This window comes from Leopardus geoffroyi, chromosome B2, assembly GCF_018350155.1.
Source record: "Leopardus geoffroyi isolate Oge1 chromosome B2, O.geoffroyi_Oge1_pat1.0, whole genome shotgun sequence".
In the NCBI taxonomy this organism is placed as follows: domain Eukaryota; kingdom Metazoa; phylum Chordata; class Mammalia; order Carnivora; family Felidae; genus Leopardus; species Leopardus geoffroyi.
In genome coordinates this window covers 131,032,402-131,320,759 of record NC_059332.1, presented here as the reverse complement: position 1 = coordinate 131,320,759, position 288,358 = coordinate 131,032,402, and the positions used below count along the sequence as shown (strand labels likewise).

Sequence of the window (288,358 nt, the reverse complement as noted above, 5' to 3'; positions counted from 1 at the left end):
AATCTGCATTAAAATGATTGTCCAATTCAATGTAATGCTTATTCAGTGAAAACCTGAAGATCCTCAAGATGTTCATTTTCTTATTGATTTGCACATTCAGTGTGTGTCAGACATATATATTAATAGTCAGAGTTTATGTTGGGTTCATTGACTTTTATTAAGCACTTCCAATTTGCTAAGTGCTACATACATGATAGGAGACAGTCACTGTTTATTTTCAAGGTGCTTTCCTAAGACTGAATAATAAAGACAGCTTGAGCAAGGCAGGCACTGTGCCAGGCTTTAATAAGGCTTCCACCCCTCTCCTCCTTCTTCCAGATGGGGAGGTGGGGGCCGATGACGCGTGCTGCTTGGGGACGTAGGAAGAGAGCAGGTGAGCGGGTGTGCACCTCCTCCCCGTAAGCAGCTTCTTCAGCTGTCATCTCTTCTTTAGGAAAGTCATTTATTTAGGGCTGTGCAGTCCTTTAGAGGACACTTCTCTGCAGCTCACCTCGGGATGACTTTGCAAAAGCAAGGAACTCTGGAAATGTTGCCAGCTGAGCATGGCCTCTGCCAGAGCCGTGTGGCAGATGGCATCTATGAGAGGCAAGAGGTTTGGCTGTGCTCAGTCTGGCTGGCAACCCTGGATGGCAAGGAGATGCTCAGACATCAGAGAAATTCCCATTTCCCTCTCCTGGCCATCTTAATCTAGCCTGGCACTTACCTACTCCAAATAGTTTCCCCTGAATAATCTCAATACACAGCTGCTTTTCCTTTTACTCACCCTCAAAGGTTCAGCTGTGGGCTTTATCCCACTTTTAAAGTATTACCTTTACCTGCATCAGGCCTTTGTTGCCTTGCTTAAAAGGGTGTCTCTGTCCCTGCTCAATCAGGTCATAAAATCTCCTTCTTTTTTCAGAGTCCAGGGACAAGAGTTCAGTGGTTCAGGGTTCAATTCCAGACTCTTTCTTCTCTATTCCAGCTCTAAGACTTTGGACAAGTATTTAAGCTCTTCCAGCCTCAGCCTCCACATCTGTAACATAAAAATAATAAGTTGTTGTTACAATTGCTACTTCTACCTCTACCTGTCCTCTTTAGGACCTTGTGCTTGGGATTCTGGATTTGACAGGAGTAAACTAAATAGACAAACTCAACAGTTGGGTGATTTCACCAACCTTATTATATGTCTCAGAAGGTAGGTGATAGGTAGTGACACGTATAGGCTCACACAGAGAATAAAATGTTCATAAGCATTGTGTAGATGTATTCCTACCTAATAGAACAAATCCTTTTAATATGCCTTTCTCCTCCACTCTTTTCCACTATTTAATAAGAGGCATCCTGTAAATAATTGTAGCCAAATGGGAAATTACTCCTCCAGAGTTTCTGGAGTAAAGTTCAACTTTGTGCTTTAGGACAGATGGGTCTACAGTTACCTCAATTTTATGTAGCAGTACGACTGGAGGCAATGGTGATGAGTTCCACCAGATGGCCACAATATACTACAGACAGGAAAGATTCTGGAAATAAAATAATTAGGACAACAAAAAGGACAAGAGTAATGAAAATGTGTGGCTGTTCACACATTCAAGGCTGTTCAACCTTCAAGGCCAAGGCCACACAGGTTGTGTGTTATACAACCTTCTTTGGTTCCCCAGGGAATATTGCCAGATCCATAATTTGTACACAAAGGAAAGTTTCAGAGGTTTTTTTTTTCTGTTAATCAGGCTTGTTCCAAATTCACTTGGATATTAAGAATTTTGTAATTCTTATTATGACTCAGTAATAACAGGAGTATGAATCTTCATATCATTAAACTCTTCAACATCTGCTTATAAAAGTTAAATGACAAACACTGTAGAGCCTGTGTTCAGAAGATGTTAGCTGTTATTATTATTACAAATGCCAAATGCGTCAATGAATCCTGCTACACGTGAAATATGGCTCCTCCGAGTGCTTGATGAACCTAGTCAAATTACTGTAGCATTTTTACTTCCACAGTTACTGATAAATTGATTCTAACCTAAATAACATTTCCCACAAACCAAACTTGTACCAGCCCCACTCATCAAGGGCTAACATACCAACCTTGGGCTACATAGAATCTGGTAGAACCATGTGATGATTCTATTTAGTGAGTGCTTTAATTAAAGCCATCACACTCTGATTTCTTCTTTCAATTCCCTGCTGTTGATGTTTACAAAGAAGTGGGGCAGTGGATATGGGCACTTTCTCAGTTTCCCAGCCTGATTAGAGTTGAGGACGTTGCTAGAAGGGAGAAGGCAAGTCAAGACAAACTGTGTGAGTGAGTACCTTTTGAGTACAGATTTCCACATCTACTACCCTTGACTCCATTGTAGTTTTAAGTCATTTTCTCCCATGCCAGATTAAGATTTATAAACTGTTTATCCTTGGAAGGTAAGAATCTGAGCCTGTAGGACCCAGGGGAGGGCTTCAGAAATCTATCATATAAAGTGGGGATCTGAGGAGCCAGGTGTCTACATGAGTGAATTTGAAGCAGCATCCACAGGAACTACCAACAAAACCCCTTACTCTTTTCACTGCCCTCTTGTCTATTGACTAGCCTGGTAAATACTACTGCACCATCCAGGGATTGACCAAGGACAGGGGTTGGTCAGTAGCCCTCCTCCAGTAGCCCACCCTTGCTGGCGGGTGACTCTGTTCCATGGGTCTGAGTATAGTTACCTGATGTTCAGATAGATCATTAGCCATCCTCACTGCCTAGATTGTGTAGCTAGAGGCATAACTTCGAAGCAGTTTCCTCTCTGCAGTTTTCTCAACCTTACTTGGGCTTTAACATCAAAATGCAAGCCATATAAAATCAAACAGAGTGGGATTTACATGTTCTGGAACAAGACTGTTGCTCCTGTTTTATTTTCTTCACTCAAAGGGCTTTGATGAGGGATGTTTTGATGACTGTTTCTCTGAACAGTTGGAACATTCATATAAATGATTGTTCTCCAGCTTTAAAGGAAATTCTGTCATACCAGCTCACAAGTTCTTTTTACCCAGCTCTAATTACATAAATTGTTATATAAACAGATGTCTGTTACACTAAAGTCTACTTCACTTGGGAACTCAAATTTTTCTGAGTTCATATGCCAGTGGGCTAAAAGAAGCATCTTTTGATGTTACCAAGGAACATTTTATGCCGTTAGGATGTGAGCAGAAAAGCAGTCATCAATCAGGCTCCTTTGCCTTCATGCTCCAAGGAACAGAGAGAAAAGACCCAGAAGAGAGAGCACTCTACAACTCTTGGCTTGATCCCTAATGGAACTCTTTATCTTGGTTAAATTAATTCCATTTCCCAAAGTACACACTTTTGTCAGTGTATCCTGTATAACCATGATAAAGACAACAATATATAAAAGACTTCCCTCTGCAGTTTTATTGATCTTCGCAAGAAAGTCATGAAATAGATAAAGGTGGAACTATGGTCTTCCATTAGGCAAAGACTCAAATCTCAAAGCCATGGTGCTAACATCAATTCATTCATTCATTCATTTGTGAAACAAAGATTTCTGATTGTCTACTATGCACCAGGCATTGTTTGTGCTTCTCCAGAATAAGGACCACAAAGAGACACGAACGAGCCTTGCCCTCAAAGATCTTGTATCTAGTTGAAGAGACAGACATTAATCAGTTTAAAACAAAAAGTTGATAATTATAAGCCATGATAAGCTTATGAGTTGAGAATATAGGAATTATAAGAGTATGTAGGAAAAGTACTGAGAAGGATCCCTTTAAGAAATGAATTTTGGGGCACCTAGGTGGCTCAGTCGGCTGAGCGTCTTTCGGCTTAGGTCATGATCTCGCGGTTTGTGAGTTTGAGCCCTGCGTCGGGCTCTGTGCTGACAGCTCAGAGCCTGGAGCCTGCTTCGGATTCTGTGTCTCGTCCCTCTCTGTCCCTCCCCTGCTCATGCTCTGTCTCTCTCTGTCTCAAAAATGAATAAAACATTAAAAAAATTTAAAAAAAGAAATGAATTTTGAGTCAAGTGTGAATAATGTATAAGGTTTGCCTAGGGCAAAGCAGGTCAAGGGAACACATGAGCTAGGGGAAAACACGTTATGCTTTGTGATCCTCAAAAAGACCAACTTGGCAGAACTTTGCCAGAGAGGAGTCAGGAGGTGAGCTAGGAAAGGAGTCAGAGGAAAGGTGTCAGATTGAGAAAAGCCTTCCACGACATGTTCTGGCTTTTTCCTCATTCTAAAAGCAATGTGATAACAGAATCTTTATCTATATCTATATCTATATCTATATCTATATCTATATCTATATCTATATCTATATCTATCTATATCTGTATCTATATTTTTTTCAAAAAGACATATAATCAGGCTTTTATTTTTAAAATAAGTCGGGGTATAGTGATCTATAGTCTGATCAGCAGGAGGGATCAAAAGTGGATGAGAGTGATCAGCGAGCAGGCGTTCTGTAGTCAGTTGCCTGTGGAAGGGAAGACTAGAGTTTCAACTAGATCTGGGTTGTGGAAATAGAGAGAAGTTTACAGATTTTTATGGATATTTAGAAGATAATGTTTAGAGGCGAATATCCTTAGCATCTCCCACCTCGAGAACCTGGGCAGAGTCCTCTTTGGGGATGCTCCCCACCCCTAATCTGCTCAAGCTGGAGGTCTTTATCTTTATCTCTGGGGCCACCCATCAGTAACGCTCTATTTGGAGCCCCAAGCACTGGTTGCCGCTGCTGCCTGGGTCCACACACTAGTAGACGCATAAAAACTCAGAGCCGAGACTCACAACATGACATTTCTTGGCTTCTTATCCCCAAACCTATCAACTATTCTGCACCTTGTCCCACCCTTTCCTGTAATCTCAGGGGCAGACACATCCTTTTCTTTGCTGAAGGTTGACCTGGGCTTCTGTGCTCTGGGTCTGTTCCCTCGTCCTCTGCTCCTGGACCAGCATGTCACCCCTTGCCTTAGACCAACTTCTATGTGCATTTTCGTCTCTGCCCACCTCCTTCTCAGAGGTCAGGAATTCACTCACTTCTCTTCCTGAAGTGTCCCCTGGATGCTGCCCTGTGCCAATGCTCCAGCCAGTGAAGGCCAAGAGACCATCCTTTCTGTCTCCACTCTCTCGCCTCACAACTCATTCCCACTCAGTTTTCTGCCACCTCACTAATGGTCTCATGGATCCCCAATCTGCTTTGTAAATCATCAGAACATGCCTTTGAATAATTCCTCAGCATTTAATGTTATTAACTATGTCCCCCTTTTAAAACTCCTTTTAGGGTTTCCACGACACTATTCTCTGCTGGTTGCCTGTTTTCTTTCTGATCATTCCTTCCTAGGCGTCTCCAGTTTTCCTACTGTGACTTCATTACTGACCCAAGGTTATATCCCAGGGAACCTCCCTTTCCCATGCTGTAACATGTACTGCTTCATTGGTTTTAAGTATCACACGCATGTGAATACTCGCAAAAGGAAATTTCTGGCCTATACCTCAGTCCTCAATGCTAGTATTTTCTTTTAATGTGAAGCACACACCTATACTTGAACACCAAAAAGCCGAAGCCAAACAAACAAAAAAACAAACCCCTCAAATTCTTATGCCATATATTTAAGCTGTTAATTATAAGAAGTGAACTGTCTCACTCCACTGGACATATTCTTTTTTTTTTTTTTTCTTCACTTGAGAACATCTATGGTTATTTACTTATTTATTTTTCCAATATATGAAATTTATTGTCCAGTTGGTTTCCATACAACACCCAGTGCTCATCCCAAAAGGTGCCCTCCTCAATACCCATCACCCGCCCTCCCCTCCCTCCACCCCCCCCCCCCCATCAACCCTCAGTTTGTTCTCAGTTTTTAAGACTCTCTTATGCTTTGGCTCTCTCCCACTCTAACCTCTTTTTTCTTTTTTTTTCCTTCCCCTCCCCCATGGGTTTCTGTTAAGTTTCTCAGGATCCACATAAGAATGAAACCATATGGTATCTGTCTTTCTCTGTATGGCTTATTTCACTTAGCATCACACTCTCCAGTTCCATCCACTGGACATATTCAAGCTGAGTGTAGACAACCATGGCTTGGGGATATTGTTAAAGAAAGGCCAAATATTGAAAAGGGAGAGGGGGTTGAATGAAACCTTCTTTAAGGACTCAAGCAACCTGGGATATAATGATTCAAATAACATTTACATGGACATGGCAAATGCAATACATTTGGCATTCACATATTTAATTTTATTAATCCTCTGACATTTCTGTTATTTCAGTATTATGTCTGTATTTTTTTATGTGAACAACAAGAAGACAATTTGTGTATAATCACATAGCAGAATATAGATGGCAGAGCTGAGGTTTGGAGATTTTATTTATCTCCTGACTCCAAACCCCATACCTTTCGCATGATAACAGATGGTTATTTGATATGTGTAAGTGTTACTTCTTCAACAGGATTGTTATCTTTTTGAGAATAAGGAACGGAGATATTTATTATTGTAATCCCTTAGAATAACTCATCACTGTCATAGGTGCAGGGATAGATTTAGATTTCATGAGGATTGAAGCTTGTAAAAAGTTTGGGGTCTGCTTTTAGAAAAATGTACAAAATTATGAAGATACTTTCTGTGACTTTGGCAGGGGCCCATACACTTTCAGGGGCCCTGAAACTTAAACCTCATTAGTCCAATTACATGAATTGCAGAACTTAACACTTGTTACTTGAACACAATGATCTGTATTCTAAATCATTACAGAAAGCAGCAGAAAAGCCCATTTACTCTTCACAATTACTCTAACCGTTTTTAGGTATTTCTGATCAGTGATGTGATACTTTGGATGGTTTCCAAAGGAATCAGCCTATTTGTCTAAAAGCTGAAGCCCGTCAGGAGTATGTGAAACTGACATTCAGCACAGGAGATTTATTTGTTAATATTTGCATGCCTTCATAAGGGGTATTCTTCTCAGTAGAAAAATGTGTTTGTTAGTGTAACTTCTTAATGCTTCTTATCCATCTCAGACAGGCCTAGAAACCCACACAGAACTGTTGTCACTCTTAAGATAATTTCTATGAGACAAGACTCCAATGAGCAGAGGTCATCACTAGATGTGAGAGATACTTTGAAAACAAATGAAGGGCTCCTGGGTGGCTCAGTCAGTTAAGCATCTGACTTCAGCTCAGGTCATGATCTTGGGGTTTGTGAGTTCGAGCCCCATGTGGGGCTCTGTGCTGACGGCTCAAAGCCTGGAGCCTGCTTCAGATCTATGTCTCCCTCTATCTCTGCCCCTCCCCTGCTTGTGCTCTGTCTCTTTCTCTCTCAAAAATAAATAAAACATTAAAAAAATTTAAAAAGAGAACAAACGAAAAGTTGAGAGGTTTGATCACGGTAATGGCTTGGAAGCATGAAAGATAAATCAGGTAAAAAGCAAGGAAATTATTAAGAAGCTAGTGGTTTCAAGACTATTGAAATTTGTGCTCAGGCACCCTTATTTACCATTAAAACTTGTTCTTGACTAATATAGAACTGCTCACTTTTCTCTGGAGTTCTGATCCAAAGTCACCCTGAAACATAGCAACAGATTTTATGCCTGGATGATTTGCTTCCGTAACAGTGTGAGGCCTTTTTAGTCATTACTTTTAGGTAAGAGGATGAATGAAATAATATCACCTGTTATATTTCAGTCTGCAGGGAAATAGTGGATTGGTCATTCTCTTGCTCTTTAAATTCCTACTTCAAATATAGGAGCCTGATGGGAGGCCTGGGGGACTCTGTCATTTAAGCATACAGTCTTGGCTTGCGTCATGATCCCACAGATATGAGATTAAGCCCCACTTCAGGCTATGCTTCGGGCTCTGCACTGACACTGCTGAGCCTGGTTAGGATTCTTTTTCCCTCTCTCTCTCTGCCCCTCCCCTGCTTGAGCACACACACGTCTCTCTCTCTCTCTCTCTCTCTCTCTCTCTCTGTCTCTCTCAAAATAAATTTAAAAAACCAAAAAGGCTGAAAAAACCCTTACTTAAGCTTCTGTCCTTATTTTAAGAAGAGAGAAAACAAGTTAGCTATCTTTGCTCAAGAATGGTATAGAAACGTTCTTTCAGTGGTAGCCAGATGAAGATTGAGTGAGTGTTTGTTGAGAGTGGACTGTACTGAGGAGTTTCAACTTGAACTAACTAGACAGTTTATGCGCTACAGAAAGGGTTCAAACACTAGTGTGCATTGGTGGTATTGGGGTAAGCATAGCTGCCTTCCAAACCCCAGAGAGTAGGTTTAACTGGATTATCTTCAAAGCAACTTTCAACTCTAGGAGATAGGTTTAAATACTGACTATTCCATGTTAAGAGACACAGCTTTGATTTTAAAAAGAAGAGAAGAGGGGCGTCTGGGTGGCTCAGTCGGTTGAGCATCCGACTTCAGCTCAGGTCATGATCTCGCGGTCCGTGAGTTCGAGCCCCGCGTTGGGCTCTGTGCTGACCACTCAGAGCCTGGAGCCTGTATCGGATTCTGTGTCTCCCTCTCTCTCTGACCCTCCCCCGTTCATGCTCTGTCTCTCTCTGTCTCAAAAATAAATAAACGTTAAAAAAAAAATTTAAAAAAAAGAAGAGAAGAAAGAAACTTTGATGAGCTTTTGTTTTTCCATTTGCTCTTCTAATTGCCATTTACCATTGGGCCAGTACTATACCCACACATAGCAGGTAAACTGATGAGGATTATGTTAGCTTAGAAGACAATAGCCTTAAGACAGGTGCCAAGTTGACACACAGTTTTATTTTGAATAGAGCTGTTCATACATTGCCAAGTAACATATTCAGACATTGATTTTCACACTTGCCCTTGGAGCAGTTCTTTAAACCACAGAAAAAGAAGAAAGAATAGCTATAATTTAGGTCATAAATAATCAACACAATGAGACAAAGAGTATGGATAGTGACAAATGAAGACAAGAAAGCTGACTATAGATATTAATGCTTATCTAAACAAAAAGATTCCTAAAACAAAATGGGCGCTTCTTGTATTTTCTGTCATCAGGCTTCAGTAAATTTCTGGAATGTCACTGCTTTTCTGCACAAAGCCTTTTCTCCAAGTGCATGTGAGGTTTTCACGCACTGTGCTTACTAATGGGCCAGAGTTCTTTATTTCGTCCAAGTAAAGATTATATAGAGTACTTTTTCCATTTCACACTAGCAACAATTACTTTGTTTAAGCAAATAGGAAAAAAAAATAAATAGAGGCTATCTTCTTTGATAGTGTGGACCAGGATCAAACATATTGCCTGATAATAGCCTTCATTGTTATCTCATGCTGTAATGAAAAGTAGATCAAACAAATAAAGTGAGTTCCATTTCAAAAGTTATTATATATTCCTCACATTAACAACATTCATTATATTCAACTTGAATAAGACATTTTAATCCCATTGCAAATGATTATATTTTTCCAACATGATTTCTTTTAAGCCTAAAAATTAAAGCTGGGAAAATTGCTGAATGATATAGTATTAACTAATGATATTATTTATTACAATTACCTAGCTAATAGTGCTACTTAAAATCACAGTATATCTGAAGTTATCATTTGCAAATCCCATAGTGCTCTGTTATCTGAGAAAAAATGTAAATGTGCACACGAAAGATGCAGGAACTCTTGTCAGTGGGATTTTCATGTTTCCCCAAAGAGAATGAGAAACATGTTTATCGCTTCTTATAGTGTCTTTCCTCACAGGGAGTATACATTTTTCTCTTGAGTCGGGCATGAGATTTGCTATTTGGCATTTGTTTGATGGCCTTGGTGAATGCTTATGGTTGGGTCTGTATTTATTTATTCATCCAAATATGTTGCTTATGGTCTGATTACATTACCCATGAAGAAACTAAAGCATCAGAGTGATTTCTATTTAGGGACTATATACATACATTTTCTGTTAGTCAAAATCATAAATCTTAATGTTTAACAATGACATTGTGTATATTATCATGACTGTGTCATAAATGATCCCCTAACTTAGCAATTTAGGGTTACCACAAGAAATTATCTCATAGCTTCTGTGTGTCATGAATTCAGGAGTGGCCTGGTTGGGTAGTTCTGGCTCAGGGTCTCTCAGGAGCTGTCATCAGATCTGGCTTGGGCAGCAATCATCTGAAGGTTTGACTGGGGCAGGAGGATTTGTTATTAAGGTGCTCCATTACAGTGAACTGTAACAATTAGGTTACTGAATGAATGTCCCTGATGGGTAGGACCCAGCATTTGATAAGCCCAAGGGCGGCTATGTGGTATGCTTTTTCTGAAACAACACCCTGTTTTATCTTTGAATTAATGTGATATTTAGAAATCAATAATTTTAGACATACTCTGAAGAGTCTCCAACTTAAAAAAGAAATAAATGAAAAAATAGCTGCTGTCTGGATAAAACAGGACTTTTAATTCATTTCTGGTCTCAAAGTAAGAAGTAAAGGAAACCTTTTAGGGCATTCTTCACCTCTACCCAAAGGACATGAAGGATCACTGAACAAGAAGCAATCACAGATAGCAAGGTTGCTCTGAGGGCAAATGATTATGCTAACTCTATCATCTATTGGGTGACTAAATCTCTGACAATTACAAGACAGAAAAGCTGACACTGGGAATTCTTCATTAGTCTGTACAACTTTAAGGGGCTAGGTTGGTCCCTGAACACAAATTCTTTTAACTTCTAGTAGAGGCAAAAGTAAATTTTCTCTGGCCCATGCTCAGTATTAGGAACAACAAAGAAATGTAATTCCAAATATAGACATTTAAAACACAGTAAGTGATTATTATGAGTGACTGAAGGCTGATAATTTTGAAAATTTATGAAATGGATAAATTTCATAAATATTAGAATCTTTCCAGAACTTACTCAAGAAGGATGTCTAAATTGTCTTATCACCATTAAGTGAATTGAGTCAGTAGATTAAAACATTTCCAACAAAGAAAATACTAGGACTCAATAGTTTTGCAGGTGAGTATTACCTTAAATCTTAACATTACGGTTGGTCTATAAGGTCAGCATAACTTTGATATCAGACTTGGCTCTTATGCTTCTGTTATTGCCACAAAAAAATCTTCACTAGTTAGCCAGCTAGTTTAGGGAGGATGAGACACATATGGGACAGACCAGACTCTATCCCTAGCTTGGAGTCAAGTACACTTTGACCTTGCCTAGTTCATTTTGACTATAGCCTATCCACAGATACATGAATGAATATAAGTAATTATTGCTTTAAGCCACAGAGTTTTGGGGTGGTTTGTTATGCAGCACTATTTTTCAGTAGCTACCTTATTTACTGTAGAAAAAGCATTAAATAAAATTTGACAACTATTTATGTAAGACTATTAATAAACTAGGAATCAAAGAGAATTTCCCTCTCTGTATAAACTTTATCACCAATAAAACTGTAGTAAATATTATGAAAATTTGGAGATTCATAATCCCCATGCACTACAAATTTTATTTCTCAGAAATACTCTAGAGAAACTCTTAAACATATGCACCAAGAGGAATATGCAGTTCTACTTGTAGTATTATTATTAATATTGCACAAAACCAGAAACAACCCAAAATGTCCACAAAATGAAAATAAATTACTGCATATTAGGACAATAGAATATTAAACAGCAGTACACATGAATGCGTTATAATAATATGCAACAACACAAATAAATCTTACCCACATAATACTGAGAATAGCAAACTGTTCAGGACTGCATACATCATGAATTAATTTGTATAAATCTCAAAAAATAGAAGCTCTTAAGTTGAGTATGACTTCATAGTAGTTATTTTGCTATTATGATTATAATTAGTATCTGTTGCATATATCTATTTGTATCTATCAATATGATATAAAGTATGATAATATGAAAAAATGTAACAGAGGCCTATGTCAGAATGACATTATTATAATAATTTCAGTTGGTCAGTCAATCAAAATTTATCAGAGACACCATGTTTTAGCCTTGGTGGCTTTTATGAGGAGCTGACAATGTGCAAAGATGGGAGTGATTTGAAGTATTGCTGATTATGCGCAGTATTATATTTTGTGGTTATTTTTGCAGCTATAGAAATGCAAATGTCCCCTGAATAAAACAGGTGACAGGAAATTTGAAGCTTTGGAATATTATGTCTTATTTATTTGTGAATGGCCATTATGCGGTCAGGATGAATATGATGGTATCTATTCTCAACACTACTATTCAACATTTTATAAAGACTGAATATAAACAGGACACACATGCTCATATGTATGCATTAGTTAGGGAAGGATAAAACTGTCATTTGTACACAATGTAATCATCTACCTAGAAAATCCAAGAGAATCAATTGAAAAAAACTATTAAAATTAAGAAGGTACTTGTATGCAAAATTTGGTACATAATAACTTTTCTATATAGGCCAATAACCAATTAGAACATATCATGGGAAAACATCCCAAATCACAATAGCGACAGAAACCAAAACAACAACAACAGCAAAAAAGACAAAACAAAAAGCAAAAAACAAAAAACAAAAAACAACAGCCCTTAAAGAAGATTATAAAAAACAATGTAACACTTTCTGAAAGATACATAAGCCAACCTAAATAAATGCAGGGACATAACATGTTCCCGGAAGAGAATGTATAACACTTAAAAGATACTGGGGCGCCTGGGTGGCGCAGTCGGTTGAGCGTCCGACTTCAGCCAGGTCATGATCTCGCGGTCTGTGAGTTCGAGCCCCGCGTCGGGCTCTGGGCTGATGGCTCAGAGCCTGGAGCCTGTTTCCGATTCTGTGTCTCCCTCTCTCTCTGCCCCTCCCCCGTTCATGCTCTGTCTCTCTCTGTCCCAAAAATAAATAAACGTTGAAAAAAAAAATTAAAAAAAAAAAAGATATTAGTTCTTCCCAAATTAATCTGTAAATTTAAATCTGCAATCCCATATAAAATGCTAAAAGAACTATTTGTGGAGCTTGACAGGTTTAGTTTCAAGTACAATTGAAGATGAAAATATAATGGCCAAAAATATTTTGAAAAAGACCAAAAGATGGAATTTGCTCATCCATATTAAAAATACCTATGTAAACCCATGTAATTGTTCAGGAATAGACAGCTTGATTGCATAGAAAAGGGTAGTGTGAGGTAAGATCCAGCTGCCTAGGGAAATTTCATCTGTGACAAAGGCAATGTCACGTGTTACCTTGTGGGAAATTGGTAGGGTAGGAATAGGTTACTTAATAAAAAGTCATGGGACAATTAGATGAAAAACAACAACAACAAAAAAAAAACAATTAAATTTTTCCTTATCTCACACCCTCGCAAAATTGTTTGGAAATGTATCAGGTCATTATACATAAATAACCAATACAAAATTATGTTGAGAAAACAAAGAGAATATTCATTTGTAATTTAGGGTCTGAAAGGGTTTCCTGAGAAAGGCTCTGAATTTGGAAATCAGAAAGAAGAAAGCTGTCATATTTGCCTACATAAACATTATAAAAGTTAAAATGACACAAGTCACAATAATTACAAGACAAGTAACAAATATCTTTTCTAGAGAAATAACTCCCATTTGCCCGGAAATGGGAATATAAGGATTTGACAGCAAAGAAAGACTGGAATCAACCTATACATCTGTCAGTCCTAGAGTAGTTGACCTCTGGGATCTCTGCACTGTGGCATAATCACATAGTTCTATGTGCAGCAACCTGGAAGAATCTCCAGTACATTTTAGGAAACAGGAAAAGTAAATTGCTGATATTAAGCATAAAATTATGTCATTTAGGCAGATTGTTTAAAAATGAAGTTACGTGTAGATATATATGTATATAAAAATGCATACACGTATAGGTATACCTTACATATTGCATAGAAAGTCATCTGAGAGAACTGACGACCTACAGTTAACTTTGGTGACCCACGGAGAGGGGAGTGAGATCCAAGTGTGTGACCAGGAAGTGACACTGGATTATCTATTCTTCCAGTGAAATACTTCTGTGCTGAAACTGTTCTTTTTTTTTTTCTTCAAAATATGTTTTCTTATATAATTAAAAACAAACCAAAAAAAAGATATAAAAAAAGAGAACTGAAAATAAAAGTAAAAGAATATGATATGTTAATATCTGGAGAGAAAATCTGGTATTGAATCAACCACAGCTCAAGTAATCGTACTACTTACATTTGCCTGCTTGCTGTGTATTTGAAGCAAAAGCAAGAATCTTTTTACTGAGATTTAAAAACAAGTGTTCAACAAGTCATTGATGGTGGTAAGTTGATGGGCCTTGCAATTTCTTGTGCTGGATTTCAGGGAGATGGGTTAACATTATGTACATGCTTGTGGGGGAGTGAGTGAGGAATAGCCTTTTGACACACAAACTTACTGAGTTCTGGCTGTATTGATGTCATTCCACTGCAATAAAAATTCCGAAAGACATCTGTGGGGTTATAGCCGAGTTGAATACCAAGCTATATTTTAACTTATGAGTAACATTCATTGCTTTGAATCGGTTACTAAAGGTAGGTGTGTAGTAAAATATTCTATATAGAATGTTTATGGGTGAGTAAGCTAGTAACACCTAATCTTTGAGAGTTGATGAAAGTTAGGATCTTCTCCTTGGAAAAAAAATGCTCAAATGTAAACTTTCTTCCACAATGTCTCTTCAGTAAATTTCTCACTTGACCTCATACAAAGAGGGAATGACATATTTGCTGCACAGTGTTTAATGCCCCACTTCCCCAGACCCCAACACTTGCAATCCTATAAAATATCCTTGGGTAAATTCAAGTACAATACACAGCATGGCATATTCTCCTTTCTCTTGAATGTTCCTGGAACTATTCAAAATGCAAGACAAGAACTCTTGAAGCATATCTATATTTTATTAAATGGAATTAAATACAAATGAAATAATAAAACAATGTAAGTTTGTTTGTTGGTATTTTAATAACACGTACTAGGTACATACTAATGCCAAGCACTCTTCTAAGAGAAAATGAGAAGTTAAGGGACTTGCCCATGGTCTCACAGCTGGTGGCAGTGCTGGGATTTGAACCAAGGCAGTCTGGCTCCCAAGCTTATGCTTTTGAGAACTAAGATATATGGACCATCAAGTCCCATCTTCTTTATACACCCATGTTCTGGCTTTAATGTGATGGGAGGTCTTCCTATGTAGGTTTGCTATGGCTGAGTTTCCAGTTGTCCCTGAAGACTCTCCTTCTTCAAGGGTCCCTCTGAAATGCCTGCCCCAACTCCTTAAGGACCTGATGTGCTTACTCATAGCCAGAGCTCACTGTCACCCAAACTCAAATAGTTTGCTGGGAATAAGAGAAACCAATTTATTTTTGTTTGCCCTGTGTTCTGTTTCAGAGATCTTACTTATCTCTCCTTTTCTCTCCTCCAGAAAGTTACTTCTAGTCTCCTCAGGAGACCTTTTCTCTTCAGACTATTAACAGACTCTTTTTCCTGTGACACCTCACACAACATACGGCATTGGGTTTTCTGTTTATTGCTCAATCATTACTGTAAATGTACATATGAATGGAGCCTAATCCAGTACAGGAGGAGAACAGGTTATCTTCTTTAATCTGGTCATCTTTATTTCATTCACTGCTTTTCTCCTAGGCTGCTGGTACTTTCTTATACACAACTGTGGCATTGCCTTTTACAATTGCTCCCTGAATGTGAAAACCTCCCAGCTGCCTCCTATTCATATGCATTCTCCAATCCTGACTGTATTGACTGCAGTGCATTCAACGCTAAGTAAAGCCCATCATCCCCTTCAATTAAACCCAGATGACTAAACTTTCTACACAAAAGTGGAGTCATTGCTTATAATTTTTGCTCAACTTCTCAAATTAGTCAGGAGTATTTCTTTGGGATAGAAATATTTTCCAGTCTTCTAAGTAGACTTAGATCCCACTTTAAAAGAAAGAGCTTATAGCTGATAAGGGTTGGGAATAGAAATCTAAGTAGACTTAGATCCCACTTTAAAAGAAAGAGCTTATAGCTGATAAGGGTTGGGAACAGAAATGGGATTAAAAATTTTTTTTTTCATCGTTTATTTATTTTTGAGACAGAGAGAGACAGAGCATGAATGGGGGAGGGGCAGAGAGAGAGAGGGAGACACAGAATCGGAAACAGGCTCCAGGCTCTGAGCCATCAGCCCAGAGCCCGACGCGGGGCTCGAACTCACGGACCGCGAGATCGTGACCCGGCTGAAGTCGGACGCTTAACCGACTGCGCCACCCAGGCGCCCCAGAAATGGGATTTAAATACACACTCAAGGCTGGTGGATGAAGGCATTGGTGAGAAAGGGGGGCATTTGGCAAAGTGTTTGATCCTTTAGAAAAAAGGTCACTGAATGAAGAATAAAAACTGCTAATTACCAGTTTTACATTAATATTTCATGTTGATATGAAATATTAAATGTTGGACATTTGCTATGCCAAATCTACACAAAGTTAGAGGTATTCTTGACAGAATGTGTCTGGATTTGATTCTTAAAAGCTAAAGCTATAACTGATTCCATTGGTGACTTGCTAAAAAGATAGTTGCTTCTGTTACATGGATAAACATTTTTAAAAACACATTTTGTGCAGTCTTCCCCTAGGACACAAGTGTCATATGCTAAAACCCCAATCAGGTAAGGAGTGGGTAATCAATTGCAGGCTGCTCTCAAATGCTCACCTACCCATCCAGTCTCCCCATCACCTCCAAGTCCTTATCTTCTAGCTGATACCTGAAGGAAGGAAGGACAAAAGGAGTAAGGAAGGAAGGGAGAAGTGGGTTAACTTTATTTTGAGGATTTTCTGTGCACCAGCCCAATGTGAGCTGGTTTCTCTATATATGCTAATTTATCCACCCCACCCAGTTTAATATGCTGTAAAACCAGCATTTCCAATGTAAGGGACCTAGGTCCTGATCTCTTTCATCTAATTTTATAGATGAGGAGACTATGGGGATGTAAAGTATCCAAAATCTATAAAAGACTTCTCAAACTCAACACTGAAAAAACAAATAACCCAGTGAAGAAATGGGCAAAAGACATGCATAGACACTTTTGAAAGATATCCAAATGGCTAACAGACACATGAAAAGATGCTCAATATTACTCATCATTAGGAAAATATAAATCAACACCACAATGAGATAGAACCTCACACCTGTCAGGATGGCTAAAATTAACAACTCAGGAAACAACAGATGTTGGCAAGGATGTGGAGAAAGGAGAACACTTTTGCACTACTGGTGGGAATGCAAACTGGTATAGTCACTCTGGAAAACAGTATGGAGGGTCCTCAAAAAATTAGAAATAGAGCTACCCTATGACACAGCAATTGCACTACTAGGTATTTATCCAAAAGATACAAAAATGCTGATTCGAAGGGAGCACATGCACCCCAATGTTTATAGCAACACTATCAACAATTGGCAAATTATGATAAGAGGCCAAATGTCCGTTGGCTGAGGAATTGATAAAGAAAGATGTGGGGTGTGTGTGTGTGTGTGTGTGTGTGTGTGTGTGTGTATGCATATATAAAATGGAATTTACTCAACAGTCAAAAAGAATGAAATCTTGCCATTTGCAGCAATGTAGATGGAACTAGAGTGTATTATGCTAAGTGAAATAACTCAGTGAGATAAATATTATATGATTTCACTCATATGTGGAATTTAAGAAACAAAACAGATGGACATAGGGAAAAGGATGGAAAAATAAGATAAAAAACAGAGATGGAGGCAAACCATAAGAAAATCTTAAATACAGAGAACAAATTGAGGGTTGCTGGAGGAGTGTTGGGTCAGGGGATGGGCTAGATGGGTGATGGGCATTAAGGATGGCACTTGTTGGGATGAACACAGGGTGTTATATGTAAGTGATGAATCACTAAATTCTACTCCTGAAACCATTATTACACTATATGTTAACTAACTTGGATTTAAATAAAATAAAAAAAAAACTAATAATACAGTTAAAAAAAAACTGCCCAAAACTATACAGTCGGTTTGTGACAATATCAGGAAAAGCTACAAATCTCTCAACTACCGGTTTAAGGTTTTCCTACCATTCCTAGTAATCTTTGAATAGGACTCATAAACTTAATATATTCAGTCAAAATGTAAGACCCTATAAGATTCTAAAAATGCTTCAATCCAGCCAGTATCATATCAACTCTTTCTTAGCTAAAGACAATGGTGATCTGTCCCTACCTATCTCTTCTGAGAGGAGCAGGAGGAACTGGTATTTTCTGTATAGTTGATCTGGACTTTAAAAATTCATAATTATGACTATTTTTAATAACAAGGAAGGATGTTAAAGATGGTAAACTTAAGATATGAAAACATATGTTTATTTTTAGCTCACTATTGGCTACCTAAGTTTAAGTAAATCACTAATCTGTACCTTGGTTTCCTGATTTGTTAAATGAGGGGGTTGGAAGAGACAACTGTTAAAGACTTTTCTACCTGCAGCAGGACTTGTGAGTTAGGGAAACCATTTCCAACCCATGTACATTACAATGGATGAGATAGATTTTCTTCCCCAGGTCCTTTTTCTAAATGAATGACCTGTGATACATTGGCAATGTTGCAAGAGCAGATAGGAAGGCAGAGGTATAGTAGAAGAAGAGACAAAGTGGGAAGGTGACCATTATTTATAAAATAATAGTTAAGGGCATGGATAATTGGGGGAGGACCCAGAGATATTACTGTCAATTTATTTAACTACTGTGATCTGCACACTTCTCAATTTCAGTATCTTTTATGAGTTTTTGAAAAAATCACATTAACACCTTTTGAAATGGAGTTGATTAGAAAGTTACTACTTGAGCAAAGTTAGATGAATAAATATTGAAGTACATTAAACAAACCACCTCTGTCTACATATCAGAGATTTTAAAGCATGGTTCTCAAAGCCTGAGTGTAACTGGCTAGTCAGATCCATTCTGGGCATTGTCCTCAGCTATTGATAAGACTCCTTCCTTGACCAAACTTTAGTCAGACTCCACTGAGCCGTCTTATCAACTGTGTTTCAACCTTGCCTTGCTTCTAGCAAGAATGCTATTAGGCCACTTTAGCAAGACTCCCTCACCGTGTCTCTTCTCAGTGATTTTCCATCCATATCAACCCCCCTCACTCTGTCCCTTGGTTGTAAATCCCCACTCATCCTTATTGTATTCAGAGTTGAGTTCACCCTTTCTTGTTGCAATGGTGTTGACCCCTATTACAGTAGTATTGGATGAAGATTTCTGTACCATTTTAACAAGTAATGAATAATTTTCTATGACATGATTCTATGTGGAAGAACTCTGGAAACAATGTCCCCTTCCTGGCCCAAGGACCTGCCTGCATGGTGGAACATGTATAGGAGCAATTACCTATAAGACACATAGGAGATCTCCTCAAAGATTATGAAAAATGTTTGTTTGGGGACCCTGAACTTTGGTGCTGTGCACTTGAAAATTTAGTAGCCCCTTGGTTTCTTTCAAAAAAAAATCTTTGGCACATTAGTTTAGCTAATGTAATTAAAGCAGGGGAATATATGCCACTGTGTAATGAACTGTCAATGAAGGAATTGGCTGCTACAAGGTTATTGGGAGAGGATGTCTATGGAACTTTCACCCATGCATGTATATGGGTGTTCCAACTAGGCAGGACTGGCTGATAAATTTGTCCTGTAAAATTGGATGGATCTTGTTTCCTGTCTTCCCCAACCTTACCCCCACTTTTCAACAGTGTGCCTTTCCTGCACTGATAAACTAGGTGTTCAGCTATTGGGAAATGTTTCAAACTGCCATTGTGATTGGTATGAGGCAAGACAATCTAAGAAGGAATGTTCTCATGCCTAGAAAGAAAAATTCATCCCCAGAGAAGAAGCAGTCTTGCTTGGTAAATCCAGCATAGGGACAAACCAATATATTCCTTCTGGGCCTGTGAGCACCTGGAGAGAAGAATGGCTATGGATGAAAATAGATTCAGCTTTTTTTAAAGTTTGGCATTACTGAGGAGCAAAATAACTTTGGCCTTCCTGTAACTGAGCTCAACACAGAGAGAAAGGTCATTTTCCCCTTCAACTCCTCTAGAGCATTTTTTATTTCATAAGGAGAATTGGCATGGACTGGCTTTGGGCAATGGTGGCTGATTATCAGTAACAAGTGACTGATGATAGACCAAGCAGTAGAACAATGGAAATTCCCAGAGATACTTTAAGAACAGGAGCTCCAAAAAAGTCTGGACTTCACACATGGGTTAGTGAGCACTAGAACTCTCTGGGCTTTAGTATGAATATTAATGAAATTGTAATTGCATTCATAGGCTTGGAATATTATAGTAAAGGCACCACTGATTCAAGTTATACAGATTTTATGAGTATTGTATAACAAGTTTCTTATGTTATTTATTCTACTCAGTATTACATCTATGTTGAATAGACTTTAATAATTCTTTACATTCAGGCAATCTGTCTTGTCACATATCTCAAATAAGCAAGTCTGATTGTGTGAGTCACACATTTCTGGCTGCTCAGAAGAAAAATGACCTCACATTCGAGAGTCAGCAAAGGGGAGTTCCATGCCCTGCCATCTGACTGTATCTCCATAAATCACCTCATTACTCCGGCCCCAGCTTCTGATTGGCCTCTTAGGATGTTCATCACTGTTCTATGTTTACAATAAAAAATTAAGCGCATGGTTTAGGTGATATAAATGGAGAAGGGAGGTACTAGTTTTTTTTTTTAGCACATGTAGTAGAGACAGAATTTCCTCATTTGAATCCTAATTTTGCCGCTTATGGTAGTAAAATGGGTCAAATTATTTAATTTTTTGCTTCTGTCATCTGTAAAACAGGAATAAACATTACATTTAACTCATCTTGTGGTGAGCATTAAATGAGCTAATGAATACTAAGCTCTGATAAACCTCAATGCATAATAAACAAATGTGTTTGAGCTTTGAAACTTTTCTTTTTTCATAGAGTCAATTTGAATGTTTCCATCTTATAAGATTGTCTTAAAATCTTTTGATACCATTTAGAAAGTGATTCAAAATAAAGATGCCTAAAATATATACATTGAAAATTTCAAGATGATCTATATTTGGAGAGATATGTGAATAAACATAATTTAGAATGCTACTTGACAGAGGAGTATAACTTAATAGGAACTTAGGCATCTATCTACTTGTACTTATTTCCTTTTCTTTTGTTCATAGACTTGTGTACTGTATTTTTATAAATAAAATGTAGTTCCCTTCCATTCTCATCCCCATTTTCTCTGTCTCCATTGTTATCTCCTCCTGTTGACACATAGTAAGCCCCCAGTTAGTTAAGAGAAGAAAACATATAATTGAAATGATCAACTAAAAGAATAGAGGCTTTGGGGTGGGAAGAGTGCACTATGGGTTTTTCATCAAATGGAAAATCCACTTCATTTGGAAAGGTGTTGTTTTCTTTCTTTCTTTCTTTCTTTCTCTCCACCCTCCTCCTTTATTCCTTCCCTTTTTTCCCTTCCTTCCTCCCTTCTTCCCCTTCCCCATTGCAAATGGTCCAACTATAGGTTAGTTTGTTTGCAGGCACTCACACAATTGCTTATTCATCCAAAAGATTTACTTAGCACCCACTGCAAGTTGAGCACTAAAAATAATATTTTCGGGTTAGGGTAACCACCGTGAGCTGGCAACTGTTCCTTCCTACCTCCCTTCCCTGAACTCCCAAGGATTGATTTTATGTAATATATTTTTTTTCCTAAATTATCTGAGACAAAGTTACTCCAGAGAAGTAACATTATGCTCTTCTGGGTCATTAATTGTATTGATGTTGGGATAAATTTCAGGGAGGGAGCCTGTTGGGACAAGAAAATGGCATGGATAGTTTTAGAGACAACACTTCAAAAGTAAGGGACTTTGGAGAACTAAAGAATAAATATAAGATTATGGTCTTTTGGTTACTTGTTACAATATACTAAACGCTTGGGAGTCCTGAGTACCTACTCCCTGAAGCCAAAGTTCAATAAAAGCTCTGTATCATCGCAACTGAATAGGCAAAGGGGAGGAGTTTCACATACACATCATAGACAGGTGTTTGTCTTGCACAGCACCAGGAAATCTCCCATATCCCCAAATGGTTTCCTGTTCCCGGCATGTACACACTCAGTCCTATTGGAAAGTATACTTTACTATTAAAGATCCACTAAAGATGTGCAATGCTTCTGTGGAAATACTTTTAATTTTTTTTAATGTTTATTTATTTTTGAGAGAGAGAGAGAGAGAGTATGAGCAGGGGAAGGGCAGAGAAAGAGGGAGACACAGAATCTGAAGCAGGCTCCAGGCTCTGAGCTGTCAGCACAGAGCCTGCTGTGGGGCTTGAACTCACAAACTGTGAGATCGTGACCTGAGCCAAAGTCGGATGCTTAACAGACTGAGCCACCCAGGCGCCCCTGTAGACATACTTTTAAACCCAAACCCTCCTTGGAAGCATACAATTATTTTTATAAATAAAAATTTGGAGGTCATCTCTTGGGAACTAGGAAAGAGCATCTGAAATTCAGAAAGAGGCAGGCAGTTTTACAGCACACAGTAAGAAAAAAAGCTGAAAGTCCCCTGGAGATGCCCTGGTTAACAGGTCACAAGTAAAGAGAAGGAGCACAGTGCTATAGAGTCCAAAGTGTGCCTGTTAGGGGCCAATGGGCAGAGATCAGATAGGCACACGGTTGCACAAAGTAGTTCTCTAGCCAGTGGCTGATGCCTGGATTTGAAGAGTGGGACCCTCAATCTTGAGGGTCATCAGGGCAGGACTGTGAACACAGCTTGGGTGTTAATGAAAGGAGCAGACTGGAGAAGAACCAAGGGCAGGCCTGACACAGAAAGCTGATTAAGAAGAAGGTTTCAAATGAGAAAGCAGTAAGGAGAGTTGTAAAGAAGTCAACTGGCCTGTGGTTTTCTATACCAACCTTTGGTCTCAGAAATCCTTTACATGCCTAAAAAATTACTGGCAATCTCAAAAGCAGTATATTGTCTGTAGCAGCATATTTTCAATTGAGAATATAAAGAAAATCTGGTCACACAGAGGTCTGTATTTGTAAGTGAAGAGAGTATTATAAAAACCTTTTCAATACACTACCAGAACTCAAGAAGTGGTAATTCCTTACAACTCAGTTGCGGTGCAGATTCTGAAACCATATCCATGATGTTACCTTAAAATCCATTGGTCTATCTTGTACCTAAAATAGATGTTGTACTCATGCATGATTTTGTGATATGCATTGGTCATTTAAAAATTGTTAGTGCCGCAGGTAATGTAGCCTTTTCTGTATTGACGGTTCTCATTACACAATGTTAAAACCTGTGTTAAGATTGCCATTGATTTCATTAGAGATGTTTCTGCATTTCAGATGCTAACAAGCTGATGGTGGCAGATACACATTTTCTAAAATTCTAAATTTTGTTTGAAAGCTTGAATTTTATCATTGATCACAAACGCTATCAGTTTTGTGTGAAGTGACAGCCTTGCTTGGTCGATTGCCGAGAAAATAGCTGCCAAAGGCCCAATTCTGAAGAAGCATAGAGTATTCCTCTGTAATTCTTTCTGGTCAAAACGGTATTCCTCAGGATGTTAGCTCCTGGAGGAGATGGTGTCACAGGAATGGGATTTTCCTAACTGCCTGATTTTTTTCAAAAATGGGCCAAGTATAGAAACGGCAGTCTCAAGACATTGGGAAATGATCTCTGAGAGAGATGGAAAACACATGATGTGTCTCTGTAATTGTTCCAGTTTACAACCTTGGACAGTTTCCAGGTCATGGTGTGTGTGTGTGTGTTGGGGGGGGGGGGACCAGATTGCCCAAGTGGAGGAGGTGGAGCTGAGAGGTGGGGCAGAACAGGGCAGCTAGCGTTAATGGGATAAGGTACAGGAAAGGAGAAAACTGGCAGAGAAACCTGGAGGTGTGCAGAGAGCTCTCAACTGCTTAGTAATCAGCATATGCTTGTAACAAAGCATGTCCGAGGTCAGAAAGAATCACCCACAGGATTAGAGGTTGACAGTGCTATGATCCTCCTTGTGTGTGTCTTTTGGTGAGTATACATGTACATTTCTGCTGGGCAAATGCCTAGGAGTGAAACTAGATTGATGGGGTATGTGTTTATTCACCACTAGGAGATGTATCAACTTAGATTCCCACAGTGGTGCTAGTTTTCCTACATCCTAATGCTTCTGTTGTCTATTGTTTCTATTTTGGTCATTCTCGTGGGTGTAAAATATCATCTCATTCAATTTTAATTTGCATTTCCCCGATTACAATGGAATCAAGTTCCTTTTTATATGTTCATTGGCTTTGTTCATATAGCCACTATGGTGTAACTAATCATTAAAATAACTTCGTAATAAAAATCCATTTCTTGTTTTATTGAGTTAACAGAGCTTTGTTTTTTCCCCTTCTCTAGAAATAATGTACTCAGATATCAAAGCCTAGAGGAAATTCTTTGTCAGAGTTGTTTGACCACCTCGGGAACAGTCCACTGAAAATCTGAAATTTAGGAAAAATACTATTTAGTAAGTAGCTTTGGACAAGCTTCATTGATTGCACTGGCTGGAAATATTTTACCAAATTGAATAAGTCTGCTCAAGTTTTAATTAGAAGGTGGGTGATAAGATCTCAAAATGAACTGAATAGCAAAGCCTTCCCCCTCATGGCCTTGTGGGGAAAGCTTGCTATTTTCAACCTTGATGTTAGACCAACTCACCTCACAGAGTAAGAAGCTTGGGGATGTGGGGCAGAGGGTGTTGTCATGTGATCCTGGTAAATTTTTTCTCCACAAAATTAGAACAAATTGACAGATCTCTGTCAACTTTAGAAATAACTTGGCTATGTAAATAAAAATAAGACTACATTGAAGGGGGCATCTGGTGGTATAAAAATAGACTGCACATGGCCCAGTGAAAATTAGCTATCATGAAAGGGTTTGCTAATTATTTTTTCTTTGGTGCTGTCATTCCTGAAATACCTCTACCACCTGAGGCCGTATGCTTAGCTTTTCTCAAATCACTTGACTTAAGTGTTTAAAAAAATTGTAGTGGGTTTCTAAATATGCCGGAAGCATAATCCCGATTAACATAAAGAATCTATAAGTCACAGTAGCCCTGACAAAGGTACTAATGGGCATCATTAGACTTTCTACAGTGCCCCTTAGGTGAGAGCAAAGCCTGTGAAGCCTCCCACGTAAAACAAAGTATCACAACATAAATAGACACGAACTAGCTCCCTGACCCAGTGCTTCTGCCTGGGACATTTTGTACGATTCATTTTGATGAGACCCACAGTTTTTCATTACACTGCTAATGCCACTCACAATAATTCATGATTGCTACAACTAAGGGAATGTTTTGGAAAAAAAAAAATGGAAGAGACTCTTTGTCTGAATTATGTCTCCTCAGTGAAAATACAATGGGGCGAATCATCTGGTAAGTTTTGAATTTTTAGCTGTTTAAGTAAATAAAATAAGCAGTGATTCAAAGAGCAAGTATCTTAAATACTGTTGGTGATAAGGAATTTGGCTTCTAGTCTAGCTATAGATTTTGGTTACTTGTGCACCATTGTAGTTTTAGGGAAACAAAACCAACAATATTTAGAAGACGTTACTAAACCTGAAGATTGGGCATCATGCTAATAGATCCGTTTGCATTGATACTTTCTTCTTCCCACTGATTGCACAAGTTAAATATATTATTTCTATTCTGCAGATAAGGAAACTGGGGCTTAAAACATTTGCATCCCTTTTCTTTTTCCTTTTTAATACTCTGACTCCTTAGAAGTTTCTTTGCTAGTCTCTTTTTTCTCCCTTGCCCTTCAGGGCAAGGTCTCAACTCCTGTTGTCTTTTCTCCCCCACAGTCTCCAGGAAAATTTGACTTACATTATGGTTTCCTATAGGTTTGGGTAATGATATAGAAACTGTTAAATACACCACTAATCCAGTGTGGAAGCCAATGAGAGACAAAGGATCTTAAGCATTTTGCGTATTTCAAATAACTTTTTAAGTTAAAAATGAAATGGAAAACAGTGACCACACAGTGGTTACTTCAGTTACTGAATTATGTGGAATCACTACTCTCTGTGCCCCTTGAGAGAAAAAAAATCCTATATCTTATACCTACTTATGTTATGAGGAATTAGACAACCATTGACATAGAGCAGGCACTTGGTAAGTATTCAAGAAGTAAAATAATACTAATATGATTTTATTTTATTTTTTTATTTATTAAAATTTTTTTTTAATGTTTGTTTATTTTTGAGAGACAGACAGAGCATGAGAAGGGGAGGGGCAGAGAGAGAGAGAGGTAGACACAGAATCCGAAGCAGGCTCCAGGCTCTGAGCTGTCAGCACAGAGCCAGATGTGGGGCTCGAACTCATGAGCTGTGAGATCATCAAGTCGGACGCTTAACCAACTGAGCCACCTAGGTGCCCCACTAATATGATTTTAATTCCAATATTCCATCAAGTATGAGAAGTCCTGTCAGTTTAATGCAAGTCTTTTCAGAATTATTAAAAAGTAGGTGTGAGTACAACTTCTTGCCAACCAACAATAGCACACATTTATATGGAATGTTTACATAGCACTTTCTTCTTTAGTCTAATCCTTAATATATTAGGGATAATCACTCCCCTGAGTCATTTTGGGCATCAAGAGTTATGCCTAAAATCATGGTGATACGATTAGGATCTTGGACTTTCAGACACTTTAGTATGAATATTCTGATGATTTCAAGGTTTATTAAAAAGTTATTTGTTATTGCAAGACATTTTGAAGTTCCCTGTATTTTATGAGAATAAAAGTTCAGTATTTATCCTTGTAGACAGTGTTGAGCCATTGATATTCTTAAACATTTTTAAAACCCTGAAATACGATAAGATTTGTGTTTGAGAAAAACACTGAAAACATATGTAAGGGAAACATATATAATGAAGGGAAGGAAAACTAGAGGTAGGGCATTAATTTACAGACTTGCATAGTAACCAGGTAAGAGATAATGACACCCCCAAACTGAGAGAGCAAGCATGAAGAGGGAAGGGCATATCGGAAAGACGTTAAAAATATGGAATTAACAAAATTGGTAGCTAATGGGATGTGCAGAGCTGGGGAGCAGAAGTTTAAAATATATTGATCAAAGGGGATAAACAGAAGCCCTGAAACTAAGTTTCCCAGGTGTGTCTGGGTGAAAGAATCATTAGGAGAGCAACAAGCTTGTTGATCTCTTTCCTTCCTTCAAATATACCTCCTGAGTGCCTTTTTTACACCAGCCATTTTTCTAGGCTTTGGGACTTCACAGTGAATAAAACTCAGCTCCTCTCTCAAGGCACTACATTAAGGAGATATAGAATGAATAAACAAGTAAATGCAGCATACATAACATATTCTGGAGAAAAAAAAATAAAAGCAGGATAAACTTTTACTTTGAATTGTGATGGAATAACAGGTATCAAACCGATATTCCCAAGAACACCTGTAAAAGCTAGAATAAAAAATAAATAAAGGAAAAAGACAGCAATTTGAAGACATCAGAGAATATCCAAGGTAACCAGGACTTCTGGAAAAAGATTCTAGAGGAAAAGGATGACACACAGATGTGAACCTGATATACTATGCACAATTTTTCCCTTGAGGAACACTTTTGAGGCATTTGCTGACTTCGAAGTTATGCATGTGTAGAACAGCTAAGAAACGAAGCTGAAGTAGTGACAAGAGGCTAAAAAAGCTAAAAGGAGTTTTTTGCAGTATCAGGAAAAAAAGTGAACCTGCAAGTAAGGAAGTGAGACTCTGGTCAACAACCTGGGACTAGGCCATAAAAATAAGATTCAGCAAGAATAAAGTACCATCAGCTGGATCCAGGAGGTCAACCGATATGTTATAGGGCTGCCAAAATAGCATCAAATACTCTTTGGAAGAAGATAGTGTTACCCAGTGGCTCTACAGCTTTTCATATATGATATCTGCCTTTTTCTTAACCTTAAAAAATTTTATTCCAATAGTTAACATACAGTGTTAGATTAGTTTCAGATGTATAATATAGCAGTTCAATTCCATACATCACTCTGTGCTCATTACAACGTAGTTCACTTCTTAACCCCCATCACCAGTTTTACCAATCCCACCCACCCACCTCCCCTCTGGTAACCATCGGTTTATTCTCAATAGTTAAGAGTCTGTTTCTTGGTTTCTTTCTCTCTCTTTTCCCTTTAATCATTTGTTTTGTTTCTTAAATTCCACATATAAGTGAAATCATATGGTATATGTATTTCCCTGACCAATTTCACTTAGCATTGTACTCTCTAGTTCTACCCATGTTGGTGCAAATTGGCAAGATTTCATTCTTTCTTATGGCTGAATATTACTCCATTGTATATATGTACCACCTGTTCTTTATCCATTCATCTATTGATGAATGCTTGGGCTACTTCTGTAATTTGGCTGTTATAAATAATGCTGCTATAAACATAGGGATGCATATTTCCCCTTGATCTAATGTTTTTGTATTCTTTGGGTAAATGCCCAGTGTGGTGATTAGTGGATCTTAGGGTAGTTCTATTTTTAACTTTTTGAGGAACCTCCATACTGTTTTCCACAGTGGCTGCACCAATTTTCATTCCCACCAGCAGTGTATGAGGGTTCCTTTTACTCCGCATCCTCACCAAAACTTGTTGTTTCTTGTGTTGTTGATTTTAGACACTCTAACAGGGGTGAGGTAATATCTCATTGTGGTTTTGATTTGCATTTCCCTTATGATTAGTGATGTTGAACATCTTTCATGTGTCTGTTGGCCATCTGGATGTCTTTCTTGGAAATATGTCTGTTCATGTCTTCTGCCCATTTTTTAATTGGATTATTTGTTTTTGGGTGTTGTATTGTATCAGTTCTGTATATATTTTGGATACTTACCCTTTATTGGATATGTCATTTGCAAATATCTTCTCCCATTCAGTAGGTTGCCTGTTAGTTTTTTTCACTTTTTCCTTCACTGTGCAGAAGCTTTTTATCTTGATGAGGTCCCAATGGCTTATTTTTGCTTTTATTTCCTTGACTCAGGAGACATATCTAGAAAAGTGTTGTTATGGCCAGTGTCAGAGACATTACTGCTTGTGGTGTCTCCTAGGATTTTGGTGGTTTCCTTGTCTCACATTTATGTCTTTCATCCATTTTGAATTTATTTTTGTGTATGGTGTAAGAAAGTGGTCCATTTTCATTCTTTTGTATGTAGCTGACCAATTTTCCCAACACCATTTGTTGAAGAGACTATCTTTTCTCCATTGGATATTCTTTCCTGATTAATTGACCATATAATTTTGGGTTTATTTCTGGGTTTTCTATTTCGTTCCATTGATCTATGTGTCTATTTTTGTGCCAGTTCCATACTGTTTGATTATTACAGCTTTGTAATATAACTTGAAGTCTGAAATTGTGATGCCTCCGGCTTTGCTTTTCTTTTTCAAAACTCCTTGGCAATTTCGGATTTTTTGTGGTTTCTTATACATTTTAGCATTTTTTGCTTTAGTTCATGAAAAATGCTGTTGGCATTTTGATAGGAATTACATTAAATCTGTAGATCACTGGATAGTATGGATATTTTAAAAATACTTGTCTTCTAATCCATGAGCATGGAGTGTCTTTCCACTTCTTTTTTTTTAAATGTTTTTAAATGTTTTTATTTATTTTTGAAGGAGAGAGAGAGAGAGACAGAGCATGAGCGGAGGAGGAGAAGAGAGAGAGGGAGACACAGAATCAGAAGCAGGCTCCAGGCTCTAAGCTGTCAGCACAGAGCCCGATGCAGGGCTCGAACCCACAAACTGTGAGATCTGACCTGAGCCAAAGCCGGACACTCAAATGACTGAGCCACCCAGGTGCCCCTTTTTCTTTAAAAAAAATTTTAATGTTTTTATTTATGTCTTTCCATTTCTTTATGTTGACTTCAATTCCTTTCATGAGCGTTTTATAGTTTTCAGATTATAGATCTTTCACCTCTTTGGTTAGGTTTATTCCTAGGTATTTTATTATTTTTGGTGCAATTGTAAATGGGATTTTTTTCTTAATTTTGCTTTCTGTTACTTCATTATTAGTGTATAGAAATGTAAGAGAGATCTGCACATTGCTTTTTTATCCTGTGACTTTACTGAATTAATTTATCAGTTCTAGTAGTTTTTTGGTGAAGTTTTATGGTTTTCTATATAGAGTATCATGTCATCTGCAAATAGTGAAAGTTTTACTTATTCCTTACCAATTTGGATCCTTTTTATTTCTTTTTGTTGTCTAATTGCTGTGGCTAGGACTTCCAGTACCATGTTGAATCAAAGTGGTGAGAGTGGACATCTTGGTCTTGTCCCTGACCTTAGGGGGAAAGTTCTCGTTTTTTTTTCCCCATTAAGTATGATGTTTGCTGTGGGTTTTTCATATATAGCCTTTATTATGTTGAAGTATGTCCCCTCTAAATGTACTTCATTGAAGGCTAATAGATTAGACAGAGTAGAAAAGATTAGCAAAGTGTAAAATAAATAGATTGGTAAGAAACATTCAGATTCAAGAGCAGAAGGAAAAAATAGAAAATACAGAAAAGGGGCCAATGGAAAATGGCAGAAGGATCTAACCTGCATATATTTTGTATCCCAGAAAAAGAGGAGAGTGAATAGAACAGAAAAAAAAAAATTAAGGAGACATTGGTAGAAAATTTTCCAAAAATGACAAAAGATATCAGGCCACATATTTAATTTAATTTAATATTTTCCAAGAAGAAATGCAATAAAAGAAATACCAAAGTGTGTTCTTCAAGTAGAATGGATATGATTCCAGTTGGAACCACACACAGAGAAAGAATGAAAAACATGAGAAACAGTATATATGTGGTTAAATGTGCAGGAACATTCACTGTTTAAAACAACAAAGATAATTATTGTGGGGTTTAAAATACATGAATAATTAGATATATGTAAAAATATCTAGGCCCTAGGATAATCATTTTAAAAACAATTTAAATATACATAACCAACAAGCTAATAATAACATGGGGGATGGGGGAAAGTGGAATGATTAAAAAATGGATTAATTCAAAAGAAGACAAGAAAGGATAAAACAGGAAAAAAAAAACAAAGTATAAGTTAGGAAAAGAAAATATGGGACAAATAAAAAATTATCATAAGTTTACCCCCAAATATCATAATTACATTATATAAAAATAAACTATTATAAATAAGTGAAAAATCTGTCAGACTAGGTTTAAAAAGACCAACTATATTCCTCTTCTAAAGAACACCCTTTAAAAACCAAAAAAGATTGAAAGTAAAAACACAGAAATATATATTTCATGAACACAATGAACAAAAAAAGTTGATACATCAAAACAAAGTGCATCTCTTTGAATATAGCATAAAATTAGACTTTTTGTGTGAGCCAATCTAAAAATATCTCTTTAATGAATGGATTAAAGGTCATTTGCATTTAAATTAGGGATTCATCAAATGTGCTTTGTTTCAGCTAAGTCAAATAGCTTAAATTATATTTTCTGCATGCATTGCTGTAATTACTATATGTCTTACATCATGTGCTCTGTTAATGCTTGTGTTTTTATATTTCTTTTGCTATTTAGAAAGACTTATATTCATGTCCTAATGGTTTTCTCTATATTAATACCTATATATAATGACTTTAGTTTTTTTTCATGGTTGTTGTTATTTGATTTATCAGCTTTATGTAATATCCTTGGACTTAAAAAAAATGTTTATTTATTTTGAGAGAGAGAATTAAAGTGCAGGTGTGCCAGCTGGGTAGGGGTAGAGAGAGACAGGAGGAGAGAAAGGGGGAATCCCAAGCAGGCTCTGCACTGTCAGCTCAGAGTTCAGTGCGGGGCTTGATCCCATGAAGTGTGAGATCATGACTTGAGCCAAATCAGGAGTAGGTCGCTTGACTGAATGAGCCACCCAAGGAGCCTTATTTAGTACCTCTGAGGCAATGAAATAATTCATAGTTCTTTCTACTTTTTCTCTTCTTCCTTTTTTTTCTTTGTTCCATCATTTCTATGTTATCTGAGCGTATAGCATTATTCCTCCAGCTTTAGCTAGATCTTACTTTAATATTATATTTACAATTAGGTATAATCAATACTTAACACAATTCTTTAGTTGAAATCTCCCAAGTTTTTTCATTAGATAAACTCATCCTTTAGTAGGTTTATCATGTGGACCTGTGAGCAAAATATCCTCTTATATCTTTACATGCTTAAAACTATTTTTTTTATGTGCTTGACATTAAAGGAAAATTTGGCTGGATATAAAAACCTTAGCTCATACTTTTTTAAATGAATTCTTGAAAATGTTGTTCCATTTTTATTTTATTCACTGTCTAAATTCTAAATCCTCCTGATTGCTTTCCTTGTAAGTAATTTGTTATTTTGCCTGGAGACCATGAGATTTACTTTTTTCTTTGCAGTTTAATCATTTTACTGGGCTGTACCTTGGAGTTGACCATTATGTATCACATTTGCCAGATACACAGTGGGTTTTTTCAATATGGAGTTCTTTAATTTTATAAAAAGCTATATGCATGCATAATTTATATTAGTAGTATTAGTAGTAGTATCATTATTATTTCTGCCCCATTCTTTTGTTTTTCTTTTCCTAAGATCTGTAATCATGTGTCTGTTGGATCTTTATTGTCTAAATTCCAAAACTAACGATTTCACTCGAATCCATTTTTTTTCTTGTTTTTCTAATTATTTCAATTTTCTTTAAAATATCTTATGTTCCTTACTGTGTTCTCGGTCAGCATGTAACTCAATCTTAATTTCAAGATCAATTTGTCTTCTTTTTCCCCCAATTGTTTTAGCCCCTGTTTGACATTGTCCTATTAATTGTCTATATCAACCCTCAGTTTTGGAGTTTTAGTTCATGGTATTTTTTCATATATGCAACTACTTAGTAATATCGTTTATTTGAATTGGTAAATTGTATGTGATAGTGTTGCATTACAGTTTATTCTTTTTCATCCCCACTAATTTTGGTGTTTTTTTTTACACTCAAAGCTTTTCATTCTCATTTTCTGTTTTATTTTTAGTTATTTTGTATAGATGTTGAGAATTTTGTTTATTTGTTCATTATTAGCTGCACTGGGTTTTCCTGGACAAGAAATAAAAGGTCATTCTACACACTGAGAAAGCTGGGTTTGGACTGAAGCTTAATTGTTTCCTTAATTCAAGAGCATTATTGTCTATGAAGCAAAAATTCTTTAATAAAGGGTGCTTTAGGTAGAGTCTTTCTTCCTCTGAATCTTTGATAATATTTTGTTTCTCTAAAGCCCTTATTGTCAGATGCTTCCTTCTTTCTTGTCACCACCAAGCCTCTGGGAAGCATTTTCATGACAAAGCTGTCAATCTCTCCCCAGAAACTGCCTTCCTAAGGGTGCTTCTGCTGGTCCAATGCACTAAGATGCTTTCTTTTTACTCCCTATTGTCAGTGATCTGATCCGTTGGGTTCTAGATCTTTTCTTGGTATTCTCAAGACACAACCCTCCCCTTCTGGGGGTAAACCTTCATCACTATTATCTGTATTCTACCACAGCTAGTATCCTGATGTATTCTGTTCTGTTCTGCACTATCCTTGTCTGACTCTCTAACCTGGTTTGTAATCCAGATAATACTTACTTACATGTAAATTAAAAATTTCCATATCCTCTGCTTGTCTGACCCTCTACCCTGGTTTGTAATCCAGATAATGCTTACTTACATGTAAGTCAAAAATTTCAATATCCTCTGCTTCCTTGCTGCTGTCATAGAGTATAGGCAGTGCCATTTTGTTGTTGTTGTTGTTGTTGTTGATGATATAAATGCTTTTGGGGGAGTCTATGTGGCAGTATTTGAAGTTAGGTAGCCACAATGTGCCTATGGGAAATCAGAAGCTCTATTTTTCTTAAATTCTGATGTTTCAAATGAGGAAGACTGGTAACATACCTGGAAAAGCCTCAGATTGTATAAATCATTATTTTAGCGTTCATGTTTTATATGATAATTTTATATTTTGCTAAAAAAAATTCTGTCCGAGGTTGAAACTGAATATTTTTTTAGCAATCCTTTGCGCCTAGATTTAGTTCCTTAGCGCCAGTTAATTTGGCAGTAATTTTGGTAGTTCATTTTTCATATTCATCTTTGATTGAAGACAAGCAAATTCACTGCTTTTAAAATATCTAATCTAAGATATCAGACAGATGGAGATGGGGAAAGAAGAAATTTCATTCCACTTATCTTCTGTTGTATATTATTACTAAGTTTTGCCTTGTATGCTATCTATGATTTTTTTTTTTTAATTTCTAGTTTCCCCATTGAAAGATGTTGATGCAGTTGTCTTTTATGACCTTTGGGGATTATCTGTTTCTTTTGTTTTCCCTGAAATATCTTTTCAAATGATTTTTTAAATAAGCTCCATGCCCAACGTGGGGCTTGAACTCACGACCCTGAGATTTAAAGTTGCATACTCTACTGACTGAGGCAGCCAGGCATACTCCATCAAATATTTTTTAACCTGTGTAGAAGAATTCTACTAGTCACATGGAGAAGTTGTTAGGGGTATTTGACTTTCAATCAAATCAAAATATCAGAATCATATATGCTTTTTACTTGAAAAACAAATCTCTTGATCAGCTCTCTTATAAAAAAGGGTTAAAAATACTTTCCTGTTTTACAAAAAACTCATCAGTAATATTTATAAGAGACAATTCAATTTTTCTGCAATTATATGCACATATCACTCCTTATAGTATATTAAAATCTTATATTTTCTTTTTTTTTTTTTTACCATCTTAAAGATAGTTAAGGGGAATGAACAATTCTAAGTTCTGTGAATGTTTAAAAAATCCAGGATATTTGACCTAATAATTTTATTTTTCTTGGTGTATAACAATAAAATTAAAGTTTCAAATTCAGACTATTGTAATATTCTCTATATTTTGAGCAATATACACTAAGCATCTAGTATATATGCCAAGACTTGTTCTAGTTGCATGGAGTATGGAACCGAATAATATAAAGAAGGCCTTTGCTTTCAATAGGAAAAGAGATTAGACCAGCAAAGAAATGGATTGAGGGGCAGATCAAGATATATCAGACTATTGGGATGTCTAGGTGGCTCAGTCGGTTTAACATCTGACTCTTGGTTTCAGCCCAGGTCGTGATCTCACGGTTTCATGAGTTTGAGCCTGCTGTCCAGCTCCATGGTGACAGTGCAGAGGCTGCTTGGGATTCTCTGTTTCCTTCTCTCTCTGCTCCTTCCTCACTTGTGCTGTCTCTCTCTCTCAAAATAAATAAATAAACTTAAAAAAGTATCTTTAAAAAAAAGATATATCAGACTATGGTAAATGTTTTACTTAACAACCTAAAATAAGGTGTAGTGTGATAACTCATGGCTGACGTGGGGGAACAAGGCGGAAAGAAATGGAGATAAAATTAAATTTCCTTATAACCTGCGGCCCATTGACAAATACTTTGACAAAAATACTTCTTGTATAGGAAAGTTTCTTTGTCTCTACCTCCCTCAGTTCCAAAGTATATAGTCAACTGCTCCTCACAATCCCAAGTACAACTCTTTCTGCCCAGGGGTCCTGTCCCTGTGCTATAATAAAAATACCTTTTTGCATGGAAAACATCTCAAAAATTCTTTTTTGACTGCTGGCTCTGAACCCCAACACTTCAAACCATATCAATGGCTAGTTTATATTGGATGAAGAACGTTTTAGGAAATAAAAACAGTTTAATGAAAGCAAAAAGATGGGACGTCTGGGTGGCCTAGTCAATTAAGGATCCAACTCTTGATTTCAGCTCAGGTCATCATCTCATGGGTCATGAAATTGAGCCCCACATCAGGCTCCGTGCTGATGGCGCAGGGCCTGCTTGGCATTCTCACTCTCCCTCTCTCTCTGCCACCCCACTCCACACATTCTCTCTCTCAAAATAAATAAATTAATTAAGCCAAACCAAACAAAACAGAACGATGACCAGTATTGACAGAAAAAGTCTGGGGATGAAGAGAGGTTTCTTTTGCTTTATCAAATTTTGGCTTTTTATTGAAACTATCAAATTACTGTGAGTTAGTATTTGCATAGATAATATTTGAGAATAATTTGAGAATCTAGTGATCTAAGATCGTTCATGGAATGAGACCATTTCTCAATGGAAAGCCTAATGGAAAAACTCTGTTTTGATTATGAGTTCTGTGCTGAATAGAAACTGGAAATGTGATTTTAAGGATACTCTGCTCCCTTTGAAAGCAGTACTTCCCTAAGGATAACTTTTCAGCACTAACAGCTGGGTAACTCTCTAGTTTAATGAAAGGAAGTGCTGAAGCAAAGAAAATATGGTGTTTGCCTCTGCAGTCTTCCAAATCGTTCTTGAGGCTCTTAATGTGCAATGAGGATGAGGTATCAGTGTTGCGTGCGAATGTTAAGGTCTTCTGAAGTACCTTGTGTTCCTCACAGTGTTTACAAAACAACACGTAAAACCATCTGCCACAGCAAGAGAAGAAAACCCGTTTTCCTCAAACAAAGCCCAGATATGCATAATAAAAGATGTATGTGAGAGTGTGCCTACCTTATAAATTATAATCAAGAAGAATTGTATAATTCTGTGTGATGTGGATAATCGTACTCTTTTTTTTTTTTAATTTTTTTTCAACGTTTTTTTATTTATTTTTGGGACAGAGAGAGACAGAGCATGAACGGGGGAGGGGTAGAGAGAGAGGGAGACACAGAATCGGAAACAGGCTCCAAGCTCTGAGCCATCAGCCCAGAGCCCGACGCGGGGCTCGAACTCACGGACCGCGAGATCGTGACCTGGCTGAAGTCGGACGCTTAACCGACTGCGCCACCCAGGCGCCCCAATCGTACTCTTTTTTAAAAATAAGGATGATTCTCCTACCATGAAGAACAGCCAATGTATATTGAAAGCGAGAGAGAGAGACCCATCTGGATATTCGGCGTTATTCAAAGTAATAGATTAACAGCTCAATGGGAAGGAAGGGCTCCGTTGTGCAAACAAGTGTGGATAAAAAGTGTTCAGGGTGAGGAAGACAGATGAAGGGCAAGTACTTGAGCATAAGACAGAGGGGTGTGGTGACTCAAAATCAGAGAAATAAATTGAAAACTGAGGAAGGATGAGAGAAGATGAAAGGATAAAGGAAATAATCATTAATATAATATTTTTTTAGATATTGGAGAAAATGCAGATTTAAATATGTGTATTATAATTTTGAAGGCTGCAGGATAGAGCAATGGGATTCAGATTCATACCATTTGGCTCTCCAAAGGATGTGAGATGAAACGGCAAAACGCAAACAAAACTATCAATGCAAAAAGCCAGAGAGAAAGAAGACAACAAAAGTAACAATAAGAAAACTCGATACACAGAAAGTACAAGATAAAATGGTAAAAAAATTATTTAAATATCCACATTTAAATAAATAATAAAATGTTATTTTGTTATTAAAATAAAATAAAATAATAAAAATAAAATAAAATAATATATCCTCTTAGATTGGGTACACTGAAGATTGATCCCTTTCCTGAAATAAGAAAACACACTCTGGGGGCGCCTGGGTGGCTCAGTCGGTTAAGCGGCTGACTTCGGCTCAGGTCATGATCTCGCGGTCTGTGAGTTCGAGCCCCGCATTGGGCTCTGTGCTGACAGCTTAGAGCCTGGAGCCTGTTTCAGATTCTGTGTCTCCCTCTCTCTGACCCTCCCCCGTTCATGCTTTGTCTCTCTCTGTCTCAAAAATAAATAAACGTTAAAAAAATTTTTTTTTAAAAAAAAGGAAACACACTCTGTCACAGAAGGGACAGAGCTGGAGCCACACTTTTTGCCTCTTTGGCTCACTCCATTCTTTCCATTAGAATCATGGCAGTCTTCACCCTCTTCCCTTTGCATGGAAGAGTCCATACTATCAATCAGGCCTTGAACTTATTTATTCCTGTGGGTTTATATATGTGGACATTTAATAAAATCAGGTAAATGAAAAATTCATAGGAAAGGCCTGGAAGAGGACAAAGAGGCATGTTTTGTAATTGAAAAAAAATACAATCTGCTGAAAAGATTGTTTTGCCTATATTACTTCAGTAGTGTCCTAATTGGCCTTCATTCCTTCACCCTTACCTCTGTATACCCTATCTTTAATAGAAAAGTCAGATTTGAAAACATCATTCCTCTATTCACCCCTTCACTGGCTTTCAAATTCACTGAGACCAGAAGCCAGTTCTTTACTAGAGCCTTAAACCTCCAACTCCTTCACCCCCATTACCTCCTGACAGTATTACCTCCTACACTCCCCTGTGACTTCACTCCAGCAGAGTGACCTTGCTGCTCTTCAGACGTGTCCCCAGCACCCTTCTGCCTATGGTCTTCCTACTAGCTGTTCCCTCTGCCTGTTAAGCTCTGTCCCTAGAAAAGTACACCACTAAATCCTCCTTTACTTTCCTCAGAATTTGCCACCCTATTTAACATTGCTATCTTCCCTCCCTTTCAAGCTCCACATGCCTATTCCCTTTACCTTATCTCACAAATCACTCGTCTTTTAAAAACAATATTGTATTAGCTCTGGGAAAGCAAGCAAGGTTGTGGACATAATGCTAGCTCTGTAAGGTTGCCAGAGGCAGCAAGATGAAATTCATTTCAGCAATGCTATGTCAGGAATACTGTGCTCTGTGGAAGAAAATTTCTTTGAACTCCTGTGAATGATTATACAAAGCAAAAATTGCCACCAAGTGTAAAGGAAAAAGTTGCTTCTCTTTTCAAAGTTTGATATTATTCAGAATGAAATACATGTCTAAACACTTAAATTGAAGAAGAGAATCTTTTTGATAAGTAAGGTCATCTTTGAGTGTATTTTGAGAATGGTCCAGGAATTTCTGGAAGAAGTAAACAGATATTAAATAAGATACAGTCTCTTTGAAGTCAATTAAGAAAATGGATGAAAGCAAGGGAATACAAATGGCATTAAAAATTGAAATGTCATATGTAAAATATTTAAAAGACTTTTTTTTTTTTTAATTTTTTTTTTCCAACGTTTATTTATTTTTGGGACAGAGAGAGACAGAGCATGAACGGGGGAGGGGCAGAGAGAGAGGGAGACACAGAATCAGAAACAGGCTCCAGGCTCTGAGCCATCAGCCCAGAGCCCGACGCGGGGCTCGAACTCGCGGACCGCGAGATCGTGACCTGGCTGAAGTCGGACGCCTAACCGACTGCGCCACCCAGGCGCCCCAAAAGACTTTTTTTTTTTAAATCAAATTTCATTTTCATTTTTGGCCTCTCTGAGCCTTTCAGTTTAATGCTTAAGAAACTCCAGAGTAAAAATTGATGTTCAGAGTTTTACATTGGGTCCTTGCAAAAGAGAAAAATCTGTGTACACATGTATGTATGTTTTCCTTCTTAGGCGATATCAAAAATGCATGGTTGTATTTTTTTTTGCATTGTTTTTCCTTTCTATATTTAACACTGCTCTACTGTCTCATCTCTGCCAATGATATTAATCCATTCAAATATTTTAGAATAATGTGTTCTATCATGTTCATTGTAGAAATTAAGACATTTTTAATGTGAATCTGGTTTTGAGAGATTGTACTGCCCAAGGAGAAAGCTATATATAAACCCACAGGAATAAATAAGTTCAAGGCCTGATTGATAGTATGGACTATTCCATGCAAAGGGAAGAGGGTGAAGACTGCCATGATTCTAATGGAAAGAACAGAGTGAAACAAAGAGGAAAAAAGAATGGCTCCAGCTCTGTCCCTTCTGTGAACTTCAGCCAATAGTGAATTGATTATTTCCTGAAAGAGTGAGGCTTACTGCTTGATGCCTAGAATATCAACCATAGAAGAATTCAGTGGAATCTTCTGGAGGTAGCCTGTGGTAAATATGTCTACATTCTTTACAAAACTCATTCACAATTATTTTTCATTTTATTATTTTTTTATTATTAAAAAATTTTTTTTAATATTTATTTCTTCTTGAGACAGAGACAGAGCGTGAACAGGGTAGGGGCAAGGAGAGATGGAGACACAGAATCCGAAACAGGCTCCAGGCTCTGAGCTGTCAGCACAGAGCCCGATGCGGGGCTCGAACCGGCGAACGTGAGATCATGACCTGGGCGGAAGTCAGACGCCCAACCGACTGAGCCACCAGGTGCCCCTTATTATTATTTTTCTAAAATTTTGAATTCCTACATGGTTTTTTATACACAACAGTTAAATTACCTAAGTTAATGGATTTTGGTTGAATAGAAAGCATTCATCTTTAGAAGCCTCATGTAATTGATAGCATTTGAAACTTAGTGGGGAGAGTGCTTAATAATGACACCTATATTAATTACAGTTTATTTAAGTGGAAAGACATATCTTTGAGTTTGGCAGACCAAAGATAGCATGAAGGAAACGCACAGTACTACCTTCCAGCTAGTGTCTGTGTATCTTCAGTAGAGAGAAAATACCCTTAGATGAAGCAAACAATCCCTGGAAATCTGGCCTTCCTAACAGTAAAGTATAAATGATGACAAGTGGCATTCTTGATTGGTATGGTTTCTTATTCTTTTCTATATCATTCCCAAATATCTGGCTGTTTTACAGGGATGGGTTGGTTTAGGTAAACAAAATATAGTTAATGTGGCAAACTCTCTCATAAATCTTTAAAATCTCATCCCCACTGTGATTTTACTTCCATAAAATATTACAAAATTCAGACAATGACTTACATAGAAAGTTTTTAATTGAAATTTTACATATGCGAAAACAGACAGGCTTGTCTACATACTATACTGTACTATATGTAGCTATATAACTCTCTATAGATTAGGTAGATACATAGATAAAGTATAGAGATACATATATATCTATCATAGTATGTAACAATAATATCTACAATAATAGTAGACCTATATGGATCTATAAGTCGAGGGACTACACATAATTATTATACTTCTAAGAACACAGGTGCATATTGTGAATTATATATTCACACTGTGAGGGAGACTGTGTAATGATTTATATTCCTTCACTTCTAGGTTTCTCTATAACTAACCTTTCTGAATAGACCATACCCTGCTAAGGCATTAGAGTATAAATAAATCTAAATTTTTCCAATTACTGCTATTTCTTTCTCTCCCAGTTTAAGTCATTTCTTTTAGTTTAAAACAAGATGTCTTAGGTACATATGTAGTCCATTCAAAGCTACACTCACCATCAGGCTGTATCTCTATTCTACTTCTTCATGCCTAGTATGATATTTGGAATTAAGATTAAGGGAAAATTTATTGTCCTGAAGGATTGGGACAGGGTGCAGACTTTTTTCTGGTTTTAGTTGCATGGTAGCTGGTGGTTGGTTGGTATTCACCAAAGTGTTGTAGGGCTGATCCTGTTATGGGTTTCTTACTAGAAGCTGCCCCTGTAGACCATGCCTGGTGTCATTTTTGTTGTGTTCACTCAGGCGGTGCTCTAGGGAGTGTAGCCATTTCACCTTGCCATTGACCCCTTTGGTTCCCACTCATATCACGAACATCTGGTTTCTGTCAGAGAATCCTGTTTACTCTCCCGATCAATAATGTATTCTATAGTACTTAGCTATGGAATGATTTCTCCCATGTGATAGCAACCTCTAAATCTTTCTGGAAATGTCCCCAGCCATTTATTCCCCTCTAAATCCCCACTTGGGAGTCTGGAACAACATATAAGAACTATTGAGCTCTTCCTTGCCAAACGGTGAGTAGGTGTTTGGTGATTGCTTCAGACTCAATAATCTGAAATCCTTCCTGTGCTACTACTATATTACCTGGTGCCATACTGGAAATATACTGGCCAGTTATACTGGCGAGCTCGTCATGACTGGTCATCTCCACACAAAGTTCTAAGCAGGAAGTGGTCACTTCTTTCCTGCTTACTGTTCTCTGTTTGGAATTTTTGTGCATATGGGAAGGTCAGGACCCAAATGTCAAATATTTGGGTCTTCTGACCCTACTTCTGACTCTTTTTCTACTGGGTCCAGAAAACATAGGCTTCCCCCTTCCCTATGACAGGACACATCTCCATTAATATCTTGTAATTTCTTCACCCCTGATTGTGGTAAACTTAATGGTCAAGACTACCAAACCTGGGTAGAAAAGCCCTTTCTATTTTGTCAAAACCTTCGTGTTACAACTATTGTCATGATAGGGAGAGAGAAACCCAAAGAAACAAAACATAAAATTTGATATTGAGAGCTGAGAAATTATTTTTTCTTCTAGTTGGAATTTATTCTCTCTCAGAGCAATGGAAACAGTACAATTTTGGGGGGAAAATCAAGTGGTTAAGAAATGATTGTCTGGGGAAGACCATTCATTATGGGATATGCAGAAAAAGGAGAAGCAATTTTATTTTATATATTTATTTTTTTTTGAGAAACAATTTTAAAAAAAGATAGAAGAAAGGATAAAAATAAAAGATGGGAAAATTTGGAAGCATAAGTTATGGAAAAAGACCATACATATATTTATTATACATTTTTCTTTTCTGAATTTTCCTTTAAGCTTATTAGAAAAACGGGCCATAACCAATAGTGGCTAATATGTAAGTAGAATTTATTACATGTGAAAATATGTGACAAATATGCCTTCTTATAAAATATAACCCGGGCCAATCATTTTGTAGGGTAAATGTGAGTTAGTCATCGTGTTGAATGCTTAATTGTTAAACTCCGATTAATTGTTAAAGATAACAGCACTCTTTTTGGTATTTCCTTGTTGATCACTCATGGTGCCATAATTTTAGTTTAGGAAAGAAATTGGAGAAACAACTTAGTTGTAAAGCACATGATAAAGTAAGATAAGAATAACAACATTGTGTCATCATTGAACTGCATCTAAAACTGAGAAAGTCAATAGTGCATCACCAAGAATGGTGGTAAAAGAGCTGACAATGGTGACGAAAGACATTTCTACCCCTGCCGAGATGGTCTCACTTTCCTCGTGGCCAGTAGCTTCCTGAGGAAGGTAAATTGGCCCAAGTTTAAGTGACATGGAGTAGTTTGAATAATGTTTTTGCACCAAAAAATGACAGAAATATATGACATATCTATAAGGAGAAATTCTTTGACTTATGAAGAAAATTGGAAAATAGAGGAAAAAAAGTATTCTAACTATGAAAGGTATTACAACTGGTACTTTCAGGTATTTTAAAGTAATCTCTAATTATATATATGTGGTAGATTAAATAGAATATATATATCTACAAAAGTATAGATTTAATTCATCTGTTAAAAATTGTAGATTAAATAGAATATCTATATCTCTCTCTCTATATATATACATATATATGTTATTAAATCTATACTTTTGTAGATTTTTAAAATCTTTGTAAATCTATCAGTTTTCGCCTTATATAGTTTGGAGATATCGTGGAATGGCTTTTTAAAAAATCATAGTGTAAGAGTGCCTGGCTGGCTCAGACTGAAAAGCATGTGACTTTTGATCTTGGGGCCATGAGTTTGAGCCCCACGTTGGTGATAGAATTTACCTTAAAAAAAAAAAGAAAAAAAATCATAGGGTACCATCCCCTATTGTTTCTTTCAGTAGTAATCTTATTTTGTTTAGTATTTGTCAGCTGTATCTTTTTCAGTTATCTTGCTTTAAACCTGTCTTTTTTGCTTTAGACATATTTTTCATAGATAGCACATATCTCTTTATTTTTAATCCAGAGCTGATATTATCTGCAATTAAAGCCTAATCCATCTATATTTGCTGTTATCGCTAGCGTGTTAGAACTTTATGCCATCTTATTTCAGTTTTCTGTTTACCCTTTGCTTTATTTCTGCTTTTATCCCCCCTTACCTCCCAGTGAAATGTGAAAACTTTTTACAAATTCTCTTTAATGGTTATCTTTGAATTTTTAAAAATAAACATTTCTCTAATTTTCCCCACAACCTCCTATAGAAATTAAAATTGCCCTGCAATGCTCTTTTCCCTTGGAGTCCTTAAGAAATTATACAAATGCATAAGCACAAAAGTAGAAAACTCCTCCATCACTTCCCCAAACTTGTACAACAGCAAAGAAAAATCCTTGTTATTCAATGCTGAGCAAAAAGCAAGACCTAAAATTTGAGTGCATCATGGGTGAAACTATGTAATATAATGTTCTCATGAAAAGCATCACACGTCTCATTTGGTCCTTCATTGTCCATTTACAGCATGTTATATATATATATATATATTATATATATATTATATATATATATAATATATATATATAGTGTCTTTTAAAAAAAATCAGAGTGAAAGTGTGCCTGGCTGGCTCAGTCTGAAGAGCATGTGACTCTTGATCTTGGGGTCATGAGTTTGAGCTCCATGTTGGGGGTAGAGTTACCTTAAAAAAAAAGAAAAAAAATATATTCTGTATTTTATCCCCCATTGATGAAATAGTGAATGAAACTTGAAAAACAGACTGTTATAACCCTGAAGTAAGCCAGAGTGTTACCAAGCATCATGTCTCATAAAGATTTGCTTAGGTAAGATACAGTTAAATGGTATAATTATTATCATAAATTACATACTCCATTGTCCTCGTGCCAATGTAATTATTGTTGAAATAATTAGAAGTTTCCTAAGTGGATGTTCACTGCCAAGGTAAGGAACTAGTTAGATTCATGATTAGCTCTTAAATTTTAATTACCTCATTTCTTTGAACGAATGTTTCTTACCTGTTATATAAAAAGAACTTATAAAAGGTATACAAAAAGCAATGAAGAGGATGAAGTTATAATTATATGCATGCGTGCACCAGCCTCTGAAATTATCGATGCAGCAAGGATAAAACATAATTTTAAACGTTCCAGTAGGAACATATGGTGAACAGTTTGCAGAAATTGCAGAACATCATAAGCATATGGGTCTATTCCATATGATCTTAAGCAATTTTAGGGGCAGAGAATATCATATCAAAGAGTATGCTCTTTTAAGTGTCAAAATAGAGCAATATTAAACACCGTTGGCCTGAATACTATGGGGGTGGTGTATATGTGTGTGAATGTGTAGAAGAGAAAGAGAATACAAAAATGACTGATGACTTAATTAAAATAAAGTATACTGATTATAAATATTTAATTGGACTCTTAGGAATTGATTGTGTCAAAACTGACTAGCAGCGACCATGGTTTTGATTTCAGTGTTCTTAACATTTCTCCATTGAAGGAAGCCAACAATGCAGAACGGACATGATAACTCTTATTAAAATATGTTTAAAATTTTTATTTACGTATTTCTTCAACATCTTAGCTATTCACTGTTTAATTCACGTTTAATTTCAGCTCATTAGTGTGTGTTTGATTTATTTGAACTATTTTTTTCTTTTTGTATCATTCACATTTGTTACACATTTCATTAACGAATAGCATATTATTCAGAAAGTTTTGTTACCATGTTCTTTTATATTAGTAGCATTCAGTTAAGCTTCTCAAAAATGTTTTCTTTTTGACACTGAATGTTAGTTATTGTATGAGCACGTTGATGGTCTTAATATTTAATGCAGTGGAAATTTTCTAAACATAGAGTGTGTTAAAGAAACACCAAACGGGGTGCCTGGATGGCTGGGTCGGTTGAGTGTCTGACTTTTGATTTCAGCTCAAGTCATGATCTTAGGGTTGTAGGCTCAAGCCCCATGTTGGGCTCCTTGCTGAATGTGGAGCCTGCTTAAGATTCTCTCTCTTCCTCTGCCCTTCCCCTGCTCGTGCATGTGCATGTGCACTCTCTCTCTCTCTTTCTAAGAAAAAGAAAGAAACCTCAAGGAATTTTTTCAAGATAAGCAGTTTTTTTTTTTTTTCAAAAAATTGAAGCCCTCTGTGCTGGGGAATTAAAATATGAGGCGTCTCATTGAGTCTTAACAAATATATTTGCTACAAGTTTTATCATTGTACTTCAAGCCACTCACATCAAAATCTTTCACAACTATTCCTCCAATTTTTGAGGTTTGATTCCTGTTTCTATTCCTAGGCCTCCATCTGTTTTGGCTTTAAATTTTCTTTCATAACCTGTCTAAACAGTTATATTTTTGGAAAAGTATTTCATCAATTCAAAGGGTATTAGACCTAGAAGGCCCATTGGAAATATCCTAGTCCAGGGGAGTATTTCCCACCCAGCACATCTGAGGGATAGAACACACTTCTGTTAGTAATGGAGGCTCATTGGACTGGAATTGCCAGTGGTAAGGCAATGCAAGCGAGCCGTGAGGCAAAGGAAGAGACTTTTGACAGAATTTGCACAGGCAATGAGTGTGTATGGTTTTTAAAAACCCACCCAAGAGATCTGGATATGCCCTCTCAGGTGAGAATCTCATTCTGAGCGTTAAGCAAGTTGGGAACAAACAAACTGCAGCTGTCTATAGCAGAACTAGAATTAGAGCCAAAGTTTTCTGTCTCTTAATCCAATGCCTTTTCTTCAATACCTTCTTACCCTCATTCACTCAAGTGCCATGAAATTGAGATTGCTTTGCAAGAAATATAAACTGATTTGGGATAATTTATTTAATTCAGAAAGAAATGTTTTGAAGTACATAGGATAGCTCAATGGAACTGAAAGGAAAATGGAACAAGAAGGATTCAGGGAAGGTCTGGGCATTTACCTCCAGAATGGTCATTATTTTACTGCCAGCATGAATTGAGTCAACAGTTCATGTGTCATCCTACTAATGAATCAGAGTCAGCCAACCTGGGGTCATTTGCCCATTCTTTGGCAGGAGTGGAGTGGTGTATCTTGGTCAGGAGTCTTGCCAAATCTTTAGATGGGTTGATTTCCTACAGAAAAAATGAGGGTGTGATTACCCAACGAAGGAAGAACTGGTAGTGGGCAGTAAGAATAACAGCTGTCCACTCCAGCTCCTTCTTGGAGAGGTCTTATTCCAGCCGAGCCTTTAAACCCTGTGTGTGTGACAGTCACACACACCTGGATGCCTGTGCAGTGGTCACAGGCAGAGATTCTCTTCCTGAGCTTGTACCCTTCTCCCATTTGAATCTTCCTTCCCTTGAGCCTCCACTCAACAGATGGGACAAAGCACTCAAGTGGAGGAGGCATTCCTGGAAAGCTTTATGGAGAGGAATAAAATAAAAGTGAAACAAAGCTGAACAAGAAACATTCAGCATTGGAGGGAAAGAATTTGTGGGAATCCATGCCAGCTCCTTTCTGTTTTCTCACGTGGGGCATTTACTGAGGAGAAAGGAGGGCTGGAGCCAGTGTGCGGCAGATTAGAGGTGATTTCAAGGCTGCTGAATAACCTGTAACACCCAGATGGAAGTTGGAAATGTGCAAGGGCCAGGCCAGGTGACCGACAATTGTCTCCCAGTGCTGCTCTTTTTCCCATGAGGCTAAGTGCACAGAACAGAAAATGGGGCCGTGCGGCAGGGCACCAAGTGGGAATAGTGAACTATCAAGGGTTGTGGTGTGAGTGCAGTTCACATTTTGATTGTGGGGTCCCAGAGGAAGGCAGTGCCTGAAGTCGCTGAAGGGGACTGGAACATGGAACAGCTCAGTGGCTGGAAGCTGTCATGTCAAAGGGCCACCGTCATGGTGTGTGGGATGTAGGGTTGTAACCACAGGGAGGACTTTCAATGTGCAGGATTCAGGTGTGGAGTCTGGGTGCAGCTGATTTATGAGCGTGGCTGAGGTGAAATGGGTGCAAAGTGATAGGACAGGGGCAACGTCTCAACTCAGAAAAAAGTCACCCTCTTGAGTTTAAGAAATATCAGAGAAACATGAACATAAAACTGAGGGATGAGAATTGATAAGTGATTGCCTTGAGTTGCCCTTACAGTCACTTGATCTTAGCCAAAAGGCCGAGAAGCGATTGCCCTTAGGGTCAAATTATATCAGAGCCTTAGCTAGACAATCCATCTTCTAGTTCTCCTCTGGGAGGGCTATTCTATCACCTGCATATATGAATGCACTATGATATGAAAATCCCACCTACCGAACAGAATGTAGCCCCCGAGCCTGACTGACTTAGTACCTCATTTTTTAAAATTGAAGAAAAGTGACAGACCAAAGGCTTGGAATGCTGAAGGGTCAAGGCATTCGTGAGGCTGACGATTTTTAGAGTCATGTTCCATGGCATGAGATGCAAAAATGTGTTTTTCTATGTGAAGCACAGCAATACAGTTTTATAGACCACTCGAGGGTTTCATACTATTGAAAACCAGGATAGTAACACAAGCTTGAAACGCTAAGTAGGAGCCAGCTAAGGAGAAAGCCAAATTGAAATAAGTGAAGAGCAACTAAAACCTCTGGGAAATCTTATCTAAACTCCAGGCTGCGCACCCCCTCAGACAAGCTTCCTAAGCTTCGTTGGAAATGCCAACCCAGTGTTAACGTTGCCTCAGCCAACATGCAGCCTGCTTAGCCAGGAGAGCGATTTCAGCCTTTAGGGAAAGAGGCTCAATTCCTCAACAGAGGGAATTTTTCTGTCCTCTAAATATCCTATAGGAACTCTTCTAATATATTTTTATGTTATTGTTTCACCTTTCTTTTAAAAAATGCACTTAACTCTGGTGTTGGTTCACAGCGTGGGGAATTTCTTGGATGAAATCCAAAACTGGATCCGATACAAAGAGAGCAGTGGACCGCTCCAGATCTGTCGGGGGCAGGTTTTATTAAACCTTAAGCAAGGGAACTTACACACAAGGCTTGTTCAGGTGGCAACAAAATGAGTAGATCTCCTCGCTTTTTCACCAGAAACTTAAAATTTGTGTAGTGGCCTTATATATAGTTGGTCTCAGCAACATCTTTTTCTTGCAAGGCTGTGTCCTTGCGGGCAGCTCTCACTGTGGGAGTGATAGGCAGAGGGTACATTCCAAGGACAGCGGCAGAAGTGAGGAGCCTCTGATTGCCTGAATCTGGTTCTCAGATCAACTTGCAAACATGTCCTCTTAATGACCAGCTCTTACAATAACCAGCCCCTCTCTTTTGTAATGGGACCTGAGCTGTCAGCAAGGGGGTTATTAGCATGGAGGTGGCTTCTTTGCTGGCGACCTGGCTACATTGGAGGCAGAAACCATAGCAACAATATAGGCACATGTAAGAGAAGCAGATTAAAGTGATTCCCAAAATAACAATTTTTTTCCACCAAGAGTCATTGATTTACTAAGTCCTAAGTCCCCTAGGCTGGGGTTTGGATCACTCAGGGCATTTTTGTGATTTAATAAATATGTTTTTATGTGATTTAATAAATATGATATATTAGCAGACTTATGAACATATAATTTTGGGGGTAATGGCACAGATGCTTCCTTGCAAAACAATAATAGTATCTGAGGCCATCCTATTTTAAAGGATAGCAATTTTCATTAGAGATATTTCAATGTTCAATAAGAAGAGGCTTTGCCAGTTATCACTTAAGGTTGTTGGCTGGATTTAGTAAGGACTTCTATATATATTATAATGTTTCCCAGGCCAATGGATGAGATAAACATGGCAGCTGAATAATTGTACCAGTGGACAACAGAACATGTCCACCTGGCCTTGTGGAAAGGGCGCTTGGAAGCTTTAGGAACTTGACTTAGTTCTGTATACCATGCATGTTGACCAGAGGAAGGAGCACTGTCAGGCATGAAGAGATGGACCAGGGTGGGACATGCCAGACCAGGACCTCCAACCCTTTCCTCTCTTTCCGTGGTGCATGTTGTATTCAGCTATAATACATTTCAACAGGTTCAGCTTGCAACAAGACAACAGAATCCTAGTGGAGACCGAGTAGTTCCCCATCCCCCAGGGGAACGAAGTAGCTCACCCATCCCAGTGGGACATCTTGTAAATTCCAGGAGACAGTGCCTTTCCCAGGCATGATGGGGTTTGGTGCTCTCAACAACATAGCACGTTGATCCATTGTGAGAGTTGGGACAATGGATATTTCCCACGACTTCCATGCCTTCCCAGCACTGAGTGTCTTGGCAGGGGTCTCCAGTTTGGCATATGGGGCAATAGGCCCTACTAGATGATCATGTAAATGTATTAAAGCCTAGGACTTTGGTCCATCTGCCAAGGCGGTTTTACCTGTTAGTAATTTAATATATTGCTTTATTTATTTATTTGTTTGTTTGTTTATTTAAGTTTACTTATTTATTTTGATAGACAGAATGAGTGGGGGAGGGACAGAGAAAGGGAGAGAGAGAGAGAGAGAGAGTGTCCCAAGCAGGCTCTGGGCTGTCAGCTCAGAGCCCAACACAGGGCTTGAACCTGAGAACTGTAAGATCAGGACCTGAACTGAAATCGAGTTGTCTGCTTAACTGAGCTACCCAGGTGCCCCAAGATGCTGCAAATTTTTTTAAGATGCTGCAGATTTTTAAACCCTCAGAAGCACGTTTGCCACTGTGTTATGCTGAGGTTTTATTTATTATTATTGTGTATTAATTTTTACTTTCAATTTTGGTTGTTACCATGAAATGTGCTGCCAGCGGAGAGCCTAATGTGGGACTCAAACTTATGAAACTGTGAGATTGTGACCTGAGCCCAAACCAAGAGTTGGACACTTAACGGACTGAGCTGCCCAGGCACCCCTATATTGCTTTATTTTAAAAAATATGTTGCTTTAATATTCTTTCTTATTTTCCATTAACCTGCTGCTTGCAGGTTATAGAGGAGATGGAACCTCCATTCAATGTCATGTTCTTTTGTTCAGTCTTGCACATCCTGACCTTTGAAATGTTACCCCGTCACTGTTTATTCTGTGAAGGTATCCATGGATGGTGCTCAGATTCTTTAATGTCCTAATAGTGTCAGCCTGACTTGCACAGCAACAGGGGAAAGCTTGAGTTAGGCCAGATGCAGAGTCCACACAAGAAAAGGCATATTTAGAAACCTCTCTTGCAGAGAGGGGGTCAATATAGTTACCGGTTGGTAACTCTGGTTGGCAACTCCACTGGATGGCTCCAGACTCCTTCAGCTGTTGCCTTGGGCATGGTATGGAACACAAAGGGCATGCTATTACTGCCTTAACCAAGTCACTATATTTTGAGGGCAATCAGGCACCTTTAACAATATTCTGTCTTATCCAGAAAGAGTGGTGGCCACTCTTTCTATAAATCCAATCTGCTATATCTGATGAAGGGTCAGTTGCTAGGGCTTATACCCCAGTTAGGGTATCACATTTCTGATTTCCAGGGAGTGGTGGTGCCTTATGAGCTGGGACATGGAAAACAATGAGGCTGCCTCAGCCTCTTGTACATGAACCCAAATGCCTTTTTATATATTTTGAGCTGACAAGGGCTTATATGTGACCACCCATCTTTTGGCTTCCCGTTGTCTGAGCTATAGGGCTAATGCCTTTAGCACAACTCAACTGTCAGTGCAAAGGGTTAATGGCCAGGGCTCACGAATGTCACCAACCTAACTGCTCTGAGTTCAGCCCACTGGCTGCTTTGAGTTTTTTCCTGTTTCCATCCAGATGGTGGTGAATAACAACTGTAGTTCATGTGGAGAGATCGCCTCAAATAGACCAGTCTGTAAACCAGGCATCAGTGGGAATTTCCTGTGTTCCCTCTCTATAGGCCACAGGGGGCACCACAGGAATAGGAGCATTTAGAAGATCTGTGTACTCTATAGGGCTTAGCTGTACTCACAATTTTAGAGACAGTGGGGTGGTGGACAGGGTGCTCCTCTGCTGCAAATAGCATGCCACTTAGTTAGAGTGGGGGTTTGAGCCATGGCAGAGGTTGATCTGTGGAATGTAGTTTCTTGGTTTTTGTTGTTGTTGTTGTTGTTTTTAATTTTTAAAAAATGTTTACTTAGTTTTTGGGAAAGAAAGAGAGACAGAGCACGAGCAGGGGACGGGCAGAGAGAGAGGGAGACACAGAATCTGAAGCAGGCTCCAGACTCTGAGCTGTCAGCACAAAACCTGATGTGGGGCTTGAACCCGTGAACACTGAGATCATGACCTGAGCCAAAATCTGATGCTTAACCAACTGAGCCACTCAGGCACCCTGTGGAACATAGTTTCAATCCACCCCTTGGTAGAAAGGGAAGTTCTTACCATGATATGCTGTTCCTTTGTAAGAGGCTATACATGGAAAAGCACTGTGTACATTGTTAGAAGCTGCTACTCTATGGGGGTATGTTGAGTTTCTGTTTCCTTCTAGAACTGAGACCAAAATTCTTGGGGTATTCTCTCCTTCTGTTGTCTCTGTCATAGTCCCCAACCTATACCTTTCAGAGTCACAGATGCATCTAACTCCCGCAGCAGCCCTGCTTGGGACATACCCAGAGTTGTAGTCTGTTTCACTAGTATTTTTGCCTTTGCAGAGGTGGCTTGCTGCTGTGATATCCAGTCCCACACATGCCCTTTCTTTACCAGACAGTATAAGATATGGAGGCACTGTGCCAGGTAGGGAATAAAAGCCTTCCAAACGCCCAAATCCATATAAAGGCTTGCACCTCTTTCATGTTTTTAGGGGTCAGGTAGGCTTACACCTTATCAATTACAGCTTCTGGGACAGTGCAAATCTTGCCTGACCAAACAACTTCTCAAAACTCCCAAGGCCTGGCCCTTGAACGTTCTGTGGGTTCACTGTCCAGTCTCATTCTCTCACAGATGTTCCAGCAAAGTCTGCAGTGTCTTATAGCAGAGGTAAGTGTTAACATTTTTAAAAATGGGGCGCCTGGGTGGCGCAGTCGGTTAAGCGTCCGACTTCAGCCAGGTCACGATCTCGCGGTCCGGGAGTTCGAGCCCCGCGTCGGGCTCTGGGCTGATGGCTCAGAGCCTGGAGCCTGTTTCCGATTCTGTGTCTCCCTCTCTCTCTGCCCCTCCGCCGTTCATGCTCTGTCTCTCTCTGTCCCAAAAATAAATAAACGTTGAAAAAAAAATTTTTTTAAATTAATGTAATGGGCCCATTTTACTGACATGGGGAATACAGGACAGGTCTCCAGCTGCTATCTTGTGACATATGGTGGGGCTGTGTCGGTAACCTTGGGGACCTGTTGAAAGGTCCATTGTTGCCTCTCCCACATGAAGGCAAACCGATCTTATGCCTTAGTGGCCAGAAGTATATTGAAAAAGGAATTTGCTAAGTACAGCACAGCATGGTGCACTCTTAGGACCATGGCCAAGGTATCTAAGATGGTGGCAGTGTTGGGCCCAGCCCTATGGATAGTGCATTACCTTGTTTAATTCTTGGTAGTTCACTTCATCTTCCATCTGGATTTTTACTGACCATAAGGGCTTACTGAAGACACTATGGGCAAAGCATACAATATCCACTGGATGTAGTTCTTGGTTAGTTTCTCCTACCCCCTTTAAACACCCTCAGACAATTTTTATTGTTTGACAGTTCTTTGCAGGGGTGGTATGCTTATTGGTTCCCAGCTGGCATTTCCCCTCAGCACAAGTTTGATTTTTCTAATCTGGAGATGGAATTCACCAACAGAGGTCTGCAGAGTTTGACCTTGTTGGCTATCAATGCCCAATATGTCTCTGGTATTGGAGAGATAAAATCCTCATGTTATTGGGAGTGGTGGGAAAAACACCCAATTTACAGTGTCAAAAGGACCCTCTGGGACTATAACTGTTTTTCCTACATAACCATTGATGGTGCTGAGGGCGCCAGGAAACTTTTGAGGGTTGCCATGTATTAGAGTACATTTGGCTTGAGCATCTACCAGAGCAGTCACGTTTTCTTCATCTGGAGGGCCAGTGAATAGTGAGATCAACATGAGACCTCTGATTGTTTCCAGGTGAAGGACAATGGACAAGCGTATGGGAAGCATCCACTCTTAATAGTACTGTATCACTGAAGTTTCTGCTGGAGCAAGCAGGGAATCAGGGATGGTAGGAGCAGATGGGCAGGTCTGAGCTGTTGTTCAGATTTTTAGGGCTTTCCATGGACCAACCAACACAGTGTTGGGTTGTTGATCTGTCTGTTCAAGTGGGGTCTTCACAGCAATGAGGTCAAACCACATTTGTTTCCAGGTTATCTTTACTGGCTTACTTTACAGCCTTGGGATAGTAATTTTGGCTTTTTGAGTTCTCTCTTTGTTTTGGGTCTTCCCCATTGCCCATACCTGTTTTTGGGATTTATCAGTTTCCTCTAGATCAGCAATGGATTGCCCAACATCATAAATAGCTTGTCCCAGGGGAACCTGGGTGGCTCAGTCAGTCAAGCATCTGACACTTGATTTCAGCTCAGATCATGATCTCACGGTTCTGAGATCAAGCCCTGCATCATGCTCTGTGCTGGGTGTAGAGTCTGCTTAATATTCTCTTTATCTCTCCTTCTGCCCCTCCCCTGCTTGTACGTTCTCTCTCTCTCTCTCTCTCTCTCTCTCTCTCTCTCTCTTTCTCTGTCTCAAAAATAAGAATAAAAAAGAAATACCCTGCCCCATGGCTGGGCTCAGCATGGATATCAGCATCTCATACCAGGTGCTGGCTGGGGTAGAGTGAAGAAACTTGGCTTTCATTCCTGCAGTAAATGTGGTCAGATCAGGGCCTTCAAAGTCAAGGGTGTAGATTGCCTGTCTCATTCCCAGGTCTCTGAAAATTTGTTGTTACTCCTCGGTAGATTTCCAGGGACCCGCACGTTCCAAGGAGGTCCCCCTCATTGTGCCTAACCTCCTTATGGGCTAGAATAATCCAGTCTATAAGGGGATGAGAACCTTGAACCACCTGAGCACCATTCAGGCACTGTCAGAGGGCAGTGTATGTGGTGATGTGGCTCATTTTCCCTGCCTTCTGCCTGGTTAGAAAAATGCCACCCTCCTCCCCCATAGACTCAGTAACCATTCCTTGATATTTTCTCTGGCCTTTTGGGAATTTGGCAGCCATGTCGATAAGCTTAGCAGGAATATATTCTCTTTTCATGAGCGTCCCCTGAATCTGGAGCTGCCATACAGCTGTTGCTGTGCTTTTGCTTTCTTTTGCATGAAAGTGTCAGATGACATGGGGCATTTCATCTGCTTCACTGTCAATCACCACATCCTCCTCTTCACTCTCCTCACTTTCCTGGAGATTCCACCTTTTAGCAACCCAATCAGGCTTAGTCACAAGCGCTTGGAACTTAATCCGCAGCTTTGCAGAACAGTACATGAAGGTCTCCAACTGATTCTCCTGCTCTCCCGTCTTGTCTGCCGACCTGAAGCCAGCAGAATAGTGGACACCCACACATCTTTCTCTAACTTCAGCTCTTTCGCCAACTTGCTGACTCAAGCATTAGCCTCCGGTTGGACAGCAGTGTCCAGTGGAACTGCTCACTTAGCAGCCAGGCCACTCGGCAACCATGCATTTCCCTCATCCACAACAGTGTGCTCTACACAGTTCCTCAAAAAAGCGCTTTGGGTAAGCTGGTGTTTTCAAGCCATCCCCATACTCCTGCAGTGCTCCACAAGCAGCCAACATATGGACCACTCTTTTCCCCATAAAAGTCAATGGTCAATTCAGGATTTCCTTGGCAGATGCTTCTTTCCCAAGGCCCATTTCTTTGGTATCCTGGCTGACTCACCAATTGTTAGTTTGTAGCCTCAGGAGCTTCTTGGGTATAGTCTGAAACTAGCCCATGTGCAAAGATGGCAGAGAGACCTAAGAAAAAAGCAGTCCACTCCAAGTTGGTAGGTGACAGGCTTAATAAGCAAGGGAACTTTCTTTTTTAAATTTTTTTTTTCAACGTTTATTTATTTTTGGGACAGAGAGAGACAGAGCACGAACGGGGGAGGGGCAGAGAGAGAGGGAGACACAGAACCGGAAACAGGCTCCAGGCTCTGAGCCATCAGCCCAGAGCCTGAAGCGGGGCTCGAACTCATGGACCGCGAGATCGTGACCTGGCTGAAGTCGGACGCTTAACCGACTGCGCCACCCAGGCACCCCGCAAGGGAACTTTCTTATGAGGCTTGTCTTTGGCAGCCCCAGGATGAGTAGATCTCCACACTCCTCGACCAGGATCTTAAAAGTTTATAAAGAGGCCTTAACTGGGTCCAGTCACATACACAGTCCAGATGGTCTTAACAACACCTTACTCTCAAGTTTGTGTCCTTGGACAGCTCCTGCTGTGGGGACAGAGGACAGAGCGTACATTCCAAGGACAGGGGAGGGGGTGAGCAGCCTCCCATTGCCCGGAGCCAGCTCGTAAGTCAACTGGTGGTCATGACATCTTGATTACCTTCTCCAATATCTGGGAATAGAGTGACAATTTTAAAAAAGTGAAGAAATCAATTTATACTTCCTAGAACTCCTAAACATAAGTCACCTTCATACCGTTATTGGTGTGCCTATTTTGTAGCAAATCACCTATATTTTAATAACGAGAATAAAAGCACATCCTGTAATGCTCTAACTTGTAAGTAAAAGCATTCAAAACAGTTTTCCCTCAGGAAACATGCAACAACTTACTCTAAAATAGAAACATCCTTGTCTAAGCTAAAGACAGGCCGTGTGCAAACTCTTCCTGTAACGGCAACACTCAGCTGTCTGTGATCTCCCAACATTATCCTCATCTTTCGGGCTCTCTGCCATCCCTGTATTTATCTGCTGGGCTTTTAATTCCTGCAAGTCATTGGCACTCTTATTGCTCAATATGTTCTGCTTCTGGGTAATAGAAGGAATTCATGAAAATCGGAGCTGTTTTTGTAATCCTTTCTAAAACAAAAGCTGCATAGTAGTGGTCAAGTTTTCAAGAGAAAAAGCAGTGAGGCAACTCCAAGTTAGAGGATTGGGCATCGTCTAGCAAAGTCCTGATAGTCACACTTGAATATTATCACAAATGTTGGAAAATTGCCTTAATTTTGTGCTCACATCAAGTCTCCATTAAAAATGGCACCAACTACAGACCTTCAGAATGATGGACTTCACTGAGGGTATTGTGTCCTAGGATCATGTTTCCATGTGGGAAGAAAACAGCAACTCAGGTCTCTAAGCGGTAGGTATGAGATTACTCCTTTTGTTGGCAATTATACTGATGGCCACCCTCCAGGGTGGAGAGTGGGATTTTAAGATCTATGGCTGGAAGTGGATAGTGATGGCACTTGCCTACAGGACACAGAGCAAAGTGGAACCAAAGTCTATGTTCTGGAGGAAGGCAGGCCTGAGAACTGAAGGACCCGGTCAGTCTGAGGGAGAAGGTGGAGAGCAAGAATGAAACGAAATCAACAGCTTTACAGTTAGGGTCAGAGAAGCATCACCTGGAGATTTACCTGAGCAGCGGAACTAAGCGGATGTAGCTTTCTATGGAGAACAGAACTTGTGGGAGAAGGCAGTGATTATGGGCCCCGAGAGGTTCAGTCATAAACAGAACAGTCATAATCATCATGGGTGCATTTTTAGAATCAAATAAGATAATGCACACGACTATTTTGTGAAGTGCCACACAAATGGGAGGTGTCGTTATTGTCATTAACATCATAATAATCATCACAAAGCCCTGAATACCTAATAAGTCTGTATGTTGGAAAAGAATGAAAAGAAATGATAGGAATCTGATTCTTTACCCAACAATTTAGATGCTAAATATCAGGCAGAGATAGAACTGGAAGTAAAAATGATTTAACTACTGTGTGCAAAATCTAAATTGAAAATGTATCTCATGTACAAGTTTAGGGAGGATTCATGGCGAAAGGCTAAGGCAGGTGCATGTTAGGCAGGACCTGACATGTCAAAAATTGTCAGAGTGAGGGGGTTCTGGGTGGCTCAGTCGGCTAAGCGTCTGACTCTTGGTCTTGGCTCAGGTCACGCTCTCACAGTTCGTGGGATCGAGCCCTGCATTGGGATTCTCTTTCTCTCTACCCCTCCTCTGCTCACGTACATACGCTTTCTCCCTTTCTCTCTCTCTCTCTCTCTCTCTCTCTCTCTCAAAATAAATAAACAAAACTGTACCCTGAAACAAGCAGTCCTTCTGTGAACAATGTGGGAAGACCTCACAGATCAGGAGAGTTTTCCGAATTTCTTTAAGCTTTACAGAAGCCAACTTTAGGGTCTAAGTGAAAACCTGTATATTGTGAGATCACATATTTTAACACGGTGAATATTCTTTATTTCTTTTGATGTGTTCTGTCCTGACCAATAAAAAGGAAACTCCTTGAAGGCAGACCTTAAATTTCTCTGATCTTGCATGCCTGGAAAATTGCTAAATACTCTGCAGGTATTTGATTGAGTGAGCACGTGATTATGGCTGAAGTGACAATGTAGTTAGAGCATGTCCCAGTTTTGACAAAGGAGAGAGCCTAAGTGGAGTGGGTGGGCCGAGGGAATAGGAAACAGAAGACAAACTAGGACACAGGGGGAAAAGATGAACGAAATGAGGACTTCGAAAATGGTTTAAAAAGTAATTGTGAAGAAATGTAGGAAGCCACCGTAGAACTTTCTAAAATGAGGCACTAAAGAAAAAAGAACAGGCTGAGAACAATGGCAGGGTATTTGCAAAGGTGGGAGATCCAACAAGGAACAATTATGGGATGGACTAGGCGTTGGGAGGAAAGTGTTGTCCAGAGGAACTTGACATCCAAATTGAACTTGCAGAGCAAAGTATAGAGAAGAGCAGGAGAGTGAAGGGTGGTATTCGTGTATAAGGATGTTGAAGCAGGACTTTCTCTGCTTCAGTTGTCATCAAAGTCTGTAGGAGGAGGGAAAAACAGAGGTGCTAAGTATCACTTTAGTATTTCAGAGTGTATGATGGTTGGTCCTCTATGCAGGAACTATACAGGGGGGGAGGGGGAAAGGGAAGGAAAAAAATATCTAGGGACATTTGGGAGGTTGACATTACAAAGCGGCCAGACTGGTTTTGGAGAAGTTTCTTCAGAAGCAGGAGATTGAGTGCTGACATCCTTTGCCACACCATTCTTACCATGGTTTGTGAGGTCTAGAGACTGGTACCAGTCCTACATCTTGAAAGGCAAAAGGCAAGATGGTGGCTGGCTGGCTGGCTGCTCAGGACAGCAGAGCTGAACAGTGGAGGGAGTTGGCCTGGAGTTATTTTGACCCAAGAGACTCAGCTGGAGGGCTGATGGGACTTGGAACTCAGACAGCACCAGTGCCATATTATGACAATACCCATCAAGCAAACCATTCCTGCTGTTACAGTCCTCCCTCCTTCTCAATCCACTTCTAGGGAGAAGGGAAAGGCTACCCAGAGAAGGGTGGGGAAAGAGGGGACAACAAGGAAGGGAAATAGAGGGCTGCCTAAACAACCCATCACCCCCATGCTTTTCCCACTGTAGACCCAAGAGAAGAAAATAAGTGGGTCAGTCCAGTAGTGAGAAGTTTTTCATTTGAAAATAGGCCCCAAGGTCTTGTAACTATGGGCAACAGATAGAAGTTACAGGGGCAAACATTTTGTTTCATATGAGGAAGGCCATTTTTAAAAATGGAATATATTTGGCATATAACATATAAATTTAAGGTGTACAATGTGTTAATTTGACACATTTATATATTGTAGTTTGATAGTCACTGTAGCAAATTTCAACACCTCTATCATGTTACATAATTATCCTTTCTTTTTAGTGGATGGGATATTTATATTTTAGTCCTTTAGCAAGTTTGATGATTATAGTTCAATATTGTTGCCTATATTCATTATACTGCACATTAGATCTCTATGGCTTATTTACTACTTTATTTCCTTAAACATCAATCTTCTCCCTCTCCGCCCCATACCTTGATAAACACTATTTTCATTCTCTTTTTACAAGTTTGACTTTTTTAGATTCTACATGTAAGTGATTGATATCACACAGTACTTGTCTTTTTATGTCTGACTTATCTCACTTAGTATAATGTGCTCAAGGTCCATCTGTGTTGTCACATGTCAGGATATTGTCCTTTCTCATGGCTAAATAATATCACTTTGTGTGTGTGTGTGTGTGTGTGTGTGCCACATCTTTTCATGAGGAGCTCCTCAGCATCATGTCAAGAACATATTTCTAGAATGGTTGCAGGATCACAGAGTGCTTAAAGAGGCTAATACTGTGGAGATGGAGATACTGAAGAGATGATTCTAGCATGGGGCAGATGTTGGACCCCATGTCTTTGAGGCCTCTTTGATTTATTTACTATTAAGTTGCTATCAGTACAACTCCTAAGACTTTGTTCCTGCCTTCCTTCAAGTGTTGGATTTAACTGTATAGAGAATGGCGGTAATTTCAAACTCCATAGCTAAAATTTAAGTTCTCATTATATGAAGTTGTCATAAGCCTTTAATGGTCCCCATGAATGCTTTTGAAAATACTTTGGCTTGCACTTTGCTCTCGGCTGGGAATCATCCTCTGAGATACAGCCAGGCAGCTATGTCTTCACAAGATTTTCTCCTTGACTCCCAAGGTCTCTCTCTCCAGACATTCTGTTTTCAACAGCATCATTGCATTGAACGCCTCCAGTGTAGTGATCTTCAAAATGAGAATTGTTCATCCCTGATGATGTTCTTATGTGATTCCTCCTTCTTAGTCACTGTTGATTTCACCAACTTTAGTAAAATGGAAAAATGAGAAGATGTAAAAAGCAAACCCTGGCATTTGTCAGCATATTTGAATTACTGTAGAATCCTATCTGTCTGCTAAGGGGGAAGCAACTGGTGGAGTGAAAGCAGGACTCAAAAATCCACCCGAGGGGAGCCAGGTGGCGGAGGACCCCAGATGCCTTGCCTTCCTTCTGTTGCCTTAGCAACAGTCACAAGGAAATCTCAGGCCCTATTGTGAAAACACATTTCCCTGCATCCTATAACTATGACAAGTACAACAGGATGCTCATTTATTTAACATGACAATTCTGACAGCAGTTATACGTTTCTCCCTACTGACACAGGCAATGGAGTGGATGAGAATGAACAAGAATCGAAACCTCAATCAACTTGTTGGGAGTCCTCGGCAAATATATTGTGAGTTTTCATTATGTCTTGAGCACAGTTCTGGACTCCAGGAGAGAGGCACAATAGAAATCAGACCACGATACCCTATACTTTAGAAGGTTATGATGTAATTAAGGGCTCAAAGTCAAATAGAGTTCAAAAACAATGCTAAGTGTTGTTGGGATTCAGTAAAAGGAAGCAATTAATTGAGTTTTAATCTACAGAACTGACATGCCACATACTCTACTTGGCCACTCTTTTCTTCTTTTCCTCATTGATATACTTGCATTTGATTCAACAAGCTTTTGTAAGATGCCTAGGACATTTCGTATCTATCTATTAAGGATACCTGTCAGGAAAGTGTGTGTAGTATGTGTACTTTGTTTTGCAACTATGTACTAATTCAAAATTATGTTTGTTCTATGTATAATCTAAGTAATATATGTATGCCAGCATTGCCAAGGTGAGGATAAATTTTTTTATTAGACCAACACTATATCCGTGAAGGTGTTTTTGGAGGTTGTATCCTGTCCTTGTTCTACCTCTACTGTCTCAGGCCAGGCCAGGATGTTTAAGTCCTACAGACATGAATTCAACCCCCAGCTTAACTATCTACGAATTGTATATTCTTGAGCAAAGTTTGTACCCTCTTTGAGCTAATATGAAGTAACATACAAAATGCTTGGCATTGTAGGTCCATGATTTTTGTAGCTGGGTGACAGTACAGGGGATTTCATTATACCATTGTTTATGACTGAAATTTTCATTTTGAAATGTTTTAAAATGCCTGGCATTTGCAGTGTTATATGCTCTAATGTGTTTTGAACACTCTCACATCCCATCTCTTTCCCCTTCCAAAGTTAATTGGCTTCCTTTTATGATCTCTACCACACTGACCACCTGTACCACTATTATAAAACTGATCATATTTTGCCTGCAAGTGGTATTTGAACTGTTTCGAGTATTTATGACTCAGCTCCTTGTATAAGCCGATATTTAGTAAATATGTTTTGATAATGATTGTTTTTATCTTTAAATCAACCAAGTCATTATAGCAGGAGCAGTTCCAAGGAAAACTTGTTATGTTTGTGCTTTTTGTACATCAATTCAAAATTGAACTTATTAAGAAATGTATATTGTCATCATAGAAAGAGCAAGGATCTTTTATACTCATGAGACCTGAGTACTGGTCACTAACTAGTAAGTGACACTGGTCAAGTTACAGTAGTCCTTTTGGCATCAGTTTCAGAATTGGTGATTACTAGTATGATGAGTTTATAGCACGTGTTTTCACAGAGGAAATGTAAACAGTTATCATGACCTCAGTAGTCCATAAAATAGTTTACAAATTCCGCATTTCTCCCCCTTGTTTGCTAGCCTACCATTTTATCTGACTATTGAGTTTAAATTGTGAGATTATTAGAGAGAACTGGTCAATGTCAGCAGCTGTGTGAAATATGCTATTAACAACAAGAATTATTTTTTGTGGACTGACTCCTTTCTAAAAAGTTAGGAGTGTGGCTGGAGAGAGTCACAGATGATAGCAGATCCTGCAAATGGAAACACAGTTGTAACATATCCTTTTTAATTTGCTTTGTGTCCCATCTCAGACCCATTCTAAATATAGATCCAAGCCCCCCCCCCAAACTAGCTTCTCTGGTTCTCACCATTAGCACCCTCATTCTCTCTATTATTCAAGTTTGAAGACATAGGTTCAACATTGGTTCTCCTCAAGCATCAACACTAATCTTTGCCCATCCTTCTAAAATGTCCCTGACACCCAAAGCTTTCTCTCCGTCACTTCCAACTGCCAGCATAACTTACTTTAGGTTTTTATCCCTTCAAATGTAAATAATTCCAATGGCTTCCTCACTCTAATACATTTTTTACTACCAGCTTAATTTTATAGTGTTAATTTCATTATGTCAGTTACATGTTTTTCTATTACCTGCAATGATTAAATCCCAGTTCCTAATTTGGCCCCTATTTTTGCTCTAATTTCCCACCATTCATCTTTAGGAATACTCAGGCATATTATACTCAGTTATCCTTGGTTTGTTACATTGTCCAGTAAAGCTCGTGTTTATGTTTCCTTCTCTCTCCACATTTACAAATCTTGCCATTCCAAATCTGTGGCACTTTATCCTTTGGACCTGCTCTACAATTCTAAACCATATTGATCTTCCCTCTTTTGACTCTTCTGTAGCACTGTGTCACAATAACCCCCATTTGGTTAACTAGTCACATTACTTACTGTTTTATTGTCTAGATATATGTGGTGACAAGTATCCAAGATAACTCCCAATATCTATAGTCTTAGGTGTTCAACTTCCATATCGAATCAGAGCTGGTCTGTATGACAGAAGTGATATTTTGTGACTAGGTCATAAAAGGTATTGCAACTCCAAGCTTGCTCTCTTGAATCACTTACTCAGGAAACATGTCATAAAGATACTCAAGCAACCTATGGAGAGGCTCACATGTATAGAAACCAATTTATTAGGATCAGCTTGCCAGCTCTGTGAGTGAACCACCTGAGAAATGGGTTTTCTAGCCATAGTTTAGATAAGGAACAACCAGGAGGGGTCTGAGCCATAACTGTCCAGCTAAGCCACTTCCAAACTCCTGACTCGCAGATTATAAACTGTTATTATTTTTTAATCCACAAAGTTTTGAGGTGATGCTTTAAATAACAAATGGAAAAATAATAGTGTATTACTTACCTCCCAACTGCATTGCAAGCTCTCCCAGCATAGAACATTTGTTTGAAATTTTAAAATCCAGGCAATTATTTAGATACCATTCAACACTATAGCAAAATTAGATATTGCATTTGGAATTAGAGAAGGGAGCCATCATTTACTGAATGTCTGCTGAGGGGATTTACATATGCATGAGCTTTATATACATGGAAATGGCTACATACATAGATATAGAACAAGATGTTCTCTAAAGATATAAAACATTGTACCCAAGCTGCAAAGTTATGAAGTCAATTTTTTTTCTCTTTCTTTTATCATCATTTCTCAGACTTTATTTTTTTTAAAGGTGGTGACATTATATTTGTGACAGCACTTAATAAGCTATGAAGTGTTCTATAGACATAAGGCATTCTGGCTTGCATCGATTTCTTTCTCTATTGAGTACTTTAAAGGAATGCTTTATTTTTATTATTTTTTTTTGAAATTTATTGTCAAATTGGTTTCCATACAACACCCAGTGCTCATCCCAAAAGGTGCCCTCCTCAATACCCATCACCCACCCTCCCCTCCCTCCCATCCCCCATCAACCCTCAGTTTGTTCTCAGTTTTTAAGAGTCTCTTATGCTTTGGCTTTCTCCCACTCTAACCTCATTTTTTTTCCTTCCCCTCCCCCATGGGTTTCTGTTAAGTTTCTCAGGATCCACATAAGAGCGAAAACATATGGTATCTGTCTTTCTCTGTATGGGTTATTTCACTTAGCATCACACTCTCCAGTTCTATCCACGTTGCTACAAAGGGCCATATTTCATTCTTTCTCATTGCCACGTAGTATTCCATTGTGTATATAAACCACAATTTCTTTATCCATTCATCAGTTGATGGACATTTAGGCTCTTTCCATAACTTGACTATTGTTGAGAGTGCTGCTATAAACATTGGGGTACAAGTGCCTCTATGCATCAGTACTCCTGTATCCCTTGGGTAAATTCCTAGCAGTGCTACTGCTGGCTCATAGGGTAGGTCTATTTTTAATCTTTTGAGGAACCTCCACACTGTTTTCCAGAGTAGCTGCATCAGTTTGCCTTCCCACCAACAGTGCAAGAGGGTTCCTGTTTCTCCACATCCTCTCCAGCATCTATAGTCCCCTGACTTGTTCATTCTGGCCACTCTGACTGGCGTGAGGTGATATCTGAGTGTGGTTTTGATTTGTATTTCCCTGATGAGGAGCGATGTTGAGCATCTTTTCATGTGCCTGTTGGCCATCTGGATGTCTTCTTTAGAGAAGTGTTATTCATGTTTTCTGCCCATTTCTTCACTGGATTATTTGTTTTTCAGGTGTGGAGTTTGGTGAGCTCTTTATAGATTTTGGATACTAGCCCTTTGTCCGATATGCCGTTTGCAAATATCTTTTCCCATTCCGCTGGTTGCCTTTTAGTTTTGTTGGTTGTTTCCTTTGCTGTGCAGAAGCTTTTTATCTTCATGAGGTCCCAGTAGTTCATTTTTGTAAAGGAATGCTTTAATACTTCTACTCTGGTATTCATTTTGCTTTGCAAAGACTAGAAATAGACCCTGTGTCACTGTGATACAAACACCTCTGGTTTTCTGAAAATCAGGTAAATGGCAAAAACAAAAAATTTGTGCTTTGGTACTGCATTGTATCTTTTGCTGTTATGTGCCCAGCAGATGTCTGTCAAAATGCATCAGTCAAGGTCTCTAAAGGAAAAGAGATGACTCACTGAAATGGGTAATGGATGTGAGTTTAACAAGGTTAAGGGAAATGAGAGGGAAGGAGAGACAACAATTAATGGTACCTAGAGAGTGTAAGGAAACTTCAGGATAAGGCCAGCCAACAACTCTGGGTTTTGGTAGATGAAACCAACTGGACTTAACCTAGAAGGGAGGGGACCAGATGGAATAAATTCTTGGACTTTACCCTCCTTATACATTTTGCTTTCCTGTTCATGCCTTCCTACTGGCTGAATGCAAACAAAGCTGGAGGAAAGAAACTAGGGGTGATGACTTTTATACTGGTCAGCTTCCTGGGGCACAGATGATGGAGAAGGTAGATAATTAACTGAGGTGCAGTGGAAAATATCCAACACAAAGTGTAACGTTATTTATATAATGGCAAAATAATCCCAGTTCCCAATAGTGTATGGTAGGCACAGAAACCAGAGATATATTCGAAGGGACACCTAGGCACAAATCCTTATATCAGGCAGGGTCTCAGATCCGAGGTAAAAGGGGACATACGGGATTATGCCCTCAAGAAGCATGAGACTGAGGAAGTTGGTGTTTTCATTAATCATGAAAAAACGCCTTAAGTTCGAAAAGGAATATTGAATATGTAACTATCTTAATGGCATTGCCATTTAAGCTGATTATATATAATTTCCTAGCTATTTAGCTATATAAACATGGGACCTACCTAGAAAATACTGAAAAATGGCTTAGAATCAAGCTTCACTCAGACTGACACCATTCTTTCTGTATCCATTTATAACTTCTTCACCTAATGACATTTTTTTTAGAATAATTTTAATAGTGCTCATCCATGTCTGATATGAGTAAAGGTTCATATGTTAGAAACCAACTTAACTCTAAAATATCTTTCAACTTGAACTATAAGATTTATTTAATGATAGTAAAGGGAAACAGACTCATAACTTGAAAAAAATCTGCTATATGGCATTTTATTTTAATTCACATGGTACTTCTATAATTTTAAACTGTAATAATCCCTCACAATTATAAGAAGCTGGTAATTTTATCATATTTTGCATAGGTGTGCAGAGTTTTCAATATATATGCATTTATGCTGTAGCCACTTTGGATTTGCTCTCATTATGTCAATGTGACATGATAAGCCTATAAAATATTCCTAAATTATGTGACCGATTTCAGAGACTCTTTCAGGATTATATAGCCCCTGACAGGAGTCCCTTAGCTGCACACTCAGAGATCATATTTTACCTAAGACAGGTACTTTGCTCAATTTATTGTAAATGCCTAAGATTGCCTAAATTAAAGCAAACCTTTTGAGTAATTTTAGTGCTTGTCAACTGTCTTGATGTACATGGCCAAGTTTATGAATATAGTTTCATCAGAAACAAATCTCAAATGTTCTTTATCATCTGCACAGCAGTTACCACCCCTTCCAATGATTTGGGAAGCTTTACAGTTTAAGCCAAGGGCTAGTGGAATCTAGCCTTGGCTTCAGCCACGGATCATACTGTCAGGATCTGTACCCTTTGCATCACCTCTGGGCTTGATTCCACTTTGTCTGGCACTTGCCCAGCTCCTTCCAGATGACGCTTCCAAACAAGTCTCCCTTCCTTCCTGTGGCAAATGATTGCATCTTCTAGACCAGTGGTTTTCAAACTTGAGCCTGCAGCAGAATCACCCAAAAGACTTGTTAAAACAAATCTACTGGGGCGCCTGGGTGGCTCCACTGGTTAAGCGTCAGACTCTTCATTTCAGCTCAGGTCATGACCTTACAGTTTGTGAGTTTGAGCCCCTCTCTCTCTCTCCTCATTGGGCTCCACGCTGTCAGGATTCTCTCTTTCCTGCTCTCTCTGCCCCTCCCCTGCTCCTGCCAGCTCTCTCTCTCTCAAAAAAAGAAGAAAACAAACAAACAAACAAACAAACAAACAACAAATCTACACCCCAGGGTTTCTGATTCTGTAAGTTTGGAATGTGGTCCAAGAATTTGCAGTTTTGATAAGAAGCAATTCCTATGCTTGTGCAGGTAGGTATTCATAGCGCATTTTATCAGATATCATTCTAACTACCACTTTCACATGTAATAGTTCCCTCCTTAAGGTGGAAATTAAATGATTATGCAGTTTTGGTAGCAGCACCCTTGTCCTGAAGCACCGCCATTAGCATCATATGAAATGTGTGTATGAGGAAAAAAAAGTTGTTTTTTTTTCCCCAAGATTCTGGAATATTATGCCAGACCATTTAAAAACCTACACATTCACCTTGCTATGGCTATCTCCCTACTGTGGAAGAAATGAAAAGCAGTAACTGTATTTCATTTTCAAACTAATCAAATTAAAAAAATACCCTTTGTGTAAAAAGTGACAGCCTTTGGCAGCAACAGTCTTTGGCTTCTGGCTATGAATGTAATTTCAACAGTAAAGAAGCCTAAAGAAAGAAAATTATTTGCATATTTGCATGGTATTAAAGCAATACAAACAGTGTTTAAATAATATACAGTGATCTGAGTATGTGTGTGGGGGGGGCATAGGGGTACTGTCATTATTAAATATTTTCCTTAAAAGTTCTTAACAAGAAATTACTATTCATGAATAATCAATTCCAAATGATATTGAAGGAATAATTAGATTGAGCAGAAGTTATAAACTGGGTATAACCACTAGTACTGCATAATAAAATAAAATTAACACAAAAAGGTGGTATACTAAAAAACAGGTTTTTGACAGTTTCCAGAATGACTATTTCTGCCCTAGAGACTCTAATCTAGTTCTTCCACTTGGTTATAGACCCAAGTTTGTAAGTTGATATTAAATTCAACAACTTTTGGGGCGCCTGGGTGGCGCAGTCGGTTAAGCGTCCGACTTCAGCCAGGTCACGATCTCGCGGTCCGTGAGTTCGAGCCCCGCGTCGGGCTCTGGGCTGATGGCTCAGAGCCTGGAGCCTGTTTCTGATTCTGTGTCTCCCTCTCTCTCTGCCCCTCCCCCGTTCATGCTCTGTCTCTCTCTGTCCCAAAAATAAATAAACGTTGAAAAAAAAAAATTAAAAAAAAAAAAATAAATAAATTCAACAACTTCTTTTCAGAGGCAATCTAAATAAAATAACCCCAATTCTTATTCTTTGGTATTAAAGAATTTCTGGTACTTTATTTTTTAAGATTTAGAAAGGAAATTTCAAAACTTATTTGGAAAGAATGGTCTGCAGGTGGGAGGCACTCATGTCTGCACCTCAGGAGACCCTGAGTGGGTCTTCTATTCAGCTCCAGCTCCTCCAGCCATGGTCAGGGACCAGCCCAGCCGACCCAGGGACCTGGCAGGAGACAAGCCGATCCTTGTGTCCAGAGCCAGGTCTGCAGAACTCAATCTGGGTTATAGAACCTGAAACAGCTCTAGGGCTTGGTTCCAGACACTGTTAGGCATGGTCCAGGGTAGTCTAGTGACTGGGTCCCACACACGGACCCAGTCTAGTGACCAGACAGCAGTTCTCCCAGGAATATGGCAGGAACTACACGTGCCATGTACCTGGTAATCAGCCTGCTGTCTGAGAACCCAATTTTGGACTGTGAAATGGACCTATGTTTCAGGGCCACTCTACTGAACAAGGTACTAGATGCAATACTGTCCTCACAGGGACCTGACAGGATCCAGTCTGCCCAGACCCCTAATAGTAACCTCACCAATCACGTATACCACTGCTGACCCAGTGAAAGCCTCATGACCAGCACTAACCCAGTATGACTGAAATTCCAGAGGTAATCCTATATCAGTGAGGAATCAGACAGGAGAATGTCTTTACCTACAGAAACCAGTCTGTAAAGGCTGGAAGAGGAGATGACTCCTTTTAATGCACAGACACAAATGTAAGACTATGTGAATCATAAAGAATCAGGCAAATAGGACACCACCAAAGGAAATTTATAAAGCTACGCCCGTATGCTACCTACAGGAGACTCATTTTATCTTTAAGGACACATAGGTTGAAAGTGAAGGGATGGAAAAAGAATGCAAATGGTAATGAAAAGAAAGCAAGAGTAATTATCTTTGTATCAGATAAAATGGACCTTCAGTCAGAGGTGGTCACAAGAGACAATGAAATTCTTTATATAGTGATAAAAGTGTAAATTCATCAACAGGATATTACAGTTATAAATATATAAGCACCCAGACTCAGAGCATAGAAATATTTAAAGCACATTAACGGAACTGAAGGGAGAAATAGACAGCAATACAGTAACAGTAGAGGATGTTTAATACTCCACTTTTTACAGTGGATAGATCATCCAAAGAGAATATTAGTAAGACAAAAGCATATCTGAATAACCCTACAGACCAAATAAACCTAAGGCATATGCAGAACATTCCATCCAACTGTATAAAAATACATGTTCTTCTCAAGTGTAAACAGAGCATTCTGAAGGATAGATCATACGTTGGGCCACAAAACGAGCCTTAACAAATGTAAGAAGATTGAAATAATATCTAGTATCTTTTCTGACCACAATGATATGAAACCAATAATAGAAGGAAGACTGAAAAATTTACAAATAATGAACAACCAATGGGTCAAAGAAGAAATCAAAAGGAAAATCAGAAAGTACGTTGAGACAAATGAAAACACAACATATTAAAACCTCTCGCTAGACTACCAAAGTAAAAAAAAAGAAAGGACTCAAATAAAATTATAAATGAAAGAGAAGACATTACAACTGACATCACAGTAATAAATGATCATAACAGCCTATTGTGAACAATTATATGCCCCAAACTTGGATAACCTAGAAGAAATGGATAAATTCCTAGAAGCATGAATCACAAAGAAATGGAAAATGACTAAGGAGATTGATTCAGTCATCAAAAACTTCCCAAATCAAAGAAAAACCCAGTCCTAGATGCTTTTACCAGTTATTCTACCAAATATTTAAAGAAAAACTAATACCAATCTCTCCCAGACTCTTCCAAATGCTGAAGAGGAAGGAATACTCTCAAACTCATTTTATGAGGCCAGCATTACCCCGATACCAAAGCCAGATAAGGACACTGCAAGAAAACTACAGGCTGCCAGGTACTGAATACCATGGGGATAAAGACACAGCATAAAGAATATAATCATTGATATTGTAATAATGTTGTATGGTGATAGACGGCAGCTACACTTGTGGTGAGCAGAGCATAATGTATAGAGTTTCAGATCACTATGCTGTACCCCTGAAACTAATACAACATTGTGTGTGAGCTATATTTCAATGAAAAAAGGAAAGTAGGTTCCAAATCCCCAATGAATATAGATGGAAAAATTCTCAGCGAAACTCTAGCAAACCACATTCAATAGCACATTAGAAGGATACACCAAAATCAAGTGGGCTATATCCCTGAGCTGCAAGGATGGTATGTAAATTGATAAATGTGGTATACCACATTAAGAGAATGAAGAATAAAATCATATTATCCTCTCAATAGATACAGAAAAAGCATTTAACAAAATTCAACCCCCTTTCCTGATAAAATCTCTCAACAAATTGGGTATAGAAGGAACATCATTCAACATAATAAAAGCCACATATGAAAAATTGACAGCTAATATCATTCTCAATTGTTTTTCACCATTGAAAAATTGAAAGTTTTTCTTTTATAATCAGGAATAAGACAAGGATGACCACTCTCACCACTCCTACTTATCATAGTACTGAAAATCTAACTGAGGAAACAAAAAGAAATAAGAAGAATCCAAATTGGAAAGGAAGAAAGAAAATTGTCTCTGTTCGTAGATAACATGATCCTACATGTAGCAAAACCTAAAGATGCCACCAAAAAACAGAGCTAATAAGTGAATTCAGCAAAGTTTCAGGATACAAAATCAACCTACAAAAAACAGTTGCATTTCTATACACTAACAACAAAACATCTCAAAAAGCAATAAAAACAATCCATTCACAGTAGCATCAAAAATAATAAAACTCTCAGGAATAAATTTAAGCAGGGAGGTGAAAATCTGTACACTGCCATCTATAAGACGATGACAGATTGGGGGAAACACAAGTACTTGAAAAAATATCCGTGTTCATGTGTTGGAAAACTTAATATTGTTAAAATGCTCATACTACCCAAAGCCATCTATAGATTTGATACAATCCCTATCAAAATTGCAATGGCACTTTTTTTCAGGAATAGGAAAAACAATCCTAAAACTCATAGGGAACCACAAAAAATCCTAAATAGCCAAAGCACACTTGAGAAAGAAATGCATTCTTTCTTGTGGGAAATAAGTTTAAGAATTCTGTACTTGCACCAATGGGTGAACATGGCTTAGGGCAGAAAGGCGTCTGAGAACAGTCAGAGGTGAAAGCCAGTATAGGGTGAAGACGCACAAGGTTAGCTAGTGAAAAGGGTGCCTTGTTAGTCTTGAGGCAGCATGCTCGAACGATATTATTAAACTTTGGAGATAACAGCTACTTAGCTGTATCACCAACAGAGAAACGCTGTCCATCTGGCATCTGGCCCCAATACATTATTGTGCTTTAATCTCAACTTCTTTTTTTTTTTTTTTCAACGTTTATTCATTTTTGGGACAGAGAGAGACAGAGCATGAACGGGGGAGGGGCAGAGAGAGAGGGAGACACAGAATCGGAAACAGGCTCCAGGCTCTGAGCCATCAGCCCAGAGCCTGACGCGGGGCTCGAACTCCTGGACCGCGAGATCGTGACCTGGCTGAAGTCGGACGCCCAACCGACTGCGCCACCCAGGCGCCCCTAATCTCAACTTCTAATGCCACTCAATCCCAAACCCTTTGCTTCTTACACACACAAATTATTGGTCACTAGCTTATTGTTCTCTTCTGTGTGTTCACCACATATGTAAAACCTTGAGAGCTCAATAAACACAAGAGACAAAACCTCTGTTCGGGGCTCTTGTCTCCTCCTGGACATTAGCCTTTCTCATTTTTATTTCTGCATCTGCTCTCTTGCTGAACAAAACTCCAGACTCATAGTCTGCGACACTCTCCAGGTAGAGGCATCACATTTCCTGATTTTAAGCTATGCTACAAAGTTGTAGTAATCAAAACAATATTGTACTGCTATAAAACACCTAAACCAATGAAACAGAATCAAGGGCCTATAAATAAAAGCACACATATATGGTCAACTAACATTTGACAAGGGAGCCAAGAATACTCAATGGGGATAAAAATAATCTCTTCAATAAGTGGCATTGGTTAAATGGGATATTCACATGCAAAGGAAATGAAATTGGCTTCCTATCTTACACCATTCACAAAAATTAACTTGAAATGGAATAGCGACTTACATGTAAGACTTGAAACCAGAAAAATCCTAGGGGAAAAAAAAATAAGAAAAACCTCCTTGACATTTCTCTTAACAATGATTTTTTGGATATGATACCAAAAGCATAAAAACAAAGGTAAAATAAACAAATAGAACTACATCAAACTCAAAAGCTTCTACACAGCAAAAGAAACAATCAACAGAATGAAAAGACAGCCTATGGAATAAGAGAAAATATTTGCAAACCATATATCTGATAAGGGGTTAATGTTAAAATATATAAAGAATTCATACCATTAAGAGCAAGAATGCAAATAATCTGATTTAAAAATGGGTGTCAGTTACATCTCAATTATACCAGAAAAAAAAAAAAAAAAAGGAAAAAATGGGTGGAGGACTTGTATAGACATTCTTCTAGAGAAGACATACAAATAGCCAAGGGGTACATGAAAGGATGCTCAACATCATTAATTGCTATGGAAATGCCAATCAAAATCATAAGAAAATAGTATCTCATAACTGTTAGAATGACTATTATCAAAATTGGATGAGAGATAGTAAATGTCAGTGAGGATGTGGAGAAAAGGGAGCCCTAGTGCACTGTAGGTGATATAAAATGATACAAAATATAATACAATATGTAATATAAAATGGTCCAGCCACTAAGGAAGACAATATGGAGGTGCCTTCAAAATTAAAAACAGAACTACCATAGAGCTCTACACCAGAGTTCCACCACTGGCTATTTATCTGGAGGAAATGAAATCATTATCTCAAAGGAATATATGCGCCCCCATGTCACTGCAGCATTATTCACAAAATGTCTTGACATAGAAACAACCTAAGTGTCCATTGGAAGATGAATGGATAAAGGATATGTGCTATGTATATATGATGGTATATATTCAGACATGTATATTCAGACATAAAAAAGAAGAAAATCTTGCTATTTGTGACAACACGGATAGGACTTGAGAGCATTAGGGGCACCTGGGTGGCTTAGTCAGTTGAGCTTCCAGCTTCAGCTCAGGTCTTGATATCAGGGTTCATGGGTTCAAGCCCTGCCTGGGTCTGACTGCTGACAGCATGGAGCCTGCTTAGGATTCTCTGTCTCCCTCTCTCTCTGCCCCTCCCCGACTCATGCTCTCTTTCTCAAAAGTAAATAAACATAAAAAAAAAAAAAAAGTAATTGAGGGCATTATGCTAAGTGACTTAAGTCAGAGAAAACTAAATATTGTATGATCTCACTTATATGTGGAATTAAAAAAAAACAAACTCATAGAAACAAAGTCAAATGGTGTTGCTAGGACCTGGAGGGTGGGGAATTGGGGAGATCTTGGTCAAAGTGTATAAACTCACAGTTATGAGTAAGTTCTAGGGATCTAATATTCTGTTTGGTGCCTGTAGTAAGAATACTATGGTATATATTGAAAGTTGCTTGTTCTCACCACACACACAAAATCTGTAATTATATGAGGTAATGGATGTGTTAACTAACCTTATTGTGGTAAACCATTTCATAATATATATGTATATCAAAGCATCATGTTGTACACCTCAAACCTATCAACATTATATGTCAGTTATATCTCAAGAAAGCTGAAAACAAATTTTAGATATTTTTTTTAAAAAGAAAGTAAGAATGTCTGCATAGGACACTGTTGTATCAGGGAACAGTGATGGCTTATCGTAGCCATTTCTGTTTCTGGAATGAACTTCATCTTTTTTCAGTTTTATATCTAACTTACTCTCATTTAATACTCATGACCACTGATAGAAAACCTCACCTTAGGATGAAAGGGCTGTCTGGTAATTTTATGATGTAACCACAAGCCCCAGTGGGCAAACAGATACGGAATTTGGTTCAGGAAAAAGACTATTATCCTCAGAACATAGGCTATCAAATTGACAATGAGCCACTGTTTGTTTGTCCAACCACTGAATCAAATTGCACTTCTGAAAGAGGGCTATGATGAATGAATTTGACTGATTATACATGAAAATTCAAATTCACCGTCTTCTTAGGTGGTGCTTTAGTGTAAGCCCAGTTTTTCTAATGCTGTCAGCAGCTTTTCTATTCACAGCAGCAGCGATCCAATTAAAATGGCCATCAGAGCAGAGCTGAACGGCATTAAATGGTTCCCATTAATGTCATATTTAATTTAGAAGTACAGTGTTGAGGGTGCTCATTACCATCCTCTGCAAATCTTCATTCAGCTTGTAGACATCAAGTTTTCTAAATTATATTTACATCTTTTAGGAAAGATAAAGATCAACTTGCTTGTATTCCAAAACAACTCTGCCAGGTTTCTTATGTCCCTTTAAATCAGAAACACTCCGTCGCCAGGTTTAAACCAGTTTTCTGTAGCAATCTTTCATGAAGGTATAAGGAGGAGGGACATGTACTTTAGAACAAGCCTAAAGGAAATCACAAACTGCTAGGAGCCTTATGTAAACATATCTTCCAGAAGGCAAAGGACAGAATCCGAACTGAATTAGTCTCTTGGGATTTCCAGGATTCACAATACTATCGAGCTTATTTTACCACATAATTTAGAATCAGGAAATAGGAAGCTCTAATAATTAAAAGAAGATCTGAGGAGTGCAATAACAGTCACACTGGCACCGTGTGACCTTGGTGATACTTCAGGCTTCCTCCCAAGTGTCAACTCAGTGCATGATCGAATGGTGAGCTTTAATAGATTTGTTCAGCCTAGACACCCTCATTCTGATCTTCAAATGTAATTTTTTGACAAACGTGTATATTTTTTAGAAACATCTGATTTATATCATAAAGATTAGTCTACAAAGAAATATACCTCGATAATAAGAAGACAAAACTAAAAACATTAAGAATGGGCAAAATATATGAACAGACAATCTATGGAGGAAAAAGCTAGAGTGTCTACAAACACATGAAAATATATTCAAACAGAAGAGTAATCAGAAAAGTACAAATCAAATAACAAAATACCGTTTCATAATTATCAGAATGGCAAACATTTTAATGTAATAGTGTCAGGTTTCAGGAAGTTATAGAAGTTTGGGACTCTACACCAGTGGAATGTAAACTGATGAAGTAACTGGAGAGTAATTTGACATTAAAATAGAACATCTATATATCCTTTGAATAGAAGTCTCTATTCTAGGCTTATAACATACAAAATAACTGAGGCATGTATATGGGTATAAGGTAGATTAGATGCTATGATGAAATATGTTTTCCTTTTAATTTTATATTTTAACTTAAGTTCAAACTTACAGAGAAGTTTCTAGAATAATACAAATAATTCATCCACATATTCCAAATGTTAACCCATTTTCATGCTCTCATCCTCTTCATCTGTAGTAAATTATTCATCTGACCCATTTGAGAAAAAGTTGCAAACATAATGTTCCGTCACTCTTTAGATATGTCAACATATGATTCCTAAAAATAAGAACACATTTTCACTTACCCAGAATATAATTATCAAAATCAGGAAATTAATATTGATTCCATATTATTACCTAATCTACAGACCTATTCAAATTTCATTAATTGTCCCAATCTTACTCTTTATGATATAAGAAAATGCCAGATCATGTACTGCATTCTAATATTGTGTCTTTGGTTTCCTTTACTCTGGAAGATTTCCTCAATTTGTTTGTTTATTTGTTTGTTTTTGTGACATTTGACACATTTGAAGGATGATGAGCCAGTTAATTTTTGAAAATCCCCAATCTGGATTTATGCCATGTTTCCTTATGATTACATTCAGTTTATGTGTTTTTGGCAGGAATAACACAGAAGTGAGGCTGTGTCCTCAGTGTGTCTATCAGGAGACACATGATGTTGATCTGTTCCATTATGGTGTCATTTATTTTGATCACTTGGATAAAAATCATTTGGCAGGTTTCTCCACTTACAAGTTACCATCTTTCTCTTGGTAATTAAGAAGCAATTTGGAGGGACATACAAAATTTTTATTTTTCCTTGAAAAGATGCATTCATATGCAAGGCATGCTCTTTGCCATTCTGGTCACAGATCTTGACAAAGTTAGGGCAAGTTCAACTGAAAAGATCAGGAAAACAAGGTATTATATGCGCGTGTGCGCACACACACACACACACACACACAATGGGTACAAGTAGGCACATAAATTCTCCATAAATGATAAACACTTTCATTTTCCCATTAATTTATCACTTAACTATTTCTGTCATATTGGACCTTATGTGTGTTTTTTCCTACCCATTTTCATAGACTTGACTGCTGTCAAGAAATACTAATGAAACTAACAATAGAAATATCTTTGTTCTATTAAGTTGCTGGTATCATTACAAATATTATATTAAGTACTATATTAAGTGCTGTATTAAATTATTAAGCCCTTTAGCCAAGTGAAAAGTACTGTATTAGAGACCTCTTACTTTAACAATGTTTCTTTCTTTTTTTTTTTTTTTTTAATAATATATGAAATTTATTGTCAAATTGGTTTCCATAAAACACCCAGTGCTCATCCCAAAAGGTGCCCTCCTCAATACCCATCACCCACCCTCTCCTCCCTCCCACCCCCCATCAACCCTCAGTTTGTTCTCAGTTTTTAACAGTCTCTTATGCTTTGGCTCTCTCCCACTCTAACCTCTTTTTTTTTTTTTTTTTTCTTTTTTCCTCCCCCTCCCCCATGGGTTCCTGTTAAGTTTCTCAGGATCCACATAAGAGTGAAACCATATGGTATCTGTCTTTCTCTGTATGGCTTATTTCACTTAGCATCACACTCTCCAGTTCCATCCACGTTGCTACAAAAGGCCATATTTCATTTTTTCTCATTGCCACGTAGTATTCCATTGTGTATATAAACCACAATTTCTTTATCCATTCATCAGTTGATGGACATTTAGGCTCTTTCCATAATTTGGCTATTGTTGAGAGTGCTGCTATGAACATTGGGGTACAAGTGCCCCTATGCATCAGTACTCCTGTATCCCTTGGATAAATTCCTAGCAGTGCTATTGCTGGGTCATAGGGTAGGTCTATTTTTAATTTTCTGAGGAACCTCCACCCTGCTTTCCAGAGCGGCTGCACCAATTTGCATTCCCACCAACAGTGCAAGAGGGTTCCCGTTTCTCCACATCCTCGCCAGCATCTAGAGTCTCCTGATTTGTTCATTTTGGCCACTCTGACTGGCGTGAGGTGATACCTGAGTGTGGTTTTGATTTGTATTTCCCTGATAAGGAGCGACGCTGAACATCTTTTCATGTGCCTGTTGGCCATCCGGATGTCTTCTTTAGAGAAGTGTCTATTCATGTTTTCTGCCCATTTCTTCACTGGGTTATTTGTTTTTCGGGTGTGGAGTTTGGTGAGCTCTTTATAGATTTTGGATACTAGCCCTTTGTCCGATATGTCATTTGCAAATATCTTTTCCCATTCCGTTGGTTGCCTTTTAGTTTTGTTGGTTGTTTCCTTTGCTGTGCAGAAGGTTTTTATCTTCATAAGGTCCCAATAATTCACTTTTGCTTTTAGTTCCCTTGCATTTGGGGATGTGTCAAGTAAGAGATTGCTACGGCTGAGGTCAGAGAGGTCTTTTCCTGCTTTCTCCTCTAAGGTTTTGATGGTTTCCTGTCTCACATTCAGGTCCTTTATCCATTTTGAGTTTATTTTTGTGAATGGTGTGAGAAAGTGGTCTAGTTTCAACCTTCTGCATGTTGCTGTCCAATTCTCCCAGCACCATTTGTTAAAGAGGCTGTCTTTTTTCCATTGGATGTTCTTTCCTTCTTTGTCAAAGATGAGTTGACCATACGTTTGTGGGTCTAGTTCTGGGGTTTCTATTCTATTCCATTGGTCTATGTGTCTGTTTTTGCGCCAATACCATGCTGTCTTGATGATGACAGCTTTGTAGTAGAGGCTAAAGTCTGGGATTGTGATGCCTCCTGCTTTGGTCTTCTTCTTCAAAATTCCTTTGGCTATTCGGGGCCTTTTGTGGTTCCATATGAATTTTAGGATTGCTTGTTCTAGCTTCGAGAAGAATGCTGGTGCAATTTTGATTGGGATTGCATTGAATGTGTAGATAGCTTTGGGTAGTATTGACATTTTGACAATATTTATTTTTCCAATCCATGAGCAGGGAATGTCTTTCCATTTCTTTAATTCTTCTTCAATTTCCTTCATAAGCTTTCTATAGTTTTCAGCATACAGATCCTTTACATCTTTGGTTAGATTTATTCCTAGGTATTTTATGCTTCTTGGTGCAATTGTGAATGGGATCAGTTTCTTTATTTGTCTTTCTGTTGCTTCATTGTTAGTGTATAAGAATGCAACTGATTTCTGTACATTGATTTTGTATCCTGCGACTTTGCTGAATTCATGTATCAATTCTAGCAGACTTTTGGTGGAGTCTATCGGATTTTCCATGTATAATATAATGTCATCTGCAAAAAGTGAAAGCTTGACTTCATCTTTGCCAATTTTGATGCCTTTGATTTCCTTTTGTTGTCTGATTGCTGATGCTAGAACTTCCAGCACTATGTTAAACAACAGCGGTGAGAGTGGGCATCCCTGTCGTGTTCCTGATCTCAGGGAAAAAGCTCTCAGTTTTTCCCCGTTGAGGATGATGTTAGCTGTGGGCTTTTCATAAATGGCTTTTATGATCTTTAAGTATGTTCCTTCTATCCCGACTTTCTCAAGGGTTTTTATTAAGAAAGGGTGCTGGATTTTGTCAAAGGCCTTTTCTGCATCGATTGACAGGATCATATGGTTCTTCTCTTTTTTTTTGTTAATGTGATGTATCACGTTGATTGATTTGCGAATGTTGAACCAGCCCTGCATCCCAGGAATGAATCCCACTTGATCATGGTGAATAATTCTTTTTATATGCCGTTGAATTCGATTTGCTAGTATCTTATTGAGAATTTTTGCATCCATATTCATCAGAGATATTGGCCGGTAGTTCTCTTTTTTTACTGGGTCTCTGTCTGGTTTAGGAATCAAAGTAATACTGGCTTCATAGAATGAGTCTGGAAGTTTTCCTTCCCTTTCTATTTCTTGGAATAGCTTGAGAAGGATAGGTATTATCTCTGCTTTAAACGTCTGGTAGAACTCCCCTGGGAAGCCATCTGGTCCTGGACTCTTATTTGTTGGAAGATTTTTGATAACCGATTCAATTTCTTCGCTGGTTATGGGTCTGTTCAAGCTTTCTATTTCCTCCTGATTGAGTTTTGGAAGAGTGTGGGTGTTCAGGAATTTGTCCATTTCTTCCAGGTTGTCCAGTTTGTTGGCATATAATTTTTCATAGTATTCCCTGATAATTGCTTGTATCTCTGAGGGATTGGTTGTAATAATTCCATTTTCATTCATGATTTTATCTATTTGGGTCATCTCCCTTTTCTTTTTGAGAAGCCTGGCTAGAGGTTTGTCAATTTTGTTTATTTTTTCAAAAAACCAACTCTTGGTTTCATTGATCTGCTCTACAGTTTTTTTAGACTCTATATTGTTTATTTCTGCTCTGATCTTTATTATTTCTCTTCTTCTGCTGGGTTTAGGCTGCCTTTGCTGTTCTGCTTCTATTTCCTTTAGGTGTGCTGTTAGATTTTGTATTTGGGATTTTTCTTGTTTCTTGAGATAGGCCTGGATTGCAATGTATTTTCCTCTCAGGACTGCCTTCGCTGCGTCCCAAAGCGTTTGGATTGTTGTATTTTCATTTTCGTTCGTTTCCATATATTTTTTAATTTCTTCTCTAATTGCCTGGTTGACCCACTCATTCGTTAGTAGGGTGTTCTTTAACCTCCATGCTTTTGGAGATTTTCCAGACTTTTTTCTGTGGTTGATTTCAAGCTTCATAGCATTGTGGTCTGAAAGTATGCATGGTATAATTTCAATTCTGGTAAACTTATGAAGGGCTGTTTTGTGACCCAGTATATGATCTATCTTGGAGAATGTTCCATGTGCACTCGAGAAGAAAGTATATTCTGTTGCTTTGGGATGCAGAGTTCTAAATATATCTGTCAAGTCCATCTGATCCAATGTCTCATTCAGGGCCCTTGTTTCTTTATTGATCGTGTGTCTAGATGATCTATCCATTTCTGTAAGTGGGGTGTTAAAGTCCCCTGCAATTACCACATTCTTATCAATAAGGTTGCTTATGTTTATGAGTAGTTGTTTTATATATTTGGGGGCTCCGGTATTCGGCGCATAGACATTTATGATTGTTAGCTCTTCCTGATGGATAGACCCTGTAACTATTATATAATGTCCTTCTTCATCTCTTGTTACAGCCTTTAATTTAAAGTCTAGTTTGTCTGATATAAGTATGGCTACTCCAGCTTTCTTTTGGCTTCCAGTAGCATGATAAATAGTTCTCCATCCCCTCACTCTCAATCTAAAGGTGTCCTCAGGTCTAAAATGAGTCTCTTGTAGACAGCAAATAGATGGGTCTTGTTTTTTTATCCATTCTGATACCCTATGTCTTTTGGTTGGCGCATTTAATCCATTTACATTCAGTGTTATTATAGAAAGATACGGGTTTAGAGTCATTGTGATGTCTGTATGTTTTATGCTTGTAGTGATGTCTCTGGTATTTTGTCTCACAGGGTCCCCCTTAGGATCTCTTGTAGGGCTGGTTTAGTGATGACAAATTCCTTCAGTTTTTCTTTGTTTGGGAAGACCTTTATCTCTCCTTCTATTCTAAATGACAGACTTGCTGGATAAAGGATTCTCGGCTGCATATTCTTTCTGTCTAGCGCACTGAAAATCTCGTGCCAATTCTTTCTGGCCTGCCAAGTTTCAAAAGAGAGATCAGTCACGAGTCTTATAGGTCTCCCTTTATATGTGAGGGCACGTTTACCCCTTGCTGCTTTCAGAATTTTCTCTTTATCCTTGTATTTTGCCAGTTTCACTATGATATGTCGTGCAGAAGATCGATTCAAGTTCCGTCTGAAGGGAGTTCTCTGTGCCTCTTGGATTTCAATGCCTTTTTCCTTCCCCAGTTCAGGGAAGTTCTCAGCTATTACTTCTTCAAGTACCCCTTCAGCACCTTTCCCTCTCTCTTCCTCCTCTGGGATACCAATTATGCGTATCTTATTTCTTTTTAGTGTATCACTTAGTTCTCTAATTTTCCCCTCATACTCCTGGATTTTTTTATCTCTCTTTCTCTCAGCTTCCTCTTTTTCCATAACTTTATCTTCTAGTTCACCTATTCTCTCCTCTGCCTCTTCAATCCGGCTGTGGTGGTTTCCATTTTGTTTTGCATTTCATTTAAAGCGTTTTTCAGCTCCTCGTGACTGTTCCTTAGTCCCTTGATCTCTGTAGCAAGGGATTCTCTGCTGTCCTGTATACTGTTTTCGAGCCCGGCGATTAATTTTATGACTATTATTCTAAATTCACTTTCTGTTATATTATTTAAATCCTTTTTGATCAGCTCATTAGCTGTTGTTATTTCCTGGAGATTCTTCTGAGGGGAATTCTTCCGCTTGGTCATTTTGGATAGTCCCTGGCGTGGTGAGGACCTGCAGGGCACTTCCCCTGTGCTGTGGTGTATAAATGGAATTGGTGGGCGGAGTCGCAGTCAGACCTGATGTCTGCCCCCGGCCTACCGCTGGGGCCACAGTCAGACTGGTGTGTGCCTTCTCTTCCCCTCTCCTAGGGGCGGGATTCACTGTGGGGTGGCGTGGCCCGTCTGGGCTACTTGCACACTGCCAGGCTTGTGATGCTGGGGATCTGGCGTATTAGCTGGGGTGGGTAGGCAAGGTGCACAGGGGCAGGAGGGGCAGGCTTAGCTCACTCTTCCTTAGGTGATCCACTTCAGGAGGGGCCCTGTGGCAGCGGGAGGGAGTCAGATCCGCTGCCGGAGGTTTGGCTCCGCAGAAGCACAGAGTTGGGTGTTTGCGCGGAGCGAGCAAGTTCCCTGGCAGGAACTGGTTCCCTTTGGGATTTTGGCTGAGGGATGGGCGGGGGAGATGGCGCTGGTGAGCGCCTTTGTTCCCCACCAAACTGAGCTCTGTCGTCCGGGGGCTCAGCAGCTCTCCCTCCCTTTGTCCTCCAGCCTTCCCGCTTTCCGAGCAGAGCTGTTAACTTATGACCTCCCAGACGCTAAGTCTCGCTTGCTGTCGGAACACAGTCCGTCAGGCCCCTCCGCTTTTGCAGGCCAGACTCCGGGGCTCTGCTTGGCCGGCAAGCCGCCCCTCCGCCCCGGCTCCCTCCCGCCAGTCCGTGGAGCATGCACCGCCTCGCCGCCCTTCCTACCCTCTTCCGTGGGCCTCTCGTCTGCGCTTGGCTCCGGCGACTCCGTTCTGCTAATCCTCTGGCGGTTTTCTGGGTTATTTAGGCAGGTGTAGGTGGAATCTAATTGATCAGCAGGACGCGCGGTGAGCCCAGCGTCCTCCTACGCCGCCATCTTCCTATCATTCCAACAATGTTTCTTTCTGCAGAAACACTCTTTCTTAGGGAATTTTCCCCCTATGGACTACTTTCAAAGCCCAAATAAGCAGAGAGCAAGCCACACATCACCCATCCTTCTGGCCAGAGACAAATAGACACTTTGATCAAGTACAATTGGGCAACTTGACCAAGTTGAAGTAATCAGACTGCTTCCTAAGAATTGTGTATTGAGATACAAATAATATAGAAAGTTAGCTGGAGGGTAAGGACATTTAAAGTTGAGTCTGGCCAATCACCTTGTATATTGAGGGGAAAGCAGAGAAATCTTCTCTCAATGGTGGGGAAAAGATGATGTGCAAATGTAGCAAACTTAAGCAAAACCAAGACAGCAATAGAGTAAAAACCAGAGAGTAAGAGAGCAAAAACAAACAGACAAAAACAAAAAACCCACACAAAAACAAAAACAAAGAGGAGAGTAAGACCATACAAAAGAAAGAAGAAAAATAAAGCAACATAGGGATAAATAAATATAGAAAGAAAATGAATCATTTTGTGTGTCTGAGAAAAAGGTATTCTTGGTAAATTCCCTGGGAGAATTTGCAGTAAGACCAACAACATGTGGTTTAGAAAGTTTATGCCACAAAGGACACCTTCTACAATTTGTACCAAGGTGTGAAGGTTAATTTTATCGGTCAACTTGACTGGGCAATGGTGCCCAAATACTTGGTTAAATCTTATTCTATATATTTCTCTCATGGTGTTTTTGGATGAAATAATATTTAAGCTGGTGGACTTTGAGTGAAGCAGGTTGTCCTCCATTATTTGAGTTGGTTTCATTCAATCAGCTGAAGTCCTTGCACAAAACTGATTTCCTTTGAGCAAGAAGGAATTTGACCAGTCAATTGCCTTTGGATTCAGACTGCAAGTTTCCCCGAAGTCCTCAGACTGCTGGATTTATATATTTTGGATTTATCAAACCTCCACATTGCATAGGCCAATTTCTTTTCTTTTCTTTTCTTTTCTTTTCTTTTCTTTTCTTTTCTTCTCCTTTTCTCTTCTTTTTTCTCCTTTCCTTTACTTTCCTTTCTCCTTCCTTCCTTCCTTCCTTCCTTCCTTCCTTCCTTCCTTCCTTCCTTCTTTCTTTTTCTTTTTTGAAAGAGAGAGAGAAGTGGGAGGGGGGGCGGTGGGGGGAGAGAATCCTAAGCAGCCTCCATGCTCAGCACAGAGCCTGATTCAGGGCTCCATCTCAGGACCTGAGCTAAAATCAAGAGTCAGATGCTCAACCAACTGAGACACCCAGGCACCCCTAAATTATTGTTCTGACAAGAGAATATTTGCATGTTTGATATTTTCTGATATTTTTTATAAGTTCTCCTCTCAATGTCCAATTGGCAAAGAAAAGTTAAGTGGATATCATCTCTGACAGTAATGTTAGTAATAGAGTCCCAAGTGAGGATGGACCAGGTTGTGACTAAAAATCTCAAGGACAGAAGAATCTTTGTATACTTATGAAGAATGCAGGGTAGGAACCTCCACTGCTTATTAAGGAAGGGAACTTCACAGAATAAGGTTGAGAAATTATGTATTCATTCACTCACCAAATAATTATGGAACAACAATTACCTGTCAGGTATTATTCTAGGCACCCCATGGAGCTTACATTCAAGAGGGGACAGAGAAAGAATAAAAAAATGAATATGCAAAGTATGTGTATGTTAAAAAAAAGTGATAAACACTTTGGGAAAAAAACCAAAAGGTGGAGAAGGGTTAGTTGTGCATTTTAAAACATAGATATCAAGGTAGGTCTATTTGAGAACATGATATTTTTGTAAGGAATTAAAGGAGCTAAAGGCATTGGCCAGGGTTGTGTGTGGGAAAGAGAGGAACAGGCAGGGTGATCAGCTACTGCAAAAATAGAACTGTAGGCACATGCCTGACACCTTCAAAGAATAGACCAGAGTGGCTGTTGTTAATGGCTACAGTGGGGTGAGGGAGGGACAGATTAATCAGAGGTGAGGTCAAGAAGGATAACAAGGGGTCCAGGGCCCAGTTTTTATGGCACTCTCTGGAGCTTTATAGGCTATTATAAGGACTAGGCTTTTGTTCTTCGTGAGATGGGGAGCCTTTGGAGGGTTTTGAAGAAAGTGACATAATTTTTAAAAAGCCTTTTTGTTATGAAAAGTTTTTAAAAATATTTTTTAGTGTTTATTTTTTGAGAGAGAGAACAGTGTGAGTGGAGGAGGGGCAGAGAAAGAAGGAGACACAGAATCCAAAGCAGGCTCCAGGCTGTTAGCACAGAGCCTGATGTGAGGCTTGAAATCACGAACTGGGAGATCATGACCTGGGCCAAAGTTGGACATTTAGCCAACTGAGCCACCCAGGCACCCCTATTGTGGAAAGTTTTAAAGACATAAGGAAAGAGAGAGGCATATCAAACCCCTGAGCACTCACCACCAAGTTGTAATAACCACTAACATTCTGCCATCTTTGTTTTAATTATCTTTCTTTATTATTTTTAACTTAATCATGAAACGCACAAATCTCAAAAGCAAAGTCTGATGCGGTGGGAAAAATATATACATCTGTGTAGCCAACACCCAGATAAAGATATAAAACATTTCTATTACCCTTGAAAGTTCCTTTGTGCTCTTTTCCAGTCAAATCCATTCAGCCAGAAAGGAAACCACTATTCAAGTGTCTATCATATAGATAGTTTCTCTTTTTTTTTAATATGAAATTTATTATCAAATTGGTTTCCATACAACACCCAGTGCTCATCCCAAAAGGTGCCCTACTCAATACCCATCACCCACCCTCCCCTCCCTCCCACCCCCCATCAACCCTCAGTTTGTTCTCAGTTTTTAAGAGTCTCTTATGCTTTGGCTCTCTCCCTCTCTAACCTCTTTTTTTTTTCTTCCCCTTCCCCATGGATTTCTGTTAAGTTTCTCAGGATCCACATAAGAGTGAAAACATATGGTATCTGTCTTTCTCTGTATGGCTTATTGCACTTAGCATCACACCCTCCAGTTCCATCCACCTTGCTACAAAAGGCCATATTTCATTCTTTCTCATTGCCACGTAGTATTCCATTGTGTATATAAACCACAATTTCTTTATCCATTCATCAGTTGATGGACATTTAGGCTCTTTCCATAATTTGGCTATTGTTGAGAGTGCTGCTATAAACATTGGGGTACAAGTGCCCCTATGCATCAGTACTCCTGTATCCCTTGGGTAAATTCCTAGCAGTGCTACTGCTGCGTCATAGGGTAGGTCTACTTTTAATTTTTTGAGGAACCTCCCCAATGTTTTCCAGAGTAGCTGCACCAATTTGCATTCCCACCAACAGTGCAAGAGGGTTCCCGTTTCTCCACATCTTCTCCAGCATCTATAGTCCCCTGACTTGTTCGTTTTGGCCACTCTGACTGGCGTGAGGTGATATCTGAGTGTGGATTTGTATTTCCCTGATGAGGAGCGATGTTGAGCATCTTTTCATGTGCCTGTTGGCCATCCGGATGTCTTCTTTAGAGAAGTGTCTATTCATGTTTTCTGCCCATTTCTTCACGGGATTGTTTGTTTTTCAGGTGTGGAGTTTGGTGAGCTCTTTATAGACTTTGGATACTAGCCCTTTGTCCGATATGTCATTTACAAATATCTTTTCCCATTGGTTTCCTTTTAGATAGTCTCTCTTAATCCTCTGTCTGCTTTTCCCAGACTATGCACCTGTCTACAGAAATGAAAATATTGAATATTGTCACCCTTAGCTCATGTACGATGATTTTATCCACGACTGGAATTTTGAATCCACCTTTTTCCCCCAAACCTTTATAAGAGTGTACATATATATATATATATATATATATATATATATATATAGTTTAATTCTCCCCTCCACACACATCCTTCTACCACATATGGAATTGCTCAACTGGATGAGACATTCAGACAGGAAGGAAATGAGGACCAAGCACTAAGCCATGGGGTGCTCTCCTTTAGTGCATGACAAAAACGGGATAAAGAGCTTATGAAATTGTCCCAGAAGACAGACAGTGAATATTAGGAAAGAAGGAAGCTTCCCCTTAATCTTTGTTGGTGGAGGCAAGGCAGTCTGCAGAAAAGTGGCTTTAGTCCCCATGTGTGGGCCACTAACTTGATCCCTGTTGAGAAAGTCTGGGGAAGTTCTATGGTATTCCTCCTACACAGAACTCTCTTGTCCCCAAAGACCAGGCTATAGAAGGTTTGGGGGAAGGAAGGCCTTTATCCCAGTGTGTAGATGTTCTCTTGAGAATACTGCTTACTGTGTAATATAATTCTGAGAAGATAATAAGGCAATTCCTGTTGACAAACTTCTGGGACACGGTTTATTTCTTACAGTTCTAAATCCCTAACTCCCTATAAAAGAACACAGTTACTTAATTTGTGGTTATTTAAAAAGGGAGTATTTCTGCTGGATTTTGCCCAAGAATTCCCCTAACTCCAGTAGGTACCTGATGACTTTTCTGTTCCTGTTTCTAGTCCTCTGTGAGGCCCAAGGACACCACCTGCTGTTGATGTTCCTAAACTATTTTAATAGTCTAAGAAAGCATCTTTAAAAAAACAAAACAAAACAAAACAAAACTTAGGTTACTTGAATTAGCGTTCTGTTGCTGGCCTTCAAAGGATCCTAAGACAAGGAAAAAAGTTTCTGATTATGACAGATGATGAAATTTGTTGTAAGACTATCTGCTCTATACCTGGCTCCTACTTCCAGATTCCAGTCTTCATCTTTCGAACTATCCCTAAATCCACCACTTAAGTGACACCACACTATGTGAAATAGAAATCACATATCTGGATATCGTCTTCTAATTTCCTTTTGCAAGGGCACATATTTAGCTCAAATGGCTACCTTTAAGGCTTCTTTAGTGTTCTAAACTTGGTAATTAAATGTGGAGAACCTTTTAAAAAAACACCAAAGCTTTGGATTTGTTTTCTACTTGTAACAATACAATTTTAATAGGCCATAGTCACAATGCAATATCTGGCAAAAGTTCTGTTACATGATTGAAACTCAATTTCAAGGGTTTTAGAACTATTTAAAATAATTGCTACATTTCCTAAATATAGGAAAACTTTAATAAATCAGATTACTTAAAGTATCCTTTTGTGTTATACAAAAGGCTTTTTATTTGTTTTAAATACAGTGTTGTTACAAAATAGCACAGACTAAAAATCAATAGTGTTCATAAATAGAAGTAGTAGCTGGAACTACTTTAATGAACTCATTTATTTGTTCAACATAGCTTTTCAGTGACCACTCTGTGCAAACTGCTGAGCTAGAACTAAGATTACATTAATTATAACTACCTTAGATTTTCTGCTATTTAGTAATTGAATATAGCTTGCTATAGATTATACCTTTCCCTTAAATCTTGTTTATAATTTTCAAGAATCTGCTATTGAATGTAATACTAATACAGCTCATTAATTTAGTAACCAATAAAATAGTAGAAATTGGAAAGCGTTAGAGATCTAAATGAAGTCTCCCTGGGGTGCAGTTCTGTTTACAAGAGTCTGAACTTTACACTAAATTTTAAATCCTTGATTTCAGGCTGAAAGGAGACTGAGAGGATAATATGAAGAAATTGAATGAGAAAAATTAATGGGCAAGAAAGAGTGTATGACATGGAATAATGAAAAGTCAAAAAAAAAAAAAAAGGAACCAGATTCACATATAGCAAGCAATGGATTATTATACAAATAAAATGGGAAACTTCAAACTATTCACTGTTCTAAATATTATCAAGATTTATAAGATCGGGGAGTCTGGGTATAGAAACTCCATCATTTTAATATTTTTTATTATGCTCAATTCTTGCCTGAAAAACAGTTTTGAAATATGAAAACATTGCAGCCAATATCATGTAAACAAAATGCAACCTGTGTGAGTTTGGTGATACTTGCAAGGTAACATAAAAACAAAATCAATCTCACCCAGTTGGTAACTTTGTTTGAATGTTTGAATAAAACAAAAATTCAATAAACAGCCTGAATACAATATTATCACCAGAGTATTCTAAAGGTTTTCTCATTTATAAAGGAATTTTTTTTAAGGCAGAGCTAAATTATAAGATCCCAAACCAAATATACAGTCTGAGTTATTCAGTCAAAAAAACTCATCATCTTATTAGACAGGAAGTTATTTAAAGGCAAGGATCTCTCTGTCCTTAGCAACTCCCTAAAAACACATGATATCATTTGTTCTTGAAGTCATACACCCAGTTCCTAGTGATTTCTACCTTATTTTCCAAATGGGATTAAGTGATTTTCAAATCCATTCTGAAATTCTTTAACAAAAAGCTCTTACCATTTCCTAGGATTCTAAATAAATTTTTTTGTTCCACTTAAAAAGTTTGGAAATCATTTATTAATAAGATAGCAATTATATTTCTCTCAGTATTTAAAAGATTATTGATAGCGGTTCCGTATTTCTGTCTATTTATTCTTAATTCCTCCAGATAAGATTTATGTTTCTATGGAGATCCAGTTGTTCCCTTATCTCTTTCTTCATCTTTTCTTTAAGCAGTTTACTGTAAACTTTATGGTTTGAACTGAATACTTGTGACTCCCACTCCCGACCCCCGCCTCCACCAAAATTAATATCTTGAAATCCTAACCCCCAAAATGATAATATTAGAAGGTTGGGTCTTTGGGAGATGATTAGGTTATGTGGGTGAAGCTCTCATGAATGGGTTTAGTGCCTTTATAAAGGGATTCCAGAGAGCTCTCTTGCCGTCTTTCCACCAGGGGAGGATACAATGAGAAGTTGACAGTCTGCAACTCAGAAGACAATCTTTACCAGAACTTGACTGATCTTGACTGATCCCTTGATCTCAAGCATCCAGCCTCCAGAACTGTGAGAAATACATTTCAGTTGTTTATGAATCACCCGTTTTGTGGGTTTTTTTGTTATTGCGGCCCAAAGTAGGAGACTTTTCAGTGTGAAAATCTTTCTTCTACTAAATTAAGGGGGAAGAAAAGAGGTAGCTAGTGCTATCATTTTGGCCTATTCATTATGGTGGGTACTATAAAGCCCTATGAAAAGCCCTCCTCAGGATCAAAAGACATTCCCCAGCAGCTGGGAGTGCTGTTAGCTGACAACATTCCCCAGGGATTGCTCTCTGTTGGAAAACACTTCCCCCAATTTTTCTGAGGCAGCCTGCAGCCCATGCCAGGTCAATGAGGGGGTATGAAGACAGCAGCCTCTTTGCCCCAGCTGACAACCCAGCAGACTGCCACCTTAGAGAGTTTCCTGTGAAGTCAGCTCATGCCTTTATTGACATGGAATCCTAAACGAAATTTTCCCTCTGCCCAATCCTGCTTCCTTCCATTCTCCAGCAGGTGTCAAGTTCAAGATTATTCGCTGATTCAAGCTAGTTTTAACTTCCATCTCAGAGACTGCTTTCCCAGGAATCCAGTCAACAACAGTGATTTTTCTAAAGAAGGGTAATCTCTTTCTTGATATGTGCTGGCTGGTGGCTCAGAGCCTGCTTGGGATTCTCTTTCCCTCTCTCTCTCCTTTCCCTGCTTGTACTCTGTCTCTCTTTCTTAAAATAAAATAAATACGCTTAAAAAAAAACCTAAAAAAAAAAAGTCCTTGAAACAGAAAGAATTATTTAAATGATTCTAGAACATAGAAGAATGCGGAAAATTTCTGTTAGTTATAAATATATCTTATAAAAATATATTTCTATCAAATATAAATAAAATATTAACAAACCAAAAGCTAGTATACCAAAAGAAAACTATACCAAGTCCTAATAGGATTTCTCCTAGGAATACAAAAGATGCCTCAACTTTAAGAATCTGTTAACATAAGGGCGCCTAGGTGGTTCAGTGGGTTATGCATCTGACTTTGGCTTAGGTCATGATCTCACAGTTCGTGAGTTCAAGCCCCGCATCGGGCTCTGTGCTGACAGCTCGGAGCCTGGAGCCTGCTTCGGATTCTGTCTCCCTCTTTCTCTGCCCCTCCCCCGCTCTCTCTTGCTCTCTCTCTCAAAAATAAATAAAAACATTAGAAAAAAGAATCTGTCAACATAATTTATTACATCTATACATTAAAGGAGGAAAAAAATATCTGGATCATATCAATAGTAACAGAAAGGCATTTACAGAAATACAGCACTCCTAATAGAAATTCTAAGGATAGGGATGCCTGGGTGGCTCAGTTTGTTGAGCGTCTGACTTCGGCTCAGGTCAGGATCTCATAGTTTGTGAGTTCAAACCCCTCATGGGCTCACTGCTGTCAGCACGGAGCCGTCTTCAGATCCCCTATCCCCAACCCCCCTCCGGCCTCCTGCCCCTTCCCCACTTGCACTCTCTCTCTCAAAGATAAATAAACATTAAAAAAAAAAGAAAAAAAGAAATTCTAAAGATAAAAATAAACTATTTAAATATGATAAAGACCACCAAAAAGTAATAATAGATATCAAAATAATAACTAAAACACTGAAGGCTTTTACATTAATATCAGGAACAAAACAAGGATACCCTTGTAAAGCATTATTTTGACTATGATTTTCATTAATAAGAAAAATTTTTTAAATCCATACAAAAATTAGAAAGAAAAGGTCATATTATTTTTAATTGAAAATGATAATCTTCTATACCTAGAGCATCTACTACTAAAATCAATAATTTAGTCAATATTCAGTTATAAATGGAAATTGAAAAAAAACCCCACAGTTACAATTGTGCCAAAGATGTAAAACATTTCAAAATAAATTTAACAGGAATTCTGTCAGATCTCTATGAAGAAAACTATAAACTTTTATTGGAATAAATGAGTTGTGCCCTAAAATATTTAAGAAAACTTAATATCATAAAAATGTGAATTCTTTCAAATTAACGCATATATGTAACGAACGTTCAATCAACATTGAAATTTTTGGACTAATATTAAGTAATTAAATTTCATGTTGAAAAAAATAAATGCTTGAAAATAGGAAATTATGCACATTTAAAAATATAATTGTGGGGCACACAAAAGTGTGGAAGCACAGACCCCAGGTATAAGCAGGCAATGTCTGTTCTCCACCTAGATACCTTTTTCTCTCAGCTCTGTTATACCCATCCCAGCTTTGGGAAGCTTTGCTGCTAAGACTTCTTCCTATATGTGTGACACTGAGAAAACTGCTTTGGGGACTGGAGCTAACTCATTCTTTTTTTTTTTTTTTTATTTAAAAAAAAATTTTTTTTTTCAACGTTTATTTATTTTTGGGACAGAGAGAGACAGAGCATGAACGGGGGAGGGGCAGAGAGAGAGGGAGACACAGAATCGAAAACAGGCTCCAGGCTCGGAGCCATCAGCCCAGAGCCCGACGCGGGGCTCAAACTCACGGACCGCGAGGTCGTGACCTGGCTGAAGTCGGACGCTTAACCGACTGCGCCACCCAGGCGCCCCTGGAGCTAACTCATTCTTAAGAGAACTAGAGATACTTGGGAGTTATATGTCCCCCATGGGCTTTTGTCCTGGGTTGAGTATAAAGACTTTGCTTCCAGGCATAATTTATACTCCAAAGATTTCTGAGAAAAGAGGGAGTTTGGGACTTCCCCTGAAATTATACTCTTGGCCGGCTTCTTCCCCGCTTCTAGCCCATTATCCCTGTTTCTTAATGGTTCCTCTTGGGAGTAAATTCTTAATAAACCACTTCCACCCGAATACTTGTCTCAGGATTTGCTTCTGGCAAAATTTGACCTTAAGACACTAGTCTAAATTGGGTTACTTCAGAAAGATGAGGATTGTATCAATTATCCATGCATGCGTTGTTGCACTAATAACAATAAATATGCCTTAGTCTTTAGTTAAAACAACAGTAAAACAGGGCACCTAGCTGGCTCAGTCAGTAGAGCATGCAACTCTTGGTCTCGAGTTTGTGAGTTTGGGCCCTGTGTTGGGGGGGGGGGGGGTGGGTAGATTGTACTTAAAAATAAATAAGTAAGTAAATAAATAAATAAATAAATAAATAAAATACCTTTTGGTATCACTATATATGCTTTATTCGGATAGTTAAGAGAGAATTCTTAGCTGTGCCTTCTTATTCATCACGTAGAGAAGTAAATATGTACATACAACCCTATTTCTCAAGTAGCACCTGATGTTATACTGCTGTACTTTTTCTTATGATTTTACATCAGAATAAAGCAAGACATTCCGTACCTGGCTTCATTTGTTCCTGCTTTTAACCACATTGAAGAATCAGAATAAAGTTCAGTTTGCTTCAACTTCCTTAACCACTTTTTAAGGCAGCAATTCAAAAACACTTGTATTTTGTCATTTTTCCCATTCTTCAACATCCAATTCCATTTTCCCCCTATTATCATCAACAAATGACTTATAGCAATATCTTCTAAGTGGGAATGTCTAGAGATAGTTGTTTTTTTTTTTTTTTTAATTTTTTTTTTTTCAACGTTTATTTATTTTTGGGACAGAGAGAGACAGAGCATGAACGGGGGAGGGGCAGAGAGAGAGGGAGACACAGAATCGGAAACAGGCTCCAGGCTCTGAGCCATCAGCCCAGAGCCCGACGCAGGGCTCGAACTCACGGACCGCGAGATCGTGACCTGGCTGAAGTCGGACGCTTAACCGACTGCGCCACCCAGGCGCCCCGAGATAGTTGTTTTTAACAAAATTGTAAAAACTCTCATACATGCACATGCACATCTATTTCCTGATGTTTTTCTTTTGAAAAGGAGTTCAGAGATACTCTTCCTTGCCAAAGAAAACTAGTCCTCTTAGTAGATGGCATCAAAATTCAAACTCTATTCAAATATTTATGTGGAAAAGAGGTAGCCTTTTAGGTACATTGCTGTCTCAGAAAAGTAAACTCCTAGATTGTATCGAAGAAAATCCAATCAGAAAATTGTATCTCTCGGTGTTTCCATTCTCTCTTAGGTTCAAACATGAATAATTCTTTTTTTTTTTTTATCTTGTTTTATTCTTTATTTTTAAAAATTTACATCCAAATTAGTTAGCATATAATGCAACAATGATTCCAGGAGTAGATTCCTTAGTGTCCCTTACCCATTTAGCCCATCCCCCCTCCCACAACCCCTCCTGTAACCCTCAGTTTGTTCTCCATATTTATGAGTCTCTTCTGTTTTGTCCCCCTCCCTGTTTTTATATTATTTTTGTTTCCTTTCCCTTACGTTCATCTGTTTTCTTAATCCCAATTGTGTACCAGTGGGGCAGGGATAAAGCAAGAGACATCATTGATTTACTTTGTTAACTATCCTTTGTAATGCACAATTCCTAATGAATTACATCCCATATCATCACACTATATTTTATATAACACAACTTTAAGAAAAAAATCTACTCTGTTGGATTCTTTTGCTGGAAAGAGAGTTTTTTTTTTTCTGACACAATATCTACATGGTATTTTCATCCAACTTGATAAAAATATTCTTATATAGGAGACAATATTTTAAAGGGGGGAAAAAACTGAACAGATATGCTGTATGTTTACAAATCCCCTTCAGGGAAAATGAAAACCAATAAATTGAGCAACTTGCCAGCACATTTATAGACTATTTTGCAAATGAAGGAAAATGTCCTTTAATATTTTTTGCAGCCAAATACATGTACTCTGTCATGATGTTCACTTTTGAACTGATGAGTGCTGTTTATTCGGGCAGAGTCTTAATGCACGAGTCAGTGGAACATAAAGTATTGAGAAATATCTAATAAATGTTGATGTTTGTAGATGGATTCAGTGTTTAGAAAATAATTTCTTTTTAAATAAGGGATTTAGTATCTCAATTTATTTTATTGAGATAATTTACATGCAGTAAAATGCACATAATCTTAGGTGTTCGGTTCAATGAGTTTTGGCAATTGCACGAACCTGTGCAATTAGCAAACCAAAGCAAAATGTAGAACATTGCAGTCACCCCAGGAATTCACCTCATTCCATTTTTCAGTCAATTTCACCTCAACAACTCCATTTTCTGACTTCCATTCCAACAGATAAATTTTGCTTTTTCTTGGCCATTCTATAAAAGGAACCATCCAGTAAGTAATCTTTTGTATCAACCCCTTTTGTTCAAATCAGTGTTTTGAAAACCGTCCCTCCTGCTGTCTCACTGTGTTAAATGAATGTACCACAGTGTCCTGGTCCCATCTTCTTTTGATGGACATTTAGACCGTTTTTGGCTATTGTGAATTAAGCTGCTGTGAACATTCATGTACAAGTCTTTAGTAGACATATATTTTTGTTTCTCTTGGGTAAGCGTTTAGAAGTGGGATTGTTGGGTTATGGGGTATATGTGTGTTTAAATTTTTAAGAGCTGCCACACAATTCTCCAAATAAATTGCCTTATCTTACTACCAGGAATGAGCAGGAGTCTAAGTTAACATTTGTTTATTGTCAATCTTTTTTATTTTAGTTCCTGTGAGGGATTTTTTTTTTTTTTTTTTTGGCATATTTCATGGCTTTTCTAGTAAAGGTGACTGTTGCAGTCTACCACAGAGGCCACGGGAACTGGGGCAGAAGTTTGAACCTGCAGAGGGGATTGGAAGTGTTTGCCAGATACTAGTTCTCTCTGATGTTCTTGAGGACTTGTGTGTTTCCTTATCATTTAAAAAAAATGTTTATTCATTTATGTTGAGAGAGAGAGAGATGGAATGTGAGCAGGGGAGGGGCAGAGAGAAAGAGAGAGAGAGGGAGACGGAGGGTCCAGAGCAGGCTCTGCCCTGACAGCAGAGAGCCTGACGTGGGGCTCGGCCTCACTAACGGTGAGATCATGACCTGATGCTTAACAGACTGAGCCACCCAGGCACTCCTCATTTTATTTTATCTTCACTTTCCACTCATCCCATGACACATGGCTGCTGTCTTCAGGGCTCACGGTACAGAAAAGTGTCCTGTTCTGCTTGACTGCCTCCTAGCAGTGTTTTAATCCCTAGCGTTCACACTGCGTCTGCAGGGCTGTGATCCCCTGGTCGGCATTCAGACCCACCGTGGAGAAGATGCCCATCAGTTTCCTTTTTGCTCATCCACGGCTCCACGTTCATGTTCAGTCTGTCATGTACTTCCCCAGGAGGACCTCGTGATGAGGTCTACCTCCAGCTTCACCCATTCAGATGGTCCTGGGGCAGGATTTTGTTCTCTGCCATGTTGGTCACTCTCCCCTGAGCAGACACATCCACCAGAAGGACAACGACACCCCAGAGTGAGAGGCAGCACAGAGCCAGGCAGCAGAGGGAAGCTAGCCTGTGTAGAATTGCCTCCTGGATCCAGAGTGCAGACCCACAAGCAAGTTGAAGGCCACTGGTAGCCTCCTATCCTTGCCTAGGCGGTAGGCATGGGGGAGTAGGGATGGCCCATAAGCCTCCAATGGGGCTTGGCTCAGACCCTGCCATCCCTTTTCCCAGAAGAAGCCAGCGAGTGGCTGAGGGCCAGGGCCTATGGATGTTGCCTCACTGCCGATGGGGAGGGGCAACACCACCATGTTCCTCTAGCTAGGAGCGGTAACCGGAATGGGTTTTTAAGGCAAAATGAAAAAAAATAAAAAACAATCAACAATCTAGGGAAGTGTTTGCCACCATTATGACCTGCTTAGCATTTTTCAGATGTAAAACACACCATACTAAAAGGAAAATACTAGGATCTTATTGTTCCATTGCTAATGTGCAGAGATTATAAGCAATACTTCATAAAAGACGACACAAATTGCTTAAAAGCACATGACAATTGACTAATATAGGAAATTAAAACCATTTATTTCCTTATTAATTAATCTCATTATTGAATCTCAAATAATTGAATCTCAAATAATCTCAAAATTATTCAGTGTTGTCTGTGTAGAATGAAATAGGCACTCTCATCTATTACAATCTTTTTAGAAAACAATTTGTAAATAAACATCAGACAACTTAAGAATATATAGCCTCTGTTTTACACATTTAGGACTTTTATACAGAATAATCAGAAAGACATGCAAAAATGTGTGCATAAAACACTAATTAAAAAAAAAATTGTTGTGGTACCCGCTGGCCTAGTCGGTTGGGTGTCCCACTCTTGATTTTGGCTGGAGTCATGATCTCATGGTTGTGGGATTAAGCACCATGACAGGCTCCATGCTCGGCATGGATCCTTCTTGGGATTCTCTCTCTCCCTCTCTCTGACCCTCTTCCCACCCCCTCTCAAAAACAAATAAATAAACATTAAGAAAATTGTTCTACCACTTATATCTAAAAATATCTCAAATATTCAACATTCAGGAAACTAATTTTGCATGGTCCTTTCATGGAGCATTATACCACTGTAGGGGCCATGGACAAGGTGCCCTAAAATGGGCCATTTTGGCACAAAGATTAATTTGATCCGAAGGCAATCAAGACCATAGGGGCTGAAGAGAAAACATTTGTCCCTCCCTTAACTACATAGAAGAATCGAAATTTGAGAGTGTTTCCAGAATAAAGGTTATTATCAGAGATAAATGGAATTGGAGTATCCAGTCTATATCACCGGACAGACCTCTCCTTACCAAACATATACCCTTTTCATCTTCTTGTGACTTGCATTCCTTCCCTTTGGAGTCCCAGATCCCTGCCTTCTTCTCCTTAGTTCAGAGTGACATATAGTACCTCCTTTTGCCTGACTATCCTTGGAATTTCCATGTCTGTGTGGATTCCCTGATCATTTGCTGTTTGATTTTCTCCTATTAATTTGTCACATTTTGATTCTTAGTACAGCTAGAAGGACCATTGAGGGAAAAGGGATTTTTGCTCCTCAACACCACCATTAAGATTATATTTACAAAAATATAATGGAAAATGTCTATAAGTAAAAAAAGGAATGATATAACATTTTGATCAATGATGTGATCTCAATTATTTAAATGTTTCTTTAAGTACTGGAAAATATATGCCAAATGTTAACTGCATTTTTTTTTTCTGGTTAATAGCATCATAGATGATATTTTTGTTCTTTTAAAATATTTTTTGTGCTTTCTAAATTGTCTTTTATCATCACAAAAAGGAAATTATGTATATAATACATACATATTTAAAAATCTAAGTGATAAGAAAAGCCCAAATTCGAATATTAATTTATCTTTAGTAAAAATATTCAGTACTGAGCTAAAAAGTTGACAGTGAAACTAGATATGAGCAAAAAGCCTAAAATTTCACCTGAGAACATTTGAAGATAAAAAAGTTAAAATGTCAAAGTAAAAACATTTCATATAAGAAAAAAAAAAATCAGTAAATTTACCAAGAACAGAAGAGAACTAAGTCTTTACAAATTTTTTTAAGTTTATTTATTTATCTCTTAGAACCCAATGTGGGCTTGAACTCACTGCCCTGACACCAAGGGTCACATGCTCCTCTAACTGAGCCATCCAGGTGCCCCAAGAACTGAGTCTTAACAGACTCAATAAACAGAAGCCAGCTGTCTTAGAATGCTCAGAATACAGCTCAATTTGAAGTTTCTTCATAAATAATATTAATTTTTAAAATCATTTTTCCTCTGAAAATAGAATTTTTCAAGAAGCAAAATATGCTAAATTTAAAACCCTAAAGGAAGAGTATTTTTATTGCTGTAATTAAATGTAATCAAAAAGTTGGAAATTATGCACTCAGAGGTTGAGGGCTGATTTAATACTCATGAAACAAAGCTCAGGCTGTGATTTATGAATTAAGTAATTTTGTCTAGAGATAATAGTTTCTTTTTTTTTTATAACTTTTTTTTAAACATTTATTTATTTTTGAGACAGAGCATGAATGGGGGAGGGTCAGAGAGAGGGAGACACAGAATCCGAAACAGGCTCCAGGCTCCGAGCTGTCAGCACAGAGCCCGACGTGGGGCTTGAACTCACAGACTGCGAGATCATGACCTGAGCCGAAGTCGGCCACTTAACTGACTGAGCCACCCAGGTGCCCCGATAATAGTTTCTTAAAAAAAAAAACAAAAAACTAGAGCAGTGAGAGAATTTAAGTGTATGGGAAAAAGAAATTTAAAGGGAAGTATAGATAGTGATGATCAGTTTTTCTTCCCCAACCAGCACTGTGACTGAGCCCAGTCATATTACTGTGTGAGTCCTGACTCAGTCACTCAGTAGCTGATTTCCTTGGACCAGGTTCCAAGCATTTCTGAACTTGAGTTTTCTTTTAAAATAAGTCTGTCATAAATATTGCCATTCTTTCTTTAGTTCCTTACTTTTAACTACTTTTCAACAATGTAATACAATTCAATCTTGACAATTTTGAAAAAGTGGTAGGACTGTATTTCCTTGCCTTCTTGTATCCCGGTGGGGCCACATGACAAGTCTTGGCCAGTCATTTGTGAGAAGCAGAACATCATTACCCATGCAACATACCTCAGAGCTCTCTCTGCCTCTCTCATGGCAAACAGAAAACTCACGGTAGCTGTTGCATCAGCCTAGGTCCTGAAACGCAGTCAGACTGGAGCAGAGCCCCTGGCTAACCTACAATGGACATATATCATGACAAGAAATAAATCAACTTTGTTGTTTAAAGCTGCTGCAATTCAGGAGTTGTTACCAGGGGAAAACCCAGTCTATCTTAACTGAAATCTAACTAAAATATTAAACACTAGAGCATTGTTTAAGTGATTAATGATGTAACATAATTTAGAACACTGTGTAGTCATTAAGAATTTTAATGTCAGGGGCGCCTGGGTGGCTTAATCAGTTGAGCATCTGACTCTTCATTTCTGCTCAAGTTAGGATCTCATGGTTCGTGGCTCAAGCCCTGCACTGGGCTCTGTGCTGACAGTGTGGAACCTGCTTGGAATTCTCTCTCTCCTCTCTCTCTGTCCTCTCCACCAACTCCTGTGCATGCTCTCTCTCTCTATCAAAATAAATAAATAGACATTTAAAAAAAGAAAGAATTTTAATGTCAGATTATGCTTTGAAGAGATGGTTAGGTTATACTATTTTATTGAAAAAATGTTATATATATATATATATATATGGTGTGATCTTATTTAAAAATATTTAATGCAAATTTACGTGCATGCATTTGTATAAACAAGAATCAGAATGTTTAATTTAATTTATTTATTTTTAAATTTTTTTATGTTTATTTATTTTTGAGAGAGACAGAGACAGCATGAGTGAGGGAGGGGAAGAGGGAGAGGGAGAGCGGGAATCCTAAGCAGACTCCGTGCTGCCAGCACAGAGCCTGATGCAGGCCTCAAACTCAGGAAACCATGAGATCATGACCTGGAACAAAACCAAGAACCAGACATTTAACCCACTGAGCCACCCAGGTGCCCTAAGGATTAGAATGTTTTAAACTAATATATAGCAAAATATTATACACCAAACTATTAGCCAGGATAAAAGAGTAGTGCTTCCACAGGTGCTACTTTTCTTTCTCGTATTTCTATACTCTATTGTTTCCTACAATGGATATATAAAACATTAATGAAATAATGAAAGTTTTTAATCAGAGAAGGAAAATGTTGGGAGTGGGCTGCAGTGAGGCAAGTACTTTCTATATAACTGTAATAAAAGACTAATTTTCCCGATGCCCAGGATCCAACTAAAACTGTAATAGACATACTTCATAAAAATTTGAAGACCCTTACTCTAGGGTAAAAAGGCTGTTCCACCGACTGTTATAAACATCATAGCTTGAAATATCTTGTCTTCAGTTGAAAGACAAAGGTTTCAATTATAGAGGAAAATTCTGAACATGTGACTCCTTCCTGTGGTGACAATAAGACTTGACAAGTAGTATTTGCCCCTAGGCATTTCCTGATTTTATTTTTCTCTTTGGAAATGGCTCAAAATGGGTCTTTCAAGGAACCCTTAAGCAGACATCTGACCTCCTGTGTTGCTCTCAGTCTCCATTATAATAAGAGTTTCTGGGACTTGTCAAAGAAAATCGCCTCGGGGTGTTCATGTTGGTCACATTTTAAGGCAGCTTTCATTAAGTAATGTTTGGAAACTTCTAGCAACCCTGGGAGAGATCAGTTCAACTTCCTGAATTGTTCCAGGGCTAAGGATCTTTTGAGTTTATTTTATACCTCTGTAAACTGGGCATAAACACCTATGTGGGACTATTGACAGGGCTAGAATTTGTTTTTGTTTTTGTTTTTTTGTTTTTCCTTAGGCCTAAGGGCACATATTTTATAAAGTTTAACGTAACCTTTTAATCTGTTAAGGGCATCCACAACAGAGAATGGCTTAAAGGCTTTCCTTTGATAGTGTGTTTTTTAATTGATATGATAATGATGTCAGTGCACTTTCTCCTCCTTTGCAAATGTCCAAAACCTTTCCAGCAGAGCCAAAAAGGCGAAATCTGAGAACTCTTTAAAGATAAATCAGCTCCCGACTTTCAAAGGGTCAACGTAGCGCTCTTTTAGGATATTGGCCTGTAAAAGCACAGACAGAGCCTCTAGTTCTGTAAGTAAATGAGTTAGTTATATGGCTTTACATAGCACTCAACAAAGTTTGTTGGAGGGTGTATGTAGTGGTGGGGAGGATCCCACCTAGTTAATAGAGTTGTTTTGTTGTTTATTTAATGACCCATATTCTGAGAGATATCTTGAGGTTGTCCTGTTGCAACCACAGAGCTGAACACAACTGTGTTTTTGCACATCTCAGGACATGTCTGGTGGCCCATAGGTGCTGTTCGCATAGTGTCCTCTAGGTGACAAGATGCTGCTTCCAATACCATGACCTCTCACCAAATGAATACCATGACCTCTCACCAATACCATGACCTCTCACCATGAAGTCTCACCAAATGTCACTGCCTTATCTGATTGTGCCTGTGGGCCTGGCCTCCATGCACACGTAAAGCAGATGGAGAGCTGTGTCTGTGCCCCTGTGGCCGTCAAAGGCCAGCCGTGGCCAACACAGCCAGAGGTCAATCGGGATCACCAGTTGTGGTGCTAGAGAAGGAATGACGAGATTTACGTGGGAATGGAAAAGAAAACGAAAACGTGAGTGGTATTTTAGATTTAGCCTCTGTGACGATTGTTATCTAATAGAATAATGGAGAAGTCAAATCAGATTCCTAAGTTATTTTAGTATAGGTAATTAATACGAAACTATGAACTGAAGTAATAGTCTAAGAAGTTTTAATCTGAGGGGAAAATGAATTCACTGGGAGAAAATTGAATTTCAGGTCCCTTCGAGGATTTCCAGGCTGTGGATGGAAAGAGATAGTTTCCATTCCAGAGAGTTATAGAGTCAAGATTGTCCTGGCAATTAAGAGGATATAAAAAGCCCTTAGAGGGAAAAATTAGAGAGGACATTAAGGTTTGGGTCATAAAGTGGTACTAGTGACAAGAACGGCGATAAGAAAATAAGGAGGTAGTAAAGAAGAAAGTATTGAAAAGAGAAAACAGCTAATTGGTATAGTAAGATCCTACAGGAGGAGAGAAGGAGAGATCAAGTATAAGCAGGGAGGGTGGGGATATAAGTATTGGAAAGAAAGCTAGATTTCAAGGAACATGTTATGCCAGGATATTTTTACTGATCCCTTTCTTGTGTGTGTATGAGTGTGTGTGTGTGTGTGTGTGTGTGTGTAAATCTAAAAATGTAAGATCTCTTTGCACACCGAATTCGGATGTTTAACATATGCTCGGTATATATCCAATTGAGCAAGTTGACCTTACATTCTGGCACCAGGAGCTAATGGCAGGCTCGGAGTGCAGGAAGGCAGGAAGTGTAGTGGGTCTAACTTTTGATGGCCAGGAAAGAGCAAAGAGAAAACTAAGCACACCATCTAGAGGCAGAGCAAGGCTAAGGAACAAAGGAAGCCATCCAAAAGACTCCTCTAATTCAAAGAGTATAGCCAAGGGCAAAAACTAGGCCTCTGGGTAAAGGTCTGCTGTGGGCTCAGAAAATAGAGTGAATACAATTTGGAATGGATATATGGTACCCAGCGTGGGGTGAAACCATGAGGAGCTTCTATGTAGGGTCCAGCCCCTTCTACAGGGCAGGGGCAGTCGTGCCAACTGAGATGGAAGTATTAAAGTTGATCTTTAAGGTTTGGAGACATACAAATACATAGCAAATACCGTTTTCTTCAAGAGAGTGCCCAACTGACCATGGGGTTGAATTTTTAAGGCAAGTCAGTGTGTCTTTTTTTTTTTTTTTTTTTTTTTTAGTTAAATGGAAAATGATCACTAGGATCCATTTATTTGCCCTTTTATTTCATACAAGCATACAATATATAGCAAGTGCAAAGTAGTTTATAATTCCTTTAAAATTTATTTTCCAAGTCAAACTTTTAATTTTTTTTTTAAATTTTTTTTCAACGTTTATTTATTTTTGGGACAGAGAGAGACAGAGTATGAACGGGGGAGGGGCAGACAGAGAGGGAGACACAGAATCGGAAACAGGCTCAGCCCAGTGCGTGACGCGGGGCTCGAACTCACGGACCGCGAGATCGTGACCTGGCTGAAGTCGGACGCTTAACCGACTGCGCCACCCAGGCGCCCCAAACTTTTAATTTTATAAGACAGCCAACTCTGTTTCATTAGATAGAGTACCTCTCTTTAAATTCCCAAATACAAATTTACTTTTGACCTGCTGGAGTTGGATTTTTATGGCTCTGATTAACAAATAGCAGAAGTCAAAAATGCCACCTCTTTAGAAGTGTGAAACTGATTTAAAGATGAAACCAATGCTTATTCATTGCATATCCTAAGTAATTGATCTTTCCATGAAAGATTTGATGGACAAATTGCTTTCCTTAGACAGTCTTAGGAAGGCTGATTTAACATAAACCGGTCAAGCAGGTTCCAGCCTGACTTTCTTTTCACATAAGCCATTTTTGCAGAGTAAGGAGGTCTGACAAATAGCAAACTCTAACTTTTTATGTCTTTCTAAATCACCTTCCTGCTTTGTCAGTATATAATCTCCCCTTTACATATTAATGATCAATGCCTAAACGTTGAGACCCTTTCCATGTAATCCTGCCCCAGGCACATATTTTGTATATAATCTCCCTTTTACATATTAATCATCAGTGCCTAAAAGTTGAGACCCTTTCCATGTAATCCTGCCCCAGGCACATATTTTGTAGGTATCAAAAACTTGCCATTTTCAATGTCTTTCTAGGATATCAAAACTAGGGTTTCTGCTCTTTTTGTTTTCCTTTGTTTTTTAATTATTCCCTGTTCGTCACCTGGGCTGTTTTCAATTTCGCGTCTTGGGAAATGATACCTTCTAGGCACACATCTCAGTTTGCTCACATACTGCAGTCTGGGAGTGGGGCATCTCAGTGGCCCCCACTGGGGCAGAGAGAAAAGGAAAATGGAAGCCTGTGTCCATTCATCTGTGGTCTTGGAAGCCAGAGGAAAATGCAAATGCCAAGTTAGAAGAAAGAACAGAGAGGAAGAGTGGAGTCTAAGTGAAGGATCTGTTACAGGGAAAAGACAAGACCAGAAGCAGGCTGGGTGGTCTGGAACAAGAGTTGAGATATAGCACTACTGCCTGCACTGACCTGTACAGTGTCTCAGGGCGAACTATGCTCTTCTGCAGGGGCAAGGGGCCTGGCTCTGAGCTCTAAGGAGAAAAAGAATTAAGGGGTCATTATACAGCTTAAGAATGATGCCCTTGATAGCAGCTTTACCCAAAATGTATGGGTCTTACCCATGAAACCATTTAAAAATAATGGTTCTTTTTGAAAATGGAGGGCACAGTGTTAAATGTTCTCATAGAAGCATTTCATTTATTAGTTCTTAATAAAAATGAGAACCTATTATTAAAGTTCTCTGAAGGGCTTTCTACCAGACAGTAAAGTTATATCATCATAGTTTGCAGTTTTCTGGGGATTCATTCTATAAATGAATGTAGAAATAGGGCTCGGGATAAATTCTGGATTTCCTCCCTACCACTTACTTGAACTGCTCTCACTGAGTTTACCATGACTACCCTGTTGCAAAGTTGTTTCGAAACTTCCAGGCCTAACCTTATTTCGCCTTTTGGCAATAGTTGATATGTCTTCCTATGTGAAATACTTCCTGAATGCTAACCGTTAATATTTAACATGCACGATGCTAAGAACTTTAGCTGCATTTAACTTTCCAACCCTATTATCAACCTTATTTACAGTTGAGGAAACTGTGAAGTTTAAGCAGCTAGATGAAATCTGTGTGACTGGTAGAATTCAAACTTTGTGTGTCCAATTCCAAAGCTGGAGCTCTTAACCAGTATGGTGTTCTGTCCACCACCTTCCTACATGTTCTTCTCTCCTCCCTTCTTCCAGTTTATCTTATTTGGTGCAACGATAGAGTTTAGACTCAGCAGTAGTCCCTTAGCCCAAACCAATGTCACCTGCTAGATGCAGATGCCTGGGCCTTGCCTCAGATCAGTGACCCAGAACCCTTAGGGATGGGCCTGCCTGGATACCTGTAGGTTAAGAAGTTCTCCAGGTGACTCTAATGGCAGAAAGAGTTGAGAACAATGGAAAATCTAGAATAGTAGTTCCAAAACAGGATTTGTTATTAGAATTAACTGAGAATTTTATTTTTTCATTAAAAAAAATTTTTTTTAACGTTTATTTATTTTTGAGACAGAGAGAGACAGAGAATGAATGGGGGAGGGTCAGAGAGAGAGGGAGACACAGAATCTGAAACAGGCTCCAAGCTTTCAGCACAGAGCCCGACACGGGGCTCGAACTCACAGACTGCAAGATCATGACCTGAGCCAAAGTCGGACACTTAACTGACAGAGCCACCCAGGCACCCCGAGAATTTTAAAACCCTATCTGGGGTGGGCAGGGAATCTGTGTTTTTTCGAGAACTCACAGGTGATTCTGATTATCAATCAGATTCAGTAACAACTTCAAGTTACCCTCTCAGTTAACCGCCATAGAAACAAAACTTCACACAGGAGTTTTGTGGTGTAAATATTCGGTGTGGTTTTAAATATCAAACCACTACAAAGAGCAAATGAGATTTTGAAACAAAAGTAGAGACAATTGTTTTCAAGCTCCGTCATGTGGCTGACAAGGGTGTCCATGGATGACACCTGCTAGTTCTGTGTCTCTTACTACTTCCTCCTTAAAACCCCATTGAACAGAAGCATTCCCGGAGCTGAATGCAGTTTCCTGCCTTTATGTCTTTCGTTCTTTTCCGTACCAAGAATTCCTACATTTGACTTCTAGGGCTGACTGATTCTGTCCTTGGAACCACTCAGGTCTTTCCACATTCAAGTAAGCCTCCCCTCAGTGGGGTTGGGGTTCAGTGGCATAGCCAGGTCATTCCCAGCACCCTGTGTGTTTCTGTCATTGCGTTTATCACATTATATTGGACTGCTCTGCCCCTGTGTCTGCTCCCCAACCAGCTTGTTAGTTCCATGAGGATGGGGACTGTGTGCCACCCATCTCGGTATTCCCAGGCTCTAGCAAAGTTCCTGGCAACTGACACTGTTTCATAAATGTTTGCCAAATGAATGTTAAAATGAACTGATGTAGTTGCAGGTAATGCTTCGCCAAGTAAAACAGTAACTTTGGGAAGAAAAGAAATTGAAGTACATCAGATGATTAATTTTAAAAACAGTTCTTATACAATTGTAAAAATAAAATGTCTATTGAAGAAAACTTACAAATAAATCATAGGTAGAAAAAGAAAAGTCCCCATAACTCTAGAGATAACCCCTTTTTTAAAATTTCTTTTTTTATTTTTATTTTTATTTTTTTCAATATATGAAATTTATTGTCAAATTGGTTTCCATACAACACCCAGTGCTCATCCCAAAAGGTGCCCTCCTCAATACCCATCACCCACCCTCCCCTCCCTCCCACCCCCCATCAACCCTCGGTTTGTTCTCAGTTTTTAAGAGTCTCTTATGCATTGGCTCTCTCCCACTCTAACCTCTTTTTTTTTTTTCCTACCCCTCCCCCTTGGGTTCCTGTTAAGTTTCTCAGGATCCACATAAGAGTGAAAACATATGGTATCTGTCTTTCTCTGTATGGCTTATTGCACTTAGCATCACACTCTCCAGTTCCATCCATGTTGCTACAAAGGGCCATATTTCATTCTTTCTCATTGCCACGTAGTACTCCATTGTGTATATAAACCACAATTTCTTTATCCATTCATCAGTCGATGGACATTTAGGCTCTTTCCATAATTTGGCTATTGTTGAGAGTGCTGCTATAAACATTGGGGTACAAGTGCCCCTATGCATAAGTACTCCTTTATCCCTTGGGTAAATTCCTAGCAGTGCTACTGCTGGGTCATAAGGTAGGTCTGTTTTTAATTTTCTGAGGAACCTCCACACTGTTTTCCAGAGTGGCTGCACCAATTTGCATTCCCACCAACAGTGCAAGAGGGTTCCCGTTTCTCCACATCCTCTCCAGCATCTATAGTCCCCTGACTTGTTCATTTTGGCCACTCTGACTGGCGTGAGGTGATATCGGAGTGTGGTTTGGATTTGTATTTCCCTGATGAGGAGCGATGTTGAGCACCTTTTCATGTGCCTGCTGGCCATCTGGATGTCTTCTTTAGAGAAGTTTCTATTCATGTTTTCTGCCCATTTCTTCACTGGATTATTTGTTTTTCGGGTGTGGAGCTTGGTGAGCTCTTTATAGATTTTGGATACTAGCCCTTTGTCCGATATGTCATTTGCAAATATCTTTTCCCATTCCGCTGGTTGCCTTTTAGTTTTGTTGGTTGTTTCCTTTGCTGTGCAGAAGCTTTTTATCTTCATAAGGTCCCAGTAGTTCATTTTTGCTTTTAATTCCCTTGCCTTTGGGGATGTGTCAAGTAAGAGATTGCTAAGGCTGAGGTCAGAGAGGTCTTTTCCTGCTTTCTCCTCTAGGGTTTTGATGGTTTCCTGTCTCACATTCAGGTCCTTTATCCATTTTGAGTTTATTTTTGTGAATGGTGTGAGAAAGTGGTCTAGTTTCAATCTTCTGCATGTTGCTGTCCAGTTCTCCCAGCACCAATTGTTAAAGAGACTGTCTTTTTTCCATTGGATGCTCTTTCCTGCTTTGTCAAAGATTAGTTGGCAATATGTTTGTGGGTCTAGTTCTGGGGTTTCTATTCTATTCCATTGGTCTATGTGTCTGTTTTTGTGCCAATACCATGCTGTCTTGATGATGACAGCTTTGTGGTAGAGGCTAAAGTCTGGGATTGTGATGCCTCCTGCTTTGGTCTTCTTCAAAATTACTTTGCTATTCGGGGCCTTTTGTGGTTCCATATGAATTTTAGGATTGCTTGTTCTAGTTTCGAGAAGAATGCTGGTGCAATTTTGATTGGGATTGCATTGAATGTGTAGATAGCTTTGGGTAGTATTGACATTTTGACAATATTTATTCTTTCAATCCATGAGCAGGGAATGTCTTTCCATTTCTTTGTATCTTCTTCAATTACCTTCATAAGCTTTCTATAGTTTTCAGCATACAGATCCTTTACATCTTTGGTTAGATTTATTCCTAGGTATTTTATGCTTCTTGGTGCAATTGTGAATGGGATCGGTTTCTTTATTTGTCTTTCTGTTGCTTCATTGTTAGTGTATAAGAATGCAACTGATTTCTGTACATTGATTTTGTATCCTGCAACTTTGCTGAATTCATGTATCAGTTCTAGCAGACTTTTGGTGGAGTCTATCGGATTTTCCATGTATAATATCATGTCATCTATCGGGTTTTCCATGTAGAGTATCATGTCATCTGCAAAAAGTGTAAGCTTGACTTCATCTTTGCCAATTTTGATGCCTTTGATTTCCTTTTGTTGTCTAATTGCTGATGCTGAAACTTCCAACACTATGTTAAACAACAGCAGTGAGAGTGGGCATCCCTGTCGTGTTCCTGATCTCAGGGAAAAAGCTCTCAGTTTTTCCCCATTGAGGATGATATTAGCTGTGGGCTTTTCATAAATGGCTTTTATGATGTGTAAGTATGTTCCTTCTATCCTGACTTTCTGAAGGGTTTTTATTAAGAAAGGGTGCTGAATTTTGTCAAAGGCCTTTTCTGCATCGATTGACAGGATCATATGGTTCTTCTCTTTTCTTTTATTAATGTCATGTATCACATTGATTTGCGAATGTTGAACCAGCCCTGCATCTCAGGAATGAATCCCACTTGATCATGGTGAATAATTCTTTTTATATGCTGTTGAATTCGATTTGCTAGTATCTTATTGAGAATTTTTGCATGCATATTCATCAGGGATATTGGCCTGTAGTTCTCTTTTTTTACTGGGTCTCTGTCTGGTTTAGGAATCAAAGTAATACGGGCTTCATAGAATGAGTCTGGAAGTTTTCCTTCCCTTTCTATTTCTTGGAATAGCTTGAGAAGGATAGGTATTATCTCTGCTTTAAACGTCTGGTAGAACTCCTCTGGGAAGCCATCTGGTCCCGGACTCTTATTTGTTGGGAGATTTTTGACAACCGATTCAATTTCTTCGCTGGTTATGGGTCTGTTCAAGCTTTCTCTTTCCTCCTGATTGATTTTTGGAAGAGTGTGGGTGTTTAGGAATTTGTCCATTTCTTCCAGGTTGTCCAGTTTGTTGGCATATAATTTTTCATAGTATTCCCTGATAATTGCTTGTATCTCTGAGGGATTGGTTGTAATAATTCCATTTTCATTCATGATTTTATCTATTTGGGTCATCTCCCTTTTCTTTTTGAGAAGTATGGCTAGAGGTTTGTCAATTTTGTTAATTTTTTCAAAAAACCAACTCTTGGTTTCGTTGATCTGCTCTACAGTTTTATTAGATTCTATATTGTTTATTTCTGCTCTGATCTTTATTATTTCTCTTCTTCTGCTGGGTTTAGACTGCCTTTGCTGTTCTGCTTCTATTTCCTTTAGGTGTGCTGTTAGATTTTGTATTTGGGATTTTTCTTGTTTCTTGAAATCGGCCTGGATTGCGATGTATTTTCCTCTCAGGACTGCCTTCGCTGCATCCCAAAGCGTTTGGATTGTTGTATTTTGATTTTCATTTGTTTCCATATATTTTTTAATTTCTTCTCTAATTGCCTGGTTGACCCACTCATTCTTTAGTAGGGTGTTCTTTACCTCCACGCTTTTGGAGGTTTTCCAGACTTTTTCCTGTGGTTGATTTCAAGCTTCATAGCATTGTGGTCTGAAAGTATGCATGGTATAATTTCCATTCTTGTATACTTATGAAGGGCTGTTTTGTGACCCAGTATATGATCTATCTTGGAGAATGTTCCATGTGCACTCGAGAAGAAAGTATATTCTGTTGCTTTGGGATGCAGAGTTCTAAATATATCTGTCAAGTCCATCTGATCCAATGTCTCATTCAGGGCCCTTGTTTCTTTATTGACCGTGTGTCTAGATGATCTATCCATTTCTGTAAGTGAAGTGTCAAAGTCCCCTGCAATTACCACATTCTTATCAATAAGGTTGCTTATGTTTATGAGTAATTGTTTTATATATCTGGGGGCTCCCGTATTCGGCGCATAGACATTCATAATTGTTAGCTCTTCCTGATGGATAGGCCCTGTGATTATTATATAATGCCCTTCTTCATCTCTTGTTACAGCCTTTAATTTAAAGTCTAGTTTGTCTGATATAAGTATGGCTACTCCAGCTTTCTTTTGGCTTCCAGTAGCATGATAAATAGTTCTCCATCCCCTCACTCTCAATCTGAAGGTGTCCTCAGGTCTAAAATGAGTCTCTTGTAGACAGCAAATAGATGGGTCTTGTTTTTTTATCCATTCTGATACCCTGTGTCTTTTGGTTGGCGCATTTAATCCATTTACATTCAGTGTTATTATAGAAAGATATGGGTTTAGAGTCATTGTGATGTCTGTAGGTTTCATGCTTGTAGTGATGTCTCTGGTCCTTTGTCTCACAGGATCCCCCTTTGGATCTCTTGTAGGGCTGGTTTGGTGGTCACAAATTCCTTCAGTTTTTGTTTGTTTGGGAAGACCTTTATCTCTCCTTCTATTCTAAATGACAGACTTGCTGGATAAAGGATTCTCGGCTGCATATTTTTTCTGTTCATCACATTGAAGATCTCCTGCCAATCCTTTCTGGCCTGCCAAGTCTCAGAAGAGAGATCAGTCACGAGTCTTATAGGTCTCCCTTTATATGTGAGGGCACGTTTATCCCTTGCTGCTTTCGGAATTTTCTCTTTATCCTCGTATTTTGCCAGTTTCACTATGATATGTCGTGCAGAAGATCGATGCAAGTTACGTCTGAAGGGAGTTCTCTGTGCCTCTTGGATTTCAATGCCTTTTTCCTTCCCCAGATCAGGGAAGTTCTCAGCTATTATTCTCAAGTACACCTTCAGCACCTTTCCCTCTCTCTTCCTCCTCTGGGATACCAATTATGGGTATATTATTTCTTTTTAGTGCGTCACTTAGCTCTCTAATTTTCCCCTCATACTCCTGGATTTTTTTATCTCTCTTTTTCTCAGCTTCCTCTTTTTCCGTAATTTTATCTTCTAGTTCACCTATTCTCTCCTCTGCCTCTTCATCTGAGCCTTGGTCATTTCCATTTTATTTTGCATTTCGTTTAAAGCGCTTTTCAGCTCCTCCTGACTATTCCTTAGTCTCTTGATCTCTGTAGCAAGAGATTCTCTGCTGTCCTCTATACTGTTTTCAAGCCCAGCAATTAATTTTATGACTATTATTCTAAATTCACTTTCTGTTATATTATTTAAATCCTTTTTGATCAGTTCATTAGCTGTTGTTATTTCCCGGAGATTCTTTTGAGGGGAATTCTTCCGCTTGGTCATTTTGGATAGTCCCTGGAGTGTTGCGGGACTGCGGGGCACTTGCCCTGTGCTGTCTTGAATAACTTGCATTGGGGGGTGGGGCCGCAGTCAGACCTGATGTCTGCCCCCAGCCCACTGCTGGGGCCACAGTCAGACTGGTGTGTGCCTTCTCTTCCCCTCTCCTAGGGTTGAGATTCACTGTGGGGTGGCGTGGCCCGTCTGGGCTACTTGCACACTGCCAGGATTGTGGTGCTGGGGATCTGGTGTATTAGCTGGGGTGGATCGGCAAGGTGCACAGGGGCGGGAGGGGCAGGCTTAGCTCGCTTTTCCGTCGGTGATCCACTTCAGGAGGGGCCCTGTGGCAGCGGGAGGGAGTCCGACTCACTGCCGGAGGGGTGGATCCGCAGAAGCACAGCGTTGGGTGTTTGTGCAGAGCAAGCAAGTTCCCTGGCAGAAACTGGTTCCCTTTGGGATTTTGGCTGAGGGATGGGCGAGGGAGATGGCGCTGGCAAGCGTCTTTGTTCCCTGCCAAACTGAGCTCTGTCTCCTGGGGCTCAGCAACTCTCCCTCCCATTGACCTCCAGGCCTCCCGCTCTCCGAGCAGAGCTTGCAGCTTATAACCTTCCAGATGTCAAGTCCCGCTTGCTGTCAGAACACACTCCATCCGGCCCCTCTGCTTTTGCCAGCCAGACTTGAGGGCTCTGCTTGGCCGGCGGGCCGCCCCTCCGCCCCAGCTCCCTCCTGCCAGTCCGTGGAGCATGCACCGCCTCGCCACCATTCCTACCCTCTTCCGTGGGCCTCTTGTCTGAGCTTGGCTCCGGAGACTCCATTCTGCTAATCCTCTGGCAGTTTTCTGGGTTATTTAGGCAGGTGTAGGTGGAATCTAAGTGATCAGCAGGACGCGCGGTGAGCCCAGCGTCCTCCTACGCCGCCATCTTCCGTAGAATCCCCCTAAAATTTCTTTTTTTAAATGTTTATTTATTTTGAGAGTGAGAGAAAGGGGAGGGAGGGGCAGAGAGACAGAGAGAGAGAATCCCAAGCAGGCCCTGTGCTATCAGCACAGAGTATGGTGCAGGGCTCGATCTTGTGAACCCTGAGATCATGACTTGAGCCCAAAACAAGAGTAGGATGCTTAACGGACTGAGCCACCCGGGCAGCCCTAGAGATAACCGCTCTTGAGGTTTGGGATATGTCTCTCCTTTTATGCAGAGAAAATACATAGTGAAGGTATTTTCTCTTTTATATATGTGTATGTTTCCTGGTTTCCTGGAGCACAGATCTCGTTTTGAAAGAAGTCCTAACCCTGCCAAATTCCCTTCCTCTCCCCACTCTCTGAGAATCTGACTTTCTTTGTGCCCCTGAGCCACCATCCATTGTAGCCCTGTCACTCTCCCTACCAAGCCCAGGATCTCTCCCATTTTTTTTTTTTTTTTTTTTGTATTCAATTCAATTCCAACGATACTGACTGACTCCTCCACTCAAAGCAGTGACTATGTTAAACATTGTGGGGAACATAAAAATGAGAAAGACACAGATTCTGTCCTTAGGAATCTGTTAGCTGGGAGGGTACAAAAGGCACTAAATAAAAGACAAAAGATGCTAAATATGGGGGTCTGACATAAAAGAAGTTTACTTGGAGGGGAAGTCAAGAACTGATGGAAAGTGGTGAATCTGAGCTGAGCCTCTAGAGTCTGACAGGTAAGGCAGGGCACACCTGGAGAGGCAACAGCAGTTCCAAAATCAGCATGAGGAGTGATAAAGTCTGCCCCGGCTCACCTCAGTTGCTTGTTAAAATGGCAGATTCCTATACCTACTGAATCGAGGAAGGGAGGCAGAGACAGCAGGAATCTGCCATTTTAACAGGCTCTAGAGGTAATCTCATGCAGCTGATTTACAGACAGGCACTTGAAAAGATTAGAATATGTTCACTTTATAGTCTTGGGTTTATGTCACAGACTACATGATATGAAACATGGGAACACAGATTTTTGGGTGATAGAGTGGAAGGCAAATGACACCCTGAGCAGTTAATATTTTATTCCTGGGCAGTAGGGAGCCATTGCAGGTTTCTGAGCAAAGGAATGGCATCATCAGAGCTGTTAGTTAGAAACAAGGAAATTTAGGGCTTAGTTCCTAATCTTTGGTACCTATCAGAATCTAAATTGAGCTTTTAAAATATAGGGGCCAGGGGGCTCCCATCTGGAATATGGAATCTGTTAGTCAGGATTTTAAGTTCCATGGGTGATCTGGGTGCGGACTGAAAGTCCAGAGGCATTGTGCTGATGGCAGAGACGACTTCATGGGGATTAATCTAAGAATCCTGTGAGATCTTGCTTGCTGATTTGTGGTTTCTGTTTCTCAGAATGAGACAGAAATTATCTTTCAGCTTCAGCACCTTGGAGACTTATAGGGTTCTGTCTTCTCTGGAAGATCTCCCTGAATTAAATCCCTTGGGTCCTGGAAAACTGAGAAACTAGGCTGCTGTTGTAGCTGAACCCCCTTGAAACCGCTACCTGTCATGTCATGTATGCTTAAATGCTCATGAGTGACCGCGTACAGAAAGGCGCTGAATCGAGTGACATAGGCATCTAAGCACAATTGAAATATGAAGGGCCAGAATAATCATAATGCTCATTTTAGAAATGGAGACAATAGAGAAAAAGGGAAATTGTTCAGTGTCAGGTGATAATCAGAGATAATTATGACTAAAACTCTAAGTCATTGCCCTAGAATATGTTATTGTTCCATTCACATTCACAAATGGGTATTATAAACTTTCTAGCATACCTGAAAAGTGGCTGTTATGTAAAAAAATATAACTTATACATGAATGTCTTTAAGAAATAGACGAACACAGTATCATGTTGTGTTTAAATTATAAAAACAAATTTCTCAGACCTAAATTGTTTAATAGAAAGACTATTTTCTGATAAACAATGAATAGTTTTTAGTCCTATGTGATAAGCTTCATATACTTTTACAAATTCTACAAACTTGGAGGTAAGTATAATTAACCAATTAACTTTCTTTTTTTTCAGATATGAAAACTGAGGCTTACCGAGGTAAGTTGTGGAGTCAATACCTGAACCCACGTCTGTTTGAACGTATGACGCTCTGATGTCACTTTGGTTAGGATCCTAGCTTTACCTCTCTCAACCTTAATTTTCCTTATCTGTAATACAGGCTTAGATGTGTTCTTTAAAATCCCCATGCAGTACTAAGATTCTATAAGCTTGACTCTCACTATCTACTTTCTAAAATAAACTACAAATGTAACTAAAATCAAGTTATTTAGATGCTCCAGATTTCCCAAGCTACATGGGCCATTGTTCAATAATTTCTGTTATAACTTTTAAGATCATACTGCAACTTATATTTTTCATGGTACAAAGTAGAAATTCTGATGTTCTTATTTACTTGAAATAATTTTGCCATTGCGTTCAAAATCCATAGACAAGTCCAGTCAATACTAAGTATTTCCCCCATTTTGAGCTTTTCTGTCTTAGAATTGTTTTAAATTTACATATATATGGAGATTTTAATTTTTTTGTCTTTGACTTCTAGCTTAATTGCATTATAGACAATGAATACTTTATAAGAAATTTCTTTGAAATTACTGAGCTCTGTTTAGTGGGATTAGTAGAACTTTCATTCGTTTGTTCCATTTTTGCTTAGAAAGACGGTAGCAATTGGATGCTAACCTATATAGCTACATTAAATCAGGCTGTCCAAATTGCTTATATCTTTGCTAATTTTACCTATTAGCTTTTTAAATTTTTTACTTATTTTTGAGAGAGAGAGAGACAGAGTGCGAATGCGGGAGGGGCAGAGACAGAGGGAGACACAGAATTCAAAGCAGACTCCAGGCTCTGAGCTGTCAGCACAGACCCCATGCGGGGCTCGAACCCACGAACCGTGAGATCATGACCTAAGCTGAAGTCAGAAGCTTAACTGACTGACCACCAAGGAGCTCCTAATTTAACCTATTAAAAATAGAGGATTGTTTTGAAATCTCCCACTATGTTGGTAAATTTTTTCAAACCCCTTTTTCTATAATGTGAGGATAATTCAGGTGTATATAAGTTTACAACATTTACATTCTGATCGGTTGAACCTTTTCTCTTTATGCAGTGATTCTCTTCATCCCTAATGACATCCTAATAATGTTTTTCTGTCTTAAAGTCTATTTGTCTGCAATTTAAGCTCTCTTTAGTTAGTATTTGCTTGATATCTATATATCAGTATATTTGTTTCTTTATATTCTTAGGTATGTTTCTTGTGAAAGGCATGTGCCACCAACTTTTACTGTTTTTTTATATATCCTACCAGAACTGTTTGAGGTAGAATTTTAAATATAAGTTCTTAATGTTTTTCTATCTTTTTACTCAAAAGCCTTCAAACCATACACAAAGTTCTTGACTTGCTTTTTTTCATTTAACACTGCATCGTGGAGAGCTTTCTATAGTGGCCCATGGAGCACCTCCTTATTGTTATTCACTATCTGAGTCATGTTCCTTTTGAACCAGTGTTCTGTTGATACACATTTGGGTTATTACCAATATTTTTCTTACAAGTACTAACCTTGGGTATCATGTCACATATGAAAATATATCTATAGGATAGACTTTCAGAAGTGCCAATTCCCGACTCAAAGTGTGTATTCTATTTGTAATTTTGAAACATGTTGCCAAATTGGCCCTTGAAGGAGGTTGGACAAATTTGAACTCCTAAGATCCACATACGAGAAGGTTCATAGACTCAAAGGAAGAACATTATCATACTTTCAGATACCTATCGATCTGCTTGGTGAAAATGGAGTTTGAAATTACATTTCTCTTATGACTAACATTAAGAATATTTTCATGAGTTTTTAGGGGCATCTGTAAACTGCCCGTTCTTATCTTTTGCTTATTTTTCTATTGCAATGTTGGTCTTTCTCTGACCTATCACAAGCACTGTAAGTGTTAGATGATTAGTCCTTTGTTATGAGTTGCAGTTTTCCAGTTTGTCATTTATTTTGACTTTGTTTTCATGTTCTTTCCTTTTTTTCCCCCCATGTACAATTATTTATTTAATGTGGTTAAATTTGTCAAGCTTGTGTGTGTGTGTTTTTTTTATAATTTATAGATTTTTGAATCCTAACCCATCCTTTGGAAAGGAATCTCTCTTGTTCTAGTACTGTTATGATTTCAATTTTTTTATATATAAATCTTTGATCTAGTTGAAATTTTTCTAGTGAGTAGTGTGAGGTGGGATTCCAACTGCATTATGTTATCTTTTAGAAGCTTATGTCTTTCATTTATTCATTTATTAGCTGGTCCATAATTTGAAAATGCCGCCTTTATCACATACTAAATTCCCATATATATTTAGATCTGTTCGGGGATTCTTCTATACCATGATTCTATTTCTGTTTCATGCAGAAACACCACATTGTTAATTACTGAGGCATTATAATATGTACTAGTACACGATAGTTCTAGTTCTTCCCTTCAATGATTTTCGAGTTTTTCTGCCTATGTGGATATGGATTTTTTCCCATATAAATGTAGGGTCAATTTATGTATACCTGAAGCTCATCACCCACTGTTTGTTTATATATTGGGAGATTATAACCTCTGTAATCTGGGAAGAATTAACTGTTTATAATCCTGAGTTTTACTGGCTGAGAACTGGCCGTTTCCTTTTGTTCAAGGCATCATTGGTTTTTCTCAAGAATGTGACTGAATCTTACTCTCATGAGAATTGCACACTTTTTGAAAAATTTATTCCTGGGGATTTATCTTTTTTACTGCTATTATAAATGGGGACATTCCCCCCCCCTTTTTTTTTAAATTGGCATTGTTCAGGATACGAACGCTATTAATTTTTATACATTATTTTGTGCCATAAGCTCTCAGTGAATTTTATTATTATTTGCTAATGTTTTCATTGATTTTCTTAGTTTTTTAGTTAAGATATTAACATCTGTATGTGATAAAGTAATTTTACCTCCTCCTTTGCAGTTTTTATACATTCAATTTCTTCTGTCTGATTGCATTGATTAGTGTTACCCGTAAAATGCCAAATGATAGTAATAAAAGTAGGCAGGCTTATTTTGTTTCTGACTTAAGTGGGCCTTGTATTTTGAATTAAGCATGATGATGGTTTGGGATACCAGGTAAATATATTTTCTTATGTGGAGAAAAAAGGTCAACTTTCCTTTAATTGAATATCTGTATAACAAATTGAAGAAAAAAAAAAGAATTGAAGACACTTGTCAAATAACACTTCAGTGAAAATAATCATAGGAGTTTTTTTAAGAGCCATTAATATGGTAAATTTATATTAATAGATTTACTAATGTTAAACCATCCTTGCTTAAAATAAAATTTTTTTTTTCAACGTTTTTTATTTATTTTTGGGACAGAGAGAGACAGAGCATGAATGGGGGAGGGGCAGAGAGAGCGGGAGACACAGAATTGGAAACAGGCTCCAGGCTCCGAGCCATCAGCCCAGAGCCTGACGCGGGGCTCAAACTCACGGACCGCGAGATCGTGACCTGGCTGAAGTCGGACGCTTTAACCGACTGCGCCACCCAGGCGCCCCTAAAATAAACTCAAGATGTATATTCTCTTAACATTCTGCTAGATGTTTGCCAATATTTTATTTACAAATTTTATATTGATGAGCTTTTCTTTTTATTAGAAAACTTTCTGGGCTTTGAATTCAATATTATAGTCGCATTTAACAAAAGCATTTGAAATTTTCCTCCTTGAGTGTATGTTTAGAAAGAATATTGCAAGCATTGCAAATATCATCTCTCTCTATTTTTTAAAATTCTTCTGTAAAATTATTTGCACTAGGTTCTTTTTCTGGCAATAGTTATTTTACCACATTCACTGTTGATTGTTTTTTAAGTGTTCCATGGTCCCCTTAAGAGAAAATGAACATATTCTTAATTTTATGAATTTAGAATTCATATTATCAATCTGACATGACTTATTAAATATGTTACTGGACCTTTTATGCTTATTAGTTTTCCGCTTACTTAATCATGGACCAAGAGAAATAAATAAGTTTGCTGCAATTAGTCTGTTCCTGCTAATTTTTCCTTATATCTCCTGATATTTTTATTCACGAATCTTTCTGTTATGTTACTTGGCACATAGATATGCAAAAGTATTAGGTCTTCATTTTGAACTATACTGTTAATATTAGTATCTGCCTTTTTGTGTGTAATTTAATGCTTTCTGGCTGAAATTTCATCTTTTCTTAAACCTTTTACTTTTATTTGCTATTCTACTGAATCTCTTTATCTTATATATCTCTTATAAACATAGTGTTGAATTTCCTTTTTGATATAATCTTAAAATGCTTTTTAAAAATAGGTGACTCTTGGGGTTCCTTGGTGGTTCAGTTGGTTAAGCCTCTGGCTCTTGATTTCAGCTCAGGTCAAGATTTCATGGTTCCTGGGTTGGAGCCCCACCCATGTCAGGCCCTGTGGGGACAGCCAGGAGCGTACTTGAGATCCTCTCTGTACCTCTCTCTCTGATCCTTCCCCGCTTGCACACACACACACACGCTCTCTCTCTCTCTCTCTCTCTCTCTCTCCCCTTCAAAATAAGTAAATAAACTTTAAAAAAATAAAATAGGTGATTGTTTTAATCATTGTTCGGGGGGGGGGGGACACGTTGTTTTAAGCATGTCGCTTAGAAAAAGAGCATTAGAGGTTTACACAACCATTGTGAACACTGGGAAAGAAAATCTCAGGGGACTACTTTAAGGAAATCTGGAAGCGCGGGAATCACAGGGGAGCCTCAATCAGAATTCCAGCCATCTAGCACCAAAGTGGGCGTGGCTCTCAGTAGTAACCCCCAAAGAATTCACCACCAATTTTCTAAGTTACCCACATACAGACAGTGCGATCTCAGCTGACTCTCCCCCAGTGGATATTTTTCAAGAGGACCCCAAAAGTACCCCTGATGATCCGGTTTGTCTGCCCAAAGCTGCTGCATATGGCTTCCTGCGGCATCTGGTAAAGTTCAGTAGCATGATGTCATCAATGATTTGGGGCTGCAAACTATCGTGGGATAGCAAGGTGATCAGAGAAAACTAAAATATGATTCCATGACCTTTCAGCTCCCTGTATTCCTATCCACCATGGGTTGCTCTACCCTTTGCAGGAGTCTTTGTATTTCAGTTTTCACTTTGCCTTTTAAGTTCTCTTAATCTTTAGCGTTCTACAGTTTTAATATGTTTCTTGGCACAGATTTATTTTTGGTTCATTCTGCTTAGGATACATTGCGGTTTCAGAACCACAGTGATGCTATGAACATTTGACTCAGAACAATTCAGTCTTTCTTTTTATTTTTAATGTTTGTTAATTTCTGAGAGACACAGAGAGACAGAGAGAGAGAGAGGGCGAGAAAGAGTGAGCACAAGCAGGGGAGGGGCAGAGAGAGGGGGAGACACAGAATCTGAAGCAGGTTCCAGGCTCTGAGCTCTCAGCACAGAGCCCAACATGGGGCTTGAACCCACGAACTGTGAGATCATGACCTTAGCCGAAGTCAGACACTTAACTGGCTGAGACACCCAGGTGCCCCATATAACAATTCAGTCTTGCTAATTCAGCAACAAGTTTATTATATCCAGTACATAGTTATATTTTAGTGAGAGAGGACTTCAGAATGCTTCCCATGAAAATATTCAGCTCAGGGGCACCTGGCTGGCTCAGTCGGTGGAGCATGTGACTGTTGATCTTGGGGTTGTAAGTTCAAGCCCCATCTTGGGTATAGAGATTACTTAAAGCTAAAATCTTAAAAAAAAGAAAAGAAAAATGAAAAGAAAAGAAAAGAAAAAACAAAAGGAAATATTCAGCCTAGATTATCCACCATAAATTCCATGTTTAAAAGACTTCATTTGTTGAAATAATAGGATGGTGTAAAATGATTTTTAAAGTGATCAAAACACTTGGCATTTTAAAAACAGAAACTCTGTCAGTACATTAAAAGTAAATTCAGAGTTTATAGATATTAAAAGTATTTTCTTCCTTTAATTACTCTCCTGGAGTTGATTCTGAGTCTTCCTGCTTTGCTCCTCAATGATGGAAATGTTCTGAAGGATTTACTTTTGTTTAATATTTATATATTCTAAATTTCATGCTCTTTTCCTGAAGGCAATATATAAATTCATAGTGAATTATTTAGCATCAATCACGGGTAACCTTGATGCTGCTGTTCCCATAGGTATGCAATGAACCATGGTTTTGAGTCTTAAGAAAACAGTGTATTAATAACTTTTGAAAATATTAAGTGAAATGGTTCGTTTCCCACTATTAACATTAATGTAATGAGATTTTTATTTCTGGACTGGCCAATATCCACAGTAGTAAAAATTTTAGTCTCTTTGCCAATTTTCTCAAACTTTATCCAAAAGCTAATGTACTATGGTTTTCTTTTTGAGAACAATAGACAGAATAATCTGCCTTGTATTCAAAATAAGGGTAGGGGGGCTCATCTTCTATAAAGTCAATCATATATTATTAATAAAGGATGCAACCTAAAATTCCTACTATACATTTTATTCCAGTTGCTAAATGCTTCATGAGCCACCTTTACCTATATATAATTCTGAAGAAAGCAGATACCATTATTATGAATTTCCATTTTCAACACAGATCAATTATCCTATGAAAGGAATTTCGTTGCAAAGCCAGAGTGAGAACCTAAGACTCTCTTTATTTTTATCCAAGAGTTTCTTTTCTAAGACCTCTTAAAATAAAATCAAACTTGAGAAGCAAAAGTAGTCTAAAGACCATATTCTATTTCCTGCCTCTAAGAAATTAAGGATCCATATCACAATCCATGTTTTAGAAACTTGTTGTGGTAATTTCAGGCTGCAGTTTTTCTATATCTTTTTGGGGGGATTTCAGCAAGTTTCATACCAAGGGTATGGGTTGGTGAAAATAAAAATATATTCGATTCAATTAAAATTATTATTATTATTATTATTATTATTTTTTGCCACTGGAGCCGAGGGAATGGCCAAGCTCATGCAGGGAGCCGTCATGCCAGCAAGTCCTTTCTGTTTATGCTTACTTTTATTTCCAGCCTCTACCCTGCTTCCACTTGGGCTTTGCTTCAGCTGCCCCTTGGTGCTGCCTCTGCCCTGCTTCTTCAGACTACAGACCACTGCTTTACTACAGTCTGCTTTAATCTGTCCACACATCCCCATTTCTCCTCTGCCTGGGGTTCTATTCTAGTGGTTTTAGTGATTTCTTGTATCCAACATTTCATGCAGGACTTATTGTTATTATTATTTCCATCTTAGAGATGAGGAAGCTGAAGCTTAGGGAGATGAAGTCACTGGGCCCAAACCACTCAGCCTGTAAGAGAACCAGAATTTGGACCAGTTTGATTCCACAGGCTCCTTTCTTTACCGCTAACCACTCACATAAATGTGAAGGCTCTTCACCTGAACTTGGTGCACTACTCTGAGAAGCATCACACAGTGTCTTACCCTTGGCTTTGAACTGTTAGTTTTTCCAGGGCGTCTTCCTCCAGAGTGCCACTATTTTCTCTTCCCCCGGGGGTGTTTGGAACCCAGTGAATGCACGTGTGTGAGGGGTGTGGCTGTGTATGTACCTGTCTGACTGCTGTTTTTCCTGTTCTTAACAGGATGAAACTAGGCCAAGTCCTTTTTATAAAGCTTTCTCTGAAAGACTTATAAAGCCTTATGCAGAAGGTATGTCCACAAAAGGCACGTACAAGACTCTATCTAGGACTTTAAAGTACCCAGTAAGTAAAACACCAAAGTGCTCCTCACTTTCACATGATAAGTTACCCATAGACTAGGAACTTCTTTAGGGAAGAATCTAGGTCTAATTGTTGAATATTCTTCATGTATTTTATGTGCCATAAGATGCTTTTCTCTGCAATCTGTACACAATGTAGATATGCCATCCATCTTTTCCCTGCCCCTAGTTTGGCCTTTAGCCCCTCCCACCTCCCCCTTCTCTTCTCCTTTCCAGGCAGTTTCAGAGAAGGCCAGCTGAGGGCCCAGGAATAAGACTGGTCTGAGAAGTCATTGCATTGTTTTTTTCCTTGAAAAAATGGTCAACAAATGAAATTAGGGGCTCTATTTTTCAAACACCTCCTACAATATCAGGGGGCCCAACAGCACGGGGTTGGAGTGAGAAGCCATTGTCCCTGCTGGAGGGCAAGGGTTTTCTGTGTTCCCAACCCTCCCCGTGAAATTCCAATCACTGAGGCCAAGGAGCATTGCCTACCTCGGCCCCACACTGCTGTTTTTGTTACAGCAGAGCTAACAGGCAGGTAGAACAATTCAGACAGTCATTTCTGTAACCAAAGTGGGCAAAATAAAAGTGTGTGCTTCAAGAAAAAAAAAACATATGTGAACATATTTTTTTGTTGAAGCGAAGACTCTCTCTGTGTTTTATATAAAGAATGTTTGTGATAAAAGAAAAGAACCTGGGATAGTATGAAAAATATACGTTAAAAACTATAAAAATATATGGGAAATATGCTTAACTTAAAAATGAGAAAAAGAACAATATCTAACATATTTTGCTTTTCAAAGTGCCGCTGCTGCAAAATACAACTATGATTTAAGCAGTCCAGTTTGCTTTTCAGTTTGCGACTCCCGGTCTAGAATGTGAGATTTTGTGAGCCTGCTTGGGAACTTAATCACTAATTGCTAAATTTCATTACAGTAATAATGCCTGTTGTTGGAAAGAAACTCTTTTAGGAGCTATAGTTTTTGATACCAAGTTGTATAGGATACAGCCCCTTCCCTCAAGGAACTATCTAAAGGTTGTTACTCATTATTTTTTTTAATTATTTTTTTAACGTTTATTTATTTTTGAGACAGAGAGAGACAGAGCATGAACAGGGGAGGGGCAGAGAGAGAGGGAGACACAGAATCCGAAACGGGCTCCAGGCTCTGAGCTGTCAGCACAGAGCCTGATGCGGGGCTTTAACTCACTGGACTGTGAGATCATGACCTGAGCTGAAGTAAGATGCTCAACCGACTGAGCCACCCAGGCGCCCCGTTACTCATTATTTTAACATTTATTGGGCTTCTCTGGGGGTCAAACACTGTGCTGGACTCGTGATGCCAGAAAAAATAATAGTGTTCCCTCATGAGCAGTTTATAGGCAAATTGAAGTAACTAAGCAAGCAGGTACAGTGCAGAGTGATCAGTGCAGGGAGAATATGGGCACAGGGCGCAGTGAGAGCCTAATGTGTCAGACACGTAAGGGCTGGGTGTGAGGGCGTGATGAAGGTAGTGAGAAACAGAACCAGATGATCTGCTGGGAGATGATTATCCATGGAGTCTCAGGTGTTTCTTGCACACAGAGCCACTGAGTATTTTTACTCTAGACTATCTTTTCAAGGATGTCTGTATACCAAGTAGGTTTGGAAGACAGAGATACTCCCTCCAGAGGGAAGGGTAGGCATGCTTACTGTCCAGTATAATAAGGACAAGGTCTCCCTCTGCCGACTTCTCATTAAAAAAGATTTGTGTGCCTTAAGTTCAGGGTTCGTCTTCTGTAATGCAATTCACTGAGTATGCAGGTGCCACCTGGGCCCGTCCATTTTGCCCCCGTGGCACTTGAGGACAAAGAGAACTGATACAAATATGCCAGTTCTCCTGCTGCTTGCTGTGCCCTGAGCAATACAGTCTTTTGTCTCTGACCTAGGAACCTCATGCTTCTGCCAGCATCTGTGAAGCTAGCAAACCAACTTGTTAAGCTTGTAAGTAGAATAAAATCTCAGACTCTTCACAGTTCTCAGTGTAGCCTGCTGGCAGAATTTTGTCCTCTACCCTGTTCATCCAAAAGCTTATGTTTTCGTAGCATGTAGGTGGGAAGAAGGATGTAAAAAAAATAGAATGGGGGGAAAGTGCCTTGAGAAAATAAAGATTCTTCTCATCACAGCTCACATTTGCAGGTGCAATGCAGAAAAGGTAGACACCAAGGACAATCTTGAATGAAATAGAAATCAGGGGAGGGGCTTCATAAAACAGTAGCATGTGGTCTAAGACAGCTGTGGAGTATGGGAGACACTATGATTGCTTCTCACCATCTAGGACCATCAAGTTAAATATAAACTTCAAACCTCTGTCTGTATGTCTGCCTGCCTATCTATCTATCTATCTATCTATCATCTATATCTACCTATATCTATATCATCTATATCATCTATATCTGTATCTATATCTAATCTATATCTATCTATCTATCTATCTCTCTATCATCTATCTATCATCTATATCTATCTATCATCTATCATCTATCTATCATCTATCTATCATCTATCATCTATATCTCTATCTATCTACCTAATCTATCTATCATCTATCTATCATCTATATCTATCTATATCTATATCATCTATATCTATATCATCTATATCTATATCTATGTCGTCTATATCTGTATGTATATCTGGTCTATATCTATCTATCTATCTCTCTATCATCTATCTATCATCTATATCTATCTATCATCTATCATCTATCTATCATCTATCATCTATATCTCTATCTATCTATCTATCTATCTAATCTATCTATCATCTATCTATCATCTATATCTACCTATATCTATATCATCTGTATCTATATCATCTATATCTGTATCTATATCTGATCTATATCTATCTATCTATCTCTCTATCATCTATCTATCATCCATATCTATCTATCATCTATCATCTATATCTCTATCTATCTATCTAATCTATCATCTATCTATCATCTATATCTACCTATATCTATATCATCTATATCTACCTATATCTATATCATCTATATCTGTATCTATATCTGGTCTATATCTATCTCTCTATCTCTCTATCATCTATCTATCATCTATATCTATCTATCATCTATCATCTATCTATCATCTATCATCTATATCTCTATCTATCTATCTATCTAATCTATCTATCATCTATCTATCATCTATATCTACCTATATCTATATCATCTATATCTATATCATCTATATCTGTATCTATATCTGATCTATATCTATCTATCTATCTCTCTATCATCTATCTATCATCCATATCTATCTATCATCTATCATTTATATCTCTATCTATCTAATCTATCATCTATCTATCATCTATATCTACCTATATCTATATCATCTATATCTATATCTATATCATCTATATCTGTATCTATATCTATCTCTCTATCATCTATCTATCATCTATCATCTATATCTCTCTCTCTCTCTCTATCAATCATCATCCATCTTCACTAGTGCCAGTTAGTGGAGTTAGCTGTCTGGTTCCTACAGTCTTCTCTCATCCTTTCACATCTACGATCCGTCTTCCAGCCAGATTGAAACCCAGCTCCTCATCTGTCGTACGCTCTAAATACAAGGTCGCCTATCCGCCATGCTTACCTCTGGGCTTGGGGGAGCTTTTTTCCTACATTATGTGGTCATGTCCGGGGGCCTCTGAATCTGTTAGCCTCTTTATGGCAAGACATGTTAGCATCCTGAAAAATGTTAACCAAAAATAGCCACATTTCATGATGAGTTGTACTCCAAAGCTGGTTTAGGTTTTATGTCACTCTGCTCTCTCTTCCTTAAAACCCCAAGCCCTCAGATGTCTCTATTTCGGTCTCAACCTTTTTCTGTTGATAAAAATGTAGTTATTTTGATTGGATTTGCATCTGTTCTCTCTGTCGCACAGAAGCACATCGACATCCCTGAGGTGTGGTGCCGGATTCACAGTCAGACACGTCCGTGCTTCCTCCTCTCCCTGGCATTTCATTTCTGCAAGTCGCCAGCCACTGGAATATTAGCATAGTTAGGGTAGCCATACACTTCACAGAAATGTTTTAAAATAAACAAATTAAAATAAGCCAGGAGAAAGTTGTGATAAAGTTAATTAGGAAAAGATCACTTCCTGCACAACATGGGAGAATGTAAGAATCTCATTCTGGGGCTTGGCACGGACAAGCACCATGTAACAGATGACGATGTGAAACCCGGGTGTATTTTTCTCAACCTTCCTGTCGCTGCTCAGATGTGTGTGCATTGTTCAGTCAACAGTCCATAAAACAGGCTTCATTTGGTCCTGCTTGTGCTGTTTTTGGGTGTCTGTGTGGGTGTGTTGGTAGAGGTGGGGGACTGTGTTCATTCAGGAAAGGAGACGGGAGGGGTAGGTGGGTGAAATTTACTGAAAATGGCAAAAGCAAACAAAGTCCCATCTGAAGAGTTTGCGCTTAACTGGTACTAACAGTGACAGAGAGAATGGCCATATCTGCCTCAGACACCATGCCGGTCTTAGAAGGACAAGCCCTGCAGGGTGATGTCAGATGTCAGCCCTCTGCGAGACACTCTTTTGAATCTCTTTTTCTGCTTCTGCAGGACCGGGTGTTTTTCTACTCTGGCAGAGCTTTAAAACTCCACTCGACTACAGATCCTTTTCTATTTCTTTTTCCCTTTCCCTGGTTGCTGCATTAACACCAAGCTCACGGGCTCAAAATCTCTTTGCCTAAAGGAAGTCCTCTGTAAGATGACAGTTTATCAGCCCAATTGAAATGCAGTCTTTTAGGATTTGTGCTGTTTCTCTCAAACTCTCGGTGCTAATCCTCCTGTTATCGTCTCTGTCAGATTTGTTGACTACAATCAGTTTGTCACCCGAAGTCATATGTGAAGACAAGTGACTAAGTCTACACCGCAATGCTTTTGTTTGCAAAGGCTAAACCTAATAAAGTTTTAAACTGTGAATCACCTTTTATTAAATAAAGACAAAAGCCATCTGTCACCTTCCATCTCTGTATTTGCCAATTTATATGCATGAGCGATTGCTATACTTCATTAGTTTCATAAGCAAAAGAATGCAAGTCTAGGAGTCCTGCTGGTTTGTTTACTGGTTGGTGCTTCAGACAGGATGGGAATCGAGTGCTCAGTGTGATGCATACAGGCAGAGAGGCTAAGCAGTTGGAAATATCTTTTCCTCAGAGTTCACCCACAGGCACATGTCTACACACACACACACACACACACACACTGACTCCACTAATCTTGAATTTGTAACAGAAGCTATCTAAATGAAGAAGATTCTAGTCATTAATGTAACAAGCCAGGGAAAACTGTATTCAATTCCTTCTAGAAAGAGCTGTTTTTGGAGAAAACACTTTGATAGATAAATAGAAGTAAAGAATTGGATTCTAACGTCTGTTCAACATTCACATGATGTTTTCTCAGTGTGTGCATTAAACAACAAGGGAACTTTGTTATGCTTCTTAGAAGGGGGAGAGAGAAAAGGGTGGAAAAAGAGGGAGATGTCCACCTGTGACATGGTAGATGGCTGTGGTTCGAAGGAAGATAACTTTCCTATGACTCTCAAAGTTTGGTAATTTTAGTCAAACTCAAATTACTTTGTGTGGACAGAATTTTGTTTTGTTTTTAATTTTTTATGTTTATTTATTATTACTTTTAATTTACTTGAATTTTGTTGAAAGTGATATGTTTAATTTTTTTTGGCCCAGGCTGATTTATAATAAAGGTTGCTGCTCTCACTGACCTTATAATCAAGAGGGGATAGAGACAAATGTACAAATATATAAACAATATAATTTAATAAAATGATAAGTATTATAGGAAAAATAAGCCAGGGTGTTGAAAAAACATTTGACTGGGGTTGGGATGGCTGCAGATGGATGAAGAAAGGGCTCATAAATGAGATGACATTTTCGCTGAGTGTAAAGGCAAGAAATAACTCATGTTCAAATATTTTGCTACTTGACTGTAGGGGATACAGTGATGAAAATGAAAGTTCTGATCTGCAAGGAACTTAAGGTCTAAGAGGAGGAATAGGATACAACAAAAGTAAAAAGCATTTAATAAAGTTCCATACACTCATTCAGAAATAACTCTTTAACATACATCCCGCTGGAATTATTCTCTGTGAGAACCAAGAGAATGACCAGCTAGCTCCATGTTGAAGAAATCTTCCTGGACAAATTAAATTCCTGGACAAGGAAGAGTATACCAGTTAAGTCTTTTCATTGCAAACATCAGAATCTAACTCAGGCTTAGTAAGAATGACTGTGCATTGAGTGTGCATAGAGGGCATCTCAGGAGTGGTAGAAAAATGGAAGACCTGTTTTGGCAAACAAGTTGGAAATAAGATGCTGCCTAATTTTACGCAGTAGCAAAAATCTGGCCAACATGCCATCATGTTATCATTTCTCTATGCCACAGTTGCTGCTGTGGACATTGTCTCCATGACAGAACCCAGGCCTGGCAGAGACACTCATAAACCGCACCACATCAAAGAAATCATGACTGTCTTATGCTCTTGAATCAGTCCTACAGTCCTGCTTCGAGGTCCCAAGCAAGCGCATTCAATCTGCCGAAACAATATATCATTCCCTTTCTAGGTTCAGGGGACAGGGTTCTGTTTGCCTTCTGTAATGAGAGATAAAACTCTGCATTTTACTAAAACTCACACAATAGGGATTCCCTTGAAACAGGAAAGAGAATTGGGTTTTGAACAGGAAAAATGACAATTATCCAATATACTTCACTATTTGTGACTGCCCACTATCCATATACACCTCTATACTTATGCTACTATTCCAAAATAAAAAGCTCTTGAATAATACAATAATATTTGTATTGTCAAAAATTGTACTTACTCTGCCCCAAGACCAGAATATCTCCTGTGTCTTCCATATAAATTAAATTCTTCTGTCTCCAGATTTGTCACAATCCCTCCTCAATCGTGTCCGATGAAGAATCTGTACCACTATTCACCATGGACCAACAGCATTATCATCACCTAGAAACTTGTTAGAAATACAAATTCTTGAGCCACAACTCGCATCTATTGAATTTGTACCTTTGGCCACAGTGCTCAGCAATACCCTCAGTTGATTGTAAGAGTCACTGGTTTCTAGAACTTTCTGTGATGATAGAAATATTCTATATCAGCACCATTCAATATGGTAGTCACTAGTTAATATGTGGCTATTGAGCAAATGCTAGTATGGTATAGAAGTTCAATTTTTAATTTAACTTAATTTTAATTTTAGTAGCCACATGTAGCTAGTGGTTATCATATTAGTGTAAGGCTATAATATTACCACTGCTGGCACACAATAGTAGGAAAAAAGGAGAGAAAAGATACAAGGTATTAAAATATACAAATTATACATGACATGACAAGGAAGAAAATATTGATGGGAGCTTTAGTTCTGTTTTAAGGGAGCTTTAGCCTCATAACTAACTTGTGTAGTCTCCTTACAAGAAGGAGTTATGAGTGTAGCTTATATTTATAACTCCCACGTAATTTATACTGCCTTTGTTTTCAGCCAGCACCTCTACTACTCAGAGCTCTTTAGGTGGTTTGATGACCTGAAGTTTATTCTGGAAGGATCTTGATCCTTATTAGTCCTGCCATTTTTGTGTAACTGGTCATCTCCATTAACATTTACCCCTAGTCAGGGTAGTAGAAGAAAGTACCTCAGGGGCTTCCTCAGTCCCATCAACCCACCCTTCTTGCCTCTTGGTGAAATAGCAACACTTGGCCGTATTAATATGAATATTAATTCATATCCTATAGAACATTATAACTTTATCTTTCACTGTTTTACCAATAGCATGAACTATTAGGAAGCAGACAGTCTGTGATGGACTCTGATGCACCACCCTGTTCCCCATCCTCTCTTCTGTTATGTAGGACTTAATACTCTAATTGCTAAGAGGGCTGCTGGAAGGTAACCCTCAGCTGTCATCCCCTTTTGGGGAGTGCCTCAGCTGGATAGAGCCATCTCACTGAAGTCCACCATCCTTTGTGGTGACTCATATCCATTGACTGATAGACTCAGGGGTATAAAGAGCTGGTCTTCTTACCCAACGTAAGAAGGTTCTAAAAGATCACACATCTTAGCTACCCATAAGGTCCACTGAATTTTTTTGAGACCATCGCACAAGTTGACCTCACTCTTCATCAAGTCCTTCTTCCACATCTCTTCCCTTCCAGGTGTACATCTCTAGAGAGCTCCCTGAAAAAACTGTATGCTACTCTTCATCTCAGAGTCTAATTCCTGAGCAAATCCACCTGAAAAAAATGTTTTATTTCAATTCTGAGGAACGATTGTTCCTACTATGAGAAGCAAATTCTTCTTTGGGCATTAAAACCTCGACAGCCCAGAAATCCAGAGTTGCAGGAATGGAAAGCAAATTTTGTGAGTGGATCTTTTTTTTTTTTCCTGAATGCATGTATTCTGACATGAAAGCAGCTACCCTGTATAATGTTTGCTGGCTCAGAGCATCTATTACATCCAACGGTTCTGCATATCAGTCTCTCATGCCATTGTCTTTAAGCTGGCAGGAACCATAACTAACTTGCCAATCATCCTTTCTTTTATTTTACTAAGGCCAGCTGCTTCTGGGTACAGGTCTACCTATTGACTCTCTTTGGGATCATGATGGAAGCAGGGCATTTCTTTCCACCAGATTTATATCAAGAGAGATTCCCTTCAAACAGGAAGGCGGTTTGCATACACACAACTGAAATGTTGACATATTGCTATGGAGACTTTAACCTGGAGGGCAAGAAATTACGTAGGATAGGGTAAATACACTCTAAATGAGAAGAGCAAGAGAAACACGCATCTAGCTGGTAAGCTCTAGGCAGGTTCATGAACTAGAAAGTAGCCTGGTTTATCACAACACTGAAGGCAAATATTCAAACTTAAAAATAAGTTAGGGCACCTGGGTGGCTCAGTCTGTTGAGTGTCTGACTTCAGCTCAGGTCATGATCTCTCACGGTTTGAGGGTTTGAGCCCCACATTGGGCTTTGTGCTGACAGTGCGGAGTCTGCTTCAGATTCTCTATCTCCTTCTCTCTCTGCCTCTCCCTCGTTAGTGCGTGCACACACACACCCTTTCTCTCTCTCTTTTTCAAAATAAATAAACATTAAAAATTTTTTCAAAACTTAAAAATAAATATTATAAATACTGTCAATAATTAAACATGTCCATTTAAATACAAATTAATATTTGATACCCCAGTTAATTATGCTCACATGTTTTCAAATGGGGTCTTGGACATTAAAACTCTAGTGAGCATAATTAGAATTAATTTACATGCCCCAAGGTAAAAAAAAAAAATAATTTCATTTGAAATATTAGATAAGTCTGACTTATAATTGAGATGAATCTTTTCACTATTTAGTCTGACAAGTGAATTTTCTGTACATATTATGTTCCATGAGATATGGGTGGCCATCTGGACCTTATCCAATGTAGGATGATCAGGGTCATTCAAAATTACTTCATCAACTGAATTTTTAAAATGTGCATTGGAATGCAAATGTCAACTTATGTCTGGCAGCTTATTAGAATAATTTGAACTATTTGAACGGCTGAAAACTTCATTTTGAAAACTTTGAAAATTAGCAACAGTTGGATAAACCAATCTCCCATCCGGACAGAATTTAATTTGCTCTGCTTGTTGACTTGATATGAACTAAAAATATCCTCAAAATTGTCTTACATACATGTGCCTTTCATATCCTCATGCATAAACATACATACAATTGTAAAAGTAGGGTCAAGGAAGTCTTCCCAGAGTACATGATACTTAAGCTTTATTATGAAGAGAAGATTTCTTCACCTGGAGAACTTGGTATTAATTACAGTTTATGGAGGTAAGAGAGAGCATCATGTATCATGGAACCATAAGATTTAGGCTGGCTGGAAAATGGTGTGTATAGTAGACTGTCCAGAAATAGGGTTAAAAATGGAAAAAGGATCAGGTCACAAGAGGCATTGTATGTCCTGCCAACACGTTTAGGTTGCATCCTGCACTTTAGCACCACAACCTCGTACCTTACATCCAAGTTCCTCCCAAACTACATCTCCAGTCATTATTCCTCTCATTCTACTAGGGCCAACTGCTTCTGGGAACAAGACAAAAATCTTTTCATACCTATATTTAGCTAAAATAACTAGACACTTCACAGGGTGTAAGTAAGAAGAAAGATTAAAGAATTAATTTTGTACTGAATTATTCACATAGTAAAGTATACAACTAATAAATACACATCACAGGTTGTGAAATGATGGAAAATCTATGCATCGGTCTCTGCCTCTGGTTCCTGGCACAGAACTCTTAAAGCTCATGTAATTTTCCAAGTGATAAGAGTACTAGGAAAACAATAGGTGTATCTTATGTCCTAATAATTGGTCTTTGATTCTGTTTCCAGACATGAGAACTCCTGAATCCCTTGGAATTTCCTGAGTGATAGGAATGGTGGGCTCCAGAGAGACCAACTCATGATTAGAAGCTTGGAACTTTCAGCTTCACCCACACTCTCCAGGAAGGGAAGAGGGTCTGGAGATTGAGTTCATAATTGAAACATACCTATGTGATGAAGCCTCCGTAAGAATCCCCAAAGTATGAAGCTTGGAGAGCTGTTTTGGTTGGCGAGCATATGTCCATGCCAGGAGGGCAGTGTACCCCAGCTCCACAGGGATAGATGTTCCTGTATTCAGGACACTTCCAGACCTCACTCCATGTATCGTTTATTTGGCTGTTCGTTTGTATTTTTTACAATATCCTTTGTTATATAATAACAGGTAAACATATTTCCTTAATTCTGTGAGCTGTTCTAGCCAATGATTCGATTAAATAGGTCACGGGAATCTCTGATTTGTAGTCAAATTGGACAGCAGTTGTAGGTCACCTGGGGGCACACCACTTGTGGGCGATGTCTGAAGTAGCAGAGTCTTGTGTGACTGAGCCTTTACCTTGTGGGGTCTGCTGTTAACTCCAGCCGGTTAGCATTAGAATTTTTAAAAAAATTTTTAATGTTTATTTTTGAGAGAGAGAGGGAGAGACAGCGCGAGTGGGAGAGGATCAGAAAGAAAGAGAGACACAGGATCTGAAGCAGGCTCTAAGCTCTGAGCTGTCAGCACAGAGCCCAATGTAGGGCTCGAACTCATGAACCATGAGATCATGACCTGAGCTGAAATCAGATGCTTAACTGACTGAGCCACCCAGGCGCCCCAGCCTTAGAATTTCTTGGTGTGGAAAACCTAACATCTGGTGTCAGAAATGTTGTAATATAAGAGTGAAGAAAAACACAGTGCATCTTTCCTTTAGACAGGTTAATGAATCAACACAGGCCGAACATACCAGGTAACTATTACTGAGATCAAGAAATAGAACAATAGATGGGGTACCTGGGTGGCTCAGTCAGCTAAGTGTCTGACTTTGGCTCAGGTCATGATCTCACGGTTCATGGGTTCGAGCCCCACGTTGGACTCTGTGCTGACATCTCGGAGCCTGGAGCCTGCTTCAGATTCTGAGTTTCCCTTTCTCTGCCCCTCCTCAACTCATGCTGTGTCTGTCTCTCTCTCAGAAATGAATAAACTTTTTTTTTAAAAAAAAGAAATAGAACAATAGAACTTTAAAGCATCTTAGATGTCTTCCTTATGCCCCCCCCAAGGGTAATGGTTTCTAACAGCATAGGCTAAATTTGCTTGTTTTAAACTTTGTATAAATGGGGTCATACAATGTGTATTCTTTGTGTCTAATTTTTTTTCCCTAATAGCGTGTGAGAGTGGGGTGGGGGAAAATGGAGAGAAGATTCATTAATCTTGTGTGCATGGAAGTATTTTGTCTATTTTCACTGCTGAACAGTATCAATTTTGTTAATAGGTACAATAATTTATTTATTCTACGATAATTAATCATTCTACGGTAGATAAACTTCTGAATTACTCCCATTTTACAGTGATGGTGACCAGTGCTGTTATTAGCATTTTTGCACACTTTTGTGACTTTTGTTGCGTGTAGATACACATGTCTGTTGTATATACACCTAGGAGTCAAACTGCTAGTTCATTGTATAAGTATGCTTAGCTTTTGTAAACTTCAGCCTAACAGTTTTCCAAAGTGATTTATAGCAGTTTACATTTCTATAGCTGTGTTTGTCAATTCTAGCTGCCCTACATCCTTGCCAACACTTGACATTATTAGAATTTTGAAATTTTAACCATTTCACTAAATGTTCTGTTCAGTCCCACATTAAGCATCTACTTTGTGCTGGAATTTCCAGTCTTTCCTAAGATGCAAATATGAATTAGGCATGATTCATCATACTCCAAGACCTTCTTGACGTGCATTTGAAATCATTTCATAACTTAATTATTCCTTTCCCTCCAAGTCAACTATACTTATACAAACAGTTATCTGAGAAAGACAATTCCAGGGCTCTTTAAAATCCCAGGAAGTTATGGGGCCCCTGGGTGGCTCAGTCAATTAAGCGTCTGACTTCAGTTCAGGTCATGATCTCACAGTTTGTGGGTTTGGGCCCCACATCGGGGTCTGTGTTGAGAGCTCAGAACCTGGAGCCTGCTTTGGATTCTGTGTCTCCCTTTCTCTCTGCCCTTACCCCACTTGCACGCTGTCTCTCCCTCTTTCAAAAAATAAATAGACATTAAAAAAAAAAAAAAAAGAATCCCAGAAAGTTACTTTGGAATACTAGCTCCATAAATAGGTGAGAAATTTATTCCAAAATTTTTGTGTGATTAACTTAATTACTCTGAGGAAAAGCCTAGAGGCAGTTCACATTTTCACCTATAGCAATTAGTAAAGAATTTCACCATTAGTAGAAGTAAAATTTCAAACATAAGATTATTGTTTGAGTAAGTGCTTCAGGTTGGGTGCTGTTGGAAGTTACATTGGAGGGCAAAATTATAAAGTAATTATAATGGGATATCTTTTAGGAGATAAAACAGAGGTCTAAATAATTATTTCAAGTCACTTGTCAAAATGAATAACTTAATAAGAAAGGGAAAAAGTGAGCAATATTTTGTAGAGCTTTTATACCCAACTTGAGGAACGAGGTCTTTCTTTCTTTCTTTCTTTCTTTCTTTCTTTTTCTTTCTTTCCTTCTTTCTTTCCCCCTTTCTCTCTTTCTTTGTTTCTTTAATGTTTGTTTTTGAGAGAGAGAGAGAGCACAGGGAGGGGCAGAGAGAGACAGAGAGGGAGACAGAGAATCACAAGCATATTCTGTGCTGACAGCACAGAGCCTGACCAGGGGCTCGAACTCACAAACCGTGAGATCGTGACCTGAGCTGAAATCAAGAGTCAGACACCTAATCAACTGAGCCACTCAGGCACCCCTGAGGTAGTTTTCATTCTTACGACTTAGTAAATATGACATCAGAAACACCAATTAGCCTCCTTTTGGGGGCAAGACAAAGAAAGATGAAAAGAAAGAAAGCAAGGATAAGTTTTAGGTAACCAAAGAATCATTGCAACGACTCCAGCCAATTCCGCTGGCTCAGGAATCCCAGCTCAGAATTCAGTGGGAGGGGTAGCAATCTTTTTTGTGTCCCAGATCATATGCTGCTTCTCCGTGGTAAACTTCCACAGCACCTAGTTAGGGGCACTTTTGTATCCATGATTGAAGAGAGCACAGGCAGAGGTGGAATCCTTCAGAAACAGACTTCCCATATTGCTGAGCGTGTCCATTATGTTCATTTGTATAACAAGCTTTGAACGAGGGTGCGCATGCTGCAAAAGTTGATGGCTACATCATGGTGAGATGACAGACACAGGCCACGTGCCTAATATGTCATTACTGAGCCCTGGCCACTGCCCCCTCCCAACTTGCCCAGTCAACTCCTGGAAAGCCATTATTTCCCCAGAAATGCTATCTTAACTGCTAAACCATAAAGTCCAGAATACTACACGTTATTAAAGTTCTCCTTTATGGAAAACATTTTTGCCCATGGCTCCTTCCAGAGTCTGAAAATATTCCTGGAAGATTAACTGCTTTATCCCATAACAAAGAAGACTGGAATTGTATGTGTGCTTAAGGCAAAGAGGAAAAAGAGAAATATGTCCTTTTCTAAAAATATATTTATTTAAATTCAAGTTAGTTAACTTATAGTGTAGTATTGGTTTCAGGAGTAGAACCCAGTGATTAAATCTACCCCAAGCATATGGATTCTCATTAGGCTTTAAATAGTTTCTTTAGGACCTGGGGATCATGGGCTAGTGGTTATTTTCATGAGTGCTGTATGCCAACAATTACATTATTCTTCCTTGGATTTTGCCTTGGTTTTCAGAAAATGTTCTCAGGAATCTGAAATGGATACTGAAATATGCTGGGCTAACATGATTATTACATCTGTTGCTATAATTTGATTACCATAGTTATTCTCACAGAAAACATAGTATTCTTAACAATCAAAATAACGGGAGAGGAAAGTAATAAAAAAAAAATCACTATTTACAAATACTGGCTGTTCCCAAAGAATGTGTCTCAAGTGAGTGTGAATATATAGCTACTCACCAGGCAAGTTTGATCTGTACGATGTGTTGTGAAGGGTAAATTAAAAAAAATGACATCTTTAATGAGAGAAGATCTTGTGAAAATATTCCCTGACCTTAGACTTTTCATTGGGAAGTTTTTACTAGTAACACTTTCATTGATGTTGCTTATATGACTTAACCAGGTCGAATTTGATGATATTCACATCCTTAACAGTTTAGAGTGATTGCTCTGTCATTGGGTCTTGAGTTATTATTAGGCAATGATAGAAAATGCAGAGAAGACTTGATGTAATCATAAATTTTCCATGTCCCTCTCCTCTCTTTTGGGGTATAGAACTGAAAACCATTTTCCTTGCATAATTTAATTAACCTGTCACTTTATTTTGGAGGCTTGCTAATTCATGATCCAAAAGGACTGATTTATGGAACATTACGAGGACAAAAGCTAGATGCTGAATAGAATTAAGAAGCATAAGTATAATGTAAGAGTAGAATTATTTTTGAATTAACATCAATTATAAAATGAGTTAAAAAAAATAAAATGAGCTCAAAAGATTATTTACTGCTTAAGCTGAAAAGTCTGCAGTTTATTGATCTGATTTTCTTTTTCCGGTGAGTGGAGTTTCCTGTTGTTTCTTATTGAAGAATGAAAATAATATTGAGGGATAGTAACAACAACTTTTAATAGTTCTGGTTATTTAATAGATAATATGCTGGTTTTGATTGATATATACAATTTCTGTTCTCACAGGAAGTTGCTAGGTAAAAATTATTCTTAATGATTATCAGACCATGCTCATGGAATGTTATTCTAATTTAGTTTACAAAACTTATTGTGATGTCAAAAGAAAATTAAAGTGTATGAAAAATGGGAAAATGGCCACAGTTGAATTTGGAAGACTCTATTACTCAAAAAATTTTAAGTATTAAGAATCAATTGAAAAAAGTCTCCTAAACATATTGTTTCCTAAACTGAACAATATCTAAGATATTCTCTTTTAGAAGATCAGGAAGCCATCTTGGAAAATACAAAAGTATGTATCCTTTAATGGCTGGGAGCATTTATAAATAAAAGGAGGAGACTGAGGTATACAAGAACGGTTAGCTAGAAGGGAAGAAAGACATAATTCTCTTGGCCTTTAAATGTTAGTCCTTTCCTTGTTAGGGGCTTAGCATGGGGCTATGTAGAGTGGAAGCTTAGCATGTACACAGTAGGTCAGAGAGGGTCTTAACTGAAGGGTGTGAGTCGGATGGGGTCCTTTGACATACTCTGCAGAGTTCCAGTTATTCTTCTGCATTCTTCCCAGATATGGATCATTATGGGTGGAGCCAGGGAGTGAGCTACAGATAGGTGGCCTATATTGTATGTGAAGGGAGTTATTGGGATGGATAGCCTCTACTTATAGCAGCTGTTCCTACCCTTAGACCTGGGTAACAGGACCCCCACCCTCACCTTCACCCCCACCCCCAATTTAGAGGGCCCCTCTTGACCCTTTTCTGGCTGTGCCTCACCCCTGGAGTTGGAGTTCTTGGGACTAAGGCAAAAAGGCCACCAAGCCCCTCTCCTTCTAACCATGTGTGGGTACTTGGGGTCTCAGAATTCCCTGCCCAATGGCCCTGGGCCTGCATCCAGGGCTCTATGAGATGCTTTCAGCATCTGATTCTTCTGAGAATGGGCCACATCACACATGCGATCACTTTTATACTTAAGACATAGTCAAAGGGAAGCTATTTTCAGGCATGTAGGACAGAATGTATGTATGGACAGGCATGTAGGACATGTATGTATGCAGGGCACATCCTGATGTGGGATGAAGCCAAAGATGGCAAAAGATGTGACTCAGCTAGGGATTAAGTGCTGGGGCATGTTTTGCTCACCTTTTGTTCCAGCACAGAATTTCAAGGAGCCCGAGAATTCTAATTAAGATCCTATCCTTCCAGAGCATTATGAAAGTATATTTGTCAGGAACATATTTTATTAAAAGACTGTGAGCTTGACTTATAACATTTAAACATTCAGACAACAGCAGGTGGATTTCCATTTGTCCTTCCGGTCCAGGCAGGACCTGCTGATGTTAAGGCCCTGTGGATGTTGGGCATACTGAATATTCTAGATAAAACTGTGTAAGTTCACATTGTCCAAGAACACAGACTCTTTCGTCCTTAGCACCTAGCACAATGCCTGATGTATAGTAAGTACTCAAATAGTTGTGGAACAAAGAACTAAATTTGAGTTACTCTTGGAAGCTGAGTCGTGAAAATTCACATCTCTCCAGCAGACGCTCCTAACGTGGGAGGAAAGAGCCGATATTTTCTACAACAGAGAATATTTTACTTGTGTAAATCACCTGGCAATATTTCTGTCACTTTGTAGGTCCACAGTAAATGTTACCTACCATTATTAATTATATAGTCTATGAATTGTGAATTCCAGAGATTTTTGTCGGTTGAGGTTCAGGAAGTGCGGTTTGTGTAGGCGCTTTAAAATGTGTGATCAATTTTTTCACATCATCAAAGTTTCCATGAAATGATTTCTTGCCACGTGAATAATTTAGCATCTACCCTAATTGGTAGGTTCCAACACTTGTCAAACTATTTACTTGATTAACTCTACAGCTATGACAACCTCAGAGTAGATATAAATTTTATTTCAAGCTATCTTTTAAGTAGGAGAATTGTGTTGCCCTCAAACACTAATCTGCCTGTTAGTTTGAAAATTTAACATTTGATGTTTTTCACAGGATTCATGGCCCATACCCAGCCTTTAATTTCAAAAACACCCCTGTAGGTTTCTCGAGCATAGTGCATGCTGGAACCTGCAGAGGGTTTAAGTTAGAAGAGGAAATACTGTATATATTTGATAAATGACTGAGGGAATTAATCTCATTTCTTAAAAGAATCTGTCCAAGGATACAGCATCTATATCCATTAGTTTGCCCACTTTTGCCTTAGTTCATCCCTAGAAGTGGCTGAGCCATAATTATTTCAGGCCTCCTTCTACAAAAAACAGACAAAAATACCTTGACTGGGTTAGATTCATATATATTTTACCTTTTAAAAACTTCAATACCACATTTGCCTATTTGAACAGTGTTTCTCTAATAAAACAAGGATTATCATGGCCCTTCTAAGTTTAGTTTCAGATAAACCCTTGCATTTCTAGAAAAAAATTGTATGGCAGTGGTGAGGGAGTAGTTTATTGGAGTATTAGACTCTGTAACATGAACTCAGTCTCTTTCTTTTGAAGTTGACAAAATTTGATCCAATCCAGTTCTAAAGAAGAGTGATTAGCTCATTGTAGGAGACAAGTAAAACTTGCTTACATTATTTTTCTTCCTTTAAAAAAATTTTTTTAATGTTTATTTATTTTTGAGAGTGAGAGAGCATGAGTGGGAGAGGGGCAGTGAGAGCAAAGGAGACACAGAATCTGAAACAAGCTCCAGGCTCTGAGCTGTCAGCACAGACAGCTCCAACTGGGGCTCTAACTCAGGAATGGTGAGATCATGACCCGAGTTGAAGTTAGATGCTTAACCGACTGAGCCACATAGGTGCCCCCATATTTTTTTGTTACATGGGTTCTATTTCATTTTTATTTTTAATTTTTTCTCCCCCCCCCCGCTTTTTTTTTTTTTTTTTACTTTAATTTCAATTGTGTCTACTACTCAAAATCCTTTTGGGAATAAGCTGGGTATAAATGCTATATGCTCCATAGTATAAACTCTTAGAAATCAGGCTTGTTGTACATTTTCAGTACCTGTCTCAATGCCTGCATCCAGTATACTTATAATATGAATGTAGCCAGTAGATGAATGAGAGCAGGCAGAACCTTTGAGTATTTCAGAGAGATCCAAAATTCTAATAACAGGCTTCAAAATTCACATGAAGCTATAATTTTTCAGGAAGAAATTTTATCCTGGGCAAGAGAAACCAAATTTCAGTCTCTTATCCTCATGCCATCTAATAGCATTACTGATGAATCAACCCGGTTACTGGCAGAGCCTGTTGCCTGGGCACAAGTGCTGGGGAGCGCAGTAAGGAGATCGTCTTCTAAAAATAATTTGTTCTATACCTTCTCTACCCCTCCTTCACCAGTGACATATTTAGACACGTAAGCGAATTCAGCTTAGGTTTATCGCAATGAAGACTTAAGCTATGTGGGAAACGCACATTTGTCTCCATCTGCCAGATGTTGTTCCCTACCATTCCTAGAAAAACATCCATTTTCTCCATACATGCTTGCCTGTTGTTCACACTGAGGAATTTCATTTTTGCTGCTCTGTTGAGGCATGCTACCTCACTGAATGTGAGCTTGGCGTCAGTAGAGTTGGAAGAGTTGATGGTGGGCAATTGTACCATGATCGACAAGGACAAAAGACCAACATGTTGTCCACTAGGCATTGTGGCCCCATGAGACTCTGACAATGGACCAACGATCCTTCCAGATTTAGGAATGTATGTGGCTAGAAGAATGATGGCAATTGTAGCAATCCATAAATAAAATGCTGTATTTATAGCTATACATATGTATTTATGTATGATATATATGTGTGATACTGTATATATGTATAATACTGTATTTATAGCTTTCACATTATCTGATTTGATTCTTATGATTTCTCTGTGAGTTAAAGAGAATTATTATTAGTATACTCATTTCAGAGTTGAGAAAACCGATGCTCAGAAAGACTGAGGAGCTGGTTCAAGCTCATGTTGCTCACACTGTCACTAAGACAGAAATGTGGCTGTAGGCCATGCTGGCACTCTGGTTCTATCCTAGAGGACAAAATTGAAATAAAAATTAGCCACCAGGGAGGAAAGGAAGAGTGGGGCTTAGTATGCTAAAAAGGGATGTTTTCCTCTAGATTCTGAAAGAATGAAAAAGGAGAGCCAATTTAAGTAAAGTCCTCAGGAAAATAGTTTAAATAGTAGCCAAGGCTTTCTTCAATCGCTCAGTGTTGGAATTTGAAAACTTACCTCAAAATGGATTCAATACGTGTGCTATATTGAGGAAGTACTGCCATAGATTAAATGAGTATTTTCATCTTCAAAAAGTGACTCCATTTCAATATAAGTAAAACTAATCACTTCTTTCCCTCCAAAAATGTGATGTTCTCATTTAAGTAATACATGGCTAAGCTAAGCATATTTACTCCATGTTAGGTAGTCTTCTAAGTAAATTTATATATTTTAACTCATTGAATAAAAGGCCCTAGGGATTCATTCTAATAATTAGGCCCATTTTACAGATGAAGAAATTGAGGCATAAATTGGTTAATAAATTTCCTGAGGTCACACAGCTTAAAACCAGAGGAGGCAGAGTTTGAATCTGTATCACAACTTTTACTTTTAACACTAGGTTCTAGTGTCTCAAATGAACAGCAAACCTACGTTTCTCTGGTAGATCATCATAAGCAATACAATTTCTTTTGAAATGTTTATTTTTTATTTTTGAGGGAGACAGAGACAGAATGCGAGTGGATTAGGGGCAGAGAGGGAGACACAGAATCTGAAGCAGGCTCCAGCTTCAGCACAGAGCCTGACACGGGGCTTGAACTCATGAGCTATGAGATCATGACCTGAGTCAAAGTCGGATGCTGAACCGACTGAGCCACCCAGGCACCCCTTAAGCAATAAAATTTCTTAGTGAAGAGCTTTCTCTCACAAAAATTACTGCTCAGTATAAAATACAACTTTTTTTTTTTTTTTTTTTTTTTTTGCATGCTTCTGACTCCACAATAAGAAACGTGATACCATGGCCATTGTGATTTCAGGATCAAATGAAATAGAGCAACACCAAAGGGTCTTCTCTCATTTGAACTTCTTGGCACTCCAGATGCTAATGCTTATCGTGCTCGTGTATAGTTTTTGAAGGAAGTCTCTAGGAGGAGACAATACAATGATGAAACCATAGTGACCACCTGTGGATCAGGTGTAGTGTGACATGGTTTGTTAAATCCCTTGAAAATAGAAATTAAGTTTCTCAGGATCCACATAAGAGTGAAAACATATGGTATCTTTCTCTGTATGACTCATTTCACTTAGCATCACACTCCCTAGTTCCATCTACGTTGCTACAAAAGGCCATATTTCATTCTTTCTCATTGCCAACTAGTATTCCATTGTGTATATAAACCACAACTTCTTTATCCATTCATCAGTTGATGGACATTTAGGCTCTTTCCATAATTTGGCTCTTGTTGAAAGTGCTGCTATAAACATTGGGGTACAAGTGCCCCTATGCATCAGCACTCCTGTATCCCTTGGGTAAATTCCTATTGCTGGGTCATAGGGTAGATCTATTTTTAATTTTTTGAGGAAACTCCACACTGTTTTCCAGAGTGGCTGCATCAGTTTGCATTCCCACCAACAGTGCAAGAATGGAAGAAAAAAAACAGTTAGAGAGGGAGGCAGCCAAACCATAAGAGACTCTTAAAAACTGAGAACAAACTGAGAGCTGATGGGGGTGGGAGGGAGGGGAAAGTGGGTGATGGGCATTGAGGAGGGCACCTGTTGGGATGAGCACTGGGTGTTAGATGGAAACCATTTTGACAATAAATTTCAGTTAAAAAAAGAAAATAGAAATTAAATTACTTCCATAGAAAGTCACCACTGTCATCCCAAGACTATCCCTCAGAACTGTTCCTTGGGAAAACACACACAGAAGCAGTATGATCCTAATTGTAAAAATGAAAGTTCTAAAAAGAAATATACCAACAGAAGACAGTAGTTACCTCTACATAGCAGACTCATTATGGATTTTTTAATAGTTATGTTGTTCATAAATGTTCTAGGATAAATGTATGTTGCTTTTAAAAATGATATGGAAAGCAGTATGTATTGCTTTAAAATTATAGAAAATACATAAGAAAATGAATTAAGATAATCGCAAAGAAAGTAGCTCGTAAATGTTCTTATTATAAAAAAAGAAGTGGTGATGTGCCTTGGTGGCTCAGTCAGCTGAGCATCAGACTCTTGATTTGGGCTTAGGTCCTGATCTCACAGTTGTGGGATTGAGCCCTGCGTCGGGCTCTGTGCTGACAATGCAAGACCTGCTTAAGATTCTCTCTCTCTCTTTCTCTCTCTCTGCTCCTTCCCAGCTTGCATGCACATGTGTGTACACTCTCTCTCTCACAAAGTTAATAATTGAACATTAAAAAAAAAAAAGGAAAGAAGTGGTGATTATGTGACATGATGCTGGTGTTAGCTAACTCCATGGTGGTAATCATTTTGCAATATATAATTATATCGAATCAATGTGTGGTATGCTTTAAACTTAACAATGGTGTGTATCAATTATATTTCAGTGACACTGGAAAAAATAAACAAATATAAATTAATCGATATACTGAAACCTGTCACAAAGTGGATAGTTTGAAAACATAAATTACAATATTATGATTTGAGTTTGATTACTAATCGATGACATACGTAGAGAATTGACTGTTATAAACTTTGATAACAGGGGTCAGCAGACTTTCTCTGCAAAGGGCCACATAATAAATATCTTAGGTTTTGCAGGTCAAGAGATCTCCATCACAGCCACTCAAATCAGACGATGTAGCATATACGTGGCCAAAGACAAAATTAAAGCAAATGAGCCTGGCTATATTCCCATAAAACTTTGTTTACAAAACAGTTAGTAGGCTAAATTTGGCCTGCAGACCATAATTTGTTGATCCCTGTATAAAAATATTATGTGCCAAGTTATAGAGTTAAAGAATATTAAAGCCAAGGGAAAGAAAATGATTATCTAAGCTAAACTCTCTCAATTTGTAGATGTTTCCTGAAGAGACAGAAGCAATATTGGACAGTGGTGATAAATAAGAACTTAAGTTTTAAGTAGACTGTGATTTGAGTTCCAAATTACTGAACCTCTCTAAGCTTTAATTTCCTCATCCATAAAGTGGAGATAATAATAACACTTCATAGAGTTACAGAACACTTAAGTAACAATTTAAGTTAAAAGCTTAGCTCAAATCCTGGCATATAAAATTTACTCATTAATAATATCTGTGGTCACATGTTGACTGATGGAAAAGTCAAGCACCTACTTCAATGTTGCTGGAGACTCCTGACATGGCTTTAACTGAACCATAACTACCAAATTCAGCACTGGGAAAAGTGGTGAACAAAGCAGATGAGGTCTCTGCTCTCACTGCTCTGACTTCATAGCAAGTAGAAGGGAGACAGAATATAACCATATAAGGAGAGAGGGAAGATGGCGGCGTAGGAGGACGCTGGGCTCACCGCGCATCCTGCTGATCACTTAGATTCCACCTACACCTGCCTAAATAACCCAGAAAACCGCCAGAGGATTAGCAGAACGGAGTCTCCGGAGCCAAGCGCAGACGAGAGGCCCACGGAAGAGGGTAGGAAGGGCGGCGAGGCGGTGCGCACTCCACGGACTGGCGGGAGGGAGCCGGGCGGAGGGGCGGATCGCCGGCCAAGCAGAGCCCCCGAGTCTGGCTGGCAAAAGCGGAGGGGCCTGACGGACTGTGTTCCAACAGCAAGCGCGACTTAGCGTCTGGGAGGTCATAAGTTAACAGCTCTGCTCGGAAAGCGGGAAGGCTGGAGGACAAAGGGAGGGAGAGCTGCTGAGCCCCCGGACGACAGAGCTCAGTTTGGTGGGGAACAAAGGCGCTCACCAGTGCCATCTCCCCCGCCCATCCCTCAGCCAAAATCCCAAAGGGAACCAGTTCCTGCCAGGGAACTTGCTCGCTCCGCGCAAACACCCAACTCTGTGCTTCTGCGGAGCCAAACCTCCGGCAACGGATCTGACTCCCTCCTGCTGCCACAGGGCCCCTCCTGAGTGGATCACCTAAGGAGAAGCGAGCTAAGCCTGCCCCTCCTGCCCCCGTGCACCTTGCCTACCCACCCCAGCTAATACACCAGATCCCCAGCATCATAAGCCTGGCAGTGTGCAAGTAGCCCAGACGGGCCACGCCACCCCACAGTGAATCCCGCCCCCAGAGGAGGGGAAGAGAAGGCACACACCAGTCTGACTGTGGCCCCAGCAGTGGGCTGGGGGCAGACATCAGGTCGGACTGCGGCCCCGCCCACCAACTCCAGTTATACACCACAGCACAGGGGAAGTGCCCTGCAGGTCCTCACCACTCCAGGGACTATCCAAAATGACCAAGCGGAAGAATTCCCCTCAGAAGAATCTCCAAGAAATAACAACAGCTAATGAACTGATCAAAAAGGATTTAAATAATATAACAGAAAGTGAATTTAGAATAATAGTCATAAAATTAATCGCTGGGCTTGAAAACAGTATAGAGGACAGCAGACAATCTCTTGCTACAGAGATCAAGAGACTAAGGAATAGTCAGGAGGAGCTGAAAAGCGCTTTAAACGAAATGCAAAATAAAATGGAAATGACCAAGGCTCAGATTGAAGAGGCAGAGGAGAGAATAGGTGAACTAGAAGATAAAATTACGGAAAAAGAGGAAGCTGAGAAAAAGAGAGATAAAAAAATCCAGGAGTATGAGGGGAAAATTAGAGAGCTAAGTGACGCACTAAAAAGAAATACTATACCCATAATTGGTATCCCAGAGGAGGAAGAGAGAGGGAAAGGTGCTGAAGGTGTACTTGAGAATAATAGCTGAGAACTTCCCTGATCTGGGGAAGGAAAAAGGCATTGAAATCCAAGAGGCACAGAGAACTCCCTTCAGACGTAACTTGCATCGATCTTCTGCACGACATATCATAGTGAAACTGGCAAAATACGAGGATAAAGAGAAAATTCCGAAAGCAGCAAGGGATAAACGTGCCCTCACATATAAAGGGAGACCTATAAGACTCGTGACTGATCTCTCTTCTGAGACTTGGCAGGCCAGAAAGGATTGGCAGGAGATCTTCAATGTGATGAACAGAAAAAATATGCAGCCGAGAATCCTTTATCCAGCAAGTCTGTCATTTAGAATAGAAGGAGAGATAAAGGTCTTCCCAAACAAACAAAAACTGAAGGAATTTGTGACCACCAAACCAGCCCTACAAGAGATCCTAAGGGGGATCCTGTGAGACAAAGGACCAGAGACATCACTACAAGCATGAAACCTACAGACATCACAATGACTCTAAACCCATATCTTTCTATAATAACACTGAATGTAAATGGATTAAATGCGCCAACCAAAAGACACAGGGTATCAGAATGGATAAAAAAACAAGACCCATCTATTTGCTGTCTACAAGAGACTCATTTTAGACCTGAGGACACCTTCAGATTGAGAGTGAGGGGATGGAGAACTATTTATCATGCTACTGGAAGCCAAAAGAAAGCTGGAGTAGCCATACTTATATCAGACAAACTAGACTTTAAATTAAAGGCTATAACAAGAGATGAAGAAGGGCATTATATAATAATTACAGGGTCTATCCATCAGGAAGAGCTAACAATTATAAATTTCTATGCACCAAATACCGGAGCCCCCAGATATATAAAACAATTACTCATAAACATAAGCAACCTTATTGATAAGAATGTGGTAATTGCAGGGGACTTTAACACTCCACTTACAGAAATGGATAGATCATCTAGACACACAGCCAATAAAGAAACAAGGGCCCTGAATGAGACATTGGATCAGATGGACTTGACAGATATATTTAGAACTCTGCATCCCAAAGCAACAGAATATACTTTCTTCTCGAGTGCACATGGAACATTCTCCAAGATAGATCATATATTGGGTCACAAAACAGCCCTTCATAAGTATACAAGAATGGAAATTATACCATGCATACTTTCAGACCACAATGCTATGAAGCTTGAAATCAACCACAGGAAAAAGTCTGGAAAACCTCCAAAAGCGTGGAGGTTAAAGAACACCCTACCAAAGAATGAGTGGGTCAACCAGGCAATTAGAGAAGAAATTAAAAAATATATGAAAACAAATGAAAATCAAAATACAACAATCCAAACGCTTTGGGATGCAGCGAAGGCAGTCCTGAGAGGAAAATACATTGCAATCCAGGCCGATTTCAAGAAACAAGAAAAATCCCAAATACAAAATCTAACAGCACACCTGAAGGAAATCGAAGCAGAACAGCAAAGGCAGCCTAAACCCAGCAGAAGAAGAGAAATAATAAAGATCAGAGCAGAAATAAACAATATAGAATCTAAAAAAACTGTAGAGCAGATCAACGAAACCAAGAGTTGGTTTTTTGAAAAAATAAACAAAATTGACAAACCTCTAGCCATACTTCTCAAAAAGAAAAGGGAGATGACCCAAATAGATAAAATCATGAATGAAAATGGAATTATTACAACCAATCCCTCAGAGATACAAGCAATTATCAGGGAATACTATGAAAAATTATATGCCAACAAACTGGACAACCTGGAAGAAATGGACAAATTCCTAAACACCCACACTCTTCCAAAAATCAATCAGGAGGAAAGAGAAAGCTTGAACAGACCCATAACCAGCGAAGAAATTGAATCGGTTGTCAAAAATCTCCCAACAAATAAGAGTCCAGGACCAGATGGCTTCCCAGCAGAGTTCTACCAGACGTTTAAAGCAGAGATAATACCTATCCTTCTCAAGCTATTCCAAGAAATAGAAAGGGAAGGAAAACTTCCAGACTCATTCTATGAAGCCAGTATTACTTTGATTCCTAAACCAGACAGAGACCCAGTAAAAAAAGAGAACTACAGGCCAATATCCCTGATGAATATGCATGCAAAAATTCTCAATAAGATACTAGCAAATCGAATTCAAAGGCATATAAAAAGAATTATTCACCATGACCAAGTGGGATTCATTCCTGGGATGCAGGGCTGGTTCAACATTCGCAAATCAATCAACGTGATACATCACATTAACAAAAAAAAAGAGAAGAACCATATGATCCTGTCAATCGATGCAGAAAAGGCCTTTGACAAAATCCAGCACCCTTTCTTAATAAAAACCCTTGAGAAAGTCGGGATAGAAGGAACATACTTAAAGATCATAAAAGCCATTTATGAAAAGCCCACAGCTAACATCATCCTCAACGGGGAAAAACTGAGAGCTTTTTCCCTGAGATCAGGAACACGACAGGGATGCCCACTCTCACCGCTGTTGTTTAACATAGTGCTGGAAGTTCTAGCATCAGCAATCAGACAACAAAAGGAAATCAAAGGCATCAAAATTGGCAAAGATGAAGTCAAGCTTTCGCTTTTTGCAGATGACATGATATTATACATGGAAAATCCGATAGACACCACCAAAAGTCTGCTAGAACTGATACATGAATTCAGCAAAGTTGCAGGATACAAAATCAATGTACAGAAATCAGTTGCATTCTTATACACTAACAATGAAGCAACAGAAAGACAAATAAAGAAACTGATCCCATTCACAATTGCACCAAGAAGCATAAAATACCTAGGAATAAATCTAACCAAAGATGTAATAGATCTGTATGCTGAAAACTATAGAAAGCTTATGAAGGTAATTGAAGAAGATTTAAAGAAATGGAAAGACAGTCCCTGCTCATGGATTGGAAGAATAAATATTGTCAAAATGTCAATACTACCCAAAGCTATCTACACATTCAATGCAATCCCAATCAAAATTGCACCAGCATTCTTCTCGAAACTAGAACAAGCAATCCTAAAATTCATATGGAACCACAAAAGGCCCCGAATAGCCAAAGGAATTTTGAAGAAGAAGACCAAAGCAGGAGGCATCACAATCCCAGACTTTAGCCTCTACTACAAAGCTGTCATCATCAAGACAGCATGGTATTGGCACAAAAACAGACACATAGACCAATGGAATAGAATAGAAACCCCAGAACTAGACCCACAAACGTATGGTCAACTCATCTTTGACAAAGCAGGAAAGAACATCCAATGGAAAAAGACAGTCTCTTTAACAAATGGTGCTGGGAGAACTGGACAGCAACATGCGGAAGGTTGAAACTAGACCACTTTCTCACACCACTCACAACAATAAACTCAAAATGGATAAAGGACCTGAATGTGAGTCAGGAAACCATCAAAACCTTAGAGGAGAAAGCAGGAAAAGACCTCTCTGACCTCAGCCTTAGCAATCTCTTACTTGACACATCCCCAAAGACAAGGGAATTAAAAGCAAAAGTGAATTACTGGGACCTTATGAAGATAAAAAGCTTCTACACAGCAAAGGAAACAACCAACAAAACTAAAAGGCAACCAACGGAATGGGAAAAGATATTTGCAGATGACATATTGGACAAAGGGCTAGTATCCAAAATCTATAAAGAGCCCACCAAACTCCACACCCGAAAAACAAATAACCCAGTGAAGAAATGGGCAGAAAACATGAATAGACACTTCTCTAAAGAAGACATCCAGATGGCCAGCAGGCACATGAAAAGGTGCTCAACGTCGCTCCTTATCAGGGAAATACAAATCCAAACCACACTCCGATATCACCTCACGCCAGTCAGAGTGGCCAAAATGAACAAATCAGGAGACTATAGATGCTGGAGAGGATGTGGAGAAACGGGAACCCTCTTGCACTGTTGGTGGGAATGCAAATTGGTGCAGCTGCTCTGGAAAGCAGTGTGGAGGTTCCTCAGAAAATTAAAAATAGACCTACCCTATGACTCAGCAATAGCACTGCTAGGAATTTATCCAAGGGATACAGGAGTACTGATGCATAGGGGCACTTGTACCCCAATGTTTATAGCAGCACTCTCAACAATAGCCAAATTATGGAAAGAGCCTAAATGTCCATCAACTGATGAATGGATAAAGAAATTGTGGTTTATATACACAATGGAATACTACGTGGCAATGAGAAAAAATGAAATATGGCCTTTTGTAGCAACGTGGATGGAACTAGAGAGTGTGATGCTAAGTGAAATAAGTCATACAGAGAAAGACAGATACCATATGGTTTCACTCTTATGTGGATCCTGAGAAACTTAACAGAAACCCATGGGGGAGGGGAAGGAAAAAAAAAAAGAGTTTAGAGTGGGAGAGAGCCAAAGCATAAGAGACTGTTAAAAACTGAGAACAAACTGAGGGTTGATGGGGTGTGGGAGGGAGGGGAGGGTGGGTGATGGGAATTGAGGAGGGCACCTTTTGGGATGAGCACTGGGTGTTGTATGGAAACCAATTTGACAATAAATTTCATATATTAAAAAAAATAAATAAAAATAAAAATAAAAAGATTATACAGTTAAAAAAAAAATATATATATATAACCATACAAATAAATATGATAATTTCAGATAGTAAAAAGTTCTCTGAGTAAAATGAAACAGTGCAATGAGATTTATAGCTACTGGGTGGGGTACAGGTAGAAGTGGGGTTTACTCTAGATTTGTGCCGACCAATAAGGTAACCATTGGCTAATAGAAAGATAGCAATGAAGTTGGGCAGGTAGAGAGAGAGAGAGAGAAAGAGAAAGAAAGAGAGACAGAGAGGAAGGAAGGAAGGAAGGAAAGAGAAAGAACGAAAAAAAAGAAGAAAAGAAAGGAAGGAAGGAAGGAAGGAAGGAAGGAAGGAAGGAAGAGAAAGAAAGGAAGGAAAAAAGAAAACAAGCACATAGAGATAGAAATGATAGAGACAAAGATATACATAGTGATGGCCTCTCTGAGGAGGTGATTTTTGATCGGAATAATGAAAAGATGCGAGCATGAAAATCTCAAGGCAGAGTGTTCCAGGGGAGGGAAGAATAAATATGAAGACTGAGACTGGAACAGACTTAATGTGCTGGAGGGACAGCCATAATGAGGGATGGGAAGAGCTGGGGAGATAGGGAGCAGGTCATATAAGTTCTTATAAAGATTTGGTGTTTAAGCTAACAGCAAAGGAAGTCACTGGGGATATGTTAAGTAAGGGAGATATTTATCTGATTTACATATTTAGAGATAAATATGATGTCTATGTGGAGAATGAACTGTTAGGTGGCACAACAGAAGTATGGGATCTTATAGGAGACCATTGTAGGTAAGAGATAATGGTGGCTATGGATGGAGGTGGAAAGACAAGAAAACATTTAGATTATATTTTGAAGGTAATATTGACTAGATATGCTGTTGAATTGGATGAATAGAGGGAGAAAAAAGAATATTAGGGATTATAGTCGATTTTTTGAAAACGGAAGTGGTAATTATGAATAGAAGTTAGAGCAGAGTTGGGGGAGAAAATCAAGAGTCCTAATAGACATATATGTTAGTTTCTTGTGGCTGCTGTGACAACGCACTACAAACGTGGTGACTTAAAACAACAGAAATGTATTCTCTCACAGTTCTGGAGGGCAGAAGTCCAAACTCAGTTCCAATGGGCTGAATTCCAGGTATCAGCAGGCTCACATGTCCTTTGGAGGCTCAATCCCATTTCCTACCTTCCAGCTTTCAATGGCTTCTGGCATTACTTGGCTCCATGGTCACATTGCCTTCTTCTCTACTGCGTGTCTTCTGTTCTGCCTATGTGTAATTTTTTTCCTGTCTCTTCTTATAAGGACACATTGCATTTAAGTTCCACCCAGATAATTCAGGATAATTTTTCTCATCTCAAGATCCTTAGCTTAGTGACATCAGCAAAGACTTGTCTTTCTCCAAATAAGGTCATATTCTTAGGTTCTGGGGATTAGGGTGTGGACATCTTTTGGGGGAGGGGGGCATTTTTCTCAGGTATTACCACAATACCTGAGAAGAGTACTGAGCTGAATACATGCACCCAAACCTGGAAAAGTTTTTAGGAGGTAAAGAGTCATCAGTGCATGGATGAATTGAAGAGTTGTCAGTGCATGGATGGCTTGTGATGTCTTGGGACAGGTATGATCACTTAGGATGGAAGAGGAGGCCTGAGCACTGGCCCCTGGAACATTCCCAAACTTGGCAGTCTGACAAACTTGGCAGTCTGTAGTCTTGACAGCTACAGAATGGCAGTCTGACAGTCAGACAGCCTGCAAAAAAAGAGAGAAAGGAATAGGGGAAGAAACTGGAAGACATGGTGCCTCAGAATCCAAAGGAGAAAAATATTTTAAGGGATAAGTCACCCAATGCATCAAATGCAAATAAGAGATCAATTAAGATGGGATGGAGAATCAACCATTGCCTTTGGTAAAGAGTAGTTAGTGAGTGGAGAACTTAAAATTCTAAGTAAAATTGGTGAAAAGGAAATGGGAGTTCTATTTCTGGCAGTATGGTGTTCTCAATAATCTGACAACCTCACAGTTTAAAAAAAGAACTTGAAATGTTTGATAAAATATAGCAAACATCCTCTCAACTATATGGCAGAACGCACAAAAAAAAATCATAGAAGTCCTCATAGATCCAAAGCAAAGAGGAAGCTGAAAACAGAGGGCGAAACCATTACAGAAGTTCTGCTGGTCTGGAAGTATTTGTCCATCTGAGATGCAGTCTTTAATGGCCACCATGTTTTGGTATTTGAGACACATACCTAAACCTGCTTTGAAATGTGATTTATGACAATACTTGCCTTCCAGAAAGAAAGATGACCATAGAAATTTTCCAACTTGATTTAGGATCTGGATTTAAAAAAAAATATCCTGGACAATTTTAACCACAGTCCTATTCACAAGTGTTGGGTTTTGAATTTATAATATTGTCCAGGGCAGTACATGCCAAGCCAAGAAATTAATAGAAGTGGTCCTGGAACAACTCAGGTTAGTGGAACAAGACTAAGAAACTGGACAGTAATGGTATGCCCTCAACCCAGAAAATATAGAATTTCTAATCCTAAATACAAGATTAGAATCCCAAGACAAAACAAGCCACCATGGCTGAACTGCAGAGGGAAAATCAAGAACAAAGTTGGACTCCTCAGACTTTCAGATAATGAAAGCTGATTTCATACTTTATTTCTTTGATTATTTAGCTTTAAAGAAATAGTACTAAAAAGCATAAAGAAATAAAATGCTGAGTCAAATGCATGAGAAACCCAATGCTAATCAAAAAGTACAGATTTGAACAAAGCACCAAACAAAATTAGAAACTAAATATATAATAATTGGAATTTAAAATTCTGTGGATGAGTTAAAGAACATGTTAAACCTAGCAGAAAAACAAATAACTAAATTAGAAAACAGAACTGAAGAAGTCACCCCTAAGGAAACAGACACAAAGGACAAAAACTCTGAAAGAGAGATTAGGAGATGTAGAAGAGTGAATGATGTATCAGTTATCTACTGCTGCATAACAAGCCACCTGAAAACATAGCAGTTTATGACAACACTAGCTTATTTCTCATTTTGTGAGTTGGATGGGCAGTCCTGTCGCTAGTTCTGCCTGGACTCATACTCACCTGGGAATATCTTAAGTATTGATTAGGCTCAGCCTGGAAAATTGGGATAGCTGAACCTCTCTCCTCATAAAATCGTCATCCCCAAGATGTCTAGATAAGTTTCCTCACATGGTAGTGGAGTGTTCCAAGGGACCAAACTGTCATACTCAAGTGTATTATCAAGCCCTCTTATGTCATATTTGATATCTCATTAGGCAAAGGAAGTAATAAGGACACACCCAGAGTCAATATGGAAGAGAATAATCTTGGAATATTGAGAATCATGGCAGTAACATTTATTTCAACTGAGAAAGCCTAACATGCATCTCAATGGAGTTCTAGAAAGATTGGGAAGGATTAACAAGAGAAATGGAGAAGGGCAACATTCTAAGAGTTAGTGGTTAAGACTTTTCCAGAATTGACTATAATATATATATACAGACTTGGAATATTCAACTAATCCAAAATAATCTCCATCTTAACCCACAATATAAAGTGTTAGAGAGCCAAGTGAATATCTTGAAAGCAGCTACAAACAAACAAGCAAACAAACAAACAAGCAAACAAACAAACAAACAAAAACAGCTACAGAATGAAGATTATCCACAAAGGAATAACAATTGGATTAATAGTTAACTTCTCAACTCTAATGATGATGTCAGAAAGTAAGATAGTATTTTCAAAAGCTGAGCCAAAATAACTGTCAACATAGAAACCTATATACCCAATAAACCATCTTTCAGAATAAGACTAAAATAGAGATTTTCAGAAAGTTGAAAACTGGCAGAGTTTGCACATAAGTGACTATCAATAAAGGAAGATTTGAAGAATATATTTTAGGAAAAAGGAAGTGACTCCAGAAAGAAATCTGAGATTCAGAAATCAATGACAAGAGAAGAAATTGAGAAACACAGGCACATCTAAACTCACATTGGCTATAGAAAACAATAATAATGATGCCTAGTCTGGAGGGTACAAATACAAGTATAACGGTAAGTTGAGACATGAGACGTTAAAGCATACAGATGTTCTTGTGTTTATCAGAAGAAGAACAAAAATGTTGATATAGTTTTAGGATTTGTTAGGTGTAAGCATTTACCATTTAGAAATAACCACTAGTAAACTAGAAAAAGAAACTAAACAAGTGTATATAATATTTCACATGAAAAAGGCAAAGGCTGAAAGGAGGCAGGAGAAGAAAAAAAATCACAGAAGAGGCAAGGTAAATATGAAAGGTAAAATATGTATGTATCAGTAATTTAGAGATATATAAAGTTTCATTCAATACAGTGATAAAGGGAAAAGAAGGAAGGGGGGGAGGAAAGGAGGGGCAAAAAGAAAGAAGGCAGGCAGGCTTTACCTATATGTTATTTATTTTTAAAAAAAAATTTTTTTAACGTTTATTTATTTTTGAGACAGAGAGAGACAGAGCATGAACGGGGGAGGGGCACAGAGAGAGGGAGACACAGAACTGGAAACAGGCTCCAGGCTCTGAGCCATCAGCCCAGAGCCCGACGCGGGGCTCGAACTCACGGTCCGTGAGATCGTGACCTGAGCTGAAGTCCGACGCTCAACCGACTGAGCCACCCAGGCGCCCCCCTATATGTTATTTAACATAGACACTCCTAAATATAAGAATGCAGAAATATTAAAAATAAAGGTATGAAAGGTATAAGCCAGAAAATATTAACAAGCATAGCAGTTTTAATACCAGCTTTGATAGGCTTGTTTTTAAAGGTCTTTATCCTTAGGGACAGAGAGGGAAATTTCAGAGTAAGTGACACAATTCATAAAGAAAACAAAAGAAAATTCCAGTCTGGGGACATGTGGAGGTGCTGGGCCAATGGCTTGCAGAGTGGACCAGAAGGCTCGCACCCTTTCCCACGAATCTCCCCATGCGTATCTTCATCTGGTTGTTCATCTGCTCCACTATAAGCTTTGCCATCACTCATGGGAAGAAAAGATTTGAAACTCTAGCACCATATACAAGGAAGTCTCTTCTTAAACCTTCCAGCCTTTCGGCTTTTTATTTAGAGTGAACATTGTATACCTAGAGATGAAAATGCAGATATAGGGAGTGACTTCAGCAAAATGGCAGTATGAGAATTTCTAGCACCCATCTCCTAGCAGGAATGTAAATTTGAACAGCAATCCATGGACGAAAATAACTTCATAAGATCTAGATTCTTGATGAGGAATGACAGAATCTGAGTGAAGCATAGAAGAAAAGATGCAGTGATAACATAAAAAAGAAAGATCCATACTATCTTCCTCCCCCATTCCCCCAAACCAAGACAGTGCAGCACAGAGACTCCCTCCCTGTGGAGGAGAGTGATGTGAGGTCCCAACTTCACCACAGGCCCCTTTGCTGGCCCACCCCAGTATTAGGCCATGTCCTGCAGCCTCAGGTGGCTTCCATAGCATCAGGCTCCCAAGGGGCTTCCACGAACCCAGGCCTCTGGTCTACCTTTGTGCTGAAAGGCTTCCATGGCCCAGGTGGCTTCTGGGACACCAGGAACCTCCTGTGGCCCCAAGCTCCTAACTGGCTCCCATGAACCCATGCTTTTGACATATCCCAATGCTGTCTGATTCCAGAGGCCCCGGGTAGTTCCTGTGACCCCAGGGTCCCAATCAGCCCCCATGAACTCAGCCTCCTGGTGAGCCCCCAGAGCCCAGGCTCCCAGCCATTCCCAGCATCAGGCTGATTACCCAGGCTTTTGACCCCTTCTTGCACCAGGCTGACTCCTGCAGCCCCAGGTTCCCAGCCTACCTCAGTGTCAGGCCAGCACCTATGGACCAAGACTCTAAACCAGCTCTTAAGGATCCAGGCTCTTGACCTGTGCCAGTGTTAGATCAGCCCCTGCAGACCTAACTTCAAGGCCAGCCTCCAAAGCCCCAAGTTACAGGCCAACACCTGTAACCCAGGCTCCAGTCTAATCTTAGTACCAGGTAGGCCTTCATGGCCCAAGTCTCTAGGCTGTCTCCTGCAAAAGTAGCCTCCCAACCAGTCATAGTATTGGACTGGCTTTTGTGGATCCAGATGCTGGGCACATCCCAGTGGTCCTTGGCACCTGTTTGTCCCCATTAAACCCAAGGTTGAGGCTGATCCTTGTGTACCCAAGCACCAGGCCTGCCCATTTGCTGACCCAGGAACCAGACTAGTCTGTTGTAGGACTCCTGCAGCAAGCCTGGTAGCATAAACCATCAGATGGTTCACCCAGAATCTCCAAACGGACTGACTGGTGCAGAGGACTTGAAGAGACATTTTTGCAAAGATGTACAAGTTGCCAACAGATACATGAAAAGATGCTCAACATCACTAATCATCAGGGAAATGCAAATTAAAACCACAAAGAGATATTACCTCACAGTGGTTAGAATGGCAATCATCAAAAGAGATAGTGTTGGGGAGAGGGAGAAAAGATAATCCTTGTACACTGTTGGTTAGACTGTAAACCACTATGGGAAATGGTATGAAGGTTCCTCAAAAATTAAAAATAAAGCCACCATATGATCCACCAATCCCACCTCCACATATATTCATAGGGAATGAAGTCCTTGTCTCAAAGAGATATCTGTACTTCCATGGTCATCACAGCATTATTCACAATCGCCAAGACATGGGATCAATTTTAGTGTCCATCAACAAATGACTGGATAAAGAAGATGTGATGTATATATCGTATGTACAATGGAATATTGTTCAGCCATAAAAAAAGAAGGAAATCCTGCCATTTGTCACAATATGGATAGACTGTGAAGGCATTATACTAAGTGAAATAAGTCAGACAGAGAAAGACAAATACCAGATGTTTTTACCTATATACGGAATCTAAAAGAGCCAAACTTAAAGAAATAGAGAGTACAATGATACTTATCAGGGGCTGGGGGAAATAGACAATGGGGAGATATTGGTCAGACTTGATGGTCTAAGATGTTGGTACAAACTTCCAGCTATAAGATGGATAAGTTCTGGAGGTATAATGTACATCATGGTGGCTAAAATGAACAATTCTGCATTACATAATTAAAAGTTGCTAAGAGACTCTCAACAATAGCCAAATTATGGAAAGAGCCTAAATGTCCATCAACTGATGAATGGATAAAGAAATTGTGGTTTATATACACAATGGAATACTACGTGGCAATGAGAAAGAACGAAATATGGCCCTTTGTAGCAATGTGGATGCAACTGGAGAGTGTGATGCTAAGTGAAATAAGCCATACAGAGAAAGACAGATACCATATGGTTTCACTCTTATGTGGATCCTGAGAAACTTAACAGAAACCCATGGGGAAGGGGAAGGAAGGAAGAAAAGGAGGTTAGAGTGGGAGAGAGCCAAAGCATAAGAGACTGTTAAAAACTGAGAACAAACTGAGGGTTGATGGGGGGTGGGAGGGAGGGGAGGGTGGGTGATGGGTATTGAGGAGGGCACCTTTTGGGATGAGCACTGGGTGTTGTATGGAAACCAATTTGACAATAAACTTCATATATTGAATAAATAAATAAATAAATAAATAAACATATTGAGAATTGATTCACTGACAAAAAAAAATAAAATAAAAGTTGCTAAGAGAGTAGGTCGTTTTTAAACAATCTGCATTTATTTTTTATGTGGATTTTTATTTTATTTACTTTTAATAATTTATTATCAAGTTAGCTAACATACAGTGTATACAATGTAGTCTTGGCTTCAGGAGTAGATTCCTGTGATTCATCACTTACATACACCACATCCAGTGCTCATCCCAACAAGTGCCCTCCTCAATGCCCATCACCCATTTTCCCTGACCTCCAACCCCCAACTCCCACCAACCCTCAGTTTTTTCTCTATATTTAAGAGTAAGGGAGTAGATCTTAAATGTTATCACCACACACACAAAAAGGGCAATTCTGTGAGGGGATGGTGATATTAATAACCTTATTGTAATAATCATTTTGTAATATATATGTGTATAGAATCATCACATGTACACTTCAAATTTTTGTAAGTTATATGTCAATAATATCGTAAAAAGGCTGGACAAACCACAATAATTTAAAATGTGTAATCAGCAGTTAACATCACTTCAAATATATATTCATAGAATTAAAGGGAGAAATTAACAAATAAACTATAATTTTGGAAATTTTCATACTATTCTCTGTAATGAACAGATAAAGCAGAAGAAAAGTTGGTAATGTATATAAGATTTAATGAGCTTGTCCTATGGATATAGAGGATCTCAGGTTAGAGATTACACATTCTTTTCAAGCACATTTGAAACATTTAGGGAAAAGATGACCACAGATTTTATAGAATTAGTATCATAACATCCAAATACTCTGATCACAATACAATTAAGAAATATATTTGTTACAAAATTACTGAAACAATAAATATATCTGAAAATTAAAAATTTACTTCTGAATAATTCGTGGGTTAAAAAAATTGTAAGAGAAATGGAAAAACACTGAGAACTTCAATAACAAAATACAATCTAGCAAACCTTTTGAAAAACAGCCCTAGTAGTCATTATAAGAATGTTTTAAAATTAATGCACTATTACAAAAAAGAAAATGAGAATAATTATGAGGAAAGTAGAATGAATAAAGCAATAAAGATAAGTGGAAATAAATGAAATTGAAAACAGCATTCACAGAGAAGATGCACAAAATTAAATGCATGTTCTTTGGAAAGGTTGGAGAAGCACTAAACCTTTGAGAAGGCTAATGAAGAGAAAACAGAGAAGCCACAAGCGCATTATTTGGAACAAAAAGATGTATATAACCACAAATAGAGGAGAGATTAAAAAGATGATAAAGAATGCTAATTTTTTGCATTTACATATTTGAAAGTTGCCAAGGGCATCCTAAAAAGTTCTCATACCAAAAAAAAAAAAAGTGCTGTGATAATGTATAGTGAGGGATGTTACCATATGGCTTATTGTGGTGATCATTTTGCAATATATACATAATATTGAATCATAAATTGCTATAATATTATATGTCAATTATACTCTACATAAATAAATAAATAAGAGGCATCCTCATTGGATGAAAGTTAGTTAAAGGAAGGAAGGAAGGGACTGAAGAGGAAGAAAGACTGACATTGAGAGAGTTAACATGAATTGTCTTTTATAACAAATAAATTGAAAGAGCAAAGGAAAGACTTTCAACTACGTTATACAGCTCCCATCAAAGTCCAGAGTTGAGTCTATCTAAAGTAAACAATATGGTCAGTTTCCACATTAAAGAGCTTCAGTAAAGTCATTTGAAATATCAAACAAAACAAAACAAAACAAAAACAAAAAAGGGGGTGCCTAGGTGGCTCAGTTGGTTAAGCATCCCACTCTTGATTTCTCTCAGGTCATGATCTCATAGTTCATGGGTTTGAGCCCTGTGTCAGGGTCCATGCTGATAGTTTGGAAACTGCTTGGGATTCTCTCTCTCTCTCTCTCTGTCCCTCCCCTGCACTCGCTCACCTTCTTTTTCTCTCTAAATAAATAAATAAATAAACTAAAAGAAAAGAAAGATAAAAAAATGCTAAAACAACTTCAGGACAATAATTTTGGAAACTAAAAGGAAGTAAATTATTTTATAGGAAAATATGACTTGTAAAAGCTAATTCCAAATTAAACTGAAAATCTAAGAAGAATTCTAATCATTAAAGATTTTGAAAAACAATTTTAAATCTGCCAATAAAATCACACCACCCTACGACTTTTATTGATGATCCCTAGCAATCATTCAGTTTATAGCTATTTCCAATCTGTACAAACTCTGCCAGGGAATGGAAGAAGACAGAACACTCTGTAACTCATTCTATGAAAATGGTGTATCTAATTTTCTCATGCAAATTCCTTCCTTTGCATGAAGGAAAGGAAAATCACAGGCAATCTCACTTATGATCATAGATAAAGACATTTTAGCAAATAAAATATACCATGTTTATTTTAAAAAGAATTCGTTACAGCTGCTATAGACCAAATGTTTGTGTCCTCCCCCAAATTCATCTGTTGAAACTTAAACCCCAGTATGACTGGGGTTGGAGATCAGGTCTTTGGGTGGTATATGAAGGCAAACCCTCATACACAAAACTAGTGTCCTTATGAAAGAGGTTGTGGAAAACTTTTCTGCTCCTTCCACAGGTGAGAACACCATAAGAAGACAGCTATCTATGAACAAGGAAGCGACTCTTTCCAAACACCAAATCTGCCGGCACCTCGATCTTAGATGTCCAGCCTCTAGAACCATGAGAAACAATTTCATTGTTCATAAGCCACCCAGTCTATGGCCTGAAGAGATTAAGACAATGGCAAAATCTGGGTTATTCTGGAAGTTCTACAATAGTTAAACAAAAGAGTAAATAGTGTGAAAAAATATAAAGGACCCATATAATCAGCAGTTGGTAGTAGAAAAAAAACACACTTCATAATAATGACAGACAACATAATGTCCATTATCAGAAGAATAAATAAATTGTGACATATTTATTTGATAGGATAATGTGCCACAAATGAAAATGGTGGAATTGGAGTCCATGTACCCATACAAGTGAATTTCACAAAGATAATTTTGAGTAACAAGGGAAATTGATAAAATATATAAAGTATAATACAATTGTTGTAAAATCTAAAACAATTCTATATTCCTTTAGCAATGCATACCTATTATTAAAAGCGAAAATAACGTGTAGGAAATGATTTTCAAAAAACAATTTAAATACTAAAAACATACTCAGTATTATGGTTACTTCAGAGGCCATGAAGGTAGGAATATGATCAGAAGGAGTTTCATATTTTAAAATATGAAAATAAAAGATATGATAAGTGGACTTTCATTACATTAATCGTTAGTTATCTTTTACATTTGAAATATTATTAGTGTTAAAATAAAATAAAATGGAGACCAGGTTTAAAGATCCTTCAGGCAGACAAAACCAGTTAAGCCGCATAAGCAAAACTTAGTCTAGCTTCTTTCATGAAGGTAAGCAAAACTTAGGTTATTTCTTGGAAATACCTCTGATATTCATAAACAAAACTTAAGCCATCTTCCTCAAAAAATGGCATAAGATAATCATTTTAAACAATCCCCTGCTGTCTGGAAATTCCCATTGTAATAACCAATCTTTGTGAAAGTTGAGCGTCTTCCTCACTTACACTTTATAAGCCATCCTGTAACATCATACCTGTGACCTTCATACCAGCTTCAGGTTTGAAGTATCCGTGTTTGAGAACAGTTTATTTCTCACTCAATAAAATACTTATATCAAGGAAAGCTCTCGGAATTTTCTTTTGGCATTAGTGTACAAATTCTTTTATGAACGAGGCAAGGTAAGGAATAGTAAGGAGAATAAATTTGATAGTCAATGGACTGTATGCCCTAATAAATTTGAAACCTTGTCAGAATGGAAATACTAGGAAAAAAGGATCTGGAAGGATAAGAGATGGAAGTTAGAAGCCAGATGCTTGAAACTAAGTTTTAGAAATGAACGATTTAGGATCATAACAAAATCTGTAATGCATCTTAGGACCGGATGGTTGTGATATGGAGAAAAAGATCATTGCTGCTGAGGAAATCACAAAACTACAAAAACACTGTTAGATAAATTCTCTCCTTTGGAATATGAAATTGGTCAGAATTATTTTTTTAATGCTTATCTATTTTTGAGAGACAAGAGAGACAGAGCATGAGTGGGTTAGGGGCAGAGAGAGGGAGACACAGAATCTGAAGGAGGCTCCAGGCTCTGAGCCTGAAACCGGTCAGAATTATTAACACAACCAAGGAGAAGAAGGTGAGCGTCCAGTTTTAATGTATTCCTGGGTAAAGTCTGTAAGTCCCTGCTGACAACGACAAAGACAGGCAATATGGTAGAGTCACGTTTTCAAATGACCTGTGTTTTTCGTTTAATTGTTTTTCGTCTTTTGTTTTAATAAACTAGGAAGAGAAAATATTTTGAAGAGTAAAAGCAAAGAGACCGTAAGTACCTGCTGGCCCTGGAACACACGGGGTTGAGCGGTTGGGAGACTTTGCTTGATGGTACTTCAAGGGAGGCAGTGTCCCTGGGGCGGGGAGGAGGGCGCAGCTAAATTCAGTTAGAGCTGATCCTGAAGCAGTGTCCAGAAAAGAGACAGAGGCTTGCCAGAAGCAAATGCTCTTGAGTTACTGTGTTCTACCAAGGGCACAACCCAAGTGTGTGGGAAGGTGAAGGAAGGTGAAGTGGGCTGGAAATCACCAGGGCAGACAGTATATTCAATGGTGTGTATATGGGATATCTAGGAATCTTGAGCATCTAACAGTTACTGTGAGGCATGGTGGGAATATCCCTGGAGGTCTTACAGAAAGGGAGGCAATGGTTTAAGTTAAACAGCAGGGTATTTAGAGGCAGAAGATAAACTTCGACAGCTCAGAATTCAAATTTCTCTCCCTTCGTCGGTCGCCTGTCATCATTTCTCCACATGAGGCTCCACTCAGATCAATCCCTCTCCTTTGTGCCCTCTGCTTCAACTATTGCCCTGATACCCCTTCTATTTCTCCATGTAACTGTGATGGTCTTTCAGAGCTTAGTTTTTCTTTTGAATTCCTGACGGCGTCTAGCAAAGTGCTGGATGAACAGTGGATATTCAATAAATATTTGATTGATTGAGCTATAAATTTTATTTGTCTAGGTTATAACCAGTACTCAGACACTTGAGATATAGGTATAAATTGGAAAGCAAAGGATCTGAGCTTTTATTAGAAACCTTTTCATGTTTGAAAGAAAATTGTGGCTTGTAAAGGTTTTGCCATTACCCTTGTTTCCTCCCCAGCTCATTGCAATCTAAGATTTATAAAAACATAAGTAGTTGCTGTGGAGACAATTGCTGGGCACTGGAGGAGCCATTTGAGAATAAAAGCAAGAACTGCTATAATATTCAGCAGTAAGATTTTACATTAATCCTTTTGTTCTCAATAGTAAAACAGAAAATAAAATACTGAAAAAAAATATGGAGTACTGCGAACTTGCTCTCCTTGTTACAAAGCTGATCATCATCTGGTAGATACCAACAGACACTACGCTCTGTTCAGATGTTGAAATAATCCCGCATTGGTTGGAAAAGAGCCACTGCTCTTTGCAGTCTACTGAATGCTACCACATGGCCTCAGGACCCTGTCCCTGTCCCAATGTCCTCTGCAGCTCCTCACGACCCAGCAACTAAAGCCTGACAATAGAGCAGGAGCTCAGCACTACGGCTGTAGCTGGAATACTGGATGTCAAACATGGTGAATCTACCAGCTATAAGATATAGTAAATATCATTTTTTACCATATTTATCAGAGTTATAAGTTGGTATCCTACAGACATGATTTGTGTGTCCCTCCCAGGGTTTTGCATTCTTCTAAAACTATTAAGTGGCTTTTAAAACTTCAGTGGTTTTGGGGCGCCTGGGTGGTTCAGTCGGTTGAGCGTCCGACTTCGGCTCAGGTCATGATCTCACAGTTTGTGAGTTCGAGCCCTGCGTTGGGCTCTGTGCTGACAGCTCAGAGCCTGGAACCTGCTTCGGATTCTGTGTCTCCTTTTCTCTCTGCCCCTCTCCCACTTGTGCTCTGCCTCTCTCTATCAAAAAAATAAATCTAAAAAAAATTTTTTTTAAACTTCAGTGGTTTCATGTAATAACCCATAGTTTTAGCTCCTCTTGAAAAATTGGAGGTACTAGTGATGACAGGCTTTCATTCCAAAAATATCAGGGGAGTAGAGCAGTGATTGTCCCCTTTAAACACTGTATACATTCTCGATCCTCAGGCTCCACCACCTCTCACTGTTGACCCAGTGGATAGCACCTTTTTTTTTTTTTAATGTAGGCTTCGTGTCCAGTGTGGAGCCTAATGCGGGGCCTGAACTCACAACCCTGAGATGAAGACCTGAGCTGAGATCAAGAGTCAGGTCCTTAGCAGACTGAGCCACCCAGGCACCCCTGGACTGTACTTTTCTATGTTACCAGTTCCATGCCCTGTTCTACAATAACCCCAAGTCACACTGTGTTTGGTTCTCGACTTGGGGGTCATTTGATGCGACACCAGCTCAGTTCAGTGTGTCCATCTCTTCCATGCGCCTTTGTTCCTTGTAGTTATATTCTAGAACTCAACTCCCTTCAATTCTAACTCAAGATGGTGTGATGCAAACTTTGCAGACAAGATAACCTTGTCTATGGTGCCTAGATTCCTAAATTTTCACAGAAAAAGATCTAGATTTGGGGAACATCATGGACATTAGTCTTGGTATTTACCCACAAGAAAAGATGGGAACGAAATGTTGAGACCTCTGCCATGTATCTTCACTCGGTAAGTGAAAAATTAAATCTTCTACAGGAAAACTTCTGCTAGCAATTATGCTGCTATTTCTGGGAAGAAAGTGCTCCAGCAGGGACAGCCCCAAGGTTCGTATCTGCTCACCTGCTATTTCCTCCCTTACCTGTGACTACTACCATCCAGTTTGTGAATTCACAGATATACCTATAAAAAACAAGAGGGAATGTTCTAACACTACATTTAATCAGAATCCTTGCCTCAGTTTTCTATTGCTGCATAACATACCATCCAAAACTTAGATGCTTTAAATAAGTGCTGTTGATTTGCTCATGCTTCTGTGGTTCAGCAACTTGGGCTGGTCTGGCCAGGACAAATATTCATGCCATCTCAGTCACCTAGCAGCTCAACTATGGTCTAAGATGGCCCCTTGCACATCTTTGGAAATTGCTGGGGAATGTGGAAGGGGGCACTGGCTTCTCTTCCACGTGCCTGGGCCAGGCTTCTTGACCTAGTGGGCTCAGAGCAATATTCCAGGAGGGTGAGAACAGAGGCTTCAGAATTCTCAAAATGTCACTTCTGCCACATTCTACTGGCCAAACCAAGTCACAAGGCTACCCAGACTTAAAGGGTGCAGAAGTAGACTTCAACTCTTGATGGCAGGAGCTGTGAAGTCATGGGTATGTGTTCAGGAGTGAGAATAGTTATTACCACCCTCTGTGCAAATACTCTACCACTTTCCACATTATAACAGAAGGAGGAATTATAGCAGAAAGACCTCAGGAATTTGTTAGAATCATGCAACACACATTAGAAGTCTCTAGTGAGATAGAAAATGTAAAGATAAGGGGGACTGGAGAGGAGTTCTAGTTTGGAATTCATCAGACAATCATGAGAGTGGAAAGGGAGAAAGAAGGGAGAAAGGTGGGGACAGAGAGTGGAGGAGGGGATGGTGGAGGTGGGAGGGTCTGAGAAGGAGAAGCCCCATGCAAAGAACTGCTTCTGGAGAGAGCCATCCACTAGCTGCCACAGCTCAGCCCAATCTAACTTTCTCCCTCATTCAGTGCTTAAATCCCAGGCTGTGTTTTCTAATCCTTCCATCCCCTCCAGTCTTATTCCAAGTGTAGGATCTCCTCATCTCAGATCAGATTACTACATTTTCCAAACAACTCCTCCAGGGTTTCCTCTTCCGGTACATCCTGTACATCACATCTCCTTGGCTTGGCTATTTTAATATATTTTTATTTCTTTCTGAATAAGTAAAGTATGCTCATGTTACAAAATTCAAACACTACCAAAGTTGCACAGACAGAAATCAGAAACTTGGAGAAGTTAGATGACTGTCTTGTAATGAGTGGAGAGCCTGGACTTGACACAGGCTGACTGTAAGCCCATGCTCTTGACCATGGCACTGTTGGCCTCTAGCGTCAGGGCTCCTCATCTGCTCTGCCCACAGAAAAGCTAGAAATTACATTTTCTCAGGGCGCCTGGGTGGCTCAGTCAGTTAAGTGTTCGACCTTGGCTCAGGTCATGATTTCAGGGTTCATGGGTTCAAGCCCCACATTGGGCTCCGTGCTGACAGCTCAGAGCGTGGAGCCTACTTCGGATTCTGTGTCTCCCTCTCTCTCCCCCCACCCCCATGCTCTGTCTGTCTGTCTGTCTCTCTCTCTCTCTCTCTCCGAAAGGTGAATAAACATTAAATTTTTAAAAAGAAATTACAACTGATGAATGGATAAAGAAATTGTGGTTTATATACACAATGAAGTACTACATGGCAATGAGAAAGAATGAAATATGGCCCTTTGTAGCAACGTAGATGGAACTGGAGAGTGTGATGTTAAGTGAAATAAGCCATACAGAGAAAGACAGATACCACATGGTTTCACTCTGATGTGTATCCTGAGAAACTTAACAGAAACCCATGGGGGAGGGGAAGGAAAAAAAAGAAAAAAAAAAAAGGTTAGAGTGGGAGAGAGAGCCAAAGCATAAGAGACTCTTAAAAACTGAGAACAAACTGAGGGTTGATGGTGGGTGGGAGGGAGGGGAGGGTAGGTGATGATGGGCATTGAAGAAGGCGTCTTTTGGGATGAGCACTGGGTGTTGTATGGAAACTAATTTGACAATAAATTTCATATAATAAAAAAAAAGAAATTACATTTTCTCTCAACTAGCAAAACCAGTAAGTCGACCTTGATTAGCAAGTGAGAAGTGTAGACCTGTACTTCTTGTCTAAAAAAACGCAGTATGTAGAAGCAGTCAGCACTGTCCCTGTCACAGAAATAAGAAGTTATGGGAAACAGATACCAAACACGACTCCTTCTAAGACAGTCATACTTGTATACCTTGTCATGCCAGTAAAGTCACTGAAATTGAAAACAGAATTGAAAACTGGATGTGACCTGCATCAATCAGCATCCCAGGAGTCAGTATGGAAGGTGGGCAAGGAGAGGAGGAAGATTAGCACCCAGGGAGAAAGGAAGGTTCCCTGGGTTCTGTCCCCATGTCTAGCCTCCTTGCTTGAAAAGTTGCCTTGGATGAGAGAACTCTTCCATTCGTGTTGCATCAACTCTGTTGAGAAAAGAGACATAGGAAGAAGTATAACCATTTCATTTCAAAATATCAAACCCACAGCCTTTGGGTAATGCATCTTGACATATTCATGCTACAGACAGCACATGGAGGGTGTATGTTTGTGTTTGATCGCACAGCATTTGCTGGAGTGTGCACGTTGCACACAGAACATTTACCAGCTGCCCTTTCCGCAGTGTCCACCTGCAAGAGACCGTTGAGTTTTAAACACTGGAGCTGTGACAATATGAGAAAGAGAAAGGTCATCCTGCCCAGTGGACTGTTCAGAGCCCATTACAAAGCCGGACAGACTTATCTGAAGCTGGGCTTTCTAGCTGTTCTTGACTCTGCTAAACCTGGGTAACTCTTTTCCATTTACCACACATCTTGCCTAAAATGTTGCTTGCGTATTTTTCGCAGTTTGGAGCTCTTCTGTAGTAAGAGATACTTGTACCCAAAAGGATACATTTTACCCACTTTCTGAAAAACTCATTAGAGTAATTTCTGACCCTGGCTTTTAATCAGTCACCTAAGCCACCGAGGCTAGTGGGAGGTGGATGGATGTTCCTGGGGCTTGATGCAGAGAATTTCCTCTAGCCATTACAGCCAATATAACATTAATTCTTAAAGCTAAAGTTGGAGTCCGTTTCCTCTTGTCAGAAGAAAATCTTTTATCTTCTCCTTATCCTTGAATTTCATAAACAGACCTCTCTGGAAGCAAGTCCTCCAAGAACACTTAGGTGAAGTTAATTGGACGAGAGGAGAAACGTGGGAATGCTTTTTCTCACACATCACTCAAAATCCTTCTGATTCAACCACAAAAATTACTTACCTGAACACTGAAGTCTTTCCCCATTAATGTGGGTAAAAGGAAGGACATAAAAGTCAATGAGATTGACTTTTGCTCAAAAGAGGCTGTCCTCGCAAGTCTCAAAAACACCAGACCATGCATCTTCATAAGTCGTCCTTCCTGTATATGATCCAATTTTTCAGAAAACAAGTTTGCACAAGAATTGTAAAACATGGTTTGAATTGTTAGGTATACAATGTAATACAAATTATCTGCTATTTTATATATTATGCCTAAAAAGTAAAATTTTACACTCTCTTCTTCACTGTATGTGTGTGTGTGTGTGTGTGTGTGAGAGAGAGAGAGAGAGAGAAAGAGAGAGAATGTGTGTAAGGGTGAAGGGCTAAGTTTTTTGTACAGAATTTACTTTCTGTGTCTTTAGCAATTACAGTGTGACTGTGGAAAGCAAAATCATGACACCCCAGGTCCCTGCTCCAGCAGTGAGACAAAGGCAAAGGCAGGCCTGTCCTAGAGCCAGGTTCCTCAAAACCAAGGACTCGTATCAAACTCCAGGTAAAGAAATATAAATTAGACCTTTCTTTATTCTACGTTGCAACATTACAGCAACCTTTGCCTTATGTTATACGTTTGGCTTATAATGACTGGACAGTAAGCACACTTCTCCAACAAAATATCATTTGAATGAGGGAAGGAAGGAACGAGAAAGACCCCCAAGCCCAGTTCTTGACTCTCGCATCCCTCTGTCACAAACCTGTGTCTGAGGCAGCTGACAGAGATGAACACTGTCCTGATGAGTCATTCCCCTGGGAGCCCCACAGAGAGCAGACCCATTTGTAACCAAATCCCTTCAGTCACTGGGAATCAGGTGTAGTCTCTTACAGACTAGCGAGGCAGTAATGGTGAGACAGCAATAATGACCCTGCTCTGTTCATTCCTTCGAGTGAGACCCCTGTGATTGCTTTCAAGAAAGTCTCTATCTCTGCCACTGAAGAAGCAGGAGTACAAACAAAGAGATTGCTGTGAACATGTCGTTAATCAGTATCAATACCCGTCACTCAAACCTCCCAGGTAATTCCTGCCCCATTTGTCAAAAATGTATATATTATTTTCTCTGATATCGTCAGCTCATGTATCAGGCCTGAAAGCACTCAGACAAGCAGATAAATGATGTTCTGCTGAAATTGGGAGACGCACCCTGTTAGTCTCTGTGACTTCCGTGCAGAATTGTCTCCCACCCAGTCCTCTGGGCACAGCTCCTTTCTGGAACAACAGCCTGGATTCCTTGTCAAAGGTCAATGCCCACTTGACAGGAGAGATGCTGTTTTTAAGATTTATTCTGGAATCCAGATGGCAAGTACACATTTAAAACAAGGCTTGTTATTTCCACAGCACGTTTTCCCAAAGGGGGCTTCTAGGTTTTTCGTAGGAATGACAAACTGAACACGTACGTGACTCATTTCTCTGGCTGTGGTTTATTATGGGGGAAAGTTGGTGGCTTGACCAAATCAGCAATGCTGTGAGGTCTGTCAAGAGATGTTTATGGATTATCTAATATAAGTAAGGCTGTGGAAAGTCTGCATGGGTTTCCAAGCTTCACTTAGATTCTGAGTAAAACAGAGAATTTGAAAATGGAACTATCCAGAAAAATCTGGGTTCTGTGATCTTTGCAAGCCCACACTGCATGTCAGGAAATGTTATTAAAACCTGTTGTTGGGGCAACTGGGTGGCTCAGTCGGTTGTGTCCAACTCTTGGTTTCTGCTGGAGTTGTGATTCCAGGCTTGTGGGATTGAGCCCTGTGTTGGGCTCCACACTGAGCAAGTAAAGGAATGAAGAAAAAAAAATTGGTGCAAAATGTTTGCAACACCATTGTCAATCAAATAAGTGTTTTCTTCAAAAAGTAAGTAATATAAGGGTGCCTGGGTGGCTCATTGGTTAAGTGTCAGACTTCACCTCGGGTCATGATTTCATGACTTGTGAGTTCGAGCCCCACGTCGGGCTCTGCACTGACAGGTCGGAGCCTGGAACCTGCTTTGGATTCTGTGTCTCCCTCTCTCTCTGCCCCTCCCCTGCTCACACTCTGTCTCTCTCTCTCTCAAAAATAAATAAACATTTAAAAAAATGTTTAAAGTAAATGATATAAAATACATACTAAGAGTCCCAACTTGGCCACCAACACACCAAACAAGTTGGGTGAATGCCCCTCCATCTCTGAGTTTTGGTTTCCTCGTCTGTAAAGTCAGGCTGCTGGAACAGAATGATCCCATTACATCTATTACAGTAGGAAAATCTATGATTTTGTGATTCTACCCGAGACACTCTTCCATTAACACTTAATTTCTTTTAACAGAAAACAGATAATAAGCATCAAAACAGCAAAACACATATTTTGTCTTTCATCGTTAACATACATCTCTGAACACTTAAATCCACAGTATGCCAAACTGCATTACATAATTACCATGCAGCATCTACTGGTATTGACTACAAGTGCTATCTTTTGCCAAGAGTCAGTTTCCAAGAATAATTAAAAATTCTGACCATTGGAATCTTTACAAAGTGCATGCATCAACCACTAATACTCATTCTTATTTTGCTGGGATTAACTTACCTCTCGTCTTATTATCATAACTGGTAGTAATTCCCTTGTTCTTCCCTAGCTGAATAATTCAATGAACATTTGGGGGAACATTAAAGGAACTGGTATTTTCATAATGTAAGTAGAGGCTGAGATACAGTTATTAATTACTTTCTGGAATATGAAGCAACAGATGATGACCAGCTGTTTTTCATTTCCACAAAGAACAAAGAAGGACTGAAGCAGCAACAAGAAAGTTTGTGATCGTAAAAGAAGACGTTCTGATCGTTGTTATTTTGTAGAGGTTGAAACCAAGAAAATTGGCAGACTTATTGTTCTGGATATATTTGAAAATATGGCAGATCTATTTTGGGTAGTTGAATTGAAGAACTTGAAAATGAGACAGATTAACTTTTCTTCTAGTCCTATTTGAGAAATGGTAGGAAGAACACTACCTGTTCTGCCTTAGGTTTTCCAGGATCACTTCTCCCTAATTCCAGATCTTGGTATCTTCAATAGGCAACCAAGAATATCTTTCTATTTACTTCTATAAATATTGACTCTATTTCTGAATTTGTATCCTAAATAACAGTGCTAAACATAGTTTCCATTAAACTATGTATAAGCTCAGCCACATCAAACACCCACGTATACCCCCAAGGAAATTTGGAACAGACTATCTTGCCTCAGCATTTCCAAGGAAATTTGGAACAGACTTATCTTGCTTTGGCATTTCCATGGAAAAGGTTTCTGAAGCATTTTGGCACTCCTTTGGGGTTTCATAAGCAAAAGAGGAATGGTAGGATTGTTATCTATTGCCAGATTCTCTGCAAGTGGGGGAATGGAAGAATGGGCTAAAACAGGACTTGGCAATAATTAAGCAATAAACTAATATTAATAATTGTTATTTATGTATTCTTTCCTATAGTCCTCACAACAAACCCAAAGCCATACTCTCAGAAATGTTCTCACCTAGGATTGCACAACTAGTAAATAGATGAGTAAGGACTTGAATCCAGATAAATGTCTGTATTTCAAAAGTGTTAATGAGAGGAACAATCATGGGCAACATTTTCAAACAGATGATTTCTGGTTTGGGGTCTTTATGTATACATTTCAACTGCATTCATTTATCTCACCCTATTAATTGAAGATGAATAATTATTAGAATTTCAAAGTGGTGAAGAAAAAGTGGATTCATTAAAAAATGATATTGGATAGCCATCTAGGAAAAAACAAAACTAAGTTGGATCCTTTCCTGTTGCATTCAAATTGTTCAAAGATTTTAATATAAGTAAGAAACGAAACCATGAAAGTAATTGAAGAAACAGGAGGGGGAAATTTAATAATCTCAAAGTAGGGAAGGTCTTTCGAAGAATAATACAAAACTCAGAAGAAATAATAAAAAAGTATGATAAATTAGACTTTGCTAAAAATAAATTAAACATGGCAAAATCATGATAAGCAATATCAAAAGAATGCCAACACCTGGAAAAAATTGCAATATGTATCATAATCAAAATTTTCTAAAATATGAATAATGTCTACAAATTAACATAGAAAAACATGCCATGACAGGATGTTGATAATGGGGGAGGCTGTGTTTAGGGGGGTGAGGCTAGAGGGCATATGGAAATCTCTGTATCTTTCACTTAATTGTTTTTCTTTCTGCTCAATTTTGCTCTGAACTCCAAACTGCTGCAAAAAATAAAGTCTCTTTAAAAAAAGCAAAGCCGACAATCATCCAGTAGAAAAATGGACACAGGATATAAAAAGATAGCTGACATGAAAAAATTTAAAATACCTCTTGAATATAAGAAAAGATATTTACTCTAACTTATAATAAGAGAGAAAAAAACACCATAAAGACACCACATTTTGTTTATTAGGTTGGCAAACATTAAAAGGTCTTATTCATACATCATGTTGAAAAATGTGAAGAAAAGGGTGTTATAACAATCCCTCACACATTTCTGAGTGGATTGGTACACCGTCCATGTAGGGCAACTTGATAATGTCTCACAAAAATTTTAAATGCACACACTCCTTTTCTCCAGGAATTCATCATTCTGATATAAACCCCTATGTGTGAAATTTTATATGTACAGTGTTATTCATTTTCAAATATTCATATTCATTACTTTTTGTGTAACAGCAAAGGATTGAAGATTCATATTCATTACATTTTGTGATAGGAACAGTTTGGAAGCATCTTTGGTGTCTGTCAATAGGAGACTAGTTAAATCAATTACCGTTCATTCCTAATGTTTGGTTTGTGGGGGGATGTTACCGCCATGCTTTTTTGACTTTCATCAAAAGGAGTTGTTCCTAAACATTCTTAATTTCTTGCTCCATTACTTGCTGAAGTGAGTTGCCTAATTAGTGAGTCTGAGTGAGAAATCGAGCCAGTGTAAGTGAGCCCGTCCATCTTTCCTTTCGGGATGTGGCTGCTTCACCAGGTCATGAGCCTTTTAGGGAGGGAGCTGTATAGGGAGGCTTGAGGCTCTCTGAGCTGTTTACGACTGGATGGTAAGTCTGTCTAAGTTGGGGTTTCAGTATTAGGAAATTGTTGTGCATCTGGGCTACATTCTCTAGTATCAGTTTATCAGCAATACATATATTTTGCTGTCCATCTTCTTCGAATTTTGTCTTATTTTCTCAGTGAACTCAAACCTGGGTAGGAAAGGGACAGCTGCCATTTACTGTGTCTCTCTTATACAGTGCAAACCTTTGAATCCCATCCTTTCACCCAAATGAGAAATCTTTTCTGCTGAAGGTAGGAGATCATCTCCAAGTCAAATCGAGGGAGAAAACGCAAGGTGGAGAACACCATGTGCAGAATGTTATCATCTGGGTAAAAAGAGTGGAGGAGAGAATGTATGTACGTCCACATCTACATGACATACCTCCAAAATGGTACACTGGAAACTGATAGCATTGGCTGTGTCTACACAGTGGGAGAAAGAGGCTAGGGACAGAGAAGGGAGGAGATTTTCTGTGGTGTTGACTTCTGTACCTTTTGGAGTTTGAATACATGAGGGTATATGAGCATATGAGCTCATTTCTTCTGCACTACATGTTTTCAGAATTATCTTTCTCATCCCCGCTCTTTCTTGCTCCCCCTACAAAATTCTATTTCTTGAGTACAGGTGTTAATAAAACAATATAATGTCTATTCTTGTGCTTTCCTCTCCCCTGAAAACTAAGAAGACCTCTTCCTGACCTTCTTTCCCCAAGAAAGATTCTTTCCACAAGGTTACTGGGACTTGGCGATTAAGAATCAGGAGACAGGGAGGGGCTGGTAACAAGTTCAATAGGAAAGGAGGCTGGCGGGGAGCTGACATTGTTTGAAAGAGATTGGTGCAGATGAACTGGGATGTATGAGGAAAATAGGTAGGAGAGAAGTATGGACTTCTGGAGGTATCTCTGAGAACCTGTATCAATTCCATGCTTTTTGGGTTCTAACAGGACCGTGTGGGTCACAGCTTCAATGGACTTAACAAATATTATGGCTTGGAGCTGAAAACAGTCATGATGGTCTTGCTGCCTTGGATGGCCCCAATATCACCATCCTGCAGACACATAAATCAGCTTATGAGGATTAAAACCCTCCCATAGATAGACTTCTACCAATTCATTTATAGAAAGGCATAGCCTGTTACCTAAGCCACTAATGAGTCATCAAACCACATATCTATTTTCTTTTCTTCCTAAAGAATATAATAGGGGTACCAATAGCCTTAGGGTACTACTGGTAGTTCCCAATGACCAGTTTTGTTCACCACCAAATATCAAATATTATTTGATATCTTGGGCAGCCACTCTGGACACAGCTAGTTTAACCAAAACCCCCATGCCCTAAGGCTCTGTTGGAGGATCCCCTCCCACAATGAGGAGAGCTCACCTTAGACCCTTTTCCAAACCCACTGACCCTACAGTCCACATCTTTCCCACCCTGACTACTTTTCTCTCCCCCAGTTTAATCTCCAAAATGCTCAATTTGGCTATTCATATAAGACTTACATTTTCATTGATGGGATTGGCTTGCCATTTATATGTAAAATACAATACTCCACAATTCTTATGCAGATCATTAAGAAGCATTACATTGTCTTTGTTACAAAGACATGAAATCCTGTTCACATATTTTCAGTTTTCACAGTTTGTTGCTCACATAGCTCATAACCTGGAAATACACACACACACAGGGAACCTTGGGCTTAAGTGAGATTTAGTAACACTGGTCCTCACTGCTAAGATCTGTTAGGGAGTTTGTCAGAGTCCTTGGGTTTCCAGCATTATCATTTGTTTCTATGACGATGGTGGTGATGGGAAATAATCACCAGCAAGGACTCTTATCCTCTAGCAGAGAGGTTTGAGGTATGAAGACAGAGCGGCGTAGAAATTTAATTTATAACTCTAGGGAAAAAATTTTGCCACAATAAATGTTGACTGTCATTCAGATACCTAAGCAGAAACAGAATTCCCTATGGAATAGAGACTGCTCTGAAATATAACAATAAGGAATCTTTTCTTAGACTTTTTATTATTATCTAGGAGAGCAGGAAGAACAAAGACAGCTTAAAAAATGATATGCTTTGGATGTCTTTCAAAGCTCTGATTTTATTTTTGGCTATCTCCCCTACTCATGGAAGTCAAATCATCCTAGCTAGACACTGTTTTCATTTGTAAGTGCTGCTTACAACAGGAAGATAGCATCAAATTTCTATTATACATGTACTTTTGAAACCTTATTGCAGTTTTCCTATATTTCGAAATCCACAGTCTTTCTTGCTCAAAGGAATCACTAATCCATTGAATCACTTAAGGATTAATGAATTTGAGTCTCTTCATCTGCTACACAGAACTGTGTTCCACTTAATGAAACGTCACAGGTGAACTATCCTGTCTTCCCTAAACTTCAGTGAATTAGGGTGAATGATGGCAAATGAACACTTCTTCCCTTCTGTTCAAGGAAAGCTGCTGACACCACGCCACACATCAGGCAATGCGTATCAGTGCTCCCTCCTCTAATGCAAGGAAGGATAGGGAGCCTTCACCCGGAGAGAGTCCTGCAGCTGGGAAAGCTCAGAGTCCCTGCCAATGGAGGGATTGGTCAGATAACCTAAACAACAGTAACATTCCAGACTTGTAGCCAGAAAGGCAACTTGGGACAAGGAATTCTGCCTGTCTGAGCTATTGCCATCAAATACTCTTTTGCCCAGATTCTACCTAAAACCTCCCATGTCTTCTTGTTTTTCGTCCTTGGGATAATCCCTGCGTTTCCCGTTTCTTTGCAGCCCTCACATTTCAGATCGTGACTTCAACTTGGAACCCTGATAAGCTCGGCATTTAAAGGGCTAGGCAACATGTGGTCTTATTGCAAGTATGACACAGACAAAGGAAGGGGATATGTGCCTGCGGTAAATATTATAAGGAGATGACAGTCATAATCATGCTTTGTTCTATTTTCTGTTGTGATGAAAAATTAGACCTACTAAAATCGTGACTCATCTTCTCAATTTATCCATCTGATTACAGAATGTTTGATGGTTCTTTCACATTCCCCACTGTGATGCATTTTGTTGCCCTCTTTGAGATTCGGGCATTAGATTGTGGGGAAAGGACAGGCTACAGGCACCTTCTTATGCCACTGGTATGGTTAAGAGTTTGAGTATGCTTAAGTGCTATTTTGTTGCTATAAACTCACATGCATGAATGATCCAGCAATGAAGTCTTGAAGGATGAGCAAATGCTACATCTTGGTTAGAAGACAGCAGCTGTAATCAGTCTCTGCTCAATTTGGCTGCAAATGACTAATGATTAGAGCAAGGTTATATTACTCCAAATGCAGGTCACTTCTTAAAGTTATGGCCTTGATTAATAGAAAGCTGCCTTGCCACTGTACTTTAAAGAACAAGATTGCAGTCCTACTAATTAAGGTGATGGTAGAAATACTCTGTGATTTAGCAATTCAGCTTATAAGCAAAGTGAGTTTGTAAGGGAATCCACACAGCCTCTTGGCTCATCTGCCTTTATACAAGTCAAGACACCAGGGCAGCTTTTAGGCATCCCTTGAGAATCTGGAAATAAATTTGCCTCTGACAGTTTGAAAATCCACATATGGGATCGATTACCTGTGGGAGCAAATTCTAAGGGATTATCAATAGGTGACTGAAAAACTTCAAAAGTTGTGATTAGGCAGTAATTTCAGAATGATTAATCAGTCTATCTCAGGACGGCAAGAAGCAAAGACCCACTCAGGTTGCCTCAAATAAGGGACAACTATTGTAAAGAATCGCAGGGAAGTGAAGGATACCGGAGACCTTCTCAGGAGCCTCACAGAGATTGTAGACCCTGTAAGTCTGCTCAGGAGTCAACAAGAGCCAACAGAACCTCTCTTATCAGAACCAGATGTCACTGCTCCTCTCTATGCTTTGCCATTGCAATGAGTTTACAATTCCATGTTTCCGCTTCATTTTCTAAATTGATTCTGTTCTCTCCTTGTGCGGTGGTTTCTGCTTATGTGGAGGCTTTACTGTCTCGTGGCTTGCTGCCCCTCTTCATTGCTTCCACTGCCTTTTTGAAAAGTACCTTTTGCTTCCACTGACCCAGTGGCCAGCGTCCTCTGTGGGTGTGCTTCAGGTGCACCACTCCTCAAGGGAGAGGATTTAAATAGGTTGGCCAAATTACTGGTGCACAGCATCTTGCCAGACAGGAATCTCATATCAAGCTGCCTGGCAGGCCTCCAGCTACATGGAAGCCTCTACCTCTGGGTCACTCAGCCTTGTCCTCATCAGCTGTAGCCAAGGGAGCAGGAACATATGGTATAAAGATGACTCACAATGTGTAGGGGACACTTCAGAAAGGTGTAGCAGGTACTCTGAGGACAACTAGAAGACCTCCTTCTATGGCTGACCCAGTACCTCAGGAAAGCAGGGCAGGACTATAACTCAGGAAATGGAAGCCTGGCCAATTGTATTGTGCTGCGTGAATAGACATATTCCCAGAGGATGAAAAGCAAAATTCCAGATCACAGTGGTAGTTTAATCCCTGTCCAGCAGGGGGCATACCCAGACAGGCAAGCTCAGGGGTCACCCAAAAACTCCATCTATAGTAGAGATAACGCTGTTTCCTTTGAAGCCATATATTAACCTTCCTTGTTCTGAGCCCAGACATACCAAGCAGTCTTTAGATAAAGCCATCTTTATGCAGTCCGCATGCAGGACAAGTGTGAATAGCTTTGCCAACATGAGTATGCTGGTATAACTAACCGTCAGTTTTATTTCTCATTATAAACAGGCATTCTGGGGTTGTGTGTGAGTGTGTATGGACATGTGTGTGTGTATATATTTCTATATGACATGTACCTTTCTAGAAAATATAGACAGATTTATACAACATATACTATATAATATTTTATATTGTATATAATATATAGTCTATCAATATATTCTCATATATGATAGAAATACATATATATGATAGAAATATATAGATAGATGTAAACAGAATTATATAATTATGTTATATGTTTCTATAATATATATCATATATTCTATTGCATACATTCTATTTATATATACCTATCTTTAAAAATCTTTTTTTAAGTTTATTTTTTTATTTTGAGAGAGACAGAGAGAGAGTGAGTGAGGGAGGGGCAGAGAAAGAGGGAGAATCTCAAGCAGGTTCTGCACTGACAGCGCAGAGCCTATGCGGGGCTCAAACTCATGAAATCATGAGCCAAAATCAAGAGTCAGACACCTAATCAACTGAGCTACCAAGGTAGCACATATTTTTAAATATATATTTAAATATATGCATATATTTTTAAATATATTTATATGCATATATTTTTAAATAACATTTGCTGATGTGAATGTATCCTCAAGAGATAGGAAAACTCACCAAAATTAAGATTCTGGGCCTGTAAAGTTGAGGACCAGCCACGAAATATGATAAATGCCTCCAAGGTGAATTTCATCTTCTGGGGCTCTAGTTCAGATTCAATAAACCTTCCCTGTACTCTATACCTCTGCCCCACCACGAACAATAAACTTGCTATTTGGAACTTTAATACAAAGTACTTCTTTCCCAAGAGAATCCCATTAGTATCTATTTAATAATTAATAAACATGATTTTGATTTAAGCAGACTGTTGGCTATTAACACTACCGGGTTCACAAAGTAAGGTTTTCAAACTGAGTTGAAGAATGTAATTGAGTGGAAGAAAAAAAAATGCTTAAAGATGTCCTTAAGAACAATCTGAAATTGAGATAAATATATTATTATTGAGGATTATGGGCTCAAACTTGGCCGTTACCATCACAGTCTTCAACCTCTACTCCTGCCTCCTGTTCACAGGCACAGCGCACTTCCGTCACTGATAACTCAGGCGCACACAAACCGAACTTCGCCAGGGTGGCATGTGGGTGAGGACCGCTCCTCTCACACCTCACTGAGGATGTCAAGGCCACTGGTCCCTTGCAGTGTAAGTGAGCACAGTCTGGAACTGCACCATGTACAGCCTGCATGACTTCATGCGTTGGTACCACATCTGCAGGTGATAATGTGAACTCTTAGATAGACTTGTGAGAGTGGGCGGAGAACAAAAGACAAGAAAATGATGGAGGTAATTCGAGGGGCAGTAGCTACCTTTGATATAGAAAAATACTCTTCTGAAATGTGACCATTGTTAGCTAGCTGATAATTAAGTTGTTAAAATAATTGAATAATTATCTTAAATTCCCTTGCCAAATGTTGTTGAGCAAAGGCTCTTTCATGTGAAGAATAACGTAAGCATTACTGAATAGAGTAATTTGAGTATCAAGACAGACGACAAAAAAAAATTATGCTTTGAGAACCTTACCAGTAAGTTGTTTAGAAGGAAAAGATCAATTCTGGGGAAGAATGTGAGGGTATTCACATTATTCCAATAAACCTCATAGCATGTATTTTTGCTTTCAAGTGGGTGAGAAGGGGTAATATTGATGGATTCAGACTTGGGTGGAATTGAATATTTAAGTATTTTAGCAATTTCTAAATTACTGAGTCTGTAATTTAGAAATTGTTAATTTCCTTTGTTTTTCTTTACTAACTTCTGTAAGTATCCCAGAGCTATCACATACCTGTTTATAAAACGCTTTACCACTTTACTTTCTTTTTATTTGATTTATATAGGGTCTCAGTTTAAAGTACCAGTGTCTCTTCACTTTTTCTTTTGAGTTCTTAGAAAGCATAAAAGAAATATAATTATAGACAATTAGGGAACAAAAGACTCCACCGTACACACATTTACTAAAAGCAATCAGTGATGAAGTGTTTAATGCTCAAGCTCAGAAAGAACCACAGTTGCTGACAGCATTCTTTAAGGTTCTGAAAGAAGTAAACTGCATAAGGAGGAAATATTGCTTTGTGCCTGGGGCCGTCTTGAGAGATGAACGGTAAATATAAGAACTCGCTCAGGGTGGGTTTACCTTTGGTCGGTAATTCCAGAAAGCACACTATATATCTTCATTCTCTGGAAATTGGCTTCTGTGAATTTCCAGTGTGTGTGTGTGTGTGTGTGCATGTGTGTGTGCATGTGTGTGTGTGTGTGTGTGTGTGTGTGTCAGAGAGGGAGACAGAGAAGGTGGGGATGGGGAGAGAGAAGGAGGGAGAGAGGGAGGCTAGTTACATGCAAGAATGTCTCACTTCTTTCAATCAGAAAAATCATTTTGAATATAAATTGTTTGATTGTGGGGATGGTTAAGAGATCTTTTCTGCTTAAAAGTAGCAATTCTCCACCCCATTAATTCCTTATTCAAAGTTCTTTGTTTAAACACTGATGTTTGTCTCCTGCTCAGAGCTGCTGTTTTGGAAAGAATCCTGCCACGTTCATTAACCATTGAAGCATCCAGGGTTCTTGTTGCATTATCTTATTAAATGAGCGGTTATTTTTATGATGCATTATAAAAAAGCACAAGATCTACTTCCTGTCATGAAAAAAACCACACTGATTAAAAAACAAATCCGGCAGAATGGCCTCAAAATTTGATTTTGCCAAATTGGCAATGACTGTGAAAACTGTTAAGATTTCTGCAAAATAGCTTTAAGATGAAACCCCACCAATAACTATTATTGCAAGGTAGAACAGCACTAAAATAACCAGTGTGAGGAGAAGAATCTGGCAAGGCAGAATGGTCTGCATCATATGCTAAAAATGCTTAGAAGCATTTAAGGTGAGCATGAATCAGAGGACTAAGGAACATGATGTGAGCAAATTGAGCACATCTCCTCTCAACTGCCTTGTTCCACTCCCCCCTCCTCAACTATCTCCCTTCCAGTACAATCTCCATGAGGCCATAGAAATGTTTCTTCTTAGATTTTAGCCAGTTAAAACTCCTAGATGTTCCCTGCCTATTTACAGATGAAGTCGAAGCTTGTTAGCACCGTAAACAGGGCCCTCTGAGTTCTGATTTCTCTGTCTCTCCAGGTGATGGCCCGCCCCTAACCCCATGGGTCCCCCAACCCCTGCAAGTACTCTCCCCATCTCTGAATTTTATGCTGAAGTTCCTTCCTACCTTGTCTGCATTTCTTTCTTGGTCAGATTCAAGTTCAGAGATAATTTCTACAGGGATTCCTCCTCAGGCTCCTTTTCCTCCTGCAAGCGTATTGTTGCATTATCTTGTAATGGGGGGGGATCATTTGGGAAGGTATCTGCTGGATGTGGGCATTTGGGATTGGGGTTATTGCCTTTAAGTTGTAGCTGCTGAAGCAAGTACACTGACTCTATAGGTTGGATGCTCATTTGGGTGACTTAAGGATGCTGGTGGAAATTTTATGGTAGAGGGCGCTGAAGTCCTCTAGGTCCATCTGGACAGCAGTAACTTACATAGCATTTGTATACATTTTTTTTCTTTAGTTTATTTATTTATTTTGAGAGAGGGAGCATGGGGGAGGGACAGAGAGAGAGAGAGAGAGAGAGAGAGAGAATTCCAAGCAGGCTCCACTCTGTCGGCATAGAGCCCAACGTGAGGCTCGAACTTACAAACCGTGAGATCATGACCTTTGTCGAAACCAAGAGTCTGACACTAACCCAGCTGAGCCACCCAGGAACCCCATTTTTATACACCTTCTATTTAAGCTTGCATTTGAACCTCTTCGGGGCAGTAACTTTCTCATTTCTGTGTCCCACTGGCTATAGTGTCAGGCAGGAAATTTACTGAAGTACTCAGGAAATGCTGAACTGGATATTTTAGTTAATCAGAATAAGCATGTTTTGAATATTTCACTCTTAATGAACAAAGACTAACTTTCCTGAGAAAATGATAGTGATTAATAAGTGAATCAGTTTTTAACATTCGCAAGGAACTTGATACATGCTTCATTTAACCCTCATGAATAACTTCAAGAACACAAATCATGGTATAACTGAAGCCACCATCAGAGGGACACAAGAGACTATTAGTTTTTGCCTAGCTCCCTCTCCCTGAGTCTGGCGTCATCCTTTACCTCTCTCCTTCTGTGCTGCCATCAGGCAAATGCTATGTCACGACCAAGACAGGTTGCATGGCTGGAAGCCAAGATATCTCACAAAGTGACTTTTACTACAGTAAATTCCCCCATGGTCCAAGGCTTAGCCCTTAGTCATAACAGTTAGAAATTCGGTTATAAAGGCTTTGTCAGAATCCTAATATTCCCCCTCAAAAAAACTTTCCCTGAATTCGAAAACATGGATTAGACATTCTTTCTAAATAGTCCCATAGGATTCCACATTTACCTCTGTCCAAGGTCTTAACTCTCTATATTGTTAATACCCATATCTGTCTCCCTTACCAGACTATCGATTTCTTGAAGTCAGGACAGGTCCTGTCTCCTTATCTATATCTCCCTGTAAGTAGGATGCCAATACATGTTTGATAAATAATGAATGAATGTGTGTATTCAGTTTGAAGATGCTTACTCTTTTGAGCAAATGTCACAAGCTTCTGAAGTTTAAAACTATATTGTCGATTTAATAGTTCTCAGAAATATAGCTCCTAAAGTGTGGCGACCTTCACTTCTTTGATCACAAGGTATGTGGCATTTGATCTGCCCATTTCCAAGATGACTGACTCTGTCAGGGTCACATTTTAGTCCTGTGACTCTTTGTGCTCTCATAGCTGACCAAACTTCTATTCTCCTGGGCGCACTCGTTTCTAGATACATGTATACTTCCAGCCAAATTTCTATTGATTCTTAACAGCCTGGGAGTCATTCTAGTTCCTCAGGATGGCCTTGCATATTTCTTCCTGATCCACTACATGAAGGGGGTAAGATTTGGACTAAAATTGATGTCTTTTGCTTCCTAGTCCATACTGCATCTTTCATTTTAAAAAACATTTTGTGGGGCTCCTGGGTGGCGCAGTCGGTTAAGCGTCCGACTTCAGCCAGGTCACGATCTCGCGGTCCGTGAGTTCGAGCCCCGCGTCGGGCTGTGGGCTGATGGCTCAGAGCCTGGAGCCTGTTTCCGATTCTGTGTCTCCCTCTCTCTCTGCCCCTCCCCCGTTCATGCTCTGTCTCTCTCTGTCCCAAAAATAAATAAACGTTGAAAAAAAAAAAACATTTTGTTAGGGGTGCTTGGGTGGCTCAGTCAGTTAGGCGTCTGACTCTTGGTTTCAGCTCAGGTTTCAGCTCAGCTGAGCTCAGCTGAGCTTGGTTTCAACTCAGCTCTATACCATGAGGTTCATGGTATAGAGCCCCACGTCAGGCTCTGTGCTGACAGTGTGGAGCCTGGCTGAAATTTTCTCTCTCTCTCTCTCTCTCTCTCTCTCTGCCCCTCCCTTGCTTGTTCTCTCTCTGTCTCTCAAAATAAATAAATAAACTTAAAAAAAAATTGTTGAGGTATAATGCACATAAGAAAACTGTACACCTCAATGAATTTCTGTAAATTGGACAAAACTCTATAACCATCAACCAGACCAAACATCATCATATTCTCAGCAACCTGAAAATGTACTCACTCTCCCTTGCAGTCACTATACCACCCCACTTGAGGGGCATCCACTGCCTCCAGTTCTGAGCATAGATTGGTTTTCTCTAATTTTATGCTTTATATAAATGGGATTATATAGTATGCATACTTTTTGCATCTGTCTTATTTTACTTAACATTATGTTTATGACATTTACCCATATTGTTGTAGTTACTCATTTTCATGGCTATATGGTATTATTCTATTTTATGAAAAGATCACTATTTTTTTATCCATTTGATCTTGATGGGTGTTTGGATTGTTGTCAGTTTGGAATTAGTATGAAAAGGGATGTTGGGTATTCCCTTCCCTTAAAATTCTGATCATATATCTCAAATTTTAGAGACAGAAACACAAATTCATTCCAGAATGAATCAAGCCAGTTATTTTAAAATGTTGGTTTTACCTTAGAATGTCAAGGGTGGCATAATATTAAAAATTCTGGAATATAATTGGCAACATTGAAAGTTTAAATGAAAGAGGAGTATGATTCTCTGAAGAGATACAACTTGTTATCAATAAAATTCACTATTGATTTTCTTTTTTTTTTAAATTTTTAATGTTTATTTATTATTTTGAGAGAGAGAGAGAGAGAAGTGAGTGGGGGAAGAGCAGAGAGAGAGGGAGACACAGAATCTGAAGCAGGCTCCAGACTCTGAGCTTTTAGCACAGAGCCTGATGCAGGGCTTGAACTCATGGATCACAAGATCATGACCTGAGCAGAAGTCTGATACTTAACTGACTGAGCCACCCAGGTGCCCTGAAATTCACTATTGATTTTCAATAAAAACTGTTAGTAAACTAAGAAAAATGGGAAATTTTCTTACCACATTAAAGGGTTAGAAAAATCCTATAGCAAACATCATACTTGTTTGAAGTGGGAAAAAACATTGTCTTTAAGATCTGGAAAAAGACAAATATGATTTTTCTCACTACTATTCATTATGCTGAAGGCACTAGTAAACACAATCAGATGTGAAAAATAAAGTTGTCAGATTAATGAAGGACGTGTTATTATTCATAGATTATATAACAAAAAAAATAAAAAACTACACACAAAATATTAGAAATAATGGATGTGGAGAAAAGGGGACCCTTGTACATTTATTGGTAGGAATGCAAACTGGTACAACCACTGTGGAAAACAGTATGGAGGTTCCTCAAAAGATGAAAAATAGAACTATCCTATAGTTTAGAATATCTATTTCTAGGTATTTATCTGAAGTAAACATAAACACTAACCCAAGAAGATAATATGCACCCTCATGTTCATTGCAGCATTGTTTATAACAGGATACAGCCAGGATACAGAAATGACCTAAATTTCCATCAGTGGATGAATGAATAAAGAAACTGTGGAATGGAGTATTTTTCAACCATAAAAAAAGAGTGAAATATTGCTATTGTGACAACATGAATGGACCTTGAGGGCATTATGCCAAGTGAAATAAGTCAGACAGAGAAAAAGAATATTGTATCCTTCTGAAATGTGGAGTCTAAACAAACAAACAAACATAAACTCACAAATACACAGAACAGATTGGTGGTTGCCAGAGGTAGGGATAGGGGTGAAAGAAATGGGTGAACTGTTGTTGGCTTTTTTTTTAGTTTAAATAAATAGAATATAAATTTTAAAAATAAAATAAGTAATAAAAATAAATAAGAATTTAGCAAGTTTGCTGGTTGTAATATAGATTAAAAAATTGAATTTCAATAGATGAACAAAAGCAGGTAGAATATATAATTTTATTAAAAATATAGAATTTAAGTAGCATTAAAAATAAATCATCTAAAAGTAAATCTGAGAAAAGAACTCTTACAAAAGTAAATTTAAGAAAAGAACTCTTACATATCAATAAGAAAATGGCATGAAAATATTGACAAAAGCCTTGAGAAGGCATTTCATTGAGGAATTCTCTGTAGTATAGAAATACACACACGAAAACATGTTCAGTCTCATGAGTAAGGAAGGAAACGCATAGAAATTCACCAGAATCCATTCTTTTTCTGGCACATTCGCAAAAATTGTGTTGTCATGGATATGGAATAACTAGTAAACTTATGCACTGCTGGTAGTATATATATCATTTCAGAAAACAATTTAGCATTATCTAGTAAAGGTGATTTCGTGCAGTGAATGTAGCTCAACTATTCCACTCCTGGATACATACCTTAGAGAAAAACTTTGATGTATATAAATGTCTATCTACAGTAGAATGGAAAAAGAATTAGAATCATCATATGAGAGATTACTATATATCAGGGGAAATAAACACATTTCAGCTGCCTGCAAAAATGTAGATAAATATCAAGAACATAATATTGAACAAAAAAGCAAAGTTGAAGATGAATATATACCATATGATTCCATTTATATAAAGTTTAAAAACAGAAACAACTAAGCAGTATATTCTGAAGTCATTGGTGCATATTTGGTGAGTTTACAAAGTAAAAATTTTTTAAAGTTTATTTATTTATTTTGAGAGAGACAGAGACAGTGTGAGCGGGGAAGGGACAGAGAAAGAGGGAGAGAGAAAATCCCAAGCAGGCTCTGTGCTGTCAGTGCAGAGCCCAACACGGGGCTTGATCCCATGAACTGTGAGATCATGACCTGAGCCGAAGCCAAAGTTCAGATGCTTAACCTACTGAGCCACCCAGGTGCCCCAAGTTTATAAAGTAAAGCAAGGAAATGGCAAACACAAAAAATAGGATAGTTATCACTGATTAAGGAGGAAAGAATGGGATGAGTTAAGAAAGGTACACAGAGAATCTGAAAGGTCACAAACAACAATGGACTTTACTTTCTTCATCTGCATGCTGGGTTCCTTGACAGGGCTGATATGCAGCTGGTACAAACTGGTAGAGCTGGACTAACACATCCTTACTAGTCCTAAAGAGTTGCTTCAAGGAGACCTCTGAGTGTCCCGTCCAAGCACTTGCATTGCTCCGCCCTCTTAATTCATTTGCATGCAATTTAATTATTGAGATTTTGAGTTTAGACCGACTGTGTTACTATTTGTTTTCTCTTTGTCTCACCTGTTTTATGCTCCTTTGTTCTTCTCTTTCTGCCTTCTTTTGGTAGTTTGTATTATTATCCCATTTTCTATTTTCTTTTATCGTTTAGGTTGGCATTCTTGTATATTTTCATTAGCGGCTATTCTAGAGATCAAAACACGCATCCTTAACTCATCACAATCTAACTCATACTAATACCTTACCACCCTTGCAGAGACGCTGAGAACTGTTTAACTTCTTTTGCCACACTCTCAACGTTATACTATAGCAATATATAATACTTACGCAACGTTATAATAGCAATAATATGTATTGCTATTACATATTTTGCTTCTACGTGTAAATTGCAAGCTCCATAAGACATTGTTGTCATTGTTGTTTTAAAGTTACCATTTTTAATTACCTGAATTTTTATCCATTCTTATGCTCTTCATTCTTGCTGTAGTCTTTTGTGTCTGTCCAGAATCCCTTTTCCCTCAGCGTGGAAAAGGTCCTTCAGTACTTCTTGTAGTGCGGGTCTTCTGATGATGAATTACCTCAGCTTTTGTCTGCTGAAAAGTATTTCTTTTCTGGTAATTTTTAAAGGAAAATTTTCTGGGCAGAGGACCTGAATAGACATTTTTCCAAATAAGACATCCAAATGGCCAACAGACACATAAAAAGATACTCAACATCACTAATCATCAGGGAAATGTGAGTCAAAACCACAATGAGATAGCACCTCAGACCCATCAGAATGACCAGTATCAAAAAAGCAAGAAGTAACCAGTGTTGGCAAGGACGTGGAGAAAGGGGAACCCTCATACAATGTTAGTGGGAAGGCAAACTGGTGCAGCCACTAAGGAAAACAGTACAGAGAGTCTTCAAAAACTTAAACATAGAACTACCATGTAACCCAGTAATTCCACTTCTGAGTATCTAGCTGGGATAATTCAAAAAGACATATGCACCCTAATGTTTTTTGCAGCATTATTTATAATAGGCAAATTATTAAAGCAACCTAAATGTCCATCAATCTAAATAAATGTATACAGTAGATGTTATATACATTACTTAGCTGTGAAATAGAAAGAAATCTTGCCATTTGCAACAACATGGTATGCCAAGTGGAATAAGTTAGACAAACAAAGACAAACACCGTATTATTCTAATTTTATGTAGAATCTAAAAAACAAAACAAACAACAAAGAGAGATAGACTCACACATACACAGAAAAAACTAGTGGTTGCTAGAGGGGAGGAGGGGAGATGGGCAAAATAGGGGATGAAGAGGTCCAAACTTCAAGTTCTAAAATAAATAAGTCATGGAGATGAAAAGTACAGCATGGGAATATAGTCAATAATATTGTATTAACATTACATAGTTGTTAATAAATTGTGACAGATGGTGCCTACACTTAAGGTGGTGAGCATTTTGTAATATATATAATTGTCCAATCACTATGTTTTACACCTGAAATATAATGATATATGTCAACTATAACTCAATTAAAAATAAATAAACAGGGGCACCTGGCTGGCTCCATTGGTTAACCCTCCAACTCTTGGTATCGGCCCAGGGCATGATCTCGCAGTTGTAAGATCGAGCCCTGCACTGCACTCCTCCCTGAGTAGGAAAACTGCTTGGGTTTCTCTCTCTCCCTCTTTCTCTGCCCATCCCCTACTTTTGTGCTCTCTATCTCAAAATAAATGAATAAAAATAAAAAAAATAAACAAATTTTTTCACTTGTCATAGAATTCTAGGTAGGAAGCTTTTCTTTCAGCCTTTAAAGATGTCATTCTATTGCCTCCTGTTTCCATAATATCTGTGCAAAACTCAGATAAAACTTATTACTGATCCTTTGAACTTAATGTGTCTCTTTTGTTCGTTGCTTTTAATGTTTTTATCAGTTATTATGTTTTTCAGTTGTATAATTTCTGTTTAATTATTTTTTACAGACGTCAACTCTCTGGTGAAAATTTCCAAACTTCAGTAATTTTTGTTCCCAATTTCAATCTTTTTTTTTCCCAATAAATTACTTGCAGTTTATGTGCTGTAATGTTCTCTGGTTAAAATATTTAAGTACACGGTTTTGGAGAAAATTAGCAATCTTTTATGAAATCTGGAGGTAAAGCTCCTCATGGCTTCTCTCTCACTTACTCCAAATCTGTTTTAAGATTCTTGTTTCCTAAAAATTCTTTAAGTTTGAATTTATCTGGATGGGGGGAGGTTTCTTCACAGAAGGGAAACCCAAAGTATCCCCTTAATTGCTTAGACTGATGATATTACTTCAATATCATATGTATGTGACAGACATAACCTTCCCCGGTTCCCTTTACAACGTTATTCCTGACGTCTTTAACTTCAGATTTATCTTCCTAGCCTGCTGCTGAGATTATAATTTGATGGCAAACTACAATGTTAAACATACTATGGTTGAATCAAAACTCAGCAAAGGCAGCTTGATACTTTGTGAAAGGTGTGTTCTCTGGGAAAATGTGAACAAATGCTATAGATCAAATGTTTCATAAGGGCATGTCCCACTGGTCTGGCAAGCTGATGGATTCCTTGAGAGCAAGGTCAAGGCTCTAAATTCTCTTCAGCTCTTTTGACACTACGTAATATAGATCTTAGTATATATGAGAGGAGTTCAATAGATGTCTGTTGTAACTATTCAAAATTTGATGTGACAGGAAGAAGGTATTTCTACACCACTTCAGAATTTAAGACCAAGAAGTAACTCTGATTTTCTACGAATTTAAATTGGTAAAAATATCTCAAGAATGAGATTACACCACATGTACTTTTAGAGAGAAACATTTCCAATGGCATCAGGTAAAGTTGTTGACAATAATTAAGCAGCCTCCTACTATATAGCACCTATCCTTGTACCCTTCTATAAGAAAACACCAAGAAAGCATGGTTTGGACCAATCATTCACTAAATATAGTTTTAAGAACAGTCAGCACAGAAGAGTTTAAGTTTTTAAAACACATTATATTGTAAATACCTGGTAGGAGAAGGAGTGTGTACAAAGTAATTGCAACTAGCAGATGTAACAGGCAAGCTGAAATGGCGGAGGCTTTAGTATAATAAACATTTTGTTCTCAGTCAGTCAAAACCCAGTGCAGAGTTGGTGGCTAACTCCATCACAGGCTGTGCAGCCTAGAACATGTGACCTCAAGGTTACCAGGGCACAGCAGACAGGGATAGAGAAACTGGGAAATAACTTTAAGCATTGGAATTACTTTACACATTTTCCATTGGCCCAAACCCAGATATGAAACCTAAGCAACTACAAAGGAGGCCAAGAAATGTTAAGGACAATGAGTATTTGGTGACTTAACAGTCTCCTCCACAGGAAAGATAGGAGAGAATATCAATACAATGTCAAATTGATTGGCCTGGATGTTTAACTCTTCTATTATTCAAATAGTATATATGGGTATAGAAACAGAAATCTGACTGTGATAATAACAGGGGTTGCTGGGTTTTTAAAAGCAGACATTTCCCTTTATTCATTCAATAAGCATTTATTATTGGATGACTCTAAGCACAGAACCCTGTGTGACACAATGAAGTAGAAATGAAGATAAATTGGTCAAAACATTTTCCTCAAGGAACATAGAGTCTAAGAGTGAAGATAAAGACAAGTCAGAGAATGTGTACTCTATTGTCATTTCTTTTTTTTTAATACATATTTTTAAACGTTTATTTATTTTTGAGACAGAGAGAGACAGAGCAGGAACGGTGGAGGGTCAGAGAGAGGGAGACACAGAATCTGAAACAGGCTCCAGGCTCTGAGCTGTCAGCACAGAGCCCGACGCGGGGCTCGAACTCACGGACAGTGAGATCATGACCTGAGCCGAAGTCAGACGCTTAACCGACCAAGCCACCCAGGCACCCCTCTATTGTCATTTCTTTGGTCTGTCTTCACAAACTGCTGTGTTTTGCATTTGTTAACAAAAGGAAGCTCAACTCCACTTCCAGGTTATATACCTCAGAGAAATGGAAACAGGATATCCAAAAGGTATCTGCATTCCCTTATTTGTTACATCATTATTCACAACAGTCAAGATATGGAAACAACGTAAGTGCCCATTGATGGATGAATGGATAAAGATGTCGTGCATATACACAATGGAGTATTATTCAGCCATGAGAAAGAAGGACATCCTGTCATTTGCCACATCATGAATGGATCTTAGGAACATACTAAATGAGATCAGTCAGACAGAAAAGGATAAATACTGCATGATCTCACTTATACGTGGAGTCTAAAAAAGCCAAACTCATAAAAACAGAGAGCAAAATGGTGGTTACAGGGTCTGGGAAGTAGGGGGATAGGAGAGATGTTGTTTAAGGGCGCAAATTTGCAACAAGTAGTAAATAAGTTCTGCAGATCTAATGTACAGTAGAGTGAAAAAGACAACAATGTTGGATTAGAATCATCAGACTTGCTAAGAGACTAGATCTTAATTATTCCAACTCCTAAAAAGAAATGATAATTATGTGGTATGATATAGGTGCTAATTATCCCTACAATGACAATTATAATATATAAATATATCAAATCAACAGGTTGTGCACCTTAAATTTACACAATGTTATATGTCAAATGTATTTCAATTAAAAACCCACTTAAATGCTCTTTCAAGTGCTTCATTTGTTTTAAAGCGGGAATTGTATTCTTATCGGCTTCTGCAGGCTAATGGTCAGCTGTTAAATTAGTATTAAAAACCATGAATATAGATAGCTGTAATAACTTTGTTTTCACGTGGTGGGAAAAGATTCTTCCAGTCACCTGGGCTCCAATTTTCCTCCTGCCACTTACTAGCCCTATGACCTTCAGGAAGCCAGTCACCTCTAAGGCCTTTGGTTTCCCTACATTCAAAGATGTTCTCTAAGGTCTCTTCCTAGCATGGATTCCGAATTTGCTTTTCCTTTTAGGTTTGACTTCATTGTTTCTCCCATTCCTCTTCTCTTCCTACTCAAATGCCTTCCCCCACTTGTGCCTGAGCACCCTATTCTGGTGCCCCAGATGACCTTGACATCCCACAAAGAGGCTCAGTCTCTACACTCTGGACCTTCCTGACTCTACTGTAATATGCTCTTGTCCTATGGTCCATTCTTTTAGGCCCTATTTTTGGTTCTAAGGACTTAGCTAATCACCTAAACTAACAAGTATCAATGTGTTCATAAAGCTGTTGTTGCTTTATTCCAATCTCAAGTAACAGAAATGCTGGACAAGTGTAGTTTTGTGGAGAAACTTTCTTCCCACAAAGAGAACTGCTATGAGGGTAACTATGAGGTTAATTGGTTGGTGGGATAACAAGAAAAACCTTGCATCTCTTGGCCAATCAATTGTCTGTGCCTATGACCAATGAGAGAAAGAAAGAAAGAAGAAAGAAAGAAAGAAAGAAAGAAAGAAAGAAAGAAAGAAAGAAAAGGAAGGAAGGAAAGAAGGAAGAAAGAAAGAGAGAAAGAAAGAAAGAAAAGGAAGGAAGGAAGAGAAAGAAAGAAAGAGAGAGAAGAGAGGAAGGAGGGAAGGAAGGAAGGAAGGAGAGAGGGGGAGGAAAGGGAAGAAGGGAAGGTGGAGGGAAGAAAGGAAGTAGGGAAGGAGGGGAGGAGAAAGGGAAGAAGAGAGGAAGGAAGGGAGGAAGGAAGGGAGGAAGGAAGGGAGGAAGGAAGGAAGGAAGGAAGGAAGGAAGTAAGGAAGGAAGACCTGTCTCTGAAGTATTTTGCTATTGATAATTTCACAAGAGAATACTTCCTATGATATCCCCTCTTAAATAGCAACTCTCCATTTAGACAAATTAAAAACCCTCCTCAAATTACACTGGTTATATAACAGTGTGTAATAAAAAGGTACTGAATTTTATCAACTACTTTTTCATGTGTAATGAGCTGATCTGGTTTCCTCCTTTATTTCATAACTGTGATGCATTATGTCAACTGATTTCTGAAAGTTAAGCTAAACTTGCATTCTGGGAACAAACCCAATTTTTTATATGTTCCTGTTTTTACATATTCCTAAATTTGATTTGCTAATATTTAGATTAAGATTTTTGCATTTATAATTTTCTTTCTTACAAGGTCTTTGTAGGTTTTGGTATCAAGGTTATGCTGTACTCACAAATAAAATTGGGAAATATTTCTTCCTTTTCTCTCCTTTAGAAGAGTTCATATATATTTAGTGTTACTTCCTAATGAAAAGTTTATAGAATTCATTGCTAAAGCCAGCTGAACCTGGAACTTTAATTTATTGCATGGTTTTCAATTACATATTTATTTTTATTATATATCTAAGTAGCAAGATTTTATATTCTTTGAATCCGTGGTAATAAGCTATATTTTTTCAAGGAATTTCTTTTTATTTCATTTAAATTTTTAAATTGATTAGCATAAGTTGGTTATATTTTTATTATTCTTTTAATGGATAAAATATCTGTAGTGTTTCCATTTTCATCCCTGGTGTATGCAATTCACATCATTCTTTTTCTCTTGATTAGTCTTCCCAAGACTGTTTCATTTTTGTTACATTTTTCAAAGAAGTAATTTTTGGCTATGCTGATTTTCTTTATTGTATGGTTGTGTTTTTTTATTTTATTGAGTTTAATTTGTTTTTTTATTTTTCTGATTTATTTACATGAATACTTAGGGCATTGATTTTCAACCCTTCTTTCTTTCTTTTTTTCCCAACACATGCATTTAGAAAGAGAAATTTCTAAGCATGGCTTTAGTGGCATTGTGGATGCTGATATATCATATTTTCAGCATCATTTAATTAAACATATGTTCTATTTCCCATTTTAAAGTCTTACTTGATCTGTAACATGCAGAAAAGAGTTAACACACCAAACCTAACTGCTATCTATTGAAAGGACTGCTTGCAAGGTTGGCCGTTGACTGACATCTGGAAACTTGGATTTTGGAAGCTCTTGTCATCTCCCCACCCCAGCTGATACGAGTGGTTCCCTCTGCCTAAACTACACAAACAACATAGTTTATGCTGAACTATAGTCTATGCTTTCCTCCTGGGAGTCTGGGATTTTGGTACGCACCAGGCAGAGGCTGCCTTCTTGACCAGTGTCCAGTAAAAACTCTAGTCACAAAGTCTCTATGATTCATGGTTGGCAGCAGTTCACACATGTTGCCACAAGTTGCAGTTGAGGAAATTAAGGCAACCTGTGTGACTACACTGGGAAAAGATTCTGGAAACTTCCACCTGATTTCCCCCCATCCCCCCCCGTCCCTTTCCCTTTGCCGATTCTGCTCTGTATCCTTTCATGTAATACATCATAGCTGTTAGCGTGACTATATGCTGACTCCTCTCACTACTCACAGTGAGTCATTGACCCTGAGAATGGACCTAGCGATTTTCAATATGCAAGGGTTTGAGCATTTGGGAATTTCTCTCCTTTTTGTGCATTCGGTTCGCGTAATTGCACGGTTGCCAGAAAACATATGTTGAATGATTTCAATTTTTTGAAATTTGTGGAAACTGGCTGTATGAAAAGTTAACTCTGTAAATTTTCCACATGTGCTTGTAGAAAATATGTATTTTGAAGTTGCTGTGTGCAGTATTTATATATGTCCATTAGGTCAAGTTAATTTATTTCATTTTTCAAATATTTTAAATATTTACTTGTTTTCTTTGCTTGTTCTGTCAGTTACTGCAAGAAATGCATGAAAAAGACATACTATGGTGGTAAATTTGTGTATTTTTCTTGCTAGTTGCATCTATTTTTGCTTTATATATTTTAAAGCTATGTTAGTACTTCCCTCAAATTTAGAATTGATATATCTTCCTGGTAGATTGACTATTATTTATAATGGCATATCTCTTCTTATCACTAACAATATATCTTGCTTTAAAATCTACTTTACTAAGTAACAGCAAGACATTACCTTGTTGTGTGTGTGTGTGTGTGTGTGTGTGTGTGTGTTACTGTTTTGCTTAGTGTTTTGCTTTACACAGTATCTATAGTTTCCTTTCTGCGACTTTTAATCTTTTTATGTCTTTATATTTAGGTATGTCTCTTATAAACAATATATACTGAAGTTTTGTTATTTTTATCCAGTCTGACAATATATTCATTGTAAATACTAATATTTTAAAATTTAAACTACTGTCATGCTCTTTGGATTACATTTGTCCCACTTCTTCTGGGAAATAACTATAATGCCATTATATAAAAGTATGGATATTCAAAACCACACTGTCAGAAAAGAGATTAGTTGGGTCCTCAAGCGAGGATGTGGCAAACTTTCTCTTAAAGAGCCAGACAGTAAACATTTTAGGCTTGCAGTTCATATGATGCCAGTAGTCAATTCTGCTAAAGTGGCCTCCAAACAGTCATAAATAATATGTAAATAAGCAGGCATGATTATATTCCCATAAACTGTATGTACAAAAACAGGTAGCTAACTTGTAACCTATAGTTTGCCAACTCTTGTTCTAGAATCAATTACTTGGATATTTATTGGTATCACATATGGTTCTTACATTCCTTTACATATTTTTGCTTTTTGTTCTCTTTGTCTTCAGTCTTAATATGTTTTATTGATTTGCTTGCTAATTCACTAATCTTCTCTTCTATGTGTCTAATCTATCGTTAAGCCATCTATTGTGTTCTTAATTTCAACTATTCTATATTTTGCTTATACATTTTACATTTGATGTTTTTACAGATTCCCATTCTCTGATAAGGTTATACATCTTCTCATCTATTTCCTTTGACAAATTAATCATAGTTATATTAAAATCCAAGTCCATTTTTTTCTTCCAAGATTTTATTTAAATTCAAGTTAGTTAACACAGAGTGTAGTATTGGCTTTGGGAGTAGAATTTAGTGATTCATCACTTACATATAACACCCAGAGCTCATCAGAGCAAGTGTCCTCCTTAATGCCCATCATCCATTCATTCCTTATCCCCCGCCCTCGCTACACATCCCTTCCAGCAACCCTCAGTTTGTTCTCTATAGTTAAGAGTCTCTTATGGTTTGCCTCCCTCTCTTTTATCTTATCTTATTTTTCCTTCCCTTCTCCTATATTCATCTGTTTTGTTTCTTAATTCCACATATGAGTGAAATCATATGGCATTTGTCTTTCTCTGACTGACTTACTTTGCTTAGCATAATATACCTTAGTTCCATCCTTGTCATTGCAAGTGGCAAAATTTCATTCTTTTTGATGGCTGACTGGTATTCCATTGTATATATACCACATCTTCTTTATCCATTCATCAGTCGATGGACATTTGGGCCCTTTCCAAAATTTGACTCTTATGGATAGTGCTGTTATAAACATTGTGGTGCATGTACCCCTTTGAATCATCATTTTTGTATCATTTGAATAAATACCTGGTAGTGTAACTGCTGAGTTATAGGGTAGCTTTAACTTTGTGAGGAAGCTCTACACTATTTTCCAGAGTGCCTGCACCAGTTTGCATTCCCATCAATAATGTAAGAGGTTTCCTTTTCTTTGCATCCTTGCCAAGATCTGTTATTTCCTAAGGTGTTAATGTTAGCCATTCTGACATGTGTGAGATGATATCTCATTGTGATTTTGATTTGTATTTTCCTGATGATGAGTGACGGTGGGCATTTTTTCATGTGTCTGTTAGCCATTTGTATGTTAAAGTCCAAGCCCCTTAACACCAATATCTAAATTCTTGTGGTTCTATTTTTATTATCTTTTTTTTTTTTGGCTTTTAGTCATTTGTTACCATCTTTTAGCCTGACTAATAGACTAATGATTGCGTGTGAACAGTTATAGAAAGAATTTAAAGCTCTTGCCAATGTTATCTTTTTTCCAGATAGAATTGACTTTTTTGTTTTGTTGCAGACATTCAGATTAGGACATGTCATTTAATCCAAACTGAGACATAACTAGTTTGAAGATAAGTTTCAATATTTTCTGTACTCTGATTAATTTCTTTTTTTTCTTTAAAAAAATTTTTTTAATGTTTATTTATTTTTGACAGAGAGAGAGAGAGAAAGACAGAGCATGAGTGGGGGAGGGGCAGAGTGAGAGGGAGACACAGAATCGGAAGCAGGCTCCAGTCTCTGAGCTGTCAGCACAGAGTCCCACGTGGGGCTCGAACCCATGGACCGTGAGATCATGACCTGAGCTGAGGTCGGGTGTTTAACCGACTGAGCCACCCAGGCGCCCCTGATTAATTTCTTTTTTTATCTTAATCTTAGAGTGTGCAGATCTCGTAGGATTCTGACTAGAAGTCCAGATGCCTCTTCTGCTTACAGGGTTTGACTCCAAGTGTGGTGTTCTCACCTTTGTGAAACTATTGAGAACTCAGCTCAGTTCCCCAACCTCTTAGTCAAGTCTTTCTGCTCTGCTCTGTAGCCCTTTAGTTCTGCCCTGTTCATGAACTGGCAAATACCTCAAGACGAAAAGCAGTGCAGACTATTGGGACCACTGCAGTGTGTTTTTCCTTTTTCCAAGATCTTCGTTTCTCAAGTCTTGACTGCTATAATAGCTCTGCTTTAGAGTCTTAATGAGACTACTGAAAGCTTAACCCAGGACCCCAATCCCTTATCTTCCACTGATTCTCAGCTTCTTAGACTTTTGCTAAAACATTACAAGAGGAAAATTTCTATAGAAATCCAGACCTATATTGATTCATTTTCCTTGCTTCTGGGATTCTGGTACCTCAAATCATGACTACCTAAAGAGCCTTCTAATGCCTTCAAACATGTATGTTCTTGCACACACATACATGCTGCATTCTTCTTGTTAATTCTTTTTATTTTGAGAAGGTTAGCCTGTAAGAAGATACACCACCTAAAGTAGGCAACTTTAATATATTCTTTATAAATCTGAGATTCTACATGCAACCACTTCAAGCTACAATGTGAACCTCATTTCCAGTGATTAGAATTCTTTTTTGTGTGAAGACTACATTTATATTCTTTTGAAAGCCTTGCCGCTCTGCCTTCTTACATTGACTTTACAGTCATATAAAACTCCTAGATATTTTTCATACGAGCAGTTATTAAGCAGTGCTTTTACTAGTATAATTTATTTAACTTAAATGCAAGGTTTTACTTTGAAATGGTATCTTGTTAATTTAAATCATTCTTTTTATAGTAAAAAAAAAGTAAGAATTGAAAAGTTATCATTTCTCACTGTTTATATTTACATTATATCACTGATAAAACCATGATGAAGCCATGAGCTCTTCTACCTTTTTTGTTGTTGTTGTTTGCTTTTAAAAAAGATTTAAAACTACATGTAATTCCTTTAGCAACTGATTGAAAATTCATTGAGAGCTAAGAGCGTGACTGACTCAGTCTTAAATCCTTTTGTACATAAGGAAAATGCCCTTTATGTAGTAGATCTCCTGTATTTTTGGAAAGCTCTTTTGATTCTGGGTGTTTAGCTTTTTCTAATGCCATTTATGTAGCTCCATGATACTCTTCTATAATAATTACTGGTTATATAACTTTTCCCCATTATTGTAAGTGTCCTTTAAAAGTGCAAATATTTTTTAGAGCCACTATAAATGGTTGTCTTTCTTCTTACTAGGATTATTTGTGCCTAGGTTGCAAACTTTTCTTTTTGAAAGCTTTTCATCATTCTTGAGCTAATTCCTTCTTCCATTTTGGTTACTGGGTTGGTTTTTCCTGAACTTGTAGAAATCTGCTTGTCTGCGATTTTTAAAAAATTATTTTTATTTATTTATTTTGAGAGAGAGAGAGAGAGAGAGAGAGCAGCGGAGGGGCAGAGAGAGAGGTAGAGAGAGAATCCCTAACAAGCTCCACACTAGTAGCTTGACATGGGATTTGATCTCAGGAACCATGAGATCATGACCTGAGCTGAAATCAAGAGTCAGATGCTTGACCAACTGAGCCACCCAGGAACCCCTGCTTGTCTCTGCTTTAGTTCATATGTCTATCTAGGCTCATCATTCCCTCCCTTGGATATAAAAACGTTAAGATGGTGAATACTTTCTTTTGCATCTTCTCTTACCTTGATAGCACCAAAAAAGACATACTTCTTGATTAGATTTAAGTACAAAATAGTAGTTCTCGTTGTTTCCCCTTTCTTAAGAGAAAACTGTCAAAAAAGTAAGTCAAGAATTTATCAGATGTGCTGCTTTTAGCAAAAAGAGATTTCAGCAGATGTACAGCTTGTTGAATTACACACAGTCCTTACTAAATCTTGCTTCTCTGATGGTTTTGTGATTTATATTAGACCACAAAGTCTCAGTCCATGAAACAAACATAAGGAGAAAATGCCAAAGTAGAAAAATCAGAAAAGGAAAAAAAAAGAAATGAAAAATAATTTTACATACAAATCAGTAAATGGAGGAAAAACATAAACATATGTAAGTTCTAATTAGATGTTGGTTTCTTTCTAAATTGCAAATATATGATCTCTTATTTATATGGAAACCTGAAAATACTTAATACAAAACACATTTAAAGAACACAGAATTGGATTTCAAATAGAAGTTGACTTTGACTTGAGCACAAAGGCTGCCAAGTCGGAGAGAAAGAAGGAGAAACGCCTGGAAGCTTAGCCAACCAACTTCTTCCAAAAGGTGTACCAAATGCTGGTATATAAGTGCTTCCTCCAGGCCAGTGGTATCTGTACCTGCAGTTAGCCAACAACAAGAAACAAAGGGAACAATTGTGGTGGAGCTGTTGCATCCAGGAATTGGCGAGTTACCTTCAAGACCCATTCAGATGGAACTTAGACATTAATGGAATTGGAAGTTAGTGTAGAATTTTCAAATGGATCTTTCAGTTTTAGCTTGAACTCCAAGGGCCAGATCTCCTAAAGTGGCTGCAAGCTGTGGCCCCTTCCATTTGCCTCAGGATACCATTGAACAAGCCATCCTGAAGCTGGCCAGATCCTCCACTGTAGGCCCCTACAGACTTATTTTCATTCTTTTTTTTCCAAGCAAGGAACAAGGATGAAATTCAATGTCAAACAGAGATGGTTAGTTTTTCTGACTTAACAAGCATTTTTTACATACACTTCTATGTGGCAGTGATAGCTAGCTGTTCCCCAACCACTTGTGCTCCCCTTCCACAAAGCGGTTGTGGCTTGGAATGAGCCACCCCATCCGTGATTCTGTTCCCAGCGCCACTACTTGCTGCTAAGTAGTGCCATGGGACTGGTTCTCTCCAACCGAACATAAGCAGGATGGTGCCACTTCTAACCTGAGGTGGCTATAAAGTACATACACATATTCTAGCCTCTCTGTTCTCCCATATGTTGCCTGAATTTTGTTGCCCAGGGAAACTTCAGAAGCTACTTCTTTAATCTCCTCAGGGAGGGTTTCTAAACAGGTGCAAAAAAAGAATGTGTTCTCTCCATATCAGGCAAGGATACAAATACTAGACTTTTATAGAGCAAAGAAAAATACCTATTGTGCTAAATTGCTAAGTTTATTTTGAAGATCTTTTGGTTTCAATAGCTGGTATTATACTAACCCACAGTGCCCTTATGTTAGTCATATTCATGTGTCTTCACACATGCCACACACGTATACACACGCACAGAAAGATCAGCACTCTTAGGCAATTTACTGCTAAAGTCTCACAGACTAGCTGTATCAATCAAGGTTCAATAGAAGTGCCACCACTATACACACACACACCTATTTATATAGGCGTGGGATGTGCATTTGTATGTGCATGTGTGTAACTGTATTTGCTACAAAAATTTCATCTTACAAGTTGTGACAGTTAAGCAGACTCAGTATGGCTATTGTCCTCAAATCTGATCTTGTAGCTTCAAGTCCACGGGCAGGCTGTCCAAAGGCAAAATGGCTGGGGAGTGAGGAAAGCAGGAGCAAGCTGGAACCCACAAGGACAAGTGGAACCAGTTCTCAATTGTCAATGCTTCCAATCTTGAAAATATAAGGGTTCCACAGGACCCACCGGCACCCTTCATAATGGTGCTGACCACATATGTGACCTACAAGTTGGAAAAAATCCAAGAGGATGTGGGGGCAGGTGAAGGAGGTTCAGACTTGGCTGCTATCCCATGCTGAGGAGGTGAATCAGCAAATAGTCAACAGCATTTGTGAGTTACAAAACATCTGATGAACTTGCTTCAACCTTTGAGCATTAAAAAATAAGATGGTTGCTGCATCACTTCCGCCTTCCAAATCTTATGCAAAAAGCCTCTCATGGATTATCTTAAAAGAAAATTTTCAGGAAAAAGAAATCTTGTAAACATTTCACCCTAGCCAAGTCAACACCCTGCAAAGCCCCAAATGCCAGTCCACTGATGGAATTACCAGCCAATTTTTGTTCTTTAAAAAGTTACTGCTCTGTTATTCGACAAATGTACATTGGGGGCCACCTATTTTCCAGTATTTGGGAAATACTGGAGATAACAATATGAGTAATATATACTCCAAACTTCTAAGAAATCACTTCTAGTCGAAGAAGCAAAGCTATAAACAAAATCATAATAATGTTGTCATTGTGTGGTATCATTCATAGGATATTGTACGAACTCAGAGAAGAAGCAATGTAGGATATTGATTACACTAGACAACCTTGCCCATACCTACAATTACAAATATGTTGGGAAACATCACACTGTCCCAATACCAGCAACTTCCAATCTGCTTTTTGTAATCAGCTACATCCCCTACTGTCTTTCCAAGCCATTAGATTGCTAATCACAAGTGTAGAAAGAACAATGAACCTCATATCAACTTCAGAAGCCAGAGTTGAGGCTAAAAGCAATCACCAGTCGAATGATGTCAACTGCTTTATTTTAAATTGAACACAGTATCCAAATAAATAAATAAACTTTAAAAGAAAAGAAAAATAAGTAAATAAATTGAACACAGTAAATAGGAGAAATTAACAGAGTGAACAAAGATTTGGAGACATGTGTTAAGTCATTTTTCATATACGAATCACTTAACCAGTAGTATGATTTAGTGATATAACAAACATACAACTGATAAGAAATAAGAAATCATTTTTATTCCAACACTGCACAGTATATTCTATATAGGTCCATCATCAAGGCACAGACCATACAACATGGTTCTCAAATTATTCAAGGCATTTCACTGGCATTCCCTAACCAACAAACATCAACAAAATTAAAATCTAATTATTATGGTCTTCACTTGCCAAATGGGACAACTGAGGACAAAGATTTATTCAAGGTCAGGAAGGATTTGTGACAAAGTAAGAAAGAAAAGCCAAATCTCTAACTCTTCCAGAATCCATGCTGATAGCCTCCATTCCCTGGCAGTAATGGAATGGACTGTAGGGTTCAGAATATTCCTCCTGCCACTTCTCAACCAACTTGCCATTTTCTTCCCTCTCCTCCTTGCTCCCTGATCCCAGAGGTATGACTGATGGTGTTCAGTCTAACTGATTTAAAAAAGCTAGAGCATTCTTTTTTTTTCTTTTTTTTTAATGTTTATTTATTTCTGAGACAGAGAGAGACAGAGCATGAGTAGGGAAGGGCAGAGAGAGAGGGAGACACAGAATCAGAAGCAGGCTCCAGGCTCTGAGCTGTCAGCACAGAGCCCAGAGCAGAACTCAAACTGTGAAATCATGACCTGAGCCGAAGTCGGTTGAAAACGACTGAGCCACCCAGGCACCCCCAGAGCATTATTTTCTAAGGAGAGTGACCAGGAAAGAGAGGTGTAAATTTGTGAGTTCCAGAGTAAATTAAGCCCAAAGTAATCAAACTCCTGGAATCTTGACCCTTCAATTTACTGCATTGTTGTAGGGATTTTGACTGTGATACTAGCAACAATTTTTTTTAATCAAAAATATTGAACACAAGTGGTGAAATTTTATTTGTTTTTTCCTAAGTGCTTAATAGGGTACAAGTAAGTAGAGTAACCATAATATAACATCCAAACAGGGATATTGTGAAAGTGAAAGGGGCCTATTATTATATCCAGAAAGTAAGCAGAAACAAGAACTGCTCGAACAGACCGAGACTCACTAGACCAACCTATGTGGTAATATGTCTTTTGTTAATGGATGTATAGAAATCTTCACCGTTGGTGAATGCCTATAGCATGCATTATTGGTTTGCTGTGTATACTCGCTAGCTCACTGCCTTTCACTCTGAAGATCTAAGTTTAGATCATGCATTAGTTTCCTGGGATGCTCTAACAAAATACAACAAACTGGGTGGCTTTAAACAATAGACACTTGTTCTTCCAAGTTCTGGAGACAAGAAGTCTGAAATAAGAGGCATTCTCTCTCTGAAGACCCTATGAGAGAATCTTTCAGTGCTTTGCTCTTAGCTTCTGGTGTTGCTGGCAATTTTTGGCATTCCTTAGCTTGTGGTGCATCACCCCGATCTCTTCAGCCACCCCCTCCTGGTTCTGTCTTTGTGTCTGAAGCCTCTTCCTTTTCTTATAAAGACACCAGTCATACTGAATTAGGGCCCATTCCAGGGACCTTACTTTAACTGGATTACATCTGCTAAGACTATTTTCTTTCTTTTTTTTAATTTTAATTTTAATTTTTTATTTTTTCAATATATGAAATTTATTGTCAAATTGGTTTCCATACAACACCCAGTGCTCATCCCAAAAGGTGCCCTCCTCAATAACCATCACCCACCCACCCCTCCCTCCCACCCCCCATCAACCCTCAGTTTGTTCTCAGTTTTTAACAGTCTCTTATGCTTTGGCTCTCTCCCACTCTAACCTCTTTTTTTTTTTCTTTCCCTCCCCCATGGGTTTCTGTTAAGTTTCTCAGGCTCCACATAAGAGTGAAAACATATGGTATCTGTCTTTCTCTGTATGGCTTATTTCACTTAGCATAACACTCTCCAGTTCCATCCACGTTTCTACAAAGGGCCATATTTCATTCTTCCTCATTGCCACGTAGTACTCCACTGTGTATATAAACCACAATTTCTTTATCCATTCATCAGTCGATGGACATTTAGGCTTTTTCCACAATTTAGCTATTGTTGAGAGTGCTGCTATAAACATTGGGGTACAAGTGCCCCTATGCATCAGTACTCCCGTATCCCTTGGGTAAATTCCTAGCAATGCTACTGCTGGGTCATAGGGTAGGTCTATTTTTAATTTTTTGAGGAACCTCGCACACTGTTTTCCAGAGTGGCTGCACCAGTTTGCATTCCCACCAACAGTGCAAGAGGGTTCCCGTTTCTCCACATCCTCTCCAGCATCTATAGTCTCCTGATTTGTTCATTTTGGCCACTCTGACTGGCGTGAGGTGATACCTGAGTGTGGTTTTGATTTGTATTTCCCTGATAAGGAGCGACATTGAGCATCTTTTCATGTGTCTGTTGGCCATCCAGATGTCTTCTTTAGAGAAGTGTCTATTCATGTTTTCTGCCCATTTCTTCACTGGGTTATTTGTTTTTCGGGTGTGGAGTTTGGTGAGCTCTTTATAGATTTTGGATACTAGCCCTTTGTCCGATATGTCATCTGCAAATATCTTTTCCCATTCCGTTGGTTACCTTTTAGTTTGTTGGTTGTTTCCTTTGCTGTGCAGAAGCTTTTTATCTTCATAAGGTCCCAGTAATTCACTTTTGCTTTTAATTCCCTTGCCTTTGGGGATGTGTCCAGTAAGAGATTGCTACGGCTGAGGTCAGAGAGGTCTTTTCCTGCTTTCTCCTCTAGGGTTTTGATGGTTTCCTGTCTCACATTCAGGTCCTTTATCCATTTTGAGTTTATTTTTGTGAATGGTGTGAGAAAGTGGTCTAGTTTCAATCTTCTGCATGTTGCTGTCCAGTTCTCCCAGCACCATTTGTTAAAGAGGCTGTCTTTTTTCCATTGGATGTTCTTTCCTGCTTTGTCAAAGATGAGTTGGCCATACGTTTGTGGGTCTAGTTCTGGGGTTTCTATTCTATTCCATTGGTCTATGTGTCTGTTTTTGTGCCAATACCATGCTCTCTTGATGATGACAGCTTTGTGGTAGAGGCTAAAGTCTGGGATTGTGATGCCTCCTGCTTTGGTCTTCTTCTTCAAAATTCCTTTGGCTATTCGGGGCCTTTTGTGGTTCCATATGAATTTTAGGATTGCTTGTTCTAGTTTCGAGAAGAATGCTGGTGCAATTTTGATTGGGATTGCATTGAATGTGTAGATAGCTTTGGGTAGTATTGACATTTTGACAATATTTATTCTTCCAATCCATGAGCAGGGACTGTCTTTCCATTTCTTTAAATCTTCTTCAATTACCTTCATAAGCTTTCTATAGTTTTCAGCATACAGATCTTTTACATCTTTGGTTAGATTTATCCCTAGGTATTTTATGTTTCTTGGTATAATTGTGAATGGGATCAGTTTCTTTATTTGTCTTTCTGTTGCTTCATTATTAGTGTATAAGAATGCAACTGATTTCTGTATATTGATTTTGTATCCTGCAACTTTGCTAAGTTCATGTATCAGTTCTAGCAGACTTTTGGTGGAGTCTACTGGATTTTCCATGTATAGTATCATGTCATCTGCAAAAAGTGAAAGCTTGACTTTATCTTTGCCAATTTTGATGCCTTTGATTTCCTTTTGTTGTCTGATTGCTGATGCTAGAAGTTCCAACACTATGTTAAACAACAGCGGGGAGAGTGGGTGACAGTGGGAGGGTGGGTGATGGTTATTGAGGAGGGCACCTTTTGGGATGAGCACTGGGTGTTGTATGGAAACCAATTTGACAATAAATTTCATATATTGAAAAAAAACTGAATAAAAATTAAAAAATAAATAAATAAATAAAGTCTAGTGTGTGATATAAGTATGTCTACTCCATCTGTCTTTTGACTTCCAGTGGCATGATAAATAGTTCTCCATCCCCTCACTCTCAATCTGAAGGTGTCCTCAGGTCTAAAATAAGTCTCTTGTAGACAGCAAATAGATGGGTCTTGTTTTTTTATCCATTCTGATACCCTGTGTCTTTTGGTTGGCGCATTTAGTCCATTTACATTCAGTGTTATTATAGAAAGATATGGGTTTAGAGTCATTGTGATGTCCGTAGGTTTCACGCTTGTAGCGATGTCTCTGGTACTTTGTCTCACAGGATCCCCCTTAGGATGTCTTGTAGGGCTGGTTTAGTGGTGATGAATTCCTTCAGTTTTTGTTTGTTTGGGAAGACCTTTATCTCTCCTTCTATTCTAAATGACAGACTTGCTGGATAAAGGATTCTCGGCTGCGTATTTTTTCTGTTCATCACATTGAAGATCTGCCATTCCTTTCTGGCCTGCCAAGTTTCAGTAGAGAGATCAGTCACAAGTCTTATAGGTGTCCCTTTATATGTTAGAGCACATTTATCCCTTGCTGCTTTCAGAATTTTCTCTTTATCCTTGTATTTTGCCAGTTTCACTATGATATGTCGTGCAAATCGATTCAAGTTACGTCTGAAGGGAGTTCTCTGTGCCTCTTGGATTTCAATGCCTTTTTCCTTCCCCAGTTCAGGGAAGTTCTCAACTATTATTTCTTCAAGTACACCTTCAGCACCTTTCCCTGTCTCTTCCTCCTCTGGGATACCAATTATACGTATATTATTTCTTTTTAGCGTATCACTTAGTTCTCTAATTTTCCCCTCATACTCCTGGATTTTTTTATCTCTCTTTTTCTCAGCTTCTTCTTTCTCCATAATTTTATCTTCTAGTTCACCTATTCTCTCCTCTGCCTCTTCAATCAGAATGTGCTTATTTTGCAGATCATTAATAGCATTTTTTAGCTCCTCCTGGCTGTTCCTTAGTTCCTTGATCTCTGTAGCAATAGATTCTCTGCTGTCCTTTATACTGTTTTCAAGCCCAGCGATTAATTTTATGACTATTATTCTAAATTCACTTTCTGTTATATTGTTTAAATCGTTTTTGATCAGTTCATTAGCTGTCGTTATTTCCAGGACGTTTTTTTGAGGGGAATTCTTCCGTTTTGTCATCTTGGATAGTCCCTGGAGTGGTGTGGGACTGCGAGGCACTTCCCCTGTGCTGTCTTGAATAACTTGTGTTGGTGGGCGGGCCACAGTCAGACCTGATGTCTGCCCCCAGCCCACCGCTGGGGCCACAGTCAGACTGGTGTGTACCTTCTCTTCCCCTCTCCTAGGGGCAGGATTCACTGTGGGGTGGCGTGGCCTGTCTGGGCTACTTGTGCACTGCCAGGCTTGTGCTGGGGATCTGGTGTATTAGCTGGGGTGGAATGGCGGAGATCCACTTTGGGAGGGGCCCTGTGGCACCGGTAAGGAGTCCTCTTTTTTTTTTTTTTAATGTTAATGTTTATTTATTTTTGAGACAGAGAGAGACAGAGCATGAACGGGGGAGGGTAGGAGAGAGAGGGAGACGCAGAATCTGAAGCAGGCCCCAGGCTCTGAGCTGTCAGCACAGAGCCCGATGTGGGGCTTGAACTCACAGACCATAAGATCATGACCTGAGCCAAAGTCAGAAGCTCAACCGAGCCACCCAAGCGCCCCTAAGACTATTTTCAAATAAGGTCATGTTCACAGGTACCTGGGTTCAGGACTTTAACATATCTTTTTGCGGGACACAACAACTTAACCCTTAGCAGATGATGATGCATCAAAAAGCATATATTACATTTCAAATGAAAAAGTAACAATGGCCCAGCTGTCTCTTGAGTATGTTTTGTAGTCTACTAGTCTTGTCGTTTCTTGAACAAATAAACTCGTAGAGAGGCCAGAAGCAGGTCATTAAAGAGGACACAGGGGAATTGCAGAGCACAGAAGTCATTTCACAACAAGGTTCAAATCCATCATGGATCCAATAGTCTTTAGAAATACAATATGCCATCTTTATGACATATTCCTTTGTTGAAGAGATTTCCCCCTTAGATCAAGTCTCTTAATTCAGACAACACACCTTTTAAATATTTCTTGGTTATTGTGCTAGAAAAAAAAATTGCATGTCTGTTTTAAAATACTCTTGGAAAGGTTAGTGACCCAACACATGTTGTTGTGAGCTGAAGTGATACAAGAGAAACACGTGGCCCAGGCGTTCACCTTCATGGTACATAGCTAAATATATTCACTGACGTTTTTGATAAATTATTCATGTTATTTCTTCCTAAAAGCAACACTGCCATTATCTTTATTGCTTATCAGATCCACTTCCTCTTTACCATATTCTTGCTTTATCTTCAGACACCTGAGAGAAATCATTATCATGTCTTCCTAAGGTAGTGTGAGCAGTTCCATGCTGTCATTTCACAGGTTACATTAGCCAGAAATAAGTTAATTATTAGCCGGAGTGATATAAAATCTGAGATGAAATGTGATCTAGAAAAGCAAAAATAAAGGAGGGAGAAAATATTCATGCCTTCAGGCATTGCGTTTCTGTTTATAGAGTATTTCACATTTTATCGTTCAAGCTTATTCCACTAAAGACGCTTTAGGTTTTTGTTCCTATAATTCATGGAGGAATGCATTTCAAGACCATTTGTTTATTCACGGAGAGTGACATATAGACCCCTCTCTCTCAAATGCTAGAATCAAAATACCAGTGTATGAGATCATTGTAAATTCATCATAATTTATTGGGAGAAATAAGTTACTATAAGCTGAATGATACATATCACTATTATTCCATAGTGTTTTCAAACCTAATTAAATTTTTTTAAATGTTTATTTACTTTTGAGAGAGAGAGAGACAGAGACAGAGACAGAGACAGAGTGTGAGCAGGGGAAGAGCAGAGAGAGGGAGATATAGAACTCAGCAGGCTCCAGGCTCTGTGCTGTCAGCGGAGTCCTAGGTGGGGTTTGAATTCACGAACTGTGAGAACATGACCTGAGCCAATGTCCATCCCATTAACCATTGAGCCACCCAGGCACCCCTTTCCAGACCTAATTCAAATGGAATCCTCTTTCTTTTGTCCAGAAGACTTGCATTGCATTGCTAAAGGATTTGTTTACTTAATGCAAATGTATACCACATACTGTTCCATAACCTTTAAATTATGCGTGCCTCCAATGATAGTGGTCATTTTGTGCTCTGTGTGTTGAGGAAATTATATTTTATCTTGCATTTTCATGAATCCCTGTGCAGACAGCCAAGAGACAGATTAAGAGTTTTGAATTAAGGATTGGGAGGGCACATTTTAATCATTTTAGGTTTGAAAAGGGAGGTTTGAAGGGAATCTGATCAATAAGAGATAAGGATGTGGTTTCTGGTATTGCCATGATAGGTAAAGGTGACAGTATTGACCTTATACTGGGATGGAGTGCTTAAAATTGTAAGAAGACATCAATCTTGAAACACTACCAAATGTCACCAACTGTACTTAATCCATATTACAGCTCCTTTACCGTAAATATCTTGGCAACTGTGGTAAAGTGTACATTTTCCATTTATAGACATTTTCACTCATTTCCTTTCACAATGTTTTTGTTTTAATATAGACCAATGTGTGACAACTGGCTGACTGGTCAGAGTGTCAAGTATGCATATGTAGTATTACAGATTCGTATTGATTCGTGACCATGTTTTTATTCTCCCCAAAGTCTCTTTAACTTTTAGAAACCTTTGTGCCAAATAAGACCGCCTTTGGAGTATTCATCTAGAACACACGAATTGTTCATTTGCTTGTGTAGCAAGCCAATGCTCAGAAATTGTTCCTAATGAAGCCACTAAAAAGCAAACTTTTGCACATTTTACTATTTCTTTTGAACTAATACTTTGTTATGACCTCTATTGGGGAGCTTGGTCCCTTGAGCTATTATTGCATTGAGAATGATAGAGAAGATGAGGGAAGGAGTGTGCGAGGTCTGCATAATGTGACAAAGTCATGGGGCTTGGTAGGGTGGTGCTATGGACTGAATATTTGTGCCTCCCCATTCATATGTTGAAACCCTACCTCCCACCCATGTGGTGGTATGAGACGCTAATACTTTTGAAAGTAATTATGATTAATGAGGTCATAAGGGTAGAGCCCTTGTGAATGGGATTAGTACCCTTTTAAGAGTCACAAGAGAGCTTACTTTCTCTCTCTCTGTTCTCTGCCATATGAAGATGTAATGTTAAGTCAGGCCTTTGAAATGTGAAAGAAGGTTTTTACCAAAATCCAGCCATATTGGCCTCTGATCTCAGACTGTGAGAAATAAATTTCTGTTGCTTATTAGCCACCTAATTTATAGTATTTTGTTGTAGCAAATCTGGTTAAGACAGGTCGTTATAACCAGGCTTATATTTATCTACCCTCTGTAACTTTATGGAAAAGATTTCATTTGTACATTCTTTATAATTTTTTGCAGATGATTTTAAGATTCATCATATCTTTCTTTTGGTTAAAGCTCTCATTGCCTGAACTAAAGGATGGTTGCTCTATACGATGGTGACCTACTCCCCCAAAGGGAAAAAAAAAAAAAAGAAACAGATCCCAGTGAAACCTGGCTAGAATACCTATCATGAACTCAGTGGGTTGCATGTGAATATTATTATTATTATTAAGTGCCAATAACTATTGGCTGCTAATAATAATAATAACCTAATAGTTCAGGTACTATCCTAAGAATATTACAGGTATTATTTCACCTGATTCTTATAAGAATGCCCCGAGAATGGTATTATAATTGCTCCTATTTTAGAGATGAGTAAACTGAACCATAAGAGGATAAAATCTAGTAAGTAGCAAAACCAGAATTTGCACCCAGGAAGTCTGCTTCTAAAACGTGTCATATTAAAGCTATTCTGAACTGGGTTAAGATTAAAAGAGAAGCAAAGAGGAACAGGGTCAGTGAAAACAAAGGTACTAGCCACTCAGAGGGTTTTGCAGTATCATGGCTGAACCTCTAGGACCACAGAATAGTCCTTGAAGCTGATGTCTATACCTGATACATTTGTCTGACTCATTTCTTGCCACCACATGTGTCACAAGTCTTAACCCCACAGTCATTATTATGTGTTTCTTTCTTTAACCCAAAGGCACACAAAGCAAGAATGGTTGCCAAGGATAGGGAATTTGAAGAATTGTAAAAATACAGATAAGAAGCTAGAATAGGTGGTAAAATGAATTAATGTTGGTTTCAACTCAACTTTAAGCTAGAAAATGCTCCTGCAGTGTAAGAAAAATTTAGATTTTAGATTTTCTTTAGTATGAAGCCTACAGAGAAGCTCTTGTTCCATCCAAGGTGCAGTTAGCATCTCCTATGGCAGATGGACATTCTTTAATCTTGAGGGCCTTACACGATGTCTACTGGGAACTTAAAGAATACCTTGCTAACTGTGCAGAATCCAAAGATGTTCCCAAGAAACATAATTTGGTCCAATGTAGTCCCTGAGTTAATCCTTGACAGTGATGTCATCATTTGGAAGTCACTGAGAATGAGTACAACCCAAACCCTTGCCCCAACCCTGTGAGCTACTTACTTTACAAAACTCCCCATCAAACAAAAAATAGGAGGACAAGAAATGATACCAGGAATGATCCACATGTGACCTTTGCAAAGGAAAAAATGGAAAAGAAAAAGAACTAACTGCAATAAGGGTCAAAACATGAAATGCATTTAAGGAAAGATGGTTCTTCTCTTGAGTATTGCCAGGATGAAAGAAAAGAGAGATGAGGAGGAGGACGGTATTGATGCCATTTACCATTTGTTGAATGTTTAAAGTGCTAAGTACTGCAATAGACATTGACGCCACACCGTTAGGGATTATTTTCCCCATTTAAAAAAATTTATTTAGTAAAAAAAATTTTGTCTATTTTTGAGAGAGACAGAGAGGGGTAGGGGCAGAGAGCAGGAGAGAGAATCTGAAGCAGGCTCCAGGCTCTGAGCTTTCAGCACAGTGCCCGACGTGGGGCCCGAACTCATGAACTGTGAGATCATGACCTGAGCTGAAGTCAGATGCTTAACCAACTGAGCCACCCAAGCACCCACCACCTCATTTTTTTTAGATAAGAAAACCAAAGCTTAGATAAGCAAAGCATTTTTGTCTGAAGTCCCACAGCCATTCTTCCCATGGCAAGATTCAAATCCATTTTTTTTTATCATTCCAAAACCTGTGTTCTTCACTGCTTAGCTATACTACCTTTACACAGATGATAAGGATCCAAGTTTATGTTTCAGATTTTTGTAGACAGAATGCCTCCAGAATGCTGCCTTTGCTACTTGACTAGAATGATTTAAGAATGCACTAACGAGCTATCGAGGAGAACCATGGGGGCAATGTCCTTCTGCAGACCATCCAAAGTCCAGTGGTCTCTTGTGTCCCTATCCATGAGGTTCCATAGATGTCTGCTTATGCTGTGTATTTATGAGCACATAAGCCAAAGGGATTCAGGAAACTTTTACCCAAAGCTACTGAAAATGCTTTTTAGTTTGTCTTTCTTCCAAAATTAATTCAGTCCCTGCTGAGCTGAAAATAAAGAATAAAGACAAATACCACAGCATCTGAGAAACTGAAACATTTATTAGAACTGGAATAACCATTTTAAATAAATCAAGTTTGAACTTCAGTTCCTTTGGAAAACAAGCAGCAAATCAAGAATTGGGTTTCTCTTCTAAAACTTTTTGCGGGCTATTGAAACTAGTCCTTCTACATATTATGAAGTGGTAGGCTGAATGACTTTGGAAAGTGGATTCCTGGGAGTTCTGTGCACAGAGTCTGTTGTTTGCTGACAGACCTGTCAGCAGAATCTCCAGGTACTTCCTCAAAGGATTGATACATTGTTAGAGCTACCCTTTCACCACTCTTTTTACCTCCATTATTTCTCTCTTCTTATTTATGCTGATAAAAACCTAGACCTTAGTCCAGGAATCCATTAACCAGAAATGATCATGTCTGCTGGCTTTCCAAATGCCCTTGGTCCACAGATTTGTTGGTAAGGAGTCTTAGCAGAGAGCATTATTTCTAAGCATAGGCAATATGAGGAATAACCGCGTCACCTTGGCTGGGTCCGCGTCAGGCCTGTGTGTCTTCACCTGCAAGAGACGTAATAGAAAAGCTCTAGCAGCATGGAGAGGCACTGCCCAGACATGCCTCCACGAGAGCCCTTGCCTCACGGTCCCAGAGTGTGTTCAGTGAACAGCCACCAGGTGTCTGCTTCTTCATAGTCTCTTCCAACTGTAGAGTGCTACCTCACACAAGGCCATAAACTTCCCTGAGGCAGCCTATATCTGGTGATTGGCAGGCAGGGGTCAATAAAACAAAGTTTGTCAGGCAGTATTCCCTTGAAAACTCATCATTGCCAGAAGCTGGTCTTCTTCCTCTGTCAAACTCTGATTCCTGCTTCCTTTCATAGATGTTGATCTCCAATAAATAAATTTGAGCCAAATTCTATCTCAGCATCTTGGACAAACACTTCACATTTTTTGAGCACTCATCCCGTGCAAGGAACCTTCTAAGATTTATATGCATTATCTTATTTCCTTGTATCAACAATCTTACAAATTAAGTACTGTTATTACTCCTTCTGTAAGTGAAAGAACAAACTTGAAGTCACAGATTTGGGATTTGGGCTCAGGCTGCCTAAATTCAAAACTTGGATATTTAGCCACTCATTTTATTACTTATGTTTGAGACATATTTGGTGTTTTCAGGTAACTTGGTATACGGAGCATAGTCAGAGGGCTGCGAATATTAAGAAAGTTGATGAGAAAGAAAGGTTTGAAACTCAAGAAAAAATTAATCTGGGGGAGGGTGTAAAGGTTAAATTCACAAAAGGACCGGTATGAAGAAGATGATCTACTGGTGGCCTGTGGGGGGAAAGCAGGGTTGTGGGGGTTTCTGGGTTGAGAAAACAGAAGGATAAAACCACCAGCTCTGAGTCTCAAGAAGTTGCTTGAGACAGGAGTTGAAGTCGAAACTATTTGAGACCAAAGGAGTTTCTAGCGGACATGGACGTGAAATTGGTTGGAACTAAAAAAAAAATAAAAAGCTTCCTGAAGATGGAATTCTGCAATCATGTTGTGCAGGGTCAATCACTGCCTCCCTATGTCCATTTTGTAAGCTCCAGAATTTCCCCCACACTTTGTGGCCATCAGCGGGATAAGCTGGCATTCTGCTAAGAATTGGAGAAAGGGACTCAGCACTTGCCACTGAAATGCAAGCGCAGGATAGCTAAAGTCCACAGTCTAGGATCAAGGAAATCAATCCAGAACTTGGAGAGTAATCACGAACGAAGCCAGTTTACCACAGAGGAACAGTAGGACAGAGATTCTTGGAACGAAACCTGCAAACAGAAATTGAAATCAGGAATAGAATCAGATGAGCCAAACCAAAGGCAGAGCACAGAAGATGGAGTTACAAGAGTCAGTCAGCTGGACCAGCTGTTCTGCAACCCTGACTGCAGGTGAGAATCACCGGGCGAGCTTTCAGAGAAAAACATGGATGCCTGGGCTTCACCTCCAGTCAGGATGGGACAAGGCATTGTTTTTTTAGGTGAGTCTCAGGCATTATGACGGTCATGTTCTATTGAGCTAGAGACACAAAATGTCAAGAAGTCACCAGGATTCATACATAGGCTAAAAGAGAATTGCCAGGAAAGGTCATTCCCAAGTTGTGCCCAATCAAGGTAGAGTCTCAGGTCTACCTTGACTCTGCAAAATCATCTAGACAGCCTGCTTCACAGCACAGAGCACGAACAAGTGGAAAACAGATCATGCCAGCATTCTCCTCATTATGGCCTCAAGGCAGCTCAGAGAGCAGAAGTTCACCACCTATAGATTCATCATAGTCACCATAAATCCACATATTTTAAAAATAATTGAAAGTAGATTATATAAATTCACACAAGACAGCTAATTTTTAGTAGAAAATCAGATAAAAATAGTATAGAAATTGATTCAGAATAAAGTTACCATATAAAGAAATGCAAAATAAATTCGTATGTAATAAGCAAAGGCAATTTTGGTCCTAAACCACTGTCTTTTGCCTATCCAACAACATGCTTCCTCCTTATCAGCAAAGCTTGGGGCAGGACAAAGACAGAAGTCTTTGATTTTTGGAAAGTTTGTTCCTCCCAGGCTTCCATACAGGAGGAGTCAGAGGAAGTCAGCTGGGTTGACTCAGAAATTTTTTTTTTCTATTTAGCTAAGAAGACAGAACCTCATGAAAGGAAAGACTTTTGCCCTATTTTTCCCTTCTCGTCTGGAGTGGCAGACACTAGAGTTCTCAAGCTTTGGATTGTATTAGAGTCACCTGAGGAACTTGGTGACCATGGGCCTGGGCTCTATTCTTCAAGGAGCATGTACCTCTGCTTTATCCACTCTCTATGTGATTTCAATGCACACAAAAGTTTGAGAACTATCGCTAGAACCTCAGCAGCCATCCTGTGTCTGATAGGAAATGCAAAGAGATGGGTTCCCAGATGAGATGCTGAACCAATCCCAACACTTATCTTCAGCCTTCTTGCTATGTAAGAAGAAAGGAAAAAACCTACTTAAGTTATTGTAAGTAATTGTAGCTAAAAGCATTCTCAGTTGATACACAGCCAAAGCAAAAGCAAAGAATCACAACCAATTATAATATCCCCAAGCCCATAAAATCAAAATGTTCCAGTTGCTCAGAAATAAGTCAATTTAAGCCCTAAGGCCAAAGAAAAATTCTTCCCTAGGTCCGCATAAAGGAGACACTGCCTGCCATGATGAGTAACACTTTCAGTAATATTCCTACAGGAGATAAAAAGAACATTTCACACAATCTCTCCACACTGTCTCAATGCAAACTACCAAAGCATAGTCCAGTAAAGGTAATTCACAAAAAAGATGTAGATTGCAGAGAATCTGACTCAATCCAGGAATGATATTTGAGCTATCTGGATGACTAGTTGTTGCATAATATGAAAAGATAAAAATCATAAAGGAAAGCTAAGAATTGATTGATTGATTGATTAGCATGGGCTTCTCATAATTTGGTTTGACAATCTTTTCTGACTTCAGATATAAACATGAATTTTTAATTATTCATAATTACCCAATACTTACCAAATAGTCTGCACTAGCTCTATTTTCCTCAGCTTTATCATTGAAGTATAAACAAAATTTCAAACTCTGCTTGGCCCAGTTGTATTTTGGGTTTGTTTTTCAGCTCTAGGAGTCTTCTTGGGCTGGACCCTCACCCATCCCAACAGCTTCTAAAAGGAATTCAAACATTACTGAAAAGAGCAACCATGGTCAGGACTGCTTATGAAAAATCAAGTGACAGCAGCCAGGAATGGAAAAACATTGGGCCCTTTGATGCACATGCAGGCACGGGAAGGTTGCTCTGGTGTTGGCCTACAATCCCTCCAAGCCACAGATCTGGACCTGGTCATTAGGTCTCACTGAATAGCAGAATTATTGCCTTATATGATTATAGAAATTACTGCTTTGTGCTGACTTGGACTAATTATAATCCATAGCAGACACACGGTTCTACAAGCCAATAGCTCCTTCTTCCTAGGCTAGAGATGACCAAATACTGGATGCATTTCCATAAGATTCATGGGGACAACCTCTTTTGTTATCTTCCTCTTCATCTCAGATTTTTCTCTGGATCAGTACCCATACTTTCCTCCTCTAGTCCCATCTCAGAGGGAGAATTACTTTATCGTTTGTAGAATATGTATTCCACTTGTTATCTTGATGCCTTTTGTCCTTCTATTCTCTCAGCCCATCAATCATCCCTGTTCTTCATCTTTAACTCTTCAGTTTCCTCTAGTTTTGCCCTTCCAATTACAAGCATGTCTCTACATTCCCGATCCTGAAACAAATCCCTCCCCTGGTCCTCCCTTTGCATAAGCGACTGTCTGATCTCTTCTCTTTAATAGGGAACTTCTAAAAATAGCAGACTGTGCTCAAAGACTTCACTTAGAACATCCTCTGCGCACCCCCCCCCCCAGCTTCAGTTTACTTTCCAATGCTTTGAAAAATAAGATCATTGTCTAACACTCCACTATATCTTGCTTTTTAGAATAACTTCAATAAATTAATTATCCAAGTCTATTGCTTTTTTACATTCTTATCTTGTTTTCCTCACCACCTGACATTGCTAATCACTCTGCTTTCAACATTTTCTTCACCCTTGGTGTCAATGGCGACACTCTTCTGGTTCTTCCTGAAACTTATTTTTTTTTTTAATTTTTAAAATGTTTATTTATTTTTGAGGTAGAGAGTGTGAATGGGGGAGGGGCAGAGAGAGAGGGACAAAGATATCCAAACAGACTTCATACTGATGGCAGCAAACCCTATTGGGACTCAAACTCACCAATTGTGAGATCATGACCTGAGCTGGAATTGGATGCTCAACTTACTGAGCCACCCAGGTGCCCCTACTGTAACTTCTACTTCTTTAGTATATTATTTTCCCCCCACCTTCTTATACACATAGACACACAAATAGACACATTTATACACACATGCACACAAAAGCTTTCCATGGAAGAATGATACCATGTCTACTCTCACTCTCCACTGAAAATGACTAGTCACCAAGTGGCAGCTGAATTCGGGCAGTAAGGCAGGGTGAGTGGGAGATGGAGATTTAACTCTCTTAGAATATAGGCAACTTCAATACCCCAATTCTGTTCCTAGGCCATTTATCATCTCACTGTGGCAATTAAATTAATCATTTTTACCCAAATGACACCCATATTTATTCACATTTAGCCCTGATTTTTTTTTTAAGTAGGCTTTATGCCCAGCACAGACCCCAATGCGTGGCCAGGACCCAGGATCATGAAATCAAGACCTGAGCTGAGATCAAGTCAGGCACTCAGCCAACTGAACAACCCAGGTGGCCCTAGTCCCAATTTTTCTATCCAGATTCAGACTAGAATAGCCATTTTCCTGCCTGTTCTGTACGACTATTCTGACATAGCATATTGGAAATGCTTCATGTCCAAAGTCAAGCCTCTAGGCTTACCCACAACACACTATACCTAGCACAATACCTTGTAAAACAAATGTCTAATTTTTGAATTTTAAGAGTTTAAGCAATTATATACTATTTTAATAAAACCAGGTTTTAAAGCATATTTGTGCATAAAAGTTGTGACCAATTTTTAAAGTCATGAGAAGGTTTTACCACTGAGCTACATTGAATGGCAAGAGCCTAAGGCACTTTTGGTTGTTTTCATTATTTCTCAAATATACAATTTTCAGACCCCTTAACAGCGCATTTGTCCCTCTCTGGTCAAAATCTGTCTTGTTAATATTCTTTTTAAAAATGTGACTGGGGCGCCTGGGTGGCTCAGGTCGTGATCTTGCGGTCTGTGAGTTCGAGTGCCGTATCCGGCTCTGTGCCGACAGCTCAGAGCCTGGAGCCTGTTTCGGATTCTGTGTCTCCCTCTCTCTCTCCCTGACCCTCCCCCGTTCATGCTCTCTCTCTGTCTCAAAAATAAATAAATGTTAAAAAAAATTAAAAATATGACTCCTGAAATTGACAAAATGAGTTCAGCACTACTGCATTACTCTGTAAGTTTTGTAGACACAGCTAAACCTAATAACCATTTCAACCTGCTATGTGGCTACTGGCTTCAATTTCAAGTAATAACTAGAGCAGCATGGGCCTTGTGTGTGTGTGTGTGTGTGTGTGTGTGTGTGTGTGTGTAAGAGAAAATGGTAGAAGAACAAAGGGTGGAATTTGCTTTTTGTATGTAACTTATTTCACAGTGCCCTTCCATCATCCAATACAGCATCTGAAAATGGACCCATCGTTCTGTGAAAATAATTTGGGGAGTAGAAATAGGTCTTTAAGCTGCATGGATGTTCTGCTGTGATCCAATGATTAGACAACAGATGGACAAACACATAAACACTAAATAAAAAATATGTGCCAAATTCATGTCCCAGGATTTATTCATGAGCCTATGAACACTTGAAGACTTATGTGCAGATATGCATATTTATGAAGCTGAAAACAATGGCATATTATTATTTTCTAACCTACAGGCCTCTTGATTTTATGTGTGCATAAAATGACTAATTTTGAGATGCAATGTTTTTTACCTGCATCTGTCTTTTTACATGATGGGTGAAAGAGAAATCCCCACAGTCATATAGATTGATTTAAAGTCATAAAGTTAAAATTGAATTCAAGATCTCGTCTGACTATTGGATATTGCCCAAGTCTTTGCTGTTTGCTTTACTAAAGAGTTTAATGATTTTGAGTGATCTAAGATCTCACTAAAAGCAACTGAAGCCTATATTAGCCACATAAAGAGCCACGTCCAAGTTTATGCAGCAAAAATTTAGACTTGTATTATTCCACAGTTATTTAGTTAGGTGAGAAAAAAGCGGAATTAATTTCTCTTGTTGAACATCTGAATGGAAAAAACAAGAGCAATGAACATTTTTGAGTGTTCCTATGGGCCAGGCATTGTTAAAAGCACTTTTCATTTTAATCTCATGATAACCCATCAAAATGGGTAATGCTAACACTCCCATTACACAGAAAGGAAATTTGGGCCCAAAGCAGTCCCACTGCTAGTTAATAATGGAGTCAGATTTCAGTTTAGGGGGAAAATCTCCAGAGTCAATATTTAACTTTTGTGTTATGTTAACTATTTCCCAAATAAATATGAGTAGCATTTTAATTTTGTGGTAATGCTATATGTATTTAATTCTCGATTAATTCATTCAATTATTTTCATAATTCTGGCTAAAATTTCAGCAACTTAACATTCACTGTGTGAAAAGTCGAAAGTACAACATACCAACATCTTGGGTTTTCCCAATACTCCCCCAACCCACAAAACTTTTCAAGGAAAATACCTCAAATTCGGGGGAACCTGACCCATGTATGCCAATCCATAGATCTGAAACCAGAGTAGTAATTTTGCAGGATGACCTAGTGACCCCAGCCACAGTTCATTCCTGGGATAGGTACTTGACTTAGACTGAATCAAATGATCCCTTCCTTGGGAACTTGGGGACAGAAACTCTCCCTGTCATATATCTCAGTTATGATATATAAAACATGAAATTTATTGTCAAATTGGTCTCCATACAACACCCAGTGCTCATCCAAAAAAAAAAAAAAGAAAAGAAAAGAAAAGAAATGTAATTAGAAATTATCAGGGCATGGTTCTTCAAACTGAATTGGGGAAGGGATTTCACTTTGAGTTCTGTGAAAAAGTATAAATACTGTGCTTTGATTATGAATAAAAATACTTTTTTCCAGTTGTAAAGATAAAAAAATAAAATAAATAAAATATGAACACTTTTTGAAAGTTATGCTGCACCACTATGTAGACTTGGGGGCAGCACAAGAAGAGAAAAATATACAATCATGGGAAAAAGTCAGATAAAAGACAAAGGAGTGTTCCAAGTTTTCCATAAGAGTTCCAGTCTTGTGGCCCATTTCTGAAGCCCACTGGACTTCACGTCTTCTGGTTCCGTGATACATTTTGGTATACATAGTGGCTTTGGGATATCTTTCTAATATCCTTTCTCTTTTGCTTCAACTGGTTCTAGTTGTGTTTCTATTACTTGCAAACAAAAGAATACCAATGAGTTTCAACAAAACAAAACATTGTATTTAGAAAAGGTAGGTATGTTATATATATTCATTATATTTAATTAAATCTACAATAGGAAAGCACTTTAAACATTTTTGCTGAAATATTTTTCAAACATTTTTTACCAGCTGCACCAATCTCTGAAGTTTCACCCTTTGAAGGGGTAGATGAGAAAAAAAATAATTGAGTTTTACTAGGCTGGGCTTATCAACAAAACTAGTCATTTACAGTTCTACTTGCCTGAGGACACGTAGTTGGTTTTTTGTTGTTGTTGTTTGTTTTTTTATGTTTATCATCTAGGGTCGTGAAATAAAGTTTCCAGCATTTCAAAAGAATGCTGAAGACACCGTGTTTCTTTTGACCTCTATTTGCAGCTCCTGGGTCAAAATGTTACCTGTCTTGGGCAACTTTCCAGCCGGGTTGTGGGTCTTTTAGCAGCCAAGGTTCTGGGACACTGGATGTGAGCCAGGCTCCATGTGGGCAGAATAATGATACATTGAAGACAAATGAAAGGCTCCACCCAGTTTTAAAAATTTCCCTCAGACACTGCCCCGGTGAGAATACTTTAGTGAGGAAAAGGGGAAACAAAACCTTAAAATCATTCTACCATTGTCCAACTATTTTAGTCAAATGCCAAGTGAGAAGTCGGGACAGGCACAGAATTAAAATGCTATCACTAAAATGAGCTGTGGCTAACATGGTACATTGACTAGGTAGTAAAAAATTCAATCAGAGCCAAAGCTGTGGCATTAGTACAGTCTGTATTTTATTTAACTGGACTGTTCTCATATTAGGTGGTGCTTTATTATCAGGAGTCAGGTGGCTGGGATGTAATACTGATGTTTCATTTAGTGAGAGTATTTACCCTGTAATAGCTAATGAGTGCTCAGTGTTTGAGAGAAAAAAAAAAAAAAAAGAATAGGAAAAATTATCACAGGTAATCTGAGTTAATGTTCAAAAGAGATCATTGCTGTTATAGTTTGACTGAACAGTAAATGGTTCTCTCAAATATTTGAGAAAAATCATTTGCTACTGAATTTTATAGGTCCTTCTTGTTTTTTTTTTTTTTTTTTTTAGGGCTCCTGATAGTCACTTCTATAAGTGGCTGTAGATGCAGATTCAACAAATACTTATTGAGCACTGACTTTGCATTTACAGGAAAAGTATGATGGAAAGATCTTTGGAATTAGTGATCTTTGTCACAAATCACAGCTCAGTCCCAGTCTGGGCCATGAGGATAACAAATTAAAATTTATTTTCTCACCACTACTCTAACACTGCCCTTGTTTCTTTACCCCTAACACCTTTGGTCATGGAGTTAGAGGGTGTTCCTGTAGGTTCAGCCTGCCGGTGCACGGGATGTTCAAGGGTTGCTGTGGATCAGAAGGAGAGAAAGACTTTCAGATGTCAGAGGAGTGCCATTATTGGTCTATTTATAATGACCACAAAAGGGGCAGAGGAATAAGGGCAGCCAAAACCTGGAAGTGAAGGCCAGATTACTGGAGCTGGAGAATATGTGCCAGAACACAGATGTATTCCCATGGTCCAAGGACCTGCAGGACAGAGTGTCCAGGGGTGTTCCAAAAGCCCTAAAAAATGTCCCGAAGAGAATCAGCTGCCCGCTGGTCCCAAGGGCCCAAGTCTGTCTGGAACAAGTTTAAGCAATACTTTTCTTGTATATTTACTGCTCCAAGTATCAGAAAGTGGGTGGCAGGCAGGGGAAGGAAGACAATAGCGATGTAGAAAAATAAGAAAATGTACAATCATAATGACATCTTCCATTGCCTCCTTCCAGCAGCAAGGGCTGGGGAGAACCTGAAGTTAAGAATTGTGGTCATGATCCGAAAGTAGCAACCTAATTTCCGAATGAGAATATAATGCTTTTTGAAGTAACCCAGGACCCAGTTACCTAAAAGTGAACAGAAAAGCCACAAGGACTGTGAGAAATTTCAGCTCGAGACTGGTGATGAATACATTTGATGAAGGGTCCATGGGAGACAGAACCAAAACATTTATTTTAATTACATCCTGAGTTTTTCTTGTTCATTAACTTGGTAGAATAACTGAGCCATTATTATTTTCCAAACACTATACTAAGTGCTTTTTGTGCATTATCTCATTTTAACTCTCACATCAAATACACAGATTAGATATAATTGTCTCTATTTTGAAAATGAGAAAAAAGGAGCTTGGACGAGTTCAGCATTTTGCCCAAGGTCTTATGTGAACTAAGTGGAAGAACTGAGATAATAGCTAGGTCTGTCTGATTCATGAGTCTATGTTCCTAATGACTACGCTTTTAACCCCTAACATGTACTGTTGGCACAAAGGAACTAGTCATAATTCAGTAAAAAGGTTTGAGAGAAAGATCTTTCATGGAACAGCATGTAAGACATTCCAGTTTTGTAAGTATGCATATATATATATTTTTTTCTATATAATATATTTATTTCTATATATATTTCTATATATATTTACTTCTCTATATATTTCTATATGTGTTTATATGAACGTGTGTGATGATTATGTGTGAAATATTTTTAAAGTCTAGATGAAGACCATGCCTTTTCTTCAGCTGGTTGTGGCTTTTTCCTTCTACTTGCTTACCTTTGTTTCTGATTTTTCTACTATTATTGCTTTTGTACAAGGTTGAATAATCTTTTATTTTTTATTAATTAAAACTATATAGCCCTTCTGTGTCTTATATTTTATATTCTTGGGTTTAATTATGGGACTGATGTTTCCTTAAATTTATTTCAATATTTCTATCCCCAGATTTGATTTAAATCAGGAAACTCTGCCCTCCCGAGCCGTTCAGCTTCTCTTGGTCTGCATGTATACCAAGGGCCAAGGCTCTCCCAAGTGCTCCACGGTAGGTAGGGAGGACAGCTCAGTTTCTCTTTCAGAAAAGATAGTTGATCACGTCACACCTTCTAGCACAATATACACACATTCATTATTTTCTATCAGCATATTACTATTAAGAATACAATGAAACTGCAAGACTCCAACTGTATGACATTCAGGAAAAGAAAAACGAGAATAGAAAACAGATCAGACCCCCAGGGTCTGGGGGTGGGGAGGTGTTGGCTACAGATAAGCATGGAGTAATTTGAAGGGTAATATTGTTCTATAAGGTACAGTTGCTCACTGTATATGGTTGTCAAAACTTGCAGAACCGAATATTAAAAATAGGGAATTTTTGGGGTGCCTAGGTGGCTCAGTCAGTTGAGCGTCAGGTCATGAGTTCGAGCCCCACATCAGGCTCTGTGCTAACAGCTCAGAGCCTGAAGCCTGCTTTGGATTCTGTGTCTCCCTCTGTCTCTGCCCCTCCCTCGCTTGCACTCTATCTCTATCTCTCTCAAAAATAAACAAACATTAAAAAAAAAAAAAAAAAAAAAAAAAAGAAATTTTCCAGTAGGTATATTGTACCTAAGTAAAAAAAGGGCGGTGGGCGGAGAAGAAATACAATATAAATCTTGACATGTCTTTCTCAGTTTTGCTTTTTAGTCATACGAGAAAAATAATATTCAGTACAAGATCTTATTGCTCAAAGCGTCCTCTTATCAACACCACTAAACTTAATTGTTCTTCTCCTTGAGGTCTCTTTTCTCTTCTCACTGTTAGCAAGTTCGGTAAAGAACACCACTGTGGCCACATATAAATGAAGGCATTGTCTCTCTCTCCCCAGCCTCCATGTATCTTGGACCAATGATTAATTTATTTTAATTCTATTTTTTAAATAATTAGCTTTATCTTTAAATTTCATTTGAGGAAAAACAACTTTTTCTTAAGAAATGTTTAAGATCATTATTTATTTATTCATTCTGGAAAACATCTAGAACAGTGGTTTTTGACTATGGCTGTACAATGGAATTACTCTGGGAGCTTTATAAAAATTACTGGACCTGCAGTTCAACTTACAGGGATTCAGACATATGGTTTGAGTGTAGACTGGGGACAAGGATTTCAGAATCTTCCCAAATTATCCTAATGTGTCTAATTATTATCAAAGTTGAGACAATAGAAAGTTTTTAGAATAACCTTTTCTTCCCAGTATAAACTTCTTTCATAGCTATTCTTTTTTTTTTTTTAATTTTTTTTTCAACGTTTATTTATTTTTTGGGGGACAGAGAGAGACAGAGCATGAACGGGGGAGGGGCAGAGAGAGAGGGAGACACAGAATCGGAAACAGGCTCCAGGCTCTGAGCCATCAGCCCAGAGCCTGACGCGGGGCTCGAACTCACGGACCGCGAGATCGTGACCTGGCTGAAGTCGGACGCTTAACCGACTGCGCCACCCAGGCGCCCCTCATAGCTATTCTTAAAGAAGGAAATGTTTATTTTTAGCATATATGTGCACCTGTACAGTGATTTCCTTACACTGCTGAAGTGATTTGTGAGTGTGTTCATGACTAATGATGATTCATTGTATTTCTTATATTTCCTTTCCAAGAGACACTTGTGGCTGCACAAAGGTCTCAGCAGTACCTTACCTTGGCATGCAGGCTGGAAGTAGAGATGACGGGTGTAGAAGAATCAGATAATCTAGATTTTCAAATTGTACTTGGTTAGTAGCTACCTAATCCATCTGTGCATAAGGAGTAACATTATGCCAAGTGAATACAACTGCAAGATCTCTCATAAAAGAGAAAAGAGAATCAAGCCACAAGTGGGAATGAAAATGAAATGTGAACAGTCAAGACAGCTCAGATTCACAAGATAAGGGGAAAGGATATCTGATTGCATTTTATTTAGGAAAATACATTTTGTTGGTGATGTCCAGTCCAGAATCATGTGTGGACTTCCCTGACCAAACTCCCTGAGGGTACACTAGGTACCCAACTGAAACAGACAGAGATCTTTCTGGGGAAGTGAAGCAGGTGAGAATGTGTTTTATACTTTCAATATTTACTGATTGTAGGTCTCTACTAGAAATGGTATCATTCTGGGCTGGACATCAAAAGGCCTATGTAATGCTCCTACTCCAGCTTCCTGGCTGAAATCAATGATTAAACCATCCTTACTCTCAGTTTTCACATCTATTAAACGACTGTAAGTACAACCTACCTAGATAAGTATTGTTTGGATGAAAGGGTATTAGTGCTGTAAAGTCAAGGCATTATCATCTAAATAATAACCTCTATATTAATTCATAAAGATTATAATAAAGTTTAGGGTCTAATGCATAACTGTATGGACTTCCTGTCTCCTTGCCCAGAGGTTCCATTCCCATCACTGGTGCTACTTAGCTTGGACCAGCTCGTTCTAATAAGACAAGACATCAGACAAGGAGCCTGGACCAGTGATTCACTATAAAACTAGACTTTTAGATTCTGCTATGCCCTAAACCTCAGCTCTCTAACTAATCTCTGGCCTTCTCTCCCCATCCCTTAGCCCCTGTTCTCATATCTTGAACTCTGAACTAATTCCTTTCAAATGTCTATACGATTTTTCTCTTGCCAATTCTCCTGGCTTCTAAAGTCTTACTCTTGAAACTGTGTGACCCAATATCCTTGATTTATGTCTGTCCTAGAGCCTCCCAGTTTCCTAAGCAAGGCTTCCTTAACTCTGGGCTAACCTGCCAAGACTTCCCATCTTACCTCACAGACACTGAGAACACACACAGATCATTGAGATTTTCTATGGGCCAAGATCTTTGCCAAGCACTTCGGAAGAGACATATTACTTGTCATTGTTATTTTATATCTGAGGAAACTGGGGCTTGGAAACCAATATTTGTATGACAATGGTGTATTGGATGAATGTAACTCAGAGGAGTCCATGAGTTTTGTGATATTTGTAACCCAACCCAGTACAACAAAATAAATCATTAAATATGAAATGCAGAATGTAAGTCCCTCTGTCAAAGTGAAGTCAGTCTTTCTATTAGTCACATAAAATGATTAGTCAGAATTAAAGAAATTTTGGGGTTATCACAGGATTGTCATCCAACCTCTCTAAATTATTTCTGAAGAAGAAATAATCAAACAAAGCTTAAAAACTCCTGGCACTAACTCAGTATTTTAAAAAGTATCTTTATGGATTTAATTTTTTTCTCTTAAAATGGCCTTCCATTTTGACTGAGTTACAATCATACCTAGGACCAATGAATCAGCCTTAATCTTTCTATGTTCCCGTGGCCCATTCAATTATTCATTTATTTAGTATGTATTTATGGAGTGCCTACAATGCATCATGAACTGTGTTGTGGTTGGGGGTAGGCAATCATGAGGAAAAAAGACATGATTATGACCCTCATGGCTCTTAAATCTAGTAAAGGAAAAATACAAAAAATAAAATAATTTTGGATAAAGGAAAAATGCCTATTAAAAAATAAACAAGGTGTCAGGGTGCCTGGCTGGCTCAGTCAGTAGAGTATGAGACTCTTGATCTCAGGGTCATGAGTTCAAGCCCCACACTGAGCGTGGAGTCTACTTTTAAAAAATACAAATAAAATAAACAAGGTGCTTTATTAGAAACACTGGGTTAGAAGTGTTGTCCTTTAAATAGGACATTAAATTAAATAATTTATTTTTTTATTTAAAAAAATTTTTTTTAATGTTTTATTTATTTTTGAGACAGGGAGAGACAGAGCATGAACAGGGGAGGGTCAGAGAGAGGGAGACACAGAATCTGAAACAGGCTCCAGGCTCTGAGCTGTCAGTACAGAGCCCGACGCGGGGCTCGAACTCACAAACTGTGAGATCATGACCTGAGCCGAGGTCGGCCGCTTAACTGACTGAGCCACCCAGGCGACCCTAAATATAAATGATTTAAATAAATTATCCAAGGAGGCATCTCCAAAGCAGAGGCATTTAAACTGAGACCAGAAAAGCAGGAAATATCCAGTTGAGCCATATGAAATATGTAAGTGCTGGAAGAAGAGTGACCCTGGCGTGAGAGATCACCAAACATAAAAATAATACAGTGGCAGGGTGCTGGGTGGCTCAGTTGGTTAAGCATCCAACTCTTGGCTTCAGCTCAGGTCATGATCTCACGATTCGTGAGTTTGAGCCCCTCCTTGGACTCTGCACTGACAGCACGGAGCCTGCTTGAGATTCTTTCTCTCCTTCTTTTTCTGCCCCTTCCCCAATTGTGCTCTCTCTCTCAAAATAAATAAATAAACTTGAAAAGAAAAAAAAAAAAGAAAATTCCATCAGCCTCTTAAAAAAAGATAATACAGCAGCAAAGAGATTGACATGTTTTGGCCAGGGACAGATGGCCCTGTAATTAGAATAGAATGAACAAGTGGAAATTAGTCCTGAGATGAGGCTGGAGAGTGAAAAGGGCCAGGTCATGTGGTACCTTGAAGGTCACAGAAAGGAGTTTGGATTTCATTTTGTTTTTATTTTTTTAATGTTTATTTATTTATTTTTGTGTGAGAGAGAGAAAGCACAAGCAAAGGAGGGGCAGAGAGAGGGGGACACAGAATCCAAACCAAGCTCCAGTCTCTGAACTGTCAGCACAGAAACTGATGTGGGGCTCAAACTCATGGACCATGAGATCACGACCTGAGCTGAAGTTAGACACTCAACCAACCGAGTCACCCAGGGGCCTGGATTTCATTTGAAACGTGCTGGGAATCCGGGAATGCATTTGTGCTGGCTAATTTTAGGTGTCAACTTGAGTGGGACAGATATTTGGTCAGACATTATTTTGAGCATTTCAGGGAGGGTTTCCTGGATGGGATTTACATTTAAATAAGTACTGTGAACAAAGCAGATTGCCTTCCCTGATGTGGGTGGGACTCATCCAATCAGTTGAAGGTCTGAATAGACCCCAAAGTCAGAGATGACTTCCTGCTTGACTGCCTTCACACTAGAACACCGGGTTTTTTCCTGCCTTCAGGCTTGAACTGAAACCTCTGCTCGGCTCTTCCTGGGTTTCGAGATAACTGCCATTTGGAGAGGAACTATACCTGCAACTCTTCTGGGTCTCCAACTTGCTGACTCACCCTGCAGATCTTGGGACTTGCCAGCCTCCATAATCATGTCAGCCAGTTCCTTATAATAAATCTCTTTTACACACACACACACACACACACATCCTATTAATTCTATTTCTCTGAAGAACTGTGACAACAGAGCAGTGAACATTTTTCTTAAGCAGGGGATTGATATAATCCAATCTGGTTTTAACTCCACTGACTGCAGTGTGGAGAGTAGATTGAAGGGAGATGCGTTAAATACATTTTTGTTTCTAAATGTTCTTTGGTTCTCCCTGTAAAAAGATATACCTCCTTCCCCTTGGAACCAGTGTTGACCCTATTACTTTCTTTGGCCAATAAAGTCTGAGCAGAATAATTGATGACACATCACAGCATAAGTTCTAAGAGCCACATGCAGTTTTGCCATTGTTCTTTTCCCTTGGCCACGAGAGCAGCATGTCCCAAATAGGGGCTTCTTCCTCAGCCTAGACCTCCAGTAAAGAAGATACATGGAGCAGAGCCATAGCCAACAGGTAATGTGAGCCAGAAACAAACCCTTACCAAAGTAAGCTACTGAAATTGGGAGTTGCCTGGTAATATAGCATAAAGCGGTATAAACTGCCCAATAGAGAGAAGTTAGAAGGCTGTTGCATTTGTCCAGGTGAGGGAAGCCGCGGGCTTAAATAAACATAGTAGCCGCAAAGGTAAAGATGAGTGGAGGGGCTTGAGAGAGTTTGCATATTGTGAAGGTTAATTCTATGTGTCAAGTTGGTTGGGCTACAGTACCGGGTTGTTTGGTCCAGGATATTTGTGAATGTGGTTAACATCTATAATCACTTGACTTTAGGGGCGCCTGGGTGGCGCAGTCGGTTAAGCGTCCGACTTCAGCCAGGTCACGATCTCTCGGTCCGTGAGTTCGAGCCCCGCGTCGGGCTCTGGGCCGACGGCTCGGAGCCTGGAGCCTGTTTCCGATTCTGTGTCTCCCTCTCTCTCTGCCCCTCCCCCGTTCATGCTCTGTCTCTCTCTGTCCCAAAAATAAATAAACGTTGAAAAAAAAAAATTTATAATCACTTGACTTTAAGTAAAGCAATTAACCTTCAAAATGTGGGTGGGCCTCATGCATCAGAAGGCCTTAAGAGCAAATATGTGAGGTGTCTCAGAGAATTCAGGGAATTCTGCCATGAGGCTGTAACCAAAATTCTGCCTTAGTTTCCAGCCTGCTGATTTACTCAGTGGGTTTCAGACTTGCCAGCTTCCACAATCACATGAGCCAATTCCTTAAAATAGATCTGTCTCCCTCTCTCTGTCCTTCTCTTCCCCTTTCTGTCCTTTTCTCCCTCTCCTTCTCCCCCTCTCCCCCTCTCTCTGTCTCTCTCTGTCTCTATGTGTATATATGGAGAACCCGTAGCAGATAAATGACTAATAGAGATTCAGAGTAAAAGGACTTGCTTGTGATTGGATACGTGGAGCTATGTTTCTTAGGGCCTTGCCCGTACACCTTGGTGGATGGGTGCATAACACACGATCTATGTCTCTGAATGATGGTTACATTCAGTAGTAGAAAAATTGAATCTCTAATTCAAAAAATACCTCAAGCATTTCTGAAAAGCTTGGAAAGCCATTGGAATTTCATTGATAAAAACTTTAAAAGGCACCAAAGTATTATTGGTTTTTCTGGGCTTTATGGAAAAAAAGAAAATCTGCACCAGAACTGTGAGCAGCCGTCAAGAAAGTCCTATGAAATAAAACAGTCCCTGAAACGGGATATTGATTTTCCACATTGTTTAGTAATGCACATCAAGAGCTATTCACTCGTATCCTAGTCACCTTAAATGCAACTCTGAAAATAGTGAAGGTGGAAGAAAGCTCCTAAGATGTGCTGAGCTTCAGAAATTGAATGCAAAACAGTTACTTCCCCCTTCCTATGCACTGCCCCCCATCAGCCAGCCGGGCCACAGGCAGAGAAAGCCAGGACCTGCAAATATGATTTACAGACCCTTGGTGGCTACAGGAATAAAATATTAATTCCTCACAGTTCTCCCACTGGGGTGATCCTTCATTACAAACACACACAGACGGGATAAACAGCAGTGCTCACACAACTAGAGTGTGCATTATACAGGTCTGGTCACAAGGCCAGACCAAGAGAACACCTGGAGGTCGTAATGGAGAATCATGGGGCTCACACAGTATCTCCGCCCCTGCAGTCTTAGCTAGGAATCACGTATCTGCTACGCTGAAGACAGAAGTCCACATGTACTATCAAGTTGGGTAGTTAGCTCATTACAGTCCAGTGATCAAGGGCAAAGGAACCAACAGATATTTTTTTCTTGAAAGGCCTTCTTATATTCACAATTATAAATATATATGATAATGATAATTAGAGCCTAATTTTTCAAATTCACTCCAGGGTCTCCTGCTAATTTCTCCTTTTTGTTTGTTACCTTAAATCATTTTAAAAGGTAAGTTCCCTATTGTATCCACCTGATCTTTTCTCTCTTTCTTTCTTTCCTTTTTTTTTTCTTGACTGAGCTTCAGTTATACGTTCTTGTTTTGACTGTTCAGTAGTTACCAGGAAACTTATCAGTAGAAAAGTATTAGAATTTTTTTTTCTCAGACATGTACTCACTTCTGCTGGTGAAAAAAAGTTATTTATTATTTTAATGAGCAGAGATTTCATTCTTGACTTAAAAAAAAAAAAAAGGAATGTCCAAGGATTCTAGGCTTATTGAAAAAAAAAGACACTTTTTATAGTGGGAATTAGATACAGGCTTTGCCATGGCCCTTTCTTGAGTGCCAGCTATTCTTTTTTCCCCATTCCAATTTTGTATTCTCTCTTTTCCCTCTTGCTGAGAGCTTCAGATCTCATCTAGCAGGACTGGCGCTGTGCTGTGGACAGTCTCAGAATGCTGAGGCATGGATGGAACGATGATGGCAAGGACAAACCAAAAGAGCACCCGATTTATCTTTTTCCTTTCCCACACCTTCAAGATTCAATGGAGAACACATATTTAATCTAGCAGTTAAGCACCCCCCGACCACCACCTTAACAGCTTAAATAACTCTAGCAGTCCCAAAGTAGAAGCTGAGAATCATTGAGGAAGGACCATATCTAGGTCCATGGGATGGATGCCATGGGTGCTGAGGATGCCACTTTCCTCACCTCTGCTGGACCCAGATCCTTCCAGCGATCTATCTCTCTTACATTCTGGAAGGTCAGACTCAGGCAAAACAGCAATCAGAGGGTCACATTTATGCAATGATGTTCATGCCCCACAAAATCTTTGAATATTGTCAATAGCCTGAAAAAAGTAGGATCTTCAAAACTTCGAAACCCTCTTTCCCCAGTGCTTCATTCACTGTCTCCCATTGCACACCCACCAGACCTCCAACACTTACTGAGCTAAGAAGTCCTACTTCTCTCAGGTGCAGCATCCCCATCTGCCACCTGGTGGAAAAGCAAAATGGTGCATATGTGGAAAGAGAACTTTATTCTTCTGCTCCACTGCTCTCATTACCTTCCATTACCCCATGGAAGGTCTTAAGTTTTTCCTGATCATTCCTCCACTGAGGGGGAGTTACATGTTGGGGAAAATGCTTTTTAAACAGTTCTTGTGCCTAACATCATAGGATTGAAGCCCACCCAGTAGTTTGGGGGAGGGGGGGCTCAGTTTATATTCCCACCATGGTAGTCACCCATCCATATTCTACAGAGAAGGTGCCAACAGGAATAGACCCTTTCTCTGTGTTGTCTTTTTGTCCAAGATAGGCATGCATTTTGAGAATAAATTTGAAGCTGGCAGCTCAGCCATCATGAACTTAAGGTTTCAACCCATTTTTGTATTCTAGAGGAAATATTCAATTGATATGTAAAATGTTCAATTGTGACCAGGGCGAGTGGGAAGAGACTTGAGCAGCAATTTCCTTCCAATTTTGCCATCCATCTTCAAATATGTTGTCTCGTTAACCTAAAAACTGTCCTGTAGGGGGACCTGGGTGGCTCAGTCGGTGAAGTGTCCAACTCTTGATTTCGGCTCAGGTCATGATCTCACATTTTGTGGGATCAAGCCCTGCAATGACCGCACAGAGCCTACTTGGGACTCTCTCCTTCTCTTCCTGCCCCTCTCCGACTCGTGCACGCACCCAGGTGCATTCTTTCTCTCTCTCTCTCTCTCTCTCAAAATAAATAAATAAACATTAAAACTGTCAAACTGTCCTGTAAATTGAGTATTACTATTGCATTTTTGTATTAGAGTAAATTTGGGCTGAATGGTTAAGTAACTTGCCTAAATTTACTCAATGTCTTGCGAGTAATAAGTTTTACTCCTACATGTTTATTATTTCAGAGTGAACACATTATCTTTCAAAAACAAGGCAAAGAAAGATGGGAAATATATAAAAGTCAGGGAAATTAAGTCATTTTATCAGTAATGGAGGCAACTCTGCAACTAATTTCATTGGCTCTGGCAATACCCAGGTGACAAAATCCCTCCACGTTGATATAATCTTTTTAGCTTAAAAATGATTCCTGTCAAAGAAATAATACAAAAAGAAAAGAATGCAGTGGAACATTTCTTTAACATTTATACTTTTAATGAAGGAACTTTCAATCTTTTGGGAAAGAAGAGCTACTTTTCATTTCTTCCAAAATACCAGAAACCTGGAACAATTGGAACTCTTCTGCTAGAATTGTATTCGAGGCTAATTTATTGACCACATAAGGATGTTTCCTTGCACATATTCACAGTTTTTAACCCAACTTATTTGTTTATTTTTTATTGGGCTCTAAACAGCTTTTAGCTTATCACTACAGAAGATAGTCCAAGAAATGTATATCAGATCCTAAAGACAATTCCAGAAATATTTTGAGCAAATGCAGAGAAACTGAAGTAAGTCTCTGACTTCCAAGGAGTTCATTTCTGAAGGGGCTCAAACTGTTCTCAAGGCAAAGGTTAGGATATGTTATCATTTTCATTACATTCAGGGTAGCATTTCCTTCCTGTTGCATAAGGATTAAATAAGTTTTTAAAACCCTCTTCTTTCTTATATTTAGGAATCCAGGCAGAGCACTGTTTATGAACCTGTGTAATTCACAGAAGTACTTGCAAACATTACTTTTCTGCATTAGGAGTATGATCTTGTGTCAGTGTGAAACTGATGTAAGATAAATGAATATATATACTCACAGGAATCTTGATAAAATAGGGGAGAACTCTGCATAACGTGTAAAAAAAAATCCAAGGATAAAGCAATCAGATGTTGCTAGAAACTCCACCTCCTGAAAAGCACAGTTTGGCTCATCAGTTGCAGTAGGCATTGGCGACAAATAAAAACTGGAGTTGGAATGTTCAGCCAAGTAGCATGGGACTAAGAAAGAGGAAAGGTAGAAATAAAGAAAAATTAGATTGTATATAAATGTGGCACCTGTTGGAAAAACTGTTCAGAGTATTAAGGATAAAACATAGGACCAAGAGACTGATATCTCTGTACCAGGACTGATTTTTAAAAGAAGGAGAGGGAGGGGGAGGAAGAGGAGAAGGAAGGGGAGGAGGAAAAGAAAGAAAAGTAGAGTTATTGTGTGATAAGAGAACTCTGTGGAAATTGACAGGCAAACTGATAAGTATTTATCTCTTAGACTATTAATATGAATAATTGGAGCATATTTGTGGAGAACTACAGGAGCAAGTCTGTATTGGGAGACAATTCTCAATGAGTTTCTCAGTGAAAGGAACCGACAGCCTTTTGTTCTAGACTATTTTTTCAAGGATGTTTGTAAAGCAAACAACATTGGAAATAGAGTGTCTCCCTTTGAGGCAGATAGCAGATTTTTTTTTTTTTGCTGTCCAGGATAATAAGGATAACGTCTTCGATGAGGCAAAGGTTGAGCATTGTTTGTTGGCAGCTTCTTTAAAAGACTGTTTCCTCAACTCAGGTTCATCACCTGGGACACAAAACCACTGTGTGTGTAGCATCCACTTGGGCTGTTCTGCATTGCCTGCCTTGGGACTAGGGGGGCAAAGGAAATCGATGTGAACATGAAGCCGTAAAGCCTGTTGTGCCATGAATAATAAAGTCCCTTGTCTTTGATACAAGAGTCTCATGTCTCCTGCTAGAATCCAGAAGATTATGACAGCCTAACCTTTTTAGTTTGCAAGCAGGGTAAAATTTCAGGCCTTTCACAGTTCTGAACAGTTTTCAACTTCCAAAGAAAGAATTACATAGGATCTTTTAATAATCTATCAAACAACAACTTTTTATTTTTTAGGAAAAAAATTAAAGCAGACATGCATGTCAATGAGAAAAAGACAGGTACAAGCAGGAAGAGAATAAAAACTACCCCGCACAGAAGCAAACCATATTTTAAATGACTTGTAAATAAAGATAGATGGGTGGATAGATAGATAGATAGATAGATAGATGAGATAGATAGATCATGGATAGACTGAGAAAAACAAAGACAGAGACACAGAGAGGCAGAAAGAATAGAGTGTATATTTGGGGGTGTGAATGTGTATGTGTGTGTGTTTTTCATGTGTGAGTATGGCTACTGAGTTTTGCATTAACATACAAGTTAAGAGCATATGTACATAAAAATAAAAAGTGGACTTCAAAATTTGTAGTTCAGAATTTGTATTTTAAGAAGTGTCCCTCAGGCAAAAATATTAAGTCTTTCTTCCAAGAGATGAGTTGAAGACAAAATAAGTTGGTTTTCTCTTTGATTTCTATCTTTGGTGAACCTTCAGGAGAAATGATACTGTATGAAAATTAGCTCTAAAATTGGCTCATTCATTTCAATTTTATTGCTTGTTCCCTAAAAGAAAAATGGAAGAGCAATAAATGATCTCTCTCCTCAGCATTATCAATTTGTGTTCACTGTGCTTTATATCTCGCATTCAGACATGGCTGTGTCCTGACCTTCCTTTTAATTTAGTCCCAACGTATTTTTAGCATTTTATCTCATGGTCAGTCTCAAAAACTTCTGGAGCTTTTCAAAGCTTTCTGAGGTTACATTTCATGAAGATCTCAACCACTTAGCTTATTTTTCCCCAGAACCCAAACACATTGAAAGCTTTTGTTTCAGAGGCCTCAGAGAGTCTTAGTATATTTTTCACTGGCTTTGTTTCTTCAGGAAATTTGGCATATTAGCACCAAGCTGGATAAGGGAAATTGAGGCAAAATGTAAGATTTATCTAATCCCTGGAAGCCATTTTAGCAGTATGCACTAAGAAAACCTTAATCTCACTTAGTCCCTTCGCTGCTTAAAAGAGACTTCATCGGAGGGGTCTACATGAGATCAGAGCCTCAGAGGTGAGCTTCCCAAGACATAGTCCCCCCAAACCTCCAAAATCTTATGTCATGCTCATTTGGGTTTCTGACACAAGTCCTTTCACTTTCTTTTATTCATTTTTCCCCTATTAACATTGAGTCTAGCAGCAGGTCAAGGGATGGGAAATCTTTATCCCCAAGAGTGAGGGCCTAATAGCTCCTATCACTTTTTATTTTAATCTTTAGGCTTTAGGAACACTAACCTATTTACATTTGTCCTTGTACACCCTTCCCCCCCTACAATAACTTACTTTAATAGTGTAATTTTAATGTTTAAATTAATTTTTTTTACCTTGCCTCCATTTCGAATGAATACTTAATCTCTTTCCTAATGTTGAGATCTCTTCAAAAAAGATTTCTCTGTCACTTTTGCCTTCATTACTTTTTATGTAACTTTGGGTGTAGTTCCATTTTCCAGTAGAATACATATTTCTATAAAAGTGGTTGAAAGAAGAACTATTTTGTTGACTTGCTCAATAAGAAATGAAGTTGAAATAAAAATTGAGCACAACGAAGTCCCTCGGGAAGAAGGGTTTATTACCCCTACGGGTCCTGACTCTCTCCCAAGAGTCCATTATTTTTGTTCCTTATACTTGTCAGCTTTGGAAGCAAAACAAAACCACAGTGTCATTTCCAGACTTCACTAAGATCTAGGCAAGTGTCACCAACATCATAGCTCCTCTTTGAAAGTTTCTAGTTCTTTCTATCCTTTGCTTTAAACCTGTCTCTTCCTACTTTGGCATCTCTGCTTCTTTTCCTAATCCTTGGGGTTCATTTCTGTTTTCAGCACATTTGTGGTGAATATAAAGGCCCCTGATTTTCCTAAATGATAAAACCTTTCCTTGATCCATTTGCCAGCTTTGTCACCTTTCTGAGCTTCTCTTTGATGACATATCCCTAAAGTATGTGAACTTCTTGGGATCTCTCATTGCAATTTTGTGTAGCAGAACTATTTTAAACACACATTAAGAGCAAGCTTTTGGTTCTTTCTGACTGCCCACCACCAAAATGTTTTCTTCAGTCATTCAAAAACTATATTGAGTATCTACCATGCGCTAGATAAGTTGCTAGGCACCAGCAACAGGGGGTTTCATTAGACATGGTTCCTGCTTTCTTTGAATTTACAACATCTCAGAAATATTAACAGGTGTTTTCTTTTGCTGCTCATAATCGATTCTTAATACTCCAGTTCTGAAATGTCAAATGCACTCATTTGTTTGAATTTCTTCTCAACTCTATACTGCACCTTTCACTGGGTAATTTACATAAAATATAAAACTCTACATGGCTAGAACTTAAAAAAAAAAAAGCCTAAATGGAAAGATATAGACTTTTAACAAAGATTTCACACAATGAGCTAGTTACAAAATAATTATCTTAAAGTGGAAATGCAACAGCTCTGAAGCATCATTGAGAATATCTGGACACTGTCACAAAAAAAGCTACATGGCTTCAGAAAAGCCACTTAACTTCTTGAATTTCAGTGCCATCATCTGTGATGGGTGAGAGTAAATGTTCTCTTACTTTCGGATCTAAAATTCAGTGATTCTAAATGTGGAAGTATTTCAGGTATGAAATACTATTGTAAACACAACTATTATGGGCATTCAGTGAAATGTAAAACCTCAGCCAGCAGACGGAAGAGTATACTGGATAGAGAGGCTGGAAGTTCCCACCACGCATAGCTTAGGATGGCCAGACCTACCCATGGGTGGTGAATGCGCAGTCTCCGTCTGCTATTTGTCTCAACCTCCTCTGTCAGCAAGGTCAGGCTCAGTGCCAGCAAACATTATCAGTCAGCTATGGCTTTTCTTCTGTACATGGTGATGATCTTTCCAAAGTTTTCAGCAAAATTAGACTAAAAAAAACACTATTTGCTATGGATATGCATGACTATCAGGTCTGGTAGTCAGATCGAGACAAAGAGGCACCCGTCTAATTCTGTACATGTGATGAAAATGGATCTTTCCTGTATCCTGTAGGATTTGCCATTCCCAAAGCTGTAATCTACAGAGAATGAGAAAATAAAATGTGGATTATAAAATCAGGAGAGCAACTGCAATGTTGATGACTGCAACAGTGCCTCTCTCAAGGACAACAAAATAGGGAAAACAGCAGACATTTTCTTCATAAATTTAAAATATGTATGGACTTTAATAAAAACTGTGTATGCATAAAATTTATCTTCATGCAAAATAGTCTTGGGGATGAATATCCATGGCTCACTTAATGATTCACTGAAACACATTTTAGATATTGGCATTGAGTAAAACATGTCGTTTTTCTCACCCTTTACATAATCATTAAAAACATTAAATAATCTTCTCTGTTTCTGCTATGGTTTTTGTCAGACATGTATTTTTAAGACAAGCTCTCTGGTACCATGTCTGCACAGCATGAAGCTGACATTTGGCTTATTTCTCACCGCATAGTGGATAATGTCATAATCTTGATGGAAGACTTAGTCTCTACTGACTCAGAGACGAAATCGATGACAGATCTCCAGTTTTCTATTTTCACCAAGAACATGATGACTTCAAAACCAATAAGTGTGCCTTCATTAGAATCTGATCAAATGTGAAATCACATAGCAAATTATCCATAGACATGTAAATATGATCTTAAAACAATGCCTCAGAAGCAAGGATCACACTCATTTTCTACATTTTCCATGTATTTTAGAAAAATGCACTATTCATCACTAGAGAAACATGATTTGACTCCTAGCATCCTAAAATCTGAGCTATCAGAAGGGGATTTCCAATGGCTTTAATTAAAATATATATATATATATATATATATATATATATAAGCACTACTTTGTATTCAATATATGTATTATCACATTCTATTATTATTTCAGCCTCTCAGGGGAAGCTCTTAATACTTTAAAATGGCTAGAGATGTAAAACTCCATGCATATTCAATAACAACAGCCATTTTCCTAGACACTGTACAAACCAAATTAAAGAGAATATTGGATAGAAACAAATCTTTTTTTTTCTTTTACTGTTCTAATCTAAAAAGTGGTATCAGATAATGGTTATTGCCGTCTTGAAACTTAGTGTGTCATAGTAAAGTGATCTAGAAAGTTGATAAATATTTATTAGTGTGTGGGTTAAATGGATGTGTTTGCGTGTTTCCAAATTTTATGTATTATGCAAAATACCCATAATATTGCTTTAGAGTCACTAAAAGTTATCTTAAAATTTTATCTGTGATTTTTTTTCAAAGCTATCATTTCTTACTCCAAATCTCACCTTCCCATGAATGCTCTACTGGAAATTGCTGTGTGCTCACATAACTCATCTTGTGGATTGAGGCCATAAGTATTAACAAATTAGCTGCAATCGAATTTGGCACTTTCCAGTTGTATCTATCCTCTTCAGAGCTTGCTGAGTCAGAGCCTACCAAGTGATAAAGTTCAGATCAGGAGATATGAACTAAGTTGTACTTTTCAGATTAAGGGAGAAACATTTATGAATTTGCAATGTATGCTTGAAGTCAGTAGCTTCTGAGATGTACATTTTTCACTTCCACCCATCTCCTCCATCAAAAATGGGGGTATAGTAACCAGCATGTGTCCCTCTTTTAGAAATCAAGCAAAATAGGAACTAATTGGGAACTTTCTGATTGATTTTCTGATAGTGTGGACAGGGTTTCAAGGCAGAAAGTGTATCTTGTGGTATCATGTGTGTTATTGAATTATCTTGGAATACAGCAGGTGGGATCAACCTGGAAGAAAAAGTCATCTTTCTCCAAAAGAAGGAAAGACCGCTGAAGTGGGCGGGGGCAGGGAAGGGTGAGCAAGATTTAGACTAGATAGTCCTGTTTGAAAATATTCTCTTACTAATCTTTATCCTCCTATGACCTCAAATGCACTGTTCTTTTCTTCCTCACAGAAAGTTTGGTGAATTTAAGACTTTTTAATTTTGTTATATGTGCCGAATGAAATAATCAATTCATTAAAATACAAGCAAAAAAGATGTCAGTCTTAATTTTCTGAATCATTTAATTGAAAGAAAAGTTTTGTTTAAATGGAGAATGCAGGACACCTGTGTTGATACAAATTATGTGAATTACATAAAATTTCTTAATGGAGAAAACTGAAGAAATGATAGGAGTATTATCATTAAACTTTAAAAAATGGAATTATGGGGAATTAAAGATTAGATGAAAAGAAGCCACAAATGGCACTTTGTATATCTACAACAAAAGTGGACATGTAAGAAATATGATAATCCAGATTCCTCAGCATTTTTAGCCAACGGTGTGAGGGAAATTATGTTAAGTTTTGCACCATAAAAATTTTTAGTAACATCACATAAATTAATCCTTATAATTTTATGTTTCCACTATCCATAATATTTTAGTGATTTTTCCTTAAGTACCTTATTTCAAGTAATTTGACGTATGTCAGTAATGTACCTAAATTAATATTTCCACCAAAAAGTAATCATCCCAATGACAGAAGTTCTCAGATGTGAACAATATAAATTTAACCATAATGCTGAAATGATAGATTTTTAAACAATTTCAATCATCTTTTATCTATTCTTCTTTATGCCTAAAACCTTGACATGTATGGGAATTACATTTGTTTCCATATTTCTCAGGAGCTATGCTCGATGTGTACATTTTCTAGTAGTGATTTTTTTTTTCATAAAAAGCGACGTTTAAATTATTCTCCACTAGAGTAACAGACAACAAGGGAAATGGGAAGTCAAGTGGGAATGAACTTCTGTTTCACTCCCACTGGAGATGTCTACATATGAAGATACAATACACAACCGTGTCATTTGAGGGGAGGCAAAGCATGATTCAAATTTACCTTTGGAATCAACATTCTGATTATAAGGAGACTTCTTAGTTCTGGAAAATTATGAACAGGATTATTATGCTCTTTTTTAAAAAAATTAAGACTTAAATTAGTGGTTATTTCATTCATAGGATATCCATCCTTTCAAAGAAATAACAAACTTCAAATCATGCCGAACTTGGGTAAAATTAAACTGGGAATTTTGAATTCATGTAATCAGTAGTTAGAGTACAGTTTTTGAATAAAGCCAGCTAAAGGGATTTTAACCCATTGTAGTTGGTGCCTATGGGCCTGTGTTTTAGATTCCCTTTTAGGCGAGAATAAGTGTAAAATTATGAAAGACAGAAATTTAGAGTAAGTGGGTTGCTGGGAAGAGGAAAGATCTCTCTGAGAGAAACATTAAGGTGTCCAGAACCAAGGAAAGAGTTGAACAGGACTGCAAAGAAGAAACTCCATGGGTGTTAATTCGAACATCCAATTGTCTGTTCAGTTAGGAGCACAGACATTTATTCTTCTGTGTGGGATTGATCAGCATCTTAAGCCCTTAATGGTTGAAATTTTCATTTTACTCTAACAGAGTGATTTTCCTCTATAGGCACCTCTCCAACTGGACAACGAAAGTCAGTGGAAAATAGAATTCTCTTTTTTCAAAAATCATTTCTTGTGTCTAGTTTGCAATTCAAGTGATATGGAAATTAAGGCCTGTGTCAAGGGTTTTCATCAGGCTTGGGCTGATGCAGGACAGACTGTCTTCCCACTGCACTGCTTCCTTGAAAACTGCAGCGTTAAGATAAAGATGGAATGTTGTACCGGCTCTGTTGTATTTACGCCTGATCTGTAGAACTACACTTGGGCTGTGAAGCTGAAAGCTGGCAGGACTTGGACCGATGTGACTAGAAGAGCATAAAAGACATGCGGGGGACTTGGCTCCTGTCTGCAGCAGCTGCATATGTCCTGAGTGAGGGAGGAGGAAAAGGGACCTGTATACTTGAGTCGCTGCTGGGCCCCTGTGAGATGATGCTGTACTTGTTAAAGCACTTGCCTGTATCCTTCTATAAAGCTAAGGAAATGTAGCCTTCAAGTTTATTTGTGCCTTGTGTATCTAATTGCCAATTTGGATATCTATCTATGACCATGTTGGTGCGATATCACACCAGACTTTGCTTCCAAGCTTAATCACCCTTCCACTCTGCTGTCCAATCCTGCAAATGTGGGGAATACCAATACATAACACAAAATGCGGTGTGACTCCAATGAATATTTATTGGCTGCCCGCTATTTGGGAGGAGGAATGGGATTTTCAGCAGAATCTCTGGAGAAAGCTATTCCTCTTCATAAAAAAAAAATGCACACACAGCTGCATTTTCACAGACATGCACACAGCCTGTGTGTCATCTCTTTGCACTTGGGCATAGTAACGTGTGGGAGGAAAAGTCGTCTATTCCTACAGGCTGTGACAATCACTGAGAGAATTTACTACAGAAGATTAGCCAACAGTATTTTAGCACAGGTCCAGAAATTATCTATCAAAGATTCAGAGACTTGAGGCAACATTTCACCTCATTTATTCAAATGCCTTGGCCAAATAAAATTATGATAAAGCACCCAGCAGCCTGTGTCCTGTACATTTTGACAAGCTTACTGCTAATTGATTGTTTGGGTCCAGCTCATGCTCCAAGGGAAATAGATTACTATTAATTTTAGTTGACATTTTATATAAGGGCATATATTTTATTTTTATTTATTTTTGTGAAACTGAAATCCGATTCTGTAACTCTTCTGGAGGAAATGGAGGTGTCATCAGTTGGCTCCATCCTGTGGCCTTTAAATGCAAGCAACAAAGTGGCCATCCAATGAACAATACTATGAATAAATAATTGGTCAAGCATTGTAAAGCATGAATGTTAATACTACACCATTTAAGCAAACCAATCAGACTTGGCATGGGAAGGATGTTATACAAACAAGAATACAAACAAATTCCCAGATGTGTTCTTCAAGCTTAGTCACATTAATTTAACCATCTCACCCTCACCAGTCTCTTAACCCTTCTTGGTTCCAGTTGAACTTGAATATATTTTAGGAGATGTTACAGCCATATTAGCAAAGGTTTACAAAAGCTCCCTGCTTGGAATCTGGTTTTTTTTAAAAAAAATTTTTTTTCAACGTTTTTATTTATTTTTGGGACAGAGAGAGACAGAGCATGAACGGGGGAGGGGCAGAGAGAGAGGGAGACACAGAATCGGAAACAGGCTCCAGGCTCTGAGCCATCAGCCCAGAGCCTGACGCGGGGCTCGAACTCCCGGACCGCGAGATCGTGACCTGGCTGAAGTCGGACGCTTAACCGACTGCGCCACCCAGGCGCCCCTGGAATCTGGTTTTAATGCATGGATAGAGCTGTAATCTAGACAACATAAGTATGTCAACATAAATAACCAACCAGTTGTTGGGCTCACCAAGTATTTATTGAAGATCCACGTTACCCCTTCTGCTAGGCCACATGCAGACAATTCTAAATAAGAAACAAAATCCTCCTGAAGTAGTTCAAGTCTACTGGAGAAAGATAGCTAAAGAGATAACATTAATGAAATATGGTGAGGGTGATAATAAAAGTATGCATAGGCTATTTGGGAGTCCATAAAAGATAAGTTAAACAAATCTTCTCAGAGCAGATTTCCTAAATGAGGTGACAGGACAACAGTGTCACTGACCTGTGGGGCAACAGAACAGAAAGTGAATTTGGAGGTCTTCTGGCTCTAATCCATGAGTGTCAAGGTCAAACTAGGAGTGGGTGGAGCTGTGTGAGCAGGTGTGCACTGTGAGAAAGTATATAATGGGCTTTCTTAAGCTAGAGAACAGGAGTGGGATTGCACTCAAACTAGAAAAGCAAAGAACCTAACCAGGAGGTGTGCTATCTATGAAGCCACTTGTGAGCTATGGACCAGAAGCTGGAAAGCACTGATCTGGCTGTTGGTTTTATGGATAGCACTGGAGCCAAAGAAGAATGAATGCCCTGTCTGAAGCCATTTTCAGTGAAATTTGCCAAGATCCTGCTACATGAAAGGTGGTGTTTTAAGAATAGAATTAAAATATGTGGTAAATTCTATTCTGTCCAAAGACAAGGAGAGGAAAAAATGCTTTATAAAATTTTTTTAAGTTTATTTTATTATGAGAGAGACAGAGACAGTGCAAATGGGGGAGGGGCAGAGAGAGAGAGAGAGAGAGAGAGAGAGAGAGAGAGAGAGAGAATCCCAAGCAGGCACCACGCTGCCAATGCAAAACTGTGAGATCATGACCTGAGCCAAAACAAAAAATTGGACACTTACCCAACTGAGCCACCCAGGCACCCCCAAAATGCTTTCCTTTTAAAAGGAATTTACTGTGGGTGAAAATATGGAAAATTAGAGAAAGGGAAAGAAAGGTAGGACAGAAAAAGTTGATCAGGTCATTATGGGCAAAGTCAAAGAAAAGGGAATATGATATGGTGTCCCAGTTGCACAAGAGAATGTATACTCCAGTCATGTGTTATTGTGCAAGGCAGGCAAGGCAGGCCTGGTGACAATCACTGCAGAAACCCACCTGAGACCCAAAGGAGTGACTGGTTCACGTCCTCTACCCAGTCGAGGCCTGAGGGCCACCAACTGATTTTCTGTGTCATCACTTACCTCTGCATATTTTGAGCTCACTTTTCACTGAAGAGTCTCCATCCCATTTAGCATTTATTCTAATAAGAAATTTTTACCTAGCTTCTTGGAAAAAAAAGGCAAACACTTTAACATTGTGAAACACATCACATTTTCCTTGTAAATGTTTTGTAATAAATGAGAAACTGTACAGCAGTTAGTTCAATATTACCCATGCAGGATGAATCCTCTGAGCAATTACCTTGTTTCCATGGCAACAGCATATCTGCCCATGCTTCAGTGTGATACTAGGAAACCACCAAATTGGGTCTGCTCAGTAAAGCTCAGGAAAACTTAGTGAATTAAGGGAGAGGGGGACTGTAAGTTTGATACTAACTAGGTTAACAACCTGCTATTTATATGATTTAAGTGGTTCTTTTAAGCAGCTTAAGACAATCTGTAAGGGGAAAACTACATGTTGGAAAATGAAAAGCAAAATTTGTTAAAAAAAAAAAAAAGACAGAAGGAAGGGAGAAAATGACAGATTTTCTAAGATCCTTGCCCACACTCAATCCCTTAGGAGAAGGCCTCTGAAGAATCTAAGGCCCCTGAGTGCAGAATGGAAACAAATCTCCAATAGACATTTACCTCCTGACATCTGCCTGGACCTCACACTCCACCCAGAGTTTACCTGAGCCATAGTCTAAACTTTTTCTTTTTAAGCAAATCCTGGAAAAGGTGGCCAGGATCCGCTCCTCTGACATCCATGAGAAACCATACCATCATTTGGCTGTTACACTCTAAGGAACTGCAGGAAAAAATAAAGCAGAAAAATTGTATCATAGACAATAATGCAAACACAGAAGCAGAAGAAGCTCCTTCAGAGCAAGACTTCCAGGTCAATTGTAGCTTCCTTTTTGAGACGGGTTTCAACAGAGATTTAAAATTGGAAATTAAAGATATGTTCCTCAGGGAAAATGGACATTATAAAAATGTTGTGCCCCTGTTATCACATTTGATTTCAGGCTCTTGGGGGAGCCGGTTCCCAGACAGTTTTAGAAATAGGATGTAATTTAGATACATTTTCTTGGTGGGGATCGTAAGGGAGGCTCTAAAGAGGGAGGTGGGGAGATAACGTGGGAAATGTGCAAGGTGGATAGTAACAGAATTGGAACCTGATATGCCACCATTTGATTCATATGACATGTAATTACATCTAATTACAGGCATCTCTTGGAACCTGGACCATGGGGTTGAAGATAAATTTAAATACCTTGGAGAAATACCCTGACTAATATAATAAAGGTCTTTCTTCTAGTTAGAGGAATAAACTTATTAATGCAGCATCTCTAAATCAAATTACTATACATCTGAGAAACTGGCTTATTGAAAGGAAAAATAAAAGAAATATTACTTTGGGACACTGGGGGATAAAGGAACCAAAAAGTGGAACATAAAAATATTCAAGGGATTATTCAACTTTATAAATTCCTCTGCTTTTAAAGTGCTTATGTTAAAAAATTAAAGGAAAGTTAAACATAAAGATTAAAAAAAATGTTATTTGGAAAGTGAAAGAACAGACATGCCCTTAAAAATAGAATTTTGAAATAACAACTATAATATGGCCCATAAACTCTGCTGATCTCTTTTCTACATGGAGACTTGGAACAAATCATTTGTATTTTATAGATTATATATTTGCATTGCCCTATCAAAATGCCTCAATACTCTTAGCAAAAGTACCTATGAAAATAATTCTCAAAGAAAAAGATTTGAAAATACTATTTCTCTTCTATCTAAAAAAGCATATACCTTATCATCTCTAACAATTGAAAATCTCATTGACTAATTTAGTGTATAGCACAAAAAATCAAAATATATTTAGATAACCTATGTTAATTTAAATGTTATAACATTAACGTAGAAAACACAATGTAAGATCTATGCTTCAACTCACAATTACACCTGGATCAAACAATATAATATTCAGTCTGTGCAAGATTAAGGTACTTATTCCAGATATTTTACCAACATCTAGCCTAAGATATAACATTGTCAATAGTTAATATTAAATAAATGTTTGTTGAATTAATTACTTAGTGGGGAGCCCAAAAAATCAGCTTGTTTTAATTCACCAGTGAATTCACTGCATAGTTTGGGATTATAGGCATAACCAGGGGTACGTGTAAAGTATCCATCATTATATAAAGGATCTTTTCTCCCTACTTTAACAGCATTCTCTCCTCTTTACCCAAGTTCCCTCTGCTAGTTTCCTTAAATTCCCTGCTCATGAAATCCATTTGCCTTTTCCTTTTTGTTACCCGAAACCTCTGCGGCTTGGCCAGTCAAGATTTCCTTTGCTTCACTAGCTTATAATTACACAAACCCAACAGACTTATTGGACATCCTCTCTGTGTCCAATACTACTCATGACTATGAGGTTTGGGAGAAGAGACACACACATAAAAATGAATCCACAGTGAATTATTGGATAAGAGAAAATCGGTGGTGAGAACCAAATCCTATGAAAAGGCAATGGAATGGAATGGATAGAAATTCAATAGGGGAGAGATACAGGGAAACTAACATTTATTGAGTAGCTGTCTTTCATCAGGCCCCATGCAAGGGGATTTCACATACAGTTTTTCATTTATTTCTTACATCAAAATGTTGAGATACACCTTTCCATAATTTTACAAGATATGAGGGCCAGCAGGGTTTCAATACCTACCCAGGATTCTATTGCTTTAGGTCTCTGAGCAGACATTCTAATTCAAGTTGATACTATTTCCATCCCAGGCAGGAGGAACACCAAGGCACTAAGGTAACATTATGCACAGGTGTGTTGGACAGCTACTGATGGTGACAATCTTCAAGAGCAGAGCATCTAGTGAGGAAGGCATTAGCTTGGAAATAACAGGTCTCAAGACCCTCAAGCTATTTCTGGCATTTCTTTTTGGTTGCTTCTTAGGATTTCTAATAGATAATTGTTGAAATAATCGAAGAATTAGTGGATGGGTGCCCTTCTTTTTCTCAATTCTTACATTGCCCATCTATTCTTGCATGCTGTCTACTTTATTCATGAGAGCCCGTAGCATCTTAACGATAGTTATTTAAAATTCCTGGTCTGATGATCCAACATCCCTGCCACATCTAGTTCTGATGCTTGTTCTGTTTCTTCAATTTTTGTTTTTGGCTTTTGGGTGTTTATTTTGTTTGTTTGTTTTTGTTTTTGTTTTTGTTTTTGCCTTTTGGTATTCATTGTAATTTTTCCTTGGTAGTCAGACATGATATACTGGGTAAAAGGAACGGCTGTAAAAGGTCTTTAGTAAGGTGGTCATGATGAGTGGAGGAAAAGGAAGCATTCTACAGCCCTGTGATTAGATCTCAGTCTTTTAGTGAGCCCACGCCTCTGGACTATGAACTTCATAAGTGCTTCTCAGTTTTTTTCTATCCCCATCGATGGGACAAGATGGCTGGTACGGGCTGGAGTTGGAGATTTCTCTTCCCCAGGTCACTTAGGCTCTCATTATACCCCAGCAGGTTAGGCTCTGGTTACACTTAAATGCCTTAACTTGGCCTACAAGGTCCTGTGTGGTCAGATCTGGTACATCCATCCTCATCTGCTCCTTTGCTCACCTCCACACTCCAGCCACACTGACTTCCTCTTGGTTGCCCCAGGAAGCAAGTTGTTTCTAGCCATCAGGCCAAAAGACTCTCACCCAAGCTTGTTGCCTGGCTGGCCCTTATATTGCATTAGGTCTCAGCTGAAACATTGCCACTTCAGTGAGGTCTTCCCTAAACACCAGAAGGTGGTTTTCCCCACTGCATTCTCTCCAACTTTATTATTATGTTTCAGAGATGCATGTTCTTTCTTCATTGCACTTATCATAATCCTAATTTTTGTAGTTATTTGATTGTTTCCTTGCATACTATCAGTTTCCTGGCTATGCTGGTGTACCTTGAAAACATTAACCATGCCAATTTTGTTCATGACAGTTTCACCTCAGCCAAGGACTATGCCTGGAATATAAAAGTCAGGGAATGGATAACTATTGAATTAATTAAAGAAGTAATGAATGAATCCCTCTTTTTTTTTTTTCACTTTTAGTCTTAGCACGACTCAAGCTGAAATAATGTCCACTGCTATTGCTTAATATTTGTTGCTAAACAAGTGGTGAATTTGTGACAAGTCTATTTGAGAGTGACAGGTGTTCACGCCCAGAGGGTGACAACATATGGCTGTTGATAAAACAGTAACTGTTAACATGCTGAGAAATCACAGTATAATGAAACAAAGTATTTTGGAAGTTAGATGTTGTTGCTGAAATCCTTATTAGCTGAGCAAGTAGTTAGTTGAGCTACCATTGTTATTTGTGGATATCACCAACCTTAGGTCTTGGAGTTTTGAAACAAATGAAGAAAAATGCATATTTCTGTGTCTGCTGCCGGATCTGATACCAAGAGAGGGTCTCACTTTTTGTCTTTGTTTGGGGCTCTTGTTCAGCTCTCGACCCAACTTAAACCTGTCTCCTTTCCTTGCTGATCTTTTTTTTTTTTTTTTAATTTTTTTGAATGTTTATTTTTGACAGAGAGAGAGAGACAGAGCATGAGCAGGGGAGGGGCAGAGAGAGAGGGAGACACAGAATCCCAAGCAGGCTCCAGGCCCTGAGCTGTCAGCACAGAACCCAACGCGGGGCTGGAACTCACAGATTGCGAGATCATGACCTGAGCCGAAGTCGGATGCTCAACCGCCTGAGCCACCCAGGCGCCCCAACTTGCTGATCTTCTAATCTGCACTTTCTCAGTGCCTATTGTCCTTGCATTAAGGAGCAGATTTAACATCCGGGGCGCCACCATCACTAACAACTCCTAACAGTGTATGCCTAAAAAAGGGACTCTCAGGAGAAAAATGTATACATCAATAATGGTTGTACTTGGAGGGTGGGGTTACAAGAAATTTTTATATGTTCTTTCCCTTCTCTGTTTTTTAATTGGAAAAATAAAGTAAAATGGCTTTGTAATTAAAAAATAGTAATAAAGCAGCATGATCCTAGATCTCACTTATTGAGAAAATGAGCCACCTGAAGGCCAATTTCCTCACTATGAAGACTAATAATAGTGGTAAGTGAAAAGAATAGACTTCACATATAGTTCCCCTGATAATGCTTAACCAACAGTATCACTAGAAATGATAGAGGGGGTTGTCAATATTACATTGTAATATTTAGTGAGCAATTGTTATGTCAGGCATTATATCAAGCACTTTACATAATATTATCTCATTTAATCCTCACCAAAAAAAATCATATAAGGTGATTACTATCATTATCCCCATTCTACAATGAGAATAACTAAAAGACGTGAAAAGATTATCCTGGCCCAGTATTCAGTTTGACTTTGAGATATCCATTCCATGTTTTAATCTAAACTATTCTTTCATACATTTATTCAGCAACACTATTAAGCATAAACTATGTGCCCAGCCCTGACCTAGTAATTACATATACATAAGTAGGTAAAAGAAACTTTACTCAAATCTAGGGGGACAGACAGTTATGTAAACAGACAATGCTTAATAAAATGTGTTAAGATAATAAGGGGTAGGTTCAGGGTTCCAGGGGAGATCAGGAATGGGTCCCCTAAACTAGACGTGAGCAAAAAAAGATGTATTTGAGAAAGTGTCTTGGAGGTGGTGACATCTTATCTAAATCTTAAAAAAAAACAAGGAGCATTTGACATTTACTTGGTGGTTTGGTAACTGGGAAATGATAAGTGAGAAAGCCTTTGATACAGGAGAGTCTGAGCAAAGGCCTGGGACAAGAAACATCGTGATGTCAAAGAAGAGCAGTGTCGTGAGGAAAGGAGGGGTAAGACATGAGACAGAGAGGCAGCAGGAGTCACACTGCTGGATCAGTGTCACACTTACATTACAGAAACACGACCTTAGCATACATTGAACAACAGAGAGAGCCAAGATTGGAGAGGCTGGAGGGCTTGTAGGAGGCTGCTGAAACATGACAGGCAAGCGAGAGAAAGTCCCAGCTGGGGAGGTGGTGGCAGGGATGCAGTGAAAAGGGAAGATTTGTGAACTATTAAGGTGGATTTGCAATGAAGATGAGATACAGCCAGAAGCTAAGATAACTGTAAAATTTGGGAGTTGGTAGAGAGATTTGAGCAAGACAGAGATTTGAGGGTCTTTATCATATTAGCAGTAGGTGAACCCAAGAAGATATCACACAGGCAAGATATCACACAGGGAGCGGGTGGAGAGAGAGAAGTTTGCACACAAAATGCAGGACTGGAATTTTGAAGGGTAGAAGAAACAGAAGGATTACACGGGCAGTGGCAGTGACAGAGTATGAGGGACAGGGACATTTTAAACCCATACTGGTCAGGATCGATATTGGAAGTTTACAGAGAACCAGTGGTTCTATGGAAGGCAAGATGAAGGATTATTTTCAGGAATTAGGGAAGAGTCAACAACAACAGAGACAGATGAGTGGTTCAATTAGATAAAATCCAGGAAAACAATCCATTTTGTTTGGAAATTGTGTCATCATTGGTGACGTGGTGAAATTAGTAAATTGGTGGGGGCAGAAGTCAAGCTACAATTGTTAGCTTAGTGAACAGGAGGGAAAGAAGCCAGAACATTAGATGGAGTTACTTTCTCAAGTTTTGATAAGGGGGGGGGGGGCGGGAAAGATTGGTGAATTCCTAGATGATTCAGGGTCAAAAATTTCGGAAGAGACTGTGTTTTTTCTTTTTGGTAGGGAGGAGATTACTTATATCTGAGCAGGTTTATGGTTTAATGTGTGGAAACCAGTTGAAAGGAAATGAGACATAACTGGAGTAGTAAAATTACAAACTAAAGAGGTTTGCCGTGGTTGGAGTTAAGGGTACAGAGGAATGGGTTGACCTTAAGATGAAAGTGGAGCCCCTAGTCCACTAAGACTGTTGGAAATATGGGAAGAATGAATGGTTGTAGATAAATTTGTTAACAGAAACAGTAGTTGAATGAAAAACATTATGTCCAATGACTTCAATTTTCTCAAGAAGGTAGAAAGGTCATCCAATAAGTGTCTCATAAACCTATTAGGGAATAACAGTCCAGTGGGAAAGTTTGATTAAAGTGGGAAAAAAAAACTTGCTAGTTCTAGCACCCTTTTTCCAAAGCACATGGGCCTTTCAAGAAATTTAATAGAATCCAAGGGCTCAGGGCACCTGGGTGGCTCAGTCAGCTAAGTGTCCGACTTCAGCTCAGGTCATGATCTCACAGTTCATGGTTCAAGCCCCACAGTGGGCTCTGTGCTGACAGCTCCGAGCCTGGAGCCTGCTTCAGATTCTGTGTCTCCCTCTCTGTCTGCCCCTCCTCCACTTTCTCTCTCTCTCTCTCTCAAAAATAAATAAACATTAAAAAAAAAGAATCTGAGGGCTCATCTGCCATATAGAATTTTATATTGATGCCATGAGTCTGAAGCACCATTAGAACTTGGGCATGCATTCCCATAAGTGACCATTCCAAACAAATTCATACAAGAAAGAGACAGGCACTTTCCTCTATCTTATCACAGAGCCTTTTGCACCTGCCTCAAAATACATTCCATTGCAAGAGCCTGGTAAATTCTGTCTCATAAAGTCTTGGCATCAGGTGGCATTTAACTCAACACCATAGCACTTACGTCCATCTCTTATGCCCAGCATTAGTAGGTGAGATGCACAATGAAATTACAGAGATGTGCAGATATACACTTATGGAAGAAACTTTCTTCACCAGAATTCCTCTTAGTGGGAGTACTGCATTGTTCAAAAAAATACTTGAGTGTGCCATTGTGTATGGAGAGTGATATCACAGAATACACAAAAATGTTCACCAAAAAGTGATTGCAGGTACATACATGTACTTATAAAAGAGAGAAACATATTATGTATTTTATTCTTGGGAAGAAAGTGGGGAAAGAGTTCAGTGAAGAAAAGCAGATGAAACAGAAGAGGGAGACATAAAGAGGAAGGAAGAGTGACCTTTCTCGAGGCTACCGCACCATTGATAAACTCATCCAAATGCAAGAAATACTCTGTGGCATTGCTTGAGAGAGACAGTAAAGGGTGTGAGTGAATTTGTTGCCTATACTGAGAAAATGAGAATAAAGTGAAGAGTGGAAACAAAAATATCACACAAACATACAGAAGGAAGAGTGAGACCCTGAGAATGAAGGGTGCCCCCTTCTCCCGAATATCATGAAAAATCAAGGGAAGGGAGGTTGGGACTTTTCACAGACTGTAGAAATGAGGATCCAATGAAGTCTGCCCTACTGTCCTGGGACAATACTAACTCTCCACCCCAGTTCCCAAGCTACATCTGCAATACACAAATCTTCTCTAGGGAAAAGTTTAGGGAAAATATTCAGGGGGAGCTGTTTGGTAGATAAACAGCAGGATGATGGAGACTGTAACATTATTCAATCTGGGAATACCATAGGAAGAAATATTAACCAGAACAATCTGGCTTCAAACATATGACAATTAAGCAGAGTCCAAAATATACTCCAATATGAACAGATTGCTCCTAGAAAAGAAATACAAATGTCTCATAAACATATGAAGAGATGGTCAACATTAACAATCAGAGAAATGTAAATTAAAACTCCAGTGAGATGCCATTTCCACTTAGTGGAGAAACAGGTCCCCTCAAAGGTAATGGCTGGCAGAAGTGTAAATTGGTCCAACTTTTGTGGATGGTGTTTGGGTATTATTTATCTACATTTAAGATGCTTTTCAAAATTTCAAATGTCCATGCACTTTAAATCAGCAATTCCACTTCCAGGAACATTCTAGGATTATTATAACTAGTACTTGTGAGAAATGACACATATAGAAAGTTTTTCATGGCAGAATTGTCTATGACAGCAAAATGCTAGAACGTCCTAAATGTCCATCAGTTTGACAGTGACCAAACAGAGGGGGGGTGTGAGCAGCAAAGGAACGTTATACAGCCATTACAGTAAGGAGGCAGATCCACACAACTGATGTGCAAGAACCTCCAAATTATAGTGTGAAATGGAAAGATGCAAGGTAGTGTCTATAACGTTCCACCACGTGTACACACACACAAACATACACACACTTACATGCTTATGACTTGAATTTATAGGCACACATACAAATGTTTTTACTTGTAGTTTATTTTTTTTAATTTTTTAAATGTTTTTATTCATTTTTGAGACAGAGAGAGACAGAGCATGAGCAAGGGAGGGGCAGAGAGAGAGGGAGACACAGAATCCGAAGCAGGCTCCAGGCTCCGAGCCGTCAGCACAGAGCCTGACATGGGGCTTGAACCCAAGGAGTGTGAGATCATCACCTGAGCTGAAGTCGGACGCTCAACCGACTGAGCCACCTGGGCGCCCCTTTACTTGTATTTTAAAGTATGTCTCTAGACAGATATATGAGAAATTCAAGACATGATGGTCTTCTGAAAGGGGAACTGGGTATTAATGGGACGCTTTTATAGGAAATTTCCTTTTTACCTTTTTTAACCTTCTTTTCTTTTTTGAGAGAGAGAGAGAGAGAGAGCACGTGCACAAGTGGGGGAGGGGTAGAGAGAGAGGGAAAGAGAGAATCCCAAGCAGGCTCCATACTGTCAGTGTGGAACCCGACTCAGGGCTCCATCCCATGCCTCTGGGATCATGACCTGAGCTGAAACCAAGAGTCTGATACTCAACTGACTGAGTCACCCAAAAGCCCCTTAACCTTTTGAATTCTGATGTTGTGCATGTATTGACTACTTGAAAAGAAGTTAACTTTCTAAAAATTGAAATAATTACATAAAGCAGAGTGGTCTCCCTGTTTTGGTTGAAGGCCACCCTCAGCCATGTAGAATGGCAATTGAAGGGAAGGAAAACAAGAATGAAAAAAAGGAGAAATAAAAGATCAATGGGCAGGTTTAATGGTGCACTTAAGTTGTGGGACCACAAATCTGGAAGGGTGTCAAGGCATGTTTAGTTATGCATTTCTGTTTTTCAGCAACACTGAGGAATCCTGCCAGTAATTTTGAAGAGAGTAGATTTTAAGCATTTAACATAGGACTGGAATTTTGAAGAACAGATCAGCAGAAGGATTAAGTGTCAGTAAATTGATAATGAAAGTATAAAAAGAACTCAGATGATTAAGTTTGCATCTGGACTAAACAGACCTTTCAGAAAGACACTCCAGAGGAACAGGTGGAACAAGAGAGATGGCAGTGTCAACAGCCGGGAGGTCTAGAAATTTCCACAGACAGTTCCAGTGAAGATGAGACTGGAAAGGTGGTAAGTGAAGGTCTCATAGGGCAGTTTCCAAGTGATGTAATGGTCCAGGTTGACAGTGGATGATTGGAGAAGAGGTAAAGGTCGCCTGAGGCCAGGGGACCTGGAATTGTCTGCTGTATCATTGGATGCTTGTCTACACGGGTGTTGAAAACATCTAGAACTAAGGTTCAAAAAGTGGGAAAGAGAAGCAGACAATGAACTGGGCCCCAAAGTGTTCTTTGATGGAGAAGAGGAGACTGATGGTGAGGGTAACCTGTGATAGGGTGAGGATAGGGAGTCATACACTCAAACTGCATGAACTCCACAGCCACTGTAAGTTCCAGCTTTACTTACTCCTGAGATCACTCTTACATTCCCTCCTGCTATCACACTCTTCCAGCCACACAGGTCTGGAACATCTCCAAGAGAACTTTACCTCACAGTCTTGGCACTGGCCATTCCTCCGCCTGGAAAGCTCTTCCCTCACACGCTACAAGTTTCCCTCAGGTCTTTGCTCAAATGTGTCCTTTCAACGAGGCCCATCTGGACCATCTGTATACAAAGTAGTAATCTTTCGTCTATATTTCATCTCTGCTTTCCTTCTACTCATAGCATTTAACACCTTCATGAATCTTTTTCATTAACTGTTTTCATCCACTTCTATTCATCTTTTATTTTAAGAAACTCCTTGAGGGCAGGAAATTTACCTATTTTTTAACTGCTTATTCCCAGTGCCTTGAATCATGACTGGCAATAATAGATACCCCATAAATATTTGTTGAATGAGTGAGATTAGCTTTTACATCAGGTAAATGAGTAGAAGGTGCAAATCGGATTATTTTCCTGGAGGTGTGTATTTAAACATAAGTGCTTTGGGGCGCCTGGGTGGCTCAGTCGGTTAAGCGACCGACTTCGGCTCAGGTCACAATCTCGCGGTATGTGAGTTCGAGCCCCGCACCGGGCTCTGTGCTGACTGCTCAGAGCCTGGAGCCTGTTTCAGATTCTGTGTCTCCGTCTCTGTCTGACCTTCCCCTGTTCATGCTCTGTCTCTCTCTGTCTCAAAAATGAATAAATGTTAAAAAATAAATAAATAAAATTAAACATAAGTGCTTTGAATGTCTTTCAGATAATCACCCAATGTTAAATGTTCATTATCCGGGTGCTAAGCCCTGTGCTGTTACAGCAGATGGAGAGAGGATCACACAGTGCTCCTGCCCTCAAGGATTTCATCATCTGGAGGGGGATATGAAGACAGCAAAACTCCTCGTTACCACTCAAGGCAACCAAAGTGCTGCAGGAATCCAGAAAAATAATCGATTCCCTTTGTTGGTTTCCAAATGGTATGGAAAGTGCTCACTGCCAGGTGGGTGCGAGCCTGATGGCACGAGGAGGGGATCGTGAGCAACATTGTGAAAGATGACAATGATGACGATGTGCTCTGTGCTAGGCACGTCTCTCATGTCCTCTGGTGTTGAACTTGATAACCCCGCAAGAGAGGTTCCATCATTACTTGTTCCACGGAGGTGGAAATCAAGACTCAGTGTAACTCACTCAAGGTCACCAAGTCTGGGCGGAACTGGCTTTTGAACCCAGGCAGCGTGCCTCCAGAGCTCCTACTCTTAACACCTGCACTCTGTGGTCTTTCTTGTTTATCTTCTGAAGAGGGACCATGAGTAGCTAAATGTGGCTGGAGCAGAGTTTATGTGGAGGGAGGTGGTGGAAGAGAAGTCTGGAAGTAGTAGCTGGAGCAAAGCTGTAGGGGGCCTTGAACCCTTTGCTGGAGGGTTAGGACTTCACTCTGCACAGCGGACAGCTGTTGTGGGGTTTTAGGAAATGACCTAATCTATCTTGTGTTTCAAAATGAGGGTTGATAACACTGTGAAGAAGAAGGAGAAGGGAGGTGATGGGCATGTAAAGCTAGCCAAAGAAAATGGAAAAGAGAAACAGGGCTGGGATATATTTCAGAGGCATAACTGGCAGATTTAGACAAGGGCATGGAGCTTGTGACCTGAGCGGTCTGTTAACTGACACAGAACACGGAGGAGATAAACACAAAGAATTCTTAGAGCTACTTATGTTTTTATATTCACTAAGTCTTAGATTCACTGTATTCAAATAATACTTATTATCCAGCCATAAAGATAAGTATTCTGTTTAAATAGTTTCCTGAGCAGATATGGAAATTAGATATTCCTCCTTCCAGTCTAACCGAGATTTTACCACCTCCTGGTAAACTCAATTTATCAAGTCAATTAAAATATCTGTAGTAAAGTGCGTACCTACATTTCCCTGCAACTGCTTTCACAGGATTTAGAGTATTATGGGAATCCTGAGTCTAGAATTATAAATCAAATTTTTCACTTACATTTGCCCCCTAGAAGGAAAAAAAAAAAAAAGAAACTACCTTCCTGGTAAATTATTTTTAATTTTAACTTATATAAAAGATATACTATTCTGATTGTGGCTCACTTTTCCTTGGAGTCTTCAAAGCTCAAATTCAGCAACTGAGAACAAGCATCCATCCTTCTCGATAAAAGTCAGCAGGGTTCTGACAGAGGTAGTGTGGTGAACCCCACCCTGGAAGGCAGGAGACATGTTCTCGCTTACTTCTGTAGCAAGAAAATCTCGAAGACACCACCACACTCCCCTGAGCCTGCTTCCTCAATATTCTCTGGTGGCCATTCATTTTTTTTTTCCTCTATCATGCATATATTCAACAAGTATACATTGAGTGTCCACTATATGCATGTCTGTATCTCTCTTACAGAGAATTAGCCAGTTCCCATCCTCAAAGAGTTTTCAGCACAAGTATTGCAAGGTAAACAGTTGTGATTTTTAAAAATTAATAAAATGGGGCACCTGGGTGGCTCAGTCGGTTGAGCGACCGACTTCGGCTCAAGTCATGATCTCACAGCTCATGAGTTCGAGCCCCGCGTCGGGCTCTGTGCTGACGGCTCAGAGCCTGGAGCCTGCTCAGGGTTCTGTGTCCCTCTCTCTCTCTGCTCCTCCCCTGCTCATGCTCTGTCTCTCTCTCAAGAATACATAAAACATTAAAATTTTTTTTTAATTAACGCAATATTGAAAAACCACAGTGCTATCTCAAGGAAATGATCTATGTTTTGAAGACAAAGTAACCAATCCACTTAAACATATGTAAAATGTTCAATATTCATTACCTGAGTAATAACTCACTTTTTAGACTTTGTGAAAATGGATACACTCAGGAAACTAAGAAAGAAAAAAAACGATCAGATGGAATCAAGGGTCCCTTTTTTGTTTTTGGTGTCATTGTACCACATATTTGTAAAAAGAGATCTGAATCCAATGCAGAGCTACCAGAAGAGTCCCGATTCCCTCTGGCCCTGACTTTTATAATAATAACAATAATAATAATAATAAATTGTCATCAGGTAAACTATGGTGCAGCCTCTGTAATGTCAGAAATATATGTGCTTCTGACCACCAAGCCCTCCATAATCCATGGGCTGCAGACAGGGCAAGGGCGGGCCTCCTGTGGGGCATATGGGATGTGTTTTCTAGAAAGCAATGCAGGAGGGCTGCTCTGGGGCAGGTTTGACAGCCTGTCTCATATGCGTTTGTCTTCACTGGCAAGGCACCGTTTCTAGAAGGAGTGTGTCTGGGGTCCTGCTTCCAAGCACAGGGTGACTATGGGAAGTCTGGTTGCTTCTAACAAGAAAGTGCCCACTGTCCCGACTGGGCCTGCGGGACTGCAGCTGTCAGCTCGGCTCAGACAGAAGTGCCTTCCGCTCTGAGCTTCAGGGATCTGTGCAGAACACGATTTCCACAGGATAACACAACAAACTGGCTCTACTGTGCTCTGTTTTGTTTATGCAGAAAGAACCAATATTTTCCTCAAGCTGTCATCTGAATATGAATGACAGCAGAGAAGCCAAGAGATTCTGGGCTCCTGATTCATTGAAAGCTGAGACCTGACTCTTAGCAACAGCCAGCCCACGGCCTGGGTAATGGTGGAGGCTCGATAGATATTTGTTGAATTAATTAATTCATGATTTAACAAGATAAATTTATTAATTTATAGACCTAGGCCTAGCGTAGTATCTGGCACATGGCAAGTGTCACTAAATATTTGATGAGTGGTTGAACCAACTGCAAAGTCTGCAATGCAGTTTGAGTTCCAGCACCAGACCCGAGGTGACTTCATGAAGCAGATGAAGTTGTCCCACCTCTTCTGTCCTCACTTGCAGCCCTTGTGCGCGCTTACCATGCTCACCCCAGACAACCTGTCTACATGCAGTGTGGTCCCCAGCCCAAGAGCCTCAGTATCACCTGGACATGTGCTAGAGATGCTAATTCCCAGGCCCCACCCCAGACCTACTGAACCTGAAGCTCTGGGCATGGGGGCTAGCAGTCTGCTAGGGCAAGTTCTCCAGGTGGCTTTGATACTCACTAAAGTTTGAGAACCGCTGCTTGGGTTTTGTTTTTGAGAATCAATCACCCAGGAGTGCTTGCCGAGCAGGCATTCCAGTCGCTCCTCTAGGTCTCAACAATTCCAATCTCTAGGGCCGCAGCCGGGGCATCTGCATTTTGAAGAAGTGATTTTTTTTTTTTTAACACAGTAGAACCACTCCCCCAAAGCTTTGCTCCCTTCTCATCAGTTTCTGCAGAAGCTACTACTAGATTAGATTTATTCTATTACCTCAATAAGTTAATAACCAGAGATATTTTAATGTTTAACAGGGAACTAAAGGTCCCCTGTCCTAAAAGAATAATGTGTCACCAACAAGGGAAATTCAGATCCTGCCTTAGGCAGGAGAGGAAGGAAATTCAGATCCTGCCTTGGGCAGGAGAGGATGAATGGCCTGATTTCTGACACAAGAGAGGAGCAAGGGCAAAGTCAATCCCATCTTGGCTACTGTGTCTTTAGAATGCAGCTATTTAAATAAGATGAGGCCCACAAAGTTCAACCTGCAGATGTGTGGGATTTTTTTGGCAATTAAATATGCTTTATAAATAGAAAGCTAGTATATAAAAATCTGAATTGCCAGCGTTTCTTGAAACATTGAAACCTTTGGCACACTGAGCATAGATTCCTACATGGTAACAATCAACTAGACCTGGGTAGCTGTGCTCCTTCTAAGTTACCAGTCCCCACCGTTCCCAAGTGCACACCTTAATCTTACTGTGGCCCACTTCACTGTCTTATGTTGAGTTCCTGCTCTCTGTGGACTTTGGAGTTTGTGACTTCTGCCATTACGTGGACTTGCTACCATCCCCTCAGAGGGAAGCATCTGGAGAAGAAGATGGGTCCTGTTACGTCCAAGAGAAGGGCGGTACAACGTGCATACCTAAGCCAGTCCAGTTCCCTTTATATCACTTAAAATAATGATGATGCTATTGCTACCATCTGACCCTTGTTGGTCAGGTGTGTGTCCATGTAAAATTTTGTAACCGTACGAATTTTAATGGTTTTTTCTTGTCTCCTCAGTTCAGGTCAGGAGGATTTGCTAGCTTCCCATTCCATGGAGGGTTCTTGACATACTGACTTTCTTTTCAGAATCCTGCATAGCATTTTAATGCATTTGTCAAGTTGCAATATTTTCCCACCAAAATTAAATAAGTATTTTATTAAAAATATTTTTCACGTTTTAAAATTGAATCAGCATTCACTTCACCTAGTATTTATTTGATTATGAGAATGGCCATTTTTAACCAAGCATGTAATAAGACAAAACAAATTATAGCTGCCCACTTAATAGCATTTCCCCCACGTACCTTTCAGAAGTATTATACTGCTTATACTATTATTATATTATGCATATGCATTAATAACTAACCTTATAAATTTATGTTATCTGTTCCCATATAATAATTCCTCCCGCCAAATATTTCTGGAAGCCTCAAAGCATAAAGCATATGAATTAAACAAGTAAATGTAGCATCTGCTATTACCCTTCTTTTCCTGCTCTAGTACCTGTTCATTGCTTTATATTTATTTCATTAGAAATCTGGGAGTGAGGAGATTTAAATTCATGAGCCCTAATAGCCACTCTGAAGTGGAGGATAAGTAATAAGTCTTTCTCATGATAGAGTAGGTAGGTTGAAAGACATAGCGCTTTCCCACTGCTGACTTTTACAGTTCTGAAGTAAGGTAACCTTTATTTTCACAGTCCTCCTCCAATGGGCCTCCTTTATCTGAAACAGAAGGGTGTCATTGAGCAACAAGAATACAAAGACCTGAAATTATCCACACACATACTGATCACTGTCCACTTTTGGCAGGACTAACCACTTGACCCTCTTCACAACAGGATTTTTCTATTCCAGGAAACTCTTGCCCATGAAGATAAAAGTTGCAGAAAACATCATTGTTCATTTTGGAAATTTCTCCAAAATCTTATTTCACCTAATACCAGACTGACCAGCTTTTCAATAGATAGCATCAAATGACAGTTTATTCTCTGAGATTCTTGGAAACCTCACCATAAACCCCTTTTTGTGCCGTGCCGTCAATTTTATTTTTTATTTCTGTTTTAATGATGTATAGTTGACAAATTAAATGGTCAGATATTTAAAGTGTACCTGTGATGATTTGATATACATATACATTGTAGAAGGATTTCCATCATCTAGTTAATTAACCCACCCACCTCTTCACATATTTACCCTTTTTCTTTTCTTTGGTGAGAACATTCATGTTCTACTCTCTTAAAAATTTTTAGTATACAATACAGTGTTATCAACCACAGTCACTACGTCACACATTAGGCCCTCAGACCTTATTCATCCTAGAACTGAAAGTTTGTACCTTTTAAAAAAATTTAAAATTTTTTAAAAATTTATTGTTGAAAGATAGAGTGTGAGCAGGGGAGGGGCAGAGACGGAGGGAGACACAGGATCTGAAGCAGGCTCCAGGTTCTGAGTTGTCAGCAACGAGCCTGACACGGGGCTCAAACTCATGAACCATGAGATCACGACCTGAGCAACTGAGCCACCCAGGCGCCCCTGAAAGTTTGTAGCATTTTACCAACGTCTCCTTATTTCTCTCCTCACCCTCCACAATCCATGGCAACTACTTTTCTACTCTGTGTCTCTATGAGCTGACTCTGCCTGGCTTATTTCACTTAACATAATTCCCTCAAAGTCCATGCATGTTGTCACAAAGAGCAGGATTTCCTACTTTTTAAAGGCTAAATAATATTCCATTCTACAAATATACCACATTTTCTTGATGCATTTATCTAATGACAGACAATTAAGCTGTTTCCATACCTTAGGTATCTGCGTTCTTATGTTCATAGAAAGCATTGTTTGTTATTATCATGATTCTTACCCAGTCTTAACCCTAAAGCAGACTATAAAGCCCCCCAAAAATCCTAACTCTGCCCTCCCTTCTCCTTGACCTTGTGAATAATAAGCTCAGAATTCCCTGATTATCAGAGCTTTTTAGTGATACTTCAAGAGTGTTTGCATTCAACACTCCGGAAGACCAGACTCGTAACCAGCCTCTTGGTTGCTATGTTTACCGACAAACTTTATTCCAACTCACCCTTCACAAAAGCTTCTTATCCTATTTCAATTCACTTGGTTTTGCCCTGCTGAGATAGGAAATTGTTCAGCATTGGATTCCACTCTGAAGCTGCCTATGCCTGCTCAGCTCTTGGTCAATGATGCTGTCACCTCCCTGCTCAACAGCATTTCATTTTCTTTAGCTTTGAACTTCTGATGGAAGAAGAATTAGCTTAGTTAGTCACAGAGTAAGCCTAATTGTGACCTTATCGCATAAATACATACTTTAGACACACATTACTCACTGTTTTTATTTTCAGGATGTAATTGCAAATATAAAGGAATGCACCCCTAGGCCCTTGACAGAATCCAATGTTGTGATATGCTGGCCAGACTGGTAGGTTTACCCCAAAAGCCAATTCCCTTCAGAGGGAGTGATCCCTCTCCATATGCAAAGGTGAAATGCTTTAAATACCTTAAAGGTGATTGTAAGAGTCATAACTCATTAATTCAATGTGGTGGTTTGTTTTTGTTTTTGTTTTTGTTTTTGTTTTTGTTTTGTTTTAGCAAGTATGGTATACATATCAGGGAGGTCTTGTGTTCAGTCTTGGGTGTGCAGAGGGAACAGAATCAATGCAGTGTCTCCATCATGGAGTTTGGTCTAATAATGACAACCATGAGAAAAATGTTTGCAAAAGTACTGCCTACACTTCAACTGTACAAAGTTCTATGGGGGAAATAGGGCTGCAAAGGTAATAGAGGGGGACCTAGCTAAGTCTGGCAACTTGGGGAAACTTGTTCTAAGAAAGGGATCTTTAAAAACTATTTGATCCTATCTGCCTTCACTGGGAATCTTGAATGTTATGGCATTAATTGAAAAATGATATATGTTATTTATTTTTGGTTGGTTGGTTTAGATATGCATTATGATAAAATTTTGCAGGCTATCAAAAAAAAAAAAAGAAAAGATTTGACACATTGTAAGTTTTCAGGTAAGGCTCTTATATAGGTTTCTGTGGTTGCATGTGCTAGTTATTACTGATGAGTGTTTTTTGGTTTTTGTTTGCTTGTTTGTCAATTTAGATATTCCTTTGTACATGAGAGAAATGTCATGATAATCCTCAAATTTCAAGTCCAAGTTTTCTATTCCATCTTCTGACATATTATAAAATTAAGTTTAGGAACTAAAACATCACTTAATAATTCCTTCTAATTTTCATTTAGATATCCTTTAGATATTCAATTCTGTTTTATTTGTACTATTTTTACCTTTCATGTACTATTTTTTTTCCTATTTATACTGGACAGAAAATGTCACAAAATGACAGGGCTCTGGAACATCCCGGGGACGTTAGACAGATTGCATTATATCTGTTTAGAAAGCACAAATGAGGACTTCATGAATATAAATTAGTGTTTTATTTTTTCTAGTGTCACATATGATAAATCAGTTTCCTGGCAAGTGACAGTGATATGAACAGTAAAACATCTCCTCATCTCTATGCAAAATAAAGGACTTAATAAGATAAATAAAAGGAGAACCTGAGAATGAAAAGAAAAGCATTCTTGTCTTAGATGAATATGAGGGATGGGTAGCAGAGATGGCAGAGGGTTTCACAATCAGTTGATTCCCACCTCACCATAGAAATCAGGCAACAAGATTGGCTTGACCACTGAAGGCTTCACTAATATTTTGAAAGATAAAATATTAAAATAATTTATTTTCTCAGTTAATTCTCATAATTTTCACCAACATCTAGAAAGCAATATGATAAAAAGAAAGAATGAAAGAAGGAAGGAATGAGGGAGGAAGGGAGAGAGAGATAGAGGGGCCTTGTCTCCTTAGCCACCTAGACACTCAGACTTAGTATTTCATTTTAATAAAGCAAATTACCCAAAGTTTACATTTCAGAGGAGCTGATTCCTATCTAAGGAAAGTGAGGATCTTATTTACAAGTGTGTTCTAAAAAAATCATTTGGGGGAATAACTGGAAAGCCAGTATGTAAATATATGGACATTCAAATTCATATAAGCTGGAGATTATTTGGTCTTTAGGATAGAATTCATAAAGAAAAAGACTGAGGAATTTGTGCCTATATAAGTTTATATGAGTTAGGTATTAGCAGTCTTTAAGTTATTAAATTATTTCCAACTCGTCCATTTCCTTTTCCCTGTCTACTCGGTACACCTCCATCTTCTCTAGAGCTATCCCATGAGATCGGAAGGTACATTATACTAATTCCAGATTCAGCTACCTTTCATTAAAACTTTTCTCTGCAAGGATTTCTTGACAACCACAGAAACATATGGAACTCAGAAACCCTAACATCTTAAAGTTGAATCAAACTGATTGAAGTTCTTCATAAAGTAACTCATTTTTTTGAGGCATAAGGAAATATTTCCTCCAGGCTTTATGATGGATATGCTCCCTGGGTCAATAACATGTTTCTGCTTAACTGCTCTCTCTTTCTTTGTTTTCTTTGGATTTCCAGTTCAGGAGCAAGATAATCTCCCAATCAGACATATTACCTCAACTTTGACATCTTCTATTTTTAAAGTCTGTATAACATTTTGCACATGAATGCTAATGAAGCAATTTATCTAAAGAAAACAGTAAATTGGACTCTGAGAAATTAAAAGAGACAATTTGAAAATGGAAAGATAATACCTTAATCTATCTTTTACTGGTGCAGTAGCTTCAAATGAGAGCCAAGAAGTTTTATCAAGTGGCTGAGCTACTCATCAGGAAAGGCTAGGTTCTTGGCTTCTCTAGGATCTCATCTGGCTTCTGAAAACATGGCTAAATACACTTTAAACATTTTCACCTTTGTCAGGTTTCCCATAACACTTGAAGTATGCTTGAAGCTAGAAAAATGAAGATGTCAGTCTTCAACAACACATAAATGATGATGGACCTCACTCATTTTGCCCTAGAATTATTTGGTTAAGCTCCCATATCCGCTTCATCACCTTTTCTTTTTATTAACCCTTAAGAGCGTATAAAGTTCTTATCATAACAAATGAATTCAATTTGATTATTTGTTCCTGAGGTTTTAAATGTTGTTCTATCACACACTCCTTTATGTTAACAGATTGGAGTAGATCTGGGCTGTCCAATCCAGTAACCACTAATTACATGCCGCTATTTAAATTTAAATGAAAATTAATGAAAATTAAATAAAATTAGAAATTCAGTTGTTCCACCACATCAGCTGCATTTCAAGTGCTCAGTAATCCTATGTGGGTATTGGCTATTGAATTGGCCAGTGCAGAAATAAAACTTTTCCATTTTCACAGAAAATTACATTAGACACTACTAGATTAAATGATTAAAGAAATTAATTAATTCTTCAATTCAACTGGGATCAGATATTTTCAGTATATTTTTAAACTTCTCAACTTTTTTAGAATATAGCCATGCTTCTTACAAGCATATAGCTAGGCTAGTGTCCAACGTAAGAGATGAATTCAGTGTCCATAGAAGAGTCTATCGGTCTGCATGAGCAGACATAGAAAGAAGATGCCATGCCAAAAAAAAATTGGACTGTCTGAAAGATGAAGGACATCAGGTCAATGAAGTTCTTTTTTTGTGAAGCTGAAATCATGGTGCAAGTCAGTGGGAAGAACAACAGAGCCAGATGGATCATGAGGAAGGTTAAATAATCAAGTTGCTGATAATCAAGGTAAGGTGAATTCATTTTGCATTGAGATGTACCCTAATCCAAAGACTAATGTTCCTGTAAGATAAAGCAAATGTGAACACAGACACACATGCAGGAGACTACCAAGTGATGATGGAGGCGGAGATCGGATGTGGCTACAAGCCCAAGGAACAGCAATGATTGTCAGCAATACCAGAAGCTAGGAAGAATCTAAGGAAAGATCCTCCCCTAGAGGCTTCAGAAACAAGCCCTGCCAAAAACTTGATTTCAGATTTCTAGCCTCCAGAACTCTGAGATGGTAAATCCATTTTACTCTAACCTACCTCGTTTGTGGTCGTTTGTTACAGCAGCACTAGGAAACTAATACACCCAAGTATATGTCATACCTCATTCCTACTGTAGGAAGTGCCTCAAGAGAGACCAAGATTGCACCACTTTACTGAGTTACCAGCCCAGTGTTGAGGCACCTGCTCTATTCAAGGCAGACTGCCCTTCAGCAGACAAGGTCGATATTAGAATGGCAAGACCAACTGAGCTTTCATGATCTAATATGGCAGCAATAGAGTGAAAAACAGAATAACCAGGCCTGACTCTTTGGACTGACTTGGGCTTACAAAGCATCCCTGAAGTTGTTGCAGTTATTACAAGAGAGAGATCCCAGAGAAGAGAGATACTCTTGTAACAGGTGGGGTATGGGGTCCGCATCATCTAGTCTGAATATGAAAAAAATATGATCTTCTTTGGTAACCCAGGGTAATAAAGCAGGATATAATTCTTTCCTACTTGTCAAACTATACACCCAGTTCTTAAAGAATCAAACCCAAGGGGGCACTGGGGTGGCTCAGCCGGCTAAGCATCCAACTCTTAATCTCAGCTCAGGTCAGGATCTCAGAGTTCATGGGTTCACGTCCCGCATCAGACTCCATGCTGACATCATGGAACCTGCTTGGGATTCTCTCTCTCTCTCTCTCTCTCTCTCTCTCAAAATAAATACATAAACATTAAAAAAATCCAACCCCAGGACACTGGGGAAAGAAAACATTCTTTACTCTTCTTTAGGATCAAAAGGAATAAGAACAAAAAGCCCATATAAAGATAATATTGTAACAGGCTAATTTTAATATTTCACTTTTTTAACATTTAATTTTTATGGAAAGGTATATAACTTAATTTGTAATATATTCAAATCATTCTCTAAGCCATATCAAAACTGTAGTTCTCAGGTAGCTACAATCTGGACCTAGATACCTATACTAATAATATCTGCCACTCAGTCTCTGGGCCACTGGAATGCAGGCCTTTGGTATATCAGGAGGTCCTGTAAATGAGCAATATGTCTCTGGAAATACTCTTGGAAATTCAGAAAGAAAGTTTATTCTGTGGGCATCAGGCTAGATCTCTCCAACTACCCACTTCATATAAGAATGAGCCTCAATGGTCCTTCTACTAAGACCCTTGCTTTTCTTCTTTCTTTCTTTCTTTCTTTCTTTCTTTCTTTCTTTTAGACAGGAAGTAAGGTTTATTGGTGGGCATGAATAGGGAAGGGCAGTGCCGAGGTTTTCATGAGTGCAGAACCTGCCATTTGTCCAAGGGGCCATCATTAGGGATGTATTTGATCCCACAGCCATCTGGGATAAGCCACTTTTCAGCCACCATGTCTTCAAATTCGTCTACATTAAACTTAGTAAAGCCCCACTTCTTGGAAATATGGATCTTCTAGCAGCCAGGGAACTGGCCCTACGTAGAGCCTGAGTCACATGCTCCTTGTTCTGCAAGTTGGTACAGATGGTCATGATGCTTGGCCAATGTGGACCCTGATCACTGTGCCCTATGGCTTTCCAAAGGCACCCTGCATACCTGTCTGGAGCCTAGATTGGAGATAGCATGAGGTCAAACATCAATGTCCATTGGAAAGGGCCATCTCCAAGGTTCCTTAGGGCAACCCATACATTCAACAGGCTGCATACACTACTAAGGAGGCTATTGTTTGCAGCCATTGCACACCAGGCTCCCATGGGGAAAGATTACAGTCGACTTAATTGGCTGCAGAAGACCCTTGATTTTCTGTGGCTCTCTAGCTCTCTACAGGGTTAGTGGCTATCCCTGAGGGTTCAGCTGGCTGGCTTGGGGAGCTGAGGCCTTCAGTCTTTCTTCTTCCTCCCCATCTCTACCAGATATATTCCCACAGTTCTTGGTATCAGCTTGCACCATCCTTCCAACTAAGAACCTGGCAACCTCCACTTGACCCGAGAAGACCTCTTCCCCCAAAGGGCTGTGGACAACACTTATCTCATAGAGCTGTGACACCTGGGCAGGGCTTCCAGGTTATCACATACTCATTGATCTGGTCTCCTGTTCCCTTCCCAAGAGGAAAGAAAGAAGCAAGCAGCCTTACTGTCTTAGGCTTCCCCCATCTCACCTCAGTCCATGGTCTGGTCCTGCTTTGTTCATTTCTGTCTTGGAGGATGATTTATAAGGCAGCACAGCTGCAGCCCCATCACTGATACAAATGGCAGGGATCTATTTTATATATGGGAATTATTGTTTAAATTATGCTGTGTGTTTTGAAGCTATTTTATTACTCTTGATGTTTCTTTAATGTTTTCGGAATTGAAGTGGAAAAAGTATGCATGATTAAGCATGTTAATCCACCAATGGAATTATGGACCACCAAACAGTTCATCGTTTCTTCTAGTTAATGTGCTGGAATCTTAGGAAAAGAAAACTGACACGCAAAGTTTTTGGCCAGTGACTGAATGTGCCATTCAAACTACAGTGATGCCAAGAAAGGTTTGCTTTTGCCTTGGTTCATTGACAGGAAATTATTGGAACATGCATGAGCAATTTTTAGTTTTATATTATCTTTTCTTTTGTGATGTTGCATCAACTTTCTCCAGCCAAGTGCCCCAATTCCAGGCAATACCAATGGAAGATACGTGCAAAGATGTGCCGTATTTTAAATCACCAAAAAGATTTGTAACTAAGTATTAGAGGAAACTTCTATAAAAAGTCAGTCAGTTTTATACTTAAACATTGGGGTACAATATCGTATCCTTTTCTTTTATTTTACCCTACTATTTTACTTATTCCTTATCTTTTCATCTCCTCCCCTCCTAGTTTTCAATACCTGGAATGTTTTGCTGTTAATGTGGTTGTATAAGGTAACTTTTATTCTAAAATATACTGCTGGCTACCATCATGATGAAGTATCCCAAAAGTGAATTTTCCTCACTGAATTCTACTCCTGAAACCAATATTGCACTACATGTTAACTAACTAAAATTTAAATAAAAAAAATAAATAAGTCAGAAATTGATGGAACTATAAAGAGAAATAGAAAAAAAAATTACAATGCTTCAAAATATCCTCCTAAAAATTGAGAATTACATCTTTCTTCATGAAGTTGACTTGTTTTGCTTTCTTTAGAAATACCAATGATATGAAAAATGTTTTAAAATAAATTTCTTAGTATTAAAAAAGTGAAATTTCCTGTTGCACAGAGACAGATTATTTTTGGCAGAATCAGCAAAAATTCTGGTTACACTAATCACATTTTTCTGCACAACAAAATCAGAAGCAATATTTTTGGATCCCTGTCGATTGTGCCTCCATTTATACTGGCAGCAACAACTGACAAAAGTTACCATCATAGTACTTCTCAGAAGCAATGCCCAGAGTACAGGGAATCACTGATTTTATATAAGTGCCACTCTCGGAATCAAGGGAGAGGGTTAAAAAGTATCTTTCAGAAACTGAACCTAACAAAAAGAAAATAAAATAGATTCTGGTCTCCTGTGGAATTCTTTGCAGAAAAAATCATATTCTAATAGATATTTCATCAAAAAGTATTGCTGATGAGAACACAGTGTTTTGTAAACGCTGTATGTTCCGACCTCCATTGAAAATGCAATAAACACAAGGAAAGCTAGATTTGATTATTTTTTTAAAAATGTTTAAAGTTTATTTATTTATTTTGAGAGAGAGAGAGAGAGCAGGGGAGGGGCAGAAAGAGAGGGAGAGAGAGAATCCCAAGCAGGCTCCATGCTGTCAGCACGGAGCCTGATGCAGGGCTGGAACTCATGAACCATGAGATCATGACCTGAGCTGAAACCAAGTGGCTCAACTGGCTGAGCCACACAAGATCAGCTTAAAAGTTGACAATTTTAAACTTTATTATCATTAGGTAACATTACACTCATAAAGCCATTTGCTTAAAATGTTAAAAAGAAGGGAAATGGCTTTTTTAAAAACCTGCTAAGTGTTTCTTGGCATCATTCAAGAAAATTTCTGAATCATTTGAGCACCAGAGTATCCTGGTCACCAGTACTTAAGATCAAATTTATTTTACTGTCTTTCTTGGTCAAATAAGAACTTTTCGTAGTGAGATCATGCTCCTCAAAAGCTGCCTTATGTTCCCTTTAGAAAGACAAGAACTTAGCAGAGGGGATAAACATCAATAAAAGATGTTGTAACTGATGAGGAAGAAAGCTCTTTTGTTTGAGAAAAGAGTAATTTTGGCAGTTTGCACCCAAAAAGAAATGGAAAAGATAAATAAAGAGGAATGAGAAAGGAGGAGGAAGAGTAATGAAATCTCCAGATGAGATAATTATCCATTATACTTATTTTTTCTCATGCTATTATGTGAACCTATCCTCTTGCTCATTTCCAAAAATCACTAGTGAAGTCTACCAGGGTCATGATCACTTTATTTGAGAGTGTGTTGGGGGGTGGGTAGGTGTATTTTAAACTTGAAGAATGGACTGGATTTCATATCTTGGCCATTGTGGTATGTAACAGAGGTATCGAAAAATAAAAGAAAAAGAAGGAAAGAAAGAAAAGGGATGGAAGGAAAAAAGAAAAAATATCTCCTTGAAAATACAAAAATATTCTGAGAAATCTTGGCGTGTGACTTCTATAGGTTGAGAAATTGGGAGAGGGTGCAGTACCAATGCTATTTAGATCCAACATACAAGTGGTCCCAACTGATACCTTACTGGCACTAGGAAGAGATGCTCCTTATGAAGTTGGGGCACTTTCCAAAACTCCCCTCGAGCCTCATTACTATCCAATGTCTTTTATGCTGATGCTAAGAAACTCTGCCTTGCCTCCCTGATTTGATCTTTGACAGTTGACCAAAGTTAGCTGTACAATTGGCGGGAAAGATAACAACCTTGCTTTCATCACACAGAAGGAATTGGATCAAATGTTAGGGCTTAGATTGGATGCACCAGGGACTCTCCTCCAATGATGATGATGGTGGTGATGATGATGATAGATGGTTCACTGCGCAGAATTCCATCTAGAACTGTCCTGGTTACCTGCCTTATTTTGCCATTCTTCTTCTATCACTTGGACCAGACACTGAAATCAGTGCCATGTGATCAAAGACCTGATTTAATGTCTTGACAATTCTGTACTTTGGGGTGAAGAACACTGCAGTTCAGGGTTTTCTAAAATGGAAAGGATCTACTCATACTGCTACAGTCCAACCGCCAAATTAAGACTCCTGATAACACACCTACCTTAACTCATACCTGACAGCTGCTTCTCTTGGGACCCTGAGTATTGGAACATACATCTGTAATTGCTGGGGCCAGCTTTAGCAGGCTACGATTCTCCCCACCATGTCCCTTGCCTTTGAGCTGAGGATTCTAGAGTCAAACTAGCCTTATTCCATAACATCATCTCCATTTCCCAAAAGAAACTGCGACTCAGAGCTGTTAAGATGCTGCTCAAGGTCATCTAGCTAAACTGGGTTCTCAGAAACAGCTTTGTCTGTTTCTGAATCTAGACCATCTGTTCTCTCCATATTTTCACCCAGCCTCCCATTGTTTGTATTTTGAATCATTCCATGAAGGATTTGAGGTTTTAAAATTAATAACTGAATTCTGGTTTATAAATCAGCACCCTGTACAATTGGATAGCATGAATAAATTCCAGTGCAATTTCTCCTTATGATAAACTAGCCTTCAGTGCCACAGATCCAGCAATTGGACCAATGGTGAATTTGCTAGAATGACACTCCATAAAGCCACCTGAAACAACACCCGATCTTTCGCAGGTATTGGAACTACAATGGAAACATTTTGGTCTCCATGAGTGTCCACAACACTGTGGATAATGTCACTTAAGAGCCTATTTAGCAGAGACTTGAGATCCAGTTGTGATTATCTTCAGCTCTCAACAAGTCACCTTAACAGCAAATTGAGTTCAATGCTTAAACCTTATCTTTAAACTCAGAATAGCTGCAGCAGGGAGTAGAATGAGTCAGTCCTTCTAACACATTCTCCCCTTAACCTATCACATTGTGGCACCACCCACCTGCTCACAAAGAGACTCCCCCATAATTCTCCTCAGTTCTTTCAGCCGGATCTTGATTTTGGAAGCACAATGGGTATTTGATGTGCTTCACTGAATCATTTGGCCCCACTTCCTATTTTCAAAGTGATTCTCACTGGATCTCCTTTAAATAGAACTTTGAAGCTTTCTTCCTTCTTGGTGGGCCTGTTTTATTGGCTTTCTACCCAAAGAGTTATCTCTAGCAATCTAATATCAGGAGTGCTCTTAACATTCTGTTAGCTCTCTCAGTATCTAGGCCTCAAAAGTCAATTTTCACTAAAAGGAAATGAGGTTTTTCTCAAAGTGGCAAGACATTTCTTTCCTTGGCCTGCTCTTTGGTAGCACAGTGGTTAAGAACAAAATCTCTGGATTCACAGCTAAGTATAAATGCCAGCACCAGAATTTACCAGCTGTGTGGTCTTGGGCATGTGCCTTAATCTGTCTAAATCTCAGTTCCCATTTCTATCGAATAAGGCTAACTATCTGCCTTCATATACATTGAAAAAATGGATATAAGGCACTTAGAATAGTCGTAAATAAGTACTTAGAAAATATGAGCTGTTATTCATTAAAATAATTGTCTTAAATTAAAAAAGTAATGAATAGCCCTAAAAAATGAGAAAAAAATGCAAATCATTGCTTGTGAGGTGGAGCTGAGGAAAGCATTTGTATATCTAATGGATTTGTGTCCACGGATTAGCGTTCTACTTACAGTTTAACAGTTCTCCTTTCAACTTTTCCCCTATATAATTAATGTATTTGGCAGAGGACTGACAGAGTAATCTCTCTAAAACCTGCCACTAATCTGGTTACATTCTGTTCAAAAGATTTGAATGGATTGTCATTGTCAAATAATTCAAACACACACTCTTTATCTTGACACCCTCCCTCCCTACTGAAAGGGCCTCAAAATGTTAACTATGAAGACTCTATCAGAAGGCTTGGGGTATAATTGTCACACGTTAAGTCTTGCTTTGCCTTCTTTCCCTTGAATATTATTGCCCAACTTAACTACAACTCCCTCCGTGCTTCTGTGGGTAGGGACATCTCAGTGTCTCTTGCAAAATTTCCAATGTCCCACCTGCCTCTATTTACCCAATTTGTCAACCCTCCTTTTCCTTCACAAGCCCAGCTCAAATGTTAACCCATCTGTAATCCTTTGCCTAGTCTTCTCATTTAAGGGAGCTCTGTGGCTTTTTTAAACAACATTCTACTCCTGTGTATTTTATTACACTTTCCAGGGACTCGACGAGTTTCATATCACTTTCGAAATGCCAAGGATTTTAAATTTTGCCAAAGGCAGTGTTACCTGAGAAATGATCTATAAGGAACCTCATACCCCTCCAAGCTGAGGACTGACTGAGGCTCAAGTATGTGAAAGAAAAAGCATGGGGTTTGAAGTCTAGCAGAGTTTGAATCTCATCTCTGGGATTTAACAATTAGTTGGACATGGGCAATTACTTAACCTCTATGAGAATTGGTTTCCTCTAATAGGACTGCTAATGACCACTTTTGAGTTTTTGTTCTGCAGACTTGAGATAATATATAAAAATCTCAGTGCCTAGCAAAAAAAGTATGTGCTAAGAAAATGCCAAATATAATTACTGTTTAGTTAACTGGCAAAACTATTGACTCCAGTGAGTCAATTATTCAAGCCTGGTCCATACATAAGCTTCCTAAATTCATTTAGTTCTTCCAGGACTTAGGTGAGATGTGTCAGTCAAGGCTCAGCTCAACAGCTCAAGCTGAACAGCTCAGCTATGGCTGACTGCAAACCCAAGTGATGCCTTGCTTTGAGAGACCCAGTCAAATTCTCCCTGAAGAATATGAATCATTTTTGTAAATATAACCACAAAGGAAGTTATTTTGGCTCAGTATTATATCCACATTTCTCTTTGAGAAAACAGTACCACTGGAAAATGAACTAATCTTACATTAAAAAAAATTTTTTTTAACATTTATTCATTTTTGAGAGACAGAGCGTGAGTGTGGGAGGGACAAAGAGAGAGGGGGAGACACAGAATCCAAAGCAGGCTCTAGGCTTTGAGCTGTCAGCACAGAGTCTAAGGCGGGGCTTGAACTCACAGACCTCGAGATCATGAGCTGAGCCAAAGTTGGACACTCAACTGACTGAGCCACCCAGGTGCCCCAAACTGATCCTACATTTTAAAATTTAGGTATCAGTTGTATTACAACCCCATGTTGTAACAGAAACATGAGGTCCATCCATGGAAGTGTGTTTGTCCAACACCTCAAACCCAGTTAATGACCGAACTAGGTCAGGTTGTCTGACTCCCAGCATACTCAATAGGTATTAATTTTATTTCCCTTTGCTTTTCTTTTCACCTATTCCAAGCTAAACTTCTATTAATTACAACAGCTCCAAGCTTATTTCACTTGGGAACTTGTTTTGATTTTGAACAGAAGAAGAAGGGGTCCAAAATGATGGCAATAAAATCCTTTTCCTCATGGTAAAAATTGTGTATTGTTCATGCAATGAAATCAATTTGGCTAAAGAATTCAAACTTTAAAAGAAAATGTCTTCACAGTGGATAAGAAACAGGCATTGCTTTTCTGAGTGTCAAGAAAATTGAAGTGCAAATAGATGAAAGCAATGTCTAAAAGATATCAAAACCTTTTTCATTTCGCATCTGGATGTTTTTGACATTATGTAGAGTCAAAGTAAATTTCTGCAAGTCTTAGAAAATCAGAGTAGAAGAATAAAGAACGAAATCCAGATTTTCTAGGTCCCCCTTTCATCATGCTTCATTCATTTGCAGCAACGCTTCTGTGCTCCTCATTGTTTCTAAAATGTATCTATGCTTTTTTTTCAAAAATCACAGTTGCTTTTGAAAATGTTTCTCCTTCTTTTTAAAGTAAATGAATTACTTCACAATTCATTGACTGAAAAATTAATTCTTTTTTGAGACAAACTAAGCAATCATGTTAGATTAAAATTCCTCATTGATGAGCATCCCAGGATGCTATTTATCAAGTACCCATATACTTGTTTAAAAAAAAAAGTAATATTGCATAATAGGTGTTTCGTTCAGTCTTTTGATGAATTGGTATTTTGAGTAGGCACAATTCAGACATATATTTAAAAGCCATAAGTAGGGTAACCTAACCCATGTGTTTCTTTGAAAAAAGGAAATCCTTTTCTTTAATGTTTTACAAGTCAAGATTAGGAGAACTTGAAGAAATACAATCTTTATTTTTGATGGAGAGAGACCTCAGCCATTCCACACCTCAGGAGACCAATTCTTTCACTTTTTCTTCAAAATTTACACCAGAGAAAACAAGAAGTTACTGTAGATATGGTTGAATTATTCTCTAGGTCTATACAGATTCAAAACCTAATTAGGTTAAAGTTTTGTATACAGATACAATGTCTTCAGTAGTTGACAGCCAGTCAACAAAAGCCTTCCATTGATTGCAGGGAAGAGAGCCTGTAGCTGATACTTTGTTATCATTAGGTATCCATTTCCCTTTACTTCTTACTATCAGAACCCATTTATTGCTGTGATATTGTCTCCTGGTCAAGAAAGAGGAAAGGAAAGGAAAGGAGAGGAAAGGAGAGGAAAAGAGAGGAAAGGAAAGGAAGAAAGGAAGGAAGAAAAGAAGAAAGAAATTCCCAGTCTTCCTTGCAGGCAGGCATGGCCAGTGACATTCTTCTAGCTGATGAAATGTTAGCAAAGTTACTATGTGTGGTTTCTCAGAAAGCTCTTTAAAAGCAGGTTGAACACAAATAATCCAGTGAAGAAATGGGCAGAAAACATGAATAGACACTTCTCTAAAGAAGACATCTGGATGGCCAACAGGCACATGAAAAGATGCTCAACGTCGCTCCTCATCAGGGAAATACAAATCAAAACCACACTCAGATATCACCTCACGCCAGTCAGAGTGGCCAAAATGAACAAATCAGGAGACTATAAATGCTGGAGAGGATGTGGAGAAACGGGAACCCTCTTGCTCTGTTGGTAGGAATGCAAACTGGTGCAGCCACTCTGGAAAACAGTGTGGAGGTTCCTCAAAAAATTAAAAATAGATCTACCCTATGACCCAGCAATAGCACTGCTAGGAATTCACCCAAGGGATACAGGAGTACTGATGCATAGGGGCACTTGTACTCCAATGTTTATAGCAGCACTCTCAACAATAGCTAAATTGTGGAAAGAGCCTAAATGTCCATCAACTGATGAATGGATAAAGAAATTGTGGTTTATATACACAATGGAGTACTACGTGGCAATGAGAAAGAATGAAATATGGCCCTTTGTAGCAACGTGGATAGAACTGGAGAGTGTTATGCTAAGTGAAATAAGCCATACAGAGAAAAACAGATACCATATGTTTTCACTCCTATGTGGATCCTGAGAAACTTAACAGAAACCAATGGGGGAGGGGAAGAAAAAAAAAAAGAGGTTAGAGTGGGAGAGAGCCAAAGCATAAGGGACTCTTAAAAACTGAGAACAAACTGATGGTTGATGGGGGGTGGGAGGGGGGGGGTAGGTGATGGGCATTGAAGAGGGCATCTTTTGGGATGAGCACTGGGTGTTGTATGGAAACCAATTTGACAATAAATTTCATATATTAATAAATAAATAAATAAATAAATAAATAAATAAAAGCAGGTGAACAAATGCCACTGACTCCTTGCTCTTAATATTCTTACTGCGTGAAAAAAAAAAAAATAAGCAGAAACAAAAAACATTCTTCCTGCATGGAACACTGATGTGATACAAGAGATGTCACAGCCACTTTTTTTTTTTTTTTTTTTTTTTGCCCTAAGAAGACATTCATGAAGAATCGAATTGCAGGCTGAGCAAAAAGAAAAAGCCAGGGTCTCTAATGGCATCATGGAATTAATTCACCAGGGTTGGACTTCCTATTTCATTGCTTCCTATTTTAGGAGACAAATAAAAACAAAAAACAATTTAAAGAGCTCTAATTGGATAAGTCACAATAAATTGAGTTTTTTGTTACAGGCATTGAAATTTTTTTTTTTCTCCTAAGTGGTAACCTTATTTGTGCTTTGACGAGTAAGGTTGAAAATTAACATCGTTTCTTCTTTGTGGAGTCATTTTGTAATAGAACAGACATTTTATCAGCAGCATAAAGATTGATCATTCTTCACCATTCAAGATGTCTCTTGATCGTTGTCATTGATCCTTCTCATCTTGAAAGTGTCCATAACACAAATTATTATAAAACTGCTTAACCCATATCAGATTCAGCAACAAGACAGATTAAATCAGCAAGGAAACTGGGAGGACATATTTTACATGTACCGAAAGCACTCTCTCTTCATTATTTTGCCCACCACTACTTCTACTCCACTATTGTTATTAATATGATATTAACAGTGCTTAGAAACACTGGAAGACACTGAAATGGTAAGCATGAGAGTTCTCACTTCAGAGATGAATGACCCAAGCAGCTTTTCCAACTTAACATCTTAGTAATCATGGAAACTTTTAAAGTAGATATTTTGAAAAAAATGTATAATTTGTGTGATAAAATGCATCAATCTCAAATTTTCAGTTCGATTACTTTTGTCAGTTTTATTCACCCATTTACCATCAGTTCTTAATTTTAGCAATACTAGTGCTATCTTATTATAGTTCAAAATTGCCTAATAATGAGGTTGAAAATCTTTTCATTTATGTATCTTTGGTTTTGAAATTTTTTCAAATCTTGTGTTTTTTTTTTTTTTTACAGAGTTGTTTTATTTGTCTTCTTACTGAGCAGTGAGAATTCTTTCTATATTCTGAATAAAAGGCATTTAGGGAATGTGTGTCTTGTACATATTTTCTCCCAGACTCTGGTTTTCCTTTCCATTATTGTAACAGTTTCCCAAAGAGTCAAATTTTTAAATTTGGTAAAATCCAATTTATTAAGTTTTTATTCTTGCTTTTTGGTTTTAGGTCCTATTAAAAAAAATATTTGCCCAATCTAAAGTCACTAAGGGAAAAACATTTTTCCCTATGTTTTCTTCTAGATGTATTGTAGGTTGAGTTCTAACTTAGGTCTATGATCAATTTTGTGTTAAATTTTGTAGATGGTGTGAGTTAAGAACCAAGAGCCAAGGCTTAATCTCTCTTTCTCTCACTTTCCTTACATATATTACATAATATATATACATACACATACAGTAAAACCTTGTCTTGTGAGCGTAATTTGTTCTGGAAACAGGTTTGTAATCCAAACCACTTGTATATCAACGTGAATTTCCCCATAAGAAATAATGGAAACTCAGATGCTTCGTTCCACAACCCAAAGATGCTCATATAAAAATGACTACAAAACTGTAATATAATACAAAATAATAAAGGAAATAAAAAATATAAAGAAAAACAAATTACCTGTACTTACCTTTGCAAACCTTTGTGACTGGTGTGCAGGAGAAAGAGAGAGCAGAGTTATTGTGTAAGACAACTTTCACTTTCAGTAACAGAATCACTGCTGTCTATTGGCTCAATGGACTCTTTTTCTGCATGGGCCATTGTATATGCTTGCACGGATGTTGACTACAGTTCAGTATTAATAAAGTCTTGTCATATACTCTATTTAATGTAACTGGCAATAAGGCAGCAGAAGAAAAGGTCTATATCTGCAGGCAGCTTGACTTAGAATGAAGCAAAGCATTCCTAAGCTTACTCTTGAATGGGAAGCAAAGGACTGTCCATAGGTACTCTGAAGTGACAAAAATACACTAGTGCCAGTTATGGGCACCTTCCAATGTTCTCAAAAATCACTGATTTCTGCCAAACACCACAGTCTGAGACTGAGTAGCCAAGCATGGGAAACAATCACCCATAATCCCTCAGAGAGAGAGAGAGAGAGAAGAGAGAACCATTGGCTCAGTTGTAATCATGTGACATTCAGCATCACACGCTATTCATATTGCAAGATCTCACTCATTTGTCAAGTTAAAATTTATTAGAAATGTTTATTCACCTTGCAGAACATTCACAGAACAAGTTACTCACAATTCAAGGTTTTACTGTATATATATATATATATATATATATATATATATATGTATATACTGTATATATATACTGTATGTGTTATATATATATATATATATATATATATATACTGTATGTGTGTGTGTATATATATATGTATATGTGTGTGTGTGTGTATATATATATATATATATATATATATAGTTTTCTGGTTGTTTCCACATCATTTATTGTAAAGATCTTTTCCCCCTTTGAATTACCTTGCCAAATTTGTTGAAAATCAATTGGCACTTTTTTTGGAAATCAATTAGATCTATACAGACTCCTCATTCTGTTCCATTGATGTATATGTCTGTTTTTATCCAAACACCATACTGTCTAGATTACTAAAGCTCTAGGGTTAAATCTGGAAATAGAGTAGTATAAGTCCTCTGACTTTGTGTTTCTTTTTTTGGATTGTTTTAGCTATTCGCTGTCATTTGCTTTTCCATGTAAAGTTTAGAAATTGCTTGTCATTTCTTACCTAAAAAGTCGGTTGGGATTTTGATTGAGATGTGCTGAATATATATAGATCAATGTGGGGAAATTGACAACTTAGTATAGTTTAGTCTTCTGATGTGGGAAGCTAATATAACTCTCCATTTGCTCCATTAATTTCTTTCAAAACTATTTTGTAGCTTTAGGATACAGGGCATTCTCCTACATACTTTGTCAAATTTATTCCTAAGTATTTTATATGGCATTGCTTTTATATTTTTATTTATTTTATTTTTATTTAATTATTATTTTTTTTTATTTTATAGAGAGGGAGAACAAGTGGGGGAGAGGGGCAGAGAGAGAGAGAGAGAGAGAGAGAGAGAGAGAGAATCCCAAGCAGGCGTGGGGCTCAATACCACAACCCTGGGATCATGACCTGAGCTGAAATCAAGTCAGACACTCAACTGACTGAACCACCCAGGCACTCCTATATGTCATTGTTTTAAAATATCAATGTCCATTTTTTTGTGTGAAATAGAAATACATTGATTCTAGTATGTTGATTGTGTATCCTGCAAATTGGTTAAACTCACTTAGCTCTCTTTTCTGTAGCTCTCTTTTTCTCTAATATTTTGTAGATAAAAATTTTCTTTATAAAAAAATAAATAATAAATAAATAAATAAATAAATAAAATTTTCTTTATAACTTGCCATGTTGCTCATAAATAAAAACATTAATTCTTTCTTTAGAGTCTATGTGTTTTTCCTTTGCTTCTTTAATCACATTGGCTAGGACATATAATACAATGTTGAATAGAAATTTTAAGAGTGGACATTTTGACCTCATTCCCTGACTTATGGGGAGAAACATTCAAATTTTCACCATGAAGTATGATGTTACCTTTAGGTTTTTGTTAGGTGTCTTTTGTCAAGTTGCAGAAGCCTCATTCTCTTCCTAGATTTGCTGAGAGACTTTTCTCTGAAGGGTGTTGAATTTTGTCAAATGATTTTTCTGCATCTATTGAGATAGTCATATGGTTTCCATTTTTTAAGCTGTTAACATGGTGAATTACAACAATTGATTTTCAAATGTTGAACTAATCTTGTATTACTGGGCTAAATCCCATTTGGTGGTGATTAATCCTCTTTATATACATATATTGCTGAATTCGGCTTGCTAAGCATTTGTAAAGAATTTTTTTGCATCTATGTTTATGAGAAATAATGATAAGTAGTTCCCTTTTCATTGTGTTATCTTTGGCTTTGGTATTAGGGTAATGTTAGCTTCATAGAGTGATTTGGGAAAAGTCTTCCATTTTCAAGAAGAGGTGGTATCATGTAGTATAGTATAGGTATAATATAGTATAGAATTGATATTATTTCTCCTTTATATGTTTGTTAAAATTCACTAGTAACTTTTGTGATTTGTACCTTACAGGAAATTTGTCTATTTCAAATAAGTTGAAAATTTATTGCCATAAACTTGCTCATTTTATTCCTTTGTTATCCTTTTAATGTTTGCATCATCTGTAGTGATATCTTTTGCCTGAGTCCTGTTATTAATAATTATATCTTCCCTTTTTACCTCAACAGTCTAACAGTAGATTTTTCAATTTTACTGATCTTTCAAACAACTAGAATTTTGATTCACTAATATTCTTTTTTTTTAATATATATATTTATTTTTGAGAGAGACAGAGAGACAGAGCACCATTGGGGGAGGGGCAGATAGAGAGAGAGACAGAATCTGAAGCAGGCTCCAGGCTCGGAGCAGTCAGCACAGAGCCCAGACCCTGATGCGGTGCGGGAACTCACGAACCTTGAGTTCATGACCAGAGCCACCGTCGGACGCTCAACCGACTGAGCCATCCAGGCGCCCCTGATTCACTGATATTCTATGTTGTTTTTATATATTTTTTTCATTGGATACTTCTCATATTTATTATTTCCTCCTTTTTGTTTACTTTGAAATTAATTTTCTCTTTTTTTATAGGTTTTTAGGGTATAAATTTATGTCAATGATTTTGAAATCTTACAAATATAAACATTTATTGCTATGAATTTTCATTTGACCACTATTTTAACTGCATCTCATAAGTTTCATTATGTGGCATTTTAATTTTCACGTAGTTCAAAGTATCTCCCATTTCTTCCATGTAAACTTTTTCTTTTACCCATGTTTTATTTAGGAATGTGATTTTTAATTTGCAAATATCTGGGGAGTTTCCACGTGTGTTTCTGAGGTTGATTTTTTTAAATTTAATTATATTGTAGTAAAAGAACATACTTTTTAAGGTTCCAAATATTTTAAATTTCTTGGGACTTGTTTTATTTCCTAGAAAATAGTCTAACTTGGAAAGTGTTTCATGTGCACTTGAAAAGAATGTGTATTCTGTTGTTCTGGGTGAAGTATTCTCTAAATGTCAATTTGATTAAAGGTTGATAGTGTCATTCAGGACTAGTGTAGTCTTACTGATTTTCTTTCTTTTACTTCTATTAATTATTGAATGTAAGGGGTTAGTAGACCCAAATATAATCATGGATTTGTCTTTATTGTCTATTCTATTCATTTTTGTTTCCTACACTTTGAAGCTTGATACTAAGTGTATATACATTTAAGCTTGATAGGTCTTGATAACTTAATATCTTTATTAGTATGAAATGAACTTCTTTATCCCTGGTAATGTTCCTTGTTTCAAGGTCTACTTTGTTTGATAGTAATATAAACACTCTAGCTTTCTTTTGATCAGTAATTTATGGGATATAATTTTCCATCTTTTTACCATTAAATTACCTGTTTCAATATAGTTAAACTGGACTTTTTTAGGCAGCATATAATTGGGTCTTGCTTTTGTATCAACTTGACAATCTCTGCCTCTTAATTATACCATTAACTTTTAATGCAATTGATAGACTAGAGCTTAAAATTACCCTCTGGCTATTTTCTATTTATTCTTCCTAATCTTTGTTTCTCTTTTACTATTTTCCTGCCATTTTGGTATTAATTGAGTGTTTTTGCCTATCTGCATTGTTGGCTTATTAACTAAAACTCTTTTGGCTTTTTTATAGTAATTCTATAATATCTACATTCAAATAATATTATACAAGTTCATATATAGTATAAGAACTTTACAACAGTGTAGTTCCCTTTTTCTGCTTCTGGCTTTTGTGCTATTTTGTCATGACTTTACTTTTACATATGTTGTATACTCCGAAATATAGTTATTTTTGCTTCTGAAAGTCTATTATCTTTTAAATTTCTTCAAAATACATGTTTACTTCTTCAACTGCTTTTCATTCCTTTGTGTAGATCGAACTTCTGGTAATATTTTCCTTCCTCCTGAAAGATTTATTTTAACACTTTTTGCAGTGAGGGTCTGTAGCAATAGATTCTCTTAGCCTTTTTATGTCTGAAAAAGTCTTTATTTTTATTTTATTTTAAAAATGTATGTTGGCTGGATATAGAATCCTACACTGATTTCCTTTTCCCTTTCAGTACTTTAAAGATGTTGCATTATTTTCTTCTGGCTTGAGTGGATTCTGATGACAAGTCTGCTGGCATTCCTCTATACTTCACATTGTTTGCTTGTTTGTTTGTTTGTTTGTTTGTTTTTTCTTGCCTTATTTTAACATTTTATCTTTAGCACTGACTTAAGCAATTTTGTTATGCTGTATCCTATGGCATTTTCTTCATTTTTATTCTGCTTGGGGTAAATTGGGGGCTAATCTGGACCACCTGGGACAATAACTCCTTTTTAAAATTTTAAATTTTTTTTATTTTTTTAAATTTTTAAAATATTTTTATTTATTTTTGAGAGAGAGAGAGAGACAGACTGCAAGCAGGGGAGGAACAGAGAGAGAGGGAGACACAGAATCTGAAGCAGGCTTCAGGCTCTGAGCCGTCAGCACAGAGCCCGACGTGGGGCTCGAACCCATGAACCGTGAGATCATGACCTGAGCTGATGTCAGATGCTGAGCAGACTGAGCCACCCAGGTGCCCATGAGACAATAACTTCTTAAGGAATCTACTCAGTGCTGTGTGTTTGAAGACATTTTTCCACTCTGGCTGTTGGAAACAGCAACTCTCCCTCACCCTATCTGTCCCTCATCCTATGTGAGCTCTAGGGATTGTTCTGCCTGCTCTTTTCTATGACTTTTTTCTTCCTTGACTCCTGTAGTCTCTTACATGCAAACCAAGATCAGAATTCTACCAAACCTCTACTAAAAAGAGGACCCTTTTGCAGACCTGCCTCACAGTCTGGCTTCCTTGGGTTGTCAGACTCAGCTTTTTTTTTTTTTCTTCAGTGAGACCACTGGGTTCTAGGCACATTTTAAAAAAATATAGGTTAAAGTTTACCTTTGTCACTTTCCTAATTTATTTTTCCATTTCTCTGACATTTCCAAGTCCTTCTTTGAGGACTCTGGGCCAACAGAGCTCCAATACCCTTCCTTTATGTCTTCAGTGCAGTGTACGATTTTTTAAAATATACATATATCTGGCAATACAGTGTGATGGAATATAGTGGAGTTACAACCTTGACATGCCAGGAATCAAGTGTTCCTTATTCCAAAATTACCCATCTCTCCTTTCTCTAATGAAGATTATCCTTCTTTTTGTGGTAATTGGAAAAAAACAATTCTGGTCCAAATTCAAGATGCAATATAGATTGTTGGTGAAGAGGGTGGGTTTTGGAGTCAGACTCCCTATGTCCAAATCCTGACTGCTCCTCACAAAGGTGTGGCCAGGGAAAGTTACTTAATCACTTTGAGCCTCAGTCTCCATTTGTAAAGTAGAAATAATTATAGGTACTGTTATAAGGCAATGTTAGGATTGAATAACATAACCCATGTAAAGAATTTAGGAACATACCTAGTATAAGTGTTACAATGGTATTAAGTGTTAGTATTAATGCTCGTGTGGTATGTAACTGATGAACCCCTTGGCAATTTTAGAAGACACTTTTACACTTTTAAAGGATGTTTATTAATACAGATAAAACTCAGGTTGGTCTATTATATGCCTCTTTTTCCTTTGTACTATTCCACTTTCAAGCATCATGAATAGGGACTCTTACGTGGCAGTTCAGTCGTTCCGGAACATTTATTCCTGTGTGTCACTGTGCGGGGGTGGTCTTCAAGACCACCCTCAGATTTGATGATTTGCTAGGAGGACCAATAGTTCTACTTGTGGCTGTCACTTATTATAGTGAAAGGATACATTAAAAAATCAGCACAGGGAAGAGACAGACAGGCAAAGTCCAGATGAAACTAGGTGTAAGCTTCCATCGCTGGAATCACACACGATACTCTTAGTCACCCCCTCCCCACCCCCCGCCCCCTCTTTGAAACTGACAACATGTTGTCTACCAGGGAAGCTTGTTAGAAGAGACTCAGTGCTCCAAGTTTTCATTGGAGTCTGGTAACATAGGTACTCTCTGTCTACCGTGTACCAAAATTCCAAATTCCTGAAGGAAAGCAGGCATTCAACATAAATCATTGCTTGCACAAATAGTTTCAGCGAGGCACTGTTTTCACAGTAGGGAAAATTTTATATTTTAAATAGAGAACTATTTACCAGTCAAGTTACCAAATACCAGTCAAAGTTTGACCCTGCAAGCAGACCTTTCTAAAAATAGCAATATCAGACTTACTATATTAATTCTTTTCTGCATTGTCACCTTCTCCAAGCTCGTAAGCCAACATTTTAAGGCTTCCTGCCTTGCCAAAGATCCTCCAAAGTTCCCAACACCTGCAGTGCCGGCAAATTTCCTAAAGCAAGCAGTCAAAAGGGAGGGGCAGATGAAGTATCCAAGATTATCAACATTTTTTTCATTATAATTCCAACCTAGTACAACATGTTTATGAATCCTAAATTGCTGCAGATGTTTTTCTTCATGTGTCACTGTGTTAGAGGCAAACTTTTAAGAAAGATAGGGCTACTGCAATAGCATTACACTAGGTATTCAAAAAATACTTTTGGTTGGGCAACCTCTTCCTATCTCAATCATATTATCAGAACTTGTCTGTTTTTTTTTTTTTTTTATTTTTTTTTTCAACGTTTATCCATTTTTTTTTGGGACAGAGAGAGACAGAGCATGAACAGGGGAGGGGCAGAGAGAGAGGGAGACACAGAATCGGAAACAGGCTCCAGGCTCTGAGCCATCAGCCCAGAGCCCGACGCGGGGCTCGAACTCACGGACCGCGAGATCGTGACCTGGCCGAAGTCGGACGCTTAACCGACTGCGCTACCCAGGCGCCCCAGAACTTGTCTGTTTTTATAACTGCTATTAGTGGGGCACCTGGGTGGCTCAGTCAGTTGAGCGTCCAACTTCGGCTCAGGTCATGATCTCGCGGTCCATGAGTTCAAGCCCCGCATCAGGCTCTGTGCTGACAGTTCAGAGCCTGCAGCCTGTTTCAGATTCTGTGTCTCCCTCTCTCTGCTCACGCTCTGTCTCTGTCTCTAGGAAATGAATAAACCTTTAAAAAAATTTATAATTGCTATTAGAAATAAAAAATGGTAGGGCGCCATTTTTTAGAGTGAGAGGTCCGATTCTTGATTTCGACCCAGGTCATCATCTTAGGGTTCATGGCATGGAGCCCTGCATCGAGCTCTGTGCTGACAGTGAGGAGCCTGCTTGGGATTCTCTCTCCCTCTCTCTTTGCCCCTTCCTTGCTCATGCTGCTCTCTCTCAAAAAATAAACTGAAAACATTTATTTTGAAAAGAAATAAAAAATGGTATTGTACTGATCAACTGAGGTTGAATATTTATGCAAAAAATAATACTTTCATTCATTTATTTGTGAATATCAACTACTTAGGAGATAAGTTTTTTCTTTATCTATTGACATACAAAGAAGACAGATATTTACATGATACATATCTATAGGATTGCATCTTCATCATAATAACCCTGATAACAATACATCTTTTTCTGATCTCTAAGTGAAAACACTCTAAGGAGTCATTTCATGCATCACACGAACATCTATGGCTTAATGATGTGCTCTTTTGTCTGGTAACTGATTCCATGAAAATGTGTGTGTGTGTGTGTGTGTGTATATATATATATATATCCATATATATATTAACATGTATATAATATGTATATTAACATGTGATACATACATATTAATATATGTATATACATATATATATATGTATGTATATATATATATATATTCTTAAATTTTTTTTTCAACGTTTATTTATTTTTGGGACAGAGAGAGACAGAGCATGAACGGGGGAGGGGCAGAGAGAGAGGGAGACACAGAATCGGAAACAGGCTCCAGGCTCTGAGCCATCAACCCAGAGCCTGACGCGGGGCTCGAACTCACGGACCGCGAGATCGTGACCTGGCTGAAGTCGGACGCTTAACCGACTGCGCCACCCAGACGCCCCTATATATATATTCTTAGATACAGCTGGAATCATATTATGATAGATTACCATGGGGCACCAACTTTGGCCTGGATGTAGAAATCCATAACAACTACAAACCTTATTTTTAAATTTCATATGTCTGGAAGTTTAAAACCTACATGTTTGAACAATTCATAGGTTAATTCAAAGGCCAAATAATCAATAATTCACATGTTTAAATAATTCATAAGTCAAAAATATACACACATGTACATGCAAGTTTTTTTTAATTTCTAAAAACATTATTAATTGATATAGTATTCTTATTCTGCTGCATTTGGAGTCTACTTTCAGTAGTTTATATTTCAATTATTTCCTTCCTTCCACTTTAGTTTTTAAGCTTGCTGCTTTTTTAATGCATATCTGAAGGCTCTCAATGCGATTTTAACTATTTCCCACGAGTTTCAATGTGTGGCATTTTCATGAAAGTTTGGTTTTGTCAGTTTTTATGTTTCTTATGATTTCTTCTTTCACCTATGAACTACTTAAACATCTGGGTTTTTGGGGTGCCTAGGTGGCTCAGTTGGTTAAGCGTCTGACTTCAGCTCAGGTCATGATCTCATGGTCCATGAGTTCAAGCCCCACATCGGGCTCTGTGCTGACAACTCAGAGCCTGGAGCCTGCTTCAGATTCTGTGTCTCCCTCTCTCTCTGCCCCTCCCCTGCCCACAGTCTGTCTACCTCTCTCAAAAATAAACATTAAAAAATTTTTAAAAAATAAAATAAACATCTGGGTTTTAAATTTCCAGACATAAGCAGTTGTAAAATAACTTACTGGTTTCTAAGTGAATCTCTGGGTCACCTGGGTGGTTCAGTCGGTTAAGTGTCTAACTTCGACCCAGGTCATGACCCCAGGGTATGTGGGTTTGAGCCCCTGCATCCGGCTCTATGCTGACAGCTTCTGATTCTGTGCCTCCCTCTCTATCTGCCCCTCCCCCACCTGTGTTCTGTCTCTCTGCTCCTCTAAAATGAATAAACATTAGAAAAAAATTTAATGAGTGACTCTCATTGTGATCAGAAAGCATTGTCCAAATTAGACTAATTCTCTGAAATTTACCACCTGCTTTCTTAAAATGTTTTTAACGCTTATTTATTTTTTGAGAGAGAGACACACAGGGGTGAGTGGGGGAGGGGCAGAGAGAGAGGGAGACACAGAATCCGAAGCAGGCTCCAGCCTCTGAGCTGTCAGCACAGAGCCCAACACAGGGCTCGAATTCAGGAACCGCCAGATCATGACCTGAGCCGAAGTCAGACGTTTAACCGACTGAGCCACCCAGGCACTCCTGCCACCTGCTTTATACCTGAATAGGTGGTCAATTCCATCCCCAAATTGTACTTTTCAGAAATACTGACCTA

At 38.7% G+C, this 288,358-nt stretch overlaps 1 non-coding gene across 1 annotated transcript; it reads right to left on the bottom strand.

Moving 5' to 3' along the window:
* Positions 1-267,705: 267,705 nt before the first annotated feature.
* Positions 267,706-267,839, bottom strand: LOC123610056. Its single transcript, XR_006718082.1, has one exon. It is a non-coding gene; the product is annotated as a small nucleolar RNA SNORA70 (small nucleolar RNA).
* Between the last annotated feature and the right edge of the window lie 20,519 nt (positions 267,840-288,358).